Here is a 288,358-nt window from a genome sequence, read left to right on the forward strand (position 1 = left end):
TAGGTCCACCGGTAAAAGCCCTTTTGAGGTGGTGTATGGCATTCATCCTAGAGGATTTTTGGAACTCAAAGATGTGGGAAAGATGGGACAAAAGAGTGGACATGCCTTGGACATGGCCCAATCAATGCAAGAGGTTCATGAGCAGGTTAGGACAGCCCTATTGGACACTACTAAAAAAATCAAAGACAAGGTGGATGAGAAAAGGAAAGATATCCAATTTGTTGTTGGTGATATAATGATGGTTAATTTGAACAAAGAAATACTTTATAAAGGTGTCCCTATTAATCTTCAGATGAGGAGGATAGGTCCTTGCAAATTTTTAGCCAAGTATGGCAACAATGCATACGAGGTAGACTTACGTGGTGATATGGCTTTGTCCCCAATCTTCAATGTAGCAGATTTGGTTAAGTACAAGGGCACGTTTCTAGCAGAAGATAGTAGAGTTTCAAAAGTATTTCAAGCACTCTCAGACCTTCCCTTACCAGCTACACCCATTCCCCAAGCCGAGAAGGTGTTAGATTCAATAATTTTGAAGAAAACAAGGCATACCACCTACATGGAGCACTTGGTCAAGTGGAAACACCTTCCAGAATCAGAGGCTACTTGGATACTGGAGGTAGACTTCTCTAATAATGGAGTTCCATTTTCTTTTCTGCCTCAAGGAGTCACTTGACTTCTTTTCCTTGGGGGAAGTATGGTGCAGGAGCACCTAATTTTGAGCTAGTTTTGAGTCCAGTTTCTACATTTTCATGTGTTTGTTCATAGTTTGGTTTGGAGTGGTGAATAAGAGTCTTCTCTTAGGTCTTAATATGTTTTTTTAGTGCTTTGGTAGGTTGAATGTCCTTAGGACAATGCATTTTCTCAATTTTGGCTTGTAAGCCCTTGTAAGCCTGAAATGGCAAAATCTTGCATTTTGATGAAAAATGCCTTGAATAGACTTGTTTGGCATTGGGACATGTCAATGTAATGGGTTTTAGTCATCTTATATGGTTTGAAGGAGAGAACCAAGCATGAAAGGCAAAAATGCACTTTTTGGCAAAAGTTGTCAAAGTTGCTTGACAACTTTTTGCAATGTTGAGCAACTTTTTGCATTTTTGGTGCAAAAGGTTGGTTAGGGAGCCAATGGAGAGTTAGTTAGGCCACAAATGGAATATAAAACATTTTAGAATCAATTTAATGAGGTTATTCAACGCTTAGATTAGATTGGAATACATTTTGAGACCAATTTTGAAGTTTTGCATTGCATTTTATCAAGAATTAGAGCAGCAATCTATACTTAATGGATTGATTGAATTTTTGTACCTTTCTTATTGTTTTTTCATGTTCTTGTAGTACTCAAGAATCAATTTGATTAGTTTATTTGCAGGTTTGGATTGAGTTTCTCATTTTGTAAGCTCTTGGTCTAAGTAAGGGTTTGAGAGGCCCAGACATGGTTCCTGCTTGAAGTCCTTTGAGTTCTTCTCAATAACCCTTGGGAGTCAATCCATGAAACCTTTGTATAATTTATATAACTTTTATTTTCCTTTGGAGGTCATTGAAAGGCTAATGAGCATCATTTCCTAGGCGAGATCAGTCATAGCCCGGTTAGGAAATGAATGAGATTATGCAAGTGTTTGCAAGAAAGAGCAAGGTTGGAGTTGCAGAGTGTTTGGGATGTATAAGTGATGTGTGGAATAACTTATGTGTGAATTTGGAGGTGTGGAAGATCAAGGAAGACACCTAAACCTTGGAAAAAGACCAAAATAAGCCCAAAACCACCTAAAACAAGCATTTCTTGGGTTTTGTAACTGTACGATCAGACTTAGCTTCCTAAATTTAGAAGTTGGAAAGTGCTTCCAAAAGGGTATCCTAATCAGCAAAGATTTTGTGATTCTTTGGAGAAGTTGGGAGAAAATTCACAAAAACCGGTTTGGTAGGGCTAATTGGGGCTCTAGGGCTACTAGGCCTAGAAAGTAGATAAAGGAAGGAGCGATGGGGAAAATAATGAAACCCTCACTCAAAACCAATTGATTGACTTAGGAAAACATCACAAACACCTACGACAACCCCTGCAAGCACTTGTGAGGAATTTTAGAGTATAAGGTTGGATTTACCCTAGTGAATCTCAACCATGCTTGAGCAATCAAGGAGCACATCTAGATTGGGAGCACTCCTAGGGAGCTTAGGTGTCCAAATTGTTTTGAAGACAATATGAACAAAGCATGAAGCCCACTAGGAAAACATCTGACTGCCCTTAAACAAGGTGTAATCTCTCTTTGAGTAACCTCCCCATCAAGTCCAATGGAGTGTGTCAAAATGTTTATGTTGAATTTGAACCTATTTGTAAACCCCAATAAGATCCAAACACTAAACCCTAGATCTACATACTAATTCAACACAACATCAATAGAGATATACCATGCATGCAAATAAAAATTAAATAACAAAGATTATACCATTCACACACATAGTAGGCTTGTCTCCATTATTCTTCTATCCTTCATGATCTTGTATTTGATATAGTTACTCTCAGATTTATGTTGCACTTGCACAAAGAGCTCAAAGAGGAATGAATGTGATTGTTATTATGTATAGCCATGATTGCAAATATGATGTGATGATATACGCTAGAGTGATTTCAATAAAATGTAAGTATGTTATATGGAAAATGAGAGGAGGAAGGCTCTTTTATAGACAACATCCTAAAAATGAAGGGTTAGGATTAAGAGGTTAAATGATAAATGAAGGGCTACAATTGAGGAGTAGGTATTTAGAAAGATGTGTCGTCATGTGGATAAGAAGAAAATACTAAATGAATGAATTAAATAAATAAAAGTATTTATTTAATTAATAGAAGAAGGGCCACATAAATCAAATAAATAAAAATATTTAATTATTTTGGGATAGATAGAGTGAAATTAAAAAAATAATAAATATTTAATCAAATCAGAAAGAAGAGGCTTAGTGAATTAATTAAATAATTAAATAATTTTATTTAATTAATTGAGGATATTGGAATAAAAATAATTAATTAATAAATATTTATTTAATTAAAGGATAATTTTAGGTGTCTACAATTGTTAATTAGGGTGAATTCAATCACATTTCTCAAAACAAGTTTAGAGAAGAATGAGGGTTTTGCAAGCAAAACTCTAGAATATATGATTTGGCAGTTAAAAGTGGTGGATTCAAGCAAGGTCAGCTCCAATCGGGTGGATAAACCAATAAGTTAACTCATATATCCCTACAAAGCGAGAAATTAAGACATTTTTGTAGCCCTCAAACCTAAGAAGTAGAAAATTAAGGAGAAGTTTTGCCCAATTTTTTCCAAAAAGAATCTCAAATGTTACCTTTTCAAAGAAAAATTAAGGATAAATAATAGGGGTATGAGTAGTTAACAGGATTGGAAAGCCAATTGCCAGATGTTGGGGACACTAAACTAGGTCATATTAACTTAAATTAATTCCAAAGGAAAATTAATAGTCTTGAGAGGCACCCAATCACACATAAGTTAATATATAATGATCTTGTGCAAGAAACTGAGTTTCCAATCTCAATTCAATGCACAAACCTAGTTTTAGAGTGTGTCAACCATTATAATCCAAAGACTAGAGAAATCAGGACTTTAGATAATCCCCTGTTAGTCACAATAAATAGAGATACCATTAGTGCCTACTTGAGGTTGCTAAAGAGGGAGGAATATGAAATCTAGATTTTTCTTTGTCTCATGATTATTTCACTAAAAAGAAAAATCTATACAAAGACATCATTCTAAAGGATTGGTTGGTAGTTCCAAGGAAAGAAGGTTCTCAATTACCTATAAATCTACATAAATTGCATCTTAAAGAGGAAATTGCAGACATGGTTGTGTTGTTGCAGAGGATGCATGGGAATGAGAAGGCACATGATTTTGAAGAGTGGATATTTTTCTCAATGCAAGTTATTTGTTCCAAAGAATTATATTTGGATTGGTCTGATTTGATTTCAAACAAGTCACATTCTGCTCTATCAAGTTTTTATTTTTATAAAACTTTCTACATGTCTTCTTATCTATTTTATGCCCTAGCTTCTACTCGCCCATGACTTAGACTAAATCATGTGTAAGAATGTGAAGATGATATTCAAATAAGACTATTACTTAGATCTTCAATTAGAAAAGAGCTACAAGAACTTTAGGAGAGTAAACTATGTGCTTACTATGAGTACAGTAAGGGAATTATTGGGAGATATTACTTAGAGGATATCTCCATAACCTAAAACTTTGATTAACGCCTATGGTATTTATTTCATCTAGTTTTAGAGGTTCACATATATCAAGGTAGTTGGTTATGATGGTTTACCTCACAAGCTACCCAAGTACCCTAAGGACAATTTCATTTTAGTTGAGGTGTGCAGACAAATCGTAGAGGTTAATAAATTTTTCTCTAAAAAGGTTGGTTTCTCATTCCCTATCAATTTGGGATTGTATTCTTGGGATTCAAAGTCTAATGCTCATACTTGGTCAATGTATGAAAGAAGGTTCCCTTTTGACAGTCAAAATGACATAAAAAAAGAACTTACACCTAAGCTCATCCTTCCATCATGTTCCTCACCTTGAAGATTTTTGGGCGGATTATGTGACTATGACATAAGAAACGGGAGTTGGATGAGACTCAGTGTTTGGCAAATTGTATTATATAGCTTGGTTAGGATTTTTTCGATATTGATGATGATGCTCATATGATTTAGTTGACCTTATTTATTATTCACAAATTCATGTCTCAACAATTGTTCATATAGATTGGAGTTTAAGGGAGCCTAATGAACTACAAACAAGAACTATTGTTGTTTTAAAAAGGACACAAGAATGGATGACAAATAAGAGAGGAGATTACACTAAAATGGGCACCAAAGGAACTACTTTAGTGAGTTCACAACCTTCTACAAGTGTTGTAGCTTCAACAACCAATGTGAGCACATCTTCTCAACAAGTTGGATCTACAGGTGGAATGGGTGAAGGAAATAGTGAAGACCCCAATAAGAACAAAACACTTGAGAAAACATGTGGGATTGGCCCACTATTGAGTTCAGGAGATTCTTAGAATAAGGATCAAGAAGTAGATGTGGAAATTTTGATGTAAATCTCGTAGAGGAGGATAAGCCACAATTGGGAGATCAAGAAGGTAAAGCTCCTCAATGTTTCCTCTTTAGTCAGAACAAAATTAATAAGGCTTCTCCTCTGATAAGAACTCTAGACTTCTCAACTCCTAACATGTCCTCCCAAGAAGATTCTACAAAATCTCTATCTTGGTCAGAGACTTCATTGTCAAAGAAAAGGAAAATGGTGCCTATCAATATGCCTGGTGATAATTTATAGTTGGGAAACTATTACAAAGAATTCCAAAGCCAAAACATTAAACTACAACTAGAATTATAGAAGATGAAGATACTGGTAATGATTTTATAGAAGTATCTTAGCACATCATTGATAAAGATTAGAACTAGGCTACACCAAATGACTTCAATATTTCAAGAGTTGATCTAGGGCCACCTAGTAGAGAAGGCAATAACCACAATTTCTAGGTGATTGCTTGTAGGATCCTGGAAAGATAAAAAAGAGATAAAATGGATAAAAGAATATCTTAAAGGGAATATAGATATTTTAACAAATTTCTTAAAGAATTTTATTGATCCTTTTGTATTGTTGGTCAATCAAGCTCAAGCAAGTGTGGACCTTACCTCTTTGAATGCCCAAGCCATGTTTAGTAAAGTACATGAAGATAGCATCTATGGCAAAGTCACTAAATAATGGATGGAAGATATTAACATCAAAGGTCCTCCATTTTTAGAAAGAAAAAAAATGTATATGACAGTCTGGTCATCTTAAAGAACAACATTCATTCTGTAATTCTAGGGTTGAAACAAGAGGATGCCTATAGGATAAGGTAATTCTTGAACTAGATAAAATAATGGCTATGGATCCTGCTCATATTATTGATGAAAAGATTCTTGCGAACCAAAATGATGTTAGATGCAGTATTTGGGTTGAGGCCTTAAAATTTAGAGGACAATTGATCAAACAATGCATAAATGATCTCAATAAAAACATGAAAGACAAAACTAAGTTTTATGCAAAGATAATCAAATTATCTAATGTTGTGGCTTGCAGGTTGAAGAAGAAAAATAGTATTGACGATGCAACAATTGATGAGATCAAAGAAGAATTTCATAATGTTGTCAAATCCCTTTTAGAGAAACATGCATTTGGAAAGGCAAATTTAGAAAAGTTGGCAAACATTAGCACCACCATCCATTGCAACTAAGAGCAACCTACAATTCTTCAAGGAAAGATAAATACAATTAAAGCTAAAAAAGTGGCATGGGATATTAGGTTAAAGTCCATAGTGATCACTAGACATGTAGAATTGTCTCCAATGTTGAAGACCTACAAATATTTCAAGGATAGAGTTGTTTCTACCCAACCACCACCTCTGGCTCAAACAAATGTGGTCTCACCACTAGCTCAACAATAACTCTTATTTTTAAAAAGTTTTAATGTGTTCAAAAGACTGTATTATATTTTAAAAGTTCCTTATGTTTTTAAAAGAGAGCATTTCATGTTTATTTAAAAGACTATTTTTAAGAATCGATTCTCTAAAAGAATTGGTTACATAATTTGAACAATTATAGGATTAGGTAACTATTTATATACTCAAAATGGACTATTGAAGAGTTTTCATTTTTTATAGTGCAAGTACTGTGTTATTTGAATTTGAAGAAATTATGATAATAATATAGTAGGAAAGCTTTGATGGTGCTTTCTAATATATTTTGTCTATGTACAAGAGAATAAAGGCATCTTTTATGAATGATTAAGTCTGTGTGCTGAGTTCATTTGAGAATTTTTCTTTGTCAGGATTTGTCATATCTTTAACTACAAATTCCACATTGTTATAAACTATCAATCTGTATGTTGTAAATTGGCAATAGTGATTTCATTTAAAGTTTATAAGAAATCATCAACCTGTGTGTTGAAAGAGGAATAAAATGTATATCTATGTCACGTATTCAAAACAATCTTGATATTTTCCATTCATTCAAATTATTTCATACATGTCACACGGTGATGGGCAAGTATTAGTCACCTTTCTTGCTTTTAGGTCAAAAACATACCCAAATTTATATATTTAAAAATCATAAAAATAATTCATAAGTGGGAGTTGTACCATAGTAGAATTCCGGGGGTAACAAAATTTTCATTGTTAGCTCAACTATTAGTCAAATTGTGTTTCTCTATTTTGGGCTGATAGGGTCATTTGATTGCAAATTTTGAGAGATAAAATCTATTAACTAACAATCATCAACATATGGCTTGCAAGAATCTATTGATCTCAAATTATATTCTTATTATGAATTAAGAATTGAACCTCCAAAATCTCATTAATTAAAACAATACATTAGACACAACGCTTATTACATAACAACTTTATTGGTTATATTTTATAACTTTTTTTTATTGGTAAAAGAGCCTATAAGACTACACCTATTAAATAGAGATCTTATATTGACCCACACCAAGTGAGGTCACAAATGATGTACCTCATCCTCACACACCCCTTACATCAAAACCTTAAAATCCTTAAATGGGAAACAATTAAAAGCACAAAGATTACAAAAAAAAGGGGGCATTATGTTGATGTTGATGATGTAATAAGCTTCAAATCTAGGATTTCGCTCCACATTTGGTATGAGAATGAAATTGCATTTTGAAATTTACCTTGTGTTTCTTCCTTTACCATTGCACCATTTTCCAATTATCTTATGAAGGGAAACATTTTGAAGCTCATTTGGAACCTCAAGGGATTTTACCTCATCCCCAATGACATAATAACCAAGCTCTTTGTTTTCTTAGCCACCTCCATGCATGGAACTAATGCAACCTTAACACTATCACTCCCTATTAGATGAGGTACATACATCGTCCTTGAAGTGGATTATGATTTAATTGGTGAAACTTTTGATAACCACCCCTATTGGATATCTTAGGGGACTTAGCAAAGATGTTTCCTTCCTGACTTGAGACATCCTTTTCCATCAAAAAAATGATAAGCGGATGTATTTTTCCACCATGAAGCTTGACCGTCACTTCTTCAATTGGCACATTAAGTAGTAATATGACCAATATTAAAACATCTATGGCATAAAAATGAGACACCCTCATAGTATACAATTTGATTCTAGCACTTGTCTTTAGTGCTGAGAGAGATCTCCATAAAGAGATCTTTGGTGGTATCAATCTCTATCAATATGCAAGTAAGTGGTATGCAAATTATTTAAATAATCCTCATTGACCCCCAAAAAATTATTCAATGAGTTTTTGATAGCTTTGAAATAGGAGTCAAACCAAATTGGAGAGGAAGATTTAGAACTCTTGCCTAAATTAGAATCATGGAGAAAGATTTGGTAGTTGAGTCAAAAGAAGGCTACAAAGGTTTCAAAATAAAAAAATATTGTTCACAATTCCGTTAGTAGTCAAAAGAACAAACAAACAATCTAAGCTTTTATCAAATACTAATAAAAAATCTTTTGCATTTAAGAATGAAATTGGAGATCACCCTTAATAATGGGGCACTAATTGTCTAAGATCCACTAATGCAACTTCGCTAAGCTTGACCACAATCCTCTAAATCTACCAATAAACCCATTATTTACCTACAAGGCTTCATTCCCCCACCTCTTGCATAATAACCTCCCTCAACACAACATTTCAATAGAGACATAGAAGAGTTGGAGGATTTGAGACACCAAGGGGAGCTTAGTCTCCAATGTAGGAGGGAATCCTTTCATCACTCGATTAGCTTGATCCACCTAGACATTATTTCCCTTTAGCTCTAAAACAAGTCGCCCATTTTTTCTGTAGATTTCTACAAAGGTAGGTGACACGCACTTGATGTTTAAAGCTCTGGAAAATTAAGCACCCATCGTTTGTCACTTCAATCCTCGCCTTAAAGGCCTCGTGAGAGAAATAAATTTTTTGACTTATGTATGACTTAGTGTAATTCCTATCATTAGGAGTAAAATCTTGCTCATACATTCATTATCACCAAGGAGACTACTTCCCTAAGCACCAACCTTGTTCGCCCAAAGGTGCCCTAATTTTAGGAGCAAATTTAAGAAGCGACAACACACTACTATATAAAAATAACAAGTTATAATAATAATCTTGAACTACATTTATTAACTTATTGTTATTTAAAGGAAACTTAATGTAATATTTCTTTAATTTAAAAGAATATATATAGATATACTTTTATGATTTGTAAGCCAGACATAAGAGAGTCATACCCCATATAGATTTAGAAGAAAAAAAAAGACAAAATGCATACATTAGAAAATAGGGACACCACAAAGCAAAAAACAATGTTCCTAACTCGCACTACTTGCAAACATAAACAACTTTTTCTTAGTGTTTTAGCCCAAATTTTGGGATGCCTCAAATCCACTCACAAAATTTGAGTTTTCTCTTTTGTTGCTGATCTTAAAGTATTTGATGTTTGGTTGAAGAGGTTGATTTTTTCCTCTCCATCGTAGTCCAACCATGATCCATTGGAGATTCTACACTGCTTACAACCTGCAAAGATGTCTGATGCTCCTAGGAGTAGTCCATAATTAATGATGTTATGATAGAGAAGGCCACTAAAATGCGCTCCTTGAGTTTGTTAAGTCGGCCATCCCCACCAACAAATACCAAAGAGTTCACATTCAAAGGGGTTAAAATTGATGCAAATTTAACTAGACTGGCTTGTAGCCAAACATTATCTATTTGGGACCTTGGTGGAATTACATAATATTGAGGCTCAACCCCAATCCACTGGCTTGCCACCCAAATCCAAATAGTAACACACGTGCATTGTTAGTTTTGACAATGAGTGGTGAAGTGATATGTGGAGAAGAATTTTGTAATCTTGAAAACCACTTTTTCATAATCAACTAGCTACAACCAACACCAATCACCCACCATCAATGAGATCTCAACTGGGAGCCTTTTGGAAAGGTCTATTTCTACACAAATTTGAGCACAAGTGGGACTTTGATAGTTTATAGTTTTCTCTAAATGACAATGGATTTTCCATAGGCCATTGCTAATAGATTGTAAGCAATCTAGTTCCTAAAACTGAATGGGAAGACAAGGTAAATGTGTTGGGAAAATGGTATCTCAACCTTGCATTTACATGAGGTTACTAATTATAGTAAGTTTTTATTTGAGCACAAAATGGTGTGAAATTCTCCCTAAAGCTTCTGGTTGGCTAGATAAGCATTTCGGTAAAGTTACATTGCAAGATCACAAGTAGTTTTGAAGATATTGAATTTTTTTGTTTTGGAGGGGTCCAATGAAAGGTTTAAATTTAATTTTGATGACTTTAGAGTCCATTAAATGCCCTACAAAGTGGAAATAAATGTCATAGTACTGGTTTACAAGGAAATAGAGCACTTCACAAGCTTTCTGGTGCTTCAAACGGTTCGTCAATAGGACACACGGTTCTCAAGTTATGGTCTCCGGAAGTTTGTACTCTTGAAATAGGAAAAATAAAATACATCACACACATAAATGAGCTGTAAAAAGGGAGGGACACATCAGAGGGCATATAGAAGGGAGATAATATCGGCTACACCTTATTGGGTGGTTTTAGCCCATGGTTTTGTAATACCGTTTGACAGTTTCTTGTATTGTATCTCATATATATGAGGTGTGTGAGATGGAGGTTATGTGTAAGAGTCTTATAGCTATCGAGTTACCTCTGAATCTCTGATTAGTGGTACTCTTGCAAAGAGCTTACTTTGCAAGTATATTGTAATCCATTTTTATTGCGGAATAATATATTGGGTGGCTTTTGGAGTGTGGGGTTTTACTCCTGAAAGGGTTTTCCCCACGTAAATCATTGTGTTATAGTTTGAATGTTATTATATCTATTTCTATTTTCTGTAACTATTGTGATGATCTATAAAAGTTTTTGCATTACCCTCCTCTCAAGGTTAGTGTAGGAAGTGGTTTTGCTACTTAACTTCCTTACAATTTGTATTAGAGCTTGATCACCTTTGGTTTCAGTTGTGGGTTGTTGGGTTTTTTGAATTAATCCAAATTTGAGTGGGAGCTTTTGCAGAAGACACTTTTTGATCTTGTTGCAAGAATTTTCAAATGGCAAATTCGTCAGGGAAAGTAGAGGTGGAGAAATTTAATGGAACAAATTTTGAGATGTGGAAGTTGAAGATTGTGATGAACTTATATAAGGCACTGAGAGGGGGGGGGGTGAATCAGTGCAAGCAAAAACAATATAAATCTAATCACCAAATTTAACAACTTAAAACTTATCAAGCATATGAGAAATATCATAACATAAGTAAATGCCCAATAAAACAAATTCCACATAACACAAGAGATTATATGTGGAAAACCCAAAAGGGAAAAACCACGGTGGGAGTTAGTACCCACAAGATTCACTATCTGCAGAACATAAATCTTGATCGGTTAAGGTCTTACAACTATGCTTTGTTAGGAGCAGACTCAGTTAAGAGTAACTCGGTTAGGGTATTTGAATGATAAGCCCTGTTAGGAGCAATTAACTGTTAGGATCAACCTCGCAAGAGGATTTAAGACTCTGATTCAGAGCTACTCTATTAGGGGATTTACAAGATTAAGGCATGTTAGGACCTACCCGGTTAGGGGAGTTTGATGCTACAAACTATTAAGAAAACAACAGTGATAAGATCTTTAAGTAACACCTTCTGTGTCTAATAAGATCCACTTCTGATCTTTAAAACATCAACAACACTTCATCACAAAACTTCCCCAATCACCTCACGATCACATTCACAATATTCGCTCATGAAATCTCTCTTTACATACATACCGACTTTATACCTCATCACACTTTTTATAAACATTTTACATTAAGTCGGCTACAACCTTGCAACAATTTCCTAGGTTCAATGAATCTAGACAAACTTACATCGTACGCTTTATATATGTCGACCATCGACATAACAAATTAAAACTTGTGCTATGTTACCGAATTAAGTGACTAAATCACTACCGGTTAAGTGTTTTATCAGTTTGTCTGTTTTGTAAATCAAATCTCGCTCATCCAGTTGAATCTGCCAATGCGGTTGTGAACATATCTTCAAATACCTGTTACCATCATTGCTATGAAACTGCATCATCCAACTCTTCATGAATTGCCTATACTAGTTGTCAGAATTCAACTCTGTCTCAGTTTACCAATTGAGATCCTAATTACCGGTTCTCTGTAGAACTGTCTTTTGTACCGGTTGGCTTCTAAGACTTAGATGACTACAAAAACATTGTTGCCATCAATGAAAACACAAAACTTAGTCATCAAACATAAATCTCAATCACTTCATCACAATCACTAACTAATCATATATTGGTTGCATAACAACAACAATCTTTACTGGTTCAGTCAAATGCCAACAATCTCCCCCTTTGGCATTGATGGCAACACTTAGGAAAAAATTTGTCAACTAAGTGTGCAAAACAAAAATTGACTAAATGGACTAAATGACTTATACTCCCCCTTAGCAATTGCATGCTATAACAAAATACAATATACAATTACATACCAAATTTTGACTCAACTCTTACTCCCCCTTTGACAACAATGCCATGAAAAATAAAAATACATGTGATATCAAAATTTGCATCAGAGCATATATATAGATATAAGAGTCATAAAACCTTTACACAGGAATTCTGGAAAAAACATCACTAAAATGAGACTTCAAAATTTTAAAGTCATTATGCCATGTCTCTAAAATTATGCCAGCGATCTCCACATGAGTCTTGATTTGTCCAGCTAGTTCCTCCATAGCATCAACAATGCTCATTTCCGGTGTAGCAAGAATGGCGTCACATTCTTTGTATGCTCTCTGCAAACCTTCGACCTTCGATATAAGCTGTGTTTGAAGTTCTTGCAGGGATTTGATTCTCTTCACTTGTTCCTGCTCATATACTTTCAGCTTGTGTTGAAGTTCTACAACTGATCTTCCAAAATTAATAGCAGAGTCATTAAGGGGTTTAAATGACTCACTTACAACCTCAAGTTCATGCTCTGCTCTTGCTCTTTTCTTCTTCAAATCAACACAAAATAAGGAAAATATTGAAATAGTAGAGAGGATTTTACCTTCGGTTTCCAGTGCTTCCTTCAAATAATCCTTATTAACAATAAGAGCCACTTTCCCTTTATCAATTTAAACATCAAGTGTTTTGTCCTCTTCTTCTTGTAGTTTTTCTCCACATTGACATAAGTTGCATCCTCTAATGATTTCATTTGCTCTCCGGCATCAGAAACAAGTTGTCCAAGCTTGTCAATAGGTGTGGCAAAATTTCTTGTATCAGTCTCTGGTAGGAGACTAGACAAAATATCTACTGCACTCCTTATGGTCTTTGACTCCTTCTATTTTTCTTTCATCCTCTTCTTTTTATCTCGGGATTGCATGGTAGTTGCAATCTCCATTAGCTCAATCTAACTCAGTTTATCCATGTCAAGAGGTTCTTAAATGCTTAATGCATCATCATCATCTTCTTCATCAACAATTTTCTTTTTGGAGTCAAGTCACAAAGATGTCACTATGGGTTCAGTCTTTTCTGCCTTATTCTCCTTTGTTCTCTCTTGCTTTTCAGTTTTCTCTTCTTCCTTTTCCTTTTCAGTTTCTTCATTCTTCTCTTCTGCTTGCTTTTCTTCATTACTTTCCATTATCGATGGCAGTTGATTATCTACCGGTGACTCCTCATCCTTCTTTTCTCCTTCATCTTTTTGTCCTTCATGTTCCTGATTCTGCTCATGATGTTCAAACATCTGAACATCTACATCATACACATCTATGTTGTCAGTAGTATTATCAATATTATCACCAGTATCATCATCATGAATAAACACCGGTTATGTTTGTGTGTTCACCGGTTGGTCATATAACACAATTTCATCGGGCTTAAAATCAATAGGTTTCATACCCACTAGAAAATATTCACCCTTAAGCTTTATAGGCTCAACATCCTTGTCATATTCCTCTTCAATAGGAATTAGATCCAAAGCCTTCTTTAACAAAATTTTAGTCTCTTGCTGGACTGATTGAGTCTCACCGATTAGCATCCTTGTCAATCTTTTCTTAGATTTGAAGGAAGATTTTGTTTTAAAAAAAATATCATCTAATTCTTCCTTTGTGGCTTTTGGTTGAAGACATTTGAGTGTATACTCAACAAATTATCTATCCTACTTCATTGCAGCCTGCCACCTTGCATCAATTTTGTTGTATAATAAATTTGATATTTGCCCTTGCAACTCAATAAGGGCTTTACTGTATTTATTCATCATATACACAACTGTATATTCTATTATTCTTTTGTTCCTTCTCACCAATATTATCATACAATTTATTCAAACCCTTAAGAACACCATATTCTATAATACTTTTTAATAGCTTATCAAGAGAAGTAGGTTTATTTACCAGTTTCTCCACATATTTGATAGTGGAGGTTCCAACAACCTTTGATTTCTTGTGGCTAGTCCTTAGGACTCTCTTCTCTTTTTTTGATTTAGTGTCTTCCTCATCTGCATCTATCGGTGCTGGTTTCTAGGCTTGTTGCTTCTTTCTTTTACCAATTTTTACTAGTTCAGTTGGAGGATCAACAACCTTTCCTCCTTTCTTGAACTGAATCTTTGAAGATTTTGCTAACGGTTTCTCTTTCTTTATAGCTTCTAGTTTTTCTGCAACTTTCCCTTTTCCAACTCTTGTTTGCATACTGGTGGAGGTGTTGGTTGGAGTAGTTGATATTCCCGCCTGTTGAGCAACATATTTTTCTCTAGCTTCGGCAATAGTTTCCTTTGTAAATCCACCTTGCTCAGCAAAGGCTTCAACTTCCTTCCTAACTTTCTTGGCTATCATCGGTTGGTTAAGTTTTGAGTGCACTTGAAGGGATTTTTCCTTGTAAGTGCCAATCCTTTCTGTTGTGCTATCAACTGGTTGACCAAGTAGATGGTAAGCATATGCAATCAATAGATCTTTATCAACTTCATACCCCATGGGCATAACCCAAGTAGTCTGGGGTTCAACTGCTTCCATCATACAAGTATCTGTGTCCACCATAAAACAAATTGTTTTCTCATATCGGTTAACTACCTCTATCGGTATCCTTTCTCTTGCATGCATTTTCTTCTGAAAATATTTGAAGTATCCCCATGCAATCTTATCAAAATCATTACCTAGCATCCTAATGCTATTCTTATTTTGCATTAAAGCAGGTGCTCCTCCAATCCATTGAGTATCTCCAATACCAGGAAAAGAATTTTGAAAATAAAAGAATAGACCAAGAACGAGCTGACCAAATTTGAACCTCAATCTTTTGTCCTTCTTAATAGCCTCCAAGTTCAGCATCAATTGACTCCTCAGGGCTTCATATAGATCATGATCAACATCTTCTTTGATCATTTGGTAAGTAGTATGAATAGCAGCTACCGATACATTGTTCATCCTGCTAGAGTAGTATACTTTGTATCCAATCACCATTGATGCATATTTTACTGCTGGATCACTGATATTGTTCACTGTCATAGCTTTGTCATCCCATTTGGATCTTATCAGCTTTTCCAAATCATTCTTTGGAACAAATCTTAGTAAAGGTACCTCACTGGTTGCACATAGTTCGATGACTGCATGAATAGCTTCCTTAGAGATTTTATGTGGTCGATCAAGCCACATAAATTGATCATGTATCCTGCTAAGCACATATCTAACAAGTTCATCCACAAAATCATCAATGAAGTTAAGTGCATGATGAAGCCCTTTGTTGGTAACCTTCTTGTATTGTTCCTTCAAGATGCCAATATCATCACACAGTGCTCTATATTGATCAAAAATAGCAACCATACCCAAATCTTCTACTTTGCAATGATAAAATGATCTAAATTATTCAACATGTAATACATCGTAGGGTAATCCGAATAGGGCTATGATGGGATCAGTTTCTTTATACTTAAATGGATGTCGTTTGAATTCAGGTCGTGGCCAATCAATAACATCTACTAAATGTGGTGTATCCATCTTCAACAAATCACTCTTCAGAAATAGATAGCAAGATCTCTAAAAAATACCTTTTCCTTCTTCTGCACTAGGGTTTTAGACATCGACAAAGTTCTCTTAACCAATTGTAGATCACAGATCACACCAAAATACTTCAATCTCTATCAAATAGGTTAGATGCTACAAACACAAATTCTCCTATTCTCTATTCACTCTCCAAGTGCTCATACAAATGCAATGTGACAAATAAAATTTAAAAGGTTCCTTTTATTTGCCCATTATCTACCACATTAAATGCCTTCACTGGTAAAACCTTAAAATGTCTTAAAACACTATATCGGTTCACATAACACATCAAACCTATTGGTTTGATCACATATCACTTCTTACCATCATAGAATGTCAAAGTATGCAGATTTCACATACCTCATGGCCCTTCAAGGGGTTAAGAAATAGATCTAACATTAAGTTCCCCCTAAGTCAACTTAGTTTGTCTGTGAAGGGTTCTCCACACTAGGTGAAGAAATAAGATCTTCAGATGATTTTACTTCAGTTACCTCATCATCCTTCTTTTTCTAGATTCTATTCATTTCGGCTCTGGTTTCCTCCACATCAACTTTCATTTTCCCTTTCCAGACACCTGATTGATTCACTAATTTGTTCACTTTAGCTCTATAGAACTTTGCCATATGTCCCAGTTTATGACAATGATAACAAGCCATACTAGAAGCTCTCCAAGGTCCAACATTGCCTCTGCTAGTCCTTCTTCTGCATGACCAAAGTTATTACAGATTGTGCATACCACATTCATTCTCTTCTCCATCTCATAGGGAATAGACCGGTTAGCATAGGGTCTTTGTCAATTTGGACTTCTCTGGTCGGTCATTCAAATTCCTTCTCCAAACACAAATAGACCTCTGATTCATGTGAGGTGTAGGATTGTTTTCTCCATACCTGCATTCAACAGATCTATGCCCATACATCTTGCATGTGTAACAATAACCTTCAAATCTTCTAGGCATATATCTCTGATTAGTATTAGGTCTATAACTAGTATTAACATAAGATATCTTTCTACTTACATTAGCAATATGTCATGGCTTATGGCAATTGAAACAAACAGGTTTATAAGATTTCTTACCAGTGGTTTTCTGATTCTTAGGAGCAGGTTTACCTTCATGCATGTTGACCTTAGTACCAGAAGGTTCTCCTTTCTCAAATGTATTGTATCCTAACCTAGATGTATCACCATTCATCCTCTGAGATTGGATCTATTCATCCAACATAGTAGAACTCTTGTTGAATTTTGCAAGCTTCTCATTAGCTTCTGTAAGATCTTTAGTAAGATCTTTATTCTGCTTCATAAGAGTCTCTCTAAGAGACATTGCCATATCAAGATCTGCTTTGATTTCTTCTTTCTCTTCTTTCTCCTCATGCCAGTGTGCATGTAGAGTGCCATTTTCCTGATTTATCTTAATGATCTCATGATCTTTCTCTTTGATCTAATCTTCAGCTACCCTCTTAGCTTCAAGTTCTTGACTTATTCGGATTGTAAGGGCTTCAAGCTCTTTCCTCGAGTTAGTTTTCTCACCATTTAGTTTATCCACTTCCTCAACCAATGCATCTATGTTTTCTCCATCAGAAGAGCTTCTTTCATTGACTTCTAATAGTTATTCAGTGAGCTCTTTCCTTTTAGCAAGTGAAGTTTTATACTTGCCTCTTAAAGTTTCTAGGGCATCCTCAGTTTCAACAAGTTTAAGAGCTATCTCTCTATAATTCATGTCCCCCATGACTGTTGTAGAAATCCTTCTCAAGCGGTTAGGCCTCAAAGAAGGTTGGCTCTAATACCAATTGATGAACTTATAAGGCACTGAGAGGGGGGGGGGTGAATCAATGCAAGCAAAAACAATATAAATTTGATCACCAACTTTAACAACTTAAAACTTATCAAGCATATGAGAAATATCACAACATAAGCAAAATGCCCAATAAAACAAATTCCACATAACACAAGAGATTATATGTGGAAAACCCAAAAGCGAAAAACCACAGTTGGGGTTAGTACCCACAAGATTCACTATCTGCAGAATAGAAATCTTGACCGATTAAGGTCTTACAACTATGCCCTATTAGGAGAAGACCCGGTTAAGAGTCACCCGGTTAGGGGATTTGAATGATAAGCCTTGTTAGGAGAAATGACCTGTTAGGATCAACCTCACAAGAGGATTTAAGACTCTGATTCAAAGTTATCCTGTTAGGGGATTTACAAGATTAAGGCCTGTTAGGACCTACCCGGTTAGGGGATTTACAAGATTAAGGCCTGTTAGGACCTACCCGGTTAGGGGATTTTGTTGCTGTAAATTATTAGGAAAACAACATTGATAAGATCTTCAAGTAACACCTTCTGTGTATGATAATATCCACTTCTAATCCTTAAAACATCAACAACACTTCATTACAAAACTTCTCTAAACACCGCACGATCACATTTACAATATTCGCTCATGAAATCTCTCTTCACATACATACCGACTTTATACCTCATCACACTTTTTATAAACATTTTACATTAAGTCAGCTACAACCGTGCAACAATTTCCAAGGTTTAATAAATCTAGACAAACTTACATCGTACGCTTTACAAATGTCGGCCACTAACATAACAAATTAAAACTTGTGTCCTGTTACCAATTTAAGTGACTAAATCACTACTGATTAAGTGTTATATCAGTTTGTATGTTCTGTAAATCAAATCTCGCTCATCCAATTGAATCTGCCAATACGGTTGTGAACAATCTTCAAATACTTGTCACCATCATCACTGTGAAACCACATCATCCAACTCTTCATGAATCTCCTGTACCAGTTGTCAGAATGCAACTCTATCTTAGTTTATTGGCTGAAATCCTAATTACCGGTTCTCTGTAGAACTGTCTTTTGTACTGGTTAAACCTTACCGGTTGGCTTCTAAGACTTAAATGACTACAAAAACATTGTTGACATCAATGACAACATAAAACTTAATCATCAAACATAAATCTCAATCACTAACTAATCATATACCGGTTGCATAACAACAACAATATTTACCGGTTCAGTCAAATGCCAACAGATGAAAGATCTGCTAATAGATCGAGATCTATGGGATGTTGTTGATGTGAATGTCCAAAGACCCTTAGATCCTACTACGACTTCTCAATATGATGTTATGGACCAAAAAGCCAAGGGTCTAATCAGACTGTGCTTGGTAGACTCTATTCTGATCAATGTCCACGAAGAAAAAACACTGCAAAGAAGCTATGGACTAAGCTTGGTGAAATGTATCAAGCAAAATCTTTATTAAATTAGTTTTTCTTGAGAAAGAAATTGTATTCCTTAAAGATGGAAGAGGGTGGATGAGTTGCAGACCACCTAGAAGCATTCAATATGTTGGTGGCTCAATTAGTATCTATCGGTGTTAAGATGAACGAAGAGAAAAAATGTCAGATCTTGCTTTGTTCTTTGCTTGATTTGTGGGGTTCTCTTGTTATGGCTATTGATAGTACTTCTATTGTTTTGAAGTCTAAAGATATGGTGGGTGCCCTGCCTGGTGAAGAGATGCAAAGGAAGCTATCCCATAGTTCGAAGGAAGCCCTAACTATTCGTGGAAGACCTAAGGAGAAAGGCAAGAAGAATGAGAAGCGCGATAAGTCTAAATCGAGAGGGAGATCAAAATCTCTTGAAAAGTCTAAAGTCATTTGCTGGAATTACGGTAAACCAGGTCACATCCGTAAGGACTGCAAAGAAGAAAAGAAGAAGAAAAAGAAAAAGATTCATTGTGATTTCGAGTCTGAGAAGGAAGATGGTGATGCATTTATTGCAACTTTGGCGACTCATGCAGGTAATGATGCTTGGTTAATTGACTCAGGTGCATCTTTTCATATGACTACCAATAGAGATTGGTTTTATGAATATGAAGAATTTAATGGAGGTGAGGTATACTTGGGTGATGATTCCCATTTAGACATTGTTGGTCGAGGTAAAGTTAGAATCAAGTTTTACGATGGTAGAATAAAAAGGATTAATGCTGTGCTACATATCCATGGTTTAAAACAAAATCTATTATTTATGAGCAAATTGATAGATGCAGGTGTGCAGCTAGTTTTTTTCTGAAGCAGGATGTAAGATGATTAAGGGTGCTATGGTAATTTCTAGAGGTGTTAGGCTTGACACTTTGTATAAGCTAGACGCATACACTGTTGAGTGTAATACCACTTCTGTAAAAAATAAATTTGTAGAAGATTTGAGGGTTTCACCTTCAACAGATGGAAATGGATTTTGGGTACCTAAGGGTGCTCTTTCTTATGAAGCAAAGTTACCTGTAGACAAGACTATGTTATGGCACCAAAGGTTTGGCCACATTGGAGAAAAGGGTCTAAGGACCTTGAAAAATAAAAACCTTGTTGAGGGTTTGAATGATTGTAATCTTGAATTTGATTTCTGTGAGCATTGCATTTATGGAAAATAAAACCGTGTTCAGTTTTACTTGAGTTCTCATAAAACTTTTGGTGTTTTGGATCTTATTCATTTTGATGTGTTTGGTCCTATAGATGTTCCTTCGATTGGAAAATCCACAAATTCTGTTTCATTTATTGATGATTTTAGTAGAAGGACATGGGTATATTTTTTAAAGAGTAAATCTGAAGTTTTCAGTTGATTTAAAGAATTTAAAGCAATGGTTGAGTTACAGACTGAAAAAAAAATTAAAAGATTGAGTACTGATAATGGCAGTGAGTTTTTCTCTAAAGATTTTGATAGATTCTTCAAAGACTGTGGCAGTAATAGACAAAAAATAACTTTGTATTCTCCACAACAAAATGGAGTTGTAGAAAGAATGAATAGGACATTGATGGAGAAGGCTAGGAGTATGCTGAGTGGTGCTAGTCTAGAACAAAAGTATTGGGTTGAAGTTGTTGCCACTGCTTGCTACCTGATTAATAGGTCTCCTACATCAACTCTTGTCGATGAAATGCCTATGGAAGCATGGTTGGGTCACAAGCCTTCATTGAGACATCTTAGAGTTTTTGGTTGCGAGGTATATGCACATGTGCCAAAGGAGAAGTAGACAAAGTTGGAGAACAAGGTTGTGAAATGTATCTTCATTGGGTATAGTTATGGTGTAAAAGGATACAAGCTTTGGGACCCTATTGCACAAAAGGTAATTCATATTAGAAGTGTTATTTTTAGAGAAATCAAGTCTCCTTCTATTAAATTGCAGTCAGAACAGACTGAAAAGGAAGATGTGATTCAATTTCCTTCTACACCTGAAAGAGTTGAATCAAGACCTCTAGATAGGCAAGAAGTTGAGGAGAGCTCATCTAGATTTCAATATTTTGAAGAGGAATAAGAACCTCCAACTCAGCTTGTTCGAAGGTCTATATGACATAGAAAACCACCTAAAAAGGTATTCATCTGATGATTGGAGATGTATTTTTTCTTTGAATACTAATGTGGATGAACTGAAATCTGTAGAAGAGGCATTAGGTATGAATGATGCAGAATCCTAGAAGATTGCTATGGAAGAATAAATTGCAACTTTGAAAAAGAATGATAGATGGGATCTTGTACCATTGCCTGAAGGAAGAAATATTGTTGGTTGCAAATGGGTGTTTAAGAAAAAGATTAGTTCATATGGACGCATTGAGAAGTATAAAGCAAGGTTGGTTGCAAAAGGCTACTCTCGGGTTGAGGGTGTTGATTATGGTGAAATATTTCCTCCTGTTGCCAAAATGACATCCATTAGATTTTTTCTTTCTATTGTTGTTGCTTATGATTTAGAGGTTGAGCAAATGGATGTGAAAACTATTTTCCTTCATGGTGATTTGGAGGAGGATATTTATATGACACAACCAGAGCATTATTTGGTGAAAGGTAAAAGTAATTTGGTATGTGAATTAAAGAAATCCCTGCATGGCCTCAAATATAGTCCTAGGATGTGGTACCAGAAATTTGATACATATGTGTTGAGTCTGGGATTTGAGCATTCTAAATCAGATCACTATGTTTATTATAAAACTGATGGTGATCATTTCCTGTACATTGTATTGTATGTTGATGATATGTTATTCATTGGTAAAGGGAAAGGTATGATTTCAGAACTAAAGTCTCAGCTCGTTGATAAATTTGAAATGAAAGATCTTGGTGTAGTGAAACATATTATTGGGATGGAAATTAGAAGAGATAGAGTGAACAGAAAGATATGGCTAGGCCAGAGTAAGTATGTGAATTCAGTGTTACAGAGGTTCAACATGTAGGATTGTAGACCATTGTGTGTTCCTTTTATAGTTGGAATGAAATTATCTTTTGTAGATTATCCTACATCCCCATCGGAGATGGAAGACATGAGCAGAGTGCCTTACCAAAGTGCAGTTGGAAGTTTGATGTATGCTATGGTCTGTACTAGACCAGACATTGCCCAAGCAGTGGGAGTTTTGTCTAGATATATGTCTAATCCTAGTAGAGTTCATTGGGATGCAGTCAAAAGAGTCTTCAGATATTTGAAGGGTACCTCAGAGTATTCTTTGTGTTATCATGGTAATTCAGTTGGAGACGTGATTTCCCTTGATATTCATGGTTATGTGGATTTAGACTGGGTAGGTGATATTGATAGCAGAAGATCCACCAGTGCTTATGTGTTTAGTTTATTTGCTGGTGCAATTAGTTGGATGAGTAAGTGATAGGTTGTGGTTATTTTTTCCACTACTGAATTAGAGTATATGGCAGCTACTCATGCTTGTAAAGAGGCCATTTGGCTTAAGTGACTGTGTTCAGACATTAGAATAAAACAAGGAGCCGTGACAGTTTATTGTGACAGATAGAGTGCGATCTGCCTAGCTAAGAACCCAACATTTCATGCCTGGACCAAACATATTGATGTTTTGTATCATTTTGTCAGAGATATGGTCAAAGATGGCAAGGTGAAGCTGGTTAAGCTAAAAAAATTGATGAATGTTGCAGATTCTTTAACTAAGGTTGTGAGCACAAAGAATTTCATATGGTGCTTGAAGTCTATGGGCCTCATGGCCCCTAGCAATTGATTTATTGTGTTGATACTCCCTTTTCTCTTTCAAGGTGTTCGACAAGTGGGAGATTTGTTGGGAAAATGATGTCTCAACCTTATATTTACATGAGGTTATTATTTATAGTAAGTTTTTATTTGACCACGAGATGGTGCAAAATTCTCCTTGAAGCTTCTGGCTGGCTAGATAATCATTCCAGTCTCAACCTTACATTTACATGAGGTTATTATTTATAGTAAGTTTTTATTTGACCACGAGATGGTGCAAAATTCTCCTTGAAGCTTCTGGCTGGCTAGATAATCATTCCAGTAAAGTTACCTCGAAATATCCCAACTAGTTTTGAAGATATTAAATTTTTTGTTTTTGAGGGGTCCAATGAAAGGTTTAAATTTAATTTTGAGGAATTTAGAGGCCCCTAAATGCCCTGAAAAGTGGGAGTAAATGATGTCATTTTTTATGAGACAATAGAGCACTTCGCGAGCTTTCCGACACTTCAAACGGTTCGTTAATAGGACACACGGTTCTCAAGTTATGGTCTCCGGAAGTTTGTACTCTTGAAATAGGAAATATACATCGGACACATAAATGAGCTATAAAAAGGGAGGGACATATCATAGGGCACCTAGAAGGGAGATAAGGTTGGCTACACCTTATTGGGTGGTTTTAGCCCATGGTTTTGTAATACCGTTTGACGGTTTCTTTTATTCTATCTCCTATATATGAGGTGTGTGAGATGGAGGTTATGTGTAAGAGTCTTATAGCTATAAAGTTACCTCCGAATCTCTGATTAGTGGTACTCATGCGAAGAGATTTCTCTGCAAGTATATTGCAATTTGTTTTTTATTGCAAAATAATATATTGGGTGGCGTTTGGAGTGTGGGGTTTTTCTCCCGAAAGGGTTTTCCCCAAGTAAATCACTGTGTTATGGTTTGAATGTTATTATATCTATTTCTATTTTCTGTAACTGCTGTGATGATCTTTACAAGTTTTTGCATTACCCTCCTCTCAAGGTTAGTGTAGGAAGTTGTTCCGCTACTTAATTTCCTTACAAAATGCACCCAAAAGTAGGCATAGGTGAAGATCTATGTTTGTGGATCAAAAGAAGAATACAAAGGCTTCATATATAGAAAATCATAGTGAAAAACCAAGGACCATTTTACAACACCCAAACCTTATCTACAAAGGACTCAAATTCAAGATTGAAAAATCCCTTTGTGCAAGGGAAAAATAATTTTTCATCTTCAAAAAATTATTTCCAATTTACTTAGATTCATGCATGCAAATCACTGAGTTTTGGCCATAGTTTGGTGAATTTACAAATTAGAGTATGGAGTTGCAGTAAATCATCTCAGTCACTCGCCAAAGCATCTAGATGTACTTCTAAAATAGAGCTCAAGTGACATATTGGAATGTTAGAGTTATGTTGGTCAAGGGAATCATGATTATTAGAGGACTTCCTTGGAGGAGTTGAGGTAGGCATCACACATGAAGAATGATATACAACCCCAATTTTTCGCTCTCATTTTGTTAGCACCATGCAGGCTAGTTAGGCTTTGAATTTGACATTGTAAGTTAGGAGAAGCAATGTCATCCCTAGCACCACACAAAGCCTCTTTGAAAGAGGGGTGTCCAACATTAAGCATATCAAAATTTGCACCTCCATCGATTGAACCACAAACCCCACTTCTGCCATGAAACTTGCTTAGAACAAAACCTTCAACATATACAAGGAAAGAAGACATGGAAGAAGTACAAAATATTGCAGAATTATTTGTAATTAGATTTAGATAGTCTATAATTATGCCGAGAGGCATCTACAATGACATCAAAGTCTTCGTAAACAAAAATCCATTTTTGAAACAATTTGGCATGCAAATGACAGGTAAATGCATGAAATATGCCATGTTTCAGCTTTTGTAGAGGTGTTATTTTATTACTCCAAATAAAATAGAACCCTCGCCACTTGTCTCCAGCTAGATTCATAGTTTTTTGCATGCAAGGACTTTAATGGATTTGTATTCTTGGTGTTTAGTATTTTAGAAGAACATTTATCTTACAGATGATTATCTTCTATTATAAGATATCTCTCGTCATATTTTACATATATTTTTAAAATATAAGTATATTAGTTATATATAGACAATAATTTTTTTAAGCAAACAAATATCTTTTAAAAATAATATATAAATATATATAAAAAAAAAGTAACAAAATTAACTCATTAATTTGTAAGTTTTTCCTATAAACTAAAAGGTCTAAAGAATTTCAATTCTAAAAAAGATTATTTATTCATTTTTAGTTGAGAGGCTATTATATGAGGGGAACTCCCCATTGAAAAAATATCTCACACCATTTTTTTACAATTCTTATGTTGGTTTCACGTCAATAATTTTCAGGTGGGAAAAATGTGATAATTGTTTTTGGTTGTCTTTATTTGGTCATAAAGTAGTGATAATGCTTGATTTTCCGATGCATAGAGCAAATACCACTTTTTCGAGCACAACCAACCTTTTTATAATAATTTTCCCCTTGAGAAAACTCTTTGTAGTTTTGTAATATTTCATCATTTACCTCTAGGTGAAGAGCTAGGTTTCCAATAGTTGCACGGTTCTTGAAAACTATTGACATCCAAACATATTTTTTTGTCCTTGTATGAGTGCCATTTATTGGTGTGTATCTTGGGATGCCAATTTTTCAACACCAAGATTTTGGCCTCTATGATTACCCGTGGAAGATAGGTTTCACATTCAAAAAGAAACATTTTGTAAGGGATTGCCCAGCAAAGAGAAGGGATAATCTTGCACAGTTAAAGTCGAAGAACCAACAAAAATACTATTTAATCATCTCAAAGAGGATGAGCTCAAGCTTCTTTATGAATATGTGAGTTTTAAATTTATTCTTTTTATCTATCTTATTTACTATAATTCTCAAAATGCTATATTTTGTTGAGACTTGAAAATAAACCATATTGTGAAAATTTTCATTTTAAAGTAAGACAACAAAGTTTCCCTTAGTTAAATAAATTTTGGGGTTCAGTGAGCTTTTTAGCTTTAATGAGTTCATTTCCCTTACGTTAACAAGGTTAACTACGAGTCTACGACAAGGTATTAATTACCACGAGGGCTTGACTTAGTGTGTTTTCTTTGTACAAATACTCGAAGGAATAGGTGGGCCCATTGGGGGAGTAACGAAAGAGATAGATAGACGTGACGAGTTAAGAGCAAGAATGCAGGGTTGAGAACATCAGGATGTGACAAGTTCAGAAGTGTAGGATTGAAAGTCCTATATTCTCTAAAGTGCTCGCTGAGCCGACTTGGAATAACTGCTGTCGCGATAGAATCGGTCTAGCCATTAGTTACATTGTTCAATAGTTATATATATTTTAGTGACATTTTCAGACCTATTTTTCTTTTCTTAGTTGGTTGTACTAAATTTATGTATGCTTAGCTTTCTTAGCACTCATTAACTCTGATTTAGGTTGTGAAGATAACTTTTGGATTGTGAAAAGTTTGTGGTCAATGCATATTTAGATAGATTTAGTACGATCCTATCACTCATCGAGAATATTGGGTAATAAATTAAATAATTTGATTGCTGGGTAAAATATTTCAAATGAGGATATGTTGTTAGAGTGTGAAAACTTTAGCAGTTTAGGACTATTTGGACCATTTATTTTCCCTTCATACTGAAAAGATGGATATGACACAACCATATTGGAAACCACTGTCAACCATATTGAAAAAATGTCATTTGGGTTGATCTATAGGAAATCATAACACAAGAAAGTATGTTGGAGACCACTGTCAAGTTTTTTAAGATAAATTACAGAGGGTTCTGTTAAGGCTCTCAATTGCACTCATACATGGAAATACAAAGCTACTTGTCAAATGAAGAATGAACCCAATACAAACAAGAACATATAAATACCCACCAAAACTAATACACAACATTGCAAATACAAACACCACAATTGCAAAATGATTGCCCTTTGTTTGCCCTTGGCTTGTCATGATTTCAAGTAGAGTCTTTTCTTTGTGGTTCACAAATATTAAAACTTTAAAACCTTACACCATGGAGAGGAAAAATTAATGCTTGATTAAAAAAATGCAAGCAATGAAGCTAAAAAATGAACTAAAAACTTTTCAAAATGAATAAGAAAGATAAAAAAAATCATAAATAGAAATATTATTTTGCTTGGTTATATTATTAGTAAATGTGAAAACAATTTTTCATATCTGTCATTAGGTTCGTTAAGTAACATGTGGATTGAATAACCTACATTGATTGAGATGCGATCAATGACAAGTGACAAAACATCATAAGTGTAAGTTGCATGCCGCTAACTTTTGTCAGTTTTTGAAGATCCCTTGTGGCACATCTTGGTCCATACAACTCCACTTATTTGAAAATGACCAATTATAGGCTATTTATTTATTGATGATTTGGACTTGTCATAAGAATACAAAACATTTATGCAATCATATATAGTGACTATGTAAAGGAAAACTTGAATTCGGAGTCCCATTTTTGTTATATGCCACAACCTATAGCATGTCAATATGAAATGAGAATAAGACACAAGAAAGACAAAGATTTAGACTTTTATTTTGGAACTTTGAACTAGACCGTTGCTAAACCAAATTAGGACTTTAAAAACATGCAAATAATGTAAAACTCACCCAATGACTAGAATTTTGACTACAAGTCTACATTTTTTTCATTCTTGGTAAAATATAAAAGTCACTTTATTAAATAGAGACCAAAAATAAGAGACAAGAGGCAAATTTTCTCAAACATAAGATCAAGAGATTTTATGGATGGAGAGCAATCCATGCTATCAAATTGAAGCACTTTTGGTTTATAGAATAGCTTTTAAAATATTTCTGAATTTTTAACTTTATATTTATTTATTTTTATAAGATTAACATAATAATTAATTTTAATATATTCATAAAACAATATATTATAATTTTTTTTTATCAGTTCCTCTATGGCAATACTTATGCATCCATTGGATGCATTTTCCAATTTCATTTGACCAATCAATTTTAAGAATTTTAAAGATTTGTATACAGCTATATAGTTTCAATATTATATGTTTAAATAATTAAAATAAAATTATTTATTTGTTTTCCTATTAATAGGAGTAACATGGGTATAAAAATTATATTTATTAGTCCTTGCCTTACGCAGGGAACTAATGTTTTCATGTCATTTATTTTGTTAGCCAAATCAAATAATAAAAAATCTAATGCTAAAGTTTTAAGCATGATTTATTTGATTTGATCATTTTTCATTTAATTTTTTTTTTTTTTCTAAAAATATCATTGGTTGAAACAATTTTGCTGGGGTTTAAATTAATTTTCAATAGCAAGAGAATATAAAAATATTTAAGTTTGCACCTGTGCTCACGACAAGTGGTGGGTACAATTTCATTAATATTATTTACTTATTCATTAAATGTTGTGCACATATCTCATTAATTTTTTAGGGTTAAAAAAATATTACCGTGCATTTTTTTGCCGAAGGCGATCCTTATATGAAGTGAACGAGCTGACTTTTGTAATCGATGGTCAATATTGCCTGAGTACAGATGCAAGACGATTCCAACTGTTTGGACTGTCAGATGACTTTCTAGCTCCACAAATTGCAATTTGATGGGTAATACGGCCGAGCACATTCCTTTCATGCGTTCGATGGTACACTGCATTTAGCACTGAATATTGAAATGTGCATGGCCTTGAAGGGTCGTAGTATTTTCCCTGATCTACGGATTCTGCTACTCCATTAAACCAACCAACCCACATTAATATGAAGCGCAAAACAAGCCATAGATGAATGAATGAGGCAAAAAACATTACATATGCCATAATTTTCAAACACAAGAAAGCTTAAATATTTGCAAAATTTGGTCAAACCTATGTATGCAAGTATATATGTACATACATTTCCACAACCTTTGCTAGCATCCTCCCCGTTCGTGCCAAAATGGAAGCTTTGAAACAAGGTATGGACATCCATCAAAGCATTAAGGATAGAGAATTTTTGTCAAATGTGGCATTTGCAACTGCTCTGGTACACGTATGCAAAATGTGGAAGCAGACAGGGCACATCGGTATCCCTGAAATGTGGAGTCAAGGACTACAATAATCATAGGAATTGCACAAAATGGACTTGTTGAAAAAGCTTTAGAGACTTCCAAGCAAATGCAATTAGTAGGTGTGAAGTCAGATTCCACGACATTTGCTAGCATCCTCCCTACTCCAAATACAATGGGATCTTTGGAATAGGGTATCTATATCCATCAAAGCAATATGGAAGGTGGATTTTTGACCGCTTCAAAATGCTCTGGTAGACATGTATGCAAAATGTGGAAGCACAGAAAAGGCATGTGGACTGTTTGACAAAATGCCTCAAAGAGATGTCATCTCATGCAATGCAATGATTGCAGGATATGTAAACAATAAATTTGTTGAGAAGGCTTTAGAAACTTTCAAGAGATTTCAGGATATGCAAACAAAGAATTTGTTGAGAAGGCTTTACAAACTTTCAAGAGAATCGAATTAGCAGGTGTAAAGCCAATTTTTTTGTTAGGATATGTGCCAAAATGGAAGCTTTGGAACAGAGCTAATACATCCAAACCGCAAAAGAAGAGAATGCCAGTAATACCCATTTTCTAGAAGTCTCTAGATTTAAAAATCTACAACGGCTAGGAAGTTTTGGGAAATAGTAGCATTGTCTTGAAGAAAGTTGCAGTCCTTTGTTTGGCCTAATGTGAGTCTCAGACATATCAAATAAAATAAATAACTAAATAAATATGGATAGAAAAAAAAGAGGAAATAGGCAAAAGTAAAGATTGTTTAGTATCGACCCAAGTCAAGAAAGAGTTGAAATCCCCCTCCGCCTCGGCGCCATGGCTGCTGCAACCTCCTCTTGGCCCTATGTGTGGACCTCATTGAGATAAACCCATGGCTGATCTCTGAGTTTGCATCGTGGGTGAAACCCCAGATAGTCATATAACAAAATCTATTTTCAAACATGATAAAGGGAAGATGGGCAATGATCTGAAACTTAGCAAAGGACAAAATGAAATTAGCCAAAATGGCAAAGTAGTGAAAGGACACGTGGGCTTGAGTAGTACATTTTTTTAGCACGTTACATTTGTGTGTCTCTTACGTGTAGCTTCTATTTCTTTTCATGCAGTCTCCTGCATACCTACATGATAATTCCCATAAACTAACAAGTCCATTTTGTACATATTTTCCAACCATAGCACTGTCTCCTGCGCCAAGCTACACCCTCCATATTTTGAAGATTTTTTTTCTCTTGACAATTTTTAAAATTTAAGTAATTTTTTTGGCCTTCAGTATTCACTTTTTAAATCAAAGAGATATGAGAAGGAAAAATATAAATATTTTAATAAATTATTTAAATTCACAAATTTCTTTAGTAAAGTGTTTGATGAATGTACAAATACACAAATGGAGTTTAATGTATAACTTTTGATGGGGATAGTTTAATGTCAATAATGGTGAAATGTCATATTGTGTGTTGCAAAATTTAACTTGACACATTTGAAATTTGTGCTATTGTTTCAAATAATTTTATATATTTGATTTAAAAAAAAAGATCTACACATTGCAATAATTTAAGAAGTTTGTTTATGAATCCATATTATAAGTGTCAAATATTTTTAAGTTATCTTAAGACAACCTCTCTATTTGATTCAAATACTACCCCATAAATTTATAACAATTAACGTGTAACACACCTAAATACACAGTTGAAAACAACAGTTAACATTTTTTAAAATAGTCAAAACAATATCAAAGAATTTACTACATTTGCAACACCCATAATACCATGTTTCATATAGACTACTAAAATACTTTAGTTAATTGTGGTTTTCCAGTTCTTGAGAAATGAAATTTATATGTAACTTATGAATACTTACCTATGTTCATCTTGAATTCATATCTCAAAATATATATTCATCTTGACTACATATTTTACTTGAAATTATCTATAGCCACCACCCATACTATTCACTCATTTTTTTTTGGAAAAAAAATTAATGCATAAAAAGAAAAAATGCTATCATTTATAATTACATAAACGCATTCTACAAATGATAGTGACAAATACTTGTAATTCAATTCAATTGTATTCTAATAAAATAGTTCTATCTAATTCACTAAGTTTTTGTTACGTTTAAAGTTAAATTACCGATTAAATCTAATAGAACTTATTAAATGCATTTCGATCAATCACCTAATTTTTACAACCATAATTATGTCATCACCACCAAATCGAACCACATTCATCAAATGGCCAACAAAATGTTTCTTTGTTTAAATTAATTAATACTATAGCTAATTGTGGTGGTTTGATTGTTTATTGAGTTATGAAATTCCATGTTATTCAATTGATGTACATTTGTATATACTTTCTCCTCTATATTTGAAGGTGTTTATTATTTGAGAAGGACGAGTTATTATTTTAGATCAATGGTTCAAAGTTCACAAAACTGAAGCCACACAATTACAACTATTTGATTTGTTGATTGTACTCCTCCTCGTTGGTTGTGTGTGCAAAGTGCGAAGAACTTCAAGAAGAATGATGTAATATTGTTGGAAATGTATTTTGTATTTTATTTCATATAAAAAATATACATTAAACATCTTGGTGTCCAACCTACTACATTATTGGTGGTGAAAAAAATGGCTCATTGCATTAGTACATAGAGGAAATGGAATATCTTATCTATCAAATTTTTTATTGTTCAATAAAAGATTGCATAGATTTCACAGATACTATGTTCTCCATTATATATTCATTGCTAGCCTCTATTAGGCATATGATCCACCAATTTTTTCCCTAATCTTTCCTTTCACATAATAAGGTGGCTTTCAAGAAAAAGGTAAGAAAATTATGAGATAATTTATTTACTTTAAAAAGTTGTGAATTACAACTGCATAGGGAGATAATAGTCATTATATATTTCATTAAAGTATTTAGTGTTAAAAAGAGATTTTTGCTTTAAGCCAGCAAGAAAGGAACTTTAAGGTTTTGAAAGTAATAAAAACATGGTCTATATAAAACTATGGTATTAAATTATGTGATCAAATGTGAAGAGAAGGGAATAACTATCTCTAAAATTATGTCATAATTGAGATAAATTACAAAATCAAGTATCTTTGATCATGTTTAATATATTATGAAAAAATATGTAATTGATATGTTGGATTTATAAGGAATAAAATTGAAAAACAACATAGATTTGACACTATAAAAAGAATTCAAAACAATAAATATATCAATTACAATGTGAATTTAAAAATAAGTTTGTTATATGAATTTGGACTGTGGAAGTAATTTAATAACATAAAGTTGTATTTAATTGATAATTGATTTTGATAGAATAAATACTTGAATGTGGTGTTCATATATTTATTTGAAAAAAAAACAAATAGATAATGAGAATATGATTAAGGACCTAAGTTAATTGGACTACTATGGAATTAATAATCTAATAAATGGATAAATGAGAGTTTGAAGTTTTTGTTTAAAGACATAAAAGACTAGTACCACAAAATTTATACATTAAGTGACAGTGTCATTGATCATTAAGAATGCTTTAAATATGTAGACTCTAAATGGGATCAAGTACATCTCATGGATGCCCTACATAATGTAACACATGGATTTATCTTCATGATACAAAAGTTTTATTGACCTCACTTACTACACAAATATTTACAATTAGAAGACCAAAAATTATCTTAATTAACCTTCCACACCTATTCAACATACCCATTGCACACCAAGGTGCAATTGCTAGTAGTATTTGTTGCTAGAAAGATGGTTTGGTTGAGAGCATTCCCGTAATCAGGCACCCTGGAGACAACATTGTAGAGAGGGAAACGGATTGATTTATCCAGGTGAGTTTCTAGAAAATTTCATGCTTTAAGATGAAATGTTATCTGCAAATTTTCTCTCTATTTTCTGATAATCCAAATTCGCAGTGTTGCTTGAGTTTGTTTGTTTTGACCACAATTTTGTCCATTGTACCTTGCATCCATTTGCTGACAAATAAACCTGCGAGGGAAGACTAATCCTAGTCTGCAATAGTTCCATGGCGGCGTGGATAAGCAGGAAACTTAAAATTAAAGAGGGGTCACAGCCAAAATATCCGGCAAAAGGGCTACTGTCGAATCTTTCGCAGCTATTCTGCCAAGAATAAACTTTAAGGGCTAACTATATAATAGCATTGCAAAACCCTGTATGTATGCAGGGTCTTAAAAAACCATGTAGTAACAAAGCAAAAAGGCGTAGGAACATAGAAACTGTGAAATAGAAAGCCGTTGTTGAACATCCAGAATGGACCGGGCGGACTTCATGAGACTAAGGTTCTCCTCCTCTGTCAAGTGGATATTAACAACACCGAGCACACGTCCTCTTCCCAGTTGCGTAGGTAGGATAAGAAAGACCTCTTCTTCAATACTATGAAAACCCTTGGCCAGAACGGAAATCGGGTGGCTCTTTCTCTGGTTACGCAGCAAACTCCTGGCCAAATTAGTCATCGAGTACATTACAGTATCTGAATTTTTAGGGTGAAGGTGTATTAAATTCAATATGCAATGGTGGTTTCTTTTCATTAGCTGGCTATGTGTTTCAATTTATAAAATGCCCAAGGAGAATGCCTGTAAGGAATTTAGGATTTTAATTACTCTTTATTATATTCTATACATTGGCTAAGCAGATTACTATAAGAAAATAAGACTCTTTTATTGACAGGAACTTCACAGTTCCAGATGTTCCTTTTAATCCTTTTACAGAGTCTTTGAGTTTACATGATTCATTTGTCATTTTCTGAATGCCTTTCCAGATTTTTTAAAATAAATCTATTCTGTGCATATACTACAATCATCGCAGTTTACGAGTAACATTTCTTAGCGGCATTCTATCAAACAGTTCACTGTGCCCTGAGGCAGGGAGGATGTTGGCAAAGGTTGTGCAATTTGGCTTTACACCTGCCGATTGCATTTTCTTGAAATTTTCTAAAGCGTTTTCAAGAAATGCATTATGTGCATATCGTGCTATCATGGCCTTCCATAAGACCACATTTCTTTTAGGCATTTTGTCAAACAGTTAGCATTCAGAAGGCTACACTAAATTTCTCTCCAGAATCTCTTCTGGGGCCTGATTGGCCTTGTCGCGGTTTGCTCACAATGTCAGAAGCTGCGAATATTATTTCCAATGTCTTGCTTCTGCACTCACGCATCCTTTATAGTTCAATTAGGGGTCCATATTGATGGATATGGCATCTCTGAATGACACATTTACTGAAGTTTATAGAATGGTTAGGTGAATCTGTGTTTTCATTTTAAAGATAGTTTGTTTTGTCTTCTTAGCAAAACATTTCTTCTGACGGATGAGTTCAGAATAATTTATCACTATTTTCCTTTTCTGATAATTTCATATTCCAGAAAAAGTATTACATTGTAAAACTTTAAATCTTTTTTTATAAATATCACTTATGTTATTCTTCATTGAAAAATTTGGGAGTAACACTTATTAATTATTTTAGACAAGCCTATATCGGGTAAGAAACTGATAAAGAAAGTGGTATGAATACAATTGTTTTGATGTTTTCAATTATATATTTATCAAAATTCCAAACTTCCGAAAATAATTCAAAAAAATCTCAGCACTTATTTTTTTGGAAAAGTTATCATGATTAGATTTTTGTATTGTATTGAAATTCCAGTATTGTGCTTGTAATGATTATTTTTTCTTTTATTGAGATCCTAGCTTGCATTTGAGGTTATAAGTATTTTAACTATAACTGAGACAACAGAGAGAAAAGGATGACTTAATAGTCAAATGTTTCATTGCAAAACTTAAGTTTCTTAATCCATGATCATAGATTACCCATTTGTCCATGCTGATTACTACATCGATTAATTTATCACTCCTATTCAACACTTTCTTCATGTACATTGGTATCAGCTTACAGGGCCTTCATCTTAGTAGTTGCGCACGTGACAGAGATGGATTTCTATGCATTCAAAGCTTTGGTGGAAATTTGACTGCAACGTTTGTTTTTTGTTTTTGAGTCAAATTATATGTGTGATATGAATACTAGATCAATATTTGACAATTAGGAAATATTCATTCATCATGGAAACAAGTTTTTGAAATCATTTGAGATAAAAGTTTGATAAATTTGAATGATTCGGGTCTAATATAACAGTAATTCATTATATTTTTGCATAATTTTATGGTGACCTAACATCACAGAAGCAACAATCATTCAAACCATCGTCAAGTTCAGAATTTCGCTCATTATGGACTATATTTTTAGGAAGGAGTGAATGCTCTAATACTGAGCTTAAATAGTACCATTATGAAAAAAAACTTCCAAAAGAAGGATTATAGAAGCAAACATTTGAGTTCATGAAATGCACTAACCATGCATTTGTTTGCTTGTAGAACAGAAAATTTATGCTTCAAAAACATTCTTAATCCCTAATCAAACTCAAACAGGTAATATTGAGAAGAACCACTTTTCCCTAGCTGCCAAATTGGTGGGGTATCCTCTCGTACTCTTCATCCATCTTTTGCTGCTATATATGGATCATTTTGAATAATATGATGTTTTATATATATGCTTCAATGTCTGCAATCTCCCTAGGTTATCATATCCTAGTTCCTCTGAATTCCTGTTAGCTGCATTTCTTATAAAAAAGAACATTCAAGTTATAACTTTTTGAATTTCCTTCCAAATAAGATCTCAATACCATAAGTGTCTTCCTTTCTTCCCATCTTGATTCTTTGGTTGGTAGAATAAAATTCTAACCTTGCATCTAAATCATTTGACAAAGGCAAAAAAGGGACATGCTAGATAATTTTATAAATTTCAAGTAACAGAATACTTAAATAATTTTAACAAACACATTTGGGATGATAAATAAGTCACATTATTTTGATTTAACTTTCAATAGTTTTACTTCAATATTATTGAATTATGGTTGTGTTTTTAAGCATTTATTTAGTTAAACAAATTATAACGTTGATTTGAGTTGTAATTGTATAATAGAAATATAAGATAATTAATAAAAAATAAAAATATTATTTTTTTTTCAAGAAAATAATCAAATATGAGAGCTAGTTCTTTTTATTTAATCTTTTATATTTTGTATCTTGAAAGGATGTTTTAAATAACTAAAATTATGCATATACTTATATCTATTTAGTGTTTACTGTTTTATTAGCATTTCATGTTCACATGATTATGAATAAAAAAACATCTTGTATAGAATTTAAGTTGTTTTGAACTTTATAGGTTTGTTTTTTATTTTACTTAATTTTTGAGGGCGCTGTTGAAAAGAATTTTAGAAATTTGTTCGGTTAACTATGAAGATTTGAAATTCTGATTTTTAAGCAAAAACAAATATTTTAAGATGAATTGACAATGTAATTGTGCTTCTGTTTTACAGGCTATCTTTTGCACAGGGCAACGTTCTAGTTTCCACACACTTATTGCTCAAGGTGAGTAATGAATTCTTAAATTTGTTCCTTGTTTAGTTCTTCAAATATAATTGCTTTGTTCTTTGTGCATCCATCTGTGGGCTTTCTTGCTCATTTTCATCTCCTTCGATTGCGATTGTCACATTCAACCTATTCAAAAGAGCTATATTTCTGCTACTATATATGGATCATTTTGGGGAAGATTTGAAATTCTGATTTTTAAGTAAAAACAAAAATATCCAGATGGATTGACAATATAATTGTGCTTTTGTTTTGCAGGCTATCTTTTGCGCAGGGCAACGTTCTAGTTTCCACACACTTACTGCTCAAGGTGAGTAATGAATTCTTAAAGTTGTTCCTTGTTTATTTCTTCAAACATAATTGCTTTCCTCTTTGTCTACATTCCATATTTCTAAGTTGGCACTACTACAAATATAAAGTTTCTTAGATTGGTTAACTAGTTTAGTAAAATGCTTGCAAATACTATTCCAAACAAACAAAATGCGTCAGATAACCCAATTATAGTAGAAACATACAAATCACATGACCAACAAAATATGATATCAATTGATGATGCTTTAGACAAGGTACATTGTTTTTGAATTGATTCATTCAACTACAAAGTTGGTGACTGCTTATTTGACACAATACATGTCTTGCTTCATTGTAGATATACACCTAATGAACTAGGTAATGGTCTTGTGGACCATTTCTTACATTGTTTTCATGAAGGTTGTCCTGTAGCTTTGAAGTCTTTTAAACATGAATTACATCCAACAATACTATACGATTTGCATAATATACATGACAAAAATACATATCTATGTAGAATGAGACTTTCGGCAACAGAAATCAATGCCAATGGTGAAATTGGACTTTGGGGTGACACATTTTGTGTCCACTGGTTAGCACGTTGGTTAAATATACCCATATGCATTTGTTCCTTGAAACGCAAAAAAAGATATTTGCATTTCAATAAAGATGCATGTCATGCTCCAATATCAATTCTTTTCCATGACACAAATCCAGCTGCTCGACATTATGAGCCTATCTTTTCAAGGATAAGACATACAATTGCAAATTGCAGAGTGTATAAAATAAGTTTGCCATTTCCAACAAGATCTTCATTCACTACGCACTACTCCTCAAGGTAATGCTAACTTTCCCAAACACATCCATATATCTTGTACTCCTATCATCCTAATTTCTTTATATACCAAACTGAATTATTTTATCATTTTCTAATGAATTGCTCAATTGAATCGATTTTTTTTTTTTACTCATCTTATTATAATGTTATTACTATATTTCATATTTCTCATTGCCATGTCTTAAAGAATTTAGCTATTGTTTTATGTGCCTTAAATGTGATTTTCTGAAATTCTTTCTTGTACTACAACTCACATCATTTACAACATGATTGTCCATGATGATTCCAATCAAAGAGATAGGTGCATAACAAGACTCAAAATTTTTACTTTACGGACTTATAAAACAGTTTATTAACTTTCTTTTTGATGCTTCAACTATTAATACGATGCTAATTTCAATTTTCAAAGTTGGTACATGGTTCCATAATCAGAAGAGCTAAATTTTCCTATATGATTTGTGTTGACATAGATTAATACTGTTATTTTGTTCATCTTGCTAACCATAAAATAGACATTTCATGCTGAAGAACAGAACTGCAACGTCATTTTTGTTCCTTCAATTTAGTTTGAACAGCTCCATCCAACTCCTCATTGTCATGATAATTAGAAGGGAAAGCGAGAGGATTAATCTTCAATAAGCTTCCTGAATCCCTTTTCGACAATGTACACATCAGATTGAAGTTCTGTTGGAATGAATAATATAAATTTTATATTTTTTAAAGATTATTTCTGTATATGCTTAATGATTCTTATTGTTTTGCTTTATGGTATTTTCAATCGGAAGGGTTTCATAAAATAATGTAATGTAACTTGACATAGGAATAATGTCTACAATGTATATTAAAAATAAATAAAAAAGATATCACATAATGATATCAACATTGTTCATGTATATTTGCACATTTCACTTGCTCTCCAACTTTAATAATTAATATCTTTATTTTGTTAATTTTACAGGTTCCCAAATGATTACTACAAACATTCGACGCCATGCTTGCTTTTTGTAAATATAAATCTTGTCCAATCTTCAACTGTATCTAGAACAGACACAACACAACATTGCCTATGATACTTTTCAAATTGCCATTTAATAGTACTTTTAAAGACTCGTTCATAGCAAACTACAACTAGTTATCATTTTTGTACCCAGTATCAACTTTCAAGTATTTTCCAAATTATAATATATAAATACAAAAACCTTTACGATGTCAAATCCAAAGCATGTTTTAATAATATATAATTTATGTTACAAATTATGCATGTATACTCTATTCTTTTAATATTTCAAATGTTTACTGTGCAATTTATTGTTTCACTTTTCTCCACTGTATAATGTTCACTTAATGAGTTAAGATTTGACGAAATGCTCATTATATTTGAATTTGACACACGCAATTCTTAGTTTTGACCATCTCTCGCACCTCTGGGTGCTGTCAGCTAGAAAATTCTAATAAATATTAAACTGAACACATTCAGAACATGCACAAAATACCTGTACGCTACCCCTAAGTAATTAAAATTACATTTTATAAATCAGTGATTGTATATTGGAAGTTTCATTTAACTCCAATATCCCTATATCAAAGACTTAATTGAACCACAAAATGCACATTATTGCCTTTATTTTCTCCAGCAAAGTCTTTACTCTCCATTCTCTATCTTCCATTCTCAAATCCAATACTTCATTCCCCCATCATTTGCAAAAGGCAGGGACTATAGCTCCATCAGAGCTCTTGTTTATTTTTATTTCAAAAATTTAATAATATCCCATACTTTATAGTGTATCGTTCTAATATTTTTTGTAGGCAACCCAGAACATACGGAGTAAATAAAATCTGACAGACGTACAAATTGCGTGCGAATATTTGTTGTCCCAAATTCTGCAAAAAAATTGCCCATTGAATGCTTACAGTAGATTTTAATCATCTCTTGGTTTCGGAAATCCTATTTTCACTGTGATCTACCATTCTCCTGCTCATCAAAAAACACTGGAATTCCGTCTTGATCTAAAACATTATTCGCGAACATAGACCACAACATTTTCACAGTATTTTCAGCTCCGCAATAAGATTTGTCAGGTAAGAAATTCTTTTATTTGTCTTCGATTTTTTTTAAGTTCTACTTTATTTGCCAGCTATCTTTTGCGTTTTGAACAGCCGGTGGCACCATTCATAGAACTCATCACCACAAATTTCCAAACGATTTCCGTTGTGAAACTCCGCGCTTTTGTTAAAAAAATCCAATAATTCAAAGTGGGGTTTCCGAAATAGAACGCCATAAGTTGCATCAACAAAATTTAATACAAAATAAATATCTTGTGATTTTTGTCTCTGTCATTCGCTAAAGTCTTTCAAATTCGAATCTAATAGCTACTATTTATCCTGGTGACAAATTTTTTAAAATTTCGGTGAAATTTCTTCCTTCAGAAGGTTTTCGCCATCTGCATATACAAAAATCTAGATCTGTAAATTTGTTTATACTGGAACCACGAAACCACAAACTGTGATAATGCCCTAACTCTCCCTTTTCCCTTTCTTGTAAACCTGTTGTAGATCTCCCGACTGTTGCTCGCTAATTAAACCCTAAATTTTTACAATCATAATTTGTACGGCATATCAATTAGGTCTCTTTTAATTCTCTCAAAAAATATGTTAAATTGAAATTAATTGCTTAATAATGTGTACATTCTACGGTTTGATTTCATTTTTCCTATACATTTTCTTTCCATTTAATTTTATAGTTTAAATTCGTTTAAGGATTTAATTTTTATTTATCCTCATTTATCGATCAAACTGTTAACCTGGGTAAAATTACTTATCATAAAATTAGTTAAGTTATTCAAATTAAAAAAGAGTAGGTGCCTTGATTATTTATCGACGATTGCTGGGTAGTGTTGATGTGTTTTTCATACACATGCGAACACAAAATAAAATACCCAAAAGTATCTTATCCTCCCTTGAACAAAGTTACTCAAATGCTGAAGATTGGCTTGAGGATCACTTGAGATAACTCCAAAGTTCTGGTATGTCGGGTCTCGATGTGTGGATAAGCTTGTTGGTTTGATGTGATTATGTTGGGATCACAAAGGGGGAATGCTTGAATCGCTGGAACTTAGATCCTAACTATTAGTTGGGAGAATAAAGAAAGAGCAAAAGGCATAAGGTTTAGGGAGTTTATTCTAATCCTAAGAATGCAAGAGAATGAGTGAATGATTCGATGGAATCCTACTGGGCAAAGTCTCACCATCAAACCGAACAATTTGACACAAGCTCAGTGCAATCTTCTAAGGGATAATTCAAAGATATTCAAATCATTAACATCAGGGATTGATTACTGTTGACGTGTATTTTATACACCATCATACACAGAATAAAATACCAATAGGCATCTTATCCTCTCTTGAGAAAATAGTCTCTAACTGCTGAAGATTCGCATAAAGGATCAGTTAGGAAGACTCCAAGGTTCTTTTGGTAGGGTCTCTACGTGTGGACAAGCTCCAGTGGTATGATGTGATTTGCTGGGATCACAAGGGGACTTACATGTGATGATTGAACTTCCGATCTGCTTTGCTGGACACAGGCTCTTACTAACTTGGATTTGAAAAAAATGAAAAAAGGATAAGGGCGAAGAGAGGATCTAATCCTAATACTAAGAATGTAGGAGCAATGATTTGATTTTTGATGAAACTCTAACTAGGTCTTGTTTTGACATCAATGGACCATCTCCACAAGGCTAGTGCGATCTTCTAAGGGAAGCTTTATGATGTTCAAATCATCACCGCAGGCATAGATACCATCCAAGTTGATGCATATCAATGTTGAAGCGACAAATTGAAATTGAGCTTAGGCTGAACGATTCCAGTTGACTACACAAGGCAAATCTGCAATCAACAAACTGCTAGTAGTATGGATATACGAATTCCACCATCAATCAATCACATTTCCTCCATTCATCTAATCATCTACCATCTAGGATTGAAGACTCAACAAGAAACCATGCAAATTGCAAGAAACGACACACTTCACCATTACTTCAATGAAAATGGAGTTTGTTTACAATCAATGGCAACAATTTCTTGCCTTGTCCTCCTATTCTACTCTAATTGCTTCCAACTATTCTCTAACTATTCTAACTATTTACATACTATCTCTAACAATTGCTAATTAGCCTTTACAAATGAAATGCCTGGGCTTATATAGTGCCCACAATACAATTTGGTGGCTTAGATCAATTCAAGATCAATGGCCAAGATTTTACAATGAAAACCCTAATTAGGGTTTGTTACAACCATTACATAACATTTAATGCTTGACCAATGATAAAATTGTATTGCTTGGACACATGTCCCTTCTAGAAAAATCGACCAATGGATAGCCAGGGTAGGTACATCGGAGTTTGTGCCACCTTCCATGAGTTAAGTACATTGAATCTGGACATGCTGAGATGGACCTCACTGATTGGAGACGTGATGACTAGGATGCCACCTCATCTGACACTTGTAACTTTGGTAAATATTCAACTTGATGTTGTTGAGAAGCTTGCTTTAATTAATTCATCTAGAATTATTTGCTTCTTCAACGAGCCCTTGTTCTAACTCCTTGTGTCCTTGATGTGCAGGATGATGTACCTCGCCTTGGAACGCTAGATTGAAAGAGGTCGCCCTTGGCTTGGCTTGATCGTCCTGGCGAAGACCGTCCTTGATCCGGCTTGATTTTCCTTGATGAGATCTCCATTTGATGCCTACACAACATTTCAAAATTAGAAACGTGATTTTGCAATATATAACATAGATTAGAGAGCAAATTTTAGGAAACTTAATGATAAGTCCTTTATTAATCATTTCCTAAAAACGATTGAGCTTATTGAAATTCAAAATTTCAAAATTCAAAATTTAAGCTATGATGATCAACGTTCAAAATCAATAAAACAAATATCGCCATACCTCAGTTGAGAGCTTAACTCTAAAATGCAAAATAAAGGAATTCTCCTAGGCAAAAATCAAAATTTGATGGCTTCAACGTGATCTTGAAGGATAATGAACGTCCTCTTTGTCAATTCGCCATCCTTGGGGATATCTCTGACGTGGTCTTCAATGTCCTTGGCAAGTTCGCCTAACTTGAAACTCAAACTCCTTTGATAATGCTTGTGCCTTCCTATTGATAAGACTCGCACCTTGAACACAATTCGCACCTTCTCTTGAATGATAATTTCGCCCTTCCTTTGTATGAAATTCGCTCCTCTTTTGCCTTCTCCAAGTCGCATATGAGAGATGATAAATGATGATGTGAAAATGAAGTTTTCACCTTCCCTTTATAAGCGCTTACCATCACAATTACCTTAAGGCCGACTTGTGTAAAAAATAAGGCAATTTAAATGATTTTTAATAAATAACAAGGCCGACTCTCACAAACCAAGCGCTCCTTTTGATTTTTTATTAAATTAATAATTAATTATTAAATGCCTTTATTATTTAAATTGTCAAATTCGATTTTTTATAAAGGCAAAAATAATTAATAAATATCAAGCGCAAATTTTAAATGCCATTTTTAATTAAATTTTCAATCCATCGACTTTAGCATTTAAAATAAATTTAAAGAAATGTGTTTGAGCGCCAAATTTTGAAGATGAAAATTGCGTACCTCATCGCCCTGGTCCCTGACTGAGGGACAGGAGCGATCCATCAACCTTGTCTCGATACTTGCACTTTTAACGTTCAAAGTCTTGGAGTGTCTTGAATTTGGAGGAACGGCAATATAATCATCATATCGCCCTGGTCCCTTGGAGAGGGACAGGAGCGAATTTGTACTTGTAGTCTCCATCACACTTCGTCAGCTTCCAAATTTATCTTCAACGGTCTCGTAATGTCCCCTTTCATTCATCCATGCCTTGGAATTCATTGTAACTTGGCAAGAAATTTGTCTAAGACAAAAATCGCTCTGGTCCCTTGGAGAGGGACAGGAGCGAACTTGGGCATTTGGGTCCCTTGTTGACGTTTGATAATCTTCAATTTGTCTTCAATGGGTTCAATTCATCTCCTTTCTTGCCTTCAAACATAAAACTTGCTTGATCTTTGCCCAGATCGTACCTTATGAAGAATTTCGCTCTGGTCCTTCAGCGAGGGACAGGAGCGAATTTGACCCTCTAGGCAAAAACTTCATCATTTCGTTGTTTTTGATCAAGTCTGGATGCTCTATCATGCTCATTTCGTCCTTCACCATGCCTTTGATGTCTCGATTCGTCCAAACAAGGTCAGGAATGGCTCAACTAAGCATTTTCGCTTTGGTCCCTTGGTGAGGGACACGAGTGATTCGCCTTGGTCCCTTGGAGAGGGACAGGAGCGCTTTTCGCTCTGGACCCTTGGAGAAGGACACGAGCGAAATTTGACTTTTCGAACTCTCTATCAGGATAAATTTTATGGAATATAACATTTAAGTATAAGAATACTTTAAGTTATATTCCATATATACTTTCAGGATGTTTGAGAGTGGTTTCAGACCTCCAGGAGTTATATTGCAAAATCTAGTTTTTGGAGGTTTTTTCAGTTTCCAGACTTAGTCAAATTCAGGATCAGGGCATTCCAGACTTAGCCAAATTTCAGGATCAGGACCTCACTCAAGCCGGACTTGCTATCCTATGTGATCCCCTGGGCGACGTTCAAAATGCAAAGGCCAACTAACAAAACCCTAAAAAACCTAGAAAACAAACCCTAAAAAGCAAAAAACATGGGTCCCCATTTGCAATGGGGCGATGTGTGAAAACGTCACAACAATTACCATTCAAGTTAATGCATAAACAATGGATGTATAATAATTTGAAGTTAAACTCATATCATTCCAGTTGACCACGCAAGGCACACTTACAATCAGCAAGAGGCTAGTGGTATGGACTAAACGGATTCCACACAAATGCATTCGACAATTTCTTTCATCCAATCTAATCAACATGAAAGTAAGTTGAGAAGTAAAGACCATGCAAATTGTTGAAGTAACAAATCAAATTCACCATGACTTCAATGAAATCAGTTGCTCTTTACAACAAGGTTTGGCAACAATCTTTGCCTTCTCCTAATAGCAATCTTTGCTTTCTCCTAATTTAACGTTGGAAATTTAAAGGTCAAGAAGATGAGTTTGACTCAAACACTATACAGTTGAACCCTGATAGCAATATCATAATTTGACTTGCTGTAGAAAATACCTCCTACTTATCAGCTCTCACCTTCCTTATTGATGGTACATTTTATTGATTACTAATAAATTACACTAAAACTTGCAAATAAAAATATAAATACACTACACATTCACTATGTTTCCTCTAGCCACTACACTCGCACTTTCAACATCAACAAAAACATTACACTTTTGGCAGGAACTTGACGCACTGCATCTCTTGTTTTATAGATATATCTAATAGTATAAATATATTATAACATCTCATTTTTAATAGAGATATATATTATCTTAAAAATCTGGCATGCGAGGATTAATGCGGATAAAAAAGGGAAAGGAGAAACGTGGACAAAAATATTGAATTTGTGAACTTCAGACTTTCAGGCGTTGAGGTAAGCAACGCATCCTATTCTAGCAATGTTCACTCCTATGTTAATATCTGCATTTCTAAGATGCAAGTATCAGAGGAGACTTGTTTAGTTTCTCAATTGTCATTATCTTTTTGATTTTTTCCCAAGAACGTGGGGATTTGATCCGAGAGTAGAGTATGGAACTGTGTTGAAATTTTTAAAATCATACATAATTTGTAACCCTTAGAATATGAGTTCAGAATGGTTCAAATTGATTTTAATCTTTAAGATACTTATAAACCAGTCAAGTTCAAGCAGCAGGAATATTTGTTATGGATGATGTATATAGAGAAGATTTTCTGTTTGTTTCAACTGTTTAAGGTTTTGGGCTGCAACTCCTTTCCTGTTTGCACCAGAAATTGAATGTGAATCAAATGAAATGCATAGGAAACATGAAATGACCATCGTTTAGGGTTTCATGGACGTATTTTATGGTCAAAAACTTAAAAGATATGCATCGGAAGTTTCGTCCACCACTAGAATCACCATGGAAACCCCATGGAAACCATTCCAACCACAAAAAAACCATATGTATCCTGATTCCACAAGTGTTTCATTTCCAGGATGAATCTTGTTCAGGTGCACAGAGTTTTTCTGCCAATATGGTAGCATAGATTTAATATGATAGTAAAGAAATAAACTCACCCACGTCGACACCTGTAGCTTCCATAAACCAGCATATGTTTACATGTTATTCTTTGGAGGATAAGATACAAAGCATATTGCATGGTATTATTTGCAGTGTTATGTATTAGTTTTGGTGGGTGTTTATATGTTCTTGTTTGTATCAGGTTTATTCTTCGTTTGACAAGTAGCTCTGTATTTCCATGTTTGAGTGTGGTTGAGAGCCATAATAGAACCCTCTGTAATTTATCTTAAAAAATTCGACAGTGGTCTTCAGCATAGTTTCTTGTGTTATGATTTCTTACAGACCAACGTAGATGAGATCTTTTCAACAATTGGTTGTGTTGTATCTATCTTTTCAGTATGAAGGGAAAATAAATGGTCCAGATAGTCCTACACTGCTAAAGTTTTCACATTCTAACAACACATCCTCGTTTGAAATATTTTACCTAGCAATCAAATTATTTAGTTGATTACCCAATATTCTTGATCAGTGATAGGACCGCACTAAATCTATCTAAAAATGCATTGACCACACACTTTCACAATCCAAAAAATTATCTTCACAGCCTAAATCGGAGTCAACGAGTGCTAAGAAATTTAAGCATACATAAATTTAGTACAACCAACTAAACAAAGAAAAATAAGGCTGAAAAATTCACTAAAATCATATAAAGAAAGAAAACACACAAAGCCAAGCCCTGGTGGTAATTAATGTCTTGCTGTAGCTAACTAACACCGTCGATGATGCAAGGGAAATGAACTCATTAAAGCTAAAATGCTCACCGGACCCCAAAATTTATTTGACAGAGGGAAACTTTGCAATCTTAAAAATGAAAAATTTCACAATCGGGTTTATTTTCGGGTCTCAACAAAATATAGCATTTTGAGAATTATAGTAAATAAGAAAGATTAAAAGAATAAATTTAAAACTCATGTATTTGCAAAGAAGCTTGAGCTCATCCTCTTTGAGATGATCAAATAGTATTTTTGTTGGTTCTTTGGCTTTAATTGTGCAGCATTCTTTCTTCTCTTTGTTGGGCATTCCCTTACAAAATGACTCTTTTTGAATTTGAAACCTATCTTCGGCGTGTAATTGCGAAGGCCGAAATCTGGGTGTTGAAAAATTGGCACCCCAAGTTACACACCAACAAATGGCACTCATACGAGGACAAAAGTCATGTTTGGACACTGATAGTTTTCAAGCACCTTGCAATTCTCGAAACCCTAGCTCTTGACCCGGAGGTAAAGGATGAAATATTGCAAGACTGCAGAGAGTTTTCTCAAGGGGAAAATTATTATAAAAAGGCTGGCTGTGCTTGAAAAAGGGGTATTTGCTCTACACACCAGAAAATTGAGCATGATCGCTGCTTTATGACCAGATAAAGACAAACAAAAACAACTGTCACATTTTTCCCATCTGAAAATTCTTGACGTGAAACCGGCATCAGAATTGTAAAAACTGGCGTGAGACAATTGTATCCTCTATCAACAAAATATCCTGGCAAAATTTCCACAGAAGCTAATCTTCTAGACTGCATAAAATGACAAACCAAAAACAATATAGAACAATTCTGCAACTACTACACTATTTAGGTTGTTCATAGATACATCAAAGCTGAAAAAATCACTCACCATAAAAATATAATTTGTCTCTGGCACATGACACCCTGTATGGAAAAGTTTCATCAGATCATGGAATTAACCATGTATATCTCCATAAACAGTCAATGGACTATTGACAGGTTGTACATTTGATTCCTCCACCAATATTTCTTTGACCTTTATCATGAAAACAATCTATGATTTAAAAAAGAAAAAAAAAACTTAACACTTGCCAGATTTAATTTTGTTTAGTCCTAGATGTAGAATAGAAACAGAAGTCAGCCTTCTTGAGAGGAACTTTTAATGTGTGGGTTCCCTATCTGTTTGAGCTTCTCAGGTACCAACAGCATCAACAGAGACAATGCATGTATTAAGTGATGGTTATGGCCATAAGGTTTGAATATCCAACAGGTTTGGTGTCTATGCTTGTCTATGAGTGCAAGGGCCCCTTTTCACCCACTTTGTATGAGAGTTTCCTTCAAATGTTTATAGTTGAAAATTCATTGGCTACTTGTCTTTCATGAATGCAAAGATTATTATTGCTTGCAATTGCTTATAATGGGGAAGTATGAGCCCCTTCCATTACTACAAATGGCTTCATAGATAAAGCATGCAAACTGTAACAGTATTAAAGATATTCCTGCTGCCTGGGACAAGGCTTCCAACCTATTTCTGGGCGAAATTCCTTTTTCTATAGATGTCACTACTTCAGTTGTTATTCTCTTGGATGAATGTGTATTATAAGTATCTTGACAGTAGGAGGATTCTCTTTGGTTGGGAAGTTTGCAAGATAACCTATGGATGAAGCTAAGCATTCTAGGCGGAATAGTAAAGAGTGAATATTTCTTTACCCTCGATATCCTTTCTGGAGCATGGCATCTTTCTTTTGTACTTCAAATCTGCAACAGAGCATAATTTTGTCTGGGATGATGGCCTGCGGTTAAGTACCAAATCAGGTTTGTGGCTTCGTCCTAGGGAAATATTTTTTACCTTGGTTGAGTCACTTTCTCAAAAATTCTAATTTGGATTCATTCTATAATCTCCCACTTGTTTGTAGAAAGGCCAAGGTGATCCATCTTCTCTCTGAAAAAGGTAGGAGAGCTTGTAAGATTGGAATAGGATGAGAATATTTCGTCAAACAAGTCTACTGTCTTCTCTAGTAAAGCTGTATGGAGGCTTGGGACATTAGTTAACCATAAAGGAGGATAGTTGCTATTGCCATGAAAGACATTCTCATGCTCCCACCATGATGCATCTCCACCATACTTAAAAGAGTGAAAAATAATAAAATATTGATGTGCGTCAATAGGCAGAAAATGGTCTTATTGATAAGTTTGCCATTTTCTATTTTCTAATCCGATCACAGTGGAGTCCATTCTCTAATCGGCAATTTGTGAGATTTAACAAACCACTTAAGAAGTCCGGTTTCCAAGAGTCACGTAAGATGTAGAGGTATGTGCTTAAGTGGAACAAAGGCAACCATTTACTAAGTCAAAAGGCAACAGTCATAAGACACCGCCTTTAGGAGGGATGTGGCCATGGAAATGCATAACCATCCAAGATTTATTGATGGATATACATTGTAGATCGATACTTGAAGGAGACCACTAAGTCATCAGGATCAGGATCATTATAATCTGCAATCTGCATTCATCAGATCAGATTGGAAAATATAGAGAACAACAAACACATAAATATATATATGAGAAGGAATAGAATACTGATTTACGGGCAGATCATTATTATGAAAATAGTCAGTATCATGGATTATGTTACAAATGTTGACTAACATGATTGCAGGATTTATCTTGTTAAAATATGATTGCAGGATTTATCTTGTTAAAGCCATTTCAATTGGTAAATTTATACTTTTAACTGTATTACATTTCTTATTTTAATTGAACTTGCGGTTTTAGGGCAAAATATAGGAAAATCCCAAAAGAGGACATTGCAAATTTAAAGCTTAATACAAATTTGAAAATATTTAACTTATATTCTGCTATAATCTTTCTTCCAATCTGCAGCTTCCTTACTGGTATAGTTGTCTTGAAATTTCTTCTAAATTTGTGTCTAAAGTTGGGAGTTTTCTTCCTCTAACATGGCAAGAGAAATTCAGGGTTTTTGTCCTTAACTTTAAGTCTTTGGTCTTTGGGGGGTTTCATCATATGTTTGCTGATTCATGTTTCACATTCCACAAGGGATGAAAATCAGATATAAGATTTACATAGTGCAATGTTTTCCATAGATAGTCTCTTGCCCTAATGTTTGAGTCTATCATCAGTATTGAAGTGGTTTTATTCTGAAGTTCACCTAGCAATGCAATTCGGACCAGATGGGTTGGGATTAGCTTGTTGCAGATTATTTTCTCGAATGCAGCCTTTTATACAATGGAACATTGTAAATTGGTGAAAAGTTCAACACATGCTTAAGAACTAGAGATGGGAAAATGCAATTTTCTGGAGTCTGCTCTTGTGAATGACAAAATATAGAACTTAAATATACAAAACCAAATATTGGCTGACGAGATGAGGTGATCTGAATTTAATGGCAATCCCACTTGTTTGTAGAAAAGCCAAGGTGATCTAGCTTCTCTCTGAAAAAGGTAGGAGAGCATGTAAGATTGGAATAGGATCAGAATATGTCGTCAAACAAGTCTACAATCTTCTCTAGTAAAGCTGTATGGAGGCTTGGAACATCAGTTAACCATAAAGGAAGATAGTTGCTATTGCCATGAAATACATAAACACAGAATATAAAACCACAGGTAGGGTGCAAAACCAAAGGCCATAATGTTGCCTCGATAAAAGATGCATGTGAGACTCAAAAGCATGGATATGGCAGATTATTTATTTGACAAATTATGTTAAAGGAAAGTCACCACATGGGTTGATGAACATGAACAAAAGGATTTGTTGGAATTGAGTTTTCACTTTCATGCAAATGCTATCATCGGGTATAATTTTTAAATCCCACATTTATGGAATATCACTTTTTTAAGAGTCTCGATACATTGACAATTTAGTCTCACTTACCTTGAATTTTATGTTCTATCAAAAAATATACTGAAACTTTTCAGGGTGTAGCTACCAGGTATTGCAGAGTCTTTTGTTGGTACTTTGTTTACTGCCATTGAAAATAAATGACTTACCACAACGTTTCCAAACATTCAAGCTTGGTAAAAATCTGTTTTTAGTTTATTTTCCTTTTTAATATTCTTAGAAATTCGTTCTGATCTACATTTTATTCTTATCATTCATTACAAACAATATCATGATGGAGGCAAAATTATTAGCTCAAATAATTATCAGGTCAAGGTATTGTTGTTCAATTCCCTAGACATCATTATTTAAATTTACATCAAGGCAGTTTGCCTCATTGCCTGTGCTTGGGTTCCTCTAAGTAGTATTGAATGATTATAACTGTAGATTTACTTCCCTCTCGAATTTTTCATTTTACAACATATTGTTTATTGAAGGATTAGAAGAACGAAATTGCACTATTACTTGAATGTTTTGTATACTTTAAGCTCAAAAATATGTATTTGAATATCACGTGTAACTTGTAAGCTACATATATTTTCATCCTCTTATATATAAGTTGCGCTCACTTGCTTTCCCCTTTCACAATATCTAGGTTTACTAATTGGATAATTTGATGCAAATAATGATTTCAGATGGGTTTAATCTACAACTATAATGACAATACTTAAAGTTTTTTAGGGTTTTTGTTGTCCATGATTTTTAGTTTTTCAGCTCATTGTAGGCCATTTGTTTTTTGGAAACACTGTGTCATTTCATTTTATATGATTGTTATTTTTCTTATTTGCATGTCAATCAGTTTGGGATATATTGATAACCAAAGACGACTTGAAAATAGTTGAGCAGCAGAGCATTCTATATTATCACCATGCCTAGGATGAAAATGATATCCAGGGATTTTATGGACATGGTTGCAGCATTACCAGCTGCGAAGTTGGATCGACTTTATGAGGATCATATCATATGTGAAGCAGTATTAAGGCAAGCTATTTTAATTTTCTGTATTCTCTTTTATTTTTCATCCTTCAAGTATTCATAAGGGAAGCTTCAGAAATTACTGTGCAAAAGTTCAATATCAATGATATGCTTTTATATCTACACTATTTGAGGTCAAATTTATATTATTTTACTACAAAAACAAGAAATGATAAATGAATATGTAGGATATAGATGAACATTTAATGTGGAAGCAGTCAATTATTAGGAATATAATAATATCTTGATATTATAAGAATATATTAGAATACGAAAGATCCAGATCTCATCTTTTCATTGATAGTCCCTGAAGCATTTGAAGATAATCCAGGTGTGTTATCAATAGGTACTTGTAATACTAATGGGTAATAATCGTCATGATCCAGAGCAGTCTGGGGGTGATTCAGAGTAGTTCAGGGGTGACAGAACAACCATAGATTGAAAAAATTGGAAATCCAATTTTCGGTATTTTCTATGTTCTATTTATTTGCAATTTTCAAGGCCTTTGGAGCAGAACTTGGGTTCGAAACTGTTGTCGTTCCCTAAAAATTACTAGCCAAAGGCAATGATTTTTAGGGACTGAACTTGGAGATCTTTCTAACTGTGTAAACGGTTTCAGATTTCGAGGATTGAGCTAAAAGTTATGACCCCGCCAAGTTGGGGTATCTAAATTACTAGATTTTTGAAAATTTATAATTTTGTTTATTGTTGTCAGCCAATTGTTCATTTTGAATTCATAAGATTCTAAAGGTTGTCGACATTCCAAATAATTCTATAGACCTCCCTTTGGATTGAATGAATTTCAGCTTTTGAAGCTCACAACTCTGTCTAGAAGTCATGCCATCGGTCACTTTTGCTAAACAATATTGCAAGTTTTTGTGTACTTAGTATTGTTGTTTGGATTCACCATTGAATTCAGATCACCTCATCTCATCTATCAATATTTGGTTTTGTATATCTAAGTCCTATGTTTTGTCATTCACAAGAGCAGACCCCCAAAAGTTGCATTTTCCAATCTCTAGTTCTTAAATTCTTGAGCATTCTTAATACATTCATTTACCATGATAGAGAGTTTGAGGATCATCCACAATAGGGTGCCTTGGAAGTTCATCCTTTCTAAGTCCAAAGGCAGTACCCTTTGTACCCCTTTGGCCTCATGGGACTCCCCGGTCATATACCATGGGGTGGTGTATCTAAAAGATAACCCCAACATCGTTCCCCTACTTGTAATCCTCCCTTTCTTGTCTACTTCAATAACTATAGGGCTTGGAGGGAAGATTGCAATAGGGTGCCCTTGGCTCAACCCTAGGCCCAAGGTCATGACCTTATTCTCCTTGGCCTCATGTGGTCCTTAACCGATGGTCCACAACCATCATCATGAGGTGGCCGTGTGGTCCTTAACCAATGGTCCCTAACCATCTTTACAAGGCGCCATACCTAGTGAGGAGTCTTTCACCGTCCCTCTTCCTTGCACTTCTTTCCTACTCTAACATGGCCAATTAATATAGGTAGTGTTCATATCTTATCAATAATTAATGCATTTATCAAAATATATATATTATCAATCACATATAATTATTATACGCATATCATTATATTGATAAACTAATTCTATGTGCAATGAATATATATACTCACATTCGTAGGCATAAGTAATCTAACTATTTCCCATATAATTAACATTTTACATAGATGTGTTAAGAAGTTAATCCTGCATACAACACGAACTTGACATATGAGTAGTTAATCAGATCTGCTGTGGGCAAATATCTCTGCTGATGATCGATCTGCTGCTATGGACATTGGTAAATATCTTGTTAATCCAATTACATCACTATCCAATCTTAATCCAGTTGCTGTTCATTTGTTCAGATTTTTGTAATTTTGGGTCTGTTTATTAGTCTGCAAATAGCAGAAGAGTATTGTTTCTCCCCACCCCCTTCTTCAAATGAGATCTTCTTCCCTTTATATCTTCCATTGTGAGGGAGAAGTCACACCCCTTCAACATGTCCACCCTTCGAAAGAGTCACAATGTTTCATAATTTTTGCCCTCCTTTGGAAGAGTCACTTCCTTATTGACTTGCCATTCCTTCCTTCTTCCATTGAATCTTCCTTGATTCACGTGCTTCCTTCTTTCTTTTCTCCTCCTTCTCCCCTCTCAAATGAGGTTCTTTTCTCCCTTTTATATCTCATGTTCGAGGGTGTCACAACTTTTCATTTCATATCTTTTGACCATTCATTAACTTGGTTAAATTTTAATTATATTTAATTTTATATTTTGATTTAACTGTTATTTTTGTTCTTTTGTATTTTAATTTTATTATTATTATTTATTGTTAAATCCTATTTTAAAGTGGGGACATTACAGTTAGCTCTTCCCAAAATTGCTCATCCTCAAACAATGTTATATCTTTTTTTGGTTCACTTCTGTTATTCTCATATTCTAGATCAGCCAAAAATAGAAATGTCATGATGATAGGAATATGTTTACTGTCATCACAGATATTCATAGAGTAGACATGCTAGAAACACATCAGGTATGAACCAAAGACGGGGCATACATGTAAAAACACAAAGCATACACACAAATACACATATTGTTGGATTCCTTCTCATTGACTAAAATGCATCCATTAATTTATCTTTACCTTGCAGGGTGGCAGGATTATGCTCTGATACCATTTGTAATGTCCCCTAATTGGGAGTACCCTAAATTTGCCCTAATTCTCAATTTCCAAATAAACAAGTGGGGTTAGAGAATACCTTTTCACATTGATTGGGACCCTGCAAACAAGTGAGGAATTATTCATAATCATAATTCATAAAGTAGATCTCTTTAATTAGAAATCAGCAAATATGTATTAGAAATATAGATCTAATCACAAGATAGTTTAACTAGTTTGAGAAGGCACAACCATAGAAGAGCTAAGATAGGATGACTCGATAGGGTGCCCCAAAGATCCTCTACCCTAGGCTCAAGGGCAAACCTTATCCCTCCCTTGGCCTCATGTGGCCCGTTCCATCCATAAGGTGGACTACCTAGAGAGGTGTCCTATAATCATTCCCCTCAATCTTGCCACTTCTATCCTATGTCTTATGATCGAGCATTCTTAATACATTCATTTACCATGATAGAGTATGAGGAGCATTCACAATAGGGTGCCATGGAAGTTCATCCTTTCGAAGCCCAAAGTCAGTACCCTTTGTACTCCTTTGGCTTCATGGGACTCCTCGGTTATATACGATAACCCCAACACCGTTCCTCTACTTGTAATCCTCCCTTTCTTGTCTACTTCAATAACTACCCCATATAGGGCTTGGAGGGAAGATTGCAATAGGGTGCCCTTGACTTGACCTTAGGCCCAAGGTAAAGACCTTATCCTCTTTGGCCTCATGTGGTCCTTAACTGATGGTCCTCAACCATCATCATAAGGTGGCCTCGTGGTCCTTAACCAATGGTCCCTAACCATCTTTACGAGGCACCATACCTAGCGAGGAGTCTTTCATTGTCCCCCCTCCTTGTACTTTTTTCCTACCCTAACATGGCCAATTAATATAGGTATATATTATTCATATTTTATCAATAAATTATGCATTTGTTAAAATATATATATTTCAATCACATATAATTATCATACGCATATAATTATATTGGTAAACTAATTCTACATGCAATGAATATATATGCTCATATTCGTAGGCATAAGTAATCTAACTATTTCCCATATAATTAACATAACACATAGATGTGTTAAGAAGTTAATCACGCATACAACACAAACTTGATATATGAGTATTTAATCAGATCTGCTGTGGGCGAATATCTCTGCTGATGATCGATCTGCTGCTACAGACATTGTTAAAGTTCTTGTTAATCCAATTACATCATTGTCCAATGTTAATCCTGTTGTTGTTCATTTGTTCTGAACTCTGTAATTTTGGGTCTGCTTATTAGTCTGCAAAGAGCAGAAGAGTATTGTTTTTTCCCTTCCTAAATGAGGCCTTCTGCCCTTTATATCGTGCATTGTGAGGGAGAAGTCACACCCTTTCAACATGCCTGCCCTTCGAAAGAGTCACAACCTTTCATAATTTCTGCCCTCTTGTGGAAGAGTCACTTTTTTATTTACTTCCCGTTCCTTCCTTCTTCCATTGACTCTTCCTTGATTCACATGCTTCCTTCTTTCTTTTCTCCTCCTCCCCTCTCAAATGAGGTTCTCTTCTCCCTTTTATATCTCATGTTTGAGGGAGTCACAACTTTTCATTTCATGCCTTATGTCCATTCATTAACTTAGTTAAATTTTAATTGTATTTAATTTTATATTTTAATTTAAATGTTATTTTTATTCTTTTGTATTTTAATTTTATTATTATTAGTTATTATTGAATTCTTTTTCAAAGTGGGGACATTACATATCTACTGTGCCATACTGCTTCAGCTGTGCAAGCTCTTTGAAATGCACCTCGGGGTCCTTTTTATCAAATCTATCAATGAGTTTGGTATTAAAATCATCATTGGTGGTGTTTGACCTGTGATCCAAGGTAATGAGACCATGGTACCACCATTTGTGTGCAACTCCGTCGAATTTAATTGCCTCATCTTCAACCATGGGTTTAAGAGCTAAATAGCTATCCAACTTATGCACCCAAGCTCTAGCTGAACACTTACCACTACCATCTAAATGATCGAGGGTGGCCTTTCCCAATGCATACTGTAAGTCCCTTTGACAAGCTGGACCTCTATAATCTGCCCTACCACCTCCCCTTCTCTTCTTTTGTTCCATGAATTTGTTAAAGGTTAGATCATCTCTAACTGCCTCCGGAAGAGTCTAATTTTCAGCATGGGCATGCCTTAATTCATCAACCAATGGAAGAGGTGTCTTGTTAGCAGTCTGAAGAGCCTCTCTCTGAATGAAAGTAGGCTGGAGTGGTTCCCCCCACCCCTGATGACCCTCATTCCCTTTGGGTTGCGAACTCTGAGAAGGAATTCTTGAATCTGCTGCTGTAGGCTGCCTTTGACCATTATTTTGTTGTCTAGAAGAGCTACTCTCTTTGTTTGTTTGGTTATTCTGTGATGCATTCTGATTACCTTGAGTATTGTTTGGCATACTTTTGTTAAACTTTCCCAACAATTTAGACATCATATCAATCATAACAACGAATTTCATTCCCATTTTGGTATTTGGGCTCAAAGAATGAGCTCTCTCCTTACCTTTTTCTGCCATGTTCTCTGGTATGTGATTGCCGTCTCTAGAAGTTTCGTGTTGCATATCTAAAATCCCTGAAATTGTTTCTCCCTTTGGAACTGGTGGGGGTTGCCAATGTCCTTTACTTTGTTCTCTTTTGTAATATCTCTGTTCCCTTTCACTCATAGGAAGAATAATTCTGATTTTGACTGTTCAACACAGGCTGGCAGGATGGTTTGTGCTCTGATCCACTGTGGTGTTTACCCCTGATTTTTTTTTCAAAAGTGTTTGTTTGCAAGATGTCTCCAATGGATAGTTTTTGCTTTTGTTTTACTTCAGATTGCATTTAGATTAAGAGACAAGCATGACACGTTATACATTTGCAATATAACAAGAAGATAAATTGTTGATTGTAACAAATATTCATTCCATCCTAAGTCACCAGGTTTGAATTTGAATTCGAAGTTCGACAGCTTTGAAATTCGAATGAAGTTCGATGAGGAAAAATTTCGAAATATATAAAATTCGAATTAAATTCGCCATATGTAATTTTTCAAATTTTTAATAAATATATGTAATATATCTATAAAATTGCCTAAATAAAACATTGAGAAATAGATTTGAAATCATTACAAAAAGATGACACATTTATAAAATATAAACCATAGGAAACATATGCTTTCACGATTGCAAAGATGTTCTTTTGTCAAAAAGGTACAATAACAATCAAAGACTTCAGAACTTTAAAATAACTCTAAGTCATCAAGAGCACTTGGCTGGGATGCCAAATCATCATTATCTGTATCACTACTTAGTTCATCATTTGCAAAGTCAGGCTCATCTGCATCTGGCATTGCTATGCCTTCAAGAGTCTGTTCTAAAGAAGTGGTCTTTGCTGATTTGTTCATCAGCAATTTCAAATTGCTGCGAACATAGACAAGATTTCCCAACTTTCCAGTCAACAATTTGTTTCTCTTTTTGGAATGGATGTGGTCAAAGCAACTCCAGTTCCTCTCACAAGCTGATGAACTTGCTCTCTGACTCAAAATTTGAATAGCAAACTCTTGCAGTTCAGGAGCTGATGATCCATAAGCGATCCAACATCTATATCTAGGCATATGTGGCGAGTCATATTTGGCTTCTGCCCCTCCAAACATCCCTTCTCCTCTCTTGTATTGCCAACTTTGATCTCTGATTAGTGCTGCAATTTCTGGATTTGGTGCATACTTGCTAATGGCTTGGCAAAGCCCTGCCATGATTTCATTATCACCCCTTCTATCAATAGCAAACAACTTAGGCTCCAAAAAGCAAGTTGCCGCATGTAAAGGTGTGTGCATCATTTCCATCTGCAATCAACTGTCTCCCATATCTGCATATATTCTGCTTCTTGATTATTTAGTGCTTTTTGAATAGATTCCTTACACTGGTCCATGCTTTCATAAAGCATGCCAAGGCGAGGAGTGTCACCATCAACCATACGAAGCACATCAACAATTGGTTCACATACAAGCAAAACTTTTGCTGCACTTTCCCAAAAATTGTTGTTTAGGATGATTTGCTCTATGTTCTTCCCCTTAGGGCATTTAGAAAGCCCTGAACTTTCCCACTGATTGGAACAAATAACAGATCTCAAAGCTGCTTTTTCTTCAACCACTCTTTTCAAAGTGATATAATATGAAGCAAATCTTGTTTCACAAGGCCTCAACAATTCCTTTGATGCATGCTGCCTATAAATACTAAATGTGAGATGATGATTCCGTATGAAATTTGCAATTGCTCTCCCTCTATGAATAGCTTCATTTACCCATGAGAATTTAGCCAAGTCATGAAGGAACAAATCGAGACAATGGGCTGCACATGGGCTCCAATATATCTGTGGGTACTTCTCTACAATCAGCCCCCCAGCTCCCACACAATTTGCTGCACTATCGGTTACCACTTGAACCACATTTTCCACCCCTACTTCAAGATTGGCTTCCTCTAATATTTGAAAAATATACTCTGAAGTTTTCTTGTGGTTCATGGTGTCAATGACTTTCAAAAACACAACACCTTCAGGACAAGACACCAAAACATTAATCAATGGCCTTTGACACATATTTGACCATCCATCACTCAATATAGTGCAACCTGTTTCCTTCCAAGTGGGTTTGACATCAGCTAATTTTTCAGTCACTCTATCTTTTGACCTCTGCAAAAGAGTTGTCTTGATAGCCTCTGAACCTGGGGGTGTGTACCCTTTGCCAAACTTTGCAATTTTTGAACTGCATTATGGAAATGAGGATTTCTCGCAACATTGAATGAAATAGCACTTGTGTAAAACAAATCAGCAACTGCATCATCCACCTGTTGTTTCTCTACTGGTTTCCAAAAGTTGTTCAGTGTTCCACTCTGTTTTGATACACTCACTGGTTTGGATTGCACAGAAGAGGAAGACATGACAGATGTGAATCTAGATATATCTCCTTCAATTCTCTGTTTCTTTTGTGCCTTATTCATTTTGCCTACCATTGAAGCAGCCAACTTTTTCTCTAGAATAGCTTTAAGTTCTGGAGTCGCACCTATACATGCTTGAACACCTCCACCTGGACCCCCTGTATTAGCAAGGAAGTGGTCCCTAAGCCTTGTTAAAGTTCCAATTATAGTTCCCTCACATAGGTTACATTTGATGTGAGTTCCATTTCGGGTTACATGCTTCCATGCCTCAGAAGTTGATTTAGGAGGAGCCATTAAATGAAAATCTGCATGTTTGGAAATAAAAATTAAAAAACACTTATATTTATTTCAACCTTTCAAAATAGAAATACTTTTAAGTTTTAACAATTTCACAAATGACCTCTTAAAAATATATAATAAAAATATATAATATTAAACAATATAATAAAAAACTATTAATATAAAATTATAAATAATAATAATATTAAACAACATTATAAAATATAAACATTATAAATTTATAAATAAACATTATAAAGTATAAACTATTAATTTATTAAACATTATAAATTTATAAACATTATAAATAAATAAATGTGTATTATGTGTATTTTGTAATATTATATTGTATAATATAATAATAATATTAATATATTGTTAAACCTAAAAAAATATAAAAATATATGATATAAAATTAAAAACTATTAATATAAAATTATAAATTATATAATAATAATATTCAACAACATTATAAACATTATAAATAAATAAATGTGTATTATGTGTATTTTATAATATTATATAATATAATAAATATAATAATGAACCTAAATATTTTTAATTATAATGTTGTTTAATATTATTTAATTATTAAACCTAATTAAAAAAAAAAAAATAACAGGAGAAGCCGAAGCCTACCTGTGCAGGTCGGGACTCGGGAGAGGCTGTGCAGGTCGAGACTCGGGAGACGTCCGTCTGCAATGGTGGCGGTCTGGTGGGCGACGTCGGGTAGCAACTGTGGGCGACGTCGGGTAGCAATGGCCGTGGCGGTTGGCAACGTTGGGTAGCAATGGCCGTGGTGGTCGGCAACATTGGGTAGCAATGGCGATTGGAACTAGTGCGTGACGTGTCCGTGACTGCAACTCCGTATTTATTAACAAAACTCGATGAAACCCTAAAATGAGCAAGGGAAAAAAACGCTTTTTGGCAAACACATCATCCCTAAATTTTTATTCGAATTTAATCGAATATTTTAGGGTTTTTATAAAATGTTTCAAGTTCGGCAAATTTCAAACTTCAAGGTTGAAATTCGGCCAAACGTGGTGACTTAGATTCCATCTATATAAAACATTAAAAATGTATTAAAATCATATTCAAAATCACAAATCAGATCTATTGTAGTCTCTAAACCATAAAAGACATGCTCAGATCCGATTTATACATCCAAGCTTAGTCTTCAGTGAACAAGGGCAAATAGATGGAGTGATTACCAAGTCTCCTAACCCTCTTAAATATGCTCCATCTTTAAGAAAACTTTACCAGCAATTAACAATGCCCAAAGACGTTGAAACAGAGCCAACCAAACGTAGATTACAGACCTGCAACCAATCCGAAATGCCAAGGCAAGATAGTAGGGACCCCCTGAAGGGGCGATCAGTCTCTAAAATCAATACTTCACTAAATATACTGAATGAATGTTCTATTTGGGACGCCCTTCAAAAAGGATGATTCGAAATAAATTCTAGAACTCATTTTCAACTTTCAACAATGCTATGAACTCTTTGAAACTCCCAGCCGTTGGAAAAAGGTGATTTCCAGAAATCTGGAAATGAATATCAGACTGAAAATGGCATATTAACACTCCTAATGCACATCAAGTGGAAGCAAATCGTCAAACACACCAAAAACTCAAAACACACCGCACTGAGATCTGCAGACCCACTTCAAAAAACACTGCAGATCTTCATTCCAACTTCACCAAAATGATAGAAATCAGGAACTCTGTGAATACCAATGTGATCCCTGAAGTAGAATCACTCCTTCCGGCTAGAGTGGATCTCTCACCACCGAAACCAGCAAGCAAAGATGAGGGTTTTTGTCCTCAACTATTGGAAAATAAAACCTAGGAAGCAATCCAGCAACATCCTGTTATGTTGCCAAAAAAAAAAAAATCCAAATGAGAGCCCAAGAGGTGATTATATACGTGAGGAAAGGGAATTAGGTTATTCAAATTTGAAATTACTTTGTTCTCCAAGAAACACCACGCCCCATTCATGAGATTTTTAATTAATTTTAAATACCTTATGCTTCTCTTACTAGGCATCCACTTCTAGAAGCTTAAATTTGGCCTTTGAAAAAGTATTAATCAATTTTATTACTAGGTGTCCCATAAGGACTTAACAGGCCCCCTTTTTAAAACAATTTTGTGCAACTAGGCTGAGGGGTATAAATCACTTAAGTCGTAAACTGACAATATAAGAGACTTAGGTGATTAAAATCAAAATATTTCTCTGAACACAAAAGAATTCACCCAATATCCATAAATGAAACACTATATGGCTGGATAAACAAAGACCGGTCCAATTCCTAAAAATAGTAAGTGTGTCTAAACACCAAATTGCTCCAATTTGAGATACATTGAAACATACTATAAATAGTAAGTGCTAAAAATGGCCATTGTTAAAAATAGTAACCCTTGCTAGAAAGCACCGAAAACCACCACTAGGCCTTGCACTGGCCACGAGTCCCCTAACCAAATCCACTTAGCCTATGGGAACTCTATAATAGACTAATGGGCTACCAAATTGATCAGGTGCAAGAAGGGGACATTACATAGTTGCAAGATTGATTTGGGATACTGGTATCTCCAAGAAAGATTATTCAAGTGAAGAAGAAATTATAAGAATATCCTAGTATGTGATTGCTTGAGGACAATCTAATCTTGTTAAGAGTGGACTATAATGTTCCCTTTTTTTGAGATTATAATAATAAATAGTAAGAATATATTAAAATATTTAAAATATAAAATATAAAATATAATATAATTATAAAATATAAAATTAAAGTTTAAGTTAATCAAAAGTCAATGAGCACGTGAAGAATCATGACCATTTAAGGAAAAAGATATTTAAGAGACACTAAACAAGGAGAAGTGAGCACTAATACGAGGAATATATTTTATATCTGATTTTCATCCCTTGTGCAATGTGAATTGTGGTTTAGCAAACATAGGACAAAACCCCTCCAAGACCAGAGATTTAAGAATGAAAACCTTTAATTTCTCTTGACAAGTTAGTGGACAGAAATCTCTTACTTTACACAGAAATTTAGAAAACATTTCAAGACAATTGTACAAGTAAAGAAGCTGCAGATTGGAAGAAAGATTACGAAGAATATAAGTTTAATATATCAAAAGCTAATTAATATTTTTAGTTGATTTCACAAGTATTATTGTGAGTGTGGAATATCTATTTTAGCAAAAATAAGGAAAATTTTAAAAGGGCATTACATCTATTTGGTATATTTGGAAGAATCTATTAAAATCTATGTCATGGAATTGATATTTCGTCGTTTAATTCTAGGTATGGTATGTCTTGGAATTGGGTACGTCCAAAAACCCTTCAAATTAGACTATGGTTCGCATTTGTGCAGCCTGAAATGTTTTTTGATCCATGACAAGATTCTGGTCTGTTTCTGGCACTAATGTGGCATTTTTTTCATGGAACACGACATGATTTTTGTGCTTTTTTGACTTTTTGATGAAAAAATCCTAGCCACTTTAGAAAATGTGCTAGAAAATTGAAGAGGTAAAATATGAGGTTATCTTTGGTTGTTCTTATGTTGTGAAAGGCAGGAAAGAAGTCATGACTTATTTATGTGTTGCTTGCCATTGCTCTTGTCCTCTTGTTAGTTGCTTGCTCTTCATCCTCCTATTAGTTGCTTGTCCTTTGCCCAAGCTTGCGTCCCTTAAAAAACCGTGCCCTACTGTCCAAGCAAACCATCTTCAAGTAGGTTTATCCCTGAAAATTGGAATTTTAAAATTATAGTTTTTTGTGTATAAATTTTAAAACTCACTCTAGTATGATATTTTCCTTCAGGAAATTTAATTTCAGATTATCAATGGGTTTAATATATAAAATTAAAGATTTAGATTTAGTATATATGCAAAATGCTTTTCCGATATATTTTAATTATGCATGTGGAGTATTTGAAAACATCTCACCAAAGAATAAGTTATATACTATTTTTATTAATTTAATTCTATATATTGTTAGAAGGTTTAATGGTGGGTAAATTAATTTAATATATACAATTTCAGAGATGTACGATTTACCATATCAAATTTAAAAGTTATAATTTATTTAAGTTAAATTTGACATGGTATAGGTACTATAAATTAATAAATTTTAAAATTTTGTATTTTAACATACTATATTAAAAACTTTAAAATTTAATTTGAATATAACATGGTATGTGTATGGGTAATGGTGAATTAATTTAATATATACAAATTTAAAAAATATGATGTTTGTTCAATTTTGGTTTTTAAATTTCTCATTGCAAAGATTACATTGGTACGATGCAGCCAATACTAACTCCATTGCCCAACCCACCTTCATAACCAACCCTAGATTGCCTTATCATACAAATGATATAACAAATTTGAGGTGGTGGGATATTTGTTTGGAAATGCAATAATTATAAATCTCATTGTTATTCATTTTTTTTGATAGTTTTAACATTTGAAAATCTCATTGGAAGGCTTGATTGTTAATTGTTCGACACTTACACTTGGGGCAAAACATAGTCAATCATTAATTTACATTCATGCAAAACCCCATTGAAAACCTGTGTTATTTTCATGCTCGTAAATTTTATTTATAGTTTTAGTCTAGGGTTATTTTTAGGTTTAGTTAAGTCTCATGGAGCTTCCCCTTATAATCTGAAGGATGGTGTTTTGTGTTGTCTTGCAAAAGACATTAAAATACTTACATATACATTGTTATGTATATTGGTTGTTTTTAAGATAATGTAGCTGTGGGTTCTACCCAAGTAGACACTATTACACATGGCTAAAAGCCAACATTGCTATATATAGAGATACTCTATAAAATGGCATTGAAAGTTACAACCTATGTTCACCTATAACAAAAATATGCCTAAAAAGATGAAGCCAACCAAAACCAAAATGGTGCTGGGGCTGTTGTTGCTCTATTATCACCCTAAGTTTGATAAACTCTTTTTTTTTGGCACAAACAACTCCATTCTTTGAAAGGGAGGACTGTAGATAAACTTGGTATCACTATATTATTATTACAGAATATTACCTTCAAACTGCCCACAAATAGAGCTAAATCTATGTAAAAAAATTTCACATTTTCTTAGCAGCGACCATCCCTTTTACCATGCCAACAATTCACATCTCCATGGTAATCAGCACTTGACCCTGCACCTTCATCTCATCTCCTCAACCGGAAAAACGTGAGGATGGCGAAAGGGAGTGGAGAATTCACTCACGTCATAGGGTCTACTACCCTTGTAATGAGTTTTATAGCAATGTGTGCAAAAATCAATTCTCTTGTCCACAAAACCCCTGAATTAACTAGACCATCATCTCTTAGTGCTACCTCTTTAATCTACAATGCTGAAGACCCAATGCAGATGCTAATTAGAAACTGCACTCTTAGAAGTGGCATCTTTCTTGCTCCTTGCTGTATTATAATGATACACACACGTCTTAATACATCTACTTAGTCACAAACCAATATTGAAAACTATGCTCCAAAGCCATGGAAGAAGGATTAATAGGTACTGATTGCATCACACCCACAATCTCACATAAACCTATGTGCGTTGGAATAAAAACATCCACGTGATTGCTTAAAGATTATATCGATTGGCAGAAGAAAATATGATTATCAAGCAACCCTTAGCTTGTCCTTAAAATGGAGGAGATCAAAAGTATATATATATATTCACCCAAGGATTTTTTTTGCCATACCACCGTACCAGGTCCCGGTACCCATACCCAAACCGGTAACTTAGCATGTACATACATACATATACATTGAATTATAGAATTAATAATATTGTCAACCCACGCATTGGCATCAAGTGGTCTCCACCTTTGGTTGGATGGATGAAGCCGATTTTTGATTTGTGCAGCAAGTGGAAATTTTGGTCTGTTGGTTGCAAGGTGTATATTTCAGGGGGGGGCATCTGTAGCCGAAAAATGTTATAAGATGAAACCAACAATGAAGCTGAGGCAGAAGCTCTACTTTTTGGTATTTAGTTATGTAAAAAATTTGGTGTTTTTTATTTGCAGATAGAAGACTCAATAATTATTTTTATTGCAATAAGAAAAAAATGTATATGAAAGTTGCAAGTCTTCTACACAACACTCAAGTATTATTGGACATTTTTGCTTCTTCTCAGTCTAAACATGCATACCAAGAAATTGACAAGGAGACTGATTTGCTGTCAAACTTTCACTTATTTAAAACAAATATTTATGATTGAATCTGTCACACAGATACCACATGCTTGTTGAAATGTGATAGCTAGATTGGATTATGTCTATTAAATTTTAATGTTGCCTAAGTGGCAATTAAAATTTAATGTATATTGTAATAACAACAATATCATGAGCAATTACTTGTAAAGTATTGGGCTGGGCCCAATTAGAGAAAATAATGTAACTTGTAGCTCAATTATAATCCCAAATTTGGGCGCCAATGTAAAGGAATAAATTATGAAATCAAGTTGGCCAAATAGGCCATCCGGCTTGGGAAAGAAGATGATTGAATCTTGTATATATCAAGATTCAATCTTGTCATCCAACACAATTTATAATCATCGAATTATTGCTCTACAATCAGTCATCTTCTACTAGCAAATTTGATCTTCTAATTAGTGCGAATCTGCCTTGTGTTTTGGGCGAACTATTGGGCAATCTGACCTTCACTTCAGATCCGAATCTGAGAATCATTAGGGGTTACCTGGAGCGAATTCATTGGTAATTCATCTAGGCGATTTGTGTTGTCTTGCTGGGTGATCTAGAGCAGCGAATTCTCCATCATTGTAGCGCCGAATCTCTGCAAGTTCAATCAGCAATTAAGCCTGCACTCCTGTGATTTGAATTGGGCAAAGTTCTGCCCTAGCTTGGTGATTGAATTAGATAAGTAATCTGATCTGAACTGTACTTGTAATTTGCTCATGATTTAAAGATTTGATCTGGATCTTTGATGCTGGGTTTTTCCTCCAAGAGGGAGGTTTTCCCAGGGTATATTTGTGTCGTGTTGATTTTGTATTTGTTTATCTTGTATTCTGATTTTCTGCTCCTTAATGCTTATCTGATTGCACAATATGTCCTAAATTTGTTTCCTATTCACACTCGATAGAATAAGCCTTTTGATAATGGAGAATGCATGGAAAACCTGAATCGTAGGTGTTGCATGTATCTGATTCTCTTCTATAAAGGCAGTCCATATGAACAGGCATAATGTGTGTGTATGATCCATGCGTTTCTTGTTTTCTTATGCCATTTTCCTCTTCCACATCTAACTGTTGATATCGTTGAGATTGAAAATAGTATCTAATGATTAATTCTTGAAGTTTTTTCTTAACATTTGCACTCTCATTTATCTAAGTTATGTGAGGATTTAAGAATGTAAGGATAGCATACATTGGTTGGATACAGGATCTGTGAATGGAGTATGCAGTGATCTGCATAGACTCTTTTTGTTCTCCTATGAACATAAACTGTAGCACCATTAGTATTATATGTTGTTAATCATGTTGATTGCATATAAAATTAATGCAGGTATGTGTTCAGTAGCATGACCTAATAGCAGCACACACATGAGGCTTGAGAAGTATTTAAGGATTTTTTGATTCTTGGAACTTAAACTGGACATCAAGTGATCTGATTATCTTCTCAAAATATATCAATGAATTCTCATGTCATGGTTTTGCAGGTCATTACCACCCGTGTCAAAGAAATATGTATTTCTGCTGTTATATATTGACACTGCTGTGCCTGCGAAATCATTAGATGAATGGGTTCTTTCAGATGGCCTCTCTAAACATAGAGCAGCACTTGACAGGTTATTACAGCTGAGAGTATTTGTTGAAGTTACTGAAAGGTATTCTCTCCATTACAGTAAGAGTAACCTTTTTTATATTATAAAAAAATGATAAAATGTATTTTCTACATCATTATGCTTTTCCACATGGAGGACATCCTGAATTTCAAGGGTTGAAACTGTCATTGGTTGATGTAATAATCATATTTCCTTTACCTTATTTTGAGCTTTGATATGTCCCGATGAGCTCTTTGCAATTCATTCAATCAATGCATGATCATAAAATTGCCATGTTGAATGTATATTTTGTAATCCATCCTACAGTTACGTGGAAGCTGTAGGGAAATTTATTCTCAAGGGCATATTCACTTGTCTAGAAGTCCATTTTTACTTCCAGCCAAGGTGTTTCTGAAGATGAACTACAGGCTAACGTGATATTAATTTTCTCAATGCTTTTCTCTTTAGATATTGGTAGTTTGAAAATTAATTTTAAAATACTATTTTTTTATTCTGTTGTTGTGTATTCATGAATTATTTTGTTGCATATTTATTTCTTGTTTGGTTACGAACAAATCATAGTTACCCCCTTTGATTATCAGATAAAAAAATATGTTCAATTAGTACAATATTTGTTGTGCTTCTCAAGATTCTTTACTGATTTAATGCTTGAACTTTTTCCCAGTAGGAAAAAGGATGGAAACTATAGATTGAACCCTGCGTTTCAGAGTCAACTCCGCCAAGTGATTGTGAATGGGTATGAACTTTTGGTACTTCAACTCACCTTATGCTCAAAATGAACTTCATCTACCTAATGGCAACTGGCAAGTAAATCTTTTAATTTTTTTTTCTGGTGTTTGTTTCATATGGCTGCAATTTTGATCAGAAGGGTATTTGGAGGCTGAAAAGCATCCAAGTTTCTGTACAAAAGATATTGTAATAAATAAAATATACAAAGCAAGTCTAATTGTGATTACCTTAGAACATAATCTGAGAGAACTGTAGTGTACCATCAGAGCGAAAAATTCTTCAAGTAGGAATCACAGTTTTGAAATGTTTTGTAAAAAGTTGTTTGCACACTTGTCTTAGATTCAGTAAAGACAAAATGTGGGTAGATTGAACCATGTTTACGTAAATGTAGTCTTACATCGCTTTTTAAAAATTGTCTATTTTTTTATATTAGTAGTATGGGTTTTATAGGGCCCCTGCCCTTCAAAGTTTCAAAAGTTATGCATTATGTTGAAGACTGACAAAGCTGACATAAAATTACATACCAAAAACTGCTTTGAGAGCCAGCAGAAGCACTTATAAAAATATATCATAAACCAGGAAATAAATAACTGTGAGCTATGCACAAAACAACTCAAGACTATGTTGGAGCTAAATTTGACTCTGTCCAAATTGGAGTCTAGGTCCCTGTTGATGGCGTTTTATGTACTATGCAACACAAAATAAAATATTAAGTACTCCATCCTCTCTTGAACAAAGACTCCCAAATGCTAAGCTATGTGATCAAGTGAGACGACTCCAAGGTTCTTGAATGTCAGGTCTTGATGTGTTCTTGGATAGACTGGGTTTATATGATGCAATATTGCTGGGATCACAAGGTGGACTTACGTTGAATGCTTGAAATATTGCTGGAACGTGGGAATTAATTTCATTTGAAAAAAAATGAAAAAGGAAAGGGTTGAGAAAGCTATTCTAATCCTCGGAATGTAAGAGCAATGAACAATCTTTGGTGGAATTCAACTAAGCTTTGCTTCAACATGCTATGAACATCTCCACAAGGCTAGTGCAATCTCCTAAGGATAGCTTTAAAATTTTCAAATCACCACCACAAGCATTGGACACCAACTTGGTGCATATCAATGAAGAAGTGATAATTGAAGTTAAGCTTGGCTAAGATAGACCTAATTGACTACGCAAGGCACTCTACCATTGGCAAGGTGTTAGTAGTATGGATGTACGAAATTCTCCATTGATCATACACAAAGTTCTTCCATTCATCTAAACAACATGAAAACAAATTGAGAAGTAGAGACCATCCAAATTGTTGAATCAACATATCGATTTCACCATGTCTTCAATGAAGTGTACATGCTTCTTACAGCAATGTTTTGGCAACAATCTTTGCCTTCTCTTCCTACTCTAACTATTTGCTATCTGCTACTGAGCTACTAACTATTCTCTATCTATTATCTCTTATTTACAAATGAAGAAGCGGAGCCTTTTATAATGCTCTCATTACAATTGAGTGGCTTAGATTGATTCACAATCAATGGCCAAGATTGAAAGATAAAAACCCATTGCAAAGCATTTAATGCTTGACCAATGATAAAATTACATTTGATGGGACACATGTTCTTTGAAAATTCAACCAATAGATGGTGATGTAGGTACATCAAATTTTGTGCCCACATGGTGATATAGGTTGCAATTGGAGTTGGAGCTGGTTTAGAGTTCAACATATTCAACTTTCTCTATACATCCTTGGCATACTTATATTGACAAATAAAAAATCCTTTATCAGATTGAACTACCTCAATGCCTAAGAAATATCTCATCAAACTCAAATCTGTCATTTCAAATTCTTTCATCATTGCTGATTTAAAAATGTCTACATACAAATTTCCTGTGAAAATCTAATCATCTACATATAAGCACAATCAAAATCTGACCTTCTTTGTTAATCTTTGTGTATAGAGTGGGCTCATTACTGCTTCTGCTGAAACCATTGCTTGTCATGCATGAGTCAATCCTGCTATACCATGCTCTAGGTGCTCGTTTGAGACCATAGAACGCCTTCGTCGATCTATAGACCTTGTCTTCATGTCCATGCACTTCATAGCCTGGAGGTTGTTTCACATACACTTCTTATTTTAGAAAACCATTCAAAAAATGCAGATTTAACATCCATTTGAAAAACTTTCCAATTATTTTGAGCAGCTATTGCTAAAACCATTCTAACTGTATCAAGCCTAGCAACTGGTGCAAATGTTTCAGTATAATCAATTCCATGTTGTTGTGCATAACCGTTTGCTACTAATCTAGCCTCATATTTATCAATTTCACCTTCTGCATTAAATTTGGTTTTATAAACCCATTTGACACCAATGCAATCTTTACCTTCAGGTAGATCCACAAACTCCCATGTCTGATTTCTTTCAATGGAATCAATTTCTTCATCCATGGCCTTGATCCAATGTTCCTCCTCAACCGCTTCTTCAAAACACATAGGATCACAAGAGAATAAAGCAAAATTTGAACTAAAATCCAAGCATTCTTCACCTTGTCCATATATCTCTTTCAAGCTTCTCATTTTCTTACCTTTTGATTTAGCAAATGTAGGAGTTGTCTTATTACCCGCTTTTGGAGTGGGATGCTCTGCATGACTTGATGATTGACCTTGCACAAGATTTCTTGGTGGAGTGCTTGGTCCTCCTTGATTTGGGCGATCAACTTGTTCTTCTTTATTATTTGGTATTGGTGCTCCAATTGTGACTACATTGTCAACATTTCCATCCCATGCTTCTTCCTCCTTAGATATGACATCCCTGCTAGTAATCATTTTTTTTGAAACTGGGTTATATAATCTGTAAGCTTTTGATTGTTCACTATAACCAATAAAAATACATTTTTCACTCTTATCATCCAATTTTCTCCTTATTTCAGTTGGAATTAAAACATATGCAACACATCCAAAGATTCTAAGATGAGATACAAAATGTTTCTTACCACTCCATGCTTCTTGAGGGATTCTTCTTTAATACTTTTTGTGGGACTTCTATTCAAAATGTATACGACACATGCTAATGCTTCAACGCAAAAATCATTAGTCAAGTTTTTAGCCTTTAGCATACTTCTTGCCATCTCCATTATGGTTTTGTTTTTCCTCTTTGCTACACCATTCTGCTGTGGTGTGTACCTTGTGAATTGTTTCTTGATCCCCCGATCTCTACAAAATCCAAAAATTAATTAGATCTGAGTACCTTGATGAAGATTCCACTTTGTTTTTCCACCATTGATTTGAAGTTTTGAACTCCTTAAATTTATTGAAAGCATCAGATTTCTCTTTCAAAAAATATATCTAAGTTTTCCTGTTGAAATCATCAATAAATGTCAGAAAATATAGACTTCCTCCTAAAGATAGGGTTTGCATTGGACCGCATATATCAGTGTGGACTAGCTCCAAAGGCACTCTTGCTCTATTTGAACTTCCTATTGGAAAACTTTCTTTACATTGTTTTGCCATTATACAACTTTCACTAGAATTTGTAAGCTGCATGATAGGTGGCAAACCTTTTACCATATTCTTCCTCTGCAACAAACTCAAGCCATCAAAATTAAGGTGTCCATACCTCAAATGCCAAAGCCATGTCTGGTCTAAAATTTGTGCCTTGAAATTAGCTTCCTCTATTCCATGCATCTGAAGGGGAACCATCCGGTTCTTGGTCATTTGAACCTTGGCAATCAACCTGTCACTAGGATTTCTATCCAAGATTGTGCAAACATCATTATTAAAGAGAACTCTGTATCCTTTTTCAATTAATTGATCAACGCTCATTAGATTGTGCTATAATCCATGCACATAATAAACATCGGGAATAAACCTTTTTTCTCCATTTTTAGTCAACACATTTATTACACCTTTCCCTAGTACAGACACTACAATATCATTTCCCAATTTTATTTCAGATTTCACAGAATCATCCAAATTAGAAAATGGTTCTCTATTTCCAATCATGTGGTTACTATAGCCACTATCTAAAATCCATACATCCTTAGATACATCTGAATTATTTGCTCTAGGTTTCTCAAATTCTGCTTGTTTCTTTCTCAATTTATATTCAAAATGACCATATTTCTTACAATAATAGCATTGAATATTGCATTTATCAAACCTTGATGATTGTTCTTGAGTTTGGTTTCTACCTCGTCCTCTATTATTGAAACTACGATTGGATTGATTGGTCATTTCTCCTTGATCTATATTCATCCGTCCACCTCTGCCTCTTCCTCTTCCTCTAGAATTTGATCTTCCTCTTCCTCTGCTTAATGAACCCTGTGCTCTGAAAGCATTCTCAAAAGAGGTATTATTGTTTCTATTCAATTTTGATTCATGTTTCAATAAAGAACCCATTAACTCATCTACTTATAATCGTGACAAATCTTTTGATTCTTCAATTGCTACAACTATGGAATCAAATCTTTTGATTCTTCCATTAGATCTAATTTGATTCACAATATTCAAAACTTGATTCATAAATTGGTCTATAGATTCAGATTCTCTCATTTGCAAATTTTCAAAATTTCTCCTAAGAGATTGTAGTTTGGGTACTTTCACCTTTGTATTACCTTGTTAGGCTATCTCTAGAATCTCCCATGCTTTCTTGGATCTCTTTGCTGCTGAAACCTTAGGAGAGATTGACTCATCCATTGATTGCTGAATTAAAAACAGGGCTTTTGCATCCTTTTTTCTATTATCTCTAAGGTGATCCTTTTCTGCTTGTAATCCCTGATAGGCTGCATCATCCTATGGTTCTGTAAAACCTTTCTCTACTAAATCCCAAATATCCTATGAACAAAACGAAGTCTTCATTTTAATTGCCCAAAACTCATAATTCTTACCATTGAAGATTGGAATTTGAGGCTGAATTTGAGTATTATTTGTTGCCATGACTTGCTACAACAATCTCCTTTCTCTCCCAATAATATTTTGCACCAAAAATAAAACTCAGATCTTCTTAAGCATTTAACCTTAGCTCTGATACCAATCTTGAAGGCAGAGAAATAAAAATCAATAATATGCTACAACAAACAATAAACAGAATAAATAAACTTTTTACTATGCATTAACACCCATGCGTATGCTACAGCACAATGCAAATATTATTTATTCATACATTAAAAACTGATTACATTCTCTTTTATTTATAGGAGATAGATGCCACCGATAGGAGATTTAACTTCTTGTTTAACATAACAGATTTTACGGTGGAAGAGGAGATAAAAAGTAAAAACAAAGAGCTAATTGTTCTCATGCAATGGTCTACATAATATTCGCTCATAACTGATGAGCTTATTGTTATGATAAAAATAAGGCAGTGATCTAAATGTGAATCATGCATAAAAACTAAGACTTTCACCGAACTCTGCAGGAAGCGGATTATTATGCAAGCATGAATACTAATTAATTGGGAGTTGTGTGCGAAATGGGAGGAATGAACTGTTGTTTTCTAACATGCTCCCCTTTAATTTCTACCATTTACTGATTTGTCATTTATAATTCCTAACTTTTGTCTCAAATGTTGAAAATTTTCCTTTGCTAGTGCCTTGGTAAACATGTCAGCTAACTGATCTTCAGATCTGCAGAATTCAAGATAGATTTTTCCATTATTGACTAGTTCTTTGATGAAATGAAATCTCCTATCAATGTGCTTGCTCCTCTGGTGAAAAACATGATTTTTTGATAATGCAATTGCTGATTTGTTGTCACAAAACATTGGTGTAGGCTCCTCTTGGGCTTGCAATAGATCCTTCAATATTCTCCTCATCCAGATTGCTTGGCATGGTGCTGATGTGGCTGCTACATACTCAGCTTCAGCTGATGAGAGTGTGACTATGGCTTGCTTCTTTGATGCCCATGAGATTGCACCTGTGCCACAATGAAAGATATATCTAGAAATGCTCTTCCTATCATCAATATCACTTGCAAAATCACTGTCAATACAACCAATCAAAGCATAATCATTAGCGGTGGAATATAGAATTCCATATCCCTTAGTTCCTGCAACATATCTCAAGATCCTTTTTCCAACTTGTCAATGTGAATCTTTTGGTGACTCCATAAATTTTGATATTAAACTAACACCATACATGATGTCTGGCCTTGTAGTTGCGAGATACATGAGACTTCCAACAAGTCTCTTGAACAAAGTTGGATCAACATTTGACCCCTTGTCCTCTCTGCTTAATTTTGTTCCTGTTGCAATTGGAGTTGGAGCTGATTTAGATTTCAACATATTAAACTTTCTCAATACATCCTTGGCATACTTATATTGACAAATAAAAATTCCTTTATCAGATTGAACTACCTCAATGCCTAAGAAATATCTCATCAAACCCAAATTTGTCATTTCAAATTCTTTCATCATTGCTGATTTAAAAATGTCTACAAACAAATTTCCAGTGAAAATCAAATCATTTACATATAAGCACACAATCAAAATCTGACCTTCTTTGTTAATCTTTGTGTATAGAGTGGGCTCATTACTGCTTCTGCTGAAACCATTGCTTATCATGTATGAATCAATCTTGCTATACCATGCTCTAGGTGCTTGTTTGAGATCATAGAATGCCTTCTTCGATCTATAGACCTTGTCTTCATGTCCATGCACTTCATAACCTGGAGGTTGTTTCACATAGACTTCTAGAAAACCATTAAAAAATGCATATTTAACATCCATCTGAAAAAAAATTCCAATTATTTTGAGTAGCTATTGCTAAAACCATTCTAATCGTATCAAGCCTAGCAACTGGTGCAAATGTTTCAGTATAATCAATTCCATGTTGTTGTGCATAACTTTTTGCTACCAATCTAGCCTTATATTTATCAATTTCACCTTGTGCATTAATTTTGGTTTTATAAACCCATTTGAAACTAATGCAATCTTTACCTTCAGGTAGATCCACAAGCTCCCATGTTTGATTTCTTTCAATGGAATCAATTTCTTCATCCATGTCCTTGATCCAATGTTCCTCCTCAACTGATTCTTCAAAACACATAGGATCACAAGCGAATAAAACAAAATTTGAACTAAAATCCAAGCATTCTTCACCTTGTTCATATATCTCTTTCAAGCTTCTCATTTTTTTACCTTTTGATTTAGCAAATGTAGAAGTTGTCTCATTACCTACTTTTGGAGTGATACTCAACATTTTCAAGCACTTGATGTGATGATAACTTTGCTCAAATTGATCCTCTAACATTGATCAACTCTTCTGAAACTCTCGTCTTGATCACTTCCATTCTGGAGCTTTCATCTTGCTATACTAACAATGTTTCTTGGATTTCTGAAGGAAATTCAAGATTGTGAAAAATTTTCATTCTTGAATGCTTGATGTTGATTGCTACCATTTGCCTTGATGTTGCCTTTCCATTATTTCCTCATGCTGATTGCTTGCATCAGACCCATGACTGACGTTGACATTGCCTTGGACTGACCTTGTCCTTTGACTAGGGATGGGATGTCCTTTGATCAAGGACGGGATGTCCTTGAAACTCAATACCTTAGCCAATATTTCTTGATCTCAACTTTGATGCCCTTAGCCAAAGGACGAAATGTCCTTGGTTCAAGGACGGCGATGCATTCAATGGCGTAGATGTGCCTAGCCTAAGGGTGAAACGTCCTTTGAATTCCTTGCCTTAATGTTACTTGCAGTCTTGGACATGTTGAACTCCCCATGTTGCTGGCATTGAAGCATTCCCTGTGTTGATCATGAAGTCCTCTTCCTTAGTCACCTGCAAAACAAACAAAGACTATCAAACACACTTGATATATGCTGATTTTACAACTCTCTTTCATCTGATACTTCGCTCTAAGCGGTCTCCTAAAAATTGATTAAATTATTCAGTCTCAGATCTGCAAATTACTTCCAAAATAGACTGGTAACTTCAATTAGATTACTCCTTTGATGAAATTGTCCCTTTATATCAATGCACTCTTGATGTCAATTGCTGATGCTTCTCAAATTTACTGATGTGAATTTGATAATTTTGCTTCCAGAATTCGCTGATTCAAAAGTTTGCCTGCTGTAGGTAAATGATTAGGTTTGATGTCTTGAATATCTTTGCCTCAGTTCTAGTCAAAATCGTCCCTCAATCCAATTAAATTCGCTGTGGTTGGTAGTGATGATCCCAAAAACACTTGATCAGAATTAAAATCGGACTCCTTGGAGACAAATGTGCTTGACAAATGATCAATTTCAGTTCCTCAATGATTTTATTCTTCCCTTCTAGCTTGGAAATCACTGTCAATGATTAATGAATTCATCTTAAAATATTACAGTGTTCCACGGGGACGCGTCCCCCCCCTTTTTGGGCGTGTCCCCCCGTCAGAAACGTCTCGGGGACGGGGGGGACGGGGACGCGACGTCCCTCGCCGTCCTGCCACCGCCACCCAAGCGCTGCTGGGACGCGGGGACGCCCCTCGTCAGAAACGTCTCGGGGACGGGTGGACGGGGACGCGACGTCCCCCACCGTCCCGCCACCGCCACCCAAGCGCCGCCGGGACGCGGAGATGTCCCCGCGTCTCCCAGGGAGACGTGGAGACGTCTCCTTGGGAGACGTTTGGGCGTCTCCCCGTCCTTCAAGAGACGTGCAGACGTCTCTCCAAGGACGGGGAGACGCCCAGACGTCTCTTGTCGCCCCCACTTATATGCAATGTTTAAAATTAAAATTTTTAAAAAAAGTGAGTTTTTAAGTTTTTTGAGGGTTAAGGGGTAACTCTAATTGGACGTCTCTTGAAGGACGGGGAGACGCCCAAACGTCTCCTGTCGCCCCCACTTATATGCAATGTTTAAAATTAAAATTTTTTAAAAAAGTGAGTTTTTAAGTTTTTTGAGGGTTAAGGGGTAACTCTAATTGGACGTGGGCCAATAGAAAAATAACACCCGACGCCTTTAGAAAATAATAAAAGTATTTTTGGCCTCGCGGGGCGCTACCCCTCGACCCCGCCCTGTATCGTGACAGGGAACGCGCAAGGGGCGATGCCTCTTGACCCCAACTTGGGGGCGCTGCCCCCAAACCCCCGTTGAAAAATATAGGGGGAAACTGCGCCAATAGAAGTAGGGAAAATCTAACCTCCGAGTTTGATTAGGCTCCATATAACAACACAACTTAGAAATCTTGGTATTTAGATTTAGTATTTCAAATTTCCTATAGTCTCATTTAAAATGTAATTCTTACACTGTAATACTGTCATACATCTTTTCAAAACTAGTTTTTCAAGTACTATATGTATATGTACAAGTATATGAGCACCACCACCCCGCCACCCCCCTCGCCGCCGTCCCCCCGCCGTCCCCAAATTTAGGCCCTTGGTCTCCCCGTCCCGGAAACGCGTCCCCCCCGTCCCCCCGTCCCCAACGCCCGTGGAACACTGTAAAATAATGATCAAACCTGATTGAAATCGCAGTTCATACAAGCTCATTGCTCCTACATGGTATCAGAGCTCCATTGCTGCAGACCCCTCGGATTTGAGGGACATAATTAGGCTTGAAGAATTTGCTTGGTGCATTCTGGGGTTTCAAGGACCTCTCAGTTGAATCTAGGGCATGAAAAAATTCAATTTTGGATTTTGTTTCATCAAAATCTGACATATTGGGTTAGATATATAAGGGTTTCAAGCTGGGTGATGGTTGCTAGATCTAGGAGGTAGCTGAATGTTTGGATCTCATTGGACCAAACTAGGTTTTACCATAGTGTTTGAAGGGTTCAAAAATCTTAAGATCGCCTGTCAAATTGTCAAAATCTAACACTTTTTTAAGAGGAGGGGATTTGCTACCCTCAAAGTGATGGAACCTCAAGGAGAAAACCTTTACTACCTCACTAAATTGGCGCTTTGGTGAGATGGGACTATACAAAAAACTAACTATCCAAACCTATGAACAAAAATTACTGGATAGAAAGCACATATAATATTAAAACTATATTTACCACCAAATCCAAAAGGACAGGTCACAAAGACCCTCTAGTGATCTTTGCTTGCTCTCTGCTCGAGGACACATGTGCGGCATGCTGGGACAGCCAGAGTATAGAGAATCGCACAAAGAGTACAAAAGGACCAGACTTCACAATTGTTTTATATTCTTAATGGTACGATAATAAATGGAATAACAAGACTCACAAAGAGTGAAAGGAAAGAAGCTTACAATAGTCCCACACTTGAAGCCTCTAGCTAGCTCATGAATCTCCTTCAATAACTTGCACACAAGACAGACGAAGACAAAATGTTGGGGTTGTGTTTTAGAGGTCTGCCATAGTTGGACCCCCGCTTTGGTGTTTCCACCTCCATGGACAGCCGAGATAATAGATAATGGATCAAGAAGATGCTATACAATAACACAAGATAAATAAGATGGATGATATACTATTGGAGATATAATGCTATAAAGAAAACAAAGAGGAAGAGACTCTCCTTCAACACCAAGAGAACAAGAGCTTGTTGGGGTGAAGGTGAGCATCAAGAATCCTCCAACAGATAGCTGTGACGACGGTAGACAAGATGAATGGAGTGCAATAGTGGCAGAATGCAAGACCAATGGTCAAGAAGCTGCAGGTTGTGTAGAAAGCTCAAAGAGTGCCCAAGAGGTTTGAATGAGTTGCTAGCCTCCCAAAATGAAGAGAGAAAGGGAAGATATGCATGCTTGGAACGAAACTGACGTCGGTGGTTGTTGAGAGGGGCAAACAGCCACTCGTGGATTGCAAATTCGTGGGATGCTAGCAAGATGCACTAATGTCTTTATGACGTGCGGGTGTCCTTGAGTCATACAATCAACGAGGTTAGGAGAAGGACAAACTAAAGGGTGCCGGAGCGAGCCAAGGTGACAAGAGGGGAAGGGAGATCTCCAATCAGCATAAATTGAAGGTGCTTATGTAGCGTGGAATTACACAGGGTACAATTTACGACACGACACTTTTATCTCGGGGCATTAAAGCTTTTTGTATCGTCATCGTTGTCCGTACAAATCCGTACCTAATCGTATTGCACATACGTCACCCGGTTGGTAGAAAAAGGGCGAATGTTCCTTTGTCTATCATATATTCTTTGGGGGGCGTACAATCTGTGCATGCCTTGCATCATTGTTCTTGTGCTTGGTTGTACTTATTTTGCATCATTGTACTTTGATTTGTGCTTGGTTGGTACAAAAAAGTGTTTTTTTATCTATTAAAAATTTCAATTAAATTTTTTTGTCGGATGGCAGTTTGGTTATACACCTAAGTGCTTGGTCATTTGCTTCGAGCACATGTGATGATATTGCTCTAAGCGGCGTGGCCACTTGTCTGCTGCTCCATAGGAGCTTTGCCCTAGTGGTGCTAATTTTTTTTCCAGTTTTGACAATTTTAACAAGATTGGGAAAACCATCATATTTTTTCACCATTGTGTCTATTTTTCGAAAACAAGATATCGTTGGAAAGTTGGTTTTGTGTACTTTCCAATGGAGCCGGTTATTTTTCTAGGTTTTGTTGTTTGGTCCCAATATTAGGTGTTTGAAGTGAGATTACCATTATTGGCTTTTAAGCTCATAACTTTTTGCTACAATCTTTGATTTTTTCGATTGTCATGATGTTGGAAAGGTATTGAGGAGCTCTTTCAAGCTATCCATGCACTTTTTCCAGTTTCAGCTGTAAGTATATTTTATTTCAGTTCTTGCATTAGGGGTGTACTAGAGGATTATCTTGGGGTATACTTGCACATCTTGTCACTTGGTAAGGTGCTATTTTCATCAAATCGCTTCATTTCGATTATAGATCGTCTATCAATCTCTAGTTCCTTCATTCATATTCCAATGTTTCTCCATTAGAGGGTTTTCCAATGTTCCTTGGTAGGAGGATAGTCAATTAGTTTTGTTGCTTCATTAGATTTCAATGTTGCTCCAGGAATGGTGAGTTTTTCAGTGTTTCTCAACTTAGAAGTATCTTGTCTTTATTGCTATAATTAAGGTTCTAGGGTTTACTCTCGTGTGCTTCTAGTGTTTCTTTGCAACATGTTATTTCATTGTAGGGGGGCTCTATAGACTCTCTTCTTTCCTTCATATGGAAGGTAATTGATTTTAATTTTGTGATGGACGTAATCCTTTGTGGGTATCATTGAGTCCTCCATCTTTTCATCACTTGATTGTATCTTTTCTCTTTTTTGGAGAGGAGTTTTGTCCCACTGGGCTTTCTCCTTTTCTCCATTTGTGGGAGATTGCGTTGTAAATGGGTACTTGGTATGGCCTAGTGCCAAGACCCATAACCATAATCACCTTTGTATCATTTGCATAGTGATCTACTACTCCTTTAGTTGCACCTAATGGGGGAGTTGGTGTGAATAAGGTGTTTTACCTAGCTAGTTCAGTAGTGGGTCCTTTTCAAAACATATGAAGGAGATGACAAGGTTAAGAAGGCAAATCTTTAGGTTCATAGAAGACATTTTGAGAGTCTCAAAATGCAAGAAGAAGAAAATGTTGCTGCTTATTTTTTGCGAGTAGATGAAGTTGTTAACTCTATTAAGGGTTTAGGAGAAAAGGTTGAGGAGTCAACTGTAGTTCAAAATTTTTTAAGGTCTCTTCCTTTGCGATTTGATTCAAAGGTTTCAGCGATTGAAGAGTTGATAGAACTTGACAAGTTGACCGTTGATAAGCTTCATGGCATTTTAACAGCCTATGAGACGATGACAAATTTTGATTCTTCATCCAAAAGGGAGACAATCGTTAAAGCCTCGAAGAAAAGTAAAGAAACATGTGTCAAATGATAGTTTTGATGAAGAATCTAATTCCAATGAAGCACATTTTTTGAGGAAGTTGAAGAAAGGTTCTAGTAAATATAAAGGCAAGTTGCTTATCAAATGCTTTAACTGTGGTAAGGTAGGACATTTTGCAGCTAAATGTCCATATGAAAAAAGTGAGGACAACAACCATGAAAAGACGTCTAAGTTTAACAAAAAGAAATACAAGGGAAAGGAAAAGAAGACTCAAAATTTCAAAAAGAGTCTCTATTCTAAGGAGGAAAGTTGTTCATTAGATGATAGTGATGAGGAGTCCTTAAATGATGAGATTTTATTCATAGTCCTAGAAGAAACGAACACTGAAAATTAAGAAGATGAAGACTATTTTTGATGAGGGAGAAAAGTGGATCTTGAACAAAAGTTAATAAGTGCTCTAAATGAAATCAAGAAACTTAGAAAGAAAAATCAGAACTTGAAGTTGCTGCTGCAAGAAGGAAATGAAGAAAAGAACAAGACATCTCAAGCCTTAGAGGATGTAGAGAAATTGATAATTGATTTGAAGATTCAGATTGAAGAAGCAAAGAAAATTGAAGAAGAAATTAGAAGTCAGCTCAAGCTTGGAGAAGAAAATTGTGAGAGACTTGAAACTGAAGTTGTATCTCTTAGGAAGTTGGACAAATCTTTGTCACAGCTGAATCATGAGAAAATAGATCAGAATAGCTTAATGTCTTTGGACAAGATTATAGACTCCCCAAAACATTCTATTGATAAAGGTGGTGTTGGCCTTGAAGAAGGTCAAAGTTTCAAGTCTACAAAAGAAGAATAGCAGAAGAACAATGATGACAACACAAAAAATTCACCATAAAAAATCAGAAAGAATGCTTTCAAAAGGCCTCCTATCTCAAGGCAAGCACATATGACAAGGTTTAACAATTCTTTCTTTTATGGCTATTGTTTATCTTGCAATTTTTTTTGGACACAAGGCGATCAACTGTAAAATGTTTGCATGAAATAACTTTAGATTTATGAGTAAGAAGCCTTTTGCTTCTTCAAGGAACTACAATGTTATATGTTATAAATGTAGTAACTTTGGTCACATTGCAAAAGGTTGTAAAAGTGGTATGGTAGATTCCTCTAAGGAGAACAAGAAGGTTGGAATATTCAAGACAAAACCTGCTCTATAACATCTCTACAAGTGCCCCATAAAAGGCAAATTAGTTTTCACAAAGTTAAAGGTTGTAATCAGTATGTAATGGTATGTGCCATATAGCAAGCGACTTGGTTGAGGTGGCAGAGGTGGTGGTGCTATGGAGGGACATTTCCCCTAAGTCCCCAAGTCTCGGAAATGTCCCCATACAAGGGATGCAGGGTTTTTTTGGGGAAGGGCAGGGTGACACATCCCTGTGGAACATTGGTTTATCTAGTATTTGATAGACCCTTTCTCAATCTTGATTTGGAGGACATAGTGACAAATGATTTTTTTGGTTTTGTACACTCTAATGGTCAAAGATTTTTTTGCTTGTCATAACAAGTACAAGGAGGATGGTCAGAATCAGAGTTCCCAAACTCGCCGCGAGTCGGGCGAGTTTGCCAAGTTGGCTAGTCGAGCCAAGCTCGGCGAGTTTTGACAACTCGTGACTCGAACTCGGTGAGTTTTGCTCATAACTCGTCTGACTCGGGCGAGTCAGACGAGTTATGGTAAAACTCGCTGAGTCCGAGCTCCAGGACTTGCGCCGCGGCATGTCAGACATGGCAAACAGAGAGGTTGAGGCTGTGGCTATGGCAGAGGAGGAGGATAGAGTCAGACGAGTTATGAGCAAAACTCACTGAGTCCGAGCTCCAGGACTTGCGCCGCGGCATGTCAGACATGGCAAACAGAGAGGTTGAGGCTGTGGCTATGGCAGAGGAGGAGGATAGAGCACGATCCGACATAGGCACAATTGATGTTGATCATTGTGGCACCTCACAGGCGGAGACTATGGCTACTCAGTCACTTGGGCGAGTCAGGCGAGTTATGGTAAAACTCACTGAGTCTGAGCTCCGGGACTTGCGCCGCAGCATGTCAGACATGGCAAACAAAGAGGTTGAGGCTGTGGCTATGGAAGAGGAGGAGGATAGAGCACAATCCGACATAGGCACAATTGATGTTGATCATTGTGGCACCTCACAGGCGGAGACTATGGCTACTCAGTCATCTAGGACCTACATTCCACACTTACAATCCGTTGCAATCAGAGGTTTATCGCAATTCAAGTCTGAAGTTTCATTTATAATTATGTAACTGTAACCCTAACTTTTCCCCCCTCTTCAACTTGCATCTTGGTGTAGTGTAATAAACTGCCCAAATTTTCAACACAAAATTTGCAGTTTTAACAATTTTAGATGCATAGGCATTTTGTCAAACACCTAGCATTCAGTTGGTCATAGTTTGTTTTTCAACTTGTTTTGCAAAAACATCATAACTAATCACCATAGTGTTGAATTCCAAATTCCAAGCATTGATATTACTTCATTTATACAGTAACTATAGCAAAGGATAAACAACAAATAATTATTTTATAATTCTGTATTTTGCTGTTACAGAATAACATACCCAAAAATTGTATGTAGAACTATAACATTGATAAAATATCACTATTCACAAGTCTAATGGCTGACCTGAACAGCAGAATGGTCAATGACTCCCAACAATAGTCTTCCCTTTTCTTCCAAACAAACGTACGACCTCTTCCAAGGAAGTACACCCCTTTCAAAGAATGTACAAAAGCTACAATTTGGGGCGAATACCTTTTTGTGGGGTAATTAATAGCTACGAATCAGCCTTTAATGATTGCATTGACATTAGGCAAGGCACTTAAGCCCATAAAATGCATCAACTCTTTTCAATATGTATGGCCACCTTAGTTGCTCCAGCAGTCTGAAGGAGTCCATACTAGCATATAGAAAAGGTTTTCAGGCCTTAATAAATACGAATTGATCCTTTCACATGCTTATTCAATATTGCAAATGGTACAAGCCCTTTTAGGGAGCTTAAAGTGGTACTTTGGGGCATAGTTGGACTACTCGCAGGGTACTCGACGAGTTGTAAAAACTTGCCGAGTTTTCCACCCCTGCGAGTTTTATTGACTTAAACTCACGAAAAATACTCATCGTGTTTTTGTCAAAAACTAGGTGAGTTCGAGACAAAAACTCGGTCGCTCCAGCATAACAGCAAAAAACGTCAAAAATGCATTTCATTTCATCTTTTTAGCTTGGTTTTTTGGCTGAGAAGGGGGAAGAGTGACTCCAACACTCTTGCAAGGTGATTTTGAGCGATTCTTGCGAATTCCATGTGGATTTGAAGGGGATTTGAGGTGGTTTTTCAAGAAAAATCAGATTCCCAGGTTGGTTTTTTAATTTTTTTCTTATGCTTTTTTAAAACATTTTGTTCATTTTTTGTTGAATCTAGATGAGTTAGAAATCATTCCTAAGTAGTCTAAAATCTTTTTAAGCTATTTGAACAAGATTTAACACTACTTTTGACAATTTTTGTTGATTTTTTCACTATTTTTTTAAAGAATATCTAGTTTTCCAAAAAATCAAACCCAAATAGGTTTTTTTTTTTAAAACTTTGAATGATGTCTAATTTTTTTTCAACTAATATAGATAGTTTACTAAATTGTTTAACTAAAATGTTTAACTTTTTTTTTCCATTTTGTATGTGTAGGTTAATTAAGCATTACTTATGGCAAGTTCTGATTGGCCACAAGAACCAATGCCCATTTGGATATATAGGCACCCGTCCTAAAGGTGCTAGAGATAGGGCTTAGAGGTACGCCTATTTGGGACCGGATCCTGGGATTGTTATTTGCATAAAGTGTGAAAAAATACTTCATGGAGGCATCAACCGCCTCAAATACCACCTTGCAGGCATAGATAGGCATGATGCTAGAGAATGCATAGGGACCACTCCTGAAATAAAAAGACAAATGAATGCCCTACTTGCAGCTAGGGAAGAGAAGAAATTGCAAAGGGAGAGGGCAAAACTAGCCATGAGATCAGCCATAGCTGAATCATAGCTGAATCTCAAGGTGATTCTATCGACATTGAAGAAGAACAAGAAGCACTTGAGGGCATAGTGGGCTCTCGGCGTGGCCCACGTATCCGCAAACCCACCACCACCTCACCCATCGCTTCTGCTTCCTCTAGTAGAGTACTTGACACTGGTAGTGGCACTGTTGCATCACGATCAGGGTCCATAGGTGATTATTTTGTGCCCAGTAACACACTTGGAGCACAACCATCATTAGAGGCCACTAGATGGAATAGGGAGGCACATGAGAAAGCGGACATTGCATGTGCTGATTTTTGGTACTTCAACAACATTTCATTCAATGTGGCAGACAATCCTTTTTGGCTGAATTTGGTGACCACAATGATAGTTGCAGGAAAGGGGTACAAGGCCCCTTCTCGCAAGGATTTGAGTGGGATGTTAGTAAATTACTAAACAGTCCACTTGATTTCATTTTTAATTGTTTTTTAGATTTCTTGTTTATTAAATCAAAATTGTGTACTAAGAACTAATTTCACTTTGTTCTTGTAGGTTGCTCATGTTAAAATAATATTAATATCTTTTATAATGGTCATCTTCTATTTTTCATGGTATCAGAGTAGGTCGATGGGATTCTTTAAAGTTTGGCAAATTTTTTAATAAAAATTCATGGCCTTCTTACTGGAATATTTTCCAAATATTTTTTTATTTTTTTTATAAAAAACGATTTTGCTTTTTTTAAGGCTTTTTGAAGGTTTTGAGGGTTTTTGGTTCGTGGGCAAATTTCTTTGTGCTGGGCAGAAGTTCATGTTTTTTTAAGATTTTTGGAGATTTTTGGGTCTGCAACTTGGAGTTTTTTTTTTGTAGATTGAAAATTTTCTTAGGGTTTTTGCAATTTTCGACTAGGGTTTTGACCCTTCAGTTCAAGTCAAAATTTTATTTTGGTTGTAGATTCTTGGTGGGTTTTTTCGAGAGCTTTTCTGGGTTGGTCTCAGATTTTTTTGGGTGCCTCGTTTTTCGTGCCTCGAATTTCGTGCCAACAAATTTGCCTTGAAATTTAAAAACAGTTCACAATTTCTGCTAATTCTGTGAACGTTGGGGATTTTGTTGTTTTTTGGGCACCATTTATGTTGTTTTAAGTTTGCAATTTTTTTTTTCATTTATGGGTTTCTTCCAAACCTCGAAATTTGTGCCTTGGAATTTGTGCTAGAATTCTCCTATAGGGTTTCAGTTTTCTCAACATCTGCTTCTATTTTTATTTTTTAATCAGAATCTTCTGTCTCGTTCTTTGTGCCTTCACTAGGTTGACCACGTTCAACCTCAGTTTTCTGTGATGGCATCTTTGACCAACATCATGTTGGAACACAGTCACAAGTTCAACGGCCTCAACTACAACACCTGGAAACAACCCATGTTATCGATCTTTGAGTATCGTTGCCTTGATCAACTTGTTTTGGGCAAGGAATCTCGTCCTACAATAGCAGGTGATGATCAAGACAAAATAATGTGAAGAATTGAGAGGCTGTCATGCTTATCAAACTCTCCATCACAGATGATCAACTCCCACAGGTGCCTTCAGGTAAAACAACAAAAGAGATCTGGGATCTTTTGAAGGATTTTCATGAAACGTCCGACAAGAGCCGAGCTTTCTTTCTGAAGAATATGTTGTTATCTATCATGATGGATGAGAAGTCATCTATCCAGGCACATCTCACAAAGATCAAGGAGATCTGTGACCAGTTGGAAGCTATAGGCCGAACCATGGTGGAAGAGGATATGGTAGTGATCATGCTGAAAAGCCTTCCCAGATCCTACGAGCATTTCATTGGTACTCTCAATATCTCATCTACTAGTGTTGATCTGAAGTTTCCTAATCTCTGCAACAAGCTTCTCCAGCAGGATCGATGGAAGCAACTATTTGGAAGCAACGCTAGTTCGTCCACTGAACAAGCCTTCACAACTGAAGTTTTGAATAAGAACAAGGGTAAAGGTCAGTCCTTCCAGTAGAAGGGGCAAGGTCAATATATGCAGTCTTCGAAGAAGAAAAGTGTACAGTGTAACTACTGTCACCAGTTTGGCCATATGAAGAAAGATTGCAGGAAATTGTTGGCATCCGTGCAATCCAGGCTGGGAGGGTCTCAAGAACAAGAGAAGGCTCATGTTGCAGAGAATTCTGGAGAGGAGTCAACCTTCTATGCTTTGTGATAAGCAAATTTCCTGTTTGGTTGGTTTTCACATTTTTTTCCCTCAAAAATTGTTCGTAGGGCTTCAAATTTTTTTTTCCTTAAAAAATATTATCTGTCATCCGCAAAGCTTGTGTGGGATTTCTAGGTTTTCACGATTTTTTCTTCAAAAATTGTTTGCTGGTTTTACGATTTTTTCCTCAAAAATCATCTGTAATATGCGAAGTTCGCTTGGGATTTGTGATTCGCGAAGTTCTCTGGTTTTGATTGATTTTTCTCCTCAAAAATCGAGCTTGGATCGCAGTCAGTTAGGGTCGCACCTGCCAGGGTGAACATTTGCAACTGTGGTATCTTGCAGTCAGTTTTGGAGTTGGTACTCTTCTGCAAAAGGGTTTGCTGAATTTTTCCTCAAAATCATTGTTTCGGGCTTCAATAATTCGTGTGTGCCAAATCTCTAGTTCACGTGTGAAGGCTACATTCGCTTGGATGCCTTTTGGTACTCTTGGTCATTTACATTCTGCAGATCCTGGGAGGGTCTTCGTAGTAGTAGAGTGTTCTTTACATCTGTGATCATAAAACCTGCAGTGTTTTCTATAGGGTATTGAGTACGATGACCATTTTTATAAAGGTGATCTTCTATTTTTCAGCTCACAAATGCAATTGCTAGGACAAAAGAAGTGGTGGAGGAACAAAAAATTGAATGGGCAAAATATGGCTGCACCATTCTTTCTGATGGGTGGACAGATGGCAAGAACCGCACCATCATTAATTTTTTGGCTGCTTGCAAGGAAAATATAGTGTTCTTGAAATCGGTTGATGGCTCCAACAAGGTGAAAAATGCATAAACATTGGCTGAAATGTTGGAGCACGTTGTCATGGAGGTGGGAGTGGAGAATGTGGTGCAAATCATCATAGATAATGCAACGACATATGTGTCAGCAGGTAGAATCCTTTTGAATTATCACCTTTAGCAATATATTCATTTGTTGTGGCTTTGTTTTTCTTGGTTGCATCTTTCCTAAGAATAACTTCTTTTGTAGGTAGAATCCTCCAAGAGAGGCACCCCACTCTTTTTTGGATACCTTGTGTAACACATGTCCTTGACCTTCTTTTGGAGGACATAGGAAAACTTGAGTGGGTGACTCCAGTTGTGGAAGATGCAAGGAGGATCACCAAATATATTTACAATCACCCTTGGGTTCTAAATTTGATGAGAGCGCACCGAAGGGAAAGATTTGGTGAGAGCTGGTGTCACAAGGTTTGCAACGATTTTATTGATGTTGCAAAGCCTTCTTGTTGTATTGACTTCTTTGAAACAAATGTTTGTGAGTGGAGCATGGCTAAACTCACCATATTCAAAGAAGCCTGAAGGAGAGGTTGTCGCATGCATAGTCTTCGACAACCAATTTGCACAAAGGGCTGCAAAGATTGTGAAGGTAACTTAAAAACTTTAATTTTGAATTATTCTTGATTCAAGTCTCTCATTACTAATTTTTAACTTCATTAATTAATCTTTTTGTAATTTTTATTTTTCAATTGTAGGTGTCAGAGCCCTTGGTTAGAGTTCTCTGCTTGGTGGATGGGAATAAAACCCCAATGGGGTATATTTATGAGGCCATGGATAGGGCCAAGGAGTCTATCAAACATTTCTACAAGGGGGATAGACTCAAATTTGATCCCATTTGGGAAATTATTGATAGGAGGTGGAACAATCAGCTCCACCAACCCATTCATGCAACAGAGTACTTCCTCAACCCTCGTTTTAGGTTCGAGGGTTTTTACTCAAATTCTAATGGAGAGGTTATGGAGGGCTTCAGTACATGCATTGAGAGGATGGTACCCGATGTTGAGGAGAGAGACCTCATTGTGGGTGATCTCCAAAATTATGAGGAAGCAAGGAGTAAGCTATTCTCTTTAGAGCTGGCTAGGAGAGGAAGAACCACTCAAACCCCAGGTATGACATTTTCCATTTGGATTTTGGGATCTAAAGTGATTGATAAATTGATAAATTATGTTTTCTCTTTTCTCTTTGCTTTCTAACTTTTCAATTTTTTTTATTTTGCAGATGCTTGGTGGCAAAATTGGTGTGGAAACACCCCACATCTCAAAAAATTTGCCCTCAAAGTCTTATGTTAGCCTTGTAGTTCATCCGATTGTGAACGCAATTGGAGCTTGTTTGAAGCAGTCAACACGAAGAAGAGGAACAAGTTAGCGCATAAACGCCTCAATTAGCCTTGTCTTCGTGCAATATAATCTTCGATTGCGCATATGGAAGGTAGAGGAAGTAGAAGGTGGTCCAATTGACTTGGATGATATAGATCCTTACAGTGATCGGACATCACAGGAGCTACCTTCATTGTTTTCCAAGGATGATATCACTGATTTCGAGAGGCAGGCTATGGAGGAGGAGGGGGATGGATTTGGTTTCACGCTGGATGACATTGAGGAGGAAGAGGATGAGATGAGGAGTCATTGCCAGTGCCACAAGCAAGTGGAGACATAGCTTCAGCCAAGATGGAGGATGAGCCAGCCATACCAAGCGAGGAGGCACAGTCACGCGAGTCACGCCCACTGCAGACTTCTAGGACTGGACCCTCTAGTTCTACCTCTCCCCCAGTTTTTGCTAGAGCTGAGAAGAGGAAGTTGTAATTGTAATGATGTATTTACTTTTGGTTTTACAAAAACTATTTACTATTTTGCTTCCAGGCTTCCAACCATCAACATTCCTCATGAGGATGCAATTTTGTAGATACTTTGCATTTAAATATATCTAGAATCAGCTTGTTTCGTTTGTGTTCTCATTTATTGACTCATTGGATGCATCTTCTTATTTAATTAAAAAAATAAAGCATTTTTAATTAAATTTAAGCTTGTTTTTAAGTTGCAGAGTTTTTCGCCGAGTTTTTCTCAACTTTTTTTTTTCAGGCCTTGGCAAGTTTTGCCGAGTGGCGAGTAGTTCAACTTTTCTTTGGGGTATCTCAACATTAATAAAATATGAGAATACTTTATCTTTGCATTGCATACACTTCACTAATTGTTTTTGCCATTTACCCAATTTGCATGCACCACAATGAGAAAACAATTATTTGTGGACAAATCTCAATTAATTTTTTTGGGATTTCAAAGTTGGCCACTGTAACCAAAATCTTTGTTTCTTCATTTAAACACCCTTGTGAATCTATAGAGTCCCATGCTAAGATAATTGTACAAAATCATCAAATTTATGATTTTTAGTGAATTGACATTTCGTCAAACACTTTTGCAGGAACCCAAATATTATAGAATGGAAGTGTTCAACTGTTGAATGATTGATTGCATATAATTATAGAATGAAAGTGTAATGACATACATTTCTTACTTTTTAAATCAATAGGAAATTGTGTGAACACATGCAACTATTGAAAGAAAATTTATAGTTGCTGAATGACTGCATACAACTATGGAATGAAAACATATCCCTGTCGAATAACATGTTGTTGTTACCCTATTTCATCAAAGGGCTATTCTATTTTTGTATATAGTTGTAGGAGACAAGACAATTATAAAATGAGAGTATAATTGTATAATGAACAAAAGCATGATTGTATATGGTTGTAAAGTGAAATCATGCATATGTCAAATGAGAGCATACAGTTGTAAGAAATGTATGTTGTCATCAGATCTCTAGGAGTTATAATGCAAACTCTAGGTTTTAGAAGATCTTTTAAATTTTTCAGACAGTCAAATTTCAGTAATCGATAGGCTCCTATCAACTTTCTCTCACTCTCTATCTCACTCACTTTATCTGCCCCGAATTTTAGACCTATCTATCACCCTATCACTCTTCCTCTATCCCCTCTCTCTGTCTCACTCTCTCCTCTCTCCCTCAAGATGTAGACCTATCTCTCCACCCCTCACTCTCTCACCCTCAAACCCCTGTGTTAGGAATTGCATGTAGAAAATATCAATTATATGCAAATAAAGATTAAATAGAGGAATACAAAACACAAAAATAATAACAGTGAAGAGATAATTTTTAATGCGGTTCACCCAAACTCGGGCTTTATCCAACAACTCAAACCGATAACAACTAGCAATCCCTTACAACTCAATACCACTGCAAAAGTGCTACAAAATTCTCTACAAAAAACCCTAACCCTTAGCCGTTTTATCAAGACTTATGTCGGTTACAAAAATACGGTTACAATATGTCAGCCAATAGAAAAATAACTCCCGACGCCTTTATAAAATAATAAAAGTTGTTTGAGGTTTTGGGGGCGTTGCCCCCGAAAACCCCTGCGAGGGCATTGTCCCTTGACCCCGCCCTGTATCGCGGCAGGGAGTGCTCTAGGGGCTCTGCCCTTGGACCCTGCAAGGGGTGCTGCCCCTTGACCCTCTCTTGGGGGTGTGTTGTGACCATTTCACACATCGCCCCATTTAAATGGGGACCCCCTCTTTTTGCTCGTTGTTGCTCGCCTTTCGCTCTGCTTTTTAGGGTTTTGGTAGTTTGTCAGTTGTCTGGATTTAGGGTCAAGCCTTAGGGTTTCTGTTTTGTCGTTTTCAGGCCAAAGTCCAGTCAATCTTGAGAGTTTTTCGAGCTTCCTTTCGTAGGATGCAATTTTGAATAAAGTGAATTCGCCAGGGGCTAAGTGAGTTGGTCTATTTTCAATTGGAATTTTGAATGAAGAGTCTAAATTTGTCTAAGTGTGAATGATGAAATTGTGAATTTTGTCCAATTGAGTGATTTTGACCAAATTTTGAAAATTTTGATATTTGATCCCGGGCATTGGAAATGACTTGTTTTTACCTTGTGAAGTGATCAAAATCCCGAAATCATGATATTTTGGCCTGTAGGAGCAAAATCGCTCCTGTCCCTCAGTGAAGGACCGGAGCTCGTTTTCAAAAAATCTTACTGTCCCTGCAGGATCAAGATGATTTTTCGAGTGGAAGTAGTAAAGGGAGGCATGATCTTTCCATTGAATATAATTTGAAGAATTTCAGAGCACGGAAATGCCCCAAGAGTGAAAATCGCTCCTGTCCCTCAGTGGAGGACCGGAGCTCAAAATCAAACATCACCTTGTCCTTGCAGGATTTAAACAACTTGACGATTTGAGGAGATCAAAGGAGATATGTTTTATCAATTGAATATAATTTGAAGTGCCTTCATGAAGGGAAATGGACCAAAATGCCAAAATCGCTCCTGTCCCTCAGTCAGGGACCAGGGCAAACTCAGTGATAGCTCCCGTCCCTCTCCCAGGGACCAGAGCGAAATTCCTCATGAGGCATGTTTCGGGGAAAAAGCAAGCAAGTTTTGGGTTTGAGGCAAGAAAGGAAGGTGAAATGAACCCATTGAATACATATTGAAGATTGCAAGACACCTAATGAACTCCAAATTGACCTAGGCGCTCCTGTCCCTCAGTCAGGGACTAGAGCGATTTTTGCCTTAGGTCAATTTCTCGCCAAGTTTGAATGAATTCCAAGCCATGGATGAATGAAGGGATGCACAACGATTCTATTGAAGATAATTTTTGAAGTTAGCAAAGTGTGATGGAGCCTACAAGTATAAATTCGCTCCTGTCCCTCAGCCAGGGACCAGGGCGATATAGTGGTTATCTTGCCTTCCATCCAAGTTCAAACCACTCCAAGACAGGATACAAGGAGACAAGGACATTTTGAAGCGTCTTGACAAAGGACGAAGTTATGAAGATCGCCAAAGATAAAGGATTTGCACTAAAATGCCTAAATTCGCTCCTGTCCCTCAGGCAGGGACCAGAGCGAAATTTTCAAATGAGGCCAAATTTAAGTTGCCATTCACATTTTAAATGTTTGAAAGGGAGTAAAAGACATTGTTTTGCACTTTAAAGACAATTGCAAGTTAATATGATGAAGATTTTTGCACTAAAAACCCAGGTTCGCTCCTGTCCTTCAGTCAAGGACCAGGGCGAAATTCAGTGTAGCTCCCGTCCCCCTCCCAGGGACCAGAGCGAAATCTTCATGAAGGCCTAAGTTTTGAAGGTTTATCAAGTTTCAAGTGGCCAAAAGAGATCAAAGGACCTCATTCTTCATAGTGAAAGTGATTGCAAGTTGGCAAGAACAAGGATGAGCCCAGGATGCCCAAATTCGCTCCTGTCCCTCAGTCAGGGACCAGGGCGATATTTACTATATTGGCCAATTCCTTCAAAAATCATGCCAAGTCAAGGTTATGTGCGGTTGCAAAGTATCAAAGGTATCTTAAGAAGATGATATGCAAAGAAATCAAACGTCAAAAGGTGATCAATTGAGCTAAGGGGACTATATCGCTCCTGTCCTTCAGTCAAGGACCAGGGCGATTTTCACAAGATCATTCATTTTCCTTCAAAATCTTGACAAGGCAAGGATACATAAGATCAAGGATATCGTTTGGAAGGCAATGAACGAGGAGTTGAGGTTAAAAGATGACAAATTTGAGCTAGGATTCAAAGTTCGCTCCTGTCCCTCACCAAGGGACCAGGGCGATAAACACTCAAATATCAAATTTGCCTTGTAAAAGACAAGTAAACTATGCGTGGAATGAAAGAATAAAGTTGTTACTTGCCTTGTGATATAAATTGGCAACTTAGAAGGCAAAGACCAAGGAGTAAAAACAAGTTCGCTCCTGTCCCTCACCAAGGGACCAGGGCGAAAATGGTCTAAAAGGCATTCTTTCCAAAGATGAAATAAGTCACAATCAATTTACATAGCGAGAACCTCATTTTGGACGTAGGGGATGAAGTTTCAAACGTGAAAAATGAAAGATGGAGGACCTAAATGCATAATCGCTCCTGTCCCTCTCCCAGGGACCAGAGCGATGAAGTTAATGTTCATTTTTCTTCCCATGTCTAGGCGCCAACATCATTTTTTAAATTGCATTAAATGCTAAATTTCGATAAACCTTGATATTTTTAATTAAAATTGGCATTTAATGGGTGCGCACAAGGCATTTAATAATTAATTTTGCCTTTTAAAAAACCGAAACAATTAATTACCAAGGTATTTTAATTAATTAATTAAATAAGGAGGTGAGCGCTTGGGTTTTATTTTTATATTTATACAAAAGTCGGCCTCCCTTTATTTAATTTTTGTTATTATTTGCTTTATTTCCAAGTCGGCCTAGAGGCAATTAAGGAGGTAAGCGCTTATATAAAGGGGGTGTGATATGGCATTTTAAAACATCATTTGATCATCCCTTTGCATGCGATTTGGAGAAGACAATTACAAGGTGCGAATTTCATCAAGGAGAGGTGCGAAATTCCATTCAAAGGGGAGTGCGAACTTGGTTTGAGGTGGAACGAATTTGCCATCAAGACGTTGAAGACCCCACAAGTTGGCGAAGTTGACAAGGAAGGCGCCTTTGCTAGAAGAGGATCGCATTGATACTTCAAAACTCCAATTTTTGTCTAGACAAATCGCCTTATTTTGCATTTTTAGAGTTAGCTCGCAAGTGAGGTATGGCAAAGTCTTCCCTTGTCTAAATTTTCAATATTGATCTTAAATTTTGAATTTTGAAATTTTGAAATTCCTGTAGCTCAATCGTTTTTAGGAAATGATAACTCAAAGACTTATCATGAGGTTTCCTAAAATTAATCTTTAATCTAATCTATGTTATGCATTGCAAAATCTAGTTCTTATTATGAAATGTTGTGTAGGTATGGCGACCCCAAATGCGGGAGCATCCACCAGTCGTCTAGCTCTCATGAAGGAAGATCAAAAAACCGAAGAAGTGGAGACCAAGATCGTGTCTAAATGGAGCAACATTGGAGATACCAACTTGGGCAACTTCAGTACAAAGAAATTTCGAGAGGTCCCTTACATTGGCAAGCCATCACCTGTCGCCCGGAGGATAATCGAAAGTGGCATCATTAAGGCGGCCGGCTTCCCTCCAGCAGTACAGTGTCTTGAGTTGATGATCGAGTGTGCTCGTCATTATGATCCTCAATCCAGAACGATCGTGGCCAAGGAAGGAAACACTTTGGCGTATCTTTCAGAGGAAGCTATAAGTGAGGCTTTCCATCTTCCAGAGCACAGAGATATGATTTACAAGAGCATAGAAGGAGCCAGGTCCATGTACGAAGATGATCCAGATGCTTGCCTAAGCATCATTAACAAGAACTGGTTACTCAAGAGTCGTCCTCGCCTGAGCAAGGTACCGAACACACCACACAGGATTGATTTCCAGGAGGAGTACAGAGAGTTGATTACAATGCTCAACCAAGTCACAGGTGCACCTCAAGCTTTTTACTTTGAAAAGTGGATGTTCTACTTCATCCAGGTGATAGTTCAGGGTAAAGGAACAATTCATTGGGCTAGAATGATTAGCCATTGCTTGGACGTACAGTTGAGGAGACTCAAAGCTACCAAGTCCTTCCACATGAGTTCATACGTCATCTATGCCTTGATCAGGAGCTTTGAGTACGCAGGACTACCTCACAGAGGAGTGATTGGAAGAGGACCCGGCGAGGTCAGAGTTTGTGATTCCTATGTTCACTTGCATCATCCGCCAGGAAGCAACTACAAGTTAGTTAATGATACCTTCACTATGAACATCACAAGGACGTTGCAAGGCGGGATTCACAACAAATTATCTCAGGATGCGCAGGAACTAGTAAAGAGGTACGGTGCTTGGTTTATCCAATTTCCGAAGTTTACTTATATCAGAGTTCATGGATGTCCTTCACCTCCATACATGTTGCCGAGATATCCGACAGACAGAATAGTGTTACTTGAGGTAACAAGACAGTTGGCAGCTTATGCGAAGGCATTCAGACACAGACATGGAAATGGAGTTCCGGTACCTATCGTATTGGGCAATTCAGTTGAGGTATGTCCTAATGCTTTAGCCATGGATGACGCAGAGAAGGAGTTAGCTTTGTATTCTTTTTCATTCTTTGCTTTGAGGGAAAGCTTTGATCCACATGGATATATAGAGGAGACAGTCGATAGGAAGTTTAAGCATGAGTTTCAGATTGAAGATTTTATGATGAATCTCTTAGACGATCTTGAAGTGAAAAGAAAGATGCATTCTAGATTGCCTTTGGATTTCATCAGGAAATGCAAGATTTACAGAGTGGCTGACCAAGCTCAGGACAGTGGCAGACATCTCCAGTCATCCTATGATCGAGAAAGCAAATCAATAAAGTTAGATTGGAATGAGCCCGAGGTCGTGGATCTAGATGCTGTGATGGCTCCAGTCTTGTCTTGTACTCGCAGATGGGTTGATGTGTAGCATCAGAAGTTGAGAGAGCAAGGCATAGCTATGACTTTCACTTTGGAAGAGAAACCAGCCGAGGGTGGAGCTAGTGTAAGCGAAGGTAATCCTAATCCCAGAAATGCAAATGAAGGCAACCTTCGAAGTGCAAGTGAAGGCGATCTCCATCCAAGAGGCTCGAAGAGGAAAGAGAGACTTGGAAAGAGAGAATCTTCCAAGAAGAAACAAGAGGCCAGCCGAGATTGTTCATCCGGTACATCTTCTCGACAAGAGAAAAGGACACTTGAAGTGGAAGAGTCTATGGAGTCGATGGTTCAGAATGATAAAGAAGGACAGGTACCTCAAGGGTCGCCAAGTGGATCTCTCCAAGATTATGAGTTACATGAAGACAAGAATAATGACGAAGTAACATCTCCTCACAGAGAAGAAGAAATATTGCATAAGGAGATACAGGTTAGAGAGACAAGATCAGCCATCCCAGATTGGTTGAAGGAAAGATTAACGAGGGTGAGTGTGATCGAGGACGAAGACAATGTGATTGATTTAGAGAGCCTTGTTGGACATTCCCAGGAAGTGACAGAGAAGAGAAAGGCTACCAAGATGTCCAAGATGATTAGAGATGAGACTGGATCCAGAAAGTTACAGATAGCTACACCGGCAGTAGACAAGTACGAAGGTGAGATCCTAGCAGAGGAATATGATATAGAGACATTTGAGCTAGGTCCATCCATAGCCGAGCAGACATTAGATGATGCCACAGATTCCTTTGAGGCATTGAAGGACAAGCTTAGAGAAGAAATGGAGAAGAGTAGAAAGCTTGAGAGGGAGGTCGGTGCATGGAGAACATATTTCAGCCATCTCAATCAGCCTTTAGGACGTCAGGATCCAGCAAGATCACCTATACAGGCACTTCCCCTTCAATCAATTGGTGAGGCAGAGAGATTCAGGAGTATGGTCCAGCGTATGAGTACTTGGATGGATAAATCTCATACAGTTGCCGTAGAATTTGCAACAAGGATGATGAAGACCATTCACCGAGCTATTCAGGTTCTTGAGATCATCCATAACTTGATGATAACAGTGGCCGCTTTTGCTCATACCAAGGATGTTATCATTCCTGTCTTGAAAGTAATTAGACAAACATTGAGGAAGGTCTTAGCGCAAGAAAAGATTATGGATGGAGGACCTCACAGTTTACTTCAGTGGTCAACTTTACTCCAGATGTAGGAAGTTCTCTTTGAGGACATCAGTACTAGATGCAGTCATGTTGAGGAGGTAATCAACCCGATCCAGGACAGAGTATTTGAGGTACTTCGTACCATTCTTGGCAGGAGGATCGAAGTTGAGACAGATGTGGATTTGCAGGAATTGGAGGATAGGATTAAGGTCATCTTTTGTAAGGACGCCAATATCACAGATGAGCAACAGGACCAGATGTTTGCCACCATGCTCCTGATCGAAAAGACTAAGGAACTTGAACTTACATGGGACGCAGCTCTTCTAGATGCATTTGATCAGGTCATCCACTTGGAAGAAAGAATGAAGAATCTTCCCGAGATTCCAATTGTTGAGATCGAGGGAATCGTATCAAGATTCATTGCATATGCTAAAAAGGAGCATTGGAAAGGGAATAAGGTTCTAGATGAGAGGTTGTTTTAGATGACATGGCGCCTTAATTGTCATTGGTCTATGTCTCCTAGATTTTCATGCCAAATTTATAATTGGCTATGCATTTAATGTTGTGCAATAAAAGGGGAACTTTTGTAACAAACCCTAATTAGGGTTTAGGTGTCATGATCTTGACCATTGATCTACTTTGATCTGGACCAGTCATTGTAATTGAGGATGCTATTTATACCCTCATTTCATTTCATTTTAAAAATGAGAGATGGCTAGAAAATCAGTATTAGAGAGAGATTAGAGTTTAGAAGCAATTTACTTTTTTTTTTATATAGCAAGATTGAGCTTTGAAGAAAGAATTCAAACAATTGTTGTACATGATGGCTTTGAGATCAATGAAATATTGAAGTTATGGTGTTTTGTTGCAAGTCTCTTAGTTATCTTCATGGTTGTTCAATTTTCTTGAATCATTTCTCGATCAAAGTAGTGTGTTAATTCGAAGGACAAAGTGTTGGACTTGATCTTTGGTAGGATTCGCTTTCCAAACCACTAGCTTCTTGCTGATTGTAGGAACGCCTTGCGTGGTCGACTGGAGAATACTCGAATCACTTAACCTTCAATCGTTATTGTATCTTGGATATGTACCTTCGTGGTAGTGTCTTTGATCTTTGATGTGTTGAAGAACCATTTGTTACCTTAGAAGATCGCATCAATTTCAATTGAGTTGTTATTTTATGGCAAAATTGAAGTTGGTTGAATCTTGCCAAGTCTTGTCCACATGAAGTCATTCTTAGGGTTAGACTAAATTAGACCTCTTGCAAAACCCTATCCTTTTGTTATTTTTTGTAAAAGTTTGTTTAGTTCAGCAAAATCTTCGGCAACGTAAGGCCCCTTGAGGACATAGCAAATCACAACGACCACTGGTGCTTATCCACCCGTAGAGACCCTACTTACAAGAACATTGGAGTCATCCTAACTGATCCTTCTTGCGATATCTTCAGCAGTTAGCGACTTTATTCAAGAGAGGATAAGATGCCTTTGGGTATTTTATTCTGTGTATGATTGTGTATAAAATACACGTCAACAGGGTGCTGCCCCCAAACCCCTGTTGAATAATCTGGGGAGAAATTGTGCTGATAAAAGTAGGGAAAATTTAACTTCTGAGTCTGATTAGGCTCCATATAACAACACCCCGCGAGGGGTGCTACCCTTAACCTCATTTTGGCGAGGTTTTCACTAAGCTAGGAAGAGGAAGATGTAAAATGTTTTGATGTAATATTTACTTTTAGTTTTACGAAAACAATTTGCTATTTCATTTGGTTTCAGTCTGTCAACCATCAACATTCCACAAGAGGATGCGATTTTGTACCCAATTTGCATTTAAATCAATCAATTATATCTAGACTCGGCTTGTTTCTTTTGTGTACTCATTTATTGACTCATTGTATGCATCTCCTCATTGAAATTTGCAAAAAATGCGTTTATAATTAAATTTAAGCAATTTTTTAAGTTGCCGAGTTTTCACCGAGTTTTTTTTTTGGGCCTTGGCGAGTTTTTGTTTTTGGCGAGTAGTTCAACTATGGTTGTAATGAGAACATTGAATAATGAAATTAGAAATTTCTAATTTTTATTGCTGCTATACTTGAATTGATGACCATGTTACAAAGAATATTGAATTTTATACATTATATGAATGTCTAAACTTGAATTTTGTTGTCATGCATAGTGAAACTCTATATTTATATATGGCCATACTTGCATCTCCAAAAGGTGTCTTGTTTGACCACCATCCGCGAAATCCAATTGAACATAGATTTTTTCATATTTTTTTATATTTGTAAGGTTATTGATAACATGAGTGTTCTCATGTAAAAATGTGACGAAACTCACAAATTTGTATTTTCCAAACATTATGATGTTGTTTTTTTAATTTTGTAAAATTTTGCCTTATTTTATTCTTAATCAGATATTTGAATTGAAAAGTGACAAGTATGAGTCTATAAGGTCTTTTATTTGCTTGTTTGGTTGGGTACTGTTATCACAAAAGCTCGCACCCTTGCTGAGCTATCAACTTAGCAACCTTGTGAAACATGGAAACAACCCCGAAGCGTGGGACCTTGCGCAAGGTGTTGAATCTTCGGAGAAGGACGACTTCTTTCTCAATCCAGGTGCAGATGTTGAACCAACTCAACACTTCAAAACTTACTCCTAAGCCTATCTTAACAACTTGCAGAGGTAAAGGGAAGAGAGAATTGCTTGAAATAAAAGGAGGTGATGCACCAAGAAGAGATTGTTCCTCTCCCTACCCGAAATGACATAAAGAATCAACTGAAAAACCTAGGAGATGCACAAACTTCAGTTGTATGAGTGACCCGAATGCATGTATGGAGGTTAGAATTTGCCGAATGTCAAGAGGGAAGAAGGTTTCCCACAAGTCGCACTCAAAAAATAAATTAACACATCATATATGAGGGAAGAACCACAAAACATACACCTATGATGAAGGTAAGGAAACATACACAGCATACATAAGTTGAAAGAAGGCAAGAATGGTGATTTCAATTAATTATAAGGCCAATGGCCAACTTACAGTTGCAAAATACAGAATAATACAAGAGAAGTGAGAGAGCATTGAATATCTCAAGCCAGCAGGGAGAGAACCCTTTACAATGAGGCTTAACAACCTTTATATAGAAAAATGGTTACAAGAGTGATCATGACCCCTGCATGTCAGTCTGGGAGTGCAGGGAAGTGCATGCACTTGACTTCTGTACATGCAAGCAACCTAGCCATACCCACAAAAGGCAACCTCAAGAAGGGTGGATTGACTGACCTTCCAAAGTCAGAGTATGCAGACATGACATAAGTCACTACAACAAGCATGGCCCCGTACCTCCCTTGATGGAAATCCTGCCAAAAACATTAAATGCATCCCTGTGGCTCCACTAAAGAAGGTGCATAAGTCACAAAAGATGTCGGAGCATTGAAAGCTTTGAGTGTTGATCACGCCATCCGGAAGTGTCGTTAGTCGGAAAAAAGTCCGGGGACTTCGGAAAGTCGGGTTCCTGAAGTGGGGAAGACAAGGAAAGAACCTTGGAACCTCAGGGTTCCGGGAAAGAGAAAGGAGAGCAGCAGGGAACTTTGGACCCTTGGGGTTCCGGAGTTCCAGGGAACTAAAAAAAGATAAGGAAAGAACTTCGGAATCTCGGGGTTTCGGAGTTCTGGGAAAGAAGGGGGGAAGCAAAGGAAGAGAACTTCGGAACCTCGGGGTTCCGGGGAACATAAGAAGAGACAAGGAAAGGAAAAGGCTAAGGAAAGGAACTTCAAAACCTCGGGGTTCCGGAGTTTCAGGAAAGAAGAAGGGAAGTAAACGAAGAGAACTTCGGAACCTCGGGGTTTCAAAGTTCCAGAGAAAGAAAGGAAGAAAGGCTAGGAGCCGGGGTTCTGGAGTTCTGGGGAAGGGAAGGAGAGGCAGCAAGGAACTTCGGAACCTCAGGGTTTTGGAGTTCTAGGAAAAGAAAAGGGCAAGGGAAAGGAACTTCGGAACCTTGGGGTTCCGGAGTTCCAGGGAATTGGAAAAAAGGGGCTAAGGGAAAGGAACTTCGGAACCTCAGGGTTCCGGAGTTTTGGGGAAGAGGGGAAAGACAACAAGGAAGGAACTTCGGAACCTTGAGGTTCCGAAGAAAGGAAGGAAGAAAGGCTAGGAGGGAACTTTGGAGTTCCGGGGAACTAAAAAAGGCTAAGGAAAGAACTTTGGAACCTCGGGGTTCCGGAGTTTTGGAGAAGAAAAACAAGAGAAGGCAAAGAGAAGGAAGAAAAGGCCAAGGGAGGAACCTCCTCCGGACAAGGCAACACCTCACACTTCATGATTCCTCTGCTTTCTCCTTGATCAACTAGGGCAGTGCTGGTCCATGGATCGTATCTCTGATCGGTTCTTACTGATGGACCAAGGATGTCATAAAATGACAACAGGTACTTTTTTGATAACCTGCATCCTATTATTCTTTTTGGATGCTCCTAATTTCCGTCTATGTAGGAGAAGATAAGCCAGCGCAGCTAAGATTTGGATGATTTGGACATGCATCTTGCTTACATAGAGCACCAAATCAAAGGTTTTGTCTCAAGGACTGCCTTTCATATGTTCCCTTCATATGCTGCCTATCATATCTTGGCAAGGATTATATCCGATCGTTAGCTTTTGTTATAGTCAATTGATCTCTTTGAGATTTTAACAGTTGTAGTTACCAAGCCACCCCTCTTTCTAATGGTTTGATTGGTAATTGTTCACCATAATATCCACTTTTTTTTTTCACATCACTTTTGACATAAAAGTAACACTATTTTATCTTTACACTTCACTGTTCTACCCTTGCAAATCCAAGCATGATGTGTGTTTTGATCTGCAGAAAACAAGCCTCCAAGAAACAGACGTTTAGTTATCTGAAAGGAAGCAATTGCTGTAAAGCATACGTTCGGTCGCTGAATGAATGATAATTATCTATAAGTTTTTAAAGGGTTCCTAAGGTTTTTGTGTTTTTTCTGTTCAACTCATTAAAAAGGTGGTTACTAAGGTTGACATTAATAAATTTATTTCTTATTGTTCTTTGATGCTAATCTTCTGATAAAATAAGTTTTCCTCAATGTTTTTATTTATTTTTCATGGATTTGTTACTGATGTGAATATGCCTCAGGGGAGCTCCTCCAAGGGAACCAATGCCTCCAGATGTTGCCGTTAGGATTCCAAGTATGGAAGAATTAGAGACCTATGCACTTAGACAATGGGAGGTTTGTGTTCTTTGGTCTCTGAGAAAGATTTTAATTTCTACTGTGTTTCTTAATTGATTTAAAAGCCCATTATAAGCACTGCTTAATTTGAACGTTTTTTTCTTTTGAAGTATTTTGGAAGCCTTTCATTTTTTATGCTCTTAAGTAGACAAAAAGATAAATACTGAAATCTGCTGTGGGGCATAATGCATTGTTATTATATTGACTCATCATTTGAATTTATTAAAATCATGAGAGTTAACTGAGTGCAGGCTGTTTTAGTTATCTTTTTTTCTCTGGGATGAAATGACTAAACATTTCAAAGTATATATATGTAATTTGAACTGAGTTATTTTATGCTGCAGAATTTTCTTTTGCAGCTGGTAAGTTCTGGCTTTGAAGAAAGCACTTCTGAGCCTTTTAGTCCTTCTATGATGAAAATTTGCCAACGTTCTGGTCTTTTGACTTTAAGGTGTATTCTCTATTTCTTGTTTGTTTGTTTCACTATTCTTAGGTGCTTGAGCTACTTAGCTCTAATTGGAAAGTAATTGGAATTGTTCATAATTTGTGGACCAATATCTTATCAGGGAAAATGAAACACCAAGATTGACAGAAAATGGTTTCCAGTTCCTGGTAAGAATGTGCAGATTTCTATGCAAGAATGGTATGGATTTGACTTATGCTTACTGAAAAAGAATGGACCATACTTATAATTTGTACAGTTCATGGTGGAATTTGAGAGATTGATTTTATTTTGTAGCGTCCACTTCTGTGACATGCCAACTTGGTTATTAACATTGCAGCTGATGGAAACAAGTTCTCAACTTTGGCAGATAATTAGAGAATATATCTCAACAGCTGAGGTAGAATGGTTGCTAGTTCTTTCTGGGATTATCTTTGATTGAGAAGATGTAGTGGCCTCTTGCTAGGTATCTTCTTTAAAGTTTTATTTTTTTATTAGCAGAAGAGGTTTAGTGTTTATCGTTGCAATTCTGTTGATGCAGGATAGAGGGTTTGATGCTGCAGATTTAATTTCTTTTCTCCTTGGACTCAGTTTTCACATTGTGGGGCAGGTGGGTTGCTATAGTATCGTTTTTTCTTCTATATCATTGTGTCAAGGTCAAGTTTTATAGCTTTCTTAAAAAGTCAAAGTTTTTGAATATTTAGCTTTGCTTGCTGGTTTATATTTATAAAAGCAACATGGCACATAAATCTTTAGGTGATCATGTAGTAGAATATATCATATTTCTCAAATACAATCATCACTATGGTATGTTTTGACAATGAAAGGGTGCCTTTGTAAGAAGGTTAATATATATATTTTATATATTCCACTTTAGAGTGGCAGCAGTCAGCAATCTTTGTGGCCTGTTGATTTATCATTATTATAGGCTTCTAGTTATCGGGAGCAAATCTTTGCAGTACTGATACTAAAAGGATTTGAAAAAATAATAATTTGGTTCTCATCTTAGAATGATTGTACTTTTACAAAGGACAATACAATGACTAGAGAGACTATCAGAACTTAGAATATTGAATAATGATTATATAGTCTTAAAGACACACAAGGATGGGGTAGTGGAAAGTGGTATCTATTTATTAAGTATTTAGGAAAATGATGTGCCAAAACATGGAATTTAATAACTAGATCCGAGTTATATATAGCAGAAGAAACCCAACTTGTGACCAGGTAGGGTAATTCATGTTTGTAGCCTTAATAATTTTGACAGCTTTCAGAGTTGAACATATCTGGCCGATTATTGAGTTAAGGAAGTACTGCCAGTAAGGATGTAGTTCCCATTGATACTATTTAGTTTGCTGCAGGCTGCAATTATATGTCAGCCATGCTATGATAAACTATTATTAATAATCGTGGACCAATGATTTGGCTCTGAATAACATAACCTTCTTAGCATACATGATCATTATGTTTCCCACTCAAAAGTACTGATATTTATTCTATAATTGAGGCTAATGTGAAGGAGATGTTACATGTCTTTTGAAAGAAGTAATGAAATAGTCTGAAATTGTATAAATTTCCACAACTCATCAAAGTAAGTCAATGAGACTCGACATATTATACAGTTTAGAGTAGAAAATTTTGTGGAAGAACCATGGTTTCTGAAAAGCAACTTGAAACAAAACCAATTTGATAACAGGAAAATAATGCATTAATAAATAGCTGCACTAAAAGAATGGTATTCTGCTGCCTTGATAATTTTCTTAGTCCTTTCCTTTTATATGGAATGCAAGCAGACAAGTGCATTGCCCTTCTGTGTGTATTTATAAATGAAGCTTTCGATTTCTCACTTATTTCTGAAATCTGAAGGATGCCTTGCTGAGTATATTTAAAGTTGAACATTGTTGCTGAGGTCAAATGTTTCTTTTACCATCTTTTTTGGTGTGTGAGACAGTTTTTAACGGTCTTGTTATCACCCCATCTTTAAGTACATTATTAGCAGTGACACTTGGGGATGTGTTCCCCGCTGCCCCCCATGTTTCCGGGATGGGGATGCCGGAACATCCAGAGACGAGGAAACGGCTAGGTGTCTTTGAGACGTGTAGGTAAAAAGTGCTTTTTCTTAAATTTAATTTTTTTGTTGCTTTTTTGTGGTTAGTTTGGGGGATTTTGACAGTGAGGAGTTCAATAGTTTTAGTGATGAGGAGTTTGCAGATGATTAGAGGCCTCCCTTCACACCTTTTGACATTTTGTACTTATTTTGATATCATGCTACTCTTTGTAATCATCTTTATGATATTTTTATGCTACTCATTGTAATCATCTTTGTGATATTTTCGATATAATAGAAATTTGAATCTCCAATTTGACAATTTCATTTGTCAAATTTTATTTAGTATTCAAGAAATCTTAGTATTTTACTATTTAGTATATGCAATTTTGCTATTTTACTAATATGCCAAAATTTCATTTGAAATGTAATTCCTATACATCTTTTCATAACTAGTTTTTCAAGTACTAGATGTATATCAGCACCGTCCCCCCCGCCACCCCCTACTGTCGTCCCTAAACTTAGGTCCTTTGTTTCCCATCCCCGAAACCCCCCCGCCAACCTCCCCACCCCTCGCCCCCATCTCCAACTGAAAGATCCCTAGCCAATTTATACGGAATTTTTCTGATTTTTGTGTTGTCGGTTGCTTACTGATTGGTGGAAGATAGTTTTCTGAGGTTTTTTGCTTGGGTTTGATACCAATGGTTGAATGAAGGTTTGATCACGAAGGAATACCAATTAAACAATACTTTTCAACTTAAAAGACTGAGATATAATTGACTGATAATAAAACTCAGAATTCTGATTTTTGGACAGCAATATAATAATTTCAGAATTAAGAAATCTATTTTACCAAGACAATAGAATTGCATACCAAGAGTCCCACGCCATGCTTGGAATGCGTTTTATTAAAGAAACTGAAGCAAAATACGATCTAAGGACACCCAAATGTTGGAAGTGGCTACAATGAGCTTTATTTGACCCAACAATAATTACCAAAAACAATTCCCGGAGAATTACTGAATTCCACGAGTAGGATTATTCCATCTACTAGCAAAATCAATAGATGGATGATAAATGTGCTCATATCACCTATTGAATTTATTGTTATACTGATGTGTAGTGCTGCTGATCTGAAATCCATGAAATCTAAACCCTCAGTAGGCTGAATCGAACAAGTATAGCAATTTGGGGGGCCGTAAATGGTATGGCTGCCTGTGGAAGTTGTACGGCTACTGCAAATGAAGGTATGGCTGCCTTCTAAAGTCCTCAACCCTCTCCAATCTGCAAATAATTATCTGAAACTGTTGAAATAAGTCTGAATTGAAGCACCATTAGGAACTCTGAATGAATCCCTCCATTCTGTGAATTGGGGTATCGTCCTATTGATGTGTGTTTTATGCACATAACATTTCAGAAAAAAATACCAAGGTAATTTACCCTCTCTTGAACAAAATCACCTCAAATGCTAAAGGTAAGATCAACTAAAATGATTCCAAGGTTTCTACATGTTAGGTCTTGACGAGTGGGTAACTCAATGGTCGATGTGAATTGCTGTGTTCACTTGGGGACTTACACAAATGTTAGGATAATTTTAATTGATCATGAAATATGTGGAATAGGTGTGCTGACAACTTAGGATTTAACAAAATGTAGTTCTGGATTTAATTCTTACTAAAAAAAGGACAAAAGGAATAGGGTTCAGGGAATCTATTCTAGGCCTAAGAATGTAGGAAATGATGAACAAGTTTAGTGGAATCAAACTAGGCAAGGTCTCACAAGCAGGTATTGACACAAGCTTAGTGCAATCGTCTAAGGTATACTCAAGGATTTTTCAGACTATCACCATCAAACGTTGACACCATCCAAGTTGATGCTTGTCAAGAGATGCATAATAGTTGAAGTTAAGCTTACTCAAATTTCCAGTTGACCACGCAAGGTGCACTTACCAGCGGCAAGAGGCTAGTGGTATGGATTAGAGATTCCACACAAATATATTCAACAAATCTTTCACTCAATCTAACAAACATGAAAACAAATTCTAATCTGAAACTCTAATCTAACTTGGAGGAATTGAGAACCATGAATGCAAAGACAACATTTGAAGAGCAAAATCACCAACAATTGAACAATGATTTAGATTCAAACAACTGCAGCATATACCTACAATCATAGTTGAAAATCTTGGACTCGCCTCGGACTCGGCAAACCAAAATTTTGGACTCGAACTTGGACTCGTGAAAGACTCGCGAAAGACTCGGCAAAAAAAAAAACCTTAGTTTTACAAAAAAAACATAAAGAAATTAATGCATTTAGAGAACATAAGTGCCATAATTGAAACATTACACATGTCATATGATCTACAAACACGCAATATTTGAAATTTCATCATTCATGGCAGCATATTCAAGTTTCAACTTTCAACTCTAAAATGTATAATGGCAGCATAAGTATATAAATGTTCACATAATTACATATAATGATATGTCCAAGTCCAACTCCAAATGTGAAAAACAACAATGTGAATGAACAAACCAAAGAGAAGACTACATCTTCCTCTTTGTATTTTTCCTAATATAGCTCAATTTTTCAGGCCTTGAGCTAGAAGTAGTAGCAGTGGGTGTTGTGGTATCTAAATGGTGAGATGATTCTTCTTCAAAGTCAAAGTCCTCATCATCATCCTCATCTTCGTCCTCATCTCCATCCTCCATTTCATCCAATCTTGCTCCTTTTGCATCTTGTGCTGCTCCTCTCTCTATTTCTGCAATTTCTTCTTCGGTAAGGAGGACATCATCACCATCATTTTGTTCATTCATGGTCCAATCACCATATGGATCAATTTCATCCAAGTCAATGGCCTCATGTGAAACACCCTCCACCTGTCTAACTCGAAGGCGAAGGTTGTACCGAACAAATACTAGATCATTGAGCCGCTTTTGTGACAATCTATTTCTCTTCTTTGTGTGAATGCTCTCAAAGACACTCCAATTTCGTTCACACCCAGAAGCACTGCATGGCTGAGACAAAACACAGATAGCTATCTTTTGAAGATTAGGCGTGCCGGCACCATAATTCTCCCACCATAAATCTACAAAAAACATTTAGAAATATTAGAATTGAGAAAAAAATGTAACAATCAAGTTTGTAGGTTTTTTCTTGCACTATTGAACTAAGTTACTAAATTTTTTACCTGGTTGTTGTTTTCCTCTCCTATCGATTGCTAGTTGTGATGAGAAGAGTCTCCCCTCTGCACTTTTGTAGATCTTGAACAATGAACATTTCCAAATTCAGAAATAGATACTAGATAGTCAAAGTGTCAAACTCAAATTCAATAATGAACATTTCCGAATTCATAAATAAAGATAGAGCAATTGCAAATGTCAAATCTCACCTCCAACTCATCAAGAACCTTGTCTCTCAACTCAGGATCAGGTGTCATCTTATCAATGCATGTAATAACACCTGCCATGACCTCCTCATCAGCCCTAAATGAATCAGAGAAGTAGAATTTCGGGTTCAAAAAGTAGGCGAAGGCATGTATCAGTTGGTGGAGTTGGTTTGTCCACATACGATCAATGATGCGCCAAAGGATTTCACATTTTCTTGTATTTCCACGATAGCAATGTGAAATGGCCTCTTTGGCCCTATCCATGGCCTCATAAATGAAACCCATTGGCATGGCCTCTCCATCCACCATACGAAGAACCCTTACCAAAGCTTTTGTCACCTAAAAAAAATAAAACAAATTTTAAATTAGTACAAAATCAACCCCTAAAAAATAAAATCAGCAAATAGACAAGATTGTATAAACTTTACTTTTGTGTTTGTTACTTACCGCAGTCAACTCCTCTCCACTTTTATTGAACCCTTCATCAAAAACAATGCTCACAATCTTCTCTGCTTCAGGTCTTTTGGAGTATGCAGACCCCAACCAAGCATCTGACACAAACATCTGCTTAAGATGAGAAATGGCACTAAGAATGCTTTGCAAAGTGATGAAGTGGCTAGCAAATCGTGTCACTCCAGGTCGCACAAGGTCCTTGCCATTTGTGTGTTTTCTCATCAAAGCAAGCACCCAAGTATGGTTGTAGATGAATTTGGTGACACTTTTTGCATCTTCAACCACCTTCTTCACCCATCCAATCTTCCCAATGTCCTCTAGCACCAAGTCCAAGCAATGTGCAGCACAAGGACTCCATGTAATCGAAGGATGCCTCTCCATAAGCATTCTACCTGCAAATACATATGCAGCTGTGTTGTCCGTGATAATTTGGACAACATTCTCAACTCCAACTTCCCGAACCACACCATCCAACAGATTACACAAAGTCTCTGCATTTTTTATTTCATTTGAGGCATCAACAGACTTTATGAATACCATTGCACCATTTGAAGCCACCAAGAAGTTGAGAAGAGTCCTATTCCGTCCATCTGCCCATCCATCAGATAAAATGCTACATCCTTTTCTCTTCCAATACCTTTTCTGATCATCAACCACACCTTGTGTATTTTGCACAACTTTCTCTAGCAATGGCCCACTGAAGTCATGACCTGTTGGGGCCTTAAACCCCTTACCCGCCACTGTACATGCATTAACAAAACTTTCCCAATACACATTGTTTGCTGCATTGAAAGATAGATTATTGTAAAACCAAAAGTTTGAAGCTGCTATCCGTGCTTGTTCATGCTTCTCTCTATTCCATACTGTACCTTCAAGTGAAGGTTGTGCACCTGGAACATTGCGTGGTACAAAAAAATTAGGGTCTGATCTAACAGGAGTGCCACTAGCCTCACCCTCATTGTCACCAAAAGATGAAAGTGACTGACGACCCCGACTGTGACCAATGGGACCCGAAGTGGACAATGTGGGATTCATTGCAGCTGCCATGGCTTCTCTTGTTTTTTGCCTGTCTTCCTTATGCATATCATTCTTAGCAAGAATGGCCTTCATCTCTCTAATAATTTCAGGAGTTGATTTGGGGCATGCCTCCACACCATATCCAGGTATTTGTGCAAGGTGGTATTTTAATCTATTGATTCCACCAGTCATCCATTTTGTGCATTCGGTGCAAGTGACCTCCCCCTTTTTGCTTCCTGCAATCCCATATTTCCAAGCTTTATCTCTTTGTCTCCCTGACCTTGGGGTTGCCCTTGGAGTTGAACTTGCCATTGCTGATTTAACATGAAAAAAAAAAAATCAGCAGGGTTTTATGGAAAATCAACAAAAAAAATGACAATGAATCATTTGGGAAAAATAGCATTCAAAAACAAGAAAAAAAAAAGAGGAAATAACTTAGGAAAGAAAATAGAAAAAAATTTGGCAGCATATCCCCTTGTTTTTCAAGATTTTTTTCAGTTTCAAAACAATGAAATGATTCAAATGAAAAAAAAAAGAAAGAGAAAAAATCCTTACCTAGATCTCTCTTGCTGATTTTTCCTTCTTCCCTCTACTCCTCCAAACCCTTCTAACCTGCTATAGCCAAAGAAAAACCAAAATGAAGTGAGAAATTAAAAAAAACCTCGGTTTTTACCCTTTATGGGCGTATTTTTCTGGGTCCGCGAGTCCCTGCGAAAGACTCGTGAGTCGGAGCAAAAGACTCGCGCGAGTCTTTGCGAAAGACTCGCGAGTCTTTCGCAGGGACTCGCCTCGCGAGTCCTAGGCGAGTCGACTCGCGGCGCCAAAGGACTCGCGAGTCCGTGGCGAGTCCGAGGCGAGTCGCCGATTTTTAAAACTATGCCTACAATTCTACAAAAACTCTCTCTTACAAATGAGAGGCTAGGAGGTATATATAGTCTCTTACAAAATGGATGGCCAAGATTGATTCAAGATCAACGGGCAAGATCATGCCAACAAAACCCTAGAATTGCCCTAATTAGGGTTTACATAAAAAATGGTGCCATCAACATATGGCCCAATAAAAAGATACCTAGTCATCAAATAGGGAATCTTCTAGAAGATTCTTCCTGCATCTCTCTCTCTCCTAGCATACTCCAAGAATCTAGCCAATACATAATCTAACTCCTCCATGGAAATGCTAGGCAAGGTATCTTATTGCAAATCAATCACGTCCAATGAATCCGAGCAAGCGTCCAAAGTGTTCTCCTAATCTGGCATGAGCTTCTGCGAACTATGAACATGAATCAACAAAGAGACCAAATCATCTATTTGACTCTTCTTCAAAGAGTCCAATTGACAAAAATACATAAGTTTCATCTTGTCTCTTAATTCGGCTAAGTGTAAACCACTAACATCACTGACATCAACACCCGATAACTCCTCAATTGAGGCAAGGATCTTCATTTGAATGTCCTGAATCAATCCTTCCATCTTCGTACAACTGAACTGGGCTTTCTCATAAGTTGATTTCTTCACGGCTAATGAACAATACCAACTAGGGAAATTGTATCTGTCTCCACTATGCACAATGTTCTCGCTGATCAACGTGGACTTGATAATCTTCTTCAAAGCTCTGAGGCGTGGAATAGTCTTCTCTTGAATAGGCCGGAATTCTTCCCAAACTCCCTCCAAATACTGGATTCTAAACATGAGCCCTGTTGTCCTATCATATGCCTGGACAAACTGAGTAAGGAAATCATCTGCCTGTTTTCTTGCACTCTCAATCCACTTTTCCACCTCCGAGAGTGTATTTCTCGTTTCCTCATAGTGTGAATGTAGTCCATGATCAATCGCAATAGGGGAAATAAGGGTTGGATTCTCACGCCTTATCCCTGCAATATACTCTCTAAGTCTGATATTCTCTTCTTTGTACTTCTCCTTCTCTTCAATTTCTCTATCTAACCTTGCGTTGATTGCCTTAAGGTTATCACCAACCTCCTGTAACTCTTGCTCTCTTGATGTATGGCCAAGGGCAACTGAAGTAATCTGGAAATCCATAGGAGTAGCAATGTCTGCTGTCACACCTCCAATCTGCCAACAAGGGTCTGAGAACAGCAAATAAATCAGGCGATATAAAGGAAAAATCTTCAAAGTTTGAAACCTCAACACAAATCGCCCTTCACCAAAATCACAATTTCCTCCAAAAATGGCAAACTTCACCAAAAATCGTGGCATGGGGGGTCTTCAATGGCAGCTAAATCAGTCTGATAACAGCAGGTAGAATGGCGGAGTTCACCCAAGGAAAAATCGCCAAAACTCAAAATCGCTGAAGTTTGGAGGAAAATCGCCACAATGGAAAAAATCGCTATCTCCCAAAATCGAAAATTTGAAGTCGATGGAGTCAATAAGCTTCAATGGCAGCAATGGAGTGGATTGCCCAGCTGGCTGGTATGGAGGAAAAATAAGTCTTCAATCAAACACCTCACTTGAATAATTGCTCCAACTATGGAGAAAATCGCCCTTGCATGGAGACACCTGGCAAACTTAATAATAAAATAATGCTGGACTCCTCCCTTTAAACTTACTTTCATCACCAATTTTCACCACACAAGCAATGCGGGATAAAACACTTGTTCTTATACTTGCTTGGGTGAAACTAATTTGCTTCTAGAAGGTTGAAAAACGTTAAATACTCATTGCAAATTATTTATTAATTATTTTTCATCTTTTAAATAATCATTGCCTTTTGTTAAAAAACAATTAAAATGAGGCTCATTTATTAAAATATTTCAATTTAAATCTAAAATGGGCCAATCATGAAAATCGATCCTAGTAAGGATTAAAAAATCCTCACAAAATCACTTCAAAAATCATCAAATATCCCCTTAGGGGAAAATCGATCCGAGTCATCAATTTTCTGCAATTTTGATGTACATCGTGCTCTTAGAACATCATTTCGGAGCTTGTGCCTTGAAAGACCTAGTTTTGCAGCATCAAAATCAATGTTTGGACTCAAAATGATCGAATGTGCACAAAATGGGGCTAGGGGGAAAATTGATGAGTGTGGAATGAAAAATTCCACTTAATATTAAGTCATCACACTTAAATAGCCCTCGGATGGAAAAACGACCTCAGTTTGGATGAAAATCCGGACTCGAATCATTAAATATGCTCTCAATGGAAAATTGATATGAGTTGGGATGAAAATCCGGACAAAAATCTTCAAAACTTGTCACAAAAGACCTGGTGGAAAATCGACCCAGTGGAATGAATGCAAACGCCATCCGCAACCTTGTCCATACCTACCTAGTGGAAAAACGTGGGTAGTCAGGATAAATCCTGACACTTAGTCAAATTTTATTGCTACCAGGGGAAAAATGACCCTAGTATGGATTCACAGTGGTGGAAAAATGGAGCAAGTATGGATTTAAGGGTAAATCCATGTCCATTCTGGATTCTGAGAGGGGAAAACCATGGGTAGTCAGGAAAATGAGGGAAAAAGCACCTCTAGTATGGAATTTTGACATTTTAACCCTTAGAATATGGATTTTACTCCGCAAAATGATATTTTCCATTCAAAATCACTTAGTAACTTCCAAACTTAATAAAACTCAACTGGACTTAGGCAAATTCGTCAGAAATTGGAGTGTAACACAAGGGAATCCATCGGAACAAATTGTGAAATCAACCTGAAAAATTCTCTAGGAGCAAGAAAACAACTCCAAAAGGTCTGAAAACAATTTTTTTTCTTAATCCTAAGCTTTGAGGATCCTCTCAAGTGTTTGCCCTTGTTGATTTCTATGTAGGACCCATGGGTTTTAATGAAATCTATGAGGCCTTTTCTGGGTCTATAAATGAGCCTTAGGGCTTCATTTTTGCGTTTCAGACTTCTTTTGGGTAGATTGTGTAAAACTACAATCACTTTGCAAACAGACCATCACGAGGATTCTGTTGATTTTATACTTTCAGATTAATAAAGAAAACTTAGAAAACAGAATTAACCTTTAACTCAGATGGTTTGATATTAGATTTAGTAAGTTTCAGATTTAGGAACAAACAGAAAAGTAACCAAAGTTGAATAAGACACTTATTACCCTGGGAAAACCTCCTAGGAGGAAAAACCGAGCTAGAAAAGATCTTCAGATCTGATTATGGATTATGAATAATATTCTGATTACAATACTTATCTCAGTTCACCCTTAGGGCTAATGGCATCTTCAATTTTCAGTAGTCTCAGATCCGGCTCTTAACCAGTTTCGGATCTGCCTTTTATTGTACCAACCAGCAACCAAGGATTTGACTTTGAATAGCAGATGGATAAAATGTATGTCTTCAGCTGATGACTGTGACCAACTTCAGAACAGCAGGTCCTTCAACTGTCAGATAGCATGATAAAGAGCACTCCCCTAACAGCAGAGATAACAATGAAGGAAGCTAATGGAGTTCGCACTTTGCTGAAGATACTCGCCTTTGAATTGATGTATTTCGCACCTCTTAATTGCAGACAGAATTCGCTGTTTTTATGCGTCCTATAAATGAATGACTTGATTCATATATATATCTTTCCCTTGGCGGTAGACCTCTAGGTCGGCTAGCAATAAACATGTTATTTATTAATTCCTTTTCCCTTTCACACGTTTCATTTGGAGAGAGGCGTATCATGATGTGTGGGTTATAGGGTCGGCCCTATTGAGGAGTGGCGTGTGAGAAGGGCCCAGCCCTAAAGGGTGCACATTACCTTTTTAAGATAAAGGGCCCAGCCCTTAAGGGCGGATTCCAATGTTGCCTTAGGCAATTGGAATCCACTCTTCACTTCACCCTAATTAAAACTAACAGATTCTTTATTGTAGATTTGAGCTATCTTGGTATTTGAAGCTTGCTGATATTGTCGCTGTACCTGGTTTTATTGCCTGAATCTGCAAATCTGCTATTTCTGTGTGGATTTTGGGTGTTTGTTCTTTCTATGTTAGTTAAGTCTCCAATCATAAGCATTGTACTTTGTTTATCTTACCCCATTTGGCACATTTTGAGATTTTTTGGAACTTTGATCAATTATTTTGCGTGAACTTATTGTTTTTAAAGTTCGTTTTTTGCAAAGTTTTTTTTTGTCAAATCTTTGGTGCCTGCTATAAATTTTTTTGGGTCCTTGGGATTATTTTGTAGTCGATTATCATATGCACTCAGTTTTGTTAGAAATAATGTTTTTAATTCCAAGGGCTTTTTGGTTTCAATTTTTATAAGGGTATGTGCTTTAGGATTTCATTCCTTAATTCTTTTATCTGAGTTATCACTGTTATGAATCATCTTTTACATGTACTTACTCTTATGAATCATCTTCCACATGTCCTCACTCTTATTTACTTGTCAAAAAATCTCATAGCTATTTGGACCTGTAATAGATTCTTGTCCTTGTGTGTCAAGGAAGTTACGATTTGCTTTTGAGATGTCTTTCATTATGATATACATTTTTCTACGTGAGATTTCTCCACTCTTTTTAAGGTGTTGGTGGACCTCCCTTTATTAACGTCCTTGTTCAGTAGAAAGAAATGAAAGAAAGAAAGAAATCATATTAATGTGCATGGATGACCAAAAGTAGATCAATGAGACTTGAGATTACAATAGAAAGTTCTAGGAAGAGAATATCATAGAAACCCAGAAAGGGGAAGCACCAAAAACAACTATACAATACCACTAGGGACCACAAACTATTTGTATTAGTCAAGAAATCAGTACAAATAACCAAGTATGGGGAATAAAATCCCCAAAGAGCATAAGCTAAGGAGCATTGGAGAGATAGGAAGGTCTCATCGAGGTGCATAGTTTGGGTCTTAATGGAAGATACTCTAATATTATTGCTAATTACTATAAAAGGACCGATACAATACCAAATAATGCCCATAGGGGAGAGTCCCTAAGGCTAGGAGGGCTCAGCTGGGGGATTTTAAGAGGAAGCAAAGAACTCTTTCTAGAACCACACTCAACTCCAAGGCTGAAGGAACTGCCATAGTTGTGAAGAAGCTCGTAATCTACATCTCTGTCCTTGTGGCTTGGACAATGGCTGAAGAGGAGTATATCTATCTTCAAAAAGAGGCTGAACTGCACTTCTGGGAAGAAGCAGAAACATGTTGCTTTGTTGAGGGGGAATGTGTTGGGGAAGAAGTTGTGAGGAACACTGTCTCACAGGTCTATCGGTGTCTATGTGTGAAGTAGTGGTATCTTAAGGCTGTTTAGAGCCCTTCATCTCTTGGATGGGCTGGAAGGAGGAGGTAATCGACTTGGGGGCTAATCTTTCTCTTTGATTTTATATTTTCGTGTTGTCTCCTATCATAGCAAGAGTAGCCTTAAAATTGCATTTTTTCAAGTTTGGACTAATCTTTTAGTTGGATTTACTGAAATATTGTTGTATGATACATATATTTTCATTAATGCAAGATAACTATTTATGTAATATTTCATCTTTGGTAGAACATTTTGTCGTACGATAGTTTAAATGTCCTTTTCATTTTTAAGTTTATGGTTGTTGGAAGATAGTCAACAGGTGGGATCCATCGAAAAATCAAGGGCATTACTATCTTATGGCGGTATATCTCTCAATTTTATTGTTGGATGCCTAAATTTGTAATTTTATATTGCTGAAATGTTGTTACAATCTTGTCTGATCAAAAGCTTAAGTTCACAAATTATCACCATCTTGGAAGACACATTTATTAATGAATATCAAAGAATCTGCAGGAGCTCCCAAATTATTGAAATCTTGATTAAGCATATTACCTTGATCTCTAGGGTGTTATCGACATAACGATAAAAGCCATTGCTTGTGTATTTCAGTATTGTTTAGGAGAATGATTTAGGTATTCTCAAAATGGAAACCTGCATATTCTGTTGGGGTTGCCATGGAATGGTCAGTGTTTTATGTTTGAAATGCTATAGATTTAATGAGCTTATGTTATTTGTACAGGCTTACAATGTAAACACACTCACAAAAATGCAACAGAAGGCAGTGGAGGAGCTTGCTGCACTCGGCATAGTACGAGTTCAGCAGGTAAAATAAATTTTTGTAGTATTCAGTTAAGTTTAATTTTTTGTTATGATATTGAGGAGAAATGTAATGTTATACACCATAATGAAATTATTTTTGTGTTTAGTGAAAATATCTTGTAGAATTCTAAGAAGGGGATTTAATTAAAGATTTATGAATTGAAGGTTATTGCTTCTAATCATTATAAAATTATCGACTGTGCATATTTTGGTTAAATATTTCAACTAACAGGGTATGAAAGAAAGGTGGTTTATTCCTACAAAGCTTGCAACAAGTCTAGCAGCAAATCTTTCAGATTCATCATCACGGAAACAAGCTGAGGTACACCACAGTTCAAAATAATGTTGAAATCATTTATTGGATTGTGAAGGATAAAAAGGTTATCAATCTCTCTAAATATTTTGATATTTAATTACCAATATGTTGCTAAATTTTGGTGTCCTTGAATAGTTATGAATTTCAACATTGGTGTGTTTTTAATGATTGTGAGGCCACAGGCTCGCTTGCCTAGAGAGAGCCACTATTTTTTCATTATTAGTTTTTCATGTTTAACGTAAAGGGTTCTACGCTAGATGTTATCCAATGTGCAACTATTCCTAAGGTAGAGAAGAGCAAAGGTTCTCTTGTTAAATCAACCTTCCCTATAACTTAGTTTTGAAAGAAATTGTGGGTGATTGTAATGACCCTTATATTATGTTCATATATATATATATATATATATATTCATTGCTTTTATTATTTCCATACACTATATATATGTTCATTGCTTTAATTATTCCCTAATATTATGTTCATATATATATATATATATTCATTGCTTTAATTATTCCCAGATAAAATTCTCCACAATTTATTATTAATATCCTTGATTATTATTAATATTCTTGTTTATTAATGTTTATTATTAATATCCTTGATTATCAATGTTTATTATTATTGACCTTGTTCTGTCCAAGGGATCGTGTCCCTTTGGAGGAGTCACGGCAAATCAATGGTGTTAAATACCATCGCTCCCCCTTCCTCCAGCATAACACACACACACGGATAGGAAGTAAAGAGGGAAACTAGAGGAAAAGAGAGTATACAGATAGGAGAAAAGAGACGTCAGCAGGTATGGTAATGGATGGTAATATGGTCTGTTGCTAATACAATTTTAACATTGTTAATTCAATCAATATTTTGGATATAACTTAATATCATTAATACAATTCAATGTAATTAATACTAATAATTTAAATTAATATGGTTATTACAATTAATACAGCTAATACAAAGTGTTCATGACAGTATAATAAATTAATACAAAGCATTCGTACAAAGTTAATTCTATCAATAATATTAATGCTGATAATAATAATACAATTGATACAACTTAAGAATGTAAAATAATATTAATACAATATTTAATAAGACATGTTTTAGATAAGGATAAGTGATTAACATAATCTAATATAACACTGCTAAACAATACATTACTAGTATAGCATGAATGATATAAGGTTGGTATTGAATATGATATAAGGAGGTTAATGGAATATATCATAATGATGTTAATAAATATCTGTTTAAACTTCTAAGGGAGAAGTGGGAGAGTTGTAAGAGGGGAACAGTGTATGAGCATCTTCCTAGATATGCCACCTCAAACTGGGACAAGATGAGCCCATAGAGGCCAAAGGAGTACAAAGGGTACGGTCTTTGGGTCTAGGGGAGATGGTTTCTAGGACACCCTTTGCAATCTCTTCATCCTTCTTATCATGGCACATTAATATAAAAAGATCAATCATAAGAGGTGAGAGGTTGATATGATGGAGGGGAACGATGTGAAGCCCTCACTAGGTACGCCACCTCATGATGATGGTTAAGGACCACATGAGGCCAGAGAGGAAAAGGTCTTGCTGTTGGGCCTAGGTTAGAGGATACTTGGGGCACCTCATCATGTCTTCCAACTCAACCTTCGTTATGGTTGAGTTTCCATGTAATTATTGATATGGGTTTATACATATCCTAACCCTAGAATTGGATGTATTTCATGAGGTATATCTGCATTGTTGTCTAATCTCATTGCGGGATTCAAAAAATATGCTAATCTCATCTTATTCTTGAGTGAAGATTATATCTCTAGCTATGTTTTGCCCTTGTTTCATTTTGGATTTGTGAATTACAGCAAAGTATAAGGTGATTCCAAAAAGGGACATTACAGTGATGATTACATTTGACAATTGGTAAATAATATCTCAAACAATCCTTTGTCATTTGCAGCACAAATAATAATAGAAAGAAACAGATATGAGAATACGTCCTATCATTAGAAAGTTAGTTCTACCTTATAAAGTGCTGTTTTGAGATGGAAGGCATCAGTTAGAATAGTGTATTATGACGTTTTACACATTGCCCCATTGCAAATGGGGACCCCCACTTCTTGCTTAGATTAGGTGTCTGTTGACATTTCTAAGTCGCTGAACTTGCGACTTCATTCGGCCAACGCAGAATAGAATGTACTCGTCGAGTATCCTATCCTCTCTTGAGATAAGGAAATCCCTAATGCTGTTTCAATTTGATCAATGGGGACGACCTCAAGGTTTCGATTGTCAGGTCTTGATTGCAGGATAGCTCAACGGTCGATGTGATTTGCTGGGAGCACAAGGGGACTTACGATTTGCAACGAGCTAGTCTGTTGCAATTCTCTGACTACGAAATAAAATCAAAAGGGAAGGGTTCAGGAAGCCTAAGGACAAGGATGATAACAACTGATGTAGTGGGTAGACAAATTTCGATAAACCAGTTCTTGTTTCGCCAAAGATACCCTCACAACTAGACAAAAACAGTGCAAGCTCCAAGGGATGAAGGATTTTCAGACTGGAGACACTCATTTTAGGCACCCAATTCTGGCGCAGCCTAAGACGAACACCTGCAGTTTAACTAAGCACAGTTTGGGTTCAGACTAACCATGCACGGTGACCTACAATCAACAGACCCCCAATGGTATGAACCAAAAATGCATCAAATACCCCTCCACACTTCACCATTAAAATCCCTACGCTCTAAAATTAACCAGCTGAAAGAAACCATGCAAACAGACTAAAACAAAGACAACAAACACCATATTTCAATGTTCCTATATTTGCTTCAGCTGCCATTACAACAATTTCTGCAACATCTCTATGCTATGCTAATCTAATCTATTGTAACTCTAAAATCCAACTGCAATTCTAACTACAAAATTCTCTAACTGTCTAACTATCTAACAAAAATCTCTAACCCTTTACAAAAGAAAGGCTTTTGCCTTTTATAGATTTTACAATTTTGAATCAAAGGCCAGGATGGACTGCATCCAAGGGTCTTGATTTGCCTTCCAGAAGCTGGCAGCCTTAACCCATGCTCATTAAACTCTCAGTCATCCATTCAACCACAATCTCAACTACCTGCCATTATTTGGCTTTAATTCGGTCAATTTGGCAGTTGGACATAACTGTCCACAAAAAATCTTGCGTGGGACCTATAGGAAGTTTTTTTCAATAGAACAGTTTTAGTTTACAGAAACTGAAATTCTGGAATTAAATCTAGCTGTGTGCTTTTCTTGAGAACAAATGCTTTGTAGTATTCGGAGTGTTCTTCGGTCTTTGGTGGTGAACTTCAGCTTGTCGTCCAACGACACACTTCCCAATGCCCGGTTCAGATCTCGTGCTCTTGCAGTGGGTTCCTACATCCTTTTTTTTTTATTGTCTTCAGTGCCTGGCCTTGATTGTGATCCTTCTTCGTTTTGCATTTCAGGTTTCTCTCCTGGTTCTCTGATGACGTCCTGTGACCTGCAAACAATCAACCTTACTTTAATAAATTAATTTGAAAAATTAAATAATTTAAATTAACAAATATTAAATTTTTTTATGACGTTCGACTTTGAGAAGCTCTTTGTGAGATGTATCTTTTTAAATGTTTTCACTTTTTCCTCTGGGAATTCAGGACTTTAGGCAAGTTGAGAGATTTGTTTTGAGGCTACTTCTTTTGAATTCATTAGGGCTTTAGGATTAAATTGTGTGAGTTCCCACTTGGTTGACCTCTTGGCAAAATTCGACTCCTTAGCCAAATTGCGAACGCCTTTGAAATACCTTTTCCTTCTACCTAGCAAAGTTCGGATTTAATAGGTGAAATTCAAGTTTATTCAAAATCACGATGCTTGCCCACTCATTTTTTCAGGCCGTAGGGGCCTTTTGCAATATTTTAGTTGAAATGCTTTTCACTTATTTTGCGATGTTAGGGTCAAGAGGGGGGAATTTTCGGGCGAAAAACCTATTTTGCAAACTTAATAATAGAAACGCCTAACTCATTTTCGTGATTTTCGGGTTGTGAATGCCTTTTGCAAAGTTTCATATCGCGATTTTCAAATGGCGCCGAGCTTGGGGTTGTATCTCTCTCCGCGAACTATTTAACCTCACGATTTCCTTATGGCGTGATTTCGACGAGTGAGGCCTCTTTTCAAACTTTCAAACTTTTCCCCTTTTCAAACTTCGGGGTTATAGAGTCTCTTGAAAACTTTATAAATCGCGATTTCCAAATGGATGCCGAACTTCGGGGTTTTAGGGGTGATTGCAAGGCTTTTTAAAACTTTATATTTCGCGCAATTAGTTGCCGAACTTCGACGTTTTTACACTTCGTGCAAACTTTATAAAAATTGCGATTTTCCTCTGTTGCATGCGAATTTCGGGATATGAGGGGGGTTTTCAAACTTAAAACATTGCGACTTCGCCTTAGTCGCCAAACTTCGGCTATTTTTCAAACTTTAAAATTTTGCAATTTACGCCTTATTGGCGAATTTCGGCAAAATAGGATGGTCTTTTCAAATTTTTACCTCGCGATCTCTAAGTTGAAAACCTCGACGTTTTGACATGGTTTGCAAACTTTTGTATTTTTTGACATTTTGCCTCTGGCCCCTGAAAATCGGCCTGGAGGGTCATTTTGTGAACTTGGCATTTTACTCTCTTTTGGAATTTTCGGCCTGGGAGCCGATTTTGAAAGTTTAAGACGTTTTTGGCTCGTGACGATGATCGCGCGACTTAGGGTTTCTCTTGTTCGGGTCGAAATGGTGATTTGGTGCGACTTAGACTATTTTGGCATTTTCGACTTATTAGCCGATTTGGCGAAGCTCTGTTTATTTCAGCCAAACAGGCTCATTTGAGCAAACCTTAACTCGACACTTTGCTACAAAATGCGTGACTTAATTGTTATTCGTTGCCTTCGATTTGCAAAGTCGGGACTTTGGCAAATGAGAGGAAATTGCGACTTATGCTTCGGGATCTCATTAACACTGGAAATGGTTCGGGAGACTCAGACATTTAGGAGAAAGTACATGATTCCATGTTTGATCTCATCGGGACTCTACTGAGCCCAGGGTATTCAACTTTCACACTGGGCATTCACCTTCTCCCTTCAACGCAAAGCAATAGGCAAAACAAAGGGGGGGGGGGGGGTCCCTGTCCAAGACGGGGATGGGTGTGCAATACGCACAACAGTTGTGCAAAGGTTAATGACTAAAGGTTAAGAAAATTTAAATGATCAATCAACTATCTAGGGAAAAGGTTTGAGGCGATGAAGTGGTAGAAATCAACCCAAAAGGAGAATTTCGCTCCTCACCCTTCCAAAGGGTCCAGAGCGAAATTCCCTATAGGTCCTGTCCTTGGCCTAGGTTTAGAGCGAAATCCTCAGTTTGACCGCCTATCTTGCCTAAAATGATGAAAACGACCTTGTTTTGAGCTAAAAGGATGGCAGATGGATTTGATTATTGTGAGGAGAAGTGAGTTTGATCAAGCTTGAAGGCAAAGAGAAGCAATGGAGTGTGAAATCAACCTTAATCAAGAATTTTGCTCCTGACCCTTCCAAAGGGTCCAGAGCGAAATTCCAAGAAGACACCCATTTGGACCAGGATCTTAGTTCCTTGGGAGTATTTGGAAGTAAATCAACATGTTTTGCCTTGCAAAGAAGATTGGAGTTGAAAAGATGAAGAGTCAAGCCTAAAACTTGAATTTCGCTCCTGACCCTTCCAAAGGGTCTAGAGCAAAATTCCCCAAAACCTCTCTTTTCTCTCAATTTTATGCCAAGACAAGTGTGGGTCAGGGTGAATTAGGATTGGAGATGTCCTTAGGCATGACTTTGAGTTGCTAGTAATCAACAAATTTGAAGGAATTGAGCAAAAGTCAAGGATTTCGCTCTTGACCCTTCCTAAGGGTCCAGAGCGAAATTCCTAAGATCACCTATTTCCCTTGCAAATCAAGTCAAACTTTTGGTTTTTATGGCTTAGGGAAGAATGGAGCAATGTTTCCTTGACGTTTGAGGTGAGTTGAAGTGGAAGAATGAAGGAATGAACTCAAGAGAAAGGATTTTGCTCCTGACCCTTCCAAAGGGTCCAGAGTGAAAATCCTAAAACCTATTCTATCTTCCAACAGTTGTGCCAAGCCAAGCCTAGACCAAGGTGAGAGAAGCTGGGAGATGCCCCTAAGATTGATGGATTTTGGCCACAAAGTGATCAGAATTTGAGCCAAGAATGCAAATTTCGCTCCTGACCCTTCCAAAGGGTCCAGAGCGAAATCCTAAATAGGTCCTGTCCTTGGCCATGATTTTTAGTGAAATTCTCCTTTCTAGCCATTTTGAAGGTCAAGCAAGTTTTGTCATGTTGAGAGAGGGATTCAAAAATGGAAGTCCAGGTATGAAAAGTGAAAAGAGTAGAATTAGGTGAAGGAAAACAAGCAAGTCAAGAGTTTCGCTCCTGACCCTTCCAAAGGGTCTAGAGCAAAATTCTCAATTTCACCTAATTTGCTCATGATGAAGGTCAAGGTATGGATTCCTAAGCCTAGGTGGAGAGAAGACTAGTGTATGCTTGCCTTGGGAGGCATTTTGGAGTGGACAAATGATAGAACTTGAGCTAGAACAAGAATTTCGCTCCTGACCCTTCCAAAGGGTCCAGAGCGAAATCCTTAAAAAACTCCATTTTGCTCTAATTTTGCATCAAAATTGGTGTTGATTGAGATTAAGGGGATCCTTAGGCATGCGTCTAAGCAAGTATGGTCACAAAGTGTGAAGAATTTGAGCCAAGAATGCAAATTTCGCTCCTGACCCTTCCAGAGGGTCCAAAGCGAAATTCCTAAGTAGTCTAATATTTTGCCTAGGTCCTTGAGCAAAACCTTTTCCTTGGCAATTTTGGAGGTGAATGACTTGATCTAGGTGAAGGAATGTTGAAAATGAGGTCTGATTGAGCAACTTTGTCAAAATTTGCTCTTGACCCTTCCAAAGGGTCCATAGCGAAAATTTTATAGGGCTTGTCCCTGGAGAGGATATTGAGCGAAATTCCATTTTGATGTCTTCTCATTAATGATTTAAGGTGGAAAATGCTATGTTGAAATGAATATGTCATATGTGCTTAATCATCTTTTGGTTTGTTTTGCAGGTGGAAGAGAATTAGGCCAGGACAAGGACGACCTATTCTAAGCCCATCACCATCAAGGACGTTCCAGATGCATAAAGGAGAAGTTGCCTGCCATCTCCAAAACCTTCACTTCGCCACACTAAGGAACCACAAGATGACAAAGAAAGGCTTTGCCAACACTTCAAGATGAGATATGCTATTGGAGAAGGAAGACTTGACAATAAGGAAGCCTCATCAAGCAAAGGAAGTACATCATTCATCATGTCAGAGACAGAGGAGGATCAACCAAGACATAGACGTCAGACAAGGTGGCATCCCAGTCACAGCTCCTCCAGTCGGATTGGTCCACCTCAGCATGTCTAGATTCAATGTACCTGACTCATCGGGGATGGCACAACCTTCGGTGTACCTACCCTTGCTTCCTATTGGTCCTCACTCCTGGAATGCAATTTTCTCATTGGCTAAGGAAGTTTGTTATAACAAACCCTAATTAGGGTTTCTATCCTTTAATCCTAGCCATTGATTCTAAGTCAATCAGAGCCATCAATTTGTAAAGGAATATAGTTAGCAAATAGTTAATAGTTAGAGAATAGGAAATAGTTAGAGAGAATAGTCAATAATTAGTAGCATTTTAGAGTAGAGTAGAAAGAGAAGGCAAAGATTGTTGCCAAGAGATTGTTGCAAAAGACATGTAAACTTCATGGAAGGAATGGTGAATTCTATGTGTCGATTCTACAATTTGCATGGTCTCTATACTTCTTATATTTAATTTCATGTTATTAGATGAATGGAAGAATTTTGTATGATCAAAAGTGAAATTTTTATATCCATACTACTAGTGGTTTGTTGATTGCAAACTTCAGCTTAAGCTTAACTTCAATTATCGCTTCTTCATTGATATGCATCAACCTGACGGTGTCTATGCTTGTAGCGGTGATCTGAACATCATAAAGCTTTCCTTAGAAGATTGCACTAACCTTGTGGAGATGATCCTAGCATGTTAAAGCAAGACTTAGTTAGAGTTTCATCAAAGGTCATCCATTGCTCCTACATTCTTAGTGTTAGAATTAGATCCTTCTCCAACTCTTATCCTTTTCCCTTTTTTAAAAATCAAGGATTAGTAAAGACCCATGTTCCAGTGATATCCAAAGCAAATCAGACGCTCAGGTCATCGAATGTAAGTCCCCTTGTGATTCCAGCAAAATCACATCATACTGCAAGAGCTTATCCACACGTAGAGAACCTTGGAGCTACTCTGATTGATCCTTTTGTGAGATCTTCAGCATTCGAGGAAGCTTTATTCAAGAGAGGATAAGGTACCTTTAGGTATTTTATTCTGTGTTTGGTCGTGTACAAAAGAGACATCAACAAGTCCGTAGAAAAGGCTCTGTCTAAGTTTGATAAGGATCAAAAGGTTGAACAGAGGAGTTATTAAAAGGAATTTTGTGTAGAGAAAAAATTATTTTTAGAGTGAGAAGTAAAAACTAAAAAGCCTTATGTTCTGACAGAGCTTATTAGAAAAAATATTGTAGAACATACGAGAGAAAAGGATTTGTCAAGTGTGAAGCAAAAGGCATTATGTTTTGATTAGTTATTCTCAAGTCTTCAATGCTGTGCCCTTGGGCATGAATCATAGGTTCAGGAGGGTGCATATTAGCCTCACTAGGACTGTGACATATCATGGTCATTTTAGATTGAGGAGAAAAAGATCATAACTTTTGCTACATTTGAATTTCTTCACACAGTTTACAGGTCTGGAGCAAAGAGATGTCCCATCCTATTTTTGATACCTGCAGTTGAGTTCATAGGGTGTCCATTCCTAACTGATTGTGGAAGTATTTTGTATTAGGAGTCTCCCTTTTTGAACCATTTTTGGAGGTTTTTTGCCTTCCCTCTGTTGAATTGTGGCAAAAGACTAGATAAGAGTCTGTTCCTGTGATACTATTTTGGCAGAGAAACTTCAATCCCTGACTGTTTTTTATACTTATGCTGATTGATTTTTCTGTGCCATTGTCTAAGCTTCTGTTTAAGGTAGTTTAGTTTCCCTGTCAACTTAAATATTTCTCTTTGCCTCCTCCAGCCATGATTTGATTTGTCAGAAATGTCAAGTGAGAGAGCCATATAACTTCAAACCTCAAATGAGGGTTGAAATCCTCCACCCAATAAGATTATGTTGATTGTTGAGAATGATCCAATGCACTAATAATGTCAGTATGTTATTCCCATTTGGAGGGATATATGTGTTGACTAATGTGAGACTATTCTCGAATCCATTAGAGACAAAGGTTGCATGAAATTATGGATTCCTCATGTGAGGAGTTGATGAGACTGAAGCATGAACGTGGATTAATCCCAATGTAATAGAGTCCCATAAATAGGGATCAACAATGATTTGCTTACTGCTTATATACGTACAAATCTAATCTTCTTTTTTGACATCTACTCTTTAAGTCTCTTGCATAATTTTCATATCTATATGTCCCACATTAGTTATTTCCATATGAAAAAGGTACACCTAGCGGTCCCTGTACTCAATTTGAAGAGTAAGCTTAACTTTATGCTCCCATATCTGTTCTTTCATGTATTTGCTTCTAGTAGAGGCTACCTCAAAGATATGATCTTCTCGTTCTATTGGGTTATTCTTGGTTTTCACAACATGAGTTAGATAGGACTAAATAGACACTAGGTCATCTAGGAATTTAGGCTTACCTTTACTACCTTGGCCACATCAAGATGCCTTTGAAGTGTTTCCCAGAGATTTCAATTTTAAAAGAGTCTTTTCTCTCTCCATTTGATTCACTCTCACTTTTGTGGAGCAGATTTCAGGTCTCTGACCATTTGTCTCTGGTCCTGCCTTGTTTCTGGATCACCTTACATCTCTTTTGAATCCAAGTCTGCTAGGACCTCAAATGAGTTGGAACGGTTAGTTTTTGTGGATATTTGAGTTACTCATTTGCTTTTTCTAACATAAACTTAATGAATTTTATTTTGTGCCATTAAAGTTTTCTCTTGCCTATGCAAGCTAGTAGCAAATTTAAAGGTTGTAGGCTCTGCAACAGCAGTTGTTGGGAATGGGATAACTGCTTCTGCCATCACTTCTAGGTTGCTTTGCTTTTAAGACAAGTTGCTGATTCGGGTTTGAGGACCTGGTTTGCTGGTTTGGCCAAATTTTGAAAATTGGTTTTGGGTTTGTTAGTACAAAAACAATCTAAACATCTTATATATATATATATATATATATATATATATATATATGCAACCTAGCAGCATTAAATAAGATTAGAATATCACATGGTATCATATAAACAACGAAAAACTTGTAATTATAGCATCATGATTATAGCATATGCTTTGGCTCTGACAAGATATGTCTAGCTCTTGGGGGAGAGAGGAGAGAGTGAGATAGAGAGAGGTCGAGAGACGGGATAGAGAAAGAGTCATAGGGAGAGAGATAGGTCTAGAGTCCAGGGCGGATAAAGTGAGTGAGATAGAGAGAATAAGAGAATGCTGATAGGAGCCTGCTGATTACAAAAAAATTGACTGTTTTTGAAAATTGATAATCTTCTAAAAACTAGAATTTGCATTTTAACTCCTTGAGATTTGTAACCACTCTCAAACATCCTACCAATATATACATGAAATATAAAAGGAAAAAGTCAGATTGAAATGAAAAAGTCAGATTGAAATGAGACTTATACAAAAGTTAAATGTTGCCCCTTTCTATTACATATTTAATCCTTAAATTGTTGCCCATTGGGGTGGGGTCCCCGAGGCCAAATACATTTCACATATATATTTTGGGCGAGTCTGTGCAAGTCTTGTTTCTATGGTTTTAATGGTCACTTTTAGGGTTCCCATGGCATTGAAGTCAAATTGGGTGCTTAAAAAGGTTTAAAAATTGCAAATTTTTGTTTGTTTTTGGCACCTAGGCGTTTGGGTTCACCCAGGTGGAACCAAGCCCCAAAATGGTGCACCCTTCTTGAACCTGTAGAGGAACCGAATCCGGATCCAGTCTAGGTTCGAACCGGACCTGGATCCGGCACCCTAGGGGATGAACCCTGCAACACAACTTTTCATTGTTTGTATTAAAGTAATTTGTAATGTTTCTATAATGGTCATTTGGTTTAGTTAGTTTAGGATATTTCCTTCTCATAGTTTGTATTTATTTAGAATGTTTCTTTTTCAGTCTTTTGTTTCTGTTTTAGAAACTTTGCTTGTAATTGCTTATTTAAGGAGCCTTTATCTCTTTTTCTAATACAATATCGAATTATCATTTCATGCTATCAGAGCTTAGGTTATTTTTTGGCGAATTTATGGGTTTTCTGATTTTTTCCCACAAAAAATCATGGAAGGGTTTTGCTTGATTTTTTCCACAAAAATCAATGAGTTTTATTTTTGTTTACTACTTGTGATAGCCATGAGTAAAGTTTTTGAACAAACTGGAGTTTTGTTCGATTTTCTCCTAAAAATTCGTGGATGGGTTTTCTAATTTTCTCCAAAAAAAATCATGAAGGGTTTTGCATGATTTTTCCAAAAAATCATGGTCATGAGTTTTGATTTTCATTTTTTGCGCGATTGTTTCACACAAAAATCGTGGGTTCTTTCTTTGTTGGAGGGTTTTTTGATTTTTTCCACAAAAAATCATGATTAGTGTTGTTGTTTTTTGGGTTTTCTGTTTTTTTCCAAAAAAAATCATGATGGTTTTTTTGTGTGGTTTTGAGAAGCTGATCTCACTGTTTTTGGATAAAGGGAGGGATGGCTTTGTTATCCAACATCATGTTGGAATGATTGTGGTAGAAAGATTATGGTCAACTTGGTAATATCCAGAAGTTTTGCAGAACCAGGGAGGGTCACAGTAGGCCCATGTCACAAAGCGTTCTGAGGAGAAAAGGGCAGCCTTCTATATATTCATGGCCAAATGACTAGGAGGTTATGTCACATCTTCTGTATGATAGTTAGTAGAATGACCAGTAAGGGAGGGTATTAAAGTAATTTTGTAATGTTTCTATAATGGTCATCTGGTTTAGTTAGTTTAGGATATTTCCTTCTCGTAGTTTGTTCTTATTTAGAATGTTTCTTTTCGGTCTTTCGTTTCTGTTTTAGAAACTTTGCTCGTAATTGCTTATTTAAGGATCCTTCGTCTCCTTTGTTAATACAATATCGAATTATCATTTCAATTTGGATGTAGTTTTAATAAACTTCACAAATTAATAAAATGTGTCTGCCTTTGTAGGCACGCTTTACTTTGCCTAACTGCACTTTTTAAAAGATAGTAAAGTTTACTAAAAATTGCACCAACATTTCTTTTTTGTTTTTATAGACTTCATGTTTTGATTTCTACATGACTTGGCTGCTGACTTTTTGTTTGCCCTTTGCCTTACTTCGATCGCTCTTTCGTAAGGATTTAGCGGTTGCTTTTTTCCTCGCCTTTTTCGATTTATTAATTTATTATTTTTAAAATTAGTGATCATTCCCCTCCCCAAGAGGTAGATTAATTGTGGGGGGTATAGTTATTCATGGATTAATAAGATCTAGAATTCCCACCCACCCCTGTGTGGGGGGCGTTGGGAATATGTGTTGTCATTGATGTCAACTTGATGTCTGACAATATGTGTTGTGCTTGATGGTTTAGCTAATATTACTATTGCTTATATTGTAGATGTTGCTAATGCACTAATGATGTTGATATGTGGTCATATGTACAATTTGTATGCAGTTTTGAAGGTTGTTGGTTGTAGTTGCTTTGGGTTGTGGATCTCCACCTTCTTTGGTGTCTGATGTCTACACTTTGTGCTAGAATGTTGTCATTGATGTCAAAGGTGAGATTGCCATTAGTTAAGGAATTGGATAGCTGTGATTTATATCAAAGAGCTTAATACGCGACCCAAATAGATTTAGAAATGTTGTCATTGATGTCAAGTTAAAGGGCATAGGGCATATGAGGAGGAATGAACATCTTCCTTGTTTGCTATTGTATTAAGGCATAATTCATGTCAGTTATGTATTGAGTAACATAGATGATAGTGCAAAGAGAAGATTCATTTGTTAGATCTTTAATAAAACATCAATGCCATAATGGTTGACTTAATAAGAAGTATCGAACAGATCTTACTGGCAAGCACCTTATTTACGAAGAGCAGCGAAGACATATATCTTAAATTTCGCCTTTGGTTGATATTGACAATCATGACAATTATAAGGTTTGGTTCAGCGTGAGCAGAAACACAAACGACAAAGATTAAGAAGTTTTATAAGCAACGAAGAAAAGCCAAAAGGAACAACAATTATATTCTTAAATCTAGTCGATTCTCCAAGAAATATATAAGAAATGAGTTATGTGAAAAACTCATTACATTTATAAATGATGTCTTTGAAGTATTGATAGAAGGCTGCGAGTATCATTCATTTATATAGAAGCATATATTAAGAATAACATTAGTGGCAATAATTCTATCTTATGAAAGAAAAAGAGATGTTATACAGTGAAGGGAATATTAAGCAGCAATAACAATACTGCAATAATGAAAAGGATTAAATAATACTTTGTTATGTTAGTTTTAATAATTGGAAATGTAATGTTCCCGTAGGGGTTAGTTGGTAGTTGCCGACGGTTGGTATCTCGGCCAACTGCCGGGTGGTATATATATGTCATTGTATCGGGAATGGGATCACTGTTTTTGTAACCATTTACATGTTGGAATAATAGTTATATCTTTTTGCCATAATTGTTCTATGGAATAAATATGCTGTTACTATTCATGTACCTGTTATTTTTTTGTTTACTTCTGGTAGTCTAAGAACCCACACCGTAGGGAGTAAACATTTTGGCACTGTTGCCTATACAAACTCGAAGATCAATATGGTGGCAGGCAGTAGGCACGTGTAATGGGCCAACCATTTCAACAACAATTACTAGTAACTGAAAGTGACACCCAAGAAGAAGTGATGCAGGCGAAAGTACAGGAGGATCAATTGATGGAAGACTTGGTAGACCTATGGGAGGTTTCAATTACCCAGTACGTGCAGAGGGAGGCTCAGGAGTGAGCGGCCCTTGAAGGCATGGTGCGTGGCAAACTCACAATGAACACTGCTGTCTTCTATCTTCTCAGAAGTCTTCCAAGGTTGTTAGCATGAAATTTGATCGAACTATAAGACCGTCGGGAGGAAAGCAATCGTGATCGATGTCGGCAACAAATATTGCAACAATATGAAGAACGAAACCGTAGGGAAGAGGAGGAGAGGGATATGAGCAGACATCGTACCCCTGCCAATTAATGCCCCTATGACGGAACAAAGACCGACAACATGCTAGAAACACCTAAGAGGTAGGGGAGGGATCAGTACGAAGATCTCTCCATGTAAGAGAAGAAAGTGAGTGAAGATGGCGGTTATGGGAATTTGCTGAAGGCTCGGGGAGTCTGGAAAGGAGCCAGAGTGTGAGTCAGAGCTGTAGTCAAGAGAGGCAAAGACTGTGTACGTGGAACCAGTTGGTAGAGGTTGCCAGGAACCTATCACTTCCAGACGTAGCGAAGGAAGATCTCGTCGACTAGGCTGCACACTTGACATCGAGTGAAGATTTCAGATTCGAGTCCGAGAGTAGTTTGTTCGTACAGCTAGTATGTGACGAAGGAGAAGAGCTGAACCTTGAAGCGGAGGTTGCCAATTTTAACCCTAATTAATCTATTTTCAAGATACTTATGACTTAAACTAACTTGATTAAGAGTCAAGACTTCCTTAACATGAATCATATCTGGAATGTTCTTTCTTTCTTTAGTCAATCAAATACTTGTTATGTTACAATACAAAATAGTTAATCGTATTCTGATTTATTTATAAATCATTACATATTTACTTATTACTATTTATATGAATTATTACTAATTTCTAAAGGTATTATATTAGCATTTATTATTATTATCAATATCTATATTTACGATCGTTATATCATTCCTTACTTTGATTTGAGTATATGTATACATAAATAAATAAGTAAATTAAGTAATATGACCACCTATTATATAAATTACTAATACTGCTACTTAAAACATTACTTGTTAGTAGTATGTTTGGTGGCTGGTAATGGCAGATAGATCTGACATGTGTCAGATCTGGTCTGCCACTGCATATGGAATTAAGGATGACTGTTGTAGTTTATACTAATATTACCATTGCATAAAAACATCATCAGACTTCATATATTAAACATACGTATTAAGCACATGATATTGGGCCTTCGGCCTTGCTCATACGAGCTCCTTCAAACTGGAATAAGAAATGATATAAACACCATCGATGATCCTAGAATGGTCAGATTGAATGACTTCTTATATTCATTTTATGAAGTGAAGAGTCATGTGGTACAGACACGTCTCCTCCTTCATTCTTAACGATTCCTTCAGTTAATGATGATTACTTTAATGACTCCATCGCATAACAACTATGGATTGGTATTATTAATCGCACCCTTATATATATGGTAATTGCTGATCTCTTAATCGTCCTCATGTCCCAATTGACATAGGCTTTAATTAATGATATCTTACTTAGTCGATTGCTTGGTAATCAGTTTAGGTTGTGACTGTGTGTCTTTATTCGATCAGTACTGAATTAACATGGAGTCGATATGCACTCCGTCTTCTTCGGTGACTATGATATTCCAGACTTGGTCGATCTGAGCTCTATACTACCAACGTATCAATATAACCTTGATAATATCGTTGATCTCAAAGCTTGATTAACATACCGCTGATACTGCCTCCAATAATCATTATCATCGTGTAAGTCAACATCATAATTCATTGATCTCAATACCACTATCACCTTCATATGTCGATGTTCAACATGACGCATATTAAGAGTCTTTGCTATCTTCAAGGTAATGCAATTTCTTGGCCATAGTATTCCATCACGTGAGTTAGGAACTTTCCTTCCTTATGCTTGCCAATAAACGATGGAAGCTTATATTAATAAGATTCAATCTTTAATTAAAACTCATTCAATCGTATATTGATTCTTATTGTCCTTAGGTCTTAAATGGGGACATTATAGATACCTTATGAACCATTAAATAAACAAATAGGAATCCCAATCTTATCTTTGGCGCTGCTTGTTTGGGTGATGTTGATATCAACTTTATACAAATTTATTCTGTATGGTGGCTGATATTAATCATATAACATTAATTTATTTTTATTTGACTATTTCAAGAATATTATTATTAAAATAAATATTAATTAAATAATAATAAATAACTAATTTTTCGAATAATCATTCACTGATAAATACTCAGAATATAAGGGATATTACAAATAGATGAAGATTGGATTGCATAAAGACCACATCCTTATCGTTCTCTGCATCCATAACTAAGTGAATGAATTATGTACTCCAATTTCACTTAGTTGAAGAACTGTAATATTATAAGATAAAACTATAAAGTTTAATAATAAATATTAATAAATATATTAATTAAAAAATAATAATATTTAATCATTACAAATAATCTTTGGTTTCATAATTATCATATTAATTACTAATAATCACTTTATTTAAGATATATATATATATATAACGATCAAGGAGGGGATATGACAGTCTTATTATAATATTAATATTATTTTTATATTAATGAATGATTAATATTACTATTAATATTATTAATTACATAATGAATGATAATTTATTATTATGATGAAGAATCACAAAATCTATTATTGATTACATCACCAGAATGTGGGGTTATGACAACCCTCTCACTTTAGAGGAAAATTGTGAAGTCTCATAAATGAGACGATTTTCCAATCTTATTCAATGTTAATTAATAAATGTTTTAATTATCGTATTTAGCTAATCACAATAACCTAATGTCAAAAGAGGGGTTATGACAAACCAGTTGGTAGAGGTTGCCAGGAACCTATCACTTCCAGACGTAGCGAAGGAAGATCTCGTCGACTAGGCTGCACACTTGACATCGAGTGAAGATTTCAGATTCGAGTCCGAGAGTAGTTTGTTTGTACAGTTAGTATGTGACGAAGGAGAAGAGCTGAACCTCGAAGCGGAGGTTGCCAAGATCTTTGAAACCATCCTATACCGAATTGGAAATCTGTCCTTGGTGGAGCAATCAAGAATAGGAGGACCTGAGCCGAAAAATCTAGGAAGAAGAGACTAGAGAAACGAAGGTGACCAAGGTGTGGAAGATGCAAAAGGTGGGTGCGTAGAGAGCTTGCATGTGGCCGAGAGTGCAAGAAAGGCACCGAAACACGAAGAGAAAGACGGTCTAATTTGGTCGAATGCACACGGTACCTTCCAGGCGACACACTGTACCTTCCAAGCAAGGATAATGTTGTATAATCAAAATAACTCGTAGAGGCAAAAACTTCCAAAGTTTACAAGAGATGGATTGGAGGACCCTGTACGACATTGTAAGACATGTATCATGATATGGGAGGTGAGTGGCCAAGATGACCACAATTACTGGCTGAAGGCATTTCCTGCCACCCTTCGGGGAGTTGCCATTGATTGGTACACAGGCCTAGATGCGAAGTACAAGGCCAAGTTGAGTGAACTAAAGAAGGCATTTGAGGAGGAGTTCAAACTCCTGAGGGATAACAACGAGATTGTAGCCAAAATCTATAATACCAAGGGAAAAGTGAGAGTGTACGCGATTACAATCGTAGGCTCAAAGAATTGTTGAACAGGATGGAACACTAGCCGATTGACGGATTAAGATGTGGTTTGTGGAAGGACTTGTCCCATCTCTCAAGAGGAAGATGAAAGTTGTTCCTCGACCCTTGTATGCTGAAGCGTACAACTGGATGGACACCGAGAGTGAGTAAAACATCCAAAGGAAGAAAAGGATCAGCGATGATGATAGTACGGGAAATAGCGACATTGAGTCTAAAACTGTACAAGCTCTTCAAAGAGACATGTTGTGGATGATGAAGGAATTGAAGGTAGAAAAGGAGAGTGTCAAGGAAAGCAAGGAAGTATGGTGTACCGATTGCAAGGTAGGCCATACCAAAAAATCATTCGGTGACATCTGTCAGGTACTGGGCCATTCCATCAAGGAATACCCGTACAAATTGAAAACGAGGAACACACAAGTGCTCTTTCGCCCAAGGGGAACATGCTACCCCACCAACCGCACCACCTAAACCACCGACAAACTCGGATGCCTCGCCAGGAGGGTACTGTAACAATCGGTGAGGGAACAACTGGTCTACCAACAACGTATCGAGAAGCAAATCCAGTAAGATGCGAAGGGGAGACACATGATCCAGTGTCGGAAATGCAATGAGTGGGGTCACTTCGCTCGTGAATGCCAGAGCAGTAACAACAATGGGAGTTTGTTATGTAAGTGGTGTGGACTAGGAAACAATGAGGATGCAAACTACGTGTTGACGTGTTTTTTAGGACAGCGTCGAACATAGAATAAAGTTGCCTAACGGTCACTTCACTCTCTCTTGATCAAAGTACGATTGCATGCTAAGATTGCAAGAAGTTCAAACAATTGACTCCAAGGTTCCTTCGATGCGTGGATGTGACTCAGTTGGCTGATGTGATTGCTGGTAATCCAAGGGGCCTTACGTGTGCATCATTCTTTCACTTCTTTGCTGTGGCTGGAACTCCATCATCGGATGTGGCAATTCTGCGATGCTGCTGCTTCGAATGAAATAAAATGAACTGAAAGTAAAAGGGAAAGGGTTCAGAAGGATCTAAATCTATTCCTAAGGGCAGTGATAACAATGAATAGTGCTCTGGTGGACAAATTCCAAATAAACCAAGCTTTGCTTCGCCAAGATCAACTACAACTCCGCAAGAACCGGTTCAATCTTCTGGGGATGCTAGAGGATTTTCAAATCGAGAAAGTACATTTGAATACCCAAAAACGGTGCAATCCAAACGACTATCCACAATCGAACTCAACACAAATTTAGGGGGCTCAGACTAACTTTACACTGCAACTTACAATCAGCAAGATGCAAAAAGTATGAACCATGGAAATTCATCAGACACCATTACATTCTCCATTGAAATCAAAGCACTTTACTATTTCTAATCTAAGCGAGGAAGGTGAAACCATGCAAGCTTTGAAAAAATAATTGAAGTGGACACCATCAGAGAACAATGTTTCACTATTATTTTCTCAAAAAACTTATCGCAACAATTTCATACAAAGCTCCCTCCCTTACAAATGAGGGGGGTCACCCCTTATATAGGCTTCAAGCCCTGGCTACATGCAAAACCCTAATTAGGGTTTGCCCAAAAGATTCTCCACACATGATGCAACAAGGTGGGAATCTCCAATTAATAACCCATCATGCCCATATACAATTAATTCAAAAGTACCCAAAATAGCATCCACTGCGCATTAAATGCACCACCTCCTTCAAATTCGTCCAACATGCGTTGAATATTCATCCATGCAAAAAGCACCCCATTATGTCATAAATGATCCATCATTTCCACATGCGGCGACTGCATGCAAAAGGAATCTACCATAAATTCAACATGCAATGACCAGGTTGCCATTTGGTCAAATCTTCCGGTAATGAATGCGCCACTCTACTGCAATGTGTTCAATAAATCCTCGCCATGCAAGTGGACCCCGTCGTCGTATATCCGCTCCTGCACATCTGGAATTGTTGGAGAGGGAAAATTCGATTCAGGAAGAATTTTCTTGAATTCTCTTCAACTTTCCTTGCTCAGAGAAGGTTTTTAATCAATTCTGCACATTTCCTATTTTTTAGGAAAATTTCCAAATTAGGGTTCCACGGTCCAGGAGAGAGAAAATTCTCTTACAAATCCAAATCTGTAAAACTTTTGAAATTTGGATGTGATTTGATGCCCGAGCATGGATTTTTCAAATTTTTTTCCCTGGAGGGGAAATTTCTTGTTCAGTTCATCCTTGATTCCTTCCTTGCCTTAGAAATTTTATGTTCAATTCATCCTTGGGTGTATTTCTTCCTTGCCTTAGAAATTTTATGATTTCCAAGAACTATGTCCTGAAGGAAGAAATTTCAAACACTTTGTCAATTTTTTTTACCTTTCCTGGAATTTTGTCCTAAAGGAGGGAATTTCCGACACTTAGCCAAATTTTCACCTTTCTTGGAATTTCTTCTTCTTGGGTGCAATTCTTCCTGAATAAAGGAATTCATATCTTTGTGCGCTGTTCATTCTGGCGCCCTCCACAAGGTCGGGGTGGAAATTCCTCCTGAGGAAGGAATTCATTGTTTTGTGAATTGTCCATGTCTCCTTTTCAACATCCCTATTTTTTAGGGATCCTCCTAAAATTTAGGAGCCAGGTTCATTGGATGAAGAATTTCATCCCGATTCGGAATCTATAAAAATTTCCATATTTGGCCGGGAAAAAATAGCATAACTGAAAATTCGCTCGAGGGGAATTCTGCTTTTATTCCTCATTGACTCCTTGGATTTCGTGTCTTAGGCAAAATTTCAATTTTTTTTTTTAGCTTAGGTGAAATTTTACCACGCCAAGGATTCATGAATTTTCCACTTGTGAATGCCTTCATGGATTCAGCGCCCTAGACCAGACCTGGGCGCATTTCGGAGATGTCCATGGAGAGGCGGAAAATTGCACTAGTGAATTACTTCTTGGTTTTAGCACCCTAGCCCATACCTGGGCGCATTTTGGAGATGTCCATGGAGAGGCGGAAAATTGCACTTGTGAATTACTTCTTGGTTTTAGCGCCCTAGCCCATACCTGGGCGCATTTTGGAGATGTCCATGGAGAGATGGATTTTTCCACTATTTCAGGCTCTTCGTCAGGGGATATATATGAAATATAACATTTAAGTATAAGAAAAGATGCCACTTATACTTTAAGTTATATTTCATATATACTTTCAGGATGTTTGAGAGTGGTTTCAGGTCCATAGGAATCATATTGCAAATTTTGGATTTTGGAAGATCTTCCAAATTTCCAGACTTAGTCAAATTTCAGGCCATTTTCAGATCAGGATGACATTGGTGGATTGATGTGAATTTCTGGACTTGGATGATCATGCTTGCTTTCCTCTTCTGGGATAGGAGATCCAAACTTAGCCAAATTTTGACCACTGTCTGTGCTGAGATGCCACTTTGGGATTTTGAAGGTGGATTTTCCAGACTTAGAACAATTTTGTGCCTTCCACTTCAGGGATGATTCTCATACTTAGCCATTTTAGACCCCTGCCTGTCTGCTTTCAACTTTCTAGATTTAGAAGTGATTGTGCATGTTGATTCTTCGCTGTCTGCTAGCCTGATCCTGCCACAAATAGACTTTCCCAAAATAGAAACTTTCCAAAATGTTAGAGTTAGAGCCTAAAACAGGACGCATGAATGACTTACTATAAATAGAAACCTACAAAAAATAGAAATTACTAAAAATAGTAAGTTTGATTTTTGGCAAAATGGTGACATTCTGGGACTTGGAAAAATCCCTAAAAAATAGGGACTTTCTAAAAATAGAAAGTTGCTTCGTTTGGGCTCAAATTTTACTGGGAGGTCCCTTGAAGGGTCCTGATTCCAGTCGTATGTTCAATTTTCCCAAAACCCTAACAGAAACCCCTAAAATCTAGGATAAAAGGCATAAACCCAAAAACGAGACAAAACAAGCCCTAGGCTTAGCCGAATTTGCTCAAACGAAAGGCATACTTGACCAATATGACTCCCAAACACTTGCAAAGTAGATAGACTGACGAAACTGCTGCGAAAAGACCACAAAAACGCAAGCCAAAAAAACCGGGAGGGCCTAAAAAGAAGGGGGTCCCCATTTGCAATGGGGCAATGTGTGAAAACGTCACAACACTACGCAAAACAAAAAGGAGTGAACATGCTAGACATAAAAGAGCCAGGCGAGGAAGTATCGAAGATTACCGAGCTCCAAACAAAAAAGGCAATGTACCTAGATTCGTGTACGGAGAAGGAAAGACTTCGAGAGGCAAAAGTGGATGTGGAACAGGAGATGGCAGAAGAAAGAAGGGTCTCACATGAAGCCGCTAGTACTCCACTACGAGCGGAGTCCGAAAAATCTACAGTGAGGCAGATGTTGCAAGCCACCGTACTTGTACGGGTTGTAGACCTTCTACAAACTATGCCACAATTGAAGGTAGCCCTCAACAATGTAGTCGAGGTTGAACCAATTAACCAGGAATGCTGTAAACCAACATTGAAATCACTTGGCAACCTGGCTAGTGATCCCATGCTACTCACAGTAGGGGTTGGAAGGAAGCCGGTGGTGGTAGAAATGGAAATCATTGGATGGAAGTTGACCAACACCATCGTCGACGGAGGCTCGAGAGTGAATGTACTGCCCGAAGAGACCTGGAAGGGCCTCGGCAAGCCAACATTTTTGGTCGCCAACCTTCCAGCTGGTAGGTGCCAACCAACATGACATCCAATGTCTCGAGACGCTCATGGCACAACAGGTCATTATTGCTTCTCAACCCTTCCTCCTGGATTTCGTGGTCATCCCACTAGAAAAGAAGGCATAGGACGCCCTCCTTGGAAGGGTTTGGTTGATCATTGCCAAGGCGAACTATAAGTGGAAGAAGAACACACACTCCATCGAGAGCAAAGGGTGGAAGTACGTCAGCGATTTGAAGAATCAGGCCGTAAGTGAAGAGTTGGCATCTTTGGACTCAGACTCTGACAACTCTAGTGACTATGAATGGGAATTTGAGGATGGAAAGAGGAAGATGGAACCCAATGACGAAGGGGTGTTGGAACTGGAAGGCTATTTTGAGGATGAAATCAGCTCTCTTAATGGGTTATTCCATTGGCAAATGGAGGACTATGAGGTCTTCGACCTGACTGTAACATGCTGGAGATCAGGGAGATCGAGGAGGTTGGTGAAGGTATGGAGAGAGATGCTTTCCCTCGAAGTATGAAGAATACTGGGAGGGAGTGGCACAGGTGAATGACACACCAGCCCACCGATTTGAAAGGGACAAAGCAATAAAATATGAGGAACTAAGTGTAAAGAATGTGAACCTTGGCGACGAAGATAACCCAAAGATTATTTTGGTTGGAGATGATTGGAACCCCGCACTGAAGGCGACGACATTTAAATTTTTCATGGAGTACAAGGATGTGTTCGTCTAGAAAGATCTGAAGGGGATCCCTTCGGAACTATGCGTATATCGAATCCCTCTTGTACCGGGTGGTCAACACGTATGGAAGAGGCCGTATCGGATGAACAAAAATTATGCTGCCAAGGTGAACAAGGAAATTGACAAGATGCTGGTGGCAGGAATAATTTTTAAAGTGGAAACGAGCGAGTGAGTTTTGCCAGTAGTGATATCCTTGAAGAAGGAAGCCAATCAAATAAGGATTCGTGTGGATTTGAGGTGTCTCAATGCAAAGATGATCAAGGACCCCTTCTTGATCCCGTTCATTGACAATATCCTAGAAGAGGTGGTAGGCCACAAAATGTAGTCCTTTATGGATGGCTTCTTAGGGTACAACCAGATAAGTATAGTGGAGGAGGACAAGTTGAAGATCACGTTCGTGGTGGATGATGGGGTGTATGCATACGACAAAATGCCATTTGGCCTGTGCAATGCCCCAACCACCTTCCAGAGGATCATACTACATATTTTTGATAAAATGTTTGTGGGAAATTTTAAAGCTTTCTTGGATGACTGGTCAATATACAGCAGATAGGAAATTCACCTCACTGCACCAAAGGAATGTATGGAAAGGTGCCAGAGGGCACGATTGGTGCTAAACCCTAAGAAGTGTAGATTTATGGTGCCACAAGGGATGTTGCTCGGTCACATAGTATGTAGGGAAGTATTGAACACTGACTCGGATAAGATAAATGTCATCGTCAAGATGGAGAGCCCAGGAGATGTCATAGGGGTGAAGTCCTTCTGGGGGCATGTCGACTACTACAAAAGGTTTATCAAGGGCTTTGTGCACATTTCTTACCCATTGGATATACTGACAAGGAAAGGGGAGTCATTCACATGGGGAGATGAGAAAGAAAAAGCGTTCAATGAACTCAAATCCAGGCTGGTGAGTGCATCGATCCTGGCGTACCTGGATTGGTATAAAGAATTCCATGTGCATGTGGATGTGTCGAATTATGCAATTGGTGGTACAATGGCACAAGTAGGGATGCAGGGATTGGATCATCCAATTTTTTTGCTAGTCACCTACTCTCAAAAGGGGAACGCAACTACGGTATGACCGAGAGGGAGGCACTTGGCATGGTGTACTCTGTGCAGAAGTTTGACACTACCTCTCGGCGACACCATTCACATTCTATGTGGACCATCAAGCCCTCGTGTGCTTGGTGAATACACCAATCATTCAAGGGCGAGTGAGTAGGTGGTTGTTGTTACTTTAGGAATTCACTTTCACCATTATAGTATGGCCGGGGAAGAGCCATGTGATTGTGGACTAGTTGTTGAGAATCAAGTCGGGAGAGCCAACGAAGAGAGTAAATGAAGACTTCCCGGATGCACACCTTTTCCAAATAGCGGTACTAACACCATGGCATGAGAGCATCAAAGAGTATTTGTCGACCTCCACATTCCCAAGGGATATGTCACCAAGTGAGACGAGGAAGGTTGCACTCAAGAGCAGAACTTTCCAATTGATAAATGGGCTGTTGTACAAAATGGGACGCAATCAGGTCCTACGAAGGTGCGATGCAAGAGGAAATTCCAGGGGTATTGAAAGAATCTCATGAGGGGTTGGTTGGAGGACACATGGGACCCGATGCCACGACACGAAAGGTGCTATTGGCAGGATTGTGGTAGCCGACTCTACATAATGATGCCTGAGAGTGGGTATTGGGATGTGACACTTGCCAAAGGGCAGGTAAACCATTGAAGAGGGACTTCATGCTCCTATTTTTGTCACAGCCACAATAATTATTTGAAAGATGGGGTCTGGACTTTGTAGGGCCATTGAAGGCAAGTAGTATGCATCGGTGCTGATACATTGTCGTGGCGATGGAGTATCTCATGAAATGGGTAGAGGCAAGATCTCTACTAGACAACACTGCCATTAGCACAATGAGGTTTTTGTACGAACAAATTGTGACATAGTTTGGCATCCCTATACAAATTGCAAGTGACCAAGGGGTGCACTTTGTAAACCATGAAATTCGGGCAATGACGACTTCAAGATCTTCCATAACTTGTCAAGTCTGTACTACCCTCGAGCCTATGGGTAGGCCCAATCAACAAAGTAAGTCCTGGTGTAGATAATATACAAATCTTGTGGAGTAGAAGAAGAAGACTGGGGGGAGAAGCTTCCGGTGGTACTCTGGGCATACTGTACGACCTACAAGGTGACAACGGGGCATACCCCGTTCAAGCTTATGTATGGATAGCAAGCAGTAGTTCTAGCAGAATATAATGTACCTAGCTTGCAGGTGGCAGTGGAAAACTGTTTGGGGGAGGCAGATAGTGACGAGTACTGACACAATGGGTGACGGAGGTTGCCAGCATCGGAGGAAATTCTGGCACAACAACCAATTGAAGCCTGGGAAGTTTTGAAGCCGTTGCTTGGGACCCTATAAAGTAAGGGTGGTTGGTCAGAATGGCTTGGTAAAGCTGTCAACCTTGGACGATAATCCAATAAGAGACCTCATGAATGGATCGAAGCTGAAGATGTATAAGCAAAGGGAGAATCCTTTGATTGGAATCAACATGCTGGGCTACGCAACTCGCGGTGACTGGACAATCAGGAGGAATGAGGTGCTCGAAAAAGACTTGATGGTTCAGGAGCAACCTTATCGACTAGATGAAAATTGGGTTGATTCGATAACCTTCTTGGAGGAAAGGTTGGTGTCGAAGCACACTGTGGGTATTGCAGTACCATGCATTCACAAACATCTTACAAATGCATATTCCGATACCCCTGCCTTGTGGGTGAGCTACGATGGGCATTGGATGCAAAAGGCTCCGTATGAAGGGACCTGCCAAGGGTACATGGCCTACGATATTGATGAAGAGGTTGAGGCATGACAAAAGGAAGAGGAGGTTGGAAAAGAAAAGGAGCCACTCGATCCTAGAGGAGGAAATTGACTTGGAGGAGTACGATAAAACCCTGGGGCCATGTTTGAAGATGATCATGAAAGCCGATGATATGTTCATTGCCGAGAGGGATGGACATAATGAAGAATTGATCAGGTGGTGTGTAGTGAATGGGAAGGAGCCCCCACCCCTACCTATCTTGAACTCACTTTGGAGGGTGATACCTAATCCAGTAGAACCTTTGAAGGTTGGTGGAGAAGAAGTAACGTGGTACTAGCAGTAAAGAGGCCGGTACATGGATGGAAGATACAAGGGGATAGGGTCAGCACCCCTACTCGATAAAATTTTCAACTTGTAATACCTTGGTACTTGTTGCGAGAATGAGTGCTACAAAAAGCCTCCCGGGACATGCTGGTGGAGGTACTCGTCTGAGGTATGGATGAGACCACAAGAAGGACCTCACGGAACAAAACGGGAAATGGAGGCTAATAATAACACAAAAAGGTCTAACAAAAAGAAAAGGCGGGAAGGGAGCAAGTTGGCAAAGCCAAAAAGGGCGACAGAAAGACTTGCAAGAAAAATTAAATTGCCCAAGTTGAAAAAAACAACTGCAAAGATAGAGGTGGCGGTACAAACAAAAGCACATGGAAAAAGCACCTAAAAGGGATTAAAAGCTGAAAGCTATCGGAGAATGTTGAAGGTATGAAAAATCATATTTAAATACTCCGACAGAGGTAAAGTTTGGAATTTTTTTTTTCTAAGGAAAATATTAAAGTTAGAAAAAATAAGGGTGGTTGTAAACATGAAAAGGAAAGGGTTAGATTTCATTAAAAAATTAAAACAAATGAAGGGAATAATAAAGTTGAGAAAGGAAAAATAAAATAAAATAAAATGTAAAAAGCATTCTATAGAAAATTGATGCATCATGTAACCCTAACCTTGGCATCCAAGGGTTATAAAATTTCACGAAATGGCCATTTAGCCCCAAAACCGAAGAAGGAAGAGGTGAAACCTGGAACGTAGTGGCAAGCATACGAATTCACAAGTCAAGAAGAGGACCACCCATCGTACAGATTGGTTTCATACAACGCTTGTTTTAGAGGAACTAGACACTGTATGGATACAGTACTACATTGCATGGATAGAAGACATACCGTACGCCTACGGATTTGGAAAAGTTTAAAGGAAGAGAAGGATATATCATACGACATATGGGTTCAGGGATTGAAGACATGAGAGAAGGATACACAGTACGACGTACGAGTTCAGGGATTAAAGGCGTACGTCGTACGGTTTTAGAGATCTTTGATGGACGAATCTACACTGTACATCGTATGGATTCAAAGATTGTAGACATAATAGTGTGTACATGCCATGAATACATTGTATTATGTATGGAGGGTGCATGAAAGAGAGACTGGCTACACCATATAGACAAAATCATGCATACGAGCGGTCACTTTACGGATGGAATTGCAAGAAGTAAACACGAGGAGGTGTCGAAGGATTTATCAAGGGCCATACGACAAGAGGGAAGGAACCCATACGAATGAATTTTGGAATAAATCCGTATGAAGGAATTGTGAAAGAAACCAGTATGAAGAACTTGTGGAAGAATTCGTACGTGGTAGTGGAAAGATCCATATATAAGGAGGCACAACCATATGTCATAGAAGAGCAAGTACCATACGAAGAAGCGATAGAGCCAGAGCCGTACGACCAAAAATTCAAAATGGTAAGGACAAGTGTAGGAAATCCAAGCCAGGGCATGAAAGGAGACCGTTACAATAATGGTCATAACTATCAACACTCAGTGTATAAAGGACAAAAGGGTTTCAATTCAAACATGGCTAGTAGTAGTAAGACTAGAAAATGTCAGCCACGAGTGTAGAAGGATGAGCAAGTGATGGTAGAGAGTTTGACATTTGAGAGCATCATTGGCATAGACGGCATGGTGGTAGGAAGCCCCTGAGGACCACTTGTGGATAAGGCCATTCAAATGCTAGTCTTTAACTTGATGGATTTCGAACTTGTGTTGCAGACGATGGTGGTATGATATGACTGACACTATAATCTGTCGGTGATCAAGTTTCAAGGAAACAAAATCACCGTTTCCTATGAGCCGAGGGAGTTTGCTAGAGTATTTGGCATCCTAGCCAAAGGAGTGAAGGTAGCAAAACTGGATGGCAAGATGAAGAAAGAGGAAAGGCGCGGATTGCTATAGTTGGTGTCAGAGTGATCTCACAGATGAGTAGTGGAAGGGGCTGTGGAGCAACATAAACAATCAAGGTGTGAAGAAAAGCTACATTGCCACAATTGAGTGGAGATGCCTTCTGGACCTAATCGAAAGTAGGCCGATGGGTGCAACTAGAGCTTCAGACATCATGGTATGGATGATCCGCTTGATGAATGTCATTACAGTGGGCATTGTCTATGATTGGGCATTGTGCTTTTAGAAAGGATTAAGGAATTTCTGACGCTGGAGCATAAGACCTTTTACATGGGCCACCATGCCATCAGACTATTTCTAGATGCTGTGCGTACACTAGTACCTTAGCAGAGTAGAATCCAATATACCTCTTATGTTCTATTGGATGCATATGTATACACTTTCAGCGCAGGACCGATCGATGAAGAAGAGATGTTTGGAATGGCAGGACTTGTAGGATGCGGAGCCAAGTGAAGAAGCCGACGCAAAAGAGGAAGTGCAGGTGAAGAAGAAGAGGGATACGACCGAAGTGGCATCGGCCAGGAGTGATAGTAAAGACAATAACTTTTGGGTAGCCGTACACAGAGAGGGGAGCGAACCGTGACTACTGGAAGGTGAAGCCATGGAATTAGAGGACATACTTGCCGAGAGTGGAGATGATGTTGCCTAAGGGAGTGAGCAGCCATGGAGGGGGACCGTACCAAAGAGTCCCTACAACACGCAGAGGTTGTGGGAGCCGCGCCATGTTTGCACATATGCAACTGTTTTCGATAGCACATTTGATATCACCTCGTGCGACCATCGTGAGAGTCACTACACTAGAGGGGTTGGAGGAGGCCACCCTCATAATCATTGCATGGGGGAGTAAACATGTTCATCCCAGTGCCGTACTAGCCAGTGGAGTTATAGTGGCTAGTGTACCCGTACCAATTTCAGTACTAGTGACCAACATTGTATATGCATCTATGGCATCCCCTGCATTAGTTGCAATATTGGTTGCACCTTTCGAGATCGTACTAGTTGTAGCTACTTAAATAGTACTAGGTGATCGACTAGGAAAAGATGTGGATGCCTCCTTGGATAGTTGGTTGGGCAGATTCGCTATGGCACCAAACGCACCTCCACCTCCTTCACCACGTACAATTGAGGGGGGTCATATTGGAGCAGATTGACAACAAGAATGGGAAGGGGTGGCCGCAGAGGTACATCTAGAGGTAGAGTAGCATGACAGTAAGGATGTGAGTCAGAGGGATAACACGATTATTGACATTGAGGATGAAAGCATCCAAGTAGGAGAAATGGGGATGATGGGTGCTAAGTTGAGTAGACAAGAGGAAGACCATGAGGACAACAACATTCGGGTGTCGGAACTTGACCCACAGGATGCACTTGGCTCCATTCGCAGATTCTTGGTTGAGTTGGATGGGTTGACTAATGTTACTCGTGTGATTGCAGACCTACCCAGATAGGTCGATGTGGGCTCGGTACCTGAGGCAGAGAGACTCCTTGCCTTCATCAAGGGCGAATGTCAGGAGGAGTTTGCATGACACTTTATACAACGTGGTTGGCCAGCTTCAGAGACTAAGGAGATAGTGGGGACTTGGTGACAAATGCATGCCATGGAGGGGTGGGGAAGACTTGGGCCTACACTGCAGGGCATGGAGAGCTCCTTCAGGGAGACTTTTTATCAGATGCGTAGGGCTGAGGTAGAGAAAGAGGCTGCCACGGAAGAGGTCGTGGGCGTCAGGAAGGAGTTGGCCCTTTAGGCTGAACTCACAGTGACCGAGCAAAAATTGCGAGCTGCCCTAGAGGAGGTACAACAACAAAAGACACTTTTAGCCGGGTAGAGTACCAGGGTGGGAGAGTTGGAGGATCTTCTAGCTGTATTAACAACACAACTAGAGCAGAACGAGGAGGACATGATGGAAGCGGTTTATATGGTGAAGATTGCTCGGGAACGCCAACTTGTCACCAAGTGTGACCTAAGACTCCATATGGAGTAACTATAGTACCTCCAACAGCAGCTGTCAGCGTCCACTACTCCAGGGATGTCTTCTCACCCTCCCAGTTCTTAGTTATGTTGTATTTGATAGCCCCATTTTATTAGTAGTTGTCTGGAAGACAACTTCATTTTGTTTGGGGGGATTGATGTAGACGGCAAAATGCCGCATTAAATAATACTTTGTTATGTTAGTTTTAATAATTGGTAATGTAATGTTCTCATAGGGGTTAGTTGGTAGATGCCGATGGTTGGTATCTCGGCCAACCGTCGGTTGGTATATATATATCATATTGTATCGGGAATGGGATCACTATTGTTGTATTCATTTAAATGTTTTATCTTTCTACCACAATTGTTTTGTGGAATATATGTGTTGTTATTGTTCATGTACCTGTTATTTTTTGTTTACTTCTGGTAGTCTGAGAACCCACTGTAGGGAGTAAACAAACTTATTCGTAATTAAAGTCAGTAACTACATTAAGCTATGATGTGCAAGATAACAACGGTGATCAGTATTATCTATTCTCAAGTGATTAGTATTATCTATTCTCAAGCAATGCTTATGAACAACAACTAGAGCGTATCAAGATAACAACGGTGATCAGTATTATCTATTCTAAAGCGATTAGTATTATCTATTCTCAAGCAATGGTCATCAACAACGACTAGAGCATATCAAGATAACAATGGTGATCAAACAATGTGATGTGACTTTTATGAAGTAAGGCAAAGAACTGGTGAGCATTAATATTGATCAGCGGTAACCAAGATAAAGATTATGATTTTAAAGAAGCAACCTGTATTAGAGAAGAAATTCATATATGTCATGATTAATAAATTAGTTTACTATATGCTAGTCGACTAGAAGATTAGAAGTGACTTAGTATAACAGACATAATAAAAGGCAACAAGTATGATCTGCAAATTAATATATTAATTATGGTGTGGATCAGATTCAAAAAAGTCAACCGTAAAATAAACACTATAACTAAATGCGATGAGCAATGGACAATAATCATGTTATTTATTAGTAATAAATGAAAATGCATTGTCTGAGATGAAAGAATTAAGGCAGTGACTTTAATCATATTATTAAAAGGCAAATGATAAATATGCTTGGTGAATTCTCATGGGCAATATTAGAGTTCGACTTGTATTTTGGAGCACTTAGACGAAACAAAACACTTGTTAGTTATGGCAAACATTACAAACAATGCACTTATTAGTATATTGAACAAACACTTTCAAGAGGTGCGATTTGAAGGATTATGTTTTAAAAGAGGTCTCTCTTTTCAATGAAGAGGTATAAGGATGAGTCCTATAAATATAGATAGTAAATGAAGTATGGTAAGTGTGTGTTGTGTGTGTTTTCAAGGACAACAAAATATATGCACCAAAAGCCATTGATAAGAAGATAGATTGCAGGCTTAGTGAAGAAGAGTATGTTAACATTATTTCAGATTTAATTAGAAGAGTATGAGGAGCTCATAGCAGATTTTTAAGAAGAAATTATGACAGATTTAGAGATCATAACTGATTTGTGGAAGATAATATGGCAGTCTTGTGGAAGAGAGTTATGCTATATTGTGAATCCATCATCCGTTGAGATAGCAACATTGTCAAGGTGGAAATTCATATTGGTGAGGTTGGCACCTCATATTGGGAGCCGGTGCTTCTAGTGCGTTGATGCTCACAAATTGAATTAGGGGCTGGTGCCTCTACTAGGTTGGTGCCTACAAGTTCAGAAGTGGGAGTTGGTGCTCACAAACTAAGTTAGGGGTTGATGCCTCTACTAGGTTGGTGCCTACAAACATTGTAAAATAAGAAATATATAAAAGCATTAAATTGCCGTGGTTTTTCCTATGAGTGTTTCCACGTAAATATTGTGTTCTTCTTATGTGCATGATTTTTAAAAGTTAGCGAATAATGTTATTGTGATTGATAAAGTTTAAATTGGTAAAATTTGTTGTTATATTGATTCACCCTCCCACCTCTTAGTATAACCTTGTGCTCTTCACATTGTCTAGGCTATTGTTTTGCTATTGGTGAAGTTATTGTATTGGTATAATGAAGATATCTTTTGGGTAAAGATTGAGGATTATGGTTGAGGATGTGCTCTTATTGGTCTTGATACTCTTTGTATGGTCAATGATGTTTCCGAAAGGTTTTGCAATTTGGTGAGTTTTGATATACAAGAAAGAGTATTTAATGTTTGGTTGGAAGAATGATGCACATTCCTCCGCTGTTGTGAATTTGGTCATGCGGATTTAGACTTAATTTTTGTGTTCTTTGGACCTTACTATCTTTTTTGGTCCTTGGTGTTGCAGCTGAAGTGGATTGTGATGATTGTTTGTTGACAGTTTGGCTGTCTATCAGAAGTTGATTTGACTGGTTTGGGAAATGCTCTGCATTCTTCCGCTTTGATGTTTCAGGTGCTGCGATTTGGAGGACATGTTTCTAATGTTTGCGTGTTGTCTTAGTTCCAGTTTCAAGTGTTGAAGTGTTCCACAAGAAGGTTTATTGATGTTTTGTTTAGGACTTTGCTTCTTGGTAGTCTGGTGATGAGGTGTTTTGTATCTGTTATATTGCACCACAAGTATCAATGTGATAGTGAAAAAGAAGTATTTGGATGTGTTGTTAGATGTTTTATGAATGTCTTTAAGTGTTTCGCATGGTGTTGGATGTTCAGTTTGGTGCTGCATTGTGTCTGATGTTGTGTCTCTAGGTAATTGTGGTTGTTTGTTTTTTGGCTTGTGCTTGTCCTTGTAGCATGCTAAATTGTACTCCCTTAAAATTTTGTCCTCATTTGGGTCCTCACCTTGACATTCGTGTCCCGAGGCCTAATCAGAGACTTGATTATGCTCATACCATGCATATTTGCCATATTTTTGAACTTGCACTTCATTTTACCCTTTATTTCTGGTGCCTGATTGGTGAGGACCAAAGCACCCAGCGCCCTCGTTCTCCCAATTAGGACCCATTTTTGGGCCCCTTAATGGTCACAAGATTTGGGCAAGAATCCTGACACCATGTTAGCTCATGTCGGAAAATTAAGCTGATTTTCGATGGGCAAGTATAAAAGGAGGTCTACCCCTCTCATTTTGATATACATTCAATTCAATTGAGCATACACATGCATTAATTCAAGCATTCTAGCAAGTGAGAAAGAAATCAGTCTTCTTTCAAGCATTGGAGTAGAGATAAGGTCAAGATTCAAGCATCGGAGTTGACTTTCATGTTCTATGTTATTGAAAACTTCATGAAACCCTAATTCCGTGTGGAGACAATCCAAACTTCTCAAGTAGGTATAGCATTTGTGTTTCAGTCATTATTCAACATCTCCCTCAAAAGGAGAACATTTCCATTACTGCAATTCAATCATATATTCATTTCTATTTCAAGGTTAATTCTTAAACTAGGGTTTGACTTAGGCAAACCCCTATTCCCAACCTATTTCCCTTCTCTGCTATGCACATGAACGGGTATGGAGCTGCAATCTTCAGAATTGGCTTTATTTACAGTGATGAATCAATCCCCCATTGGAGTGCCCAAGTGCAGAGAACTAGAGCAACTGTCGCTATGGTCTCGACAAATTAGGAGCTCCTTTTGGGAACAAGTGTTAATACTCTTACAATCTTCAGATCCAGGTTTGTGGCTCGATCCAACGACTGTAGCTCACTGTTTATGCATTTTTACATCAATTCCAACACATTTACCCTAGTTTCAACACTTTTATAATTAAACTTTAAAGAGGCCAATCAATTACAACCTCAGTAAATCCAATAGAATCCCCAACCCTTATCCTTGTTGATTTGTGGCTAGATCCATTGGGTTTTTCTCCCCTCTTTTAATGTAATGCTCCCTAAGTAAAAATTAGCGGTTTTCATATGCCTAATTTTGGAAACCCTAATTTTTCACCATTATAGTCCTAAAGATATGTATTGACGTTGGAGAGGTTGTTGAGTTGTGTTTGGGTCCTACCTATGGCTCATGGGTACCTGCATTGAGTTATTTCATTTGGATGATGTATTTTGGGCCGATTAGTTTTGTGCTACATTGTATATCGACACGTTACCTTGTTGTCGACCTTGGATGATGTGCGTTCGCATGTATATTGTTTGAAGCTGCTTAAAGAAGTGTAATATGATGTATTTTGGTCCTTTGTATCTCCAGGATTGGACCATATTCACCACAATTGTGTTTGGTGGCCAACTTAATAGGACCTATGCTTGACCCTTGTTTTGGCCGACCTAATCGATGTTGTAATAAAGATGATGTATATATACACACACACACACACCATCAGATTAGTGCGACATAGAGAGGTGTGAGGAGTATTGAGTAGTGGTATAGACAATGGAGTAATGAGCGAAGTGTTTCATATGCCAGTGCTTTCACGATCATATCGTTTGTAGGGTATTGTGATTTGAAGACAGTGAATGTGGTGGTTATTGTTGTTGGAGTTTGTTGTTTGTACCAAAGGTTCAAGGACAACTTCACAATTGGAGAAAGGCCTTGTTTTGCTGTTTCAAAGGTTTGTTGAAATATATCTTTCCCCGGAGCAGTGAGCTTTGGCCTGCAAGTCCTCTATATATTGCTTTGGAGCAGTGAGCTCCAGCTTGCAAGTCTTTTTCTATCTTGCCTTGGGATAGTGCATCTTAGCTTGCAAGTTTTCGAGGTGGTAATGTGCTTCCTTGGTAGTAGTTGCCTAAAACAGATTTGTAATGATTTCATATATATTGTGAGATGACTCTCACCATGGTTTTTCCCTGTTTAGGGTTTTCCACGTAAATATGGTGTTATCTTGTGCATTGTGTTTTGTAGTCTGATTTTTCATTGTTGATGATAAATTTAAGAATAAGTTGATTGTGTTTGAAGTTTACATGAAGTTTTTTTAAAGATTCAGACTGATTCACCCCCCCTCTTAGTCCTAAAATGTGTTCAACACGGGGTGTGTGTGGGGATGTGTGGGGGGTTATATTGGCACCCAACTTGTGTGCAGGGTGAAGGGCAAAGTTCCGGTAGATGCCATATCTATAATTCCCCAATGAATTTACCAACTAGAATTCCCAACAGCTCTATGGTTCCCACCTCTCCTTCCATGCTTATTCTAGCTTATTCGCCGCTTATATATATATATATATATATATATATATATATATTTTATATAAGAATAATTATTAGTTAAAATTTTACAGTAAAAATAAAAATTGATTGACAAATTATAAACATTTGGCAAATTGGCATTTTTGGACTTTGATATGAAAATCTGCGATTCTACTGAAATCGATTATTGTGGACTTAAATTTTGACACATAATTGATAATTTGATGATGAAGGTGTTTTGTGTTTTTCGATCAAGCTTTAGATTGGGTATGATAATCAAGTAAGAAATTTGTGTTCAGCTATTTGTGGCATCTATCTTCTATCCTTCAGAATAGTTTTGTGTACTTTTGGGTTATTGTTTTGTTTTCAGTCGCAAACTCCATTTATTGCTTTTATTTCCTTTGTTCAAATCCAACTTTTTTTTAAGATGAATCTGTTGATCCTTGTTAATCAATAGATAGTACTATTGTTTAGATGCAAAACAAAAAAACTCATGGTGAGAAAAAGTACTTTCAGTCTGGTGCTCCCGCCTCAGAGATCAAATCAAATAATGGTTATAGATTGTTTTCAAGCATTTTACTTTCAGGCAAAATCAGCAGAAATTGATTTGTACAATATGTGCAGAAGTAGCAATCTAGTTTGTTTATTTTAGATTTTAGGAGTATATTAAATCAGGGAGTTTCCCCTACTAATTTGAAGATAGGATTTCCTCATACATTTTTTCATTTTGTGTTGTGAAAGTGACAAATTAAAATGCTAACTAAATTTTCTGTTAAAGTAAATTGCGCTATCTAGTTTTATATTGTTTTTGATATTCTAGCTGTTGCTGACTAGCATATTTTATAGCATAGGCTCTCTAACTAATCCATATTTCACTAACGTTGATTACTAGGGGTTTGTGGTTGTGGAGACAAATTTCAGGGTATATGCATATTCAACTTCAAGACTACATTCAGAAATTTTACGGTTATTTTCAAGGTATCTGCTTGACTTCTTTAACCTTCCATTTGAGTCAAAGATAAAATGCTGCCAGCAATTCTGCACTTACACGAATTTTGCTTTGTTATCTTTGAGTACCTATTTACACTTTCAACTGCTGATTTTGGAATTCTTATTATATGCAACAAGATTGCATAAACATATGAAATAATTTTGTGACTCTGATTGGGTTCATTTGTTCGATACATAATTTAAATAAAATAATTAATGATTAATCATTAGATTACTCAGAAAGACAGGTTACAATATAAGGTGTGTCAAACAGACTAGACCAACTACCTCAACAAAGAGTGGAACCATTTGGGGAGATCCCAGTCATCAAAATCACAATTACAAATCCAAGAACTATAGTCATATTAAAGAAATAGTTCAATTCCAGCATCATCTTATATTATGACTTTCCACGTACATATCAAACTCCAAGGCACGAATAGGAAGAGATGAACTCTTACTGCTGTCACCCATTCTGTCACTGTTCTGGTGTATAACATCAAGATCATTAGGCTGATCAATATATGCTACCTATCCAGAAGTAACGTAATTATGTACTTTTATGTAGTCTTTGTGGAACTCCTTATAGTCATTGACAAACTTCTCAACTTTCCTCAGATCATAGGGGAGTGTTTTTAACTATTTTTTGTATAGACAATGGTTGAATCTTCATCCAACAGGTTGAAAAGTCTGTCTTGAGGGGTCTCTAAAGCAATAGTAACCTGCAAGTCAATATTAAGATAAGTAACATCCAAAGGCTCCAAACACAGTCTATACTCCAAAGAGTACATCTATACCTTGGGCGGCCCCCCTTGAGGGGTGATTTTATCTAGAGATCCAAACTTAACTGAAAACCTCATAAAATCTCATTGAAACTGATTGCTCAACATGGCGCAATTGTTTGAAGCAATACACATAAACATGGGATCAACCCACCAACCAGGGTGTCAAGATTGTAGGTGTATGCCCAGCTTTAAACCAAGGGTTTGACCAGCAACATAACCCTGCAAACCTGAATCAAACACACCAAAAAACGACGCAATAAGCACTGTAGAAAATTTACCATATATATGGGTCAAAAAAGCCATCTAAAATCCATGAAGATTTCATCTTTCTGAAAACCCGAATCACCAAAATTCTTCGAAACTCAATGTATTTCCTAAATGAAAATACCAGTTTCAGCTAGAGTGGATCTCTCACCACCAATACCAGCAGATTGGAGAGGCTTTTCGTCCTCAGCAACACCCAGAAGAAATTCCTCTGTTAATTCCAACAATATGGTAGAAACGAGTGGAGTTAGTATGCAATGCAAGTGCAACAAAGGTGACTGACTTAGCGTATGGTAGAAACAAGTGGGCAAGATGAAAATGATGCAAACATCAAATTGTTGGAAACAACAAGGAACCCGACTTAGAATAAGAGACTATTTGCAATGTGAAGAAAACATAAAATTCCTTACCTGACCGATGTTTATCAAGGAGAAAGGATTGTTACATAAAACACATATAAAGAAGGATCAAATAATCATTTTGTAATGCAACTCAAATCAACTCACAGCAGACAAATGCGAATTGTAGCAGAAAAGAAGTGAAGTCCACAGCAGAGGTAGGGCGAGTTTATGTAAGGAAAATCAATTTTAAAGACAAATATTGATGGAAAGAAGAAGAAGATACCAGCTTAGTCATTGAGGACCTTGAGGAGGTGATTTAAGAAAGAAAACAAGCCATTTTGCAATCTAGTTCCAAGCAGATTAAAGGAATAATCCACAACACAGAAGGTGAATTCCAAAGATAGCTGTGACTGGTGTAAAACAAATCAGACTTTGGCCCAAGTAAAAATAAGGAAAGAAAGAGTGTGGTTGAGAATCAAAACAATAAGAGTTTGATATTGAAGGATAAAGAAAGCAATTTTAAGTCATTTATACCCAGATTTGAGCAATTTCCTCACTGAACTGAGTATTTTCCAGACCTGTAACCTCATTTCCAGAACTCTTAAAGTATTTCCAGAACTACTGATGGTAAAACCAGAAGTCCTTAAGCTTCAAAATTCTGGAAATTTTGTGCAAAGGGTGAAGATTAAAAGCATGGAATGGTTTGTTTTCACAATTAAACAATTGAAACGATTTGTCATGATTAAAATTTCAATTTTTCAAGATAATTTAGGCTGCAAGACTTGAAATTTCATTTCCTTATCTTGACTTTCTTGTGAAGTTCCAAGCTTAACATAGGGTTTAATTCACCATCATGATTCAAGCTGTTTTTTCATTTCAGGAATGAGGTGTGGAAATGAATGGAGGATGGACAAGGAGGTGTTTCAAGACAGGCACTAATGACGAACAAGGCAAGGAAGATGATGGAAAGGATATCTCAATTACAATAAGAAATCAAGGTCCAAGTCATTGATGAAGGAATGATGGTGAACGATGGAGAAAGATACAACAGCTTGAAGAGGTCAAGGTCCAAACAATCGAGGAAGTGGATTGCTCTAACAAGAACGATATGAAACGCAAGACACCACAAATGTTTTCAAAGATGAAATGCAAAAGGAAAGATCAAAGGAGAACATTTTGAAGTTTCAAAAGAGTTAATCAAAGTTAGAAACTCATCCATTGGAGATGCAAGGCATGATGGAGATGATGCAATTTGGGAATATGAACCATCACAATCAGTCAAAAGACTGGATATATGTTGAGTATCAATAGATATTGTTGTAGATGCAGAGACTTATCTATGATGAAATAAAAGTGGAGTTGAAACAAAGGGGCTAGATGCAATGAAAGAACACTTCGAGAAACATGCAAGCCGATGTGGCACCCACTCATCTCCAACCAATCAAACAAATCGAGGTCAACATGTTTGGATTCATTGAACTTGACTCATCCAAAGGAGAAGGGGTGGACATGTGTATGCATTGGGATGAAATGTCATCATCTACTTCTTGTAAATTGTGCTATTAAGGCTATGCTAATTTTCATCGTTCCTTTTCCTCAAAAGGATATATATTCAAGGACTTGTACTTTTCTCTTTGGATGACATTAAATGTATGAAGGTGGTAGTTATAACTACCTCACTTTAGGGTTTCATAGAATTATCTTGGCCATTGGTTTAAAATCAATTTGGGCCCTTCATTTATAGTGGAAAGTCTATAAAAGGATTTGCCTTTCGTTTGTAAAGGTTAATACTTGATAGCATTAGGAAGTGAATAGAGTAGTAGTAAGAGGAGATTAGAAATTGTTGCCAAGACTATGTCGAAATTGATACATAATTTTCATTGTAGATATGGTGGATCTTTGTGTGTTGTTTCAACATTTTGCATGGTTTCTACTTCCCAATATCTAGTTAAAGTTCATTGATTTTAATGGAGAAATGTGATGAATTCCTTGGTTCATACCATTTGTACTTTGTTGATTGCTAATTGCAGTGTATGGTTAGTTTGAACCTCATTTTGGCAAGTTTGATTGTGGATATTCATTTGGATTGCGCTAGCATTGGGTATTTGGATGGATGTTTGCAATATGAAAATCTTTCGCTACCTTAGAAGATTGCACTTTTCTAGGGTGTTGTGAGTTATCTCTGGTTAAGTAGAAAGTAGTTCCATAAGGAATTTGTCTAAGCACTTTCCATCATCATCATTGTCCTTAGGTTTTTAGCTTAGATTTCTCTAACCCTTATCCCTTTTTGTCTTTTATTCGAAGTTCAAGTCAGTTTAGTATTCAAGTTCTAACAAAGCATAAGTCCCTTTGTGATAACAACAAATCACATCATTCACTGAGTCTATCCATTTCATTGTCAAGATATAACATTTGTAAACCCTGGGATGGCCTTATTTGATCACATTGTTTAGCATTTGAGGTTTCCTTGTTCAAGAGAGGATAAAATACTTGGTATTTTATTCTGTGTTGGTGACTGTAACACACATCAACAAATGGTGAGATTAGATTTCTAATTTTCCACCAACATGCTCCAATGTGAACATGTAATACAAAGAAACAAAGAGAAACACCCCTTGAATTTGGTATTTCTATCAAGTGTTTTTGATTCTCCATGTCATCATTTAATGCAAGAGAAGAACACACTCAACTTTTCAAGATGTACCAAGATCGGCAATCTTAGAACTCCTAAAAGACTAACCAAAGGCACTCAACAAACTTTGATATTTTGTAAGATTTGGCTATTGTCCTAAGATCTAGAAGCCTAATGGAAAGCACAATGTACTCAGAATATCAATATGACAAGAATAAACTATATATCTATCAAAGAATGTAAATAGAATGGTATGGTGCTTTGATTAAGATTACAAAGAGAACCCCTTTGGTTATATAGGCAAAGTGTTTTTGATTCTCCATGTCATCATTTGATACCAGAGAAGAACATGCTCAACTTGTCAAGATCTACCAAGCTTGGCAATCTTAGAACTCCTAAAAGACTAACCAAAGGCACTCAACAAACTTTTCTATTTTGTAAGATTTGGCTATTGTCTTAAGATCTAGAAGCCTAATGGAAAGCACAATGTACTCAGAATATCAATATGACAAGAATAAACTATATATCTATCAAAGAATGTATATAAAATGGTATGATGATTTGATTAAGATTACAATGAGAACCCCTTCGGTTATATAGGCAAAGTGTTTTTGATTCTCCATGTCATCATTTGATGCAAGAGAAGAACATGCTCAACTTGTCAAGATCTACCAAGATCTGCAATCTTAGAACTCCTAAAAGACTAAACAAAGGCACTCAACAAACTTTGATATTTTGTAAGATTTGGCTATTGTCCTAAGATCTAGAAGCCTAATAGAAAGCACAATGTACTTAAAATATCAATATGACAAGAATAAACTGTATATCTATCAAAGAATGTAAATAGAATGGTATGATGATTTGATTAAGATTACAATGAGAACCCCTTTGGTTATATAGGCAAAGATGAGACATAGGATAACATAAGATTATGATAACAAGTGTCTTAATCTTATGATATGAGACATAAAGTGATAACTATTCTATTTGTACTCGAAGTAAAATTTAATTAGCAAGTGTGAATATGATCTAGGAGGTGAACTAGATAGTTAATATTTGTGTTCACACAAAGTCTTACAACACATTTGGGTGACATTGGTTCATAGATTGAAAAGATGTTATGTGGAAAATTACAATATATGGATAAGAAAATTTCAGGCTCCATTGGTTATGCATCTTAATACAAGTTTATTGATAGTGATATTGGCAAATTGAAATTCCATCAAAAAGGATTTCTTACTCAAAAGTTGACACTGTCAGTGTATCTAAAATGCTCTTTAAACTTCTAAAATGGCCATTTTCAATCTTAGGTTGGTCTTTGTATGACAAAAGTATGTCTTGAATGAAGTATAATAGGAGGTACGACCAAACTAGATTTTTGAAAAATATCTGATTTGAACACTTGATCTCATGGCATACAATTGGATATTTTAGTAAAGGATGAGTGACCAACTTGGCTCTGTAGCTTGACAAGGAATTATATGTTTGATCTTTTGTCTATGAGGTTGGGTAAAGTGAGTTTACCAATCCAGACACTGTTGGCTTGATGATGATTGTAATGGATGATTTCATGTGTTGTCATTGATGGCACATGTATACACACACATATGTTCACATTGTCATAGTCATCGTAGTTAAGACAAACCAGTATTACTCCTAAGTCTTTTTATTGCAAAACCGGTATTATATGTATAGTTAAGTTCAAATGGTTTAGAGGGTGTCTAACCGGTATATGTAGACAATTGATATATACAGGAATGGCTTGACACCATTATGGAGATTTAGTGGAGATCATCAAAGAAGCAAATGGATGACAATCGGTCTATGAGTTGGAAGAGGTTAACTCTTAACCTGTATTGGTGTTCCAACCGGTTTCACTGATTGTGTGATGAGTTATCACCGATCGTGATGAGGTATCCCTAACCGACAGATTTGGTGGCAATCTGTGATGAGTTATGTTAGATTGTCCAGATACACTGCACCTAGGATATTGTGATATGATTCCTGAGCCGACATGAAATCTAATGTCTATATAATGACATTATGATGAACTATATTTTTCATGATGCGAGATAGAAGTGTTAAGTTGTTGAAGGCGTTGCAGAGTATGTCGGTGATGCAGTTTTGAGTGAGCAGAAGATGATCTATTCAAGCAAGTTGTGCTACTTCTAGATCACACCACATGTTGTTTTCTAATCACTACAATAGTTAAATCCCCTAATCAGGTAAGCTCTAACAAGCTTCATTGTACAAATGCTCTAACAAGGTGATCCATTAATTTGGGTTTAAAATCCTCTACCAAGGTTACTCCTAACAGGGAACTACTATTAACAGGGTATAGCTTCTAACAGAGTTTTGGGATCTTTAATAGGATTCGCTCCTAGCAGGGCACTTTTGTAGACCTTAACCAGTCAGTTACCTATTACTGCAAATAGTTAACTTGTGAGTCCCATCTCACCGTGGTTTTTCCCAGTTGGGTTTTGCACGTATAAACACTTGTGTTATGGTGGATGTTTTACTTGTTGTGGATGCTTTAACATCATTTTGGATTTCATGCATAGTATTGAGTAAACTGGTTAAGTATCTTTACCGGTTTGTGTTTAAAGTGGTATTTTTTTTGCTGTCACTGATTCACCCTCGCCAGTGCTTTATAAGTCTATCAATTGGTATCAAAGCCAAACTTCCTTAAGGCTTAATCGCTTGGAAGGAAACCCTAAAGCCACTATGGGGGATATGAGTTATTTAGAGATGGCTAGAGTGCTTGATGCTACCAAGGAAGAGCTGGAAACCCTAAGGGTCAGATTTAAAGCTTCACAAGTCAAAAGGAGAGAGCTGATTGAACAACTATTGGAGATATCTGATAATAGTTCTTCAGATGAGGCTAACATTAATGCATTAGCTGAAGAAGTTGAAAAACTGAACGGTGAAAAGCTAAATCTGAGAAGAGAGTTAGAAGCCCTAACCATCCGCATGAGCCAAGAGCTTGAAGCAAGAAGGGCAGCTGAAGACCTAATCAAAGAAAGAGATCATGAGATTGTTAAGATCAAATAAGAGAATGCAACTTTGCATGAGCATTGGCATGAAGAGAAAGAAGAGAAGGAGGCTTTGCAGCTAGATCTAGAAATGGCAACATCTCTAAGAGAGACTCCGACAAAACACAATGAAGATCTTACCAGAGAGCTCACTGAAGCTAATGGAAAACTGGAAAAGTTCAATAAGAGTTCTTCTATGCTAGATGAGCATATCCAATCTCAGAGGATGAAAGGTGACACATTGTCATAACCCCTCTTTGGACATTGGATTAAATAAATACGATAATTAAAACATTTATTAATTAACATTTAATAATATTGGAAAATCGTCTCATTTATGAGACTTCACGATTTTCCTCTAATATATGATTATTAATGTTTATTATTTGTTATGATTATTATTTATTATTATTGTTTTATTTTAATGTAACGTTCATATTTCAATTATTAATATTATATTAACTATTAAAGAAGTTTTACCATAAAATACTATTAAAACATAAAATAGATATATTGAATATATTACACTTACCATATAACGTGCTATTTAATAAATATAAAATATAACATAAATTGTCAAAATACATTATAATTATTATTTGGAATAATATCGTATTAATACGATACCATAAATAGAACCAATATTAATATACAATACGAATTTCTTATAATATATCAATACCTTATAAATCAACGCTAAACCTGGACTATATTACAAGGGGCGTATTGCACCCGACGATCGCATTGTATGTCAATCCCTTATATAAAAAACAAAAATCCAAGAATATAAATATCATAACACTACATATATTGATCACTTATTGTTTATAGAAATAAGCAATAATAGAGTTTGCTTACCATTGAATTTTGAACAACCGAGTGATACCGTGGATGAAGCAACCTATTTATATAGTAGTAAGGAAATAAGATATTACGGAAATCCTTTGTAAGATACGGCTACCACAATTCAATTACGGGTTTCCTTGCTACGTGGTCGGTGAAGACAAGAGCTCCCATGGCACTCATAAAGTTTCGTATGGAAAGCACCGAAGTTTGGATAGTAATCAGGACAAACCATTAAGGGTAATAAAATCCTACGTAAGTGATACTCAATAATATGGACAGCAATATCATATGCGGCATCAACTCAGTACACCCAAATATCTAAGAAAAACGATTATAATCACTGTAAATGAAAGTATCGATCAAGGCAATTCTATCATTGTGATCCAAAGGAAGCATACACAAAAGTAAATATTCACGATTACTAAAGAGGTGCGATTTGACCAACCTGTATAATTTTTGGAGAGATATGATTAAATAAGTAATTACAAACAAAAACATCAAATAGAACATTTAACCAATAATGGTGGAAAAGTGCGATTAGAAGCATTAATCATTGTTTATGGAGATAGGCAATTAAAGGGATGTCTCTTCACCCCCAAAGCATGTTACCTTCCAAGTTGGCAAGACATATAATAGATATCAAATCCATTCTATTGGGAATCGAAAAAGGGGAGGTGGACAGGGAAAAGAGTTTAGAAGGAAGTCTGGGAAAGGAGCAGACTGTGAACAGCAAGGGTAGAAATAGAAACCACTGCTGCAGTTTACGAACAGGTAAGTAATGAATATTGTAATTTATATGTTAATGAATAAATATTTAATATACATGTTAATAAATGAATATTTTAATGTATATGTTAATGATTATAATTAAATGCATATTTAATATATATGTTTCTGAATATAAGTAATGAATACTTTAATATATATGATAATGAATGGTTTTTTATATGTTAATGAATATGTGTAAATATGTTAATGAATAGGTGTAAGCATATATTAATGAATAGGTGTAGATATATGTAATAAATACATATTAATGAATGGTTAGGAATAGTTTTTATAATTGTGAATATATGATAATGGATATTCACGAATATATGTTAATGGATAGTTTTCGGAATATATGTTATGGAATACTAGGAATATGTAAATGTAGATTAAGGAATGGAAAATAGTAATAAGTTGTCAAAGGTAATATAAATGTGATTACATGATGGAGGCTATAGGGAGGAAACTCCCATAGTCTAATGGAGGGGTTATGATAATCAACCCAATCATTACTCCATTTCCAAAACATTAATCTGCAACAAAAAAATATTTATAATGAAAAACAACTATAAGAATTCAAATTCAATATGCCAAATGAATATAATAATCTGAATGTTTTCTGCAGGGTATTTTATAGGGAATTTTTAGAGGTATTAAGTAAGAAGGTAATTTGTCTTGTCTTAGTTCACCAACTATTTGTATTCTTTCCAAGGTACTAAGTAGGGACATTACAAATGGTATCAGAGCCAGGTCCAGGCTAGGAGCCCCAAGCACACGAGAGGTGTGGCTTAAGGGGGGGTGTTGGTGTTGGAAATAAGCCACACCCGAACCGATGATGGACTGGTCCAAGAGGGGCCAGTAGCTCAGTGGTAGAGCACTCCAGCAGCGTATGGAAGGTCCTAGGTTCGAGTCCTAGCTGGTCCATGTCTCAACATGGTATCAGAGCTATGATCTTGCCATCCTGTAGGGTAAGATTGAATCAACAAATTATTCTAGTCAATAAACAGAGACAAATACCATGACCGATAAGCAACGAGGGTTCCATCTCGTAAGATGATTTTAAAATATATTATTATCAGCCAAATAGATATTGAATGGGTATGACTTCAGAGTAATTCAAATTAGAATAGTGGATAACTAGGCATATCCATGTGGCATTTAAAATACTTAATATATATATGACAAAAAAAAAATAATAATAATAATAACAAATAAGCTGGCATTTAAATTGAGAATAAATTAATCATAAATTCCATATGGACCATTAGTGAGGAAATGGGGTAGACCAATGAGGTCAACCACTCTGAAGATTAGAAAGGTAAGTAGAAGGTCAATATTGAAGAAACCAAAGAGGAGATGAACAAAATCTGGAAAAAGAAGAGCGAGGACAAGTTTGTAGAAGAATCTATCCCTTCACCTAGCGTGGAGAATCCTACACCGAAGAACTAAGCCTTTTAAATAGGCCTAAGGGGAGCATAGCGGTAAATCTACTTCCGGGCCCCTTGAAGAATGTGTGGTAAGAGAGTTTGCATTTTGAGTTGTTTTGTGAGAATTCTTGATATCATAGTCTATCGGTTTTTCAAAAGATTGTGAACCGGTTATATACCTGTCAGTATTGGAAGTATTGTTAAGCTGTATATTAGGGTTTGTTACCCTATCGGTTGAGCAATTAATGCAGTGGGTAAAGTTTATAAAAGCGAGTTTTACTATGTTATTTTTACCCTAATTGCATTCAAAAGAGAGTTCTTGAGCACTTGCAGAGCGAAAAAGAGAATTGCTAGCTGATTGTAGATGGATTTGTGTTGCGGATTGGAAGATCGAATTGGATTCGAAGATTAGTGAAGGCAAAATGGGTGCACATTCGAGAGATCAACCTTGTCAGCGCGGAGGAATTAAGGTATTCTTTTGTTAATCTCTCTCAAATCGAGTTTATCCAGAATGGCATCGTCATCTAAGCAAGTAGAGAGACTTATGATAACTGTTGAACCTATGGAGTCTATGGAAACAGACAAAATAGTGTCATATAATGCTATGTCTCAAGTTCTTGATGGTGTTATGATAAAAGATGATTTATCCAGTTACATTGATTGTAAAATTGAAGATTTAGGATCAGTATCAATTCATTCTCAACTGAAATCCTTGTGTGATAAAAGCAGCAAAATCAAACTCGAGTACATTAGGGTTTATGAAAAGGGTTTTCACAATGCAGCGTATTTTCTTGAAGATTTTGAAGAAGAACATGTTAGGATAATTCTTAGTTGTGTGCATGGTGAAAATATGTATCTTGAAAGGTTGCACACAATCACAAAGGAAGCAATCCATGCAGTGACTAGTTTTTGGCAAACCGGTGAAGTTCCTAAGCTGAGGAAAATTTCAAAAGAAACCGTGGTTACACTGACTCAGACTACCTCTGATGGTCGTGCGTTTTCAATTAACAACATTAAGGATCCAATAGTTAGACTTGCTACTATGGTATTGGGTACATGATATTTTATTCCAGAAGAATGAACAGTGTGCCATCTGCAGCTGTGCATGCAGCTTACAAAATGATTGCTGAGAATGCAGATTATGACTTATGCGAGGCTATAAGGAGTCAATTGATGTTAAACCTGCAATCAATAAAGGAAGACAGCAGTCAAAAGTTCAAATTTGGTCAATTATTGATTGGTCTATTCTTTTATTTTCAGAATTTCCTACCGGGAATTGGTGACATTCAATGGTCAAAGGACCTACCGGTAACTGCTCAAATCAAGAACAACATTAAGGCTGTAAAGAACACATTCTCTGCTGCAATGAATAGATATTTTAATGAATTCCAAAAGAAGATGAGCATGAGTGTGAGGCTACTTGAAGATGCTGTGAAACACTTTGCAAAAGACATATGTTTCATAGTGACCACAAACTTTTGTTTTATGGAGGCTGTAGAACCTAGGGAGGATGAAATGAATGAAATGAGTTATGAAGTCAATTATGACATTAATCGGATATGCCAACAACCTTTTGGCATCTCCCAAGGATAAGAAGAAGAAAAGACTGGGAACTTATGAGGAAAGAAATGCACCTGCTGAACCCAGTTCTGCCAAGGAGAAGAAGAAGAAAGCTGAGCAAGCACCTCCAGCGACCACCGGTACAAGGGTGACAAGAAGTGTTCAAGTCAAAAAGGAACCTGTACCCAAAGTACGTAAGAAGCAAACTGCAACGAAGAAGAGAGGCAGGCAACTTATTCTTCAAGCAGAATCTGATGATACCGACACTGAAGAGGAACCAAAGAAAATGAAAGCAATTGGTAAGAAAGCCAAACCAGTAGGAGACACCTCACAACAGGGTATTCCTATTAATGCCTTATCTTACAAACCTATGACTAATTTTGAGAGAACTGTAAAAACATTAGGGAGGAATAGGTTTGATAATGTGAAAGAATGTTTTGATTCATTTGATGATGATCAAAAGCAACAAATTGTTCAAAAGGTAATCAACTACTTATGTCAATACAATCGATTGCCTCAGGATCTTAAAAATGATATTTCTGATTCTTTGTATTCTATTCTTGCAAATAAGTGGAAAGTGGCTGTTGAACAAGATCAAAAAATAATTGATAGTATTTTCATTCAATATTTTCTTGAATTGTCTAGAGATGATTTATTAGCATTGCTTGATAATTTCAAAGGACATTTTCATTCTAAGGCAAGAAGATTGATGTTAATGAATGGAAAGGTGCAATTTGTTGAAGTTGAAACTCATCAGATAGCTAGAAATATTCAAAGGATGCATGAGCAGATGAAGTCTCATAAAATTGATCAAATAGAAACTGGAGCACAACCGGATTTAGATGAAGAAATTATTGCACCAGATATTGTCTATCTTATTAAGCATAAGGATGACACTACTTCTCTACCGGTTATCTTTGTAGATGATATTCAGGACACCATTGATTTATCTGGTAATATCATTGAACCAGTTATGCAACCATTACAATAACCGGTCATTATTGTTACACAGGAAGCAGTTGAAGCACCGGTAATCCAACCTAGTGTGGATATTCAACCTCCACCGGAAAAAGAAAACCAAGTGGAAAATCAATTGCCACTGGTTACAATGGTTACTCAGGAGAAACAAACGAAGGCAGAAAAAGAGAAAGAGAAACCTGAGAAAGAGGTTGAAGTGAAGGAACCTGAACAGAAAAAGGAGGAAGAGAAAGAGAAAACAGAGGAGAAGATAGTAGATGAAAAGGAAACAGCAATTGTTAAGCAGCAAATTGATGACGAGGATGACTCAATAGGCATCAAAGGGCCTATAGATTTAGATAATATGAGTGCATCTGAACTCATGGAGATTGCTACAATAATGCAATCTAGAGCTCAGAAGAAAAGACTAAAAGAGCAGAGGAAGGAAGCTGAAACTATTCAAACTTCTGTTGAGATTTTGTCATGTCTTCTACCAGAGACAGACATTGGAAATTTGTCAACTCCTATCGACAAGCTTGGCCAGTTGATTGCTGATGCATCTGACCAATTGAAGTCCCTTGAAGAAGCTGCTCAGACTTTAGCTGAGAAGAATTACAAAAAGTAGAGAGGAGAGCAAATAATGAAAGATATTGATACAGAGAAGATTGCTTTATCCCTGAATAAAGATCTTTTGAGGATTGCTATTGAAATAGGAGGAAGGATACTAGCCTATACATCTAACGTTTCATTTTTCTACACTGATTTGATTAAGAGGCGAGAAGAGACAGGACAGGAATTGGAAATGATATGTACTGCCTACATACCTTTACAAGATTCAGCCTTAGCATTTGGCAAATCAGTTGATGATTTGCAAAATCGGTTAGATGTCTATGATTATGAACAGGCTAGACTCCGATCCTTGAAAGAGCTAAAGAACAAGTTGAGACCCAAAGTGGACATCTTACAATGGGCATACAGGGATGCAAAAGCAGTTTTGGCAACTCCAGAAATGAGCACAATGGATGCGATGAAAGAATTCGCTGCACAAGTTATGACAACTATTGAGATCACTGAAACCTTATTGGAAACATGGGAAAATGATTTTTCTCAGATGAAGATCACTTTCAGTGACATTTTCTTGAAAATTGCAGTGAACACTCCTCGATACAGACTCTTACATTTTTGTATATGTAAGTTTTTGATGCAAATTTTGCTATGATATATATGTATTTTACTTTTCAATTTGACATTGTTGTCAAAGGGGGAGTAGAAATATGTATGTGTTGTAAAATTTTGTATGTATTGTTAAGGGAGAGTAGAAATATGTTTGTACATATTTTTTTGTAAGCACACTTAGTTGTAAAGTTGTAAAATTTTCTAAGTGTTGCCATCAATGCCAAAGGGGGAGATTGTTGGCTTGATGATGACTGTAATGAATGACTTCATGTGTTGTCGTTGATAGCACATGTATACACACACATATGTTTACATTGTCATAGTCATCTTAGTTAAGACAAACTAGTATTACGCCTAAGTCTTTTTATTGCGAAACCGATATTATATGTATAGTTAAGTTCAAACGGTTTAGAGGGTGTCTAACCGGTATATGTAGACAATTGGTATATATAGGAATGGCTTGACACCAGCATGGAGATTCAGTGGAAATCATCAAAGAAGCAAATGGATGACAATCGGTCTATGAGTTGGAAGAGGTTAACTCTTAACCGGTATCGGTGTTCCAACCGGTTTCACTGATTGTGTGATGAGTTATCACCGGTCATGATGAGGTATCCCTAACCGATAGTTTTGGCGGCAATCTCTGATGAGTTATGTTAGATTGTCCAGATACACTGCACCTAGGAAATTGTGATATGATTCCTGAGCCGACATCAAATATAATGTCTATATAATGACATTATGATGAACTATATTTTTCATGATGCGAGATAGAAGTGTTAAGTTGTTGAAGGCGTTGCAGAGTATGTCGGTGATGCAGTTTTGAGTGAGCAGAAGATGATCTATTCAAGCAAGTTGTGCTACTTCTAGATCACACCACATGTTGTTTTCTAATCACTACAACAGTCAAATCCCCTAACCGGGTAAGCTCTAACAAGCTTCATTGTACAAATCCTCTAACAAGGTGATCCATTAATTTGGGTTTAAAATCCTCTATCGAGGTTACTCCTAACAGGGTACTACCTTTAACAGGGTATAGCTTCTAACAGAGCTTTGGGATCTTTAACAGGATTCGCTTCTAGTAGAACACTTTTGTAGACCTTAACTGGGCAGATACCTATTACTGCAAATAGTTAACTTGTGAGTCCCATCTCACCGTGGTTTTTCCCAGTTGGGTTTTGCACGTATAAACACTTGTGTTATGGTGGATGTTTTACTTGCTGTGGATGCTTTAATATCATTTTGGATTGCATGCATAGTATTAAGTAAACTGGTTAAGTATCTTTACTGGTCTGTGTTTAAAGTGGTATTGTTTTTGCTGTCATTGATTCACCCCCCGCTCTCAGTGCTTTATAAGTCTATCAGACACCACCACTTGTGGATGTAAAATTCTAAAATGTAATCTCATTTACTGTTCCTTTTCCTTATGGTCTTTAGACAGAGTGGGTTTTAAGCTCGATGCCTTTTAAGAATTACAAATTTTCAATAAAAGATGAATAACCAATCTTCAACCTCACATATATATATACAACACAAGTAAACACACATGGATGGGATTTATTACTTACAGAAGTGACTCGTTGCTCGAAATTCTTACATGGGGGATTAGAACCCATGGCCTAGAGCCTTGCAAAATAAGCTTTAACCAACTATTCTACCAGTCACTGCAGATTAACGTATACTTACTGAATTTTATTCACTTTTATAATTATAAAAAAGCTAAGAACATATACTTGGCGGTAATTTTTTCAGCCCCTGTGGGTTCACCTACATTCTCCCTAAAATATAATTTTAAACAGAAAAGTTTACTTTCTTTGGACAAGGTCTTTCTGCTTGTACATTTATCTAGGTAAAGAATTTTGGTGGGGTTCTTCTGTGCTAATTGATAAGTCCCAACACCTTTGCTAGAAATTAAAGAAAATTACTGTGCCTTTTGCTGGAGGAAAAAATGAATATAATAAGTTAAAAACTTCACAGAAACTATTCAGTAACAAAACAATTCGCTTCATTGTGATTTTGTCATTTTGGTAGAAGCTATTGTCATTAATGGGACTTTTGTTGATTCTTCTTTGGCAGACTTCATATAAGATATTTGTTTTTTAGCATATTATACATCATCGGAATTTTGTTAAAACACTAACTGATTCTCTTTCTACACAAGCGTGTGTGAGACTTTCCCCTTTCATTCAAGTTTGGGGCTGCATCATTGATAATTTGATTGCAGTGCCATCTATTCATGCATAAAGGATTTTAATCATCAAACATCTCATTTTGTTTGGTAATTTGTCAACAAACTGAAGTATGATACCACTGATACTTTAATTTTCTCATAATCGCTTTTAGCAACCTTACCCAGTTTATAGATTTCTTAGAATGCGTGGCCCTAATACTACATGTTGGAATATTCTACAAAGGTAAAATTTGACAAACAAACAGGTGAGAAAACCCAAAGCAGCACTCTTTATTCAACTTATATTTGATAATAATGATAGAACCAGTGCTACTAGACTGTGATGTCCCCATCTTTGACCTAGAAAGTTAACAAACAATAAACAGTTGTGTGATCAAGGGTGGTAGCCCATTTTCAAGTAGTTAAGAGTTAGAAGATAATAAATTGTACATAGTACTGATAGTTAGCTGTATATTTATATCAATTGTAAAATAGAAAGCATTGTGGAAAATCGTCTTATTCCATAAGACTTCACGATTTTCCTATCAGACCTTCAAGAGAAGCATGATGATCAAGGTGTAACAAAGACAGGAAGCTGATATGTTATCTATCCATCAAGGGCGGAAGGCTTCATGAGCATGCAACACACCAAGCTACATGATGTCAAGTATGATAATCTTAATCCATCTTACACACACGTGGATCACAACCCTATCATTTTGATCAAATAAGATCAACATAAGGGATTCATAATCAGGTATGTTCATGAGATGACATCTCAACATCACCATCAAGACAACATGGAGGATGGTATGATCCATACTGAAGCAGTGATAATACACAAGTACTTATAAAAGTCTCATCCAAATTGGCATAACATTGAAGATAATGAATGACGGACTCCATCACTATCAAAGGAAGGCAACAAGTAACAAACTCAAAATATCAAAGCCACATTGATCATCATTATAATAAGTAAATGATCATCACTATGTAACCCGAGCATATAAGCAGAAGACCATCATATGGTCAGCAGTTATCATCATGGGAAGGAGACTTAGCGTATTGCACAAGATATATTGTTTTATTCATCAACAAATCCAATATCATATCATTGCCCCTGCATGAAGGTTGAGACTCAATCACCTCATCAAGATGAGATGATTGAGACAGAAGTCTGATGCATAATCGGAATAAGAGGAAATAGACTGTATGTTGAGTGCAACTTATGTAAGAAAGACTAAGTATTAATCCAACACAAGCAAATATCAATTACGCTGCCAAAGATGATTGTAATCAGAAAAATAAAATAATCATTAAATCACTTAACACATTAATCATGAGATAAGTCAAGGGATTTAGTTATTCCCCCAAAGAGTGCAATTAATACACACCAATGATTATGAAAGGGATGCGATCTGCATATTAACGAGATCTACGTTACGAAGAGTTGCAATTGAGAAACATGTCTCTTCGACCATCAAGAGGTGCAATCCCTTTGAAATTGCGAGGTTTAAGAAGACAATCAATCACACTCATTCAGAGTATTGATTTGGAAATTTCTTTGTATCTCTTGTATCCTTTATTGGATCTGCTCACAGAGCATCAGCCCATTGGCATAATTCGGTTGCATAAGTGTCAATCAGAGACAGCACCATTGTTGCAAGTGTAAATTGACTACATCAGAAATGACATCATTACCATTGTTGCAAGTGTAAATTGACTACATCAGAAACAACATCATTACCATTGTTGAAGTACATATCGAACATGTTTGAAACAACTTCATCATCATTGTTGCAAGTATACATAGTCAGATCTGAAACAGCAACATATTGCTATAAGCAATATTAATATCATGTATCCACATTGCATATATTTAAGGATTGTAATCAGAAATAGTAATTCATCACTATAGGCGATTGGAAGACAAAATAGCATATTTTCCATTTCAAATCAGAGAAGGCTTAACATCAGGATCATCCTTGCATAATTGTATCAGTTTATATCAGATATAGCAGTGATCAACATTCAATATATATATATATATTATTCTTTGAATAATATTATCATTTATATATAAATCTTATCAATTGCATATTTAACATATACAAAGTGGTATCATAAATCATAATTCATAGTGATATTCGAGACTTGAAGGAAAGAAGTCTCTCGCAATTGATCTTTGCAAGTTAATTGTCCCTATTTCTTTAAGTTATAAAATAAGGGGACATTACATGTACTCTCTAGGGCTTTCTCAGAATAAATATGTTAATAGTGCACAGGAATGATTAGATCAATTAATAATTACATACTAACACAAAAACACAAGATTAGCTCGGGAAAGCCCTAAAGTAAAAAACCTCACGACACCAAATCATATATTAAGAAAATTACATGATCATCTATAAAATTATAGATAATTGAACATAGGGAATATCCCTTTCTCCTCCTTTCAAATGGCCTTCAAATATCCTCCAGTGCAAGGTGAAATTTTCAACACATCCAAAATCTCACATATGTAAAATTCTCAATGAAAATTCCCTTAAATATAGGGAAATAAGATAGTTAGCACTCATGTGGGAAGTTACCATTCCTTTTAACAATTTTTTTAGTTTTAATTAAAATAAAAATCAATTAATAGTAAAGATTAATGATTTATTTATTAATTAAATATTTTATAATATGCTAACTACATATTTATATTGTAAGGTTGTAAACTTTATAATTGATTAGATAAGATAAGATAAATTTATTAATGTCCAACTAGTGACCACAAAGAAGGTCAAAGGGACTGCAGAACACAGAAAAAGGGGCCAGCCCACAGCGGGAACACCAAAAAACGGTGCCTGAAGAAATAAACCAAAAACAGCAGAAACAACAGCAACGCAAAAAGGAGGGGGAGGACCCAACAAGGAAACCCCAAAACCCCCACTAAACATCCGGATCAGCCGAGAAGAACCCCAAAACAGGAGCCATAGGAAGAGCAGGGGCCCTAGACCGCTTCTGAAGATTCTGAGTGAAAGAGGAAGACCGCTGCGGTAAAAGGCCCCTCTGGACCCTCACGGACCTGGAATGACTAGAGGAGGGATCAATCTGGCACTTGTTACCATGCGTGGAAGGAAGCACAAAGAAGGAGGTAATAAGCTGACTGGACTGCAGGCTCAAGTGACGCTGAAGTGAGTGGTCCTGGAGTCTAATGGCCTCCTACAGGTAGAGGGCCAGGCACCTTTACTCGACGAACCTGAGAAAGGTGGAGAGAGACTGGGCACTTCTAAATATTTAGTCTAGGCATATGTCTAGTAGCATTATGCTCTAACATCAGGTAAGTGGTGAGTTTGATTAGATTTGCTGGACCTTTTGAGTCTTCTTGTTGAGACTTAGCCAAGTTAGGTGTGAAAATCAGGAAAGAAAAAAGAATAAAAAATTTAAAACATTCAAACCTAATAGTTTATGGCGGTAAACATAGTTTGGGCCTAATTATTGCTTTATGCGTTCAACTCATGTTTTTAAAAGGGTTTGGAGGACTCTTGTGGCTTGGTTAAAAGTGATAAAAAAAAATGAATAAATGGCATGTGCTATGAAGGTCTGTGTGTTCTCAAAGGCTTTAATTTGGACTATGTTTGATGGAGAAATAACTCTTTTTTTAAGTTCTTTTGACTCTTTTCCAAGTTAAATCCTAAGTAATTGAGTCACATTTATACTTTTGGTTTGTCAAGTCGGTTCCTATCTAAGTAATGCTTTTGTGGCTGTAGTAGCATTTGCAAACTTGTTTGAGATACATTTGCAAGACTCCACATAGAGCTAGTGATGCTGGGATAAGTGATACAACCTCCTCTCTGCCACAGTTCATGACTTCATATTGTGATTTTTTTTGGTTCCATGGGTATCATAATCCATGTATTCTGGACACAAAAAACACTTCAGAATATTAAAAAATGATGTTTCCTTCAACTTAAATCCGCTTCTATACATATTTAATCAATGCATACTTGTGTATGTGATCAAAGTAACTTTTAAGTGATAAGTTTATCATGTCTTTAAAGCTGATTTATCAAAGGGTGTATAGTGAAAGGTTTAAACCCGAAAAAAATTCTGAATTTCATGGTTTTTCAATTTACTGAGTTTGAGTGCTGAGTCCTAATCCGAGTAAAAAATCACTGTAAAATATCAGCTTGTTGAGTCCAAGCTGAGTCTAAGTCTTGTAACTATGTATAGAACGTGATATACAGATTTGTGGTGGACAACTACCATAAACGTAAATTCATTAACAAACAACCACAGACTTCTAATAAGTTACTTAGGTCATAAATACATAGTCTATGAAGTCGGGATTATATAGGTTATTGAAAAGTATTATAATAAAACCTTCCTTTATCCTAAGTCACATGTCAACTATTCTTTATCAAAAAAATCTTCAATCAGAACTGATATGAACTGAAGAGATACCATCATCAAATCTCTGTGGCATCTCATGCTGATAATCATGGGTCCATAACTTGTAAAAAATTGTGTCCAATATTTGTCCATAGTAACTGCACCTGATGCTGGTAGCTCTCCAAAATACTGCGAATCTAAGGTACTGCATGATTGTGTTTTGACAATGTCAAGTCTAGGTGAGTAATAAAAAACTATAAATGTTAATTTGGTTTTTCTTTCCTGTTTTCTTTCGGTGAAATTCTGAAATGAATCCTAATTGTATGGTGTAGAAGGAGCTGTATACAATTATCAATATGTATCCCCAAAAGTGATACTGCAATGACCCTCGATTAATAAAGATACCTCGAGTACTTAATTTTGTCAGACACAATGACCATTGCCAATTAAAATAATAAAAACATGAATTATTATTTGTAAATATTAATAAGGATAAATAGTAAGTATTAATATAAATCAAGTAAATAATAAATGATAAAACATTAATCATAAAATATTATAAATAATAAAGAATAATTATTATTTTACAACATAATTTGTAAATATTAATAAGGATAAATAGTAAGTATTAATATAAATCAAGTAAATAATAAATGATAAAACATTAATCATAAAATATTATAAATAATAAAGAATAATTATTATTATTACAACATAAAAACAATTGTAAGTAAATCATTAATCATAAAACAATTGTAAGTAAATAATAAATAATAATTAGTATTATAAATTAAATCAAGAATAAAACATGATTATTTAAATACTAGTAACTAGTAATAGAGAAAATCATCAAAATATAAAGGTAGCGAATAATAAGAATAAAACCATTAACAAATAAAACCATTCAAACAAATAGATTAAAAACGCACTTAAGGATCGATTAAACATAGCAAAATAAAACAAATCGTGACATTCCAAAAGTCACGCCCACTGGTCATGGCCGCCGAAGAAGTATATAACGTCTGGCAAAACACAAGAAGGGGAGGAAAGAAGAGGAGAGGAGGCGCAGAGGTGTGGAGGTGCGATTTCCGGAAGTTGGATAAAACATTGCCATAAAAACAAAGCCACACGATATAGGCTTAGAGAGTATACGTGTAGCTCCAGCATGCAGACAGGGGCGTAAGGAAAGCTTCAGCATTGTGAAAGCCTGCTCATTACCAGCAAACGGTGAAAGAAGGAGACCCCGGTACGGACGCCCCAGGACGAAGGGGATACACAACTAGACCACAGGTAATTTACAATATTAAATGTGAAGAAATCTGGTTACAGAGCTGCGTTAAAACAGTGATTGGAATTTAGAGGGGGATTCATGATGAATTCCTTAGAGGCAATATATATATTGTGTAGAGATTGATCATATGCATATGTTAGAGATAGGGAACTTGGATAGGGGTGGGATCCCTGCCAAGTTATGAAAATATATAAGCTGATTACTCAGTAATAGAGATCCCATAGAGACCTTAGGCAGATATTACCTGGGTTGTCTTAACTGAGAAAGAGTTCTCAATAGAGAGTTGGGACAATCCATGGTAAGAATCAACCTAAGTAATGCTTTTATCTTGTATAATTAGTAACATATCAATGAGTATTTAATTGTTAAGTATGTAGAATAACACCATTTTGCTACGTGTATTAATGACACACATATTTATTTATATTGTATATTATGGAATACTAACGTTTGTTGCAGGTCTTGAACTTCAAAAAGGCAACTTCCCACTAGGGACATTACAGATACCTGCTCATCAGCTAAGACAAAATCCTTTCTTTGGAACTTGGTCAACCCTTGAGGATGAAAGTATCTATTCGTTATGTTTAATATTGGAATATCAAATCAGATACTGTTTTCTTGATTTGGTAATGGATTGATTTTGTATATAGAAAATATTTGATGCCAAACAATAAATATAACAAAAAAATTGAATGGTTTCTAGGTTGTTCTGCCGATTGTGGCCAGTTATTGGTGTATGGAAAAATGTGTATATAAACAAGAAGTAAACAATTTTCTGATCATCAAAATTCTGAGCAGATTAAACTTAAAGCTTATCAGACAAGCAGGACCACTGCTATACTATTGAAAATGTATTTTATGTAGGCAAATTATTCTTTAGGTCTACCATATTTTTAGAATTGTTCTTAAGTTTTCTCTTGGATTTTTACAACAATCATTTAGTGTATCTGTTCCCAAAAATTGCAGGCTTGAGTACCAACTTCCAAACCTAATTGTTGGGGCAATAACAAAAGAGAGTTTGTACAAAGCTTTTGGAAATGGCATTACTGGGGAACAGGTAAGTGTTCTATTTTTCTCTTTGCCAATAGATAAAAGGTTTGGGTGGTTCTTGCCAATTTAAAAGATAGATAGTTGAGTTATAAAGGCATGCTGATGTTTGTTTCAACTATTTCTTATTTATGATCAGTTCTAGTATTCTTTTTGTGTAGAATATTTCTTGATTTTTGATAAATTTTAATCAATTTTTCACTGAGCTTTTGGGATGGACACAAAAATGCGTTTTGAGGATGACAAAAAATTTCCCAAGTGAAACTCTAAAATATGCATATGAATTTGTAGATATGAATATTTGAGTGTCATATTATCTATGATCATGAAAATAAATGTTTAAATATGCCCCAATTCTATTCTTATATTGTTTATATAAATGTGTTTTGTTATAAAACAATGGCCGACATAGTCCTCAATATTACAGAAAATAGACATTTTTGGAACATTTTATTTCTCCAACATGCACCTGTCCATCTCCATAATAGTATGGTTCCTTCTCTCAACTACTTCATCCTATTGTGGAGTATAGGGTGTTTTGTATTGCTGTTTGATATCATGTTGTCATTTCCCACCTTGCTCTAGGGCTTGTAAATACAAACAGCAGGGCAGCATTAATTAACAGTTTGGTGCCCAAATTACAATGATTTTTATATCAAATAAATATATGAAACATGTGACAACCCTCCTCTTTGGGCCCAACTTATGGGATGAGCACCCACTTTTGTGAAGAGAAATAAAAATAATAAATAATTATTTTACTCCTTGGCCGACCTGTTTTAGGGACTGCAACATTTGGGTGAAGAGTTGCTCTGTTGTGTATAAATAAGTGTTTTTGGGAGATCATTCTGGCATCCATTCATTGCATATCTTTCTCCATTAAAGGCAGATTTAAGCAGACTTTAAGAACAGATCTGAAGGGTTCATGAGAGCATATTTTTAGAGATAATTTCAGATATTAATGTGAATTCGGTCTCAGACTTGTGGGAAGTCTTGTGAAGCAGCTTATTTCAAACCTGTTGAGTAGAAACCTTTGGAGAGAATAAGAAGACCCTGGAGGTAATTCATTGCAGACTTCAAGGGCGACTAGTTGTAGATCTATGAGGAGAAAATAAGATATATCAGTCTGTCCTAAAAACAGAAATAGCAGATTGAACATCAGAAAAGACACTCATTCGCAGCAGACCCAATTTGAATATTAACATATCTATTTCTTGTGGTATGCAGAATTAATCGTTCAATATATCTATGTATTTATAACAGTTATATGTGGATGAATGTATATATCTAATGGATGCATGAATTATTACATACAATATACATATATCTATGCATTTAATAATGTATCAACAACTATACAATCCTCTACCTGCAATAATCAACCATGTTAGGGTAGGAAAGGGAGTGCAAGGAGGGGGAACGGCTGTGGATCCCTCACTAGGTACACCACCTCATGAGAATGGTTAAGGACCACATGATGCCAAGGGAGACAGAGTTTCCGCTCTTGGGCCCAGGGTCAAGGGTCATTTTAAGGTCACTTTATTGCAGTCTCCCCTACGAACCCCATATTGATTATTTGGTGAAGTGAACTAGAGGGGATCCTCAATCATAAGAGGAGAGAAGGATGGCATGATAGAGGGAAACAGTGTATAGGCCTCACTAGGTACACCACCTCATGAAAATCGTTAAGGACCACATGAAACCAAGGGGGATAGAGTTTCCGCTCTTGGGCCTAGGGTAGGGGATATTTTAGGGCACCTTATTATGGCTTCTCATCTCAAATCCCTGATATGGTTGAATCCCACATATTGGTCCCACATATTAGTTTAGATTTGCTATGTTATGAATGCATGTTCTCTTTAACCCTAGAAATGGAATGCAACTTACAAAATGATATCTTCAATGTTATCTGTCTTGATTGCAGGTTTCCAAACTGACTTATCTTATTCTTGGGTGAGAATTATATTTCTAACCATATTACATTCTATGTCTCATTTGGATTTGTAAATTTAGGGCAAAATATAAGGTAATCTCGAAAGGGGACATTACACATGTTTAGGACAAAAGTCGTTGAATTCGTTTGAATAGATTTCAACTCCATTATCAGATCTAAGTGTCATGATGCTACATCTTGACTCTTTCTCTACTAATGATTTGGACTTTTGAAATTCCTTAAACACATCTGATTTTGACTTCAAGAAAAAACCCACATTTTCCTACCAAAATCATCAACAAACAAAGAAAGTACCTGGGACCAATGACCGATGGCATACTGGTTGGTAAACAAACATCTGCATGAACCAGCTGTAGGACTCTTATGTCTCTCCAAGCCTGTCCATCTGAAAACAGACATCTGTGCTACTTCCTTGCTTGGAAAACTCCACAAACACCATGTAGCTATTGCTGCATGTCAATTAAGTTGTCTTTCGAATTCTCTCAAGCGAACTAAGAGAGGTAGATTAAATCGAGGCACCCATACCATTGATGCCACAGTGTACTAGTATCTGATGTACTCTTGGCTACTAATGCACACTCTTGAACCTCTCCAGTATTAACAATCCAATACAAACCATGATCTTAGAGACTCGAAGAGATAGGTCAATTTATTTTGCTTTATGTGAACCCCCCTAAATGAAATCCTATATAGAATGCATAAATATAAATCTTGTTTATAGCTTTAGAGTTAGGAGTAGTTTTAGATCTTAGGGATCAACCTCTTATAATTTGAAGAGTACTTTATCTTTGTGTGTTGTTTCAAAAATTAAAGTGGTTTCAGATCTTAGGGAACTTCCTCTTATAATTTAAAGAGAAGTTTATCCTTGTGTGTTGTTTCATTTTGTATTGTTGTGTACGAGAGAAATTAAAGTGCTAATAGTTTTTGGTGCTCATTGTGGGGCATGTGTCATTTAAAAGTTCTATCCTGTAGTTGAAGGTTAGCCTGGCCACCTCCGGATTGAAGCTCTTTCAATTTAGCAGATAAAGTCAACACTTAATCACAAATGAAACTATGCTTGGTTGATCCTATCTTTCAAACACTCGATCAAGCACATTGAAACAAAGGTAGTTCTTCATTGACAAATGGTGAACTGGTAAAAAAGTTCTTGAACGTTGGACAAGGAACTGCTTCATATTATGTGACAATGGCCATAATCACAATGGTTTGCCTTTGCTTCCTTATCATGGGGAGCTTGCATTGGTCCTTTGGAAGTTGCATAGTGCAGTGATGCCCCAACTAAATTTGGTTCAGACTTGTTCTTGTAATAATGTAGTGCAAAAGGTGTTCAGGACATATCACTGCTCTGTCATGTTGTACCCTCCAAGATGGTAGGATACACTGCTCTGATTACACTATAATATGCAGCCCTGTTTGTGCTTTGATTTTTTTTGTTTTTGGAATGTGTTTTGATTGTTTTTGCAATGTTTTGAGATAACAAATATGGTGTATATAAAATTAAATAGGAAATATTGGAACAACTTTTCAATTCAGAAAATAGACAATACATTCAAATTACACAGTTGAAAATTTCAGATTTTGTTTTGAATCTAAAAATACATTTTTCTTAAAAAATAACAGCAACCTAGATCATAAAGTTGTATTACATATCTAATTCCAACATACCCAAAAAATGCAGCAATGAGGAAGTTGGATCTTCTATACAAAACTAGCAACTGACACTCACAAGATGGGACATCACATTCAAGAAACCCTCCCAACTGCAATGAAATCGATATCTTCAAGGCTTATCACCCAAGGCGACCACAATGAGCATCAAATTGCATCAAAACCCTAACCAACAATCTTCCTAGAATCCCACATCCTAGAAGAACATGTACGACCTGCATAGAGGGTGTACAACCAACAAGAAAGGAATGAACAGCAGCAAAAACTCCTCAAAACTCTTCAAATCTTTTCACCAAATTTGATATGCAATGACCCTCTGTATTTCGTTCATACAAACTCTCTAATTAGCCCAATCTGTGATCTCTGAATGAAAGCACAAAGATATTCTCTAGATTATGTCTTTCAATAACGTGGTGAATGTTGCCTGTAAGGGTTTTCGTCCTCACAGACCAAAGAGAAGCAATTTCCTTCTGGAGAAATAGCAATATCAAACTCAACATGATAATTTAGCTTCACAAAACTCCATTTATGGCTCTCGTAGGCAATTTGGCCCGTTTCACTTTTTCCTTTTATTTAGTAAAAATCACTTACTTTTTAATCTCCCAATGTAGTACCATTCATTTAAATTAAATCACCTTTTACTTTATACTTGGCCTCTATAGTCCCTTGATTAAAGAAATTAAAATAATGATGAAGTTAAATTATTAATTTAACTTTATTAATTAAAACTTATTGTGATTTTATTTAAAACCACTGGACCATATAAAATGTTGAGATAATTATCAAAATTGAATCCACCAACAATACTAAAAATGGTAACCTTGTCAACTAACTTAGTTCTCAAAATTGACTTAATATATTGGAAGCCCAACCCAAATTCATTCTAGAAAAATGCACTGTGCACATAATAATGGTGGAAGCTTAACTAAACATGAAATACTGCCAAACTGCTAGACAAACTGCCTCCAAAGTTCTCTAACCCCAACACATTAGCCTATGGGAACCCAACTTGTTAGGAAGGGGACATTAAAAAATGGCAAAATCCTAAGAGGCACATGCCAGTGACACTTGAACCATGGCAATTACTCCAAAAGCATATGCCTGGACCATTATTGCTTGGGGCAAGTGTTGGTAAAGTGTGATGGGGGTCAAAAGACAATGTTTAGGTAACCAGTGCCTAACATCTTTCTGTTGCTTTTCAAGTTAGCATCAGTGTTTAAGCTTTTTTTTTCTTAGTTTGAACATATCTTGGTGTTTCAAATTTTCTACAATGGGATTTCCATGTTGGGGTTTTAGTGTTTTGTAGAAGATTTTCCAAGTTTTGAAACGAGAACATCTATTTTTAAAAAAATGGTAACTTTCGCAAGTTCGTTTTTTCATGAAATCATGAAGAGGGATTCAAAGATCCAACTTCTTGTTTTTAGAATGTTGCTTTTCTAAAGAGTTGCTTCTTCATCTATTGGGATAGACCGACAAGTTTGGATATTAGTTTGTATTGCATTCGAACTTGAGAAAATAGCAAGCAAAGTGCATAAGCATTTTACAAGGTTTTTGATTTAAAAATTTAATATAAGAAAGGCTCAAATAACGTGTCTACAGATTCTGTAGCTCAGGTCAATTCCAAACAAACTAGATCTAGTTGAATGCCTTGGTTGATGTTAGGTTTGTTCTTGAGAGATTGTGTTTTGCAACCCTGGAACTATTATTTTACAGTCCATAGGAAACCACTGGGTATAATTGAATGTTTAGAGAACTTTGTTTGCAATTTAGGGATACCTGTGATGATGGAATAACGATCCTGATAGTTGACAAATATAGAGATGTTCATGCATCAATTGCTATTTTTGGTAGTGGCTATTTTAATGTTCTATTGCTAGATGGTTTATAAGGGCCTCTTTCTAGGCTGCTTTAGTTAGCTTTATTTCACATAGTATTAATACATAACATCTGCCCTGCCGCATAGTAATAATATGCAGCATAAGGGTTGTGTTTGTGTTAAAGACCACCTTAGCCGAATATGAAGGTAGGGGCATTTGTGGTTCCTGAGTCTGAGTAATATTGCTCAATTATGTGGTTAGTAGGCTTGATATTGCTAGTATTTATACAGTACATGCATGGGTATATAGGCTACTAGTTATTAGCTGTTTTACATAGTATTTGGTTTAAGTTTCTTTCTTTCTTCTTTTTCTACAATGTATGGATAGGTCTGCTTTAAACATATCTTTTAGGCATACTTAGTCATTATTCTTAAATTCCGAAAGTCTATATACTGTAATTTATAAATAAATGCCTTGGCCACAAAATCTTCTTTACGAGAGTTGTAGTTAAGCTCCTGTTGCAGAAATTGTCATTCACACGTTGGATTTGAAATTTATGTGCAATAAGTGTGTATGGTTTTTGTGGGTTGAATTAAAAGTGACAAATAGTTATGCGCTTTGTATTAAGAGTGTGATTCATCTTAGCTGTAGCTTTACATGTATCGAAGTTATTTAGTCTATGAAATCTTGTTTTATTGATGTGTGTTAGAAGTATTTGGGGTGGTATGTTTCTAAAAAAGGTCTTTTCTTATTAGTGCAAACAATCACTATTATGATTGTTTGCAAGTAGGCTCCAAGATAAAAAGAGGAATTTTATAATATTTGTTGATTAAAAAGAGGAGAAACATGGGCAAATGAATGAACTAAAACACTTGAAAAAAAAGAGGGAAAACTTATTTTCTTCATTTTTCCCAATTGTCTTCTTCTTGCATACTGAAAAGAGAAAAAATAAACTGAGATGAAACGGAAGTAGAAAAAAACATAAAATAGGAAGAGAAAGATGTAACTGCCTTTTCAAATTTGCTCCTCCAAATGCATCATAGCTCCAGAATTGCAATTGTACCCCGAAGTCACCGCTTTATTCTGCTTTTTCATTGTTTTTGTTCTATGTTTTTTTTTGCTTTTTATGATGTCTTTTTTTTGTATTGTATGCTGCTCTCTTTTTTCTTTTTTTTTTCTTTGCTAGTGTATTTTATTTCTATTTGTAAAAGTGTGGCTTTGGGGATTTTTCTTTTGTTTCTTTTTTTAGTCCTTTTCTTTTGTGCATTTCTTGTGAAGGGCAAGTCCTTCAAGCCAGATTTGAAAGTGTAGGCATTATCAATGAGATGGACACACTTGGCAAGTTTGTTGAAGAGTTGTTGAGTTTTTCTAAGGGTGCAAGCATAGTTCACAAACCCTGCGAGTACTTGTTGAGTTGTTGAGTATTCGGGAGTTTTTGTACCACATGAATATTTGCAGGTTTAATTTGTGACTCAGCAGGGATGGTTTTTTCTGTAAAAGCTCATTGAGCTTTTTGGCAATTCTGTGGTGAAAAATTGTGATGTAGGAAAAAATACGACAGAGAGAAAAACACATTGTAGAAAAAAATGTGTCGACACAGCTAAAACACGGGTAATAATGTATCGACATGGTTAGAACATGGGTTAAATGCATTTTTCACACTTTTTTTGCGATAAAACTATGCATTCACCCCTCCATTAAACACAGTAGCAAGCACAAATTTTATAGCATATTGGGAAGAAATGTTAGGTGATTTGAAGAAGAAATTTATAGTTTTTTGGATTTGCAACAGGTTAGTTTCATTTTTTTTGTTTTTTTCTAAGCATTTAAATTTGTAAATAAAAAAAAAAAGACACGATGAATTGTCAAAAATTGCCAAAAGTATTAAGTACCAAAAAAAATTCTTTGGCCCAGTCATTAAATGCCTTTGGCATGGCAGGTGGGCTAAACCCAGCCCCCTTATGACCCCTTGGCCCTTCAGGAATTCAGCCTAAACATTTTTCCTTCGGCATGGTTGGTGCATATTGTTGATTTTGTAACTAGGTTAGGAAAATAAATAGGATTCGGATTGCCTTAAGGCATCATCCGAATCCTTATAGGGCAGGGCCCTATCTATTGTATTTATATGTAATGTGTAAAACAAATAGGGCTGGGCCCTATTCCAATGTTGTCTGAATCCCAAAAAGGGGGCTGGGCCCTGCTTCATTAAGGAGGCGTGTAAATAGGGCTGGGCCCTATCTCTATGTGCACAAACTCGAATAGGGCTGGGCCCTTTATCTCCTACACGCCAAGCAACATGAAACATGTTCATCATATTATAGGGCCGACCCTATATCACTTCATGTAACGTGTGGTCCTAAATAGGTGCGCTCCCCTTGCAATATAACTTAATCATTATTAAGATGCCAAAATAGGGCAAGACTTAAGGCAACGTGTAAGCCTTATAATTGCAATTAAATCTTGGCACAAAACTTAAGGTAAAGCCGACTTGAATTGGTCTCCATGCCACATACAAATAGAGATTCATTTGTATGTATTCATCATTCAGTTTTATCATCATCAATGTGAAGTTAGCTCTGCAAGATTTGGAGGTTAGCGAATATTCATTGAAGGCAAGTGAACCACCTCTGAAGATCAGCGAATTACTTCTGCCATCAGCATTTGCCATACATGCGATCTTGGACAGTGAATACACATGTCACCACCTTCTTCAACTGGTTTTTTGTAATACAACCTTCAGCTTTGCACAAAAAAGGTGGATGGCCAACCAACGAAGCTTATTGATTTGGATGAGACCTGTTGGATTTGTGGCAAGTTTGTAACACTAGTTCAAAAAGCCTTACAGTCACTACTTGTTGCAATTCCTCCACTTTTTGGAATTGAGGGAATTTTGTTTATAACTAAACACACAACACAATGTTTAAGTGCTGTTGAAAGCGTTGTCTTTTGACCTTAACAATTCATCTACTACCAATGATACTTGTTCGGTTAGTTACCAACGCATGGATTTTAAATTTTAAGTCTTATACAACTGTGAGCAATATGACCAAACGCGTAAACTAATCAAATGAACAAGGACAGGAAAACAGAGTGAGGACACCGTGAAGTGTGAACACTAGAGATATCCTAGACTGTGGGTAAAAACTCCAGCTAAAATGTGGCTAACTTCCACTTAGAACTACTCCAATGGCGGCAATGGCAATTCTACAGCCTCTAGGCTGAGTATGGAGTTTGCATATGCTGAAACTCTCCAAGGATCATTTCAACTCTTTCAACAATGTGTGCCCCTTCCTTAGCATCTTACGACGGTCATAAAGTGAAGTTGTTTCTTACACAATCTCTCATCTACAACTCTCAAAGGTCACTTACAAGACTCCTCTCTTTCTCATTCATACATGCTTTTATAGAAAAAGACAATATTTAGAAGCCAAAATGACTTGTTAGGCAGAAAAGGAATTTGAAAAATGACAGTGGAATGCCATTGGATGCATGAAACCGCATGTAACAATTATCTGTTTTCGTTACATAGTGATCACTCATTTGCCAATCTTAGAGCATTTTCCATGGTATGTGACAAATTTGCTGTTGTGTATGCATTTTCGCTGCCTGTGCAAACTAGCTTTTTCACTAAAACTAGCAAAATACTCCTGAAAATCTTCCCACACCAAAAACTGCACATGGATGTCCCATATCACCTTGAACATTTTCCAGCATACAAGGAGTTCTCTGTCCCAAAAGATGTGAATGCAAAACCACATCCATTTTCAGAGCACTTAAACTTGAGGTCAGCATAAATGATAATATGTCATTGTGTGGCTGTTTGTTTGAATTTCCAGTTCATCTTGTTGTACTTAGTGATAATAGATGTAGAAACCTGAGTTTTATTATTTCATTACAGATAATTTCTTTTCTCCAGCAACATGCACATCCTCGTGTGGCACAGAGAATACCTTCAGTGCCCGAGAATGTAACAGATCAGGTATTTCATTGTTAGTCATATTTTACTTATTAGCATTTCTTTTTGTATTTTGTATGCATTGTGGTTCTGATTTCAATTGAGTATTTAAATTCTATACATTCCATTTTTCTTCACTGCAGATTCGTTTATGGGAGAGTGACAGAAATAGAGTTCAGTTAACTTCTGCATATATGTATGATGATTTCCCTTCAGAGGTAGGCTGCTAATTCCTATACGGCAGGTCACATGCCTCACAAATTTGCAAATATGTGAGACAGTTTCACTTTTTTTGCTTTGCAGTGTCATTGTTGGATAGATGCTAAATATCATCAAAATGTTGATTGGATATGTAAAGTTACTCTGAATGACACTGTTTCATAATGTATTTCTATATCACTGCAGTAACAACCAAAATACTTAAATAGAGCAACAACCAAATAAAATAGTACCCTAATGAAGGATTAACAACTACATTCAATTTCAGCTGAAAGGAAACAGTTAATTAACTAACTTAACTACCATCTAACTAACTTCTTCAACTGAAAGGAAAAATAACTATCATATAAAAATTTAATAATTTTAATTGAAAGAAAGACAAGGGTTAAGAGATTACAAGAAAACAATCCCCTGCTGGTATCAGATGCATATAATGGTTTAACATGGGAGAGGGAAAGCATCATCAAAGGCTTTTCCACCCAACCACGGACATAAGTCCCCCGTGGCTCTTCCTACTGGAAGGGCCTGACCCTTCACAAGGGTAGCAGACTAAGGATAGAACAATGTCATTAAGCCCTCTAAGCCTGATTTTTAGAACCTACACAGTCTAGCCGGTCATACACTATAGTGTAAATGATGTTCAATTCTCAATTCAATATGCAAGATATATTCTAGTTATATTTTATTTATCTATGTATTGTCTACTTATATGATAAATCTGATTGTCTTCTTTTGTATGGTAGGTGAGAGGAGCATTTATTGATTTCTATGCCCTTTTTCTCAAATGCCATATGATATATATATATGAGAGGGGAGGATCAAGCAGTGCCTTGACTGGTCATGTCTTATGGACATGACCGATCAAGACACTACTTGATCGCACCCTTTGGTATATAATATCAACCGGTGTTAAACATATTTGTCAGCCTGATATTAATCGGTGATCACATAACACATAACATATTTGCCAACCCGATATTAATCGGTGATCACATAACATATGACATATTTGCCAACTCGATATTAATCGGTGATCACATAACATATGACATATTTTCCAACCCGATATCAATTGGGACTTATGTAACATATTAACATGTTTAACCGATATGCCAATTGGTATTAATGATGGCGTTTGGTATTGCAAAGTAACCGAAGTGAATCGGTGTCTATGTTAACCGACACCAATCACTTAACTAATGGTTATATTCATTAATCATTGATCGGTGCATTACTATGCCACCTGATAGTAATATAATAATCACTTGTTGAGAACAAATCCGATATAGATCGGGATAGATGATTAATTAGATAACTATCGTTGATTACCAATATGCCATGGTTATCGATGAGGAATAATCATCAAATAGAATAGCTTGAAGTTTTTCTTAATGGTTTAATCGATAGGATAAATGATTGAATGAGAGACTTCATTTATCTCTCATTCAATCATTTATCTTACCGAAGCTATCATGCATTAACACTCCCTCTTAGCTAGGTAAGATAAATGCCAACAATATATCAAGCATCACAATTCAAATGATGATTAGTATTCTTTACACAATCTAACTCTCTGAGAAAATCATATCACCTAATCACATGATATGAAGTATCACTTAAACACGTGATACAAATGTCCATCACGTCAATCTTGTGGTGACATGATATCACCTAAGCATGTGATATCAGTATTGCCTAAACATGCAATACTTAAGGATAATCATATGAGAAAGATTTAAATTCTCATTTTAGAAAATCATATCACCTAATCACATGATATGAAGTATCACCTAAACACATGATACAAATGTCCATCACGTCAATCTTGTGATGACAGGATATCACCTAAGCATGTGATATCAGTATTGCCTAAACATGCAATACTTAAGGATAATCATATGAGAAAGATTTAAATTTTCATCTTATCCAAGTTGTGGTATGTGCACAAAACACCTTATACAAATGTTTTACCACAACACAATCATGGTACATCCATGACACCAGAATTCCAACATGATAATTGGTTTGGACATTATAAGATCGTCACCTTATAATGTCTACATACAAGTGTTCATTATCTTGAGAGATCGTCACCTCTTAGATATGAACCCAAGGGATAAAATCCAATATGTCCTTTCATGACAAAGAAGTTTACACATTAAACATCTTATTGATATGCAAATACAAATTACAAAGCATATTACCTTTCTATCACACCTAAACCTTTTCTGAAGTGATCAACCTTTACTCTGGAAAGAGCTTTGTTCAGAATATCTGCAGTTTGATCTCCAAGGGAAAACCCTCCTACTCGAGGGAGAAAAAACCAGCATAAAATGTCTTCTTTATATATCAAATATGTCTAGCAATAATGCAAGATATAGGCCCAATATATGTTGCTTCACTCCTTGAAGCAAATTTCACAAGAACAAATCTAATTGGCCTTCTTCATAGGATCGATCTGCTCTAGCTGATATATAAACTGCTCTTCACATAAATTGAATGGATTAGAGAATGAGTTTGCATCTTCTATATATTTGAGGGAGGCACCCTTTTGCAAGGGGTCGGTCCTCAATGACACCATATGTGTCTTCACAAGGGTGGCCACTTCAACATCAACACTCCCTCTTAGCTAGGGAGGAATCCTTGTTAATTATATAGTCATGAAATGACATCCACCATGGCTACTCCTAGAGGGTGGAACAAGGGCCTCCACCTCAAACTTCTCCCTCACAGAGAAGAGTGTATTAACAAGGGCTTGCTCCTCAAACTTCTCTCTCACAGAGAAGAATGCATTAAGCATATCTTCATGATGGTGTGGCTCCCTCTGAACCTGATATCAACCTTCTGACCTCCTTGTCTAAGGTTGCTTCTGATGAAATGTTAGACTCCCTTTGAATTTGATATCAACCATCTGACCTCCTCTTTGAAGAACCAGATCGCAAGGACAAATTGTATGGGTTCTTCTTCTTCGATAAATGCTTACCGCCATCAACTCAGTCCTATGACTGCAAGCATCGAGTTCTTTCTCCCTTGAATGAAATCTCTTATGCTTCTTGGTCCGTCCTTTCTTTATCTCGAAAGATCACCTGCAAAACATGACTTATAGAACTCTGGCATGTACTTAGCAAATTCACCACCAGTAGCATGAGCAAGGGCCCCTATGGTCAACATTGCTTCCTCATGGACTGTTGCACTTCTGCAGGCGAATACTTGTTTATAGAATGGAAATGTGAAATCTTAGAATCTCCACTAAAGTCCCCTCCATATTCTTCTTGAAATCTTCATCACAAATAGTACTTCAAAACTCTATAGCCTAAAGAGCAACAAGCTCTTCATCACTTTTAACTGCTTTTGTTGTGATTCTAAAGATGTCCTGCATGTAAGGGGCAAGTTTCTCATAGTATGTTGAAGAAATTGAAACAAGATATTCAAATGCAGCTTGTCGTGTGCGGACACCTATTGACAATGTTGTTTCACAAATAATACGTATAATGTAATTGCATGAATTAATAACTACATATGAAATTCATGACCATTAATCAAACATGGATTACTTATCTCTTTGTTTATTAGTCTTCCTCGCAATCCAACAATTGTTCATTCGTGATTCTTTGCACTTTAAGATTTAGATCTCATTTGATGTTTGCTCTTTGATACACATACTTTTAGTTGTTGTATTCATCTGACATAACCGGGATCTGTGAGATGTTGAGCCCATATGCCACGCACAGGACACTTAGCAGTATCAATGTGGCATCGATCTTCCTCAATAATCTTCCCAGCCATGAATTCAAATGAAGACCCTTCTTTGCAAATCTGTACATGCTATGGAAGGAGAGCATCAAATTGGTTTTGTCTACAGTAAGACCGTCGCTTCTCATGTCTCTCTCTGACTGGCAAATATATGAGTATTGTTTCCAATGTTGTGGCGCTAGCGCCAAACAACATTAAGGATAACCCTTAATGCCCAATTCAATAGATGGAACTACCAATCACAAAAAAAAACTTGCTAAGTGATTCCATACACAGACAATCCATCAGATTTATGTCAGATCGAGATCTTGCCGCCTCCCTTGAACTTTCGTTGTTGATCAATTTTTTTTTATTTTTTATTACTTTGGCAATTTGCTCTAGTTTCATAAAGACATTTGTGACTGCATCTTGTCTACATGAAATTGCATCGTCCAGAGGTGTCTGTTTCCAGTCATCTTGAACGTCTACTTCAGCTCCCTTCTCATGACCCTACCGAGAAAACAAGATGAAGAGAAGTCTCTCCATCTTCATATTTGTTTGGAGTATTTATCAACTGTTTTCCTCCATCGCATTCCTCCAACAAAAAATCCTACAACTTTTATAATAGCATCATCTTCAATACACCTTACAACATCTAGGGTTGTCAATGCATTATCTATTAGATAGAATGATCCAATCCGAGCTCCGCAATCTAATAAACTCATTACTGCCAATATGACATGTCCTGCCTTCTTTTCCAACCGACCAGGAGCATGACCACCAGCTACAACGATTAGAAGCTTGTTTAGAAGATCATAATTTCCGATCTGGTTGTTGCTCTTCCACATTGCATTGCTTTGCAGTGTCTGCTTGGAACATGGAAGATCATCTCTCCCGCATTTTTACGCTACATACTCTATTATCTTTGTAGTGCAACTGTATCCATAACTATGTGTTGATGTGTTTTTCATGCACATGCGAACACAGAATAAAATACCTAAAGGTACCTTATCCTCTCTTGAGCAAAGTTTCTCGACTGCTGAAGATCTCGCCGAAGGATCAGTCGATGCAACTCCAAGGTTCTTGTATGTAGGTTCTCTACTCGTGGATAAGCTCTTTGTGGTATGATGTGATTTTGCTGGAATCACAAGGGGACTTACACTCGATGACTAAACGTTTGATTTGCTTTGAATATTGCTGGAACATAGGATTTCACTAGCCTAGATTTTTTTTTAAAAAAGGAAAAAAGGATGAGGGCGAGTGAAGGATCTAATTCTGACACTAAGAATGTAGGAGCAATGATTGATCTTTGATGAAATTCTAACTAAGTCTTGTTTTGACATCCCAAGACCATCTCCACAAGGTTAGTGCGATCTTCGGAGGAAAACTTTATGATGTTCAAATCATCACTACAGGCATAGACACCATCAAGCTGATGCATGTCAATGAAGAAGCGACAATTGAAGTTAAGCTTAAGCTGAATGATTCTAGTTGACTACACAAGGCAAGTTTGCAATCAACAAACTGCTAGTAGTATGGATATACAAATTTCACCATCAATCAAACACATTTCTTCCACTCATCTAATAACATGAAATCAAATCTGAGAAGTATAGAGACCATGCAAATTGTTGAATCGACCCATAGATTTCACCATTTCTTCAATGAAGTTTTACAAAGTCTTTTACAACAACATCTTGGCAACAATCTTTGCCTTCTCTTTCTATTCTACTTTAATTGCTATTCTATCAACTGACTATTCACTATTTCTAACTATTCACCTTCTAACTACTGACTAACTATTCTCTAACTATTCGCTAACTATTATCCTTTACAAATGAAGAGCCAGGGCTTATATAGTGCCCACCTAAGTCACCAGGTTCGGCCGAATTTCAACCTTGAAGTTCGAAATTCGCCGAACTTGAAATATTCTACAAAAACCTTAAAAAATTCGATTAAATTCGAATAAAAATTTAGGGTAACTGAAAACCGTTTTTTAATCTTGCATTTTAGGGTTTCGTCGAACAGGTTTCCATTGCTATTTCAGTCACGGGAGTTGCCAGTCGCGGGAGTTGCCAATCGCGGGAATTGCCAATCGCAGGAGTTGGCAGTCGCGGCCCACAGGAGTCGCCATTGCTACCCGACGTTGCCGACCGCCATGGAAGTTGCAGTCACGGCCCATGGGAGTCGCTAGGCTTCCGCTTATCCTCTTTTTAAAAAAAACATAATTTAGGTTTAATAATTAAATACTATTAAACAATAGTATAATTAATATTTTTTAGGTTTATTATTATATTATATAATATTATAAAATACACATAATTGATGATACACATTTATATATTTATAATGTTTGTATTGTTATTGAATATTATTATTATATAATTTATAATTTTATATTAATAGTTTTTAATTTTATATTATATATATATATTTTTTTTAGGTTTAATAATATATTAATATTATTATTATTTTATACAATATGATTTTACAAAATACACATAATACACATTTATTTATTTATAATATTTATTTATAATGTTTATTTATAAATTTATTACATATGGCAAATTTAATTCGAATTTTATACATTTCGAATTTTTTCCACATCGAACTTCATTCGAATTTCAAAGCTATCGAACTTCGAATTTGAATTCGAACCTGGTGACTTAGGTGCCCACAATACCATTCAATGGCTTGGATCAATTTGAGATCAATGGCCAAGATTTTACAATGAAACCCTAATTAGGGTTTGTTACAACAAACTTAATTCTGACCAATGAAATAATTGCATTATTTGGACACATGTCTTCTCTGGAATATTTGACCAATAGATAGCCGGGGTAGGTACATCGAAGTTTGTGCCACCTTTAATGAGTCAGGTACATTGAATCTGGACATGCTGAGGTGGACCAACCCGACTGGAGGAATGATGACTAGGATGCCACCTTGTCTAATACTTGGTTGACTCTCAATTTGGTGATGCTTTCCTTCAAATGCTGAACTGGAAGATAGGTGGAGGAGGTCGTCCTTGTTGATGTTGGACTGGAGGAGGTCGTCCTTGTCTTGGCTTGATCTTCTTTGATGAGGGTCCGCCAAGTAATTGATCCTCCGACTCCGGGGCCGCCATTTGATGCCTACACAAAAGATTAAAGTTAGTCTTTGAGCATCAAACCTTAAAGCATAGAATTTAGGACCTTTCAAGAGAATGATTTAAGATATTAATTTGGAAATGACATGATAAATCCAGAATTCTAATTTTTCAAATTGATGGCAATGAAATCAAAATAAATCTTGAATAAGAACTTCAAAATGATTCTTCATACCTTCTCCTTTGAAAGCCTAACTATAAAACCTTGGAAAATGAAGAAAGAAAACCGGATTTTGCTGGACAAGGGTTGAATTGTGGTCTTCCTTTGGATGAATTACGCCTCAATTAGCCTTCAAAAGCTTCACCTTCTTTAGCCTCCAACATTTAGCAAATTCTGGGATTTAGCCTCCAACTTAGTAAGAAATTCGCCTCCAATCTGCTAGATTTCGCTCCTCTAATGTGCTCCTCAAATTCGCATAAGAAGGAATGAATGAATGATTTGAATTTTGAAACAATACTCCTTCCTTATATAGGGCGCTCACCCTAATTCTTGTTGAGGTCGACTTGACAAAAAGGAAATAAAATGAAATAAAACCCCCTTTTTGAAGGATGGCCGACTTGGCAAATAAAGGCAAATAACAAATGTTGAGCGCTCAACTTAACTTTTTCATTTTTTTGAATTAATTTCAAAGCTTTAAGGGTGGATTTTTACATTTATTTTAAGGCTTGAAAATCAATCAATTCAATTACAAAGGCCTCAAATTATGCGAACTTAATTTAACCTCCCCAAATGTCTTAATTTTAGCAAGTTTGGTGAAAATTTGGGAATATGGAGGTTTGATTGAGGCTTAATGGAGCTTCCTTTCTCCTTAGGCTTACTCCTTCATCAACTTTTGTCGAATCTTTCACTCATAACTACACAATGTTCTTCCTCATTCACTCCACCCAAGTTTGACTTGATCTTGCAAGGTAAAATAGGGGTTTTTCAAATTTTCGCCCTGGACCCTCTGGAAGGGTCAGGAGCGATTTTCCCTCTCTGACCTAGAATCATCAAGTTTTGAAGCAAACAATCACTCATTAATGGTCTTAAAGGTCATTTCTACCTTAGTGCATTCTTGCCTTAGCAAAAAACTTAAAAAGAATATGTTGATTTTATGATTTTCGCCCTAGGCCCTCTGGAAGGGTCAGGAGCGAATTTTGAGTTTTAGGCATATTCCTTCATGCTTTTAACTTCAATTCACTTCTAAGGCAAAGAACATCATGCCTCTCCCCCATCCAAATCATGAATAGCAAGATTTTGTCTTAATTTTGCAAGAAAAGGGGAGAACTTGGAAACTTCGCTCTGGACCCTCTGGAAGGGTCAAGAGCGAATTTCCTTCTTGGCTTCAAAATTTTCACTCTTAACAATCCAATTTCACTTCAAGGCAATTCAAAAGTCTCCTCAAACCCATGCTTAAGTTTAGCTTTGCCCAAACTTTGGAAGAAAAGATAGGTTTTAGAATTTTCGCCCTGGACCCTCTGGAAGGGTCAGGAGCGAATTTCACCATTTGGCTCAATTCCTTCACTTTTCAGTGATTTCTAAACATGCCTAAGGGTTTGAATATGCTCATTCTTCCTTTCATGATGCCTTACACTTCTCAATTTGACCAAACAAGGCAAGAAATACCCCTCATAGAGATTTTCGCTCTGGACCCTCTGGAAGGGTCAGGAGCGAAAATTAGGTTTTAAGCAAAATCCTTCATTCTTCAAAGTTGAAACTTCTTCAGGAGGCAAAAACAAGCTATTCTTCTTCCATTCATTCCTATGCTTTGACCTTTTTCATTGCAACATGAGAGCTATTGGGAATTTCGCTCTGGACCCCTTGGAAGGGTTAGGAGCGAAATTCACCATTTTGTCCAAAAATCTTCATTTCGCATGCTTCCAAATCTTTAAATGATGTCCAATCTTCACTCCAAGAGACCCTGCACATCACAATTTAGCCAAAATTAGTGAAAAATAAGCTCAAATAAGATTTTCGCTTTGGACCCTTTGGAAGGGTCAGGAGCGAAATCTTCATTCTAGGCCAAATTGCTCATTGTTCAAGTTTCAAACCACTTCACAAGGCAAAATTAGATCATTTTCCAAGTTAGGAACAAGGTTTCAAGCTCAAACAAGGTGGCAAATGAAGTTTATGATGAATTTCGCTCTGGACCCTTTGGAAGGGTTAGGAGCGAAATTCCTTTTCTAGGCTAGAATCCATCATTTTTTAAGGTTTTCAAACATTTCCAAAGTCCAAACATGTCCACTTTTCCCTTCAAAATGCCTTCCAAATCAAAATTTGGTCAAATAAGGCAAGAAATGAATCCTAGGTTGATTTTCGCTCTAGACCCTCTGGAAGGGTCAGGAGCGAAAATCACTTTTTAAGCAAAATCTTGATCTTTGAAATCATCCAACTCCCTCTCAAGGCAAGAACATTCAAAAACACCTCCACACGTGCCTTGGAAACTAGGAACTTGGTCTTGATAAGTGATAAATTGAGGTGTATAAGGATTTTCGCTCTGGACCCTTTGGAAGGGTCAGGAGCGAAATTCCTCATTTTTCCATCCAAACAAGTGTTTTGCCCTCAAAGATGCCTGGGAACGAGTTGGTTCTAAGTTTGGGTCAAACTAGAATGTCTTATGGAGATTTTTGCTCTGGACCCTTTGGAAGGGTCAGGAGCGAAATTCGCTTTGGACCCTCTGGAAGGGTCAGGAGCGAAATTTGACATTTTTAGACTCTCCGTCAGGATAATTTTATGGAATATAACATTTAAGTATTAACTTTAAGTTATATTCCATATATACTTTCAGGATGTTTGAGAGTGGTTTTAGACCTCCAGGAGTTATATTGCAAAATCTAGTTTTTGGAGGATTCTTCAGTTTTCCAGACTTAGTCAAATTTCAGGATCAGGACATTCCAGACTTAGCCAAATTTCAGGATTAGGACATTCCAGACTTAGCCAAATTTTAGGATCAAGACATTCCAGACTTCATCACTCACCAACTTGACCTAACTCAAGCAGAACCTGCTATCCAGGTGATACCCTTGGCGACACTCGAAAGCTAAAGGCTAACAGACAAAACCCTAAAAGACCTAGAAAACAAACCCTAGAAAGCAAAAAGCAGGGGTCCCCATTTGCAATGGGGCGATGTGTGAATACATCACAACACTGTGTTCACGGGGTGTGTGTACTATGTCATCGCCTCTGCAAAACTTTGAGACAAAAGAGTTCCAGATCGCATCACAAGGGTTTCAACTCCATTCACAACTAGAAAGAGATGATACTCACACAGCCTGCGATAATATCCATCAATTTATGTTTCATTACTCTATGAATGTGATAGACCTCTTCATTCGGCATGTTCGAACCCATCCTCGTACAGAAAGGCACTTGACAAGATAATCTTGTCTCATGGTAGGAATGCTCGACAATTGATCATACAGTCTTTGTTGTTTGATGATAACAAGGCACTGCAAACAAGTGTTCATCCAGAGTGCACTGGTTACTCCTGTGATCTTATGGACAGTTAGAGACACATATCCGCTATCAAACTTTGACTTGCAACCTTATTGCCTTGTTTGATTCACATAGATTTGCTCCTTGGTGATTCCACAAAGAACTTGGCTCTTAATGTGCAAACTGTAGTTGATTCCTTGAGAGTAGAGTCGGTCTCCCTTAATATCCAGATTGCATTAGAATAGGCAATCGAGATATCCAAATCGCCACGCTCAAAGAAGTTCCAAACTAGACAAGGAGTTGTCTGATTGCTTCAACAAATCTGATAGGATTTTCAAATCTGATGGCGCTACCCATTAGAAGAATTTTGATGTTGAATATATGCTTGTTTGAATTTTCCACAAAATTGAACAGCCTCAGGTTCAATTTAACTTGGCTCTGATACCATGTAAATGATGTTCAATTCTCAATTCAATATGCAAGATATATTCTAGTTATATTTTATTGATCTATGTATTGTCTACTTATATGATAAATCTGATTATCTTCTTTTGTATGGTAGGTGAGAGGAGCATTTATTGATTTCTATGTCCTTTTTCTCAAATGCCATATGATATATATATATGAGAGGGGAGGATCAAGCAGTGCCTTGACCGGTCATGTCTTATGGACATGACCGATCAAGACACTACTTGATCATACCCTTTGGTATATAATATCAACCGGTGTTAAACATATTTGTCAGCCCGATATTAATCGGTGATCACATAACACATAACATATTTCATATTTGCCAACCCGATATTAATCGGTGATCACATAACATATGACATAATTGCCAACCCGATATTAACATGTGATCACATAGCATATGACATATTTGCCAACCCGATATTAATCGGTGATCACATAACATATGACATATTTTCCAACCCGATATTAATCGGGACTTACGTAACATATTAACATGTTTAACCGATATGACAATCGGTATTAATGATGGCCTTTGGTATTGCAAAGTAACCGAAGTGAATCGGTGTCTATGTTAACCGACACCGATCACTTAACTAATGGTTATATTCATTAATCATTGATTGGTGCATTACTATGCCACCCGATAGTAATATAATAATCACTTGTTGAGAACAAATCCGATATAGATCGGGATAGATGATTAATTAGATAACTATCGTTGATTACCAATATGCCATGGTTATCGATGAGGAATAATCATCAAATAGAATAGCTTGAAGTTTTTCTTAATGGTTTAATCGATAGGATAAATGATTGAATGAGAGATTTCATTTATCTCTCATTCAATCATTTATCTTACCGAAGCTATCATGCATTAACATATAGGTACCCCCTAACTAGCATGACACTCTGGCTAGTGGTGTATCCAATTCTTGTGAACTGACGATCGCATGCTAATTGCAACACCACCTTGGCCAAGGTTTCATAACAAAGCATGATAGTGTGCAGTCAATGTTCACCACCCTTACTCGGCATAATTAAAGGAATCAATTTTACTCACAACAATACATAGAGGTCCTACGGACCAAGTTAAGCCACGGTTAACCATTTGTAAAAGAACAAACAACAGTAACTACCAACACATTGGGTCTGGTATTAATAATTCAACTTCTTGTGGGAACAGGAAGTATAGAATCCTTCTAACTCAGCTCAGACAGAGACTGGAATGTTTGATCAGATATTTAAACATTTAGCAACACATCAGGGTTACAAAGATGGAAACAATATAATGCTCCTCTTTCTTTCTTTCTTTATTGATATAGACTTCACAACATTTATTTGGTTCTCTACAAAAAACAGACCTCTGATTTATGATTAAATTCAGACACAGTTCAAGAGAGAAAAAGAATGCATGCTCAAGCATATGTGGCACATCTACAATTGGATCAATCAATAACAGTACCATGGAATGGTTACACAGAACAGTAACACAATGAATGCATTCGCACAATCAAAACTTATACATAGTGAAATACTACAGGCAATAGTAAGAACAAATAATGTATGTTCCTTCGAGCTCTCACATTCATTATACATTGAGTAAAATGGATCACAAAGATCTCATTGACATAACAAGAGAAATACGACTCATAATATCTCTTTATCGAATCAATAAAGATTGCTCAAAGTAAACTCGATATGAAGATCAATAAGGATAAACTCATGCCTGTATGGTTAGGATCGGAATGACAAAGCTGCTGAAGCTTCACTAAATTCGGCTCTGGTTATGGGTGATGAACTCAGTACACGATTCAAGCTTGATGGGAGAAACTAACACCTCTGAGTCCTCAACGAACTCTTTTCCTCCTTAACATAGGACAATGATCCGCTATCGATTATCAAAGCTTTGCTTTTCTTTTCATACAACCTTTCTCAAAACATATTCCTCTTTTTTCCAAGAATGTCTTTTCAGAGAAAATGAAAGCATAACCCCCGCAACTGGCCATCAAATGGCTATTTTAGGTGATGCAAGAGGAGGCTTCAAGCCAATAAAACCAACACAGCAAGTGCAAGGTGGTAATGTCCAACTTTACCAAGGAAACATAAGCCATAAAGAACAAGGACTCACCTGACATGCTTTGTCGGTGATCAATGAAAATGGAATCCGCCACCAAGGCGCTACCTGCACATTCATATGCATTCAAAATATGAAAAACGGTGCATATATATATATTCATATTGTACGTCCATCTTCATACGTGTGTGAATATGTATAGGACCTGCTAATAGTAATAATAATAATAAGACATTCAAAGGAAGGAGCCCATACACACACACACGAATATAAATGCATAGTTAATTCATGAAAACTTAACAAAAAGGAAATATGGTTCGACACAAAGATACTTAACTGCTCAAGAGACACATGAGGCGACAAGGTAAACACTGATTGACATCAATCAAGAAGGATGGAACAGACACTACTCAACCAAGGTGGCGATGCTCTTAGGAATACATCCTACTTCCTTGGCTCAAGGCTCAATGGCAATTGTTCTTTTCCAAAGTCTGCAGTCCTCTCCTTGATGATTCTCTCCCTCCCTCCTAAGGGTGTTGCAATTCCTGCATCCACTTGGTTACATGAAAAATCAGTTAGCCACATCTTAACCATATTAATGGATTTCATAAAATATTGATAACAAAATAACTTTATCATTCATTTTACATTTGTTAAGAATTTCCATTCAAAGTAAAAGCAGAAAGCAATATTATTGATTAGCCAACATAAAACATAATGATTGTTTTTCCGAAGTCAGGAAAGAGGGATGTAAGAACTGCTTGGATTTGAAATTTTCAGTGTTATTTTTTATGCCATTTAAGTGACATGATTAAGCTGAATTGATAATAAAGTTAATTTCTATTAGTCTGTAACATTTCAAGCTTCAGTTTTTAATGCATTCTCAAGATTCTGAGCTTTTTTTTGGCCAGGATGTATTTGAATCTGCATGTACATATGCAAGAGATGTTGGAGGGTGGTTGTGGGATGATACCAAGCATAGGCGGCTTGTTGTTCGTGCAGAGTCACATCAAGAAATGAGGGAGTTCATTCGACGACAAAATACAGGATCCTCAAACAGAAAGTGAAACAGGAATGGCATTATGAATGTGATGCAGTGGCTCTCCTGATCTTTTTATGTTGATGTTGGAAGGTATGGGGGTCATAACTGTATAGATTATATCATTTTGATAACTGAAGTGTTGTCACGTATGCTGCCAGATTCAAATTCAGCCTATTTTTGACAGCTGTCACCTGTAAAAGCATTCCCAGAGCTGGGATGTATATCCCTTGTTAATCACCTGTCTGAAAAACAGCAGGCTAGATCTTTCTGGTGACCTTTAATAGACATGAAAGTTCTTGTACTTGCCTCTTGTCACCCTTATGAATGGATTTCCATCTGTATTCTTATTCTGAATAGCTATCAAAGGTTTGCTTGCCCACCAGATGCTTGTGCACCTGGTATGATAATTTATTGGAAATACCTTCAAGAAAGCATTTCAATACTAAAAGCAATTTTGTTGAATAATACTTGCAGCTCCACCTTAATAGCCATCAAGTATTCGTTTCTCCTCTAGATGTGTGAGTACCTGTTGTGTCAATTTGCTGGGGACCTTTCAGATAACATAATATCAATGATTTTATGAAAGCCCCCCCTTCTCGAATTTCATATCAAGGCTTACATATAATGTCATACAAATCTTTTTAATAAATTTATCTTACTAATGTAATTTATCTTATTATGTCATACAAATCTTTTTAATACAATTAGCTTTGCTAATGTAATTTATCTATTTGGCATACATATGGAGCTATTTTTAAACAATGATCCTACAATTTTGGTAATGTACCTTGGGTTTAAGGTGCAATGAGATGAACAAAGTGGTGTTGATTGTTTGGTAATAATATAACCCATTGCAAAGATAAATATCATAGATCTTTGACAACTTCCCATGGGTTATTTCTAATGTCATGCATATACATGTGTTATATCCCCTATAAACCTCGATAACTCTCTAGCACACCCCTAGCCCTGATGTAATTTGGACTAGGGGTGGAACATTGAATTTTATGATGTGGAGCTATGTGTGGTGTGTTGATTGTGAACCTTGACACTAATATTAATGCATGTTATTATTATCATGTATCGATTGAATTTTATGAATTGACTTTATTAATGACTAATCCAGACTAATGAATTGGTTGGTGGACTTGTGTGAGCCTTGTGGTTGGTTGCAGGTATTTGGTGTGCAAGATGAGGCGGATTTTGCAGTCTCACGATGAGAAAAACTAACAAACAATAATATGCCCTTTTAGCATCTAGACCTTGCTCATAAGTAGTGCTAGTTTAAAGTTTGTTTAACCCTAGGACCCTAGACATTTATTCTATCACAATTGTTTATATATATAAAACCAAAAAAGAATATAAATAAAAAACATATGTAATTAAGTGAACCTTATGCATCGCATGGAAAAGAGGGTGCTAGCTAAATGTAATCTAAATCAAATGCCAAACGTGTAAAGGAAAAATAAACCAAAGAAAAGGCAAAGGAAGAAATGAAGAAGACACTCACACCAATTGTTGGGACAAGGAAGTAAATGGTTAAGGTGTGGGCATCATGGAAAGGGTTGATCGTGCCATTAAGAGGCATGACAACTATCAAATTTGCATTTGCAGGTTTTGAATAAAAGACATGGCACTAGGCTTGATAAAAACCAGTGTTCCACGGGCATTGGGGACAGGGGGACACAAGGATGGGGGGACAAAGGGCATAAGTTTGGGGATGACGGGTGGGGGGGGTGGCGGGTTGCGGGGTGGTGGTGCTGATATGTTTATACATATACTTATGGTACTTGAAAAACTAGTTTTGAAAAGATGTATAATAGTATAAGAATTACATTTCAAATGAAACTATAGGAAATTAGTAAAATTATAACATGGCAAAATTTGAAATACTAAATTTAAATACAAAGATTTCTTGAATGCTAATTACTAAATAAATTTTGTCAAATGAAATTGTCAAGTTGGAGATTTGTATCATATCAAAAATATGAATATTTGATGTCATATGAGATATCACAAACTCTATAAAGATGATTACATGATTCATCATTACAATGAGTAGCAAATGCATATACTAATAGCAATAGCATTACAAAAGACAAAATGCCAAAATGTCAAAACTCAAAATGTAGTGGAGGCCTCTAATCATCTGCAAACTCCTCATCACTGGAACTGCTGAACTCCACAAGGTCAAGATCCCTAAAGCTCACACCAACCAAACCTGCATCTGAAGTGGTAGGACCATTCTCATCAATCTATGAAGGCTTGTCTAGCTCTACATCCCATCGTGTCGTTGGACTCTCCTTGTACATAAGTGTCTTGCGGTCCATGAGACACAAAACATTGTGTCACAAAACATTGTGTACAACCACAAGCTTCTCTACTCTCTTAGAGGTAAGTCTGTTCCTCTTAAGAGAGTGGATGAAGCTATATGTAAACCAGTTCCTCTTAGCAGTTGAAGAACTAGAAACTTGGGATAGCAGATCGATGGCTAAAGTGGTGGTCAAAGATTTCAGACCATGACAATTCTACCACAAAAGTGGGTCCTCTTGTGCCATAGTTTTTATATCCATCTTTGCCGCATTTGAATAGCCTCTTAAGAGTGACACGTCTACCTCGCTCAATGCAAATTATGCCGACATCTCTAGAATCATACATCTTCTCTATGCACCTAAAGAAACTCGCTTTCACCTCATCATCCTGTATCAGTGTCACTCTACTTGATCTAGCTTTGTACCACTTAGGATTCAAGGCAAAGACAACCATATGCAAAGGAGTGTTCAACTTGTCCCATTTGCATTGAATGATTGACTGGATGTGCTCATTGTAGAATGCTAGAGAGAGATCCTTCACTTGCACAACCACCCTCATCTGGTCAAGTATAGAGTCGATGCACTCATACACCTCTCCAAGGTTAGGTGCATCCCCATCTTCATATCTGATAACCTAGAATACTAGAGAAATGATGGAGACAATGTATTTTGCATTAGTCCAAAATACACTCTTCACTATCTCCTTCATCCGTCTCCCCTGCTCTAACTTGGCCTCAACCCACCTATTCCACTCAAAGTCATAACCATGAGTTGCAATGCCTCTTGCAATTCAATCATTCTCTCCAAAAGAATGAAATAGGATGCATATCTAGTCTCAACTGGTTTCAAGAACTCCTTTGCGAAGGTCTTGAAGAATGCATGTGAAGTGTGGTGGTTACAAATAAACATTTGCACATCTCTCACATCAATGACCACTCCGCTAATCCAATCAATCTTCTCCATGTCCTTGAGTGCATTGTTCATGACATGCACACAACATGGGGTCTACCAAATATGTCTATAGACTGCCTCAATGAATCTCTCTGTTGCTCTACACACATGGATTGCATTTGTCACTACTTGGACCACATTTTGTGGCCCAACCTCCTCAATAGCCTCCCTGAGGACCTGGAATTGAAAATCAACATCTTTGCGATGCCTTGTACAATCAACTGCTCTAAGGAAGTATGGGCTCTTTGCACATGTGACCATGATGTTGATGAGTGGACGATGGCTGATGTCCATCCACCCATCCATAACTATGTTGCACCCAAATGCCACCCAACATGTCTTCATCTTCTCCATCAAAATATTGATCTTGGAATAACACTTATCCAAGATTGAGGTCCTCATTTTCGCCTCACCTAGTGGCACATATGACATTCCTCCCTTCACCACCATAGCCATCATTTCTCTATAATAAGGAGACCGTGTAACATGAAATGTGATGCCATTGACAAAGAAGAACTTGCCAATGGATTCATCTATCTCATCTCTTAGTTGCACATTAAACATATTAGCTATGGGGTTACTCTGCGATGTCTGCAACTTGTGTTTCCTTGTCCCCCTAGCCTCTCGTGATTGGGGCATGGCATTAGAAGTGGAAGTGGACAGAGATCCAAACATCACTCCTCTCGTCTATGAAGCATGAGAAGTATGTGGCGCATGTTGGCTATGTTGAAGGGCTGCCCTAACAAACAAAGTAGTAGGGACTGAACTATTTGTGTCATCTGGAATGCCCCAAAGCTTGTTAAACTCAATTTTGTACTATATATTTTTAATTTCCTTCAAAAAATTACAATGATCCACACCTTTTCCTATCCAAAAAAGAAAGTGTGCATTCACTCTAGTGATGCTACCAAACCATTCAACCCCACAAATGTTGCACTTCCACTTCCTTGTTCCCCACCTGAACGTGATGTGCTTTCTACTCTTGAAGCAAATTGTTTGAGAGGGGATTTAGGATCATAAGCACCCCTAGTATTTGTGCCAACGACTCCGAAGGGCAACCCATGCTAGCTGGTGCACTCGCCATGGAATTAGATTGGGCTCTAGGATCAGCCCCATGGTCACCCCGCTAATCCTCAGTTTCAAATTCTAAATCATGGTAATTATGAGAATGGATTTCCATCTCATCCTCACTCATGTCTTGGGAGCTAATTGTAAAAGTGACATTGCATTTCACAAAGTAAAAATAAAAATAAAATCAACCTAGTTTAACAAATTTGAAATTTCAATTTTGAAAACAAAATTTACAATTTATAATTTAATATTATTTAAAAATTAAAATTAAAATAATAAAATTTGATGTTGAATCTTGAGGCCATCTTTTTGCCCTTAAGATTCAAAATCAAATCTGATTTTGAGATAAATAAGAAAAAAAAACAAGTTTAAACAAACAAAGAATTGAAAAGTGAAAAAAATGAGAAAAAGAAAAACCCTACGTTGTGCTAAAAAAATTTCTCCAAAATGTAGTAGAATCCTCTTCTTCCTCTTCTTTTTGCTCCTTCTCATTCCTATCACACTTGCAATCACTCTTTTCATTCCTTCAATCAGACTTCTAAAAGTTTTTCCTTCTCTTCAACTTGCTTAAAAGAAAATCACTTTTTCAAAATGTGAGTGAAATCATCAAATATGATGGTTTTGTGTTGTTTTGGTGGAAGGGGTGGGCCTCACATCAAATTAGGGTTACCCCCCAACCCCCAAAAGTCAAACCTTTTTTTTTTTTTAAAATTTTTTTTGGCATTTGACGTGGGGGCAACGGGAAACATCTAGATGTCTCCCCACCCCTTGAGAAACACCTAGGCGTCTCCCAAGGAGACTTGAGGACGTCTCCACGTCTCCGCGTGTCCTTGGGAGACACAAAGACATTTCCCCGTCTCCAGCGGAGCACCGGTGGCGGTGGTAGGACGACAAGAGATGTCACATCCCCGTTTCCCCATCCTGGAAACGTCCCCGTCTTCAAAACACAACCCAAAAGGGAGGAAATGCCATTTCCTTGGAACGCTAACAAAAACCTATGATCCAACATAATGGAGGTATTACTATTCATTTCCACTTTGGGAAGGACAAATGTGAGGAGGAATTGGAGCAAGAGAGAAGAAATGGGAGTGGAGGATAAGGGCAAGTAAGAGGGAGACAATAGAAAACTGGTAGCTCTATTAGAGAGAAAGAGAGCAAGAAGGGAAGTTGCCATTTCAAGCATTGGAAAAACCTAGGATGCCATTAATTCAGGTTCCACTTCTCCTTTCAGCCAAATTTCTAGTTTATATTGTTGTTGAATGTTTAGAATTTTAAATAACAACAATTTAAACATCTTATTATGAATGCTAGGTGATGTGGGTTTGCAATTTCAACTTCAAAAAATCTTCAATCGCCCCTTTTTTTGTTATTGGTGCAATACCATAGTTATTGTAATTTTGGTGTAAGTATTGTCATATGTAACACCATGCTGAAACCCTTAATTTTTGGCTGCTCATTTATGCCTTTGAATTGGCCATCAAACAATAGGTGGAGCTGGGCACCTTAGGTATCACTAAGTTGATTCAGGTTGAAATGGTCCAATGTTTTCCTTAATGAGTGACAAATTTACAAGAAAGACATTTCATTTTAATATTTCACAATTTTTCTCCCTTGTTAAGATTTTGGGTATGTGTATTAAATAGACAGGTTAGTGTATACAAACTATGTCATATGGGTTTTGTGTGGATGCTTAGAGGTGTTATTTTAGAGTTGTTTTCATGTTAAACTTCAAGTAGACAAACTGTTATTACACCTTCCTATAGAGCTGCAACTTAGGGCATGGATGTTGTGGTGGTGTTGTTAAATTTTGTGTATAGTCCTATCCTAGCTTGTTCTCAAAGAGGCATAAACATTTAAGACGAAAAGATTTCAGGTTTGCAATTTAACACCATAAAATTAAATATCAGTCCTTTACAGTCTACTGGCTGAAATAAAAATAGTTCAAGTAAACCATTCTATTCACATCCTTTCACATTGTATTACATTCATCTCCTATGTGAGTGAAGATTGAATATTTACTTATGTAGAATGAAATCTACATCTTATTTAATTATTTTTAGATAGCTCGAAAGGTTGCAAAGTAATCTGGGTAGCATCAAGTTTAGTTTTATTCCTAGGATGATAATGAATTGTTATTTTTACCTAGTAGCAACAAATCCTCATGAATCCATCCTTATTTCACCATGTTAGGTTTTTAATGAACCATTAAATACAAAAAAATAATTTTAATTATTGTCAAGACATATTGGAATTGTGTATGATAACTTTAAAAGTTTAACCAAATCAGTCTTTATAATTTGCAACAAGGGAGAAACCAAGATAAAGAAAACTAAGAAATGATAAGGGTTCGGATAATGAGACTACACATTAATGCAATAATGGAGTTAGCTTCTATGATAGCTATCATTAGTTAATATTGATAATTTTGTCCAAAAAGAAGAAATCCGCCACTTGCAAGTCTATACCTTGAAAAACATACTTTTTGGGTTGAAGAGGGGAGATCATCTACAAACTAATCAAGGAAGGATTAGTTATCCCTAATTCCAATTGGGTAGAGTCTTTGAGCAAGTAAGGCTCTTGAAATGGCCCAATGCAGTTCGTCAATACAATTTTCCACACTTATTCTAACCACTCAGCTAAGTAGGAATTAAACCAAACAGTTGCCATGCATTCACTGGTGAAGAACGTTAAACTAGCTGCTCACTGTAAACTTTTTCTTCCTTTGACAATGCCAACAAGAGAAAGCTTCTTTCCTCAAAGAGGCAACCCCTCGTATTTTTGGTATTCTAAAGATATATAAGGTTGGCATTCCCCTAAGGTCCACTGTGCATACCATTGATTCCCCAACCTACAATCTTGTTGCCCACCTTGTTAAACTTATTTACCCCCTCATTGGTGATTCCAACTCTCACATCAAAACCTCTGTCCACTTTGTGGATTTCATCAAAGATGAAGCTTGACAAAAATGACCTGCTTGTTAGCTTTAATGTTGTCTCTCTCTTCAACGAGATCCTTGTCTTCGACTCCATTGAACTCATTAGACAAAAGACCAACCCCGAGATTGGTAACCTTGTTGAACTTTGTCTTCAATCCACCTTCTTCACCTTCCAAGGTTTAGTCTATGAACAGGTGGATGGTGTTGCCATGGGTTCCCCGTTATCCCCTAGTATGGCCAATCTATACATGGACCATTTTGAGGAAGTGGCTCTACACTTCTTCCCCCTCAAATCTAAGTGGTGGAAACGATATGTTGATAACACCACGATTTCAAACGAGCATGAGAAAATTGAAGAGTTTTGTACTCAAATAGCATAGCCCCTTTGATGTAAGAGAGAAACAACTCCCCTCCACTTTGCAAACATAAACTCAAAAACACAAATACCAAAAAAAAAGTGGAGACTCTCTACTCCAACACATACTCAAAACTTGTTCTCAAAAAAACTTGTAAATACAAGATTTCCATTATCGGCCTCTCTCTATATGTAGAGCTTCACTCTTTGTTGATTCTCTACTTTGCAACTTCTGCACTCTTGCTCAAGTTGCACCCTTATCTCCCTATCACCTCTTTGTAGGCTCTCTTTAGATGCCTCTTTCCTACTTAAACACAGTGCTGTGTAGCCACTCATGCTTTCTACCTAGCCATACTTTGGCTATGTGCATTCAACACACCCCACAACAAGCCTAATCTGCTGATGCCCACACTTATTAGCTACCTTTCTACTCTCTATGCATCCCCCTCCAGACTTAATGGGTTGATGCCTCTTCACTCATAAGCTTAAATCATGTTAGACCTACCAACTATTCAAATCTCTGTCATTTTCATTTTATTTGCTTACATAAGGGAAACAAGATAGTTTGGTCGATAGGAAAGTCTTTTCTATTCCATTGACTTTTATCATTTCATTTTCTCTAACTTCTACATACAAATTTGCAACATCCACTTGCACTTTCTCTCTAACTTCTACATGCTCATATGCAACATCTTCTCTTTTTATCTCTTTTTCACAAAACTCAGAAAAATCAATTACCTCCTAAACTACTGCAACGTCTTCTTCATCACCTCTCACTACAAATTTCTTTGTTGTTTCACTAAACAACTTCAATTCTCTCAATCTGTTCCTCAAACAATGCATCATCCTCTTCCAATCCTTGATCAAATACCATACTCTCGTTAACCTCTTCCTTTTGATTTACCTCCTCTTCCACTACCTCAACTCATGAGGTATTTTCTCTTTCTCGCTTTCATTCACCAACTGATGGTCCATCGTGACCATTTCGTCCTCTCTTTTCTTTCCATTCATTTGGGCTTCTCTCACTTCTTTTTCCTTCTGGCTGCAGCTATCCTTCTTCAACATGATTGCCTACATCTCATCTCTCTCTTCCCAATATTGTTCCAGGAATGAAATCAACACAAGCCTCTTCATGACCCACCTTGTCCTCTTCTTCAGACTCATTCTCTCATCATCTATTGCAATCTTTCTATCCCCTTCACTCTTCTTTGCGACTTCAAGCTCTTAATCGGTCAAGACTTCACACACCTACAATTATCCTTTCGATCTCTCCAGAACCGCTTCATAGTGCAATCTGCCTCACAGTTGGCGATCTATTCACACAACTCCACTCTTCACTCGTAGGTATTGGCATAGGTTGTCTTACATTTGACGCTTTACCTATGTGCTGAAAACCTCTAGCTCTGATACCATTTGATGCAAGAGAAAACTCACCTTTCCTGCAAACTACAAAACCAAACACAAAACTTCTACAAAGACTCTACTCACAAATTTAGATGATAATGACACAAGATTGCAACATAGAAACAAACTTTATTTTGTATCAAAGTTGTAACAAATAGTTGCATTCAGGGCCTTCTATTGGCCTCTCTCTCAACTCATAGGCAAACAACTCTTTCACCCTATGCACACATGTACATTTCTCTATACCTCTGCCTGTGCATCCCCACGCTTGGCTGGCTCATTCCATTGATGCCTCCTTCCTATGCAAACCCACCTTTGTGTTGCCCACACTTATTAGTTGCCTTTCTACTCTCTATGTAGCCCCCTCCAGACTTAATGGGCTGATGTATCTTCACTTATAAGCTTAAATCATATTAAACCTACCACCTGTTCAAATCTTTGTCATTTTCATTTTATCTGCTCGCATAAGGGAAGCATGATAGTTTGGTCGATAGTAACGTCTTTTCTATTCTATTTACTTTTATTGTTTCATTTTCCCTTCTTCCCGCTAGTCCAATTAGTTCATTTGTGCCTTGGCCTTTCACGACCCCTGATGTCATTCACTTGCTAGAAGCTTCAATGGTTTTCAACCTATATGGTATTCTTGCTGTTTTTTTCTTCGTGTTTTGAAGGATGTACATCCCCTGCAAGCTACATGACGATGCTAATAAAGGGTTGTTGTGTTGGCTTTCAGCCAATTATATTTTCTTGAAAGTAACTAAAGCCCGTTCTTTAATTCCATTTTATGCATACCCTGCAATCTTTGCAATCCATGAGATGACTTCAATTTGAGGCACCCTGTCAAAAGTTCATGTGCCTTGCCTATGTTTCCACATTTTGCATACATGTCTACCCATTTAGTTGCAACTACATCATCTGATAAAACATCTTTATGCACTGATGGATATCCATGCCTAGTTACAAAGCTCCACTTTACACACCGACCACATAAAAGCATAAGAAATCTATTTTAACTTGCTTACCACAGTAAACCAAATAGAGAAATATCAAACGACAAAACTAAAAATGACAAAAACAAACCAAAGTAAAAGAAAAATATTTTTTGGGGCGGTGCTGATTGTCGACTTCCCCAAGTGCCCCTGCCAAATTTGATCGAGGCACGATCCAAACCTCATCCCTTATTATGTCAGAGTCTTTCACTCAATATGACTTGATCCTTAGTGGGCTCATTTGGATCCATTCAACTTCACTAGTAGACCAAGGGCCCATTGATCAATTAATCAATTTTTATTAATAAAACTTTTTTTTATAATTTTTGTACTTGCTTACTAATATATTATAATAACTTATTCTTATAGTTTTTGTACTTGCACACACACACACACACACACACACACACACACACACACACACACACACACACACATCTCTTTGTGTGTGTGTTTTACTTATATTATTTTTGCTCTTTTTATTTATTTTTGGTTCATAAATTTGTTTGCTGGTAGTATTATATGTCATTGGCTTTTACTATATTATATTAATACTTTGTAGTTTTTATTTGTCATTAATTATTTTTTTCTATATTTTTTATATGTTCCCTTTTCTCTAAGACCTAGATTCCTCCCCTGCATCTATTTATTATCATCAGTCTGCAACTATCTCTCACTTATGTTCTCTGAGTGTTTCATTGTGATGATGGATCATATAGTATGATACGAAACGATAATGAAAAATATGACATAATTTAAGTCAGAAAGGAAAAAATTAATATTATGGACTATTGAAATTACATGACTTTGATTCACTGTAAATTTAGTTTGTTGTTAGTTTGGTTATTGATTTCTATTTTTTAACAAGAGTTTGCACATATTTGCATGGGGGTTTACATTTTTCATATTGCCATTTATAATGTATGAAAACAAACACCATAAATCTGGAGATTGAAAATTGAAGATACTTAACATTTAGTCGATCTAATGGTTTAGAATTACTTTGATTAATACCTCCAAATTTAATGACAAATCTTATTACAAAATCTCAAACTTGTACAATCAACAACAAAAATAGATTATAAACAAATTCCATCAAGGTAAATAGCTTTCAAGTGTAGCAAATAGTTTAGATTGAACCAAAATAAATCAACTTCAAACTATGCTAAAAGATCTTTGGTTGTCTACAATTAGACCCACTTGCTGATCACTCAAGTTACTAAAGAAGTCATAGTAATGACTCTAATATTATTCTAAAAATTACTTAGCGGCAATCTACAATGTAGAGAATAAAACCAATAACCATCAGTCTTTATCTTCTAATTCACAACTCTTTCACCATAAACCCTGGCACCTACAAACCTGCAAATAAATTCCATTTTCAGTTCCTCAATGTCAAATACCTGTAATAAGTTCATTGTGAAGTTTGGAATGAATCCACCCGATAGGCTGAATGGGTTTTCGTCCACACAACCAAGAAACTCCAAGGGATTCCATCCTTAGATTTCTTGTAAATAAAGCCAAAGCTCTCAAGCTTCTCAAGAGAAATTAAATAAACCAAGTATATACAAATGAGCTCCAAATGAGCCCTTTTATAATTCTCCAAGGAAGCTTCCACAAAACCCATTTAATTTTCCCTCTTTTAATAATCATATTTACTCACAAATGGGAATAATAATAAAGTGACCTCTTGTATAATTTTAATTAAATTAATTTAATATTCACTTTATAACTCCCAATATTGGTTCTATCTCCATAAAACACTTTATTAATTGTTTTAAAACCTTAAAATTCCCTAGGCACCAAAATAAAGTCACTTTATGAAAATGACTTAAAAATCACTTACCCCCTTTATACCATCATATCATAAAGTCATTTAATATAATTAATATTATTAAACTTGAACTTGATTTAACTTTAATAATTTAACTTAAATCATTAAACCCCTGATAATTGCCAACATCAACTCGTGGGAATAATCCATTCACTTTTCAGATATAGATATGATGCCAACTAACCACCCTAGTGACTTACTATAGATAGTAAGTATGAGTAAAACATCCAAGTGACTTACTAAAACTAGTAAGTGTTAACCAAAATGTCTTGTATGATCTCTGGAAGGCACACCACAAATAAACTAGGACACTAAACTGAAGAAAATTGAAATAAGCATCAAAAGGTTAACTAAAGAGTCATAGAACACCCTCAGAAGGGCCCCCTAATCACCATGTTAGCCTATGGAGACCAAAGTCAAAGGTCAACCTCTATAATTAGTTGATGCCTAAAAAGGGGACATTACAACTCTATCTTTAAATGCATTTTCTGGAGCCTATTTATGACTGCAGTTAAACTTAGAATAGCTACAATACCTTTCTAAGCCAGGGGAATAGTAGTAGCAAACCGTCACAGGATGTGAAGTGAGTTGATTACCTTAATGACTTTTGTTAGTAATGAATAGTTATCTACTATTGGTTGAATAACAACCATAACAATTTGAGAATCGATGGATTTCGAACCCCTCATGTCATACAACACCATAATGTGTAGTTGAATCATAGAGGTGTGGGTTTGGAAATTACTTATTTCATATCAAGAACCTATCTTTCAGTTGTAGAGTAAAAAATTGCACACCACCTTGCAATTTCACCTACACTTTTGTAGCCACTTTAGTGTCCATTCCCCTAGAATTTATGTAGGTACATTTCAGCTCTTGCATCAGCCTTTTCCCTCTTAAGATGTTCAAGACATCTTTTCATCAATTACCTTCTTGCGTAAGTGTTGCATTAACCATGTGTCTCTTGCCACCCATAGTTTTTTAACATGATTTCTATGGACACTAACGTGCCACACAAATGTCTGTATGTCGTGCTATTGTCCCATGACATTTTAAAGTCCATAGGTTGTTTATAAGCATTTTGCCACTTGTCACTTGCCCGAATCAATGGAAACGACTCATAATATTCTAAAACATCTCAACAATGCTTCTTTCCCTACTATTCTCTCATTTTTAAATACATTTTTCATTCCAAGCAATCTCTCTTGAATCACTGTATATGCAACTCCTTGGCTTCCTCAAGATCTTGTGGTAATATCTTTCTTGTGTCTTTGAGTATCTTGAGATTTATCACATATCTTGTCCTTTAAATCATTTATCATTTTGTCTATTTGTCTTTTTTGACTAAGGCAAGTCTCCAAACAACCCCAAACATTTTTCCTCTTCTATTTGTGTGCAAGTTTATTGGAAGCGTTCACATGCACGAGGGTTTGTTTATATTCCATTTATTTAATTTCTATTTTCCTTTATTGTTTACTATTTTCTATCATGTTTTTGACTTTAAGATTTTACAAGTTAATCAAAACATAGAGTTGAGAGTTTTCCATATTCTAAGTATTTTTTGTCCTAATACATACGCTCGGACTACAATGCTTCACAATGGCATCCTTGACTGAGATGCTCAAATTTGGATTACAAACTCCTTGTTGTCTACTCTTTTCATTTCTATACTTAAAAAAATTGGTGACATTTCATCTTAGCCTTAAGCCCATTATTCATAGTCGATTTGAGGCATCAATCATGGGCTAAAAAGCCTTTGCAATGTGTGAGTCTAAAACCACAAAGTTTAAACCGTAAACCCTAGACCTTGCCTTTGGTCTGCATTATAAATTTTTATTGACCCGCTCAACCAACCACATCCACTTAAGCCTCCTGACCGAAGGCCACTTTATCGTTCTCTTATCAATCCTGTTTTACCATTTACTAGTCACACTTTGGTTTAACAATTGTGACCCCCACGCTCGTGTGGTCATCTTCTCCAAGCAATTAGTTCTTGCAGGGCTGCGGGGTCAAACATTTCCCTCATCCCCTAGGCTCCCCAGGTCCTCGTGGACCACATGGTGGGTCTTGACATGATGTTGCGGGGTGGCGAGGTACTTTTGTTCAGAGCCTGTGGCAGAGTGTTGTTGGACCAAGGAGCCCATGGCATTAGAAATGGCAATCACATGACATGGTGGGCCCAATCCTCAAGGACAAATACCTCGCGTCCCCATGGGGAGAGTATTGTAGGTGCACCAGGCTTGCTGCGACGTGATGGGGGGGTGCATTTTTTTTATTATGAGGGATATTTCATGTGATCGGGGACATCCATTCTTGCTATAATATTTGATTGATGGTCACAAATTAACCGGTCATTATAAGGAATTTTCCAATGCATCTCCACTGTCCATTTGCACGCGAAGGGAGGATGGATGACTAGAATTCAAACTCGAAGAAGTACAATTCAAAATTCAATGGCTAGTTAGGGTAGTTGTCGACTATAGGTTGATAATGAGTGATCTTCATCGTTGATGGTTAAAATTTGATCTAGATAAGGTCTCAACCATCTTAGGATCTCAACCACCTTAGGATGACGTCATAACTTCTCCTCAAACCTTACAAACACAATTCTAGGCTCTCCACACCCATTTACTATTGTAGAGCCCTTCTATCTCATCAGAGGACGACCAGATCACCATCACAGTGACAACACCGCCTGAAAATCCTAGGATTTCATCTCCATCAACTGCAATGATGTTCATTCCAGTCCTCTTCCAACTTTCAAAAGACCATATATGCATGCTAACAATCAGATCTTGATCAGATGAATTGTTATTCTTTATATAACCAAACCCTAACCTGGTTAGGGATTTGAACTCAAATTATCAATCAGAGATATGATTTCTTTATAAAAAGAAATCATGTACATAATTTCGGGATCTCCTTTATTCTCATATAAATTCTGTATGTTTTTCTATATCTGTATTATTACCTTGCCTTTACATCAATAATAATTGTCTGTTTTACCTCTTTTTTTTTATTCAACCACTCTATGCAAGTTATCTTTCCTTTGTCTTTGACTATATTTTTGTCTATTTCCAGATTGTGTGATTCTATTGATACTCTTAATAGGTGTTGTTTGTGGATTTATTTCATTCCTTCCATTAGCTTATTAGGCTTTAATATTCACTTATATCTTTGGTAGCTAATTAAAATAGAAATTTGTATATGTTTGGGTGATTTTCATGATTTTTAATGCAGTTATAGGTAGGGAAGTCAAATTCTAATCTTGGTGCATCACTTCCCTTTATTTTTATGCATCTTTTCTTTCTTTTCTCTGCAAGCCATTAGAATAGGTTTAGAAGTAGGCATTGGAGTGTTGGGTTGGTTCAACACTGCATCTTGATAAGAGATGAAGTCGGCCTTCTCGAGAGACTCAACCTCATAATGCAAGGTCCCACACTTGGAGGTTGTTTCCATGTTTCACAAGGTTGTCTGAGTTAATAGCTCAGACAAGAGTGCAAAAAATTGTGACAACAGTTTCTGACATGCTCGATGTTGACATAATTTCAAGTTACTTTATCTACCTACTAGTGTTAGACAAAGAACTTCAACCCTCATGTTAAGGATTTAGTGCTTCTCTTTGCATCTCAGCCTTCAAGAGGCTCACTTTTTAGCACTTGGTGACTCTTCTCTACTCTCACATCTTAATTTTAGACCAGACTTGGTGTTTTCATGCCCAACATTCAAACAAGGGAATCTTCTAGAGGCATTTTTTAGTATTTAGAACTTTTGTGTTCAAATTTTAGAAGGAGAAGTAGACTTTCATCATCACCGGTTAGGGGTGTTGAAGATGCAAACACTACACCTATTAGCTCTCTTTCTACTCCACCTATTAGACCATCACAGTCTAGGGTCCCAACTAGTCATTTGAATAGATAATTATTGCATATGGCTCTCCCTAGAAATCATAATTTTGCCACCTTGAATGTGGGTACTCCTCTTGTTTTAGCCCGAAAACATAATATACCAGTAGCTGCATTAAAAAGTACACCTGATTTCATTAGTGAAACTTCCTCACCCTAGTAGAAAACATTCAAGAGGTTGCAAATATTTGCACTGTCCATGATATCGCAGAGGATGATGTTGTTGTTAGGCTCTTGGCCTCATCACTTAAAGGAAAAGTCTTGCAGTGGTATAAAGGATTGCCACATAACTCTATTCATAACTGGGATGAATTAGGAGAGAAATTATGTAAACATTTTGAAGATAAAGTGACTATTTATCACTTGTAGAGTAGTTAAATACCATCAAAAGAGCACCCCATGAATTCATGGGAGATTTCAACTTTATATTTCAAATGACATGGGATATAATCCCTACTCTAGTGAAGCCATATCCTAACCACACCTTCTTATATTATTTAAGGGCTCTTAACAATGATATAACTGTCATGATATAACAATGGCTGGGATGACCCTACCAAATGCATATTATGTAGTCATAAGGGCAGAAAATTCTTTGACACGGGCTAGGAAAATAGCCCCAAGGCCTCCAATACCTCTATTCCCAGAGATTCCTACTCCACAACTTCTTTTGGCCCCCATCCCAAATGTTTCTACAAGTCAACTACCTATATTTCCTTCCTCAAATGAGATTCATGAGCTCAAGGCTTTGATTCAAAATCTTGGCAATGATCTGGTCACAATAAAGAGAACAAAGTCAAAGCAACAAACCCTATCAAAATACAACTCAAAATTATCAACAAAATAGACCATTCTTTCAAGGACAAAACCAATGGGACTATGCAAAGCCCTTGAATAGCGTAAACCTTACAACTACAAATAACTCAAAGGCACTTGTTTCAAAGCAAAATAGTCTTGCTCAAGAGAAAGATTGGTTTTATTCTTGCAATCAATCTCATAATCAGATTGCATGTCAAAATGGAGAGCTTTCTCAAGCTTTAGTTGTTCAAAATGAACCAACTACTTCAGGATAGCAGTATGATCAAAATTAGTCAAGTGTTGGTAATGAAAATCATGTACAAGGGGATTCAACTTTTGTCAATTGGCAAGAGTGAATTCTGTTGTGTTAACCAAACAAGCAAGAATGTTGTGGCACATAATACAAGAGCCAAAATGAGATATATGGAGGATGCTACACCTCCCAAGATACCTCATGCTTCAACTTCACAAGCTACCACAAATACCACAATCCCAAAGACACCGAGTAAGGTAGTTGATCAAGATCCAAGGCAGAATACAAATCAAGGCAATAAGAAACACAAGGAGCCTAAAGTTGCTCCTACACCAAAATCAGATCTTGTTGTTGCTAAAGGACTGTAAAAAACAATGAGTGTTCCTTTCAACATTACAGAGAAAATGAAGAAGGCTAATATCAACATTTCTGTGTGGGATGCTCTTTCCATTCCTTCTTTGAGAGATTTTCTTCAAGAGCCATTGAAAAAAAATAGTAAATTAGAAGGAGTTGGAATGAAAAGTGGAACTTCAACTTCAACCAATTTGGTGCAGCCTAAGGAGGAAGATAAACCAAGTAAGCCACCTCCTTTGTATCTCTCATTAATTATAGGAGATAGCATAGTTCACAATTTTATGATAGATGCCTAAGAAAGTAGTTGATCTTCTTGGCATAAAATATGAACTTGCGGATAAGGGGGTTGTCCAATTAGATGACAGTTCTATTAGGACATTAGGGGTAGTAAAAGATTCAAAATTTACCTTACATGCATGTCCTAGTTTTACTGTCATGCAAGACATATCAATTATAGACATCCCTGCCTTCCTTGCCATCTATTTGTCCAGAGACTTCACAACCAAAATAGGTGGGTAGTTATCCTCAGACTGGTCCCACATGTTATTTAGGACAAGATATGGTACTAAAGTCACCATAAAAGAAGAACCTATTGCAATTGATCACATAGATCCATACATTCTTAGTCCTTCAAATATGAACTATACTTTACATGATGAAGACGAGGAATGTATAGTCCTTGAGCCTACCACTCTTTTGGATTCTTGACTGTTTATTAGATGAATGGGCTGATGCCTTTCAATTTGATCCTATAAGTGAAGCTAAAGAAATCGGACTTGACACCTATTGCATTCATGAGGAGGATACTCCTATCCCTAATCTCACCAAAATACAAGAATATCCAAAGGGATTATGGAGCATCGATTTTTCATGGTTCAAGAAACAAGAATGGTGTAGGTGCTGGTGTAATGTTGGTTTCTCCTAAGGAGGAGAGATATTTCTAATTTATGCTCCATTTAGCTACACCAATAATGTAGTTGAGTATGAATCCTTCATTTAAAGTCTCTAGTTAGCACAAAGAAGAAATATCAAATCCTTACAAGTTTTTGGAGATAGTGAGCTCGTCAGAACTCAGAGTATAACCAAGAACAACTTGCTCAAATCATACAAACATAGAGTTTAGGATTTGATTGAAGGTTTTGAGACATTCAATATTCAAAGTGGTCCTAGGAATCTGAACAAGAATGCTAATAGGCTAGCAACATTTGGTGCACAATATGGCATACCAACACACATTGCAGACAAGGAGGAACAACTTATCAGGTTGGTTGTGAGGCTTGCTATCCCAGACAATCAAGAAAATTGGCAAGTATTTGAGTCAGATTAGTAGATTATTAGTTTTTTAGAAAATGAGGCAGAGTTTTTTGCTAAAAATAAGTCTATGTTGCAAGACCAATATGGGGATCATATAATGCAACTTAAGTCCAATAAGTTGTCTAAATGTTTAGTCACTTTGGAGGGTATCTTCTGTAAGGAAGTTAAGTAGCATAACAACTTCCTACACTAACCTTGAGAGGAGAATAGTACAGTTTTTTTTTACAGATCGTTACAACTGTTACAAAAACAACAAAAATAAATATAATAACATTCATACCACAACACAATGATTTACGTGGGGAAAACCATTTCGAGAGAAAAACCCCACCCTCCAAAAGCAACTCAATATATTATTCAACAATCAATAACATATTACAATATACTTGCAGAGAAAGCTCTTCGTAGGAGTACCACTAATAAGAGATTCAGAGGTAACTCAATAGCCATAAGATTCTTTACACACAACCTCTATCTCACACAGCTCATATATAGGAGATATAATGCAACAAACCGTCAAATGGTATTACAAAACCATGGGCTAAAACCACCTAATAAAGTATAGCCGACCTTATCTCAAATCTAGATGCATTATGATATGTCAAAACACATGTCAACATGTGTCCCTTCCTTTTTACAGCTCATTTATGTGTCTGATGCACTTTATATTTCCTATTTCAGGAGTCCAAACTTCCGGAGGCCATAACTTGTGAATCGTGTGTCTGATTGACGAATCGTTTGAAGCGTCGAAAAACTCGCAAAGTGCTCTATCAACTCGTAAATGATACACCATTTACACCTAGTTTTCATGGTATTTCAGAGGGTCTAAATTCCTCGAAATTAATTTTTAAACCTTTCATCACACCCCTCCAAAATGAAAAACTTTAATATCTTCGAAATTAGCTATGATCTTGCGATACAACTTTACCGGTATGCTTATCTATCTAACCAGAAGTGTTGGGGAGAATTTCTCACCATTTGGTGCTCAAATGAAAACCTACTATAAATAGTAACCTCATGTAAATGTAAGGTTGAGACACCATTTTCCCAACAGCTTCAATTCAGATGATCAAGCGAAGAGAAAAGACATGAACCTAGCTGCAAAGAAAGGTGACTACAAGCCAATCAATGTTGCTAATAGCCTAGGCCATGATAGTTTTTATTATTCTTGTGCCTGCTAAGCATGCCATTTAATGCATTTGTGTTTCTCTCACACTTCACCCTTAGCTTTAAATCTTCCTTGCATAACTCAAACTCTCTCCTTAGAGTTGCCACTTCTTCTAGCTTTTGACACTCTTTTTCTTTTGCATCAATCTCTGACCTCAACACCTCACTGATCCTCTTGGCTTCTTCTAATTGAGTTGTCAACATGGTGATGTTCCTATTTGACACTTCAAGTTTATTACTCAGTATGTTTTGTTCTTTTGTGGCTGAAATCTTGTACTTGGTGTGCTCTTTCTTTAGTCTCTTGATTTATTCAAGAGCACAAATTAACTCTCCTTCTAGATCAAGTTCAACATCATCTCCCTCTTCCTCATCACTACCAAATGGGTCTAGATGTTAAGACTTTGTTTCTTTCTTATCACTAAGGACCTCTTTAGCCTTGAACAAGTCAAATTATTTTTCATCTTCACTACTGCTTTCATCTAATCCACTTTCATCATCTGATGCACCATTGTCAATGGTATAGAGTCTTCTTTCCTTTTGAAGATTTTTCCTTTTTGGATTATAAAACCTTTTACTTTAACCCTTGTCATTTTCATCATCACTATCTTCCTTCTCATAAGGACATTCAGTAGAAAAATTTCCCATTTTCCCACAGTTAAAGCACTTGAAGGTTAACTTACCTCTATATTTTCCTGATCATTTCTTCAACTTCCTCACAAAGTTTTCTTCAACAATATTAGGTTCTTCTTCATCAACACTTGTTGGTACTATATTTCCGTTCTTCACTATGTTGAAGGAATGTTCTTTCTTTTATGGATCAACACTCATAGTCCTCATCTCGAAAGCTAATAATGAACCAAATAGTTCATCCATGGTGAAGGTTTTCAAGTCCTTAGCTTCCTCAATGGTAGAGACTTTTGTGTCATACTTTTTTGTGAGAGATCTCAACACTTTATTGACTATAACATCTTCTACAACGTCCTCACCAAGTCCTCTTATTGCATTTACTATTTCATCCACCCTTAGTAGATAATCAAAGATTTTTTCTTCTTTCATTTTCAGTCCTTCAAACTAAGCTATGAGATTTTGAAGTTTAGACTCCTTCACTTTCACGTCACCTTCATAGATTCTCTACAACTTGTCCTATGTTTCTTTTGCAAACTTGTAGTGCATGACTTTAACAAATTCTGTATCAGTTAGACCACTCAAAATGACATGGTTTGCTTTAGGATTATACTCATATTCCTTTTTAGCATTAGGGTTAGTAGGAGGAGTTTGAGGAATGATATACCTATTCTTAACTGATATTTAGACATAACAACCTAAACATGATAGATAAGTTTCCATTATTTTGCTCCAAAAGGTATAGTTAGTGCCATCAAACATTATCACTTTAAAACAAGATTCATTCCTAGCCATTTGTGTTTACAAACTAGAATCTACCCAAGCTGGAGAAAGCTATCAAACATGGAACCTAGCACTCTAATACCAATTGAAAGAAAAAAATAGACCACAGAGATGGGGGGTGAATCAGCGATAATTAAAAATCTTTCTAATCAATCAAACACAACTAATTGAAATGGAGGGAGATCAAAACACATGCGCAAGGAAAGCATAAACATATAACACCAGGTATACGAGGAAAATCTACAGTGGGGAAAAACCTTGGTGAGAAAGGCTTTTAGAGTCTACTTCTCTAATCCATCCTCTCAAAGAAATACTTTGGTACAGGCACCAACCCAAAGCTCCAACTCCTGATCTGAGCACCCACTCAGATGATTTACAATAAAGTGATTTCAAAGCAATTGAGTACCTTGTTGCAAATGAGATTTTGTAACTCTCTGTTGTCTTCTACACCTCTTCCCCTGCTACTCTTTCTATTTGCTACTCTTTCTCTTTGTCCTCTAATATTCTTCTCGGCCTCTTTTTCTTCATATTCTACTTTGGCTCTCTGTTCTCTTTATCCCTCTCTTCTCCTTGCTACTTCACTCTCTATTCTCTCCTCTTTTGTTATTCACACACACCTACTATTCTACACCTTTTCTCAGATATATGTCCAAAGCTCTGTACAATCTCTCTCACTATTTTCTCTTTTCTTCTCTTCTATATATTTAACAAAAAAATGTCAAATTGTGCTTTGATAGTCTCTTACTTTGGTACAAGAAACTTCTCGCCATTAATTTCACTTCTTGGGCTACACAAATATTTGATCTTCTACACCTTCCTTGTAGATTGTTTGCCATCATCATTAAATGCACCCTTTCCTGTCTTGAGATTTTATTATTTGCATTCAGGTTACTATCTATAGTAACTTCACCTTCACATTATCTTTGATTTCCTATCGACTGAAGATTACAGATCTCCTTGAGCCACTAACACATTGAATTTGTCTCTGTTCTGTAGTCTAGAAGTCATCGACATTAAATGCATCCTTTCTTTTATTTGTTTCTAAACTCTACAATCAGAATTGATCAAACTTCCAACTACTGTAATTTGTATCCTTATGCATCTACTCTCTATCGGTATTAATTGATTTTTCATTCGCTGGTGGAATAGACAAAAAAAAGAAGAAAAAAATCTCTTTGTGCAGTACTGAGCCACTTCACCAAATTCATGAATAGACAATAAGTAGCCTTCATGTTAAACACGTTAGCAGGTTAGCTTGGTCAACACTCTAATTGGACTACCATGGACACATGGCATGCAATCACAACATCATGGCCTGACAGATGCTTGCATCATCAAACCTTGCAAGGTTGCACTTTTCTTCATTTCTTCTAGCTCTGTGGGCCCTAGCATGACACACAACACTTGGTTGCAGCATCACGATCCTGACCTGATGACATCACCTCTCCATGTGATAATACGATTTATGTGATACGTGATAGTAAATTGCATAGTCACAAGTCACATTGATAGTTAACCCTGACCATTGCAATCATGTGCCTGATGGTTTATCGCAACATCATAGTCATCTTTGGTGCTCTATCTTGACAATTGCGAACCTAGGTCTAAACATTTCATGTTAACTCCCATAGTTTCATCGCAACTTCACAACCCTCCCTAGTGGTTTGACTTGACCGTTGTGATCTTGCACTAGACACATTATGTCACCTTGTCGTGCGCTCCAAGTTGGATGGCAAAAAGCATGTGAGCTATTACTCACTCAAACTCTATGCACTAGTCTATAAAAAGATCTGGAACTTCCCTTACACTGCCAATGTGGGAAAAAAGATTCAGACCAAATTCATGTAGCCGATGGAGATCAATTCAATGCCTTCTCTTCTCAATGCCATCCATGCTTTGTTCAATCTTCTCAGTTTGTCCAGTTGGCATGAAAGAAATCATACCTTTATGCCTACTCAATCAACACACTATTATTGACATCTCTATGACACTCAGATTGCACAATATTGACATCAATGATAATCCAATGCCAACACTACAAATGTGAAATAATCTTGTGTAGCAATAGGATCTAAGGACTCCTCCAAACATATTCACACTAAGAAGATCATCCACCATCCAATGGTGAATCCACATCACTATCAACAACTCCCACTAAACTATGATACTAAGTCACACATGGAATCAATCCAACCATCTCCTAAATCAAGAACATATATTTCTACACACATACAACTTGAAAGTCAATAGCATCAAGTGTAACCATGAAATTCAAACCAAGAAGATACATACAATTGCCAATAGCCACCAATCAAGAACTGATCCTGCATCACCAATACATCACTATCAAAATCTCCCACTTAAAAGTGTCATCAATGAATAACCAATCTATCATGACATTGTGATAAACCACATGCTACAAGTCCCAATACCAAATATCAAATTAATTAACATCATCCATCCCCTCATGTCAAAACAAACATACCAATGCACAAATGACCACATAAAAGGCCAACTAACAATTAGGCACCACAATGAATCAAACTTGGTGTATATAGATAATCAACATCCGAGTCATCCCACTGCAACTAAATGAGAGATCAACACACACAAATGCATTACTCATAGGTCAAACATTAAAACATACAAACTCATCATCACATTAGTAAATTGTAAACTAAGGTATCAAAGAGAATAATCTTGTAGACCAAATGTCTCAAACACCAAATCAATATCCGTTCTAATTTGCCAAACATATCCACAACCAAGTACCGTAGCCAAGGAACCAAATGGGCATCTAGGAGATAATAAAAAATCTCCTAACATCAAACAAATCACCACAAACATATGCCATGTCAATGCAAAAAGTATACTTGCATAACCTGACACCATAATCATCACCAACACTAAACCTATACTCATGAGATTCATAGTCTCATACCATGTCTAGCCATAGCCATGTCCTCAAACTAAAGGCAACCTATGTAATTGTTACCATCAAATTCCAACTCTGAAAAACACCTATAAACTTGTACCAATGAACACCAAATATGATAATCAGTTGTAGCATCATAAATATCATAAAAGCATGTACTCCCTTAATGTTTCACCTCTTGACTTGTTTAGATGCTCACACAATCACACCCCAAATCTCAAGCACATACAAGTGATGAATCAAGTACACAATTGTCCATGTTCATCAAATTGATAAAATAATAGTACTACTAGGTAGTCAACTGAACATGCTCTCCAACACCTATTCAAAATCAAAAAATCTAATTCTTTATGCAAAAGCTATGACCAAAATTGTGTAATACAGAACATGTGGCTTTTAGGATCCAGAAACATATCAAAATGGAAAAATTAAGGAACCAAACCTATAGCACTACATATTGCTGTGAACCAACTTTCCAACAAGTATAAGAAGTTGAAAAATCGACTCTCCAAGTGGAAATTATACCCTATTGAACCAAAACAACTAGTTTCACTATGTAAACATTCAAGTGAACCCCACCAAAACTAAAATAAAACAAAACATTTTAAAAAGAGGATTTTAAAAATTTCATATAAAAAGCTTGCTTTAATTTAATTTCAAACTTTAAAACTTTAAGCAATATGGGGTGATGATTTTAATAATAAGGGCAAATTAATTATGATATGATTTTAAATGTTTTAACTTAACTACTTTAACCTTCTACATGGGTGGTGCTTTATTAACATGGGGGATGGTGATTTCGCAAGTGTTAAGACAAGGTGATCCATACCCTAAATCTATAGACACAACTTATATTTCAAGGTGGGCACAAGGTTTGTGGATCTTGTCTCCCCAAACAAACTTTAATTTTTTTTCAATATTTCAATCACTTTCACAAAAAGGGACCCTTTATGGCATTGATGATTTTTTTAATTTTTTCAATTAGTTTGTAGGTGAAAAAAAATTTATTGGGACATTTTTTACTTTTATATTTTTTGACGATGCTCTGATTTGTATGGTTGTATGGGCTGGGTTTAAAAAAATATTCATTTTTTTCAACTTTTTCAAATGAAAGCTTTAATACCATTTGTTAGGAAATAATTCTTCATAGCCACATACATTTAATCTATTTCTTGCATAATCCATAAGAGAAAAACATGTATACAAGCTTATAGAATCACTATTATGCAAAGATCAAATAGACAAGCCACAAGATAACACAAGATATACCCTGGGAAAACCCTCATGAGGGAAAAAGTTAGCCTCCAAAAGCATCCATACTCCATATATTAACTAGTCATAAAGTAATAGAAGGCACTTACAGAGTTACAATGAATACCCTCAAACTATCAAGCCCTCAATTGCATTCCCACATGTCCAAGAATGAATCCACACATCTCATGCCATGCTCCACAAATACATACTCCAAATGACTCAATATAATGACACCCCGAACCACTAGCTAATCTTGACTTCTAAACAAGTGCTTGCTTTTATAGACAAAAGCTCACATAAATACAACTAGTGGTAAAGTAAAACCACGTGCCACAAAATCATGTAACTAAAACCATGTGCTACCTAACCATTGACCCCACATATAATATTGGGTACTAAGTTTTCTCTTTTTAAATATCTTTCCCAAATATTAAATAATTATAATATAATATCACAATGTTACAATAGAACACATCAATGAACCCCAAGAATATTCAAAAGAAATCTCTACATGTTACACGTCTAGGTGCAACATCACATAATAAATAAAATATTACAATTATAAACATTATCATGCAAGGTGTACAACACCTATTTTCCCAACATCACTAGAGAACAATCTAAAAAAAACAACCAAGTGATCATGCCCCATCATCACTCCTCTAGTAAAAGTTATCCTCAATTAACATGAGAAAAATGTCACAAAAGATAAAATAAAAAATAAAGACTCGACCTAAAAAATACAACCATTAGATCTTCTTTCCATAGATGTATGTTTCTTGCCAAAGTTTGATTTGTTTTTTGATAAGTCACAGCCGAAGCAATATTTTTAAGGTTTTCCCTGGAGCTAAGAACCAGTCGAGTAGACTTGAACCCAAGATCTCCCATGTAGGAGGCTCATAGCTAACCATTGCGTTATGGGGTCATCCCCTTGCCAAAGCTTTATTTGTCTTGATAGAGGAAATGCGATTGTAAAAGGTAATTTTAACAATAGGATCATTGTGTATGTTATGTCTGAATTTTGTCAAAAAGATGTTTTAGTTTAAGCCCATTGCTACGTGTTTGTCCCAAAAATGCCCCAATCTTAGAAAAAAATGTTTTTTTGTGGGGAATAATAGAATGTTTATTGTGAATATGTGGTGTAAGAGAGATTTTATTATGGATTGTGAATGCGTGAGAAGGTAGAAAATGAAGTTCTTCTTAACATGTGGTATCAAGAATCCAATTCCGCTACTAGGTCAAGGAGATGCCCCCAATTAGGGATAGGAGATATTTATTATGGGTGAAGCAAGGATGACAAAATTTTATTATGGATGGGTGACAAAGGGAGATGCAAAATGATAGAACAATAGAAAGCCCTAGTATAGATGGTTAGGGTTTATTATGAAGTGAAAAAGTTTATTAAGGATATGAGATGGGATGATCAAATAGAATCTTAAGGAGGGAGGAGTGAAGTCACTACACATGGTTTTGGTTACTCATTTTTCACTATGGTACTTGCCCAAGGCAACGCCAAAGTGGTTTTCACCATAGGACAAATTATTTCTCTTTACTTTTTTTTATTTTTTATATTTTTGACTTTTTTTTGTATTTTTTTATGTGAACCATGGAAACGTGCTCACCCCAAACCCTCATTTTGATCTCCTCACCATCCCTCCATCACCACCAGGGCATCCAGATGTCTTTAGGACGTCTCAAGAATGCCTAGAATTTCCTCAAGCGTCTCAAGAGCATCTGGAAGTCTCTCATCACGGGACACCACAAAAAGGCATTTTTTTAAATACTTTTTTTTCTTGTTTTAGTAGTATTTAAAATTAACATGAAAATATTAAATCTTAGTATTTAGTATTGGGAATTTTACTATATTACTAATTTGCTAAAGTTTCAATTGAAATGTAATTCTTATACATATTTTCATAACTATTATTTCAAGTACTATATGTATATTAACATCGCCCCCTCACCCCACCTCTGCCCCCCATCGTTGTGTCCCAACTACCCCCAAACTTAGGCCCTCGGTCCCCCCATCCTCAAAATCCATCCCCCCATTCCAAAATTTGGTAGAACAATATTTTTTTTATATAAAGTAGGGTTCTCTAAAGGGATAGGTATAGCACCTGTCAAGGTTCAGACTGTTGATGGGATCTATAAGTGGTTAACCTTCAAGAATAGCCAATCGATATGCACTTGAGCCATAAACTATTGTAATGAAATAGGAACTCAACCAGTTAGGTTCAAACTTGCTCTTGTCCTCTTGGTCTTGCTAATTCTTTGGATTTTATTTAAGGACAAGATCACCAATCTCAAATTATTGTGGCCTCACTCTATGATTGTAGCTATGACACATGCATTGTTGGTATGCTTAGAGATAATTAAAAGAATTTTTTCAACACTCATCCAATAGCTCTAAGTCTTGAAGTCGGGAGATTCAATATTCTTCATCATCAATGAGATTGTGCAAAGAGATCTATAATGATGGTAACTCAATCTCAATGGGTAAGATAAATTTATCTTCGTAGACAAGGGAGTATGGTGTGGCACATAAAGGGGTATAAACATTGGTGTGATGTGTCCACAAGGTGGGATTGAGTCGAATGTGTCAATCATGAACAACTTTACAACTATCTTTTGAAGGATTTTGAGGATGGTTTTATTAAAAGCCTCATCTTGATAGTTACCTTGGGGGTAGTATGGGGTGGAAAAACAATGTTGGATATGAAATTTATCACAGAGTTCATGAACATCCTAATTTTTAAAACGATTGAGGATAAATGTGGTGATTTATTTACTAGTGAAATTTGTAAGGGGAAAAGCCTCAATCCACTTCGTAAAGTATTCAGTCATGGTGATTATGAATTTATGGTCATTGGATGAAGGAGGGTGAATCTTACCCACAAGGTCAAGTCTCCATTGACAGAAAGGCCAAGGTGTAGCGATCGGTTATAACTCGCGTGTAGGCACATGTATCAAGTCTCTCTGAATCTAACACTATTTGTATTTCTTCACAAAGTGATAAGCATCTTTCTCCATAGTGGGCCAGTAGTATCCAATTTGCATAAGATTCTTAGCCAGGATTGGACTACTAGGTGAACTCCACATATACCCTCGTGTACTTCTCAAAATGTAATTTGGATTTCCTCATGCTCTAGACACCTAAGGAGGGTACTATCAAGACCTCTTTGATATAGGACATTGCCAATGATGATGTAACAAGAGGTTTGACAGATGAGGATGTGATGTTTATTGTCGGATATGTTGGGTGGAGGATGTTGTTGTGAAGGTAGGTGTAGATGTCATCATACCAAGGGCAATCAAGACAAACAAATTGACATACAAGTTCAAACTGAGGGACCTCATAGGAAGAAATCAAGTGATGTTCCACCAAGAACTCACAGTGTATAGCATTATGTAGCATATCAATGAGAGATCCAATGGTAGCCATGGCATCTACAACTTTTTTATTGATGTTTGGAATTTACTCAAAAGTGATCAAGGTGAAATTTTTTTTGAATTCACCAACCATGCACTTATACAACATCATTTTCTCACCCTTTTTTTGATAACCATCTTTACCTGTTGAATGAATAATGGAGAATTGCCATAGATTTGTATCTCCTATATTTTCCATTGAGGATCTAGCCTAAGTCCTATGATAAGGAAATACCAATAGGTAATGATCTCAAAATACAATCCCCTTGTGGTATGACAAATAAGATACCAATACCTACTCCATTTTGGGTAAAAGAACCATCAAAGTATAACTGCCATAGTTGTGTAGTTGTGACGGAGAAGATTGACTCATCTATTGGTATGTTGTGACTGATCATGCTATTGGGATTAAATTTTGGTGACTTTTTTAGTTTAATTTTCTCCTAGATCAGTTATTGTTGATACATATGTTGGCATTTTGCATATAGATTGTAGTAATGATATGTTGTCATTGATGGTAATTGAACCGGTAATGGTATTCATGTTATTGTTGATATTATTGATTTTTTTATATTGGCTAGTAACCGATAGGAAGAGCTTTGTGGAAGATGTTGTAAATTGGTATGTTAAGCTGGTGAGTTGAACCGATAAACTAGTGTAAAGGGTTAAACCTTTCTATGCAATGTAACTGGTAAACCCTATCAATTGTTAAACCCTAACTGATCAAGTTTGTTGGTTCATTATCTGATGAGCGGTAGTGATGGAGACACATGTGATCATTGTATGAGGATAAGTTTAGATTGTTTTGGTGTGTTTGTTTATTGTCTAGGGAAGGAGCAAGGTGGATTTCATCTAATGCATAGCGCGTGATGAGTTACAAAGTCTGATGAAGTGGTGATCATGGAGCGGATGAAATTTTCTTGAAGAATGTGAAGAGATTGTTATGATTTCTAAATGATCAAGATTGTATCGACTTGTTTGTAATCTCGATGATGAGAATTAGGTTTTTGTTGTGTTATCGACCTAATTGATTTGTATTAAAGGTCAATGAAGTTGTTCGTAAAAGTTGTTGGCAAGATTGGCAAAAACCTGTAAGTGTGTAGTTGCCTAACCGATGAATGGATCTACACTTTGAGTAAAGGCAGATTGAACCTTAAAAGGATCTGAACAAGAAAATGTAGTGCTATTCAGACAGATCAAGAAAACTTGTTGTTTTGTAACAATTACAACAGAAGTGAAATCCCTTAACCGGGTAAGCTATAACAAGCTTGGTTACTTATTAAATCCTCTAACAAGGTGGTCCATTAGCTTGGATTGTTAAATCCTCCAACGAGGTTACTCCTAATAGGGTATTGTTCTTTTCATCAAGGCATATTTGTAAATCCCTTAACTAGGTGATTCCTAACTCGAATTAGTTCTTAACAAGACTTATTGTAAAGCTTTAATAGGCTTGGCTCCTAACAGGGCGAACTTCAAAAGAGTTCAGATAGCTATCCTTGTGAGTCTCATCTCACCATGGTTTTTGCCTATTTTGGTTTTCCATATATAAAAATTTGTGTCAAGTGGTGAATGTTTTTGTGGTTATGATCTTATTTGTTGATATGATTAACTTATGATAAGGCATGATAACTAGAAGCATTGAGAGATGAATATGTTGAGATATGATTAAGCATTGTTGATGTTTTCAAGATTGAAGTTGTTTACTATTAAGTTGTCATAACAGTCAACCCAGTTGATGTCAAGTATTCTTATGAATATTGATCTTGACTATGATATGTTTACTTTGTGTGATTGAATTTGAGTTTGGGAACTTTGTATCAGTTTTTCAGTATACTGATTCACCCCCCCCCCCTTCTCAGTATTCTACCAGATACTTATTCTTTCATCATACCATCAACATAAGTGCAGGAGGTTGCAAGGGGAGGTACCCCCTTGCGAGCTCCAATTCCTTGATTGGTTGGGGGTCCAAGGGGCAGTTCCCTTAAACAAAATTTTATTTATAATCTATCATTGTGAAATCTCACCATTTATCATTAGGCTATAGATATAATGGTGGATATTTTGTGTGCTTTTATTTTCCTTATAAAGAAACCCTATTTTATGAGGGCATTGTATTACAGTTGGATATCATATTGTAATTTTCTCTTCGCTAGATAATATAAAAGAAGTGGACAATTGTTTATCTAATGGATGTAGCCCACATTGGGTAAACCACATTAAATCTTTGTGTTATTGTGATTTGTTATTTTTGCCTCTTTTATTTTGCAGTATAGTTAATATAATTTATTGCTCTAGTCTACCTTAAAACCCTAACATCATTTAAAAAATATAACACTAGTGGATGATCAATGACTATAGGTGCATCTACAAGTTGGTCTGCTATAGCTTGTCCCTTTATAGCTTTTATTTCAACATATTCAAGTCGAAATCACTAAAGATCATAACTTGCTTTGCAAGATGTCTTGTGAGGGAATCCTTGTTGAGTAAGTACTCTAGAGGATCAATTAGTTGTGAGCTTTGTTTCGTGGCTAAGCATATAATGTCATAGTTTTCATAAGGAAAATACTACGACAAGACATGCACACTCAATAGGAGTGTAATTTAGCTCATATCAGATTGAAGCATGACTTATATAGTAGATAGCCCTTTCCTTTCCATCATAGTCATGTTGTGCAAGTAATGCCCCAGTGTTGTAGGTGTTGATATGTATAGGAGCAAGGGTTTTCCCTCAATAGGTGGCATGAGAATGGGAGGAGACATGAGATATTCCTTAAGTAACTAAAAGCATTTCTGGCATTTATCATCCCATTTGAATATGACATTCTTATGGAGAAAGTGTGTAAAAGGATGACACTTGCAAGCTAACTAAGCTATAAATCTCTCGATGGATTGCAATTTTCCTTGTAGTGGTCGTAGTTGATTGATTCTTTTGGGTGGAGGCATATCAAAAATTATTTTTACCTTTGTTGGATCAACCTCTATGCCATTAGAAGAGACAATTAATTGTAAGAGTTTCCTAAAGGCCACCCCAAAGACACATTTCTTTGGATTTAACTGAACTTTTAATTTCTCAAGCCATGTAAATATTTTATCTAGGAAATTCAATTGATCTTCCCTTGTTAATGATTTTTCCAAGAGGTCATCGACATAGTCCTTCATGAAAGTATGCATCGTATGATGAAAAATTATGGTCATTGCTCTTTTATATGTAGCTCTTGCATTCTAAAGACTAAAATCCACGACATTTCAACAACTTGTTCCCCACATACATGTGAATTTTGTTTTGTGTTGATCTTTAGGGGAAATATTCATTTGATTATAACTGGAGAATCCATCCATGAGTGATAGCATTGCATGTTCGACTATGAGATGAACAATTAAATTTATATTAGGTAAAGTAATGTTGTCCTTAGGACAAGTCTTGTTTAGGAATCTGTAATCTGTGCACTCTAATACTTCCATTGGCTTTTTTATTGATACAATAGTTAATACCCATTTGGAATATTAGATAAGTATAATGAAGCCAACATATAATATTTTCTTATGCTCATATTTGACTAGGAGTGTTGTTTGTGAAATCATCTTTTAGAGTTTTTTCTTTACTAGTTTGACACTTGGTGCTACCGTTAATGATGCATAATAAGATCTAGATCTAGCTTATACATGGTAGCATATGACTATGTGAAGTTAATATGATGGTCACAGAAGAATGTGATGAAATTAAGACACTCTTCTTTCATTAGAGACATTGTTATATGAATGATATGGGGATTGTCCTCAGTCCCAATTTTGACTACTTTTGTTTTTTCCACCAATCCAGGTGATCTCTCATGATATGTTTTTAAGATGAGGATGTCAATACTTTCATCCATGGGCACCTTAGAGAGGTTTTCACCCTGGGATACGTCTTTTTTTTTTACTTTTTTAAAAAAATATAAAAGTGTTGAATTGCGGTTTTCATTAGATCTATTATTTATTTTTATATTTTTATGACTAAAAGGCTTGGTAACCTCTCCAAAGTGTGGAACGATATTAAGTTCTATGATGAATCTTACCCTATGATCCCCAATTGGAAGGTTATCTCTAAGTTTGAGGTAACCAATAATAGATTTATCATTTTAGAACTTGTTTAGTGTTGATCACACCTAGATGCTAAGAGGGGGGGTGAATCAACATAAATCAAAATTTAACCACTCAGTAACTTTTAAACCTATAAATCATATAAATAGAAGTAAAGAATGAAACACAACATGAACAATGTAATAACACCAATATTTTTACATGAAAAACCCAAGGACGGAAAAACTATGGTGAGGATCAACTCACAATATATATAAAACAAGTTATTAGAAAGTTTGTTTTAGGCTCACTGTTAAGGAAGCTCACTACTCCTTGAATGGAATTGTAGGTTAATGAACACTAACCTTGGGTAGGATACAATTGAATTTCACTCTGAAGATCACTTATCCAAAGCAAGATTTATTGATATTATAATAAAAAAATTATGTGAATTGTTGTAGATGAAGCATCTGACAAATGTTCATAGTGCAATTCTCTTTGTAGCCCAAGTATTGTCACATTGGTTTTGCACACTTCATAATCATCTGATGTATCAATGATTTATATTACACATTACAAAAATTCTTGTCAACTCTCACTTCCACAAATGATTTATTCTTCCTTTTATATCCTCTGTAACAATAATTAGGTTATCTCAAATATGACTTGATAGATGAAACGTGCAACACACCATATGTCAGTCTCAAATGAATTCATCATCACTTAAAATTAGGTTGTAGATCAACCCAAGGATTAACTAAACACCAAATTTGATATACCACATCCTTCAAGGCTAGTTAGATAGGTCAAGATCAATCACAATGGAAGGAACATGCTTGGTCGACTCAGACATTAACATTGCTATCAAGAATGCTATCTGTTTTGCCTTCTTATCACCAAAGAAGAATTAAAATACCATGTTGACCACAATACAAGATATATGGAACATAAGAAAGATCTCTTCAATCGTTTCCTAAAGTAACTCATCATGAAAAGTTGGTGCAAAGAAAGGAGTTCACTGAACTGGCAAACACGGTACAGACCGAATAGACTATGTGCCAACAACATGAAGAGTATCATACACTAAAGCATCAAAGGCCCTAAAACTCAGATCGCTGGTCCAATACACTATTCTCAGCATATTTCAAAAACTACATAGACATATACATCAACATGGTAGAATGTGGAGCATTCTAGTGATCCAAGTTATACATGCTTCATTATCAAAATGTGATTCAAGGAATAGAGCCTTATAAATTTTTCTGTAGAAGATTGTTGGATACATGAGTATGTATTGTCGGATGTCAAACTTGTTGTCATAGGATATTGTTGGAAAATGCATAAAGATTCCATGAATGTCACACTTTTTTGTTATTGTTGTCTTTGGTGTGACACTTGTGTGCATTAATGCCAAAGGTGAAGAGGAAGTTGTAATTATTCAGTTATGTTTTCAAGATGTCTAGTTGTGGTCATTATTAATGAAATCTGATTATTGCTTGGTATGCATGGTTCAAAAATGAGTGTTCAGATGTTGTTATGATTTCTTGTGGTGATATTGAGTGAGTATGTGGTATTTCATGAAGGTGGCAACATTGGAAGTTGAAATATGTAGGAAAGAGTATTTAAAGTCTTTATGTGAGAATGTTCTACATTCCTCTTCTTTTGAAGATTATATATTACGTTTTGGATCTATGTTCTATAGATGCTGTACTATTATATTTTCAAATCCTCAATAGGTCAATCTTAAATTTGGTTGTTGCAGTTTGCTGATAGTGAGGCAATTTGTCAAGATTAGTCTGGAGGATCCTCCTCATTACTTTGTTGTGTTAGTTCAAATGTTGAGACTTGGAGGACATGTTAATATTGTTCATGCAGTGTTCTAGTTCAATATTCAAGTGTTGGTTTTCTCTGCAAGTGAAGTTATATGATTTTGTTGTTTGACATTATCATTTGTGTTGGTCTCTAGACGACTAAGTTTGTTTATCTTATTTGGATCATACTCTTTTGATCCAGATATGTGTTAGAGGTTGAGTTAAGGTGTTTTTATGGGTCTTACCATATTTGCATTAGATAATATTTTTGGGTCGACTGGCTTACATGCTTTATTTTTTATCTACTAGTTACATTTGAAGTTGACTTTGGAGTATGTGTTGGTGTTTGCAGTTCATTAGAATCAACTTAGGAAGACATGTTGTGATGTTTTTGGGTCCTCTTTATCTCTTGGAGTGGACCACATTTGGTGCAGTTTCTCATGGAGGCCAATTTTGTATAAATTATGTTTATTTTATTTTTGGCCAACCTAGTTGAGAGTTTTTTTTAATAAGGTGATAAAATAGATGTATGATGTGTGAATTGTGTGTGGATTGATTTAGGTTGATGTAAAATTAGTGTTTGGAAGCATAAGTGCAAATATTAGTTTGTGGTGTGTTTATGATTAGAAGATCCTACTCAGTTCAATTCATCATTTCTCTGTCCCTTTGGAAAGACACTGCTCATCCTTTTGTTGCTTGTGTAGTTTTGTATCTTACCCTAGTATCATATGTCTCAATACTACAAATCCATTGCATCTTTCCCTAAGGTTGTGCACCTTAGCCTTCAAGTCCATACTAGAAGTAGTGAGCTTCCTTGTCCTTGTGCCTAAAATATCGTGTTCAATTATTCATATTGTGAGTGTGATTCTCACCATTGTTTTTTCCCATATTGGGTTTTCCATGTGATTGTTTGGTGTTTATTTTTCATCTTTCATTTACGCTTAGTTAATTAAATATAATTAATAAGTATTTGTGATTGAATAAGATTTCAGGATTTGTAATTATTGAACATACCACTTTCAGTCTTGTGGTATGTTCAATAATTGGTATCAAAGAAAGGTTACTCTAATAAAAGATTAATCAGTCAAGGAAGGTCTAAGATGGTGTGGAAGAATAGTTACAAAGTACCAAAATTTGATGGCACAAATTATTCATTTTGGAAGGCACATATGGAATATCATTTGAATTCTTATCCACTTGGAATATGAGATTGTTACAATTGCTTGTATTTCTCTAACTAGTGGTCCTTCTACTCTGAATGAGATCAAGGCACATAAGAATAATGCCAAGGAAATTAATGAAATTATTAGTAGTTTGAGTGACTCAGAGTTCTTGAAGGCCATGGGCTATAAATTGGCAAAGGAAATTTGGGATAAGTTGGGCAACATTTATGAAGGAGATCAGAAGATCAAGAAAGTCAAAATGTAGAATCTAAAGTATAAATTTGAGACTCTGAGGATATTTGAAGATGGGAACAATGAAGGTTACCTGCATCAAGTGAATAAGTTTGTAAGTGAAATAAGGGGTATTGGTGGAAAATTGGAAGAAAATGAAGTTGTGAAGAAAGTAACAAGGAAACTACCAAGATCTTATAAACCTAAGTTGTATGCTATTGAAGAAAGCCATACCATAGATGCCTATACCTTGGATCAGCTCTATTGATTTTTATCTATCTTTGAGATATTACAGTTTGAGGATCAACACAATTTCAAGAAGGAAGCTACATTCAAAGCTACCAAGAACATTGAAGATGTACGTAAAACAAACAATGATCCAAATAACGTGGAATCAAAATTTGTGAGAAGACTAAAGAAATGATCTAAAAATACAAAGGTAAGTTTCCCTTCAAATGTTTTAATTGTGGAAGAATTGGTCATCATCGTTTCTAGGTGTACTTTAAAGAATGATAACTATAAGAGATTTGATGATGATAACAAGAGAAAGGATAACTTTAGAAGAGATGACAACAATAAAATAATAGATGAAAAAGAGAAGTCTAATTTTTTTTTTAAATTTAATGGAGACCTATTCCTTTGAAGAAGAAAATTGTGATGACTCAAATGATGAATCATTATTTTAAGCCACAAATGAAAAGGATAATGAAATATTTGGTAACCGACGAGATGATGAGAAGAACGATGAAAGATCAATGATTGTGAAGATTGCATTGCATGCAAAAGTGGAACCTAAAGCTTGTATAATTAATTTCGGATGCTCAAATCATATGACAAGTGACAAAAGGAAGTTCATAGACCTTAAATAGTATTATGGTGGGTCAATTAAGTTTGTTGGTGAGGAAGATGCACCTATATGTGATAAAGGGACCATAACCATTGATGGTAAGCATAATACAAATGATGTTTAGTATGTTAAGGGTTTGATACATAATCTCTTAAGTCTGAGTTAGTTATACAATACATGCTACAAGCTCATATTTCATGGGTCCAGATGTGAGATTAAAAAAAGAGGTTTCAAAAGGTTAGTTGCAGAAGGTATAAGAAAAATGGTAATGCTTATTACATAAAGGAAAATACAAGAAGTAATTGTATTTTGGTGCAAAGAAGTGAATGTTGGTTGTAGCACAAAAGGATGTGACACATTAAATTTGACAACATGGTGAATATTAGTTCTACTCAAGTTGTAAGAGATTCGCCAAAGATTATCAAACCTACCAATACAGTGTGCAAGGAAGGTCAGATGGGAAAGATAACAAGGAACATATTCAAGAGTAAGGAGTATTTTACTACAAAACCTTTGGAGTTGATTCATACAGACCCATGCAAACCTACTAGAACAATAGGACTAAATGGTGAAAGCTATTTTATGTTGCTCATTGATGATTATTTTAGAATGATGATTCAAGGTGTTCAAGTCTATGATTGAGAATAAAATAGAAGTTAAGATCAAATGTTTAAGGTATGATAGAGGTGGAGAATTTACATCAAATTAATTTCATAGATTTTGTGAAGAGAATGGTATTAGAAAACAATTGTTTGCACCTAGGGCTCGATAACAAAATGGAGTTGTTGAAAGAAAGAAAAGGATCGTTGTTGAAATATGATAACTTGACTAATTTGTATTAGAAAGAAGTTGTACATATTGTTGTATATATTCTTAACAGGGTACAAGTGAGAGTGAATCACACAAAGAAACTTAATGAGTTATGATATTGAAGATCACCTATGGTAAAATATTTCACAATCTTTGGAAGCAAGTGCTACGACAAAAGAGATGAGGGAATATTTTTGGGATACTCTACAAGAAGGCATATCAGTGTTGTAACAAGAGCATGGAAAAAATTGTAGAAAGTACAAATGCCAAAGTAAGTGAAGAATGAAATCAAGTTACATTGAAACTTGAGATTGAGATAGAAGACACCCCCACTACTATAGAAGAGAGTGACATAAAAGAAGATAAAGAAGAATCATATGTAAAATAAAAGGAACTTGAACAAGCACCTAAGACAACTGCAAATATGTGAAAAAGAATCATTCAAAAGATCAAATTATTGGAGATAAAGACAAGGGAGTTCAGACCAAAATAAGAATCACTAAGACTAGTGAACAATCAATTTTCTATTTCTTATCTAAGGTGGAGCCAAATACATTTGTAGAGACTAGCAGAGATGATGGATGAATGAAGGTGATGAAAGAGGAGTTGAACCAAATCTAGAAAAGAATTAGGCATGAGAATGTGTACTTTGATTGATGGACAAGAATGTGATAGGAACAAAGTGGGTGTTTTGGAACAAGATGAATGAATATGGAGATCTCACAAGAAACAAGGCAAGATTGGTTTGCAAAGGTTATTCACAATTTTAAGGTATAAAATTTGAGGAAAATTTTTCTGTTGTAGCTAGGATGGAATATATAAGGATGTTTATTACAATCACCACCTATAGAACTTTAACGTATATTATATGGATGTTAAGTCCACATTCTTGAATTGAGAACTTGAAGAAGAGGTTTACATTTAACAACTAGGTGGGTTTTAGTTGTTAGAAGATCTGAATGTGGTCTACATACTCAAGAAGGTACTTTATGGACTCAAGCAAGCTCCTAGAGATTGGTATGCAAGGTTGGGTAGATATTTATTGCAATAGGGTAAGTGCACAAAGATGGTGTCCAAAAGGGGGTATAAGTGGACACTTTTTTTTTTTCTGACATCAGATAAACCTGAACTTGGAGGAGAAAGTTGAGAGTCATCCAGTAAAGATATGAAGATACTCAAAGAACAAAGATTGTAGTACTCTGAGTCTAGTTTCCAAACTACTATTTAAAAAAAAAATTGGATTAGATTAAGGGGGTCAAATCCTTCATGCATGAAAACTAGACCCTGGTTTTTCTAAAAAACATAACATAGTGTCTGACGTGCACATCAAAAAAGTCATAGTTAGATTTAGTCTTTTGACAAATCCTTTGGCAGAAAGATAGTTAAGAGTGAGAAATAGAAGTGTATTTTTGTTGAGTACTTTTTTTATATTATTTTTCCAATCGAGCACATCATGAAATTTTTTAAATTTGGATGAGTAGATCAAAAGTTATTAAAAAAATGGTACACGTATGTCTCTGAGAACTATGGAGACACTAGTAAAAGAAACTCAATAATAATATGGTATTGTTCAAATTTAAAAAAAATTATATGGTTAGAAAGCTCAGAAGATGGGTGAAAATATGGTGGCAATTTTAGAAATACCCACTTGACGAAGTGTAAAATTGATGATGACAAAGTCGAGAAACCAAGTTGATAAAACAAAACATGTCAAAAAGGAGAGAAATGGAGGGAAATCAAACTTCCAACCCGCATCTTTTTCATCCAAGCCTATTCACAAGCCTAAATAGTCAAACGCGCGTATGGTCTTTGTTTTGTATAAAGACCGTGTACGAGGTGTTTTTTCAATAAGAAGCGCGTACGCAGTTTTAAAGCTAAAACAACATGAACGCGATTCTTCTTGTGATACTCCATCATTAAAATATTAATGTGTGCGTTTAAAATGTGTGTGTGTGTGTGCATACATATATGTATATGTATAATATATAAAATATGTAGATATTGTATGTATATATAATATGTGTATACACACACACACACGTGCGTATGTAATATGTATGTAATATGTATGTATATGTATATAATATGTGTATGACGTATGCATGTATATATGTATGTTTATAATAAATACATGTACAATATATATAATATGTATGTATGTGTATTGTCTTTTGATAAATTATGTGTATTATATGTGTATGTGTATGTACATGTACATGTATATTGATATATATTGTCTTTTGATATCATATTGTACATTGTATTCCTCTCTCTCAAGACCCCGCATAACACCTAATGACATCATGCAAGGTCTCTTAGCACACATATGACCCCTTAAGACCATATGATGTCCTAAGGGGTCATATGATGTTCTAACACATGTGCAGACCCATTATGACCCTACATCACTCATTGTGACTTCTTTGGACCATGCATGATATTTCAAGGGATCAAATGGTGTCTTAAGGGGTCATATGATATTTTAACACATGTGTGGCTCAATTAGGACCCCACATGACCCCTAATAACATCATGTGACATCTCTTCTTCTCCCTCCATCTCCCTCCATCTCCCTCCCTCCCCCATCTCTCTCTCTCTCTCTCTCTCTCTCTCTCTCTCTCTCCCTTTGGACCCCACATAACACCACATGACCATTTAGGAGAATACCATGTACTAAGGGGTCATACGATGTCTTGAGGTGGCAAGATGAACCACTATTAAAATGTTAAAAAGAAGTACCAATACTGATTACAAAATTTGACACCTAAGGGGTCATATGGTGTCCTAAGCAGTCATAGGACACCATATGACCCCTTATAACACCATACGATCCATAATGACACTATATGGTGTCATAAGGGGTCATATGATGTTTTAAGGGGTTGTAGGACACAATATGACCCCTAAGCACACATTACATGACCCATAATGACACCTAAGGGGTAATATGGTGTCCTAATGGGTCATAGGACATTGTATGACCCCTTAGGACATGATATGACCTCTAATAGAATCTAAGGGGCCATATGGTATCCTAAGGGGTCATACGATACAATATGACCCCTTAGAATATAATATGACCCATAATGACACCTAAGGGGTCATATGGTGTCTTAAGGGGTCATAGGACACTGTATGACACCTTAGGACACAATACAACCTCTAATGACACCTAAGGGGTCATATGGTATCCTAAGGGGTCATATGACATGATATGACCCCTTAGAATATAATATGACCCATAATGACACCTAAGGGGTCATATGGTGTCCTAAGGGGTCACTGAACACTGTATGACTCCTTAGGACATGATATGACCTCTAACTACACCTAAGGGGTCATATGGTATCCTAAGGGGTCATACGACACAATATGACCCCTTAGAATACAATATGACCCATAACGACACCTAAGGGGTCATATGGTGTCCTAAGGGGTCATAGGATACCGCATGACCCCTTAGGACATGATATGACCTGTAACGACACCTAAGGGGTCATACAACACAATATGACCCCTTAGAATACAATATGATCCATAACAACACCTAAGGGGTCATATGGTGTCCTAAGGGATCACAGGGTACTACATGACCCCTTACGACATGATATGACCTCTAATGACACCTAAAGGGCTATACGACACAATAGGATCCCTTAGAATATAATATGACCCATAACGACACCTAAGGGGTCATATGGTGTCCTAAGGGGTCATAGGACACAGTATGACAAGCATGCTCTCCCTTTATCTCGCATACTTTCCCATCCCCCCCTCTCTCTCTCTCTCCCTTGTCCATCCTCTCTCCCTCCCCCCCTCTGTCTCCCTTTTCCATCCTCTCTCTACCCCCCTCTCTCTTTCCCCCTCTCTCTTTCCCTCTCCCCCTTTCTCTCCCTCCCTCTCCCTCTCCCTCCCTCCCTTTTCCATCCTCTCTCCCCCTCTCTATCTCTCCCCCTCTCTCACTCATCCCCTCTCACCCTCTCACTCCCTCTCCCTCCCCCACTCCCTCTTCCTCCCTCCCTCTCCCTCCCCCCCTTCCCTCACATTTTCTTTACTACAAGAAGCACATACGGGGTCTTGGGAATATTAACGTTGGCCTTCTAAACATTTTTAGGGCTAAGAGTGCATATGGGGTTACTAAAAATATCGTAAATGTAGTTCCGAGACATACTTTTAGTTTCCCAATATCCTCAATGACCTCAAAAGAAGTTTTTGAGGTCACTAAAGGCTGCACTGCAACTGTTACTGCACTTCTGTGACTATTTTATATGTTGAAGTAAGTTAATTTTTTGTTTTGCATGATTTCCAATGATTAAATTGTTGTTCTTATTAGTTTGGTCAATGTTATTGTGATTGTTTAATAGTTTTGATTCATAAAAATAATGATAATGCTCAATTTTATGGTTATTTTATTGTTTAAGAACTTATGTTTACATATATATGTAAGATGATTCTATTTAGGACAACCAATATTAACGATGGGAAAGAACAAGCGAGTAACGATGGGAAAGAAAAAGCGAGGAACTATGGAACAACGAGAGGCTGAAAAGGAAAGACAAAGGTAGTGCATGAATAAATTACGTGACATAAGAACAATGGGAAAAGAAGGTACATCATCCTCAACATCTCAATTTGATTTACCAAATGAACATAATGCACCTAATGCAATTGAAGAAGAGAAATTTGATTTACCATATGAACCTAATGCAATTGAAGAAGAGACCACATTGATTGACCAATTAAATGATGAACATACACCGACTCTATTTGATGAATTGAATGTACCCAATGCACTCAATGTATCAATGTTAACACCTCCTAGAATCATTCGTAGGAAACCAAAGTATCTAATTGACATCAATGAGAATATTTTGAAGCAAATTCTTGATAAAATGAATGAATGAACTTTTAGGAGAATGGTTAAAATAATATGGCAAAACTATTTTGAAAACTTAATCAAACTGCAAGATGCCAATTAATTGTTGAAATGATTAAAATTTTGAATTTTAGTGAGACAATGAAAATTCTAGGCCTAAGATCATTTGAAAGTAGTAGAAAAAGAACTATTGTGAGAAATCTATTTAATGCATATCAAGCTATTGGTTCAAAGTCATGTAGTAAAGATTCTAATTATACTCGATGTGTCATTACATCAACCATAATGAGCAAATAAAAAAATTTGTTTGATAAGAAAAACAAGTAAGTCATTAAAAATTAGTAGAGAAACATTACGTAAAGCATTAGAGAGGCGGGATAAAATAGAGGATCCTAGCAATAATTCTCTTTGGGCGTTCTTGGGTAGACTACCATGTAAAGACAAGGTTTTTGTTGATGCACTAAGAACATTAATTGAAATTTTTTGGCATGACAACATAAGGGTTTCACCTAACCAAAGAGATATTGTTAGAAGGTGAATCAGATCTAGAAATCGTGAGCCACATGACAAACACTATTTGGATATGACAAACAAAATTTTATGAAAGATTCCTTGAAAATTTTCTTCAAATAAGAATTAGTCAAAGATTTTTTGAAATAGGAAAACCTTATTATGTTAAGATTAATCATGTATGCACCACGTGTTGTTGTAGGATGCATTTTTAATTTTCCATGCACTATGATATTTATCGTCATATATGTTTTTCTTTGCACACTAATGATATTTTGCAGGAATGCAATATACAAGCACCTCTTAAGTCACCAAGAGAATTTATTGCAAGTGTGCTATATAAAAGAGATGATGGATGCATTTATTATAAGATGATGTGTTTGAAAGGTTCTTGTGCTACATGTGGTAGTTTGCAACATTTTCCGAATGTCTACATTTGGATAGCACACATGAAATTGGTAAGAAATTAGTTTCTTTTGGAAAGTACAAGACAGTGGTATATGGCATTAAAGATGGAAAACAATTGAAGAGATGCGAGTTAGTGAAAAATGACATATGTGTAGCTGATTTTATGAGAACGTTTCAAGAGAAACTAGCTTATGAGTACATAATGCATACACATAGAGCTCAGTGGTTAGATGAGCAATTCAAGTTATGCAAGGACACATTTTCTCTTGGTACCATTATCTCTATAGTTGATTTTGCTGAAAATTATACACTACAACCTCAAAATGAAGTGCAATCTATGTATTACCATTCTACACAAGTTTATATTTTTGTACACATAACATTCATGCATGCAGATGATAAAACATAAGAGGATAGAAAGATTGTAAGAGAGTATCACTTCTACATAAGTGACGATTGTACACATTCGTCAGAGTTTGTGCAAGGATGCTTTAAAGTTTTCTATGATAGTTTAAGGGAAAGGAACATACGATACAACCAACACTTAATATGGTCAGATAATTGCACCTCACAATTCAAGAATACAAGGATGTTCTATTGGTTGAGAAGGATGCATGTGACAAGAGATGTACAATATTTTTGGAATTTCACTGTCTAGACATGGAAAGGGAGAGCATGATGGTTCAGGAGCATGTGTAAAAAGAGCACTAGATAGAGAATAATTGAAGTACGAAGGTGGTGTTGAGTTGACAGATGCAATAACAATTGTGTGATGGAGTAACTCTATAATGGGACCAGGTAATGCAGGTACGAAAATGGTTCATAGATATTTTTGGTTGATCACTGAATTTGACATTGAAAATTATCAAGATTGTTGTACAGTTGCAGGATCCAGTGACATGCACTCATTTCTAAGTTCAAATGCAAGTTCACCAGTAATTTATACTAGACAAATTGTATGTTTTTTCTCTTCATGTATGCATTTTTTGTGGGAAGAATGTGAATCACAAGAGTGGGTTGACAAATGGTCTTGTATATTGTTGGTTCCCATTGATACCTATCAAATTCCTAGATCATTGAAGTTGAACCAGATGGAAGCATCAATTGATTTCGATCATGTATCTGACCTAGTGGAACCAGGTGATTTTTGGGTTAATTTTATTGTAGGAATTTTTTTGGCTCATTTAGTTACATCAAACATTATTTTTGGTGTTAATTATCATTCTATAATATGCAGGTCATGTGTACACAGTTGTTGCAAAAGAGAACAATGAAGAAGGAACATATTACTTTTTGTGTCATTGTATTGAGCCTAAGAGAAAATTGACAACCACAATCATTGATGGAGAGGGTATTGAGTATCCAGTAGGGTCTGTTGTCGCGACAGGAACATGGCTTAGGAGATACCTTATCAATAATTTTGATGTTTGGTCATTCGAGGACTTTGAAACACACAAACATATTCTTCATTTCTCCAACCTTGTTGTTGCAAAAAATATTTTATTGATTAAGTATCATGGTAGATCTCATAACAAACTTTTATGGAAAGTTTGTGAATCTGACCATGAGGCATTACTTGACACAATACGATTTAGAGCCAATCTAGAAGGCTCACTTGATTGATTCTATGATTCAGGGTAGAATGATTTTGAGAATTTTGTATATATCATCGACGAATTGTTCTATATTTATTTTCTATATATTTAAATGACGATGACCTGATTCGCACATATTTAAATACCAAATTTTGTATAAAATCCCATGAGATGATTTGTAACACATTTTTTTGTATATTTAAATAGCCAAGAGCTGATTTGTCCATATTTAGAGACAATTTTTTGAATATATGTGACTATGCTTTGTAACTATCTTTTGAATATATGTGAATATATGTGTCTATGATTTGAATATCTTAAGGGTTTTGACTTTATGTGATGTGATAAGGTCAATCATGACCATTCTTGATTATATCTTAAGGGTTTTGAGTTTATGTGATGTAAGCAATAATCATGGAGATTTGTGTTGTATATTATATAACCATGGAGAATTATTTGGGTCATTATTGGGTCACGGGAGTCATAAATTGAGTCTAGATACAATTTGAGAAAAAGAATCATTATTGTCAAAAAAAGTTGTCAAGCAACTTCCAGATCGTGCTGGTAGGGTATGGATCTCGACATTCCAGCGCTTTGTGAGGTAGAACAGAAGCATTCCTAGTGTAAACTTGCCCACTCGAAGGTTCTTGTGATGTTGGTTTGTGATGTAGGAGCATCCCCGATTCATAACAATCTTGCATCAACCAAAAACATTTTCCTTTCTATTTTGCTTTCTGTTTGCAGTTTGCAGTTTTCCTTTCTATATGTTCCGATTTTGGCTCATCAGATCCTGTGGAATTGGATTCTACTTTATCTCTTGATCATATTTCTTGCTTCCAGAACACATCACATTTGGATAATTTTTTGACAAGATATCAATATCGGTTTCCTTGACAGTTTCCTGTTACTGGTTGGCAGTTATTGTTACTGGTTGCCTGGATCTATTTTGGTGCTCTACCAGAACCCCTTTCGAAGCTTGCAAAGCCTTGGACATTGATTTTGATGTTCCTTAGTGTGTGGCAAACCTTTTCCCGCATTCTTTGTTTCATCCTTTAGATGTTCGGGAGGAATCTCTTGGCAGAGGCCGACCTTGTTATTTTTCATGTTAGGTCTTGTTCTTTGAGTTTTCATCCCTTTTGGGCCGATTGGATCCTTTGGATTGATATATATAAAATTGTAATTGTGAATTAGTATGTAATGAATCAGAGAATCAAGTAGATAGACTATGCATAGAAGATAGATCTCAAGATTCAAGGTCTCAGTTGTGACCTATTCTGTATGTTCTACTAGGCTTGTGAGCTAGTATGCTATAACTCGGTTGTTACCGGTTGGTTGTAATCAATTTTCATGCAATAAAACAATTTGTTCTACATTTCCTCCATCATATCTCTGTGTTTCCGTTGTGTTTACTCTTGCTGACCAGTCCAAATTGAACTCTTTGAGGTCCCTCCTCACTGGTGATTGCTTCAAGTGGTATCAGAACAAAGTTTCATTTCAGATTTTGCGTGTCTTGAAATTTTTGTTGTAGGGTGGTAGATTGTGGATCTGATCTACAACTATAGAGGACTAGCGAGAATGATGGCACAAAGAGGAGCTAGGAATGGTGAAGCACATGGGAATATAGACCCTGTTGTGATGGAGATGTTGTGAGGTATAGCAGACCAGTTGGAAGCCGTGGAGACAACCCAGAGAAGAGGCCGACATATTGAAGATGTAAGTGAAGATGAAGGAGAAGAAGCCCTAAAAGAACAAGCAAACCTTCTGGTGGTTGATCCGGATGAGGAAATGTTTTTGAGGGTTTTGAGTAGGGTGAATACTAAACCTCATTTTACCCCACTAGAATATGATGGGAAGTTAGATTCAAATGAATTGATGGATTGGATCTCGGAGATGGAGAAATATTTTTGTTTTGAAAACACCGCAAAGGAGAGGAAGGTGAAATATGCCTATACCTAATTGAAAGGTCATGCATCTCTTTGGTGGGAGCATTTGCAAGTTGATAGACAAAGAAGAGGTAAATAGTGTTAGACAGTTCAGATAACCGAAAGACAACTGAGAGGGGGGGGGGTTAATCAGTTGTCATAGATTACCGAAAGCATTAGCAATTTAAATTTTAATACCGGAACCCAAAATAATAATACTAAAATATCGGTTAATCCAATTAAGCATAAACAATAAACAAAAAAAAATACCATCCACACAACACCAAGATTTGTACGTGGAAAACCTGGTAAAGGGAAAAACCATGGTGGGAAGCCTACCCACAATCAAATGATACTTCTGCAGTAAGTATGTGAATAACAATGAAGGGGTCTGCACTTGCAGGAAGACCAACAACCTAGAGCACACTTCTCATCACATAAGGAGCCTCACTGACTATATATAAATCCAAACTACAATCCGGAGAAGTGTTGAACTACAAAAGATAACATCTCCTATACCTGAGTATAGTTCCAGTTAAGCTCAATACCGAAGGACTAAATCCTCTTACATAAACCCAATTTGATCTCTAATGATTGACCAACTCCTCTTCCTGAATGATACTATATTATTCACACATTACATTCCTTGACCATGACCTCTTACATTAACCATGATGATCTACAATGAGATCTTACATCTTATTTATATAAACCCTTGTCCATAAACAATCAGGTCAGCCACCAAACAATAAACCAATTACATAATCACAAACCATGTCGATCTTAGACCAAACAAATAATATCCAACACATAAGACATCCTAGAAGTAGGTCGTATCCACACGTTACATCAATGCCGGTCCATAACCTAGATGAACCGGGACCAAGTATAGGTCCATGCGCTTCGACAATGATCTCCAAACACCAAGTATCAAACATGATCATCAACAACATCTTGAAACTCCAACATAAGCTGCACCAACACCAATTATACAATTAATCAAAGATCTCCACCAAAATATATGCTGGTGAAACCCTTGCCAGAACCAGAAACCAATCTCCTAAGCATGTAGAATAGCATCCAATCGTCAAACCAAAACCAACTGACCAAATATGAGTATGAGTATCATGAACAAGTCAATTCCATCACCAAATTATATCGGAGTCTACCAGATCATGTCGGATCCAAGATAACCAGAAACCAGTCATCCTATTGGGACTAGAAGGGTGCCGATAAATCATCCATACAGCTAGTGTTGACATCAATGAAACACATAATCAATTCCACCAAATGGCCAACAAAAAGAAGATTAAGACATGGGATTAGATGATTGCTAAGTTGAAATCGAAGTTTATGCCAGTTGATTATCAAGTGAATCTATTTCGGAAGTTGCAGAATTTGAGACAAAAGGAAGGAGTACACCGAATAATTTTACAAGTTGAATATAAGATCCAGAGATGTTGATGATGAAGTTGAACAAGTTGCAAGATATTTAAATGGATTGAGGATCTCTATACAAGATGAACTTAGTTTAATGAAATGGGAGAGTGTTGAAGAGGCTTACCAGTATTCCCTAAAGGCAGAAGAGAAGTTGATCAAAAGACATGAACAGAGGCAGAGAGGTAGAGGTGGAAGGTATCAAGGAGGAAGAGGAACCAGTAACGATTAGAGAAAGGACAAGGAAGTGAACAAATAAGGTAATTCATACCAGAAGGATGATAGAAATTTCTACTGGAGGAGAGAACCGAATGGTTACTGGAATGAGAATTTTGGAAGACAAGATAAGAGGACATTTAGAGGAACCTACTTTAAGTGTAGAGGAGAAGGACATCATGCATTCAAGTGTAAGAAGACAGAAACTATCGGAAGAGAAACAATGGTGGAAGAAAACCCCATCGGATTAGATAATAAACTGGAAGATGGAGAACTATTGGTGATGAGGAGAGCTTTGTGTCATGCCAGAGAAGATGAAGAGCCCTTGCAGAGGAAGAATCTGTTCAAGACTAGATGTAAGGTATCTGGTAAGTTTTATAAAGTTGTTATTGATAGTGGTAGTTTAGATAATCTTGTTTCAGAAGAAATGGTGAATAAGTTTAAATTGGAGAGACTGAAACACCCTAATCCTTATCATATAGCATGGCAAGCCTTATCAGATAGCATGGATTCAGGATGAACATAAGTTGTTAATAAGTGAAAAATATTTTGTGAAATTGAAAATTGGGAATTATCACGATGAAGTCTTGTGTGATATTATACCTATGGATATTTGTCACTTTTTGTTGGGTAGGCCTTGGTAGTTTGATAAACAAGTAGTACATGATGGGATGAAGAATACATACACTATTGTGGCCAATGGGATGAAGAAAAGTTTGTTACCCTTGGAGGAATATTTGAAGAATGAAGTCTGTATGAATGCTAGAATCTATTTGGTAGATGGAAGGAAATTCCTGGATGGATTGAGACATGAGAATGTGTGTTTTGCCTTACTTCTTAAGAAGACTGAGAAAATGGAACCAGAAGGAAAACACCTAGAACAGATAAAAGATTTGCTAACAGAATATAAGGACACCATTTTAGATAATGTACTTGATGGATTGCCACCTGTGAGAAGTATTAGTCATTGCATGGACTTGGTTCCCAAAGCTAGTTTGCCTAACAAAGCTGCATACCGACAAAAAATGAAGAACTGAATAGAAAAGTGTAGGAGCTATTGAAGAAAGGTTTGATCAGGGAGAGTTTGAGCCCTTGTGCAGTACCAATAGTACTAGCACTAAAGAAGAATGGAGAGTGGAGAATGTATACTGATTCTAGAGCAATAAACAAGATCACAGTGAAATACCGATTTCTTTTGCCTAAGATGGATGACATAATTGACTATTTGAGTGGAGCAAAATAATTTACAAAGATATATTTGAAGAGTGGATATCATCAAATCAAGATCAGAGGTGATGAGTGGAAGACAACATTTAAGACAAATGAAGGACTGTATGAATGGTTGGTGATGCCTTTTGGATTGACTAATTCACCGAGTACTTTCATGAGGCTGATGAATGAGGTATTGAAGAAATTCTTGGGTAAGTTTGTTATTGTGTATTGGGATGACATTCTGATTTTCTGTAGGATAAAAGAGGAGAATTTTTTGCAGTTAAGACAAGTTTTGTAGAGGTTGAGAGAAGAAAAGTTGTTGATAAATATTAAGAAGTGTACTTTCATGAAGGATGAGTTAGTCTATTTGGGATTTGTGATATCCGAGGATGGTTTGAAGATGTACCCTAAGAAAGTGAAAGAAATTTTTGAGTGGCCTACACCAAAAAGAATTGGAGAGGTAAGATCATTTCATGGATTGGCTAGTTTTTACAAGAAGTTTATCATAAATTTCAGTTCAGTTTGTAACCCTGTGACTTAGACCATGAGAGGAGATTAGAAGGAATTCAAGAAGACCACCAAATAAAACAAAAGTTTTGAATTATTGAAGCAGAAAGTGATTGAGCAAGCCCTGTTGGCTTTACTGGATTTCAATAAAGTATTTCAAGTGGATTGTGATGCAAGTGGAACAACAATAGGAGCAGCCTTGAGTCAAGAAGGGAGAGAAGTAGCCTATTTCAGTGAGAAATTGAATGATGCCCAAAGGAGATATTTAGTGTATGATTAGGAGTTTTATGCCATAGTTCAATCCTTGAAGAAGTGGAGACATTACTTGTCGCCTAAGGAGTTTGTGTTGTATACAGATCATCAAGCTTTGTAGTATTTGAACAGTCAGAGTAAGTTGAAGCATAGACATATGAGATGGGTATAATTTTTGCAGAGTTACACCTTTGTGTTGAAGAAGAGAAGTGGAAAATCTAACAAAGTTGCTGATGCATTGAGTTAGACAAGGAATTTGCTGACAGAGATGATAGTGACAATATTAGGATTTGAAGACCTTGTATGATGATGACCTAGATTTTGCAGAACCTCGGAAAGCATGTAGAGAACCGGTTACTATAGATAGATGCAAGTGGTTGGATTAATTCATTCAGGGTGGGATGTTATTTAGAGGAGTTCAGTTGTGCATACCTAAGAGTTCTATGAGGGAGAATCTGATAAAGGAGAAACACAGTGGAGGTTTAGTTGGACATTTCGGCATTGACAAATTAGTAGCATTAGTGAGTGAGAAGTACTTTTGGCCCCATATTCATAAGGATGTTAAGAGATATGTGTAGAGATATAGAATTTGTCAAGTTGCAAATGATAGTAGTCAGAATGTGGGATTGTATAAACCTTTGACAACACCAGTAAGACCTGGGGAGGATATAAGCATGGATTTTGTACTTGGATTGCTTAAGACTCTAAGAGGGAATGGTTCTATATTTGTGGTAGTGGATAGATTCTCAAAGATGGCTCATTTCATACCTTGTAAGAAGACATTAGATGCATTGCATGTAGTAGACCTATTTTTCAAGGAAGTGGTGAGATTGCATGGATTACCTAAGAGCATAGTTTCAGATAGAGACACTAAGTTTGTTGGCTATTTTTGGAGAGCACTTTGGAAGAAGATGAAGACAGATTTGAAGTTCAGATCTACTTTTCATCCACAGACTAATGGAAAAATAGAAGTTTTTAACCAGAGTTTGGGAAACTTGTTGAAATGTTTAGTGGGAGATAAAATTTGAAGTTGGGATTTGGTCCTTGCATAAGCAAAGTTTGCCTACAATAATTTAGTGAATAAGAGTATCGAAAGAAAACCTTTTCAGATTGTTACCGGAGTGCATCCTAGAGGTATATCAAAATTGAGAGACATTAGTAGTAAATACCAGAGAAGTTCAGAAGCAGAAGAGTTTTCAGAGCACATGACAACATTGTATATTCAGGTTAAGTAGCATTTGGGAGACATGAACAACAAATATAAGAAGGCATATGAGAAGAGGAGACATAAGGAGTTTGAAGTTGGTGATGAAGTGATGGTATATCTGAGAAAAGAGAGATTCTGGGTTGGAACTTATAACAAGTTGCAGATGAATAATTTTGGACCTTGCAGGATTTTGAGGAAGTTCACTTCTAGAAATGCATATGAAGTGGAGTTATCAGATAATCTAAGTATTTCACCTATGTTTAACATTGCATATCTTTATGAGTATTATAAAGTAGAATTCAGTGAGGACGATATTGTAGACTTGGAGAAATAGTTGCCCTGGAAGGAATCAAATCAAATTGAAGAGATTTTGGATAGTAGGATTTGGTATAGTACCCAGAGCAGTTAGTATAAGGAATATCTTGTGAAGTGGAAGGATCGACCAATTGAAACTTCATCTTGGATTTTTGAGGCAAAGGTAGACCGCCTTGGTTTTCCTCTGACCCTAGCAAAGTGAGAGGCTCACTTTTTCAATAACCCTAGATGTCTAATGCAGGAGCATCCCTGGTTTATAGCAATCTTGCATCTACCAAAAACATTTTCCTTTTTGTTTTTCTTTCTGTTTGCAGTTTCAGTTTTCCTTTCTGTTGTCCCGGTTTTGGCTCACCGGAACCTCTGAAATTGGATTCTACTTGAAGACTTGATCATCTTTCTTTCTTCCAGAACACATTGCATTTGGATCATTTTCTGACAAGATATCACTATCGGTTTCCTTGACAGTTTCCTGTTACCAGTTGGTAGTTCTTGTTACCGGTTGCCTGGACCTATTTTGGTGATCTACCAAAACCCCTTCCGAAGCTTGTAGAGCCTTGGGCATTGATTCCAATGTTCCTTGGCATGTGGCCAACCTTTTCCCGCGTTCTTCATTTCATCCTTTTATTTTTCAGAGGAATCTCTTGACGGAGGTCAACCTTGTTATTTTTCACGTTAGGTCTTGTTCTTCAAGTTTTGATCCCTTTTGGGCTGACTGGATCCTTTGGATCGATATATATATATATATATATATATATATATATATATATATAATTGTAATTGTGTATTAGATTGTAATGAATCAAAGAGTCAATTAGCTAGACTGTGCATAGAAGATAGATCTCAAGATTCAAGGTCCCGGTTGTGACCTATTTTGTATGTTCTACTAGGCCCGTGAGATGGTATACTATAACTTGGTTGTTACCAGTTGGTTGGAATAAATTTTCATGCAATAAAAAAATCTATTCTAAATTGCCTCCATCATATCCTTGTGTTTCTGTTATGTTTAATCTTGCAGACCAGTCCAGATTGATCTCTTTGAGGTTCCTCCTCACCGGTGATTGCTTCAGTTTGTGCCCATGATGGACAAAATCAATTCTAGCCTTTCTTGCAACTTTGCATTGCATGTGACTGATGGTTTTTGTAGCAGGCAAAAAAATGCTACCATTTGAAAATGGCTTCGAGTCATCAGAAACCAAGATAGGCCATTGTAGAAGAGCCTCATGTGACCCTACAAGTTCAAAAAAATCAATCATATATGTCCTGGATTGAGAGAAACAATCCGTCAAAGTTTGAAATTTTTTTGGACTTAGGGCACTTGAGAGATCGCACCGGTAGGGTATGACTCTCGATGTTTTGACACTTTGGGAGGCACAACAGGAGAATGCCTAGAGTAAGCCTACCCACTTAGAGGTGTTCATGATGTTGGTTTGTGCCCACGATGGACAGAATCAATTCTAGCCTATCTTGCAACTTTGCATTGCATGCAACTAATGGTTTTTGCAGCAGACCAAAAATGCTACCATTTGAAAATGGCTCGGAGTCATCAGATACCAAGATAGGCCATTTTAGAAGAGCCTCACATGACCCTACAAGTTCAAACAGATCGATCATATGTGTCCTGGATTGGGAGAAACAATCTATCAAAGTTTGACAATTTTTTAAACTCAAGGCACTTGAGAGATCCCACCGGTAGGGTATGACTCTGAACGTTACGGTGCTTTGGGAGGCACAAAAGGATCATGAATAGTATAAAGCTACCTACCAGATGTGCTCGTGATTTTGGTTTGTGCCCATGACGAACAAAATTAATTCTAGCCTACCTTGCAACTTTGACAAGTTTGACAAGTTTGACAACAACTAAGCAACTTTGACAACAAGTGAGCAACTTTGACAACAACTAAGAAACTTTGACAACATATTTGACAACATCTTTCAATTTTCTTGGCATAAATTAAGGTCAAAAAAAAGAGAAGAGACTTATTGTTTCTTCAGAAGTGGCTAAGCTAAATTTAACACTAGTAATACGTCTAAGGGGAACAAAAGAAACATCTTTCACCATTTTCATCTCCATCTTTTTTGCACACAAGAAAGTAACGTTCAACTTCTCACTTCCATAAATGAGAAAATTTTACATTTTTTATCCAAATGACCCCAAACTTTCAAAAATGACTTCAAATGACCATTAATGGTCCCAAATCACCTTATTTAGATAAAACAATGGAGAACAGTACGAAAACCAAAATTTGACCATTGCGAGCATGAGGGTGCTATCGCACCACTCACATTGACAAATATAAACAAAAGGAATCAAAAGCATCCAATGATCATTACCATGGATCAAATCTGACCATTACCATTGAATTTCATTTTCATTGAGACAAGGAGTTTTGTAGGGTTAATTCAATATTTTAGAAAGTTTATCAAATCACATTCCATGATTGCAATGCTTTATATAATAGATTTTTGTTGTTTATGTAGACGTATAAAAATGACCATATTCCTAAATGAATATTTTATGTTCATTTCTCTATTTAATTAAATCCAATTTCATTAAAATACCCGCATTCCTCTATTTAATTAAGTAAATTACTCAATTTATTTAAATTAAATTCACTATACCATTTAATGAATAAATCATTTTATTCAATTAAATTCCCCCTATCCACTTTTAATTAAATACAAATTTAATTAAATAGTTATCCTAAATTGAATAAATCTAATTTATTTAATTTCTCCAAATTGCATCCAAATTGGATTAAATCATTTAATTCAATTAAATCCTATTATCCCTCCATCCACTTGCAAAATCCTACATCCCCCACTTGCCTTCCTAAAACCCTTTCTAAATCCCTTCTAGACTCTTCTAATCGCTTCTAATTAGCCTAACCCATCTTCTAAACTTTATCACATCCCTAAGCAAGGGGAGGTCACTTCTCAAACCCTCAAAGTCTTTGATAACCATTAAAGGCTTCAAACCTTCAACCACTTAATTCCTCAAAGTCTTTGATAACTATTAAAGGCTTCAAGTCTTCAACCACTTAACTCCCCAAAGTCTTCATAACCATTAATGGTTAACTCAAACCCTCTTACATGGTTGAAGAATTTCTTTTAACTCAACCTTCATCCAACCCAAGGGTCTCATCAACCATTTAATGTTTTGACCATGATTATCTCTTAATCATTTGCACAAGGGTTTATCCTCGGATTAACTCTTAATCCAATGGGTAATCTTAATTTAGACTTGACCCTTACCTTCTAGATAACCTTAAGGTCTTCTCAGGCATTTAATGTCTCCAACCCCTTCTCTCAACCCAACCCTATGTTGACACTTGTCACCATTTCAGTGGTGCAAATTGCAAACATGGATCCCCAACTTTCAAACTCAACCCTTGATTAAGCCTTTCAATCCTGACCATCCATTGCCCTATTTTTGCTATAAATAGAGCTCTCATTCCTCCATTTTAAAAACATCCTCCAAATTTGTAGTATCATACTTATGCTCAAATACATTCAAGCTTTCATATCATTTTTATGCTCATCATTTAACCTCTTTTAAATCAGGAACTAGTCTAAATATGCATGTTTAGAATAATTTTTTTATCATTTTAGCTCAATCATAGACTAATATATCATGTTAGGATAGTATTTATACTAACCTTGTCATCTTATAATCTAGTTTATTGCATTTTAAGATCATGCATAGCTTAGGATGCATCTCATACTAAAATCTATCAAAGCATCCCTCGTTCTTGCATTTGCCATCCCTAAACCATTTTGCTCAGTGATCTGAGAGCAAAAACATTGGTTTGAGGGACATTGTAAGATAGAGAACCATGGGACCCACCTTGGGAAGCTGAGTGATACTTTATTACTCCATAGCTTGCACCAAGAAGTCCTGTGTGTGTGTGTGTGGACAAGTATTCTGGAACATTTTCACATATTAAGTTCTATCGACCCGCTTTTCCCGCATACATTTCCGGCGCCCACCGTGGGGCTCAACCTAATATATCAAATTAGTTTTTAAAATTAACCACTTTGCAAGTCCATAGGAAACAAGAATCAGCGCGTGGGAAACATTCCCTAATGCATCCGGTTAACAGTCTAGTGCGTCCCGCCTACTGTTTAGCGCATGGGGTCTCTACTCTAGCGCGTAAAGTCCTTTCTTTAGCGCATGACCTCCACTAAAATTTTCTTGTAGGTCTCAATGCGGAAGAAAAACAGAGTAGCGCATCTGAAAAATATATTGGCGCGTCGGGTCGGTTAGATAGCGCATCTAGTCCATGATCTAGTGTGTGAATTCCATTATCCAGCGCGTGAAGTCCATCTTTTGGTGCATCAAATCATCACTTTTCTTGTGGGTCTCAGGGCGGGAGAAAAATAGAGCAGCGCTTCCGACGCACAGAGTAGCACATCCAGCAAACAGTGTAGCGCATTTATACATAACTTTAGTGCATCTAGAATATATTGTAGCGCGTACAGTCCTTTCTGTAGTGCATCGTAGACAGAAGGCAAAAAAAAAAAAAAATTGTAACCGAAATTAAATTTAGACTTGTAGAAGTCCACCAAAATCCGGATTTTTCTAACTATTTAACTAAAATTTTGCAGGATTGACAATTTCTTGCAGGTAGAGCTGGACAATTTTCTTTTATCAATTTCTTTTGGTGACCACCAAAGATTGAAATTTTGCTTTGTTAACCAAATTATTTTCCTAGATTAGAAAATCATTGCTATGAAGGGTTAAAAAGAACATCATGCTTGTTGGATCAACATCTCCAAATAGAAAACAACAAATCATTATCTGAAAGGCTAAAAAGAATAACTTGATTGCCTTGTCTCGAAAGTGGAAGGAATATGCTCTCCCCTTAACTGGGTGATCAAAAATCCAGACCACTCTTAAAATCTTTCTTTACTTCAAGCAATAAAACCTTTAGTAGACCTGCCTTCCCAAGGAGTTGAAATCAACTCTTAAAGCCGTTTATGGCCGGTGTGAAGGGAACGACCTAAGTGGGGAACGACTTTGACGCCAAGAATTCCAACCCACTATAATCAAATGTGGAAAGTGACGAAAGTCCTTTTCAACGGTTGCGCGCAATGATTAGCCTTCCCCCAGTATCCTTGAGATACGTAAAGCCTTTGTTCTAAAGGTTGGGAAGCCTCCTGAGGGAGTTTATCACTGACGGTTGAATGGGAAGCCTGATTACGAACCATAGAAATAGAAGCTTTGAACCGAGTCAGTAACCAGACATTTATAACATCATAGTGCAAGGGTGGGGAAGAATCCACCCCCAAGATTACTCACCATATATCTCCCAAGATAACTACTCAATTGTGAAGCGATTCACTTTGGGTTAATTTCTGGCAAAAGGCAAAAAAATGGGCGCCTTCTAGGGGGTGACACGGTTGTTTGAGCTGACGGAGTATCGAGACTAGTGGGCTATGATGTTATTTATGACCCTTGACTAAAGAGTCTTTTTGAAGTGTATTTATTCGCATCAAAACCTGTTAAAACATTGGGGATTTGAACACATCCTCGTAGAACATACACTCTTTGTTAGATTAGGCAAAATGGTTGTAATTTTTGTGCCGTGCTTGCATTTACTACTTCAGAAAATCATCCATCAAACTTGAAAATTTCACAACAAAAGTTCAAAAGTTGAAAAAAATCAACCAAAAAAAAAATCAGGACAGTTTAGCGCATAAGAGCAACTTCTTAGTGCGTGTAGACTTTATGTTAGCACATCCAAACCTCAAATTAGCACGTCAGTTTAAAACAATAGCGTTTTATCTCAAGGCAAAACAGTGTAAAATCCTTTAGCGCATCAAAGAAACAGTCTAGCGCGTGGAAACATCAGCTTAGCGCGTAGAGGCTAAACAGTAGCACATCAGGTTTACAGGTTAACGCATAGCAGGCCCAGCGTAGCGCATAGCTTTTTCAAAACAAATAGAAAACATTTTTGAACATTCAAAACTTTAGCGCATGTCTGGGGGCAACCTAGTGCATGTGGTCCGTATTTTAGCGCGTGGGGTAAATTTGGTAGCGCATATAGCCTCTGTTTTAGCACGTGATCCAAAACACAAAAACAGAGGTCAAAACAGTGAGAAATTTTAAATTTCAAAAACATTTTTAGAAACCTTCTCCATCAGACATCATTTTTCATCAAATAAGAATAGCAAAAACAAACCGTTAAGATTATTTCTTGAGCTAAATTTGTGTCAAAACAAACGTTGTAAAATCCTAAATGAATCGCACGATAAAACATGTCTATCTTATCATAATCTGGAAACCTCATCAATTGTATCAACAGAATCCTTTACCATCTTACGGATTTTATCTCACAAAAACCACTTGTTTAAAATTTTCAAATTGTCAAATCAAGTTTCCATATCGGGAAGCTTTTATCCATATCATTTGACACACTTTGTCGTGAAAGGGCATCTAAACCTTCACTCTGATAAAGTAAGATTTGAAATTTTTCAAACAAGATCAACTAAATCCAAACAAATCAAAGGAAACCATTGATCACTCATGCATGACTAATCCTCATATTTTGAGAAGAAAGAACCTTTATCGTAACATCACGTTGAAGAAACAACAACCTAGTTTTTCCAAATTCATCAAGAGAAACAAGTTCTTATACATCAATCGTCAACTATTCAAATCTCATCGGGTATTCCTCCATCACGTCAAATGTTATATCCAAAACAAATCCAACAAATTTGACAAGGAACCCTTGAAAACAAGAGCCTACTGTCAAAAGTCTGCTTTTAATCAAACCATAAACCGCAACGGAAAAATCAATCTAGCATTCTTGCCCGATGACTGTATCACTTATAACACATCTCGACCAGAACCACCCACCCCCGAACAACATATCAACGAGGCTTTTGTCCCTTTCATCACTGAGAGTTTCTACTAAAATGCCTGTTACTCGCTCTCAAAGAAACAAACAAAGCGAGACACATGTTGAGTCTAGTATGAATCGAAGATTGTCAAATCCTTTTGAAGTTCCACCCTTAGAAGAACCTGAAATTACTGAAGCACTTCTTCGGGAATGTCGGGAAAACCCCTCATTCCAAAAGCTTGTAGAAAAGCTCATGGAAAATGACAAAGAAAAATATCTGCTCATGCTTACAAGTAAAGGCGTTAAACTTCCCAAAGATTTAGACTCAAACATCTTTAAAATTGGATCTCGACAATATGCATATCAAGAACAACAAAGAGAAGAAGAAACTCGTAACTTTGAACAACAAATACCTGAGCAACACATCCTAGAGCAACGCATACCAGAAATGCGTATACCTGAACTAGAAACACCAGAGCAAAATATACCATTTACCACACCTTTTCAGCTGAGAACAAATACAAGGGAAGAACTTTTCCCTCGACAAGACAATATACCTTTGGCTGCCCTTACTCAACAAATGCAAATGTTGCAAAGGCAAATACAGGATATGCAACAAGGGACAACAGTGCAGTACTCTTTAAACGAAATATGTCCTTATCCATTTGACAAAAGATTGAACATGGTGCCTTTTCCTCCAAACTTAGACGTTCCCAAATTTGATAAATATGATGGAAAAAGTGATCCTCGAGATCATGTTCGAGAATTTTGCACACTGAGCCTTGAATTTGCTCATGATGACACCTATTTGATGAGGTTATTCCCCAGAAGCTTGGGAGGGCAAACTATGGAATGGTTATCCAAAATTACACCACCTGTTAGATCATTTGATGAATTGGTTAACAAATTCATAACCCAATATTCCTACAACATCCAACATGCCATAACCATGCTAGATGTTTGCAACACCAAACAAAAGAACAATGAAACATTCATGATATTCCTTCAACGCTGGCGACGTGTGGTATCCAGATATCCTTGAGATATTCCCGAGAAGGAGAAAATGGAAATCTTCATCGATAACTTGAATAGTGAAATGAGTTACAGACTAAAACTTCAATGCATACCATCTTTCGCTAAATTAATTGAGAATGGCATTCAAGTAGAAGAAGCATGTGTCAAAAAAGGAACACTCAAATTTTACAAGGAGGGAACAAACTCATCAAACTACAATAACTAGAACAACACCAACCTTGACAAATCTCGATTTTGGACTCGAAACAAAAATGAAGGCAACAATGAATCATATGATCCCAAATCTAAACAACCAGTGCTCGCATTATCCAGAAATCCTCAAAACACGAAAAATCCTAAGAATGCTAATCCAAATGCTAACACATATGCACCAAACACCTATCAAGAACAACTCAACACAAGCAACACCAATGATACTCAAAGCAAAAACATGAATCCAGGACCTAGCAACAATTCACGCAACAACACAAACAATTTCCAAAAGCGTATCTTCACACCACTGGGGCAATCACTAGAATCAGCATTCAGAGAACTTTTGACACACAAAATTCTTTTCTTGCCTCCAATCAGCAACTATGAACTTCAAATCAAACCACTTGGTGGAATGATTCACACTATTGTGATTACTATCGTAACAAGGGTCATCAGATGAACGATTGCATGAGGTTAAAACACGTGGTGCAAGATATGATTGATCAAGGTGACTTAACAATAGATGGTCTCAAAACAAATAGTGATCATGGAGCCTTTAAAAATCCTCTTCCAAATTACAAAGATGGAGCTTCAACCTCGGATAATACACGCGGAGCTCGTATCAACCATATCTACAACAACACCATAAATCACATATCAGCTGAAGATCATCAAGTAAATGTCATCACCATCCGAGATAAGCATGATCATGAATCTATCAATGTAACAACCCGAACTCAGAAATATGTCTTGAAAGGACATACTGCACCTACAACTACCACACCAAAAATCCAATATGACTTGGTTAGCCAACTACGTAAAACTCCAACACAGATATCTATACTAGAATTGTTGAAACTATCATCAAAGCACAAAGACATATTAGAACAAGCGCTATTGGAAACCAATGTACCTCAAAATTTGGATACGGACAGATTTCAAGCCATGGTTGCCCATATGACTGGACCTCATAACCTTACCTTCTCAGAACATGACAATGTTTCATTAATCCATCCGCATAATACTCCTCTCCATATCGAAGTCATTGTTTGCAAGCACCAAGTAAAAAGAGTCCTAATAGATGGAGGAGCCGGACTTAATATATGTACTTTAAAGCTTATCCGTACATTAGGCTTCTCAAAAGAATCTATTGATCCCTGCAAGAAGATTACCATAAAGGCATATGATGATGAGGAAAGGTCCTCTAAAGGAATTGTGATATTACCTATTCAAGTGGGACCAATACAAAAGGATACTGTATGTCAGGTCTTGGACATAGACCTTACCTACAATATTTTATTAGGGCGACCCTAGATACATGAAATGCAAGCAGTACCTTCCACATATCACCGGTGTGTAAAATTTCCTTATGATGGACAAGAAGTATCCATATCTACTGATCACAATCCATTTCAACATTCCAACGCAATGGGGGCAGCCCAAGACAGTTTGGTTCCTCATAATAGAGAAAAGAAGCAATCTTCAACATCAGATCAACAAACAGCAAAATCCAACTCCTTATGGAGAGACTTCAAACAGAAAATGCAAATCAAAGACCAAGGTATCGGAGAATACTCTTTGGAGCCTTTATGTTTGGCCAAATTGCCAACATCACCTAGATCTCATGGGTTGCCTACTACATCAACACATCTAGTCACTCAGCCCATCACCAAATTTGATGGTACCTTCATCTAATTGGGCACTCTGGCACATGAATCAGAAGACAAGGATATTCTTAGCTGGTTATACAAAGATGAGAAAGAAGATAATAGAGCAGCCGCTCTGGACATTGTTCTACCTACACACCTATATGGAAAAGGATACTTAATCATGCAGCAAATGGGATATGATGGTAAAGGACCTATTGGGAAACGCAAGGAAGGAGTCACTGAACCTATAAATCTTCCTTCCCAACCTAATAGAAACAAAGCAAGATTGGGTCGTGAGCTCACCTTCCTATTAAAAAGGCCACGACACCTAACTACAAAACCTCAATGGAAAGTAAAGACGAAGTATAAAGAAGAGTCCTAGCAGGAAGCACTCTTTGAATCAGCAGAAACAATCTGCAAGGCACGGGAATGTCAGGATCAGAAGTTACATTAGGAAAAGCTTCTAAAACACAAAAGGGCCATATCTGCAGTAGTAGCTCATATTTAGACACCAATATCTCAAGAACAAATAAAATCATCTTCGGATACCTTTGTTTCTCCCCAAAGAAGCACAGTCTATGAACAAATACAGAAAATAGAAGACGGATCTGACGCAGAATCAACAAAAACTATCAAAATGGTATCTATCGTCAAAGATTTGTTTTCACCATACAACATACCAGTTTACAACACTAATAAAATCTGGGATGATGCCTCAGAGACTGATTCCAATGAATATGAATGGGGAACCTGCTCCAATGCTACTACAGATATCCCTAATGATACCGATTCTATATCTCTTTCTCAAGAAGAACATAACACAAGAGATAGACCTCTTGAATTTGGACCGCAGAATATCTATGACACCACAGAAAGCGAACAAAAACATTATGAACAAGTCTATGTAGAAAATAATACCATCGAAGACCTCGACGAAATCCTGAACTTCTTTAAAACCAAGAACAATCACGATGAAAACTCCGTCCTAACACTCACAGTAGCTGAACTTGATCCACCTAATGATTCCTTACCGCTTGTCTTTCCTGACCTCATCGACTGGGATGAACCTGAAATCCATGATATACCAATTTTCCCAGATGTTGAATCTATTATCCATTACCTATGTACCATAAATCCGGAAACAGGCTCTACCAGTGAATGAAATAACGATGTCTACAAACCAGGGAGTGCCAAGTCTCTCAGTCGCAAAAATGAACCAAATAAAGGATCTGATGCTAAAAACCAGTCAATGGCAGTTCTAGATCACAAAAAAGTAAAAATAAAGGATGCATTTGAGGGTGAAAACCTTTTTAAGGCACCTAACGATGGGAGACTTGACACTCTTCCTGAGCACTTTCATGAGCAATCACCCATATTGATTGAGCCCACTCAATCAATCAACATTGGTACCACCGAAGTAGTCAGAAACCTACACCTTGCAGAATCTCTGATAGAGGAAGAAAGATTAGCATTCATCATTTTCTTTAAAGAACAGCAAATTAACTTTGCTTGGTCATATGCTGATATGCTCGGAGTGGATCCACACTTAATTATGCATCACTTGTCCATCTCTTCAGGAGTTAAACCAGTCAAGCAAAAGCTACGAAAGATGAATCCACAGGTGGCACTCATGGTCAAAACTGAACTAAAGAAATTATTAGACGTTGGATTCATCCGACCCATTGACTATGCAGAGTGGATTTCCAACATCGTTCCAGTATCAAAACCAGATGGTAGTATCAGAATCTGCACTGACTTCAGAGACATCAACAAAGCTTGTCCAAAGGACGACTTTCCTCTGCCCAGTATTGACATAATTGTCGATCTCACAGCAGACCATGCAATGCTCTCACTAATGGATGGTTTCTCAGGCTATAATCAAATCAAAATAGCCCCAGAAGATCAAGATAAAACCGCATTCACCTATCCTTGGGGAACGTACTATTGGAATGTTATGCCTTTTGGCTTAAAAAATGCAGGAGCCACTTATCAAAGAGCAATGACCACAATATTCCATGACATGATGCATACATTTATGGAAGACTATGTGGATGATTTACTCACTAAATCCTTCACCAGAGCAAAACATCTCAACATCCTAACAAAGATCTTTGATTGATTGGAGAAATTCCAAGTCAGGCTCAACCCTAAGAAGTGTGTCTTCGGGGTTATATCAGGCAAGTTACTAGGCTACATTGTCTCAGCTAAAGGTATTGAAGTAGATCCAGCAAAGGTACAAGCCATTATGAACATGCCACCACCAAAGAATATCAGTCAACTCAGATCTCTACAAGGACGACTTCAATCAATCAGGCGATTCATCGCTCAGCTAGCAGATAAAAGTCTACCATTTAACCATTTACTCCACAAAAATGTACCCTTCAAATGGGAGACCAAGTGTGCAGAATCTTTTTACCAAATCAAACAGTACCTGATGAATCCACCAGTTCTAGTACCACCAGTCACAGGAAAGCCTCTTATCTTATATATCTCAATAACAGATATATTGCTGGGGGCACTATTGGCACAAGAAGATCAACAAGGGAAGGAACGCGCCATATATTACATTAGTAGGACATTGAATGGCTATGAACTCAACTATACATTCATTGAAAAGGCTTGCCTAATAGTGGTCTTCGCATCTCAGAAGTTCTGACATTATATGCTAGCACACACCATCAAGCTAGTCACGAAAATTGATCCTCTCAAATATCTACTCAGCAAGGCAGCTCTTACAGGCCGATTGGCTAAATGGGTCATGATTCTCAGTGAACTTGACATCCAATACACAAAAAGATGAGCAATCAAAGGACAAGCAATTGCAGATCAGTTGGCTGAAGCACCACTACCAGGCAAACACACCATGGAGATTGAATTTCCAGACAGGGACGTTCTTGCTCTTTCTACTAAACAATGGACCCTATACTTTGACGGATCCTATACACAACATGGTTCAAGTGCTAGCATTTTGTTCATCACTCCTGAAGGACACACTATACCAAGATCATATAGGCTTATGTTTCCATGCACAAATAATGTGGTTGAATATGAGGCACTGGTTATAGGCATCAAAACGGCCGTAGAATGGAAAATCACAGAGTTAAAGGTCTATGGAGACTCACAACTAGTAGTCCATCAAATCAACAACGACTATTAGACAAAGGATGACAAGATACTACCCTACAAGTGAATGGTAGATGACTTCAAATAGTATTTTGTGCACATCGACTTCGAGCAAATACCAAGATTGAACAACAAAGCAGCCAATGCAATGGCTACTATCGCTTCACTATTACAAATTCCAGAGCAATAGAGTCGTTACGAGTTCCTGGTAGAGCAATTGTTCTCCCCCGCCTATGACCACTCTGAATCCCAGGTTATCTATGCCTTGACTAGTTCAGATTCTCCGTTATATGGACCGATATACGACTACCTCAAGCACAATATCTTACCAATTGACCAATCCCGTAACCAAAAACATAACTTTATCCGACAAGCTGCCCGTTACACCCTTACCGCTGATACTTTGTATTGTCGAGGTCTAGATGGTACTCTTCTTCATTGCCTTGATCGTAATGATTCTGATTCTGCTTTACACGAGCTTCACGAAGGTATTTGTGGCACACATTCAAGTGGTACTACTCTTGCTAAAAAGCTTCTAAGGATGGGATACTGCTGGCCTACAATGGAGAAAAACTCATATCACTTCACTAAGAAATGTCCTAAATGCCAGATCCATGGTAATCTGATACATGCACCAGCACAGGAACTGCAGCCATTTACAACATCCTGGCCCTTTTGTCAGTAGGGCCTGGACTTAGTAGGCAAAATTCATCCTTCATCTTCAAATGGACATAAGTTCATTATAACAGCAACAAAATACTTTACCAAATGGATAGAAGCAGTTCCCATGACCACAGTGACTGGGAAACAAATTGTCTCTTTTATCCTCAATTATCTGATCTGCAGATATGGTATTCCAAGTTCAATCATCACAGATAATGGATGACCTTTCAAAAATCAAGATGTCCAAGAACTATGTGAAAAATTAAAAATCCAACATAGATTCTCTACACCATACTACCCACAGGGAAATGGTCAAGCGGAAGCGTCTAACAAGATAATACTGAAAATCCTCAAGAAAACGATGAATGATGCAGGCAAAGATTGGCACGTACAACTCAATCCAGCACTTTGGGCATACAGAACCAGCATCCGCACACATACAGGAGCAACACCATACTCATTTGTATATGGATCAGAAGCCATTTTACCCCTGGAAGTAGAAATCCCGTCTCTCAGAGTCTCTTTGAAAGGCTTAATTCCAGATGAAGAGTATCGAGTTAACCAACTGCAAGAACTTGAACTATTAGATGAAAGACGTCAGCATGCTTATACTCATCTCAAAGAATATCAACAACGCATGTGCAAAAGCTACAATCACAAAGTCATCCCCCGCAACTTCAAGGTTGGTGACCTAGTCCTCAAAGAAAATCCAAGAAATCAGCAAGATCGAGAAAAGAAAGGGAAATTTGAACCTAACTAGTTGGGTCCCTATGTTATCATATCAGTCTATGGATCAGGTGCCTATCAGCTAACGACTTCAGAAGGAGATGTGCTCGACGAACCAACTAACAACATCCATCTAAAGAGGTACTACACTTAAGTAGCCTAGTGCACGGCAAAAGCCAAAAATAAGCAAAAATAATCAAAAAAATCCAGAAAAAGCAAAAACATAAAGTACAATAAAAACAAATGGTGAAAACCTGGTAAACAGGCGCTCTTGTGAAAGAATGGCTCCTCTATCTATCTCCTTACTGTTTCTCCATCCAAACACTATCAGCCATTGCCTGACACTTAGCACATATCCATTCAGGACATACTTAGCGTAGTCACTATCCTGGTTATTCATATATATCCTCTTACCACTAATCCACCATGACTTGGAAATCACTGTACATATTCACATCAAGAGGCACACTCAGCTAGGGGTATTCAAATCGTCTCAAATATTGCAAACATTCAAGACATCAGGGCTATTTGCAAAACTTAAAAGCATGACATCCGACAAACCAAAAACTATGCTTCATCGCAAAAGAAAACAAAACAATTCACAAAAATACCAAGGATGGATGATTTTCTGAAATACTGGATGATGCATTATCACATAAAAATCTTAACTAGTTTTGCATTTTGAACTTTTTGACTTATTGGATTTTCTCCCTTTTCTCACTAAAATGCTTCACAGCTAGAGATCATGGGGAACCTCCAATATTTTCTTAGTCTTCTGTCAGGGAGGCGATCACTTGTACTGTGTGAATACTTGCCTTGAGACGTGATACATCGAATATCACTGAAGGCCTGATTCCACTTCATGCATTCAAATGATCTAATCTTGTCTGTTTACGCAATACGCACTCAGGTCGTCCTGGTTCAATTATACCTTGACGCTTGTGCTATCTTGCAAAATCAAATATCATGTAAATTTTTCTCAGGTCATTATGGTTCAATTATACCATTATGCTTGTATAAATTTTCAACATATCCTAAACAAATCAATGCTCAATGATGATATCTACAAAGAAAGCAAACAAATGGCTATATCGGATGGCAAATACAGAATGAGGATGCTACCAAAAAAATAGTTGCATATCATTTAACATGTTTGCATATCATTTTACAATTAGTTGCATATCATTTTAACATACTTGCATATCATTTTACATTTAGTTGCATATTAAATCATACATCTCATTTTTAAGATACATTTAGTTGCATATCAAATCATACAAGATACATCTCACAGCATATAAAAGCATACATCCTACATCATACATTATATCATCTATTTAAGCATTGCATCATCATGAAAAAATAACTCACATCACATGAATCCATATAAACACACCACATGATCAAAGAAAATGGTGCCGTATATATATATATATCTCCAAAAATGATCAAAAGGTACAAAATGTATCAAAACTGTGTCCAGTACAAAGAATAACAATGATCAAAAATACAACAGAGACCACGTCTCTCAAGTATGACTATCCCCTGACGGAGATGGTCTCGCTCCAGATGCACCCGCCCCTAGATCCCCAGGAGGGTCCTGTCTCGGTGGCCCTGTAACACCTCGACTCTTAGACCGCGACCCAGTATCTCGAGATCGACTAGATCTCGACTGTGTAAAGCTCTGTACTCGCCGGTCCCTGGGTACCACAGCCTCATAGTGCCGCCAATAATACTCCGCCTCCTAAGCTCTCAATGCTAGCTCTCTCAGGGTGTCTCTCATTGGACCACCCACCGCTGCTCTTTGCATACTAGATACTACCTCCTCTGCTCGCCCCCTCCGCTCTATCTCGGAGTCCTGTTCAGTGGTCAACTATGAAATCTACCGCTGATATGTCAAAATCTATGCCTGCAGCTACTGTACAGTCACCTGTAGGGTCCAGATCTGCGCATCCTTAACATGTGTAGGGATCCAAACCTGTAGTGGTACCTGTGCAGGGGCAACTCCTCCTACCCTACCTGTCCTCGGTGCTGGAGGTGGGAGCACATCCATCCTCCTCCTTTGTGCTAGTCGCCTCACCTCATCATCACCCCCCACCGCAGCTAGCACCTCCCCCACTCTCCCCTCTCCACCGGCTCCAATAGCCAATCCACCTCTCCCCCTATCTATCATCCCCTGTCTCACCGCTCTCTCCACACCCCTATCTCCTCTCCTAGCTCTACCTCCCCGCCTCCCTCTATCTCCTCTCCCTCGTCCATCTCCTCCATCCTCTCCATCATCATCATCATCTCCCTCTCCCTCCTCCTCATCTGAATCAATAGCTGGCCTCATCTCATCAGGATCAGATATCCTGGCCACCGCCCACACAGCAAACAATCGGGCAAACTCATCAGTCATGCTTGCATCCTGAATCTCAGGGGCATAATCCCATATCTGCCCGGCCAACCTGACAAACTCCTCCACTGCCACTGCACTATCAATGGTCGGCCCCCAATCCGCTACATCCTACCGCCGTCGTGCATATAGGCACGCTCCCTATGGAATACCCTGCTGGCGCCCAAACTGCCTCAAAACTCAGGTCATCACAAACCTCTCGATCAAAAATGGGGTCCTCCCGATCAGGTATCTGGTCATGAAAACAAAGGGCATCTCTAGCCCATCCTTTGCCCACACCTCACATCCTGTATACGGTCGCCAGGTGACCATATCTATATCATCAAGCACTCTCCTCCAATGCTCTAGTTTGCCCAGCTTACGCTGTACAACTAGACCCCTGTATCCATACGCATATGTGCATCCCACAAGCCTGTCCCTGTCTGCTAGTGGCCTCGCCACTGGAATGTGCTCCCAACACCATACCTGTAACAGTGTCATGCCAGCTGACAAACTATCGTAACCAAGGTATACCACCTCATGTAGACCCCTATATAGATAGGCCAGCATAGCTGATCCCCATGAAAACCGCCGGCCTTGTGTCACCATCTCCTCCAATACCAGCCCCCATCCCACCGAGAATCCCTTTGACCTGCGATCAGGACAAAGGAATCCACCAATGAACCCTGCTAGTACAGATGGCAGTGGTACGTAATCCAAGTCCAAAAACTCCTGCCACAGGATCTCATAGCCACAGACTATCTCATCGTGGAAGGTACGGCGCAGTGCCTCTGTCCCACCCTCCTCCGACTGCTCATATGGTAGTAGTGCACCTACTACGGGAATCCGCAGAATCCTGTAACAGTCCTCTAGGGTGACTGTCATCTCTCTAGTAGCAAAATGAAAGGTGTTTGTGTCGCTATGCCACCTCTCCGCCAATGCTATCAGTAGCCCTCGGTTCATAGTGAACCGAGGCATATCCAAAAGAGAGGTCAACCCACATCTCTCAATAATGTCCAGATCAGCCTGAGACAACCGCGGTATCAATGTCCACAGTCTCGGAAATCTCTCCCTCGACTGAACCACACCCAATCGCTCTTGAAAACAAGCAAAACAAATCCAATATTAGTTTCCACATCAAAACAAAGATATCAAAATCAAACTCACATCAACAACATGAAACAATTTGCTCAATGTTGACTTACTGGTGGTCCATACGCGGCAGGTCTCCGGTACCTCCGAACGTGCTCGAAACGGTGTCTGGAATACGGAATAGGCATTTTCTTTGCAGACCAAATTCTCTTTCTCCAAAGTCAACAAAGCACAAATGAATCAAATCAAAGCTCTTTTCCCCTTTTTATAGGAGGAAAATGAAATTAGGGTTAGCCAAATGGACCTGTAATATGGTCGCGGTCTCCCCTATACCTTACACGTTGTACATTATCGGGAGATGAATCAATTTACACACATTTTACATCGACGAAATCCTACACATCCAAGCAACTCATCATATCAAATCAAAAATTTTCAAAAAAATTGATTCATCTCCCGAGGGGGCATCACCATCAAAATATCGAATCTGGGGCATCACGCATCAAATCAAATCTGGGGCATGACTTGCAAATCAAAAGAGTGACACAAAAATTGCATTTGATCATAAATCATGATAAAGCATCATTTTCTTTGAAATAACATGTGCACACACGTCACTTCAAAGAGGGGCAAAATGTAGACGTATAAAAATGACCATATTCCTAAATGAATATTTTATGTTCATTTCTCTATTTAATTAAATCCAATTTAATTAAAATACCCGCATTCCTCTATTTAATTAAGTAAATTACTCAATTTATTTAAATTAAATTCACTATACCATTTAATGAATAAATCATTTTATTCAATTAAATTCCCCCTATCCACTTTTAATTAAATACAAATTTAATTAAATAGCTATCCTAAATTGAATAAATCTAATTTATTTAATTTCCCCAAATTGCAACCAAATTGGATTAAATCATTTAATTCAATTAAATCCTATTATCCCTCCATCCACTTGCAAAATCCTACATCCCCCACTTGCCTTCCTAAAACCCTTTCTAAATCCCTTCTAGACTCTTCTAATCGTTTCTAATTAGCCTAACCCATCTTCTAAACTTTGTCACATCCCTAAGCAAGGAGAGGTCACTTCTCAAACCCTCAAAGTCTTTGATAACCATTAAAGACTTCAAACCTTCATCACTTAATTCCTCAAAGTCTTTGATAACCATTAAAGGCTTCAAGCCTTCAACCACTTAATTCCCCAAAGTCTTCATAACCATTAATGGTTAACTCAAACCCTCTTACATGGTTAAAGAATTTCTTTTAACTCAACCTTCATCCAACCCAAGGGTCTCATCAAGCATTTAATGCTTTGACCATGATTATCTCTTAATCATTTGCACAAGGGTTTATCCTCGGATTAACTCTTAATCCAATGGGTAATCTTAATTTAGACTTGACCCTTACCTTCTAGATAACCTTAAGGTCTTCTCAGGCATTTAATGTCTCCAACCCTTTCTCTCAACCCAACCCTATGTTGACACTTGTCACCATTTCATTGGTACAAATTGCAAACATGGATCCCCAACTTTCAAACTCAACCCTTGATTAAGCCTTTCAATCCTGACCATCCATTGCCCTGTTTTTGCTATAAATAGAGCTCTCATTCCTCCATTTTAAAAACATCCTCCAAATTTGTAGTATCATACTTATGCTCAAATACATTCAAGCTTTCATATCATTTTTATGCTCATCATTTAGCCTCTTTTAAATAAGGAACTAGTCTAAATATGCATGTTTAGAATAATTTCTTTATCATTTTAGCTCAATCATAGACTAATATATCATGTTAGGATAGTATTTATACTAACCTTGTCATCTTATAATCTAGTTTATTGCATTTTAAGATCATGCATAGCTTAGGATGCATCTCATACTAAAATCTATCAAAGCATCCCTCGTTCTTGCATTTGCCATCCCTAAACCATTTTGCTTAGTGATCTGAGAGCAAAAACATTGGTTTGAGGGACATTGTAAGATAAAGAACCATGGGACCCACCTTTGGAAGCTGAGTGATACTTTATTACTCCATAGCTTGCACCAAGAAGTCTTGTGTGTGTGTGTGGACAAGTATTCTGGAACATTTTCACATATTAAGTTCTATCGACCCGCTTTTCCCGCATACAGTTTATATTCATATTGTTGATTACATAGGCAAATATTCATTTAACTTTATAAAAGGGTAGCCACCAAATACAACGATCAACAATAATCATTTAACCGTATCAATAATTATAAAATTATTTATATATATATCAAAATGCATGATAATCAACACAATGAACAAATTTTGTATGTATCAAAAATGCCTATCAATATCAACGAAATGCACAATAATGAACAAAATACACATTTATTGGATTGAATATCATTTATATATATAAAAAAAGGCATGTATGCCAAGTCAATACAAGTTTTACAAAAATGTGGCATATTCCATGTCCAAATTGACATATAATAGAAATGTAGAGTATATCTACATGTATTGGTCATTAAATGAACACAAATAACACTATATGATCCTATACAGTTTGTGGTGGATCATCAAAATCGAGCCTCTTCGATGCACTACGCGACTCTGTAGATGGCTGCAAAACCACAATTCAAAAGCTAAGTTAGAATCCTTTTGTAAAAAATAGTCCACAATTATCAACATAATTATGCATTTAACTATAATTTCTTTGCAATATAAATGTAGATTACCCCATCTGCTGATCTAGGATCTACTGTCTTCTCTGTCTTCTTCTTGCCAGCCTTAGGAGTTCTATTGAATACCTTTTTCAAAGGCTCCAAGTTATGGTCGAACCGTGAAGGGGGATATCATCGATTAAATACAATCAATACAATGTACTAACATATATACATCCAAAACACTAAAAATCTACGATATAGAGAACAAAACTGTACCGGAGCCTGAGATGCTTCTCCAATAGATTGAGGAGGGCTCACCATTAATGGAGAAGTTGTTGCTATTACCTATACAAAAAATTATCAAGATTAAATACAATTAATATAATTATAAGTATTCTAGGTTAAAAACAATTAATGTAATATAAAAAATAAAAGCGTACCAGAGCCTGAGATGCTTCTCGAGTACATGGAGGAGGGCTCACCATTGATGAAGCAACTATGGATATTTCCTGTATGAAAAATGATAAGATTATAACTCATTACAAGTTCACATGTACATGTGCATACAATCATCAAATCAAGAAAATAAAGTAGAAATACATAGCTCCACCCTCTCTCGATCCTTGGGTGTATCAGGTGCATTCAACATATCTACAAAGCTCAATGACCGTTGTATATAAAATAGACAAAAAAAACTAATCAATCTAAAAATTCCAACTAAGACAATTTCAACCTTTTCAAACAATTGTACAATTAAAAATGTGTTCAATTACCTCCTTCCCACGTTTAGGCGTCCTCGAGGATTTCTTTCATTGAGGACCAGGCCTAGACACAGAGGGGGTGCCCTAAAAAAAAGAAAATTAACACGAGATATTAGTACAGATAATATTAAACATAATTTAACAAATCTAAAATTAAATGACTTTCATAAATTCCATCAAAAGAATACATAAATTAAGGTGTACAAAATAAGATACCGCATAGCTCTGTAGGCCAAAATCAATCGCTGAGAGCGTGGCATCGTCAATCTGGGATATTTGGTCCCTTAACAAAGCCTACAAATTTTTTTTTGTCAAGCATTAAAGAGAGTTAGTATATCTTGTAATTTTTTTGAATTCAAAGTGTACTATCCTATTTTAACATGTTACAAAATTTATACCTCAGGCGTTGAAGTTGCAGCTGCAATAACTACGAGAGGAATATCAGATGTCACTACTGCATCTTGAAATTCATATTGTTTGTATCAATTTAAATTGATCTATAACTGAAAATTCATATCCAATTACCAATTTTAAGTGACTGATAAATAAAATGTTATGAATTCAAATCAACACACCTGTGTCTATGGTTGACTATCAAACAACATAGCCATCAATTCATTTATCAATGCCACATCCTTAGTCATGCTAGTCTGAGATCTACTCCCACAAATCGTGCACAAATGGGTTGTGGAGCCATCTATAGTGGCCTCATCATCCATCCCTGTGCATATGCCTGAGCAAGTAGGACACACATGTTGAATGGGCTAACCAGCACTAGCTTCCCCAACTAATGGATCATCATCTGGTAGAAGAGGGTGTGATAACTATGTCCCATGATGGATGATCGCGTCAATCAATGTTGTGGCTGCCTGAAGAGTCTGAAGCTCCATCAACTCTTTTAGGGCTACTAGGACAGTCACATGCACCCTGGGTTTGGGTGCTAGGAGGTGACAACTCTATGAGTCTACTATCCTATGAGCTCCAAGTCTATCTTGGGCAGAGCCGCCACCTCTACCATGTAACTCTCTCATGAAAAAATAATTAGGCTTCTCATTAAGGACACACTCACAATATAATTTCCTCAAAAAATACAATAGCACCTCATGATTATTACAAGGTGTCTCATCAAAGACCATCCACCACCTATTCCAAAACAGATTCCTCATTTGCACATTGGTACACCAATGTATGGGGAACCTCTTTGCATTAAGAGATAAGGATTCACCAGTTCTATGATCAACAAAAAGAGCACATATTTGTGCTTTACTTATGTTTTTGTTTTTCGATTGCTCATATGATAATCCATTCTCATAAAATGCATGAAACCTATCCCTATAGTTTACCCATTTTGTAATTTGAGTGGAAACTGCAGTGGCACCACTAGCTAATGTTTCTAGGCTAGTGGCAAGGGATAAATGATGCTCAAGGTTAGATGTTTTCAATTTATTAATCAGTCTACTTATTTTAACAATGTTTTTCCCTAACTGATTAAGAAATTGCTCCTATGTAGCTAGTGTATGGTCTAAAGGAGGAGCTGGAGGTGTATTTTGCAGGTTTTGTTATGGGTTTTCATCTTGTTGTGGTTCTGGATTTTGACAATCTGATATATTTGCAACAAAAAATTAAAAAAATAAACAAAATCAATGATTTTAAATTCAAAATGTAATTTTTTTTATCAATTATGCAAAATAAACAATTTTTTTTAACAACCTACCTCTTTCCATGGCATTGGGAAGTGGAAATCGGTGACTTTATCAATAATAAAAGCAAAATATATTGCAAAAACATCCTATTGCACTCAAGTTAAATTTTGATGAAGCAAACTCTCAAATATATTAAGGTGATGTGTGATGAGGAAATTCCTATTATGTGTGATAGTACAAGTGCAATTAACATTTCAAATAATTTGGTGATGCATTCAAGGACTAAACATGTTTCTATTTGGTATCACTTCTTAAGAGAGAAGGTTGTAGATGTTGGTCTTTAGGATGTGTTGCACTGGTTTTCGTTGGTATTTTGGTATGGTTTTGTCATTGATGTCAACACCTACTGAAAACAAGCACTTTGGAGATCCAACAACATTCATTGGCAAGCAAGTAACTATTGCACAGTTACTAGTATATGGTTCACCGACAGGATATAATGTTCACCGGTACTTGGAATGATATGGAAGACACTTGGTAATGTCGAAGACATTGTGTGGACACTTTGTTTTGAAGAATTGATCATTGGTATATTCATATTTGCATATTTGCTTTTACTAGCAAATAGGTCCAAGTTATCTAGGGTTACACCGACAGGTTTATCTTTTCCAGATCAGCATGGCATGCTATGGAGATGATTTATTATTGATGTAAATGCATTAAGTCGACATGTTTAATCGGTTAATTGCATCAGATATTATATTGTATGTAAAATGTTTATTGTAATATCTTGTAGAGCCGACCTACTAAAATTGGTCTTAGGTTATGGTATAAATGTAAGATCTTAATTGTAAGATCAAGTGTGGAGTGCGAAAAAGAATTGTGTGAAGGTATATGCGAGATTTAGCAGAGGTATACACGAAGACATCATTTGAAGGTGAAGCTAGGTTTTTGCATAAGCATATCAACATTACACCGGTACTGAATCCAGCATATGAAGATGATATTTTGTGCAGTACATTCTTATTGGATTTAACCATCCAATTGTAGTCAGTGTGACTCCCATTTTGTGATTGAGCAGTGAGCTCTAGGCTGTTGGTCTTTCTACATGTGTAGACTCCATTTATGTACACTTACTATCTGCAGTAGTATCATCTAATTGTGGGTAAGGTTTCCCACCATGGTTTTTCCCCTTACAGGGTTTCCACGTACAAATATTGGTGTTATGTGTTGTGGATGACTTTATGTTTATGTTTCATGCATTAATCTTTACTGGTATAGCAATTTACTATTAACACTGTCTACCGGCATACTTAACTAGTTTACCGGTATTAAGCATCAAGTTGGTTAATTGGTTTTTGGTTTGAATTTATTAGACAACTGATTCACCCCCCCCCTCTCAGTTGTCTCCGGGACCTAACAATTGGTATCAGAGCTTAGTCCTCTTTTGCAGAAGTTTAACAACTTGAGGAGATCCAATGTCTACTAATTACTTCAGGAAGGATAGTCCTAAACTTGATGGAACCAACTATGGGATATGGAAGATCGGGATGGAGACACATCGGAATTGCATTGGTAAAGACCTCTGGGAAGTTACAAAGAATGGTTATACTACTGTAGCTAGTCAGACTGCTCCAACTACCTTAGCTAAAGATGAAGAGAATGATTGCAAAGCAAGAGAAGCACTTTTGAGTGCATTATCAGATCAACAAATCATGGGATTATCAGATAAGTCTACTGCTAAATATATTTGGGATCATTTGGAAACACTAAATGAAGGAGACTCCACAGTCAAGATTACAAAACTTGAAAGCTTCCGAGTCAGGTATGAACATCTAAAAATGGAAGAAGATGAAAGGATTTCTGCTTTTATGGAAAGAGTAAATGAAATTGTTTTGGGTATTAAATGTTGTGGAGGAACTCTGAGTGAGGATGAAATTGTTTCAAAAATCTTAAGAGGATTTCCACCAGCATATAAAATGAAGGTTACTGCTATAAATGAGTTAAGAACAATGCCTAATACATCAGTAACTAGGGATACATTAATTGGAAAACTTTCAGCCTTTGAAATTGAAGAATTTGGTCTTGTTGCTACTATAAAAACTGATTTGGCCTTTAAAGCATCAACATCATCTGCTCCATCATTTGACAAATCAGACTGGAGAGCCTTTTATGCAAGAGAACTTGAAGAAACCAAGAAGGAGAATGAAGAGCTTGAAGAACTTGAAGCACTATTTGCAAGAAAAATGCCAAAAGGTCCAGTTGGAAGTAAGTATGAAGGTAAAGCACCCTTCAAATGTTTTAACTGCAATAAGATTGGGCATATGGCTTCAAGATGCCCTGATAGACATGCTAGATTAAGAGAATAAGCTAGAAGAACATACAAGCCTAATCCTGAATATCAAAGATACAGATTTAAGAAGAACAAAGACAAATCTTGTTACATTGCTGATGAAGGTGTGACTGATGATTTTGATGAGGATCCAACATACAATGGATGGGTTTTTGTTGCTATAACAGAAGATCAACTGACACCTATTGCTCAACCGGTAGAACAAGCCCTAGCAGCTAAAGTTGAAGCAAAGGATGAATGGATCATTGACTCAGGATGCTCACATCACATGACTAGAGACAAAGGTAAATTCTTGAACTTTCAAGAATACAATGGAGGTTTAGTAAGATTTGGAGATGGCAAAGCCTGTTCAATCAAAGGTATGGGTTCAATATCTCTTGATGGTAAGCATAACACTGACAATGTCTACTATGTTGAAGGACTAAAGCATAATCTTTTAAGTGCTGGTCAAAAGTTGAGAAAGGATTTCAGTTACAATTTAAAAAAGGAAAATGCAAAATCATGAATAGAACTGGTTTGGAAATTGCAATCGGTAATCAGACTAGAGGTAATATCTTTCATTTAAACAACAGTGAAAAGGCATGCTTAATTGCACATATAGATGAAAGTTGGTTATGGCATAAGAGACTATGCCATGTAAACTTTGATTGCATGGTTTAGAGATCTACCTAAAATTGTGAAACCTCAGAATACAATTTGTAAGGAATGTCAATTTGGAAAGCAAGTCAGAGCTAGTTTCAAAAGTATTCCAGAAAAATCCAATAATGCTCTTGATTTAATTCACACTGATTTATGTGGTCCAGCTAGAACTAAAAGCTTACAAGGTGATAGATATTTCATGCTAATTATTGATGATTATTCTAGAATGTGTTGGGTTACTTTTCTCAGAGAAAAATCAGAAGCACTTGGGAAGTTCAAACTATTCAAAGCAATGGTTGAGAACAAATCTGATAAGAAAATCAAATATTTAAGATCAGATCAAGGAGGAGAATTAACATCTAAGGACTTTAATACATTCTGTGAAGTGAATGGAATCAAAAGACAGTTATCAGCACCCCAGACACCACAACAGAATGGAGTTGTTGAAAGGAAAAATAGAACTATCTTGGATGCAGCAAGAAGTATGTTATCAGAAGAAAATCTACCACGTGTATTGGAGAGAGGCAGTTAGCACTGTTGTCTATACATTCAACAAAGCTCACATCAAAGGTGAAACAGGTAAGACCCCTCATGAACTATGGTTTGGTAATACTCCTACTTTTAAGTATTTCAGAATTTTTGGAAGTAAATGTTATATTAGAAGAGATGAGTATATTGGCAAATTTGATCCTAGAAGTGATGAAGGAATATTTCTTGGTTATTCATCTAAGAGCAAGGCATATAGATGTTTCAATAAGAGATTGTAGAAAATTGTTGAGAGTACAAATGTAAAGATTGATGAACAATTCAGAGGAACTTCAAGGTATATAGACACTGAACCGGCAACAGAAATTATGACAAATGAACCTACACTGAATCCACCAGTACAAAATGAAGATCCAGTTACCCCGGTATCATCAGAGGATTCCACAGTAATTGAAGAACAACAACAAACTAAGACACCCCAGTATGTAAGATTGAATCATTCTGAAGATAAGATAATTGGAAACAAATTTAAAGGAGTTATGACAAGAGGAAGATTGGAAAATGAAGAGGTATGTCTTATTTCTCAAATTGAACCATCATCTATCAATGAGGCATGTGAAGATAAATTTTGGATTAAAGCTATGGAAGAAGAATTAGGACAAATTGAGAAAAATAATACTTGGACATTAGTTCCCCGGCCTAAAGATAAAAATATAATTGGAACCAAATGGGTATTTAGAAACAAACTTAATGAAGATGGTAAGGTTGTCAGAAATAAAGCAAGATTAGTGTGTAAGGGATATTCTCAGAAAGGAGTTGATTACAATGAAACCTTTGCACCGGTAGCTAGAATTGAGGCAGTTAGATTATTCTTGGCTTTTGCAGCTCACAAGGACTACAAAGTTTATCAAATGGATATCAAATGTGCATTTTTGAATGGAGATCTTGAAGAGGAAGTATATATTGAACAACCTGATGTATTTTCCTTGACATATGACAATGATATGGTTTGCAGGTTAAGAAAAACTCTGTATGGATTAAAACAAGCCCCAAGAGATTGGTATGCAAGATTGGATAAGTATCTTTTAAAGATTGGTTTTACTAAAGGAAATGCAGATAGCAATTTATATTACAAAATAACTAATGATGACATCTTGATTATTGAAGTATTTGTTGATGATATAATCTTTGGAGGAGAAGATGGATTATGTAAGGAATTTTCTATTAAAATGCAACAAGAATTTGAAATGTCTATGATTGGAGAAATAAAATTCTTTTTAGGATTGCAGATTTCACAGACTGATAAAGGTATATTTTTGAGTCAATCCAAGTACTTAAAAGAATTACTAAAGAAATTTGGGATGGAGAACTCTAAACCGGTAAGCACACCTATGACTACAAATGACAAATTATCTCAAAGGGATGAATCTACACCTGTTAATCCAACTAGATACAAATCTATGATAGGACGTTTACTGTATTTGACACAAACCAGACCTGATATTATGAATACACTATGTATTGTTTCTAGATTTCAAAGTAATCCTAGGGAAACTCATGAATCAGCAGTGAAATGAATTTTCTGGTACTTACAAGGCACAACAAATCTTGGATTATGGTATCCTAGAGACGAAAATTTTGACCTATGTGCATACACAGATGCAAATTGGGTAGGAGATGTGGATGATAGAAAAAACACCATTGGAGGAGCATTCTTTCTTGGAAAGAGATTAGTTTCTTGGTTGAGTAAGAAACAGAGTTGTACATCTTTATTAACAGCAGAATCAGAATATGTTGCAGCAACAACTAACTGTACACAGGTATTATGGCTTAAGCAAATGTTGAAAGACATAAAGGTAAAATGCAAGGAACCTATTACTATATACTATGATAACACTGCAGCAATTGATATATCCAAGAATCCGGTATTACATTCTAAAACAAAACATGTTTCTATCAAACTGAATTTTCTAAGGGAAAAAGTTGAAGAAAAAGAGATAAAACTGGTTTATGTGAATACTAAAGAACAACTCGCAGATATTTTCACAAAACGTTTGACTAAGGAGACTTTTGAATATTTCAAAGATCAGCTTGGAGTCATACCACCACTGGTAGAGACTTAGATAGTTGATGATTGTCATCAACCGATAGAATCAAAAGACAAATCTTTTATTCTGGTCTTTGATGAGGAAGTTACTTCTCAGGGGGAGTAGTTGGTATTTTGTATGAACTTGATTTTTGTAACTTTGGCATTTGATGTCAAAGGGGGAGAGATATCTATGGAAAAACACATTATCTTTTAAGGAGAGATTGGTATTGAAAATAAATCTTTGCATAAACACATGTTGCTCCCAGGGGGAGAAATTGTTATCTAAAGGAGATTGTTGGTTTTTGGTATTTGGCATTTCTGTTTTGGCACTTTGATGGTTTTTCCATCTTGTGTTGCCATCAATGCCAAAGGGGGAGATTGTTGGTATTTTGGTATGGTTTTTTCATTGATGTCAACACCTACTGAAAACAAGCACTTTGGAGATCCAACAACATTCACCGACAAGCAAGTAACTATTGCATAGTTACTGGTATATGGTTCACCAACATGATATAATGTTCACCGGTACTTGGAATGATATGGAAGACACTTGGTAATGTTAAAGACATTGTGTGGACACTCTGTTTTGAAGAATTGATCATTGGTATATTCATATTTGCATATTTGCTTTTACTGGCAAATAGGTCCAGGTTATCTAGGGTTACACTGGTAGGTTTATCTTTTCTAGATCAGAATGGCACGCTATGGAGATGATTTATTATTGATGTAAATGCATTAAGCCGACATATTTAATCGGTTAATTGCATCAGATATTATATTGTATGTAAAATGTTTATTGTAATATCTTGTAGAGCCGACCTACTAAAATTGGTCTTAGGTTATGGTATAAATGTAAGATCTTAATTGTAAGATCAAGTGTGGAGTGCGAAAAAGAATTGTGTGAAGGTATATGCGAGATTTAGCAGAGGTATACACGAAGACATCATTTGAAGGTGAAGCTAGGTTTTTGCATAAGCATATCAACATTACACCGGTACTGAATCTAGCATATGAAGATGCTATTTTGTGCAGTACATTCTTATTGGATTTAACCATCCAACTGTAGTCAGTGTGACTCCCATTTTGTGATTGAGCAGTGAGCTCTAGGCTGTTGGCCTTTCTGCATGTGCAAACCCCATTTATGTACACTTACTGTCTGCAGTAGTATCATTTGATTGTGGGTAAGGTTTCCCACCATGATTTTTCCCCTTACAGGGTTTCCACGTACAAATATTGGTGTTATGTGTTGTGGATGACTTTATGTTTATGTTTCATGCATTAATCTTTACCGGTATAGAAATTTACTATTAACACTGTCTACCGACATACTTAATTGGTTTACTGGTATGAAGCATCAAGTTGGTTAATTGGTTTTTGGTTTGAATTTATTAGACAACTGATTCACCCCCCCTCTCAGTTGTCTCTGGGACCTAACAATTTTGTCATTGATGTCAATACTTGTCAAAACTTATTAGCACTTGGAGATTCTTGGTTATGTTCACCGGCATGTTCAGTGACTTATGCACAGTCACCGGTATCTAGTTCACCGATAGGTTATATTGTTCACTGGCACTAAGAATGACTTGAAGATTAATTGGTTATGTTGAAGACATTGTTTGGACATTTTGTTTTGGTGATTTGGTCATTGATCTAATCGGGTTTGCATATTTGTTGTTACCGGCAAATAGGTCTAGGTTATGCACCGGCAAGCGTTATCCACTCTAGATCAGCACGACACGTTATGAAAATGATTTGTTATTATTGTAAATGCATTGAGCTGACATGATGCATCACATATTGATTCATTTGCAATTGATTTTATTGAGCCGACCTACACATTTGGTTTTCGATTTTGGTAAATATGTAAGATCTCATTTGTGAGATTGATAGACATGGATATGGGAATGTAATAAGTGGTAGAGCATAAGGTATATGTGAATATAAGAAGAGCTATACACATCAACATCATTCAAGATTCAAGGAGGTTTTGAAGAAGGCAAATTAGAGCTTAACCGGTATTGAATCCAGCATATGAAGATGCTATTTTGAGTAGTACATTATCATTGGATTTAACTATCCAATTGTAGTTAGTGTGACTCCCATTTTGTGATTGAGCAGTGAGCTCTAGGCAGTTGGCCTTTCTGCATGTTGTACACACATACTATCTATAGTAGTATCATCTGATTGTGGGTAAGGTTTCCCACCATGGTTTTTCCCCTTATAGGGTTTTCATGTATAAATATATGTGTTATGTGTTGTGGATGTTATTTGTCTTTCTGTTTCATGCATTAAACTTTACCGACATTGCAATTAATTGTCAAAACTATTACTGGCATAAAGTTTGGTTTACCGGTATTATGCATTAAGTTTAGTTAAGTTAGTTTTGGGTTTGAAATTAATTGACAACTGATTCACCCCCCCCTCTCAGTTGTCTCCGGGACCCAACAATTGGTATCAGAGCCTAGTCCTCTTTTTGCAGAAGTTTAACAGCTTGAGGAGATTCTATGGAAACTAACTATTTCAGGAAGGACAGTCTGAAACTTGATGGAGCCAACTATGGTATATGGAAGATCAGAATGGAGACACATCTGAATTGAATTGGAAAAGACACATGGGATGTTACAAAGAATGGCTATGTTGGTCCTACTCAAGATCAACCTAATCCACCAACCTTGGCTAAAGATGAAGAGAATGATTGCAAAGCAAGAGAAGCACTTTTGAGTGCATTGTTAGATCAACAAATCATGGGATTATCAGACCGATCTGCTGCTAAAGCTATTTGGGACAAATTGGAAACATTGAATGAAGGTGATACCACAATCAAAATTGCAAAGTTGGAATGCTTCTAGGCCAGGTATGAAAATATGAAAATGGAAGAAGATGAAAGGATTTATGCTTTTATGGAAAGAGTAAATGAAATTATTTTGGGTATACAATGTTGTGGAGGATACTTAAGTGAATATGAAATTGTTTCTAAAGTTTTAAGAGCTTTGCCACCGACATATAAAATGAAAGTAATTTCTATAAATGAATTAAGAACAATGCCTAATACATCAGTATCTAGAGACACTTTGGTTGGAAAACTTTCAGCTTTTGAACTTGAGGAATTTGGTCCTGTTGCTACAATTAAGATAGACTTAGCTTTCAAGGCATCATCATCATCTACAGCATCATCATCATCATCTGAAAAATCTGACTGGAAAGCATTTTACGCAAGAGAACTTGAAGAAATCAGAAAAGAGAATGAAGAATTGGAAGAACTTGAAGCACTATTTGCAAGAAAAATGCCTAAAGGTCCAGTTGGAAGTAAGTATGAAGGTAAAGCACCATTTAAATGTTTTAATTGTAATAGAATTGGTCATGTGGCATCTAGGTGTCCTGATAGATATGCAAGATTGAAAGAAGAAGCTAAAAGAACATATAAGCCTAACCCTGAATATGAAAGATACAGATTTAAGAAGAATATAGACAAATCATGTTACTATGCTGATGAAGGAGTTACTGATGATTCTGATGAAGAACCGACAGACAATGGATGGGTTTTTGTTGCTATAACAAAAGATCAACTGGCGCCTACTATTCAACCAGTAGAGCAGGCCCTGGCCTCTAAAATTGAAGATAAGGATGAATGGATCATTGATTTTGGGTGCTCACATCATATGACTGGTGATAAAAGTAAATTATTAACTTTTCAGGAATACAATGGAGGTCTAGTAAGATTTGGGGATGATAAATCTTCTTTGACCAAAGGAAAAGGCACTTTATTTTTTGATGGTAAGCACAATACTGATAATGTTTACTATGTTGAAGGCTTGAAGATAATATTTTGAGTGTTGGTCAATTAGTTGAAAAAGGATTGTAGTTACAATTCAAGAATGGTAAATGCACAATCATGAATAGAACTGGCTTAGAAATTACAACCGATAATCAGACCAGAGATAATATCTTTCATTTGAATAACAATGAGAAAGCATGCTTGATTGCACATATTGATGAAAGTTGGTTATGACATAAGAGACTTTGTCATGTAAATTTTGATTGCATTGTGAAAATCAGTACAACTAAGACAGTAAGGGATTTACCTAGATTGTTAAACCTCACAATCCAGTATGTAAGGAATGTCAATTTGGAAAGCAAGTTAGAACAACTTTTAAGAGTATTCCAGAAAAATCCAATAATGTTCTTGACTAAATTCACGCTGATTTATGTGGTCCAACAAAAACTAGAAGTTTACAAGGAGATAGGTATTTTATACTAATCATTGATGACTATTCTAGAATGTGTTGGGTTACTTTTCTCAGGGAGAAATCATAAGCTTTTGGGAAATTTAAAATATTCAAGGTGATGGTAGAGAATGAAACTGGTAAGAAAATCAAGTGTTTGAGATCGGATCAAGGAAGTGAATTCACATCTAAGGAATTTAATACATTCTGTGAAGTGAATGGAATTAGGAGACAACTATCAGCACCTCAGACACCCCAACAAAATAGAGTTGTGGAAAGAAAGAACATAACTATCCTAGATGCAGCTAGAAGTATGTTATCAGAAGCAAATCTACCTCATGTATATTGGAGAGAAGTGGTGAGTACAACGGTTTACACATTCAAAAAAGTTCACATCAAAGGTGAAACCGGTAAGACCCCTCATGAACTATGGTTTGGTAATACTCCTACTCTTAAGTATTTTAGAATATTTGGAAGTAAATGTTCTATTAGGAGAGATGAGTATATTGACAAATTTGATCCTAGAAGTGATGAAGGAATATTTCTTGGTTATTCATCTAAGAGCAAGGCATATAGATGTTTTAATAAGAGATTGTAGAAAATTGTTGAGAGTGCAAATGTGAAGATTGATGAACAATTTAGAGGTAATTCAAGGTACATGGACTCTGAACTGGCAATAGAGATAATATCAAATGAACCTAAAATGAGTACACCGGTACAAAATGTTGACCCAGTCACACCGGCATCATCTAAAAATTCCACAGTGACTAAACAATAGCAGCAAGTAAAAACACCCCGGTATGTAAGATTGAATCACTTTGAAAGTCAAATAATTGGGAACAAATATCAAGGTGTTATGACTAGAGGAAGATTGGCAAATGAAGAGGTATGTTTAATTTCTCAAATTGAACCAGCATCAGTTAATGAGGCATGTGAAGATAAACATTGGATTAAAGCTATGGAAGATGAATTGGAACAAATTGAAAAGAATAACACATGGACATTGGTTCCCTGGCGTAAAGAAAAAAATATAATTGGAACAAAATGGGTATTCAGAAATAAACTCAATGAAGATGGTAAGGTGATAAAAAACAAAGCAATATTAGTGTGTAAGGGATATTCACAGAAAGAAGGAATTGATTATAATGAAACCTTTGCACTGATAGATAGAATTGAGGCAGTTAGATTATTCTTAGCTTTTGTAGCACACAAGAACTATAAAGTATATGAAATGGATGTTAAATGTGCATTTCTAAATGGTGATCTTGAAGAGGAAGTTTACATTGAACAACCTGATGGATTTTCATTAACAAATGACAAATATATGGTTTGCAGGTTAAGGAAAGCTTTATATGGATTAAAGCAAGCTCCTAGAGCTTGGTGTGCTAGATTGGACAAATATCTTTTGAAGATTGGTTACACTAAAGGTAATGATGACAACAATGTATATTTCAAAGTGACTAATGATGACATTTTGGTTATAGAAGTTTTTGTTGATGGTATAATTTTTGGAGGAGAAGATGGATTATGCAAAGACTTTTCTAATAAGATGCATGAAGAATTTGAAATGTCTATGATTGGGGAGATAAAATTCTTTTTAGGATTGTAGATTTCACAAACTGACAAAGGTATATTCATAAGTCAATCAAAGTACTTGAAGGAATTACTAAAGAAATTTGGCATGGAAAACTCTAAGCCGGTAAGTACACCTATGACTACAACTAATAAACTATCATTTAAGGATGAATCAACACCTGTTAATCCGACAAGGTACAAGTCTATGATAGGAGGTTTACTATATTTGACATAAACAAGACCTGATATTATGAATGTAGTATGTATTGTTTCAATATTTCAGAGTAATCCTAAAGAAAATCACGAATCAGGAGTGAAAAGGATTTTTCGGTATCTACAAGGCACAACAAATCTTAGTTTATGGTATCCTAAAGATGAAAAATTTGATTTATGTGCATACACATATGAAAATTGATGAATACTAAGAGGGGGGGGGGTGTGAATTAGTATGCCAAAAATCTTTGCACTTAAACACTTTGCAAGACTAACAGTAAACCGGTAAAATAGTTTAGCAGCCAAACTAGTTAACACACATGCAAACCAAATAGCTAATAATGCATTCACCCACAGAAGCACAAACACCATAACACAAGAGATTTTGACGTGGAAAACCAAATGGGAAAAACCACAATGAGATGGAACTCACAAGTAACTATCTGCAGAATAGGAACCAGACCGGTTAAGGTCAGACTAGTTAAGGTCTTACAATGTTCTTTACCAGAACAGATCTTGTTAGGAATCTCAATCTTTGTTAGGAGATAAGTCCGATTAAAGACTACCTTGCTAGAGGATTTTAGATCCATGGATGTGAACCACCCTGTTAGAGGATTTACAAGAGGCTTTTGGGCCTACCTAGTTAAGGGCTATAGACTTGTCGAAGATGTGAGTAATCAACAAGTGATTGATCTAGCCAATAGCACAAATTGTTTGGTTAGATCCTTGATAGCTCGTTCCTAATGCATTCTAGAATTACTTCATTCTTCTACACATTCATAATCCCTCTAACTCCTCAACCACCTTAAACCCTAGCCGCAATATTAACTATCGCAACAACAACAACAACATCAATAACCTAAAACCCTAGACATGATGTCCTTATAAAGGAATCTGATTTCATGTCGGTCCAATATGATTACATTACAATTTCCTAGGTTCAATGCATCTAGACATATTCTGGTAACATGACACAAAAAGCACCGCTAAAGTGTTGGCACCCTCAAACAATTGGTGGATGGTAACACATCACAAAATGCCGGTTGGTAACTCATCACAGAGTATTACCGGTTCATACAAAATACCGGTTCAAGCAAAATGTCGGTTTGACAAAATTGAATACTGACAAATATGTAATCTGTCACTTTGGTCCTTTGTACCGCTTGAGATCCTCAAACTGCTTGGGGTCAACATACCGCTTCAAATCGGTAATCACTTTCTGCAAAACACCAATAGTCTAAGGACTATAATGCATCATACCGGTTGGAACATGTACCAGTTGAGCTTTAACTTATACATACAAAAATGATCTCAATGCAAGTGTGTGTCCATCAATGACAATCACAACATAATCATAAAAAATGCCAACACAAATTGGGCAGGAGATGTAGATGACAGAAAGAGCACCACCGATGAAGAATTCTTTCTTGGTAGAAGATTAATTTCTTGGTTGAGCAAGAAACAGAGTTGCACATCTTTAGCAACAACAGAATCAGAATATGTTGCAGTAGCAACTAATTGTACCTAGGTATTATGGATTAAGAAAATGTTGAAGGACATAAAGGTAAAATGCATAGAACCTATAACAATTTACTGTGATAATATGGCAGCAATTGATATATCTAAGAATCCGCTATTTCACTCAAAAACTAAACATGTTTCTATCAAATTCAATTTTCTGAAAGAGAATGTTGAAGCAAAAGAAGTAAAGTTGGTTTATGTGAACACTAAAGAGCAGATTGTAGATATTTTTACTAAGCCTTTGTGTAAGGAAACTTTTGAATATCTCAGAGAGCAGCTTGGGGTTTTACCCCCATCGGTAGAGACTTAGACAGTTGATGTTTGGCATCAAACCGACAGAATTAATAGAGATTTTTTTTCTGGCTTTGATGAGGAGAGCTACTTCTTAGGGAGAGTAGTTGGATAAATTGATAAGTTAGTATTTTGTGATCTATGAAATGTTTGAATCTGGTTTTTGTATTGCTTTAGCATTTGATGTCAAAGGGGGAGAGATATCTATGGAAAAACACATTATCTTTTGGGAGACATTATTCACTAGGGGAGAGATTGTTACTCCATGTATCTATATTTTGATTTCTAGTTAATGATCTCTTTGGGAGATT

General features: G+C 36.4%; 2 protein-coding genes across 7 annotated transcripts; one reads left to right on the top strand and one right to left on the bottom strand.

Moving 5' to 3' along the window:
• The first annotated feature begins 32,898 nt into the window (after positions 1-32,898).
• On the top strand, positions 32,899-200,481 carry LOC131072250 (general transcription and DNA repair factor IIH subunit TFB2). Of its 6 annotated transcripts, none has more exons than XM_058008368.2 (18): positions 32,899-33,052; positions 36,614-36,665; positions 36,924-36,975; positions 51,438-51,619; positions 67,209-67,376; positions 67,999-68,070; positions 102,530-102,623; positions 102,968-103,074; positions 103,190-103,235; positions 103,406-103,465; positions 103,607-103,675; positions 116,908-116,991; positions 117,220-117,309; positions 153,604-153,689; positions 176,294-176,384; positions 185,712-185,792; positions 185,912-185,986; positions 199,745-200,481. In XM_058008368.2, exons 4-18 carry the CDS (start codon positions 51,507-51,509, stop codon positions 199,898-199,900), a joined length of 1,392 nt encoding a protein of 463 aa, XP_057864351.1. In that variant the 5' UTR covers positions 32,899-33,052; positions 36,614-36,665; positions 36,924-36,975; positions 51,438-51,506; the 3' UTR covers positions 199,901-200,481. The 6 variants fall into 6 exon arrangements, with proteins under 6 accessions (XP_057864351.1, XP_057864354.1, XP_057864352.1 ...); XM_058008371.2 differs by having other exon boundaries at positions 68,002-68,070; XM_058008369.2 differs by lacking the exon at positions 32,899-33,052 and adding an exon at positions 33,117-33,585.
• LOC131859582 (uncharacterized) lies at positions 107,404-108,759 on the bottom strand. The gene is made up of 2 exons (XM_059213510.1): positions 108,504-108,759; positions 107,404-108,375 (listed from the first exon to the last, which is right to left on the bottom strand). Exon 2 carries the CDS (start codon positions 108,211-108,213, stop codon positions 107,659-107,661), a length of 555 nt encoding a protein of 184 aa, XP_059069493.1. The 5' UTR covers positions 108,214-108,375; positions 108,504-108,759; the 3' UTR covers positions 107,404-107,658.
• Positions 200,482-288,358: the final 87,877 nt, after the last annotated feature.

This window comes from Cryptomeria japonica, chromosome 10, assembly GCF_030272615.1.
Source record: "Cryptomeria japonica chromosome 10, Sugi_1.0, whole genome shotgun sequence".
Classification (NCBI taxonomy): Eukaryota; Viridiplantae; Streptophyta; class Pinopsida; order Cupressales; family Cupressaceae; genus Cryptomeria; species Cryptomeria japonica.

What these genes read in the sequence shown, in the direction of transcription:
- LOC131072250 (XM_058008366.2), top strand. An exon ending in CCACACACTTATTGCTCAAG is followed by an intron (nt 36,666 to 36,923) that starts GTGAGTAATGAA and finishes TTTGTTTTGCAG; the next exon opens with GCTATCTTTTGCGCAGGGCA. An exon ending in GTTTTCACATTGTGGGGCAG is followed by an intron (nt 103,676 to 116,907) that starts GTGGGTTGCTAT and finishes TTATTTGTACAG; the next exon opens with GCTTACAATGTAAACACACT.
- LOC131859582 (XM_059213510.1), bottom strand. Translation starts at nt 108,213, where the DNA reads ATGTTTTTTGTAGATTTATGGTGGGAGAATTATGGTGCCGGCACGCCT.